Source organism: Hypanus sabinus, chromosome 4 (assembly GCF_030144855.1).
Source record: "Hypanus sabinus isolate sHypSab1 chromosome 4, sHypSab1.hap1, whole genome shotgun sequence".
NCBI lineage: Eukaryota > Metazoa > Chordata > Chondrichthyes > Myliobatiformes > Dasyatidae > Hypanus > Hypanus sabinus.
Genome location: NC_082709.1, coordinates 140,309,472 through 140,597,829, shown reverse-complemented (window position 1 = coordinate 140,597,829; position 288,358 = coordinate 140,309,472). Strand labels below are relative to the sequence as shown.

The window sequence follows — 288,358 nt, the reverse complement described above, 5'->3', positions numbered from 1 at the left end:
TGATAAATGGCAAGCAAAGTTCAAGCTACATAATTGCCCAGTGATCACAATCTCCTCAGGAAAGATCTATCCACCTTACCTTGACATGCAATGGCATTATTATCTCCAAAACACCCATCATTATCATCCTGAGGTCATCATTAACTAGAAATTTAACAGAGCTGCCTGGATAAATACTGTTGCTGCAAACACTGGCTGCAAGCTGGGTGTACTATTGTGAGAGACCCACCTCCTTTACACTGACAAACATGCCAGGACTGTGATGGTGTACATTTGCTTGTCTGCTGTAGCTTCAACAAAACTCAAATACCTTGACACCGGCAAGAGCAGAAGGGCCCTCTTGATCAGCAGCACATCATCACCATGCACTACCAGTGAATGCAGGGTACACCCCTTTCCTGTGCTTTCCTCCTTAACTTGCAGATCCTTTTGTTTACCGCTCTCCATTTCAATCCTGTGAGTTTAAGGAGACCTCTGGACTCAGAGGTCCTGTGCATTTTGGGCTATTGTATGTGTTACATGATGACACTCCTGCCCCTTAAAGGCTGGGAAATAATGCATTGGGTACATCAACCTTTCACCGAATACCAGGACATCACAATCGAACAATACCAGGTAGCACCGGGTGGGCTGATTATAGCCCTGAGGTTTTCTAGGAGAAGTCTAGAGATTCTAGGCTAAGGTGAAGCTACCAGCAATAGGCACAATGCATCAATAAGAGAGCTAGATTTGGTTCATGTAGTCCAGTCTAGCTGTTTTGCTGTTCTTTATGAGCTGATATCCATTCACAATATTTGTTGCCCTGCTGATACCAGCTGACAATCAACAACAATGTTCCCATTGGCTGCACACAACACTGATGTAAATTAGCAGTCAATGTGCTGCCTGTATTGGAAGCAGTAGGGTAGTACTTATTCACAAATCACAATAACTGCTCCAATTTTTGAGCTTAGCTGTGAAAATTCAGACTGTGAATTTAAAGCTAATCATTTGTCAATTTATACCGTATATAAACTGACACTTTACGGCATTTAGCTATGAAAATGTGCATTTTATAGTATAGCTTTTGAGTATAACAAGAAAGAATCAAAGCAAGAGTGACCCTAAAAGGACATTACTTCATTGACAACAATAGAAAATTTTGTGCTGTTTCATGTTTTGCATAAATATATCTACAAACATGAAAAGTGTATTTCCTTTAGCTAGGAAATCAAACACAAGATCTTAATCATGTCTAATGAGAAACCTAAGAAAAGAGAGAAGAATTGAAATGCAAATTTAAAAATATGGAATTTATTTTTCCCCTTGCTTGGAAATTCAGTCAGCCATACATGGTCATATTGAGTGACAACAAATGAAGTGTATTGTGAAGTCTCTGTCTGAAATGCACAGTGAGTGTCCTTCACAAAACTCCAAGGGAGATCACTTTGTGGATGAATTTCAAATATTACCCCAGCTGGACTCTGCAGTAATGAATTCTGGCCTAAAGAGGAAGCCACTACAAGAGCTGCGTCCAACAATCTATCTCTGTAGCTTACATGGAGCATATACAACACTCAACAACCAGATGCAAACACGGATATTTATCACTGCAGTATTTCCAGTGTATCACCAGGTATAATAATAAAAAGCTCCTCTTCCAAAGAACAAATAAATCACATAAGGGAATGGGGAAATTATATCGCATTGTCACTAAGAAATGCCCTCATCATTGAACTTACCACACATTTGTGTTCACCTTGTAGGTGATGTCAAAAATAGACTTATTGCCACTGGTAACAGCCTGGGCTATTTCAACAGAGAGATAATTGGCTCAAATAACTCCAAGGACAACATGGAGTCTTTAAATGAATACCCTTGATAAATGAACACACTTTACTGCAGAACAAACAATCTATTTAACAGCTATTTCTCATAACTCCCATGGAATATTAAGCTTATTAGATCTTATAAGTTAAGGCAAAATCATCTACTGGGCATCTTATAAAATCAACATATAAGATGCCCAGTTCGCATCAGTTAATAAAAATCAGAAAAAAGCAGTATAAATGACGAGCTAAAAATAGTTGGATTTACAAAAGAATTTTAAATTTACTATTTTTCCACATGTCCCGTTATCAAGGAATGATAAATTACTGAAACTTAGACTCATTTTAGCAATTCTTCATCTGATGAAGGGTTTATGTGACCCTGAAGGTTTCTGTTACTTATTATAAATCACTGTCAGCAATACCATTCAGGAATTACTGTTCCATTCATGGCCTTGCATTATATTCATTAGATCATATTCCATTTTTCAATAAACACTGATGTATCAGAAGCTCATGCAAAAAAAATCGAAGTTTTTCAGAAGATTTCATTTGGTTTGCTTTGCTAATATTTCAGATTAACTAATCTGAAATACCCTCAGATTCTCTCTCGATATGCACTGTGTCACCTACCAAGTGCTACCGGCATTTTCAGTTTTTGCTTCAGATTTCCAGCATCTGTAGTATTAAGCCTTTCAATTATTTTCCTATGTAATTTTTATAATAATAGTCAGGATATTTAATACCACTTTTAACTATTGGTAAAATTTACTTTTGTAATTAAAACTTTAACAGTCATATTAAATTTGAAATTTCAGTTAGAATTCTTTATCAGCATATAATCAACATGCAAAGCTAACTGACAGTCAAAGAACATGACAGCGCAAGAGCAGGCCTTTCAGTCCATCTGGTCTGTGCCTGACTTACTAAGCAGCAGCGATGGCACAAGGCAACATAATGGTAAGGCAAGCTCTCTCTCTCTAGCCAGATATCCTTACTAGCCTTACTATTATGCTGCCTAGTGCCATCGAACTGAACTCAGAGTATAGCCATTCTTACCCCTCCCATCCATGTACCAATCCAAATTTCTCAAGTGTTGAAATCAAGCCGTCACCCATCACTTCCGTTGACAGCTTGTTGCACTCTCACCACTCTCTGAGTGAAAAGATTCCCCTCATGTTCCCTTTAGACATTTCACCTTTCACACTTAACCCATGACCTCTAGTTCTAATATATCCATATAACAATTACAGCATGGAAACAGGCCATCTCGGCCCTTCAAGTCCGTGCTGAACGCTTACTCTCACCTAGTCCCACCGACCTGCACTCAGCCCACAACGCTCCATTCCTTTCCTGTCCATATACCTATCCATTTTTTTTTAAATGACAATATCAAACTTGCCTTTACCACTTCTATTGGAAGCTCGTTCCACACAGCTACCACTCTCTGAGTAAAGAAGTTCCCCCTCATGTTACCCCTAAACTTTTGCCCCCAACTCTCAACTCATGTCCTCTTGTTTGAATCTCCCCTACTCTCAATGGAAAAAGCCTGCCCACATCAACTCTATCTATCCCTCTCATAATTTTAAATACCTCTATCAAGTCCCCCTTCTATGCTGCAAAGAATAAAGACCTAACTTTTTCAACCTTTCTATGTAACTTAGGTGCTGAAACCCAGGTAACATTCTAGTAAATCTCCTCTGTACTCTCTCTATCGAACTAATCTCATCCAACTTGAGTGGAAAAAGCCTGTTTGCATTTTTCTTATATATACAACACATGATATGGTACACATCTATCAATTCTCTCTCATTGCTCCATGGAATAACGTCCTAATCTATTCTTCCTTTCCCTATAACTCAGGAACTCCACTCCCATCAACATCCTTGTAAATTTTCTCTGCACTCTTACCAATATTTTTCCTGTAGGTAGGTGAAGAGAACCACACACAACACCTCACATTAGACATCACCAACATCAAAAAACAACATCAACATAACATTCCAACTCCCGTACTCAATACTTTGATTTATGAAGGGCAATGTGCCAAAAGCTCTCTGAATGACCCTAAGCTCTCCATGCCATTTTTATGGAATTATGGATCTGTATTCTCAATTTGAAGTGTTCTACCATACTCCTCAGTGTCCCACTGCCTACTGAGTAAGTCCCACCCTGCTTGACCTCACACTTGTCTGCACTGAATTCCATCTGCCATTTTCCTGTCCATTTTTCCAGCTGGTCTGGATCCCACTTCAAGCTTTGTGAGCGTTGCTTGCTGTTCACTATATTCCCAATCTTCATAAAACTTCTGTATTACTGTGTCATATGACTTTACATGTTATGCATGGCCTTACATATACTGTATAGTATTCCAATTTTTGTAAAACAACAAATTTTTGTATTCTGTATAAAACTAACTTTCAAAGCAATTTACTATGTTGTTCCTAAGATATACATTCTTAAAGTCTTTGAAACATATAGAGTTCTGTAATGAAAGACAGTGCAATTGGTATTACAACTTTTCATGGAAAATGTCACAAATCCATGGATATTGCCTTTTTTAATTTCAAATATTTATATCATTATTGTTGCAAGAAAGATGTCTTTGGTTAAGTTGAAGATTATGTATTTCCTATTTAACATTTTCTGGATCCTTGAATTCCTCACTGACAGTGTGGATTGGCAACATCTCCTCCACAATCACATCAGCACAGGTGCACCACAAGGCTGTCTGCTAAGTTCCATGTTTATTCACTTTATCCCTATCACTGTGTAGCCAAGTACAGCTCCAATGCCAAATTTAAGTGGGTTGATGACACCACTGTTACTGACCAAATCAAAGGTGGTGACAAACCAACATATAAGAGGGAGATTGAAAAACTGGTTGACTGGTGCCACAGCAACAACCTTTCACTCAACATCAGTAAAACCACACAGCTGATGATTCACTACAGGCGGAAGAAACTAGAGGTCTATGAGTCAGTCCTCATTAGGGAAATGAAAGTGAAGAAAGTCCATAACTTCAAATCCCTTGGTGTTATCATATCAGAGGATCTGTCCTGGGGCCAGCATGTAAGTGCCAACACAAAGAAGGCACAGAAACACATCTACTTTCTTGAAGGTTTGTGCAGATTCAGCATGTCATCTAAAACTTTGACAAACTTCTACAGATGCACAGTGGAGAGTATCCTGACTGGCTGCATCATGCCCTGGTAAGGAAACACCAATGCCCAATAGGAAGTCAGCAAAAGCTGGTGATAGAGCCCAGTCCATCACATGCAAAACCCTCCCCACCAATGAGCACATTTACAAGAAAGCAGGCTCCATCTATGCCTTGCTCTCTTTTCACTGCTGCTGTTGGGGAGGACGTGCTGGAGCATTAGGTCCCACACCAACAGGTTCAGGAACAGTCGTTACCCTTCAACCATCAGGCTCCTGAACCAGTGTGGATCACTTCACTCAACTCAACTCTGAACTGATTCTATAACCTTCACTTTCAAAGGTTCTGTAACTCATGCTCTCAGTATTATTTATTTACATATTCATTTAATCTTATATGCACAGTTTTCTTCATTGCAAATTGGCTGTTTGACCGTGGTGTTTCTGTGAAGTTTTGCATTTATTATATTGTACTCCTTTGTTGTCCTGTAAATACCTGTAAGAAAATGAATTTCAAGGTAGCATACAGAGACACATTCCAAATAGATCTACTTTTCTTCCATTTGACCAGGTAGCTCTGGTGGTTGCCACTCATCATATGACAATTCATTCAGTCTGAAACTAGCCATCTAAATCCAGCACAAACACGAGAAGATCTGCAAATGCTGGAAATCCAAGCAACATCCACAAAATGCTGGAGGAACTCAGCAGGCCAAACAGCATCTATGGAAAAGTGTGAACAGTCGATGTTTCAGGCTGAGACCCTTCATCAGGCCCTCCAGCATTTTGTGTGCATGGCTCTGGATTTCCTGCATCTGCAGAAACAGCTTGAGTCCTGATCAAGGGTCTTGGCCAGAAACTTTGACTGTTTACTCTCTTCTATAGATGCTGAGTTCCTCGAGCATGTTGTGTGAGTTATCTAGATGCAAGGCTCTTTGGAGTCATCAAATGCACCCTCCTCCCAAATGGCAGGGGAGCTCTGCTGTCATGTGTCCTGCGGGCCATTGTGGAGAGCTATAGAGCGTTGGGCTTCTAGGTTTCTCGAGCACGTGTATTTACTGATTGTTATCTTAACTAGAGTCATTAAGCCCTTGTGCTTTCTAATTCATCTTTTCAAGTTAATAGTGACTGACATGAGTTTTCCACACTTATGATTATTTAAAGGGGACTCTTGTTTAGTGCCTAGTGGAGTCCTTGTGTGTTGAAAATGATTTGTCTTGTGGTGTTGCCTGGTCATGCCACGGGTGGCTCTGTTGGAATTCCTATGAATAACCTCTTGTTTCTGTCTCTACATAGGAGTCTGCCACCTAGGGTCAGTTGCTTCCTGTGCACACCATGACATCTGCCTAGAAATGGTAAGATGAGCAATAGGACAGGAGATAGTCCTATTGTGATTTGCACTGGTGCACAGAAACAAACAACAGCAGAAGGAGGATAACATGGAAACCTTAGAGAACCTGGCTTCTTTGTAATTACTAAAGGGGGGGAAAGTCTAGATGCAATGATCATCCTATATAATGATTAGATTACAATGACTGAAGATACCACATACCTACCATACATTGCTTTGATGGTGAATAACAACACTAGATTTAGTGGAGTTAACTGGAATGGTGTAAAGTATTGAAGGTTATAGCAACTTTCATCTGCATGGGCAAATACTACAAGTCCAATTCTGCCCTTGTGTGACAGTGGGAAATTGAATGAGATGCACATGCATGTGATTCAGCTTAGTAAAGTTCATGTGCTTCCTCAGTGAGTCATCCACATGACAACAGTAAATTTGATGATAGGGTGAATGTTGACGGCAAAGTTGATGAAATTGATGAGCTCAGCATTGGTGCAGGAAACAGCACCAACACAGTTGTCAATGTAGTAGAGAGGGTTGTGATGCATTGCTAGTGTAGGCTATTCCATGTAGCCAATGACCAGGTGCCTATGTGGGTGCACATGATGGCCGTTTTGGTTTGGAAAAAGTAGGAGAATCTGAAAGACAAATTATTGAGAATAATAACTACTTCTGCCAGATGGAAGAGGGTGATGGTGGAGGGAACTAGTTAGATCTGTTGTACATAAAGAAGCAGAGAGTTTTAAGATCCTCCTGATGGTGAATGGATGTGTACTGGGACTGGATGCCCATTGTGAAAGTAGTGTGATCTGGGCCAGGGAACTGTAAGTGATAGAGAGCATATGAAATGTCACGGATGTAAGTAGGAAAGGATTGAACCAAGGGGAACAAAATGGAATCCATGAATGTAGCCGTGAGTTCCATGGGGCAGAGCAGGCAGAAGCAACAAGTCTACTTGGACAGTTCAGTTTGTAGATCTTGTTTGGGAGGTAGAAGCAAGCCATACAGGATATGGGAACTTTGAAGCTGTTGGCAATGCATGGGAGATCTTCAGAGGGGTTGGTGACGGTGCAGGTGACAATGGCTCCTGAGTGGGGTCCTGCTCAAGGGGTAACTAAGAGGAGGTATCTGCTGCTGTTTGGCCTCAGTGAGGTCAGTCTACAAGACTACAACAGTATCACCCTTGTCAGTAGGTTTGATGGTGAGGTTGGGATTTATGTGAAGAGAGTGGACGGCAGTGTATTCAGAAGGGATGAAGTTGGTGAAATCGAAATGGTTGATGTCTCTTCAGCAATTGAGAAGGAAAGATCCACAGTAGGTCAAAGGCAGCGGAAGTCCAAGTAAAGAAGGAAAGTTGAAAACAGGAAAGGAGGTCATCAGTGACCCAGGAAGAATCGTCACCAAAGAAATAGACTTGAAAATGGAGGTAACGAAAGAAGAGCTCACTGCCATGGTGGGCGTGGAATTCTCTGAGGTGAAGGTGCTGGGGCACAAAGCTAAGGCTCTTGCTGAGGACAGAAGATTCCTCCCCAGAGAGGGACAAGTCAGAGGGGATGGTGAAGACATGACAGGAGTTGGAGCTAGGGAAAGGAGACGGTAGGGGTTGGAGGGATCGGAGAAGAGGGGAGGGGTGAGGTGTTCAAGGAAAATGGGGCGGGAGGAAGATGGGGCTCAGGGGGTAAGGGGGGCAGAGGAGAGCCTGAGAGAACAAGGGTGGGAGGGGAATAGTGTTTTTTTTCAATCATTTTGAAGCTCTGAGTTGTTTCTTTGTATTCTCTTCACATCCATCATGGGATTTGTTAAGGGAACTACATATGATCTTATATACAAGCCATCTATATGCTGTTTTAACAGGATTTTGTCCAATTTCACTTTTTTTCAGAAAGTCCAAATGTGCCTTAACATTAAATATAGCACATACAGTACTGGCAGTAGAAAGGAGTGTAATCCAATTGTTTGGCGAGTATGTAACGTTGTTGAATGTTTAGTCCCTTATTTTCACTCTGAGTGGATGCTATCACTACAAGTATTCAGTTATTATATAGATATCTTGTATGACATGGATAAACAAATCAAATATAGCAACAGTGATTTGTAGGTATGACTGAATAAATATGTCTCCTAGACAAATTCACAATGTGATGTTTGCATTATTTTGCTAATTGTCTGATGCCACACTAAAATTGTCAACCCAGGAAGTGTCAAGAAATATGATATGACAGTAATAGAATTTTGTACATGTAAGGTGGTGTTTTTATTCAAATAAACATGAAAATATTTAGAAAAAAAAACAAAAAATCTGACATTTTTTCCAGAGTATCTTGTAATAGTTTTGATTGTATAGGAATTTGCAAGCATTTCCACTTGCTGAGAGATGATAAAGAATGCAAAAGGAGCATTGTTAATGAAGACAGGAGTTTTTTGTGGCAAGTTATATCTGTCACTGGAATAAATAAAAAACATTTTCATTTGGAGCAGCTGGCACAGCAACAAACAATAAATCCAAATCTGAAACCTTGTATTCTACACTGAACCAGCAACAAAATCAATTGAGTCAGCACTACTAGAATTACAGCTTCGGCTTTCTTTCTGAATTCCTTTCCCTTTCTACCTCATCTATTTTCATGAGTATGATGGGATATTCAAATGTCATCACATGAATACATTGGTCTCAAAATCCATTTGTGTCAGAGTCTATTGAATACCGGAGATTTCTATTGCTAGCTTCTCTCCAAACGCAAAGTATCTATATCTATTGTGCTTCCCTCGACAATCCAAAAACACAGGCTCGGAGGTCATTTAGCCAATGTAAGGTGGTGTGATTGGTATAACCTGGGAGACTTGATGAGAATGTGGGAAAAATACAAATGTAATTAGTAGGTTACTAGAAAAACTTGCTTGATGGTTATCACAGATTTGCTGGTCAAAAAGCCTTTTTCTGTGCTGTACGGTTCTATAGCTTCTATGTCTTCTACCCGCTTTGGTGAGAAGCTGAAGCATCAAATATTTTTCTTAATAAAGATACATTAAATCATAACCAACTGAGTCTGTTAGACAGTTATGAATTCAATTTTGTTAAGGCTTTGACAGATTTCATAGGTTCATAAATCACTACCTTTATTCTTCTTAAAAGGAAGTAATTAGCTTTTGTTTGGAGTTGGTCCCCTTTATTTCTTTATTTCAGAAAATTACTCATTTGTCTTGTTTTCATTATATTTCACCTTATGTCAAAGGTCTGATTACCCTGTGTAAGAAACATATCTTTTATTTTCTGCGGATGTTGATCAGTTTCTGACCTCTCGCTGTGGTTTGTAATCATTCTGATGTCATGCTACCCAGAGAGACAAATCAATGACCTATTTAATATTGAAGCTATATGTTTACAATGTTAAATCAGGATGAAACTTATATGGTTGTCATTTATAACGAACAGACCTTACATTTTTAACAAGCTGCATTGAACGGTCTGTTATTTCTGGATTATACTTCAATTTCTATCTGCATTCTTTTCTCTGATGTACACAAAAGGTATCGCAAATGTTTTTGAAGGAAACACAATGTCACATATCAAAGTCAGACATTATAATTAAACCCATTACTTTTTTTTGATTTTTTTTTTATCCACTGTTCTCTTCAAACAGAAACAGGGAAGATTAATACCGATTTACATTGGTATTTTATGATAAAATGTGTACTACTGCATTAATTAGTAGATGCTTGAAGATTATAAGTAGTAGTTCAGGCATTTAGAAAGCATCTTCCACTGCAATTTTAAATGAGATCACAATATTCTTCTTCAAACACTAGAAGTCATAATTCCTATGCAATCCCATCCTCGGGACCTCCTGTACTACAATAACCACCTTGCCCTGATTCCCATCTTGATCTCCGATTGATTTTCCTGATAGGGGTGCCAGCTATTTTGGTATTAGTCATTTTTCTTGTGATCACAAGACCCAGTTGGACACTGGTAATGAGGAATGCTGCAAGTCCAGTTCACTGGTTTATTGACTGGACAGACACCAACTGAGTTGCGTGGCCTCAGTTGTTGTGTAGACCAAGCCTCCTGCCATGATGTTACCTGTTTGCAGACGTGCAGAAGAGAGGTGTTTGAGCTAGTGCCTGGAGGCGGTGTGGTGCCAAGTCCGTGCTGGCATTGTTCACTCAGTGGAAAACAAGCTGGACTGCATTCATCTGCGGACGGCTGCGGGCCTGCTCTTGCCAACAACATTCATGAACTCAGGGACTTGGGCTATACCTTTTTTTGTGTGTGACTGGATGTTTACTTGGGTGGTGAGATGGAGACACGTCTCTACCATAGGAGGTGCAAGGTGCTCCTAGCACCGGCTTAGCTCCTTAATCAGGGTCAGGTGAAGCCATGGGAGCAGCTGGTGGGCGGTCGTATGAGCAGCTGTTGCATATCACAAGTCCTAGTTATGCAACCAGTGATGACAGGCAGATAATCTCTGAAGAGCATTGCTGATGGCTGGAGTCACCCGTCTTGTGAAGACACTGCCCAGCAGAAGGCAACGGCAAGCCACTTCTGTAGAAAAATTTTCCAAGAACAATCATGGGTGTGGACCATGATTGTCTACATCATATGACATGGTACATAACAGAGTAGACGTGGAAAGGATGTTTCCCATGGTGGGAGAGTCTAGGACAAGAAGGCACAGCTTCAGGATAGAGGGGCGCCCTTTCAAATCAGAGATGTGGAGAAATTTCTGAGCCTGTTATGCCTGTGCCCCCAACTCTGAGGGGCCGAAGGGTCCAAAGTAGCTCCCTCCTTTTTGAGAATCGCAAGATCGCTATTAATTCAGGTCAGGAGACCCAGGAAATGAGAGAGAGAGAGAAATGCTTGGAATGTCCTGGCCCTCAGCAATACAAAGCCATGGAAAACGTCCATTGTCTCTTGGAGACGGAATTGTGTATTGAGTACTGTACTTCATGGAAGCCTTCAGGAAATGATCAGAGGGGGTTGGTTGAGGGATTGCATCATCCTGACCTGATTGACATCTGAGACACTGTGAGTCAGGATAAAAGAGGGTCTGGGGAACAGCCCCTTTAGACGCACCAGAAGAAACGCTAGAAATCCTGTAACAGTGTAATAGCGACAGCTGGTGGAAAGCCCATGTGCGTCCTTTTCCATTTGCCTCGGAATTGGTGGGCATTACCACAGAAGAACGGCTTTAGCTAAAGCAAAGGAGAAACCAGCCTCAACGACTCTCGAAGGATTGACATCATAAAAGGAATGGGCAAGTTTTAAACTCTCTCTCTTGACTCGAACTAAAGGCTGCAGCCTGCATGTACTTGAGTGACTTTTATATTTCCATCCGACCATACATTATCCCTTAAACAACGATAGAGCTATTTCTTAGTGATTATTATTATACCCGCGCTTTTAGATTTAGTATTGGCGATGTATATTATCTGTATGTTTGCATTGATATTATTTCTGTGTATTTTTATCAATAAATACTGTTAAAAAATAGACTTCAACAGACCTCTCTATCTTTGCTGGTAAGTGACCCAGGTACGGGGTACGTAACAAGCCTAAGCGTGGTGAATTTGTGGAATTTGTTGCCACGTGCAGCTGTGGAGGCCAGGTCATTGGATGTATTTAAGACAGAGATTGATAGGTTCCTGACTGGACATGCTATCAAAGATTACGGAAAGAAGGCCGGGAACTGGGGTTGAGGAGGAGATTAAAAAAAAGGATCAGCCATGATTGAATGACAGAGCAGACTCGATGGGCCAGATGGCCTCATTATTCTCCTATGTCTTATAGTCTTATAATGAGGATGACGTATGTTTACTGCTATCTTATATGTGCTATACTTACCTTGAGCTGCGTATGCCTGTTGCCATATACAACTTCTTTGTCTGGCATCCACCTTTGGCATGCATCTCAGTGTAGATGGTTTCAGATTCTTTCATAAATGGCCTTGCTACTTTGCACCGTGCCCCACCTTGGATTAGTTGGGCAGCAGACTCAGTTGTAAGCATCAGGAAGAGACCTTTGTGATGTAACACCAGCAGAGGGCTTTCTGACCAGCACTAACAGCTGTTCCTTGCCTATGTCGGTGATAGTCAAGGGCTGTTCTGTATTATCTTTTTGGTCACTTGTCAGGTTTGAGCTAACTCAAATACAGAATAGTCTGGACACAAAATTGAGCCCTGATATTACTCTGCCCCTGGTTCTTTACTGATAAACAACCACATTCCCTGCTGAAAGTTCCAATGAGCAACATGGTCCCACCCTTGCTGATAACATTAGTACAGTGAGGCTTTTTGTGAAAGATTCTGATGCCACTTGCGCTGAGATGCTTGCCAAAGGCTAACACCAGACAAAGAAATTGTGAGTTATAGGTGCTCTTAAAAAAAAGGAGGGTGAGATTTCAGGTTCAGTCGCTCCATTATGTGTGGGTGGTAGATATAATGCATTGTTACTTTTAATGAGTTTCCACATGAATTGCATCTTCCTATAAAATATCTGGCAAAGAGTGCAAAAAAAAAGATTTGCCAAACATTTTTCAATGAAAATAAGGCTAGATTTCACACACTGGAAAGCAGGGGGCACAATAGGAAATTTTTCCCAACCCTATCAGTCAATCCATTCTGTAGGAAGTAATGAGATTAGAATTCTATTATAACATTCTACACACACATTAGCAGGCACATTGATATAAATGCAATACTGTGACACTTATAAAAGGATTAAGGATTTAGTTTCATTTTATAGACTGTCTGGAATAACTGAACTCATGTTCAGATACAGAAACAAATTCTGTATTTAAACACAAGTCTCTCTTTGAAGATACAGAGTCCTCAGCCTCTTCTTAGACAAACCCATAGGATCAAAGGTGATTGCTTCCACTCCATTTTTGTGATTTCTAAGGTGCTAATGAAATCAGTATGACAACTGCAGAGACTTCCATAATGGAACAGGAGGTGCCAGAGGGAGCAGGTGAATGGGCAGTTTGTGAGATGATATGCCTCCTTCACCACTTCTGGTGTACTTCCAGCTGGTCCCAATGTGTGGACTCAGGATTCTCAGCATCAACCTGAATGCTCCGACGATAAGTATTAGCACTGCAATGATTTTGTTCCTCCCCAATATCATATTGGATTGTTCACTATACTCACTCTCTTGTTTATCTGTGAAATAAAATGTGCAAGAAGCTCTGACATATCCCATTGTAAGAGAGGAGATGGGACCCTGTGGCTAATATTGTACATGGGGTACAGAATTAGAGAGCGTGGGGAGTGTGGGTTTTCTCAAATCATTATGCAAAAATGGAACTTCACAGTTTTTGAGGACGGCTATCATTATAGAACACTGCTGTTCTAAATTTCCCTCCCTGATTTGTCTGCCATTTACAATGATTAAAAAGAAATTGGGTAGGATATAAGGTTAGCTGGTTAGCAGACTGCCTGACTTACCCAATGCATTTTTTGCTACTGCGCCTTATGAGATGACAGTAAGAGATGAAGCAGATTTCACAGCCCCTTGCAGCTGTAACAGCTCTGGGTGTTGTATTCACATCTGATTAACTCTAACACTGCAGGATGGGGAAAATATATAACTGTTCGGCAAATGCAAACATCAGTCCACATATGATCTAGGTTTAAGTGTGCTTGATATTAAATGAACAAGTCTACAGAAATAAGTGACTGCCATTAACACTTCAATTAATATGGGGATAAGTGCTACACCTGACCCTACACCACCATTCAGAGCCCCAAACAGAGGCAACACTTCACCTGCGAGTCTGTAGGGGTAACCTGCTGTATCTGGTGCTCCCAGTGCTGTCACCTTTACATCAGGGAGATCTGACACAAATTGGGGAAGCAGTTTGTTGAGCACATTCGCACTGACTGCCACCATAACAAGTGGCTGCCCATTTCAATTCAACTTCTCGGTCATATTCCCATTCTGACATGTTCCCATGGCATCTTCTCCCACCATTATGACATCACACTCAGGTTGGAGGAGCAACACCTCATATTCCATCTGAGTAGCCTCCTACCTGGTGGAATAAACATAGATTTCTCAAACTTCTAGCAATTTCTCCCACCCTCCTTTCCTTTATTCTATGATCCACTGTCCTTTCCTATCAAATTCCTTCTTCTTCAGCCCTTTACACTTTCTACCAGCTTTACTTCATCTCCCCTCTCCCACCTACACACCTTCCCCCTCACCTGGTTTTACCTATCACCTGCCAGCTTTTACTACTTCCCCTCCCACCACCTTCTTATTCTGTTTTCTTCCCTCTTCCTTTCAAGTCTGAGCTCCTCCAGCATTTTGTGTGTGTTGGACTTCAATTCACTTTCATATCATTGTTCACATGGACCAAATTGAGTTCAAATGGTGTGGATTCATCTATCAGAGGCACAGTGGACGTGACCTGGAGCAATCTCCCTTCCCTTTCAAGTTCTGTAACAGCAAGGGATTACCTGGTGGATAGAGAAAACAATTCAAGGCTTCCTCAAAAATGTACAACATCTCCACTGGCTCGATGAAATCTCTAACTAATGAAAGATCAAAGTGGAGAAGGAGCTTTTGGTTTAGCACTGTGTATGTTGGGTTTTTGAGCTGGAAACACACACAAACACAGCATACGTGGCAGACATTTGCTGAAGCTGTGTGGCAGCGCTGCAGGTTTCACATTGGTTTCTTCAGGCAACTCAAAGTCTACAGAATTGAAATCACAGAGTCGAAGGGCATTACATACAGAAACAGGCCCTTTGGCCCATCTAGTCTACACTGACCTGGTTATCTGCTTAGTCCCATCTACCTGCACCCGGACCATAGCCCTGCAACCCCCTCTCATCCATGTATGAATCCAAACTTCCCTTAAGTACTCACTTGAATCTACACCTACCACACTCCACACTCGCACTACCCTCTGAGTGAAAACACATCATGCCTGGTGTTAAGGGACTGCCCAAAAAGATGATGCAAAGGTAAATAGAATGCACTTCGCTTAAAAAGGATACATAAATCCATAATTCAATTACAATTCAACTCACTCCCATAAAGATGCCTTATTGGCCAAGCTGATTACAATATGCTTCATTTAAAATTATTCTCCACAGCTGTTATTTGAACATAAACATGCCTTTGCATAAAATCATAACACAGGAAGTGGCTATATTACAAAGAAATTTGTTTCTGCTGCTAGACATCATCTTATCATAGGGCTGATCTATTTACACTTTCCTCTAAGCAGCTATTATTGATGTTCACATCAAGCAATATTTCAAGGGCTGCAAATGGCCCTTTGATGTTAAAGCGCCCCCTAGAGCTACTTTCTGAACCTATCTGGCAAAATTAACTTTTAAACATGATGTATAACTATTGCCAAATGCATATCAATCATGCTGACATTATTTTATCTCTTGGGGATAAACCAAAGCTTTTGTACCAGTTTTGTGAAAAGTGATACCAACTTTATTGATAAGAAACTGTGATGAGTTGCTTTCTTGTTGCCATTTAAACAGTTTGCATGAATTTCTTCAAGTCCTGACCACAAGGTTCTTCAGATCGTTTAGCATTGGTCCCAATAATACTGTCCGGTACCCAGTTCACAAGAAGCCACTGATGGTACGTTTTAGTACTAAGCCTGCAGAAGTTTATGTGATCAGTGAGATAGCATCTAACACACCTGTTACTGAAAACAAGCTCTGCCAAACTCCTCAAAATAATGCACGGCCAGAATATGGTTTAATATTATTAGCATATGTTGTGAAATGTGTTGCTTCATGGCAGTATTACATTGCAATACGTTATAATAAGGACTATAAATTACCATAGGTATATATAAAAAGGAAATTAAATTAAATAAGTGGTGCAAAAAGAGAGGGGAAAATACAAAGGTAGTGTTCAAGGGTTTATTATCTGTTCAGAAATTGGATGGCAGAGGGAAGAAGCTGTTCCTGAAACACTGAGTGTGGATCTTCAGGATCCTGTCCCTCTTCCTCGATGGTAGTGATGCAAAGAGGGCATGTCCTGGGTGATGGGGTCCTTAATGATTGATTCCTCCCTTTGGAGGTATTGCTTTTGAAGGTGAGCTGGGTATTGGGGATGCTCATACCCATAGCAGCTATCTGAGTTTACAATTTCCTGCATATTTTTCTGACCCTCTGCAGTGGCCCCTTTGTATCTGTTGGTGGTGCACCCAGTTAGAATGCTCTCCACAGTACAACTGTAGAAATTTGTGAGTATCTTTTGTGACATGACAGTTCTTCTCTAACTCCTAATGAAATAGAGCTGAGGTCGTGTAAATGCATGAATATGTTGGGCCCAAGAAAGATCCTTGAGATGTTGACAAACAGGAACTTGAAAATGCTCACCTTTTCCACTTACGACCCCTCAATGAGGACTGGTGTATGTTCCCTTGGCTTCCTCTTCCTAAAATCTACAATCAGGTCCTTGGTCTTACTGACGGTGAGGACAAGGTTTTTGCTGCAACACCAATCAACAAGCTGATCTATCTCACTCCTGTACACCTCCTCATCACCATCTGAATTTCTGCCAACAATAGTCGGCCGTGGTCTGAGTGGAGGTCGATGGGACTATCCAGTTTAAATGGTTCAGCACAGGCTGGATGGGCTGAAGAACCTACTTCTGTGCTGTAGTTTTCTATGACTCCTACAGTTGTGTTGTTGGCTCGTTTACACAGCTGCACCTCGCTACACATGGTGGGAGTAGAGATAGTAGAGCAGTGGGTTAAGCACCCTTGAATGCGCCAGTGTTGATCGTCAATGAGGAGGCAACGGTACTTCAGATCTGCACAGGCTATGGTCTTCTGGTGAGTAAATCAAAGATCCAGTTGCAGAGGGAGCAAGTGCTGTGGCTGTAGTGTAGCCCCTGTACTAACATTGGGGAGTATGTGGGCTCTGCCTCACTGCTCAACAAATCAGAAACTCAATTCATAAAATGGGCTATTTATTCAGGTGCCGGTGTTAAATCTGGAACTTGTACCAGAACTGTGGAGCTATACATAGGCTATTACTTCTCAAGCTATTTAAATAAAACAGTGTCTAAACCAAACCCAGCACTGGCTGAGATGTCAAATGGGAATAAACCTGATTCAGTCTCTGTTCACATTATGACAATTCCACTTCAAGGCCAGGCAGAAGTTTTACCCATTACAGGATTCAAACATAACACTAAGAAACACCAGGCACAACCTGGTCACTCTGATTTTCTGGGCGTTCTTCCTGTCTTCCAAGTTGCACATTTTCAGAATCTACTTGTTTCAACAAATAAAAATAAATTTGCCACTACTATTCTTACTTTCTCATTCTCCTTTCAATTAGAAGTGTTGATTCCCACAGAAATGCCATTTTCCTGTGCTAGCAATTTCCCAGCCCTTTTCCCGGTCTGTGTCTTGTGTGAGCCCAGACTGTGAGGAATGATATGCTATTTAACAACTCACACTACCATCACACTCACTCATTTTGGATAGCTTTAGGAACAAAATTCAAGTCATATTTTCTTCCTCCCTTGTCTCGAGGCACAAGGTTAACAAAAATGTTTTAACGCCTTACTAGTAAGAAAAGACAACCTTAAACAAATAAACTTTATTAAACCTTAAACAATATCCAAACCTGGGTTCCTTAAAACACAATTTAGTTCAATTCATTATTAGGCAATCCAGAAAATCTGTGAAAAAAATTAATTAACATGAACAACATTTTCCCTCCTTTATACCATGCTACAAATTTGTGATGATATGTCAATTAATGACTCCTTTTAGAATCTCGTTGTGATGTTAATTGTATTACTATTGTGCGGGAATATCACACACTTCAGGCAAAGGATAATTATTCAGTCAACACTTCAAGTCTTGTATAGGAAAAAGTACATATAATAAAAAGAACATATGGGAAAGAATCAGGGCTGCTCTTTTATCTTGTGCAATAGCTTTCCTGTTAGTCCACAAAACATTAATTGGTGTGTTATGTGTAGCAAGAGAACTGAATGAGGAAAAGTTAACCACAGAACAATATGCTGTTCTCTATACGCTGATAAAAATTGGCATGTTAAATGTGACTCACGTGCTACCATAAGATTGATCTTTGGAGCTTAGATAATGTTAGTGGTAATGTCAATGTCAGAACTAACAATCGATCATACTTTACACCTTAGGTGCTTTACGTGAGTGTCAAATATTCCCAGGTTAGATACAGTATGGGTCAGGCATTAAGCAGTGCATTTGCATTCTAAGCAGTCCCAACTGTTCATCAACATTTCCTGAATAAAAAAATCTTTATAAACTTCTTTATATGAAAACTTGGAAGCAATATCAGTTCATTCTGAGTAAGTTAATAATATTAATCAGCACCCACTGCATAAAAACTCATTTCATACAGCACAGAAAGAGAGTGGGGAGAGGCAACAGGATTTGTCAGTAACTGTACTGCAGCATATGAAATATGGGGTAGGTTCCAAAACCTCCTTCTCCTGTGCATAAAGGTACAAGAACCTAATCAAATGCACACTTCAATTTGGAATAATCAGCAAAATAGCTAATAACACATCCGTGTTACAAATGGTTCCTTGATTCTCTGGGATCAGCTTCATTAGATGATTATGTAGATGATGTGAAATGCCTACTATAGCACTGTCAACAAATTGGCCAAATCCTCAAGGTCATGTCATAATTAAGACATGTTATGCTCCTTACTCAAGATCAACAATGACTTCATCCCCTCTGGTTTTGTGAGTTCTGATGAAGCCAAGTGGGAACCCAAAACATTTTCCGCAGAAGGAGCAGGAGATACTGGATGAGTGTTTAGATGGGTAATTTATGCATTAATGTTCTTCTTCTGGTATTTGCCAAGGCTCATGTACATTGCTAGTGAATAGACTCAAGGTCTTTGCTACCATCTGAATGTTTCTTCTCCTTTATAAGTGATCATGGACCAAGGATTCCCAAGAGCCTGAGCAAATTTTGCACTTTTCAGCAAAGTTTTGACTACATTCTTGAATCTTTTTCTTTTCCTGTCAGCTAATTTCTACCCATGATGGAACTCAGAATAGATTGTTTGCTTTGAGAATCCACTGCCAGGCACCCCAAGGATGTCCAAAAAAAAGCAAAGATAATGTAATTAGGACCTCATAGCTGGAAATATTGGCCTAGGGAAAGAAACCAATGGAAATTTGTTCATACTAGCAGTGAGTTTGGAGGTTATGGTACTGACAGCATTGGGGATAACTTACTAAGTGTCTTGAAGGGCCGACTGTAGGTAGTCCAGCTTTCACGTCGTATTTGAGAAAATGAATCAGAAGATCATGATATTTGTGCTAGGTCTGAGCATTCAAACACCCTTCTCTTCAGCTGACCAAATAAAAAAAATGTACTGGTGCATTGAATAATTCAGTGCGAGCTGGAGAAGCTGGAAACCAGTGAAGGGAGGTGAGTGGGCCCAATTCTTCACATTATGACTGAATTATTCTATTCTTGATGCAGTTTTGTGATTTACTGGAGATTTAACATGTGTCATAAACTCTATCCAAGCTGAAAATCGAGAGATTTGTTTTTAGATAGCACCTCTTTTGACTTCATAAAGCTCTGGTTGTAGTGTAGTCGTGAAATAATGTTAGAAATATAAAATAATGGTCTGGTCCTTAAACACTTAACCTGCAGATCAGCTGCATCTCAGTGATGTCAAATGAGGAATAAAAATGCCTTTCTAGTGCTGTGTTGGCATCAAAATATCAGGACCTGAGTAGACAACTCTCTCACAACTAAGTGTACTCATTACTCATTTAAAGATCTATGTCAGAATTACTTCTAAAGATACCTCCCTAGATCTGACTGACAGCCAGGGTTGAATTCCCCATAAGAGTTGCCAAACAGAAAATCGAATGACATAAATTCTACCCAAGCTGAAAATAAGGAAAAACCTTCAGAGATGTGCAGATGGGGCTCAGATACATTGATTAATGAGCTGGCACATAACACTGAGCTAAGGAAAAAGAACCTTTCCCAATTTACACACCATGTCCGATGTTCAATAATACTGCTTTAATATGAAGTAAAGGTAAAGCTCACCTTCAGAAAATCCCATCTCAAACATTGTAAATATGGAATGTGCAAATGAAATCACTCAAACATGGAATTAACAAATATATATCTTGGGCGTAGTATTTAAAAAGCACATTTCCAATAGAGAATTAAATATATAATATTGATTTTAATTTTAGAAAGATATATCCCTGCTTAATGGCCCATTTAACTATTCAGGTCATAATTTAATTTAAAAACTGCATATATTAAAATAGCTATGTTCAGCTTATACAGCGAAAAACAAAATTCATAAAGTACAATTGAATGGTTTCGAAAGCACATACGACTTATTCCTTTAAACATTCTCAAAATAAATAATATTTAAAAGAACTTCTTCTCTTGATACGAGGCTTGCATTGCACCATTGTGAGTAACCCTGAGTACCTGTCTACAACCTAATGCTCATAATAAGGCAATGTTTAAATGCTGACATATGTCAGAGTTTATTTTAAATTAAACAAATCCTTGACTAACTCTGTATATTAACCACTTATATATTTAGTTAATGCAGTAGTAAACCATTCAGGAGGCAAACCCATCATTCCTGTTCTCTCTTTTTTATGTCCCTGCAGCCTTGCAACTATTCCCCCTCTGCCTCGGATGCCCATCAACACCCACTTGATCCCTTTTTAATTCCTATTTACACTAAGAGCTACAGGGAGAATTTGTAGCTCCTGGATCTAACCCACGTTCTGAAGCTCTGAAACAACAGTACAAACTGCTGTGTCAATATGTTCCTCTGAATTTACCAAGCCGTAGAGTCTGGTTTGACGTCTTTGCCACAGGATCTTGACCTTGCTCTATGAAATTTATGTGATAGCTTGTTTGCAAAACCTAACCCACATTAAAAACAGACAACTTTTGCCATGATTTCGGTTCAGGATCCTCATCAACAACCCCAACAGCAACAGAACTGAACATCATTTAATTCCCATAGCTGGGGGAGCAAGATATCTTGAAGCCAATATCTCTATGTTAGACCATAAGATATAGGAAAATAATTAGGCTATTTAGAATTAGGCTATTTATTTGCTCCACCATTCCATCGTGGCTGATTTTTTTATCCCATTCAATTCCATTCTCCTGCCTTTTCCACGTAACCTCTGAGACCCTGATAAGTCAAGAACCTGTCAATCTTTATCTTAAACATAACCAAAGACTTGGGCGCCTCTGACAACTGTATCAATGAATTCCATAGATCCACCACCCTCTGGTTAAAGAAATCCTTCCTCATCTCTGTTCTAAGTGGATGTCCCTCTATTCTAAACCTGTGCTCTTTGGTCCTAGACAGCCCCACTATAGGAAACATATTTTCCTCATCCAATCCACCTAGGCTTTTCTATATTCAGTATTCACTAGATTTCAATGAGACACCGCCCCCCCCCCCCCCATTTTTCTAAAGTTGAGCGAGTACAGGCCCAGTGCCATCAAACACTTCAAATACACTAACCCTTTCATTTCCATAATAATTCTTGTGAACCTCCTCTGGACCCTCTCTAATGCCAGCAATCTCTTCTTAGATAAGGGACCCATAAATATTCACAAAACTCCAAGCACAGTCTGATCAATGCCTTATAGAGCCACAGCATCACATCCCTGTTTGATATTCTAGTCCTCTTGAAATGAATGCTAACCTTGCATTTGGCTTCCTTATCACTGACCTATGCTGCAAGTTAACCTTTAAGACATCATGCATGAGGAGTCCCAAGTACCCTTACACCCTGATTTTTGAATTTTCTCTCCTTTTAGAAATTAGTTTATACCAAATTGCATGACTATACAGTTCCCTACACTACGCTCTATCTGCCATTTCTTTCCAAATTCTCCTAATCTGTCTTCAGTATACTCCCTGTTTCCTCAACACCACCGGCTCTTTCACCTACCTTTGTATTGTCTACAAACATGGCTACAAAGCCATCATTTCCATCATCCTAATTATTGATTAGGATGATGTCCCAACATCGACCACTGAGGAACACCACTAGTCACTGGGAACCAACCAGAAAATGCACCCTTCATTCCTACCCTTTGCCTCCGGCCAGTCAGCCAATCTTCTATCCATTGAGTATCTTTCCTATAACACAATGAGTCTTATCTTGTTAAGCAGCCTCATGTATGGCACCTTGTCATAGGCTTTCTGAAAATTCAATTAAATGATATCCACCTTCTCTCCTTTGCCTACCCTGTCTGTTATTTCCTCAAAGAAATGTTGTCAGGAAAGAGATGGAACATTTAAAGTCAAGATGACGGATACAACTTAGCTTGTAGGGGTACAGCAAAAGAAGTATGTTGCGTTCATGGAGCAGTACCATCAAGAATGGGCTTGTCCAGTGTCTCAACAACTCCCCTGCAAAATTAATGAATAACAGATAATCTTATGGTTCACTCTAATGTAGAACCAATTAGCTACAGTTATCTGTGCACACATCCCAACACTGTCAAGAAGAGATTCCTATTGGATCCAGCTTTCCATTATCCTTCATTGCTATCACAGCTTACATGGGATTTATCTTCTTAACCTCACACTGAAAATGCACCGAAAGATCAGTTTGTCTCCTTCAGAGTTGCCACCTGGGTATTTTCAAGGTTGGAATAAAAGTACTTCTTGGGTATGTGCACTGGGAATTTATTTTGAAGAGGTATCTAAACAGCTTAACGAAGGAAGTGTAGTAGATGTTGTCTACATGGACATTATTAAGATCTTTGACAATGTCCTGTGTGCAGTCTTTTCCAAATGGCCATTGACCCTATGGAATCCAAAGCAAGCTGAAAAACTGAATCAAAAATTGTCTTCATAATAAGAGGATGAATGTCAGAGGGAGAAGTCTTCAGAGGCAGAGGAGCTGTCAATATCTGATGGAAGGATAAGTCATGACTCTGCCTTTGATGTGAGCATACTGGACTTCATCCTGCGGCAGCTATCCTCAGCAGGTTTGCTGCCACTGACGAACGGGCGGGCTTCCTTGTCATTCTCATCAATGCTGGCTGAGATACAGAAAGCTTAGACAAAGTAAGTGTGAGTACAAATTTTACACTCTGTACAAATTTTAAGCTTGGCACATGTTTACAACAAAAGGAAATGCAGGACGAAATTTCTTTATCAATAAGCTGGTAAATACATGGAACAAATTGCTGAAATGAATTGAATTGAATTGACTTTGTTACTTACTTCCTTCATATACATGAGGAGTAAAAATCTTTATGTTACATCCCTGTTCAAATGTGCAATGTGCAATTATAGTAATTTATAATAAATATTATGTACAACAGGATAGTCAATATACACAAAAATACAGCTTCATCAGCATGAATTAAGCGGTCTGATGCCCTGATGGAAGAAGCTATCCTGGAACCTGTTGGTCCTGGCTTTTATGCTGCGGTACCGTTTCCTGGGTGGTAGCCGCTGGAACAATTTGTGTTTGGTTTGACTTGGGTATCCAATGATCAGGCCTTTTTTACACACTTGTCTTTGTAAGTTGCCTGAATATTGGGAAGTTCACATCTACAGATGTACTGGGCTGTCCACACCACTGTCTACAGAGTCCTGTGATTGAAGGAAGTACAGTTCTCATACCAGACAGTGATGCAGCCAGTCAGGTTGCTCTCAATTGTGCCCCTATAGAAAGTTATTTGAGTTTGGGGGGCTGTACCAAATTTCTTCAACCGTCTGAGGTGAAAGAGGCGCTATTGTGCCTTTTTCACCACATAGCCAGAACGTACAGACCAAGTGAGATCCTTGGTGATGTTTATGCCGAGGAACTTAAAGCTGTTCACCCCCTCAACCCCAGATCCAGTGATATCAATAGGGGTTAACCCATCTTCATTCCGCCTGTAGTCCAGAACCAGCTCCTTTGTGTTTGTGACATTCAGGGAGAGTTTGTTTTCTTGACACCACTGTGTCAGGGTGATGACTTCCTCTCTGTAAGCTAACTCATTATTATTTGAGATTAGGCCAATCAGTGTATTTAACTAGCAGATTGGAGCTGTGGGTGGCAACACAGTCATGGGTGTAGAGAGTAAAGGAGGGCTTAGTACAGAGTCATGAGAGGCACCTGTACTGAGGATCAGAGGGGCAGAGGCGAGGGAGCCCACTCTTACCAGCTGCTGGCGAACTGACAGAATGATGGAAAAGGGGCCTTAATGAGTTTGGGAAGAAACGAGATGGATTTCTGTCTCACCGCTGCCATTTTCTCCAAACCGTGTCCTAATGACACCCTGATGCAGCATTTATAGTTCAGGGTTCAATAGGAACCCTAAATGGATGTACAGTACTCAGTCCCTCCAACCTAGTTAAAATGCGCCTGGCCGATCTGAATATAAAGTCAGCTGTGAATTCCCTTCTTCCCATGGAAGCTTTTCATCTCCTTGATAATTGAGTGTCCATCCATCCCTGCCTTAGAAATGTCTAAAGACCTGATTACACTGCCCTTTGAAGAACAGGACCAAAGACTTGTGACTCATGAAAGGAAAAAAAAAAATCACCTCATTTCTGTCTAAAATGGACAAACTCTTATTTTTATACAGTTCTAGATTAATTCCATATTTCAATCTAGCAAGCCTTCCATGGCATTGAATTGATGAGTTTGGGAAGAAACAAGTAACTGTGTTCTAATAACACCCTGATGCAGCATTTATAGTCCATTCTATGCTTCCATGGCATTAAATTCCATTCTTAAATATTGTACACTGTATTCCCGATATGGTCTCAGTAATAGAACATAGAAAACCTACAGCACAATACAGGCCCTTCGGCCCACAAAGGTGTACTGAATATGTCCTTACCTTAGAAATTAACTATGGTTACCCATAGCCCTCTATTTGTCTAAGCTCCATGTTCCTATAGGAGTCTTTTAAAAGCCTCTATCATATCCGCCTCCACCACTGTCGCTGGCAGCCCATTCCATGCATTCACCACTCTGTGTAAAAAACTTACCCCTGATATCTCCCCTGTACCTACTTCCATGCACCTTAAAACTGTGCCCTCTCATACTAGCCATTTCAGCCGTGAGAAAAAGTCTCTGACTATCCACACGATCAATGCCTCTCATTATCTTATACACCTCTATCCAGTCACCTCTCATCCTCCATTACTCCAAGGAGAAAAAGCCGAATTCACTCAATGTCCTATATATAGTCAATGAAACATAACTTCCTTGCTATTGCATTGTGTTCCCATAATGAGAAATGGAAAGATTCTGTTAACTTCATGAATAAATGAGCTCTGCAAACCCTCACCAGTTAAATTAAATATTTTTGGTTTATTTTTCATGTCAAAATGGACAGTTGGATACCTTTCCACATTAAGCTCCGTTTGCCAGATGTTTGACACTCAGTTAACCCATCAACACCAGCTTCTTTCTATTTTTGCTAAAACTAACATGACTTTTGTGTCATCAATTAATACCTTGTTGGTTATCTTTTGGTCTGTCTGTCTTCTGTCCACACCAGTATGTTACCTCCTAAAACATGAAGTTACGAGGACTGCCAAAAACAACAGATGAGACCTTTTCAGGAGCAGTCAAGTATGGAAATGCTCTCCAGAACATATTGATTCTCAAGACCATTTAAACATTTTCTTGTAATTCATGTGTACAGTTAAAGAGGAACAACTGGAACAAGAGATTTTGGATGGTATAGTAATCAGGGATATAGCGACAGGATGGCAAATTGAACTGATAGGACAGTTCAGGCCTGATTTCATTAAATGATGTAGCACATTCGAGAGATTTAAAATATTCCTGCTCCCACTTCTTATGTTCTGATGCATGTATATTGTTTCATTATATACTCCATTAAGCAGGACAATAAACTACCTTACTGATGAATCATGCATGTCGTGGTAATCCATTATTGGCATGCCAGTTGTTTCTCTACTTGTTTAGCAGTATCCCTTGCTATACCATTGCACCATCAGTTTCATCTGCTTTGTGAGATATTAAATTAGATGGAACTGAAAACAAATCCAGCTCATTCTTTTCTTTGAAGATCTATTATAGCTTTATTTTATTTATTCTCAATCAGTACAAAGCCATGAGGAAACACATGTATAATACATGAGAAAAGTTGTGCCTGCCTGTTATGAGTTCAATGGAAAAACAAGATTTAAAAAATTGTTATTTGAAAAAAATGAAACCCCTAGTCATGAGCTGCCAAGAGCTTCAGTTTTATGAGAAAATAAGTAATGCCTGCTCCAAATTGGAGATTCACCAAAGTATCAATAGTTAAATCATCAAGATGGGTTGCATTGTCAAGGTTTGAATACTCATAACTAAGATTAAATGCCAATCTCAAAAGAGATCTAATATGATCAAAGCTTTTGATAGTACAAGCAGAGAAAAATATAAAGGAAAAGAAACTCAGGTAACAGAACAACTGATTACCCCTTGTAAATTAGAGGTAAGGAGTGCTTTTTCTGAGATAGTGACTGTATCGTATTGAGCTGTGCAACAACCAATTTGATGATGGTGGTTCAGTCCTTTTCTGGATATCTTAGGCTTAGCAAAAAGAAAAGCCTTTGGAGCTCTCTTGACTGTGATCTAAATCCTTACTTGTTGACTTGACTAGAAACTTGCTGCTGTTTATCATTTAAGATGTATAGTAATTATACTAGACCAATATTGATATGTAACCACACACCCCACTGTCTTCAGACACATATCTACTCTATTAAGCAGGTTACAGCTGCAAACCCACTGAAGGTTAAGTATCTTGAACATAAATGATTCAAACTACAGGTGTTTATCTTTTGAACTTTGAAATCATTTAAACTTTCAAATATGGATAAAAGATCTGCAATTCTCACTCAAGCATTTTCCTGTGAATGCATAATGTTTTCCTTCATGAATCTTCACTGCACTGACTAACAACCACTGACAAGGTGCAAAGCTTTTGCTAGAATGTCCACAATAAAGGATAGGATGGTAGACAGTGAGATGACATTCATTACAAGTGCAGATCTATTCTTTTTTTTCATTAAGATTTTACTCGTGGTATAATCAAAAAGCTGGGACATCATTAGCTTCCTGCAGTTTGTGTTGGCACATGAAAATAGGTATAAGTAGTGAGAAAACATGAAACTGTATCTAAGCACAGCAGGGGCTGGGAGAGCCTTTATTTTTCCATTCTGCAAGGGTATTTACCATTCTAGTAAAGTCCCCAAGTTATGTTACCAGTGTTCTGTTTTTTATAAACACTCTAGCATGCCCTTTGCAGCTAAATGAAGATTAAACTTCTGCACATTTGGATTTCAAACAGCAGGTGAGGTAGTGAGGAGAGGTTGGAGATGATAGTATAGTTTTTTTTCTGTGGTGCACCAATAAAACACATTTACTGTGTTTGCATTAGCTTCTATGTGAGAGTCTTCTTTACACAGATTCAGATTTCAAGGCCCTGTTTCAGCTAATTCATTGAATTAAGGTCTCTGTGCAACTCCCTAAATGCATATTAACATGAGGAATTTACTAAATGCCATATGTGAGTAGCATTTCAAGAGCTAAAAGGGAATTCTCATAAGGTTGATTGAGCTAATCACGTTAAAGTTCCTATGCTGGGAAGCTAGTCGCATCTTCTTCCATTTAAATTTTCCGGAAATTTTCCTAAACAATCCTGGATTAAGTGCTTTTGTTCAATGTCTGTCAACAGCTAGTCATAGATTGACCTTGAAAATGGAATAAATGAACTAAGACTCCTCAAATTGTCATCAATCTATCATTTGTGAGTACCATGAATGACATATTTAGAACAGAGGACACGTTTTCAACTATTAGATCAGTACTGCTACAAAGTGTGCAGGGATACAGTGGTAAAACGTTTAAGCTGAAAAACTGCTCTTGTTATTTTTAATAATGAGCAGATGCTTATATTTTATACAAGTACAAAATATGTATGCATGAAATAAAATGGAAATCTGTGATGAAAATCCTCCTCGGTAATTTTGCCCTGGTAGATTATGGATTTGATTCATTAAGACATAAATCAGTCATTGACCACTGCCTGCCAGCAGTCAGCTCCCATTGTAACTGGGCTCTGAGCAGAACCGAACACTGTTCTGGAATGATTCACTTGGATTTTGGAATGAAACACCTGCTAGCAGCTATTACAAAGCATTAATGAATAAACAGAGAATAAAATGGCAAATGAGGAACTTTGGAGAAAAGGGGGAATAGTAAATACCTTGGCAAAAGCAAAAGGGACTCTAATGCCTCTAATGATCCAAGCCAGCAACGCAGCCTGAGTAGCTCTTTGTCTCCAGGTCCAGAATGTGGTGCTTTTGAGAAAAGTCCATGCTCTTCTCAGAAAGTAAGTTCACAGAACTGAAATAGTCACAATAGCCTTTCCGAGTGCTGACCTCATAGTTTTCCGTCGTCTCTAAAAGCTCTGTGTTAGCATATTCTTCAAACCACCGGACGATATGAATAAACAAGGTATCTCTGTCTTTCTATGGAGTTGGTGAGTGCTCAAAACATTTCAGGACTGTTGCCAAAAGTAATATTGTTCTCTTGTATTCTAACTGCTGCAGACAACACCCCCACTTTAGTAGCATGTGAATGTTTCACAAAATCAGCTCTATATCCCTGGCTGTACTTCAGTCTCCATGTTTATTTCTCTTTCCTGCCGAAAGAGTGTTGCAGCACCCAAGCCTTCTCTATGTTTGTGTTTTATTCACAGCTTCTTCCACTTCTTTCATACTTTCACCATCTTCATGCTTCAAAACAAGTTGAACTTCTGTTGGTAGTGGTTGGCATCCATCCATCTCAAAGGACAATGGATGATGATCATCATCACAAGCCTGGGAAGAGGGCATGGAGATCCTGAGATGCCCGGTAGTCAAGATCCCCTCTCGGCCTTACCAGTGTAGTCCAAAGGAAAGCTTATGAACCAGCTTGAATGCAGGAGCTGCCAGAAGGATGTTCAATGACTTCCAGCTGCCTTAGGAGCTCTACTCCGGATTTGCTGTCTGGGTTTACTCCTGTCTCTCCTGAGGTTGCCCACAAGGCAGTAGGGCTTATTTACCCTTAGCTGGGGATCTGGTTCATGAGCACCAGGACATGTCCACACACCGGTGGGCCTGTGTACTAAGTGAGCAGGGGCCAGACCTCCTCCCCGTCTGCTGTAGTTCAGCCTGAGTCTGAAAGGCATTCAGTTTCCGTGTGTTGCCAGCAAGGAGGCACTATATGAGGCTGGCTGTGGGAGAGGATAAGTGCTGGCAGGGAGAGATTTGCACATTCAGCTCTCCTTTTCACAAGACTGCTAGCCAGCGGTGGAAGCTGAAAGTGAGGGCAATGAGTACTGGCCACTGCACTACCATATGAGACACATCTCCACAACCATTTGACGATTGGTATTGCACAGTGAAAAGCAGTCATAGGGGGCTCTGCCTGTCCTTTAGGAACACGGCATAAAAATGGCATATCATCCACTTCAGAAAGGAGGGTGTGTGTGGGAGGAAAGCACTTTTTTTAATTGGAGAGGGATTGAAAACTGTGTAATTTAGGAGGAGCTGGATGTACTCAGTTTGAATCATTGGAAGATAACTTATAAGTACATCAGACAATTAACCATACAGTATACTGGCTTCTGAGAGTATTTGAATACAAGAGCAAGGCTTCTCACTGAATCTATGTAGGGCCCTGTTAAATCACACCTGGAACATCGTGCATTCTGAAAAAGGCCTGGTCTCCCAACCAAAGTTGGAATAAACTTGCAATAGGGAGAGTGTAATGAAACTTCCTCAGAATGGTTCCTGGGATGGAAGGATGTGTCCTTTGGGGAGAGATTAAATAGGGTAGGGATAAACTCTCTACAGTTAAAAAGAATAAGAATTGATTCAATTGAAGTAGACAAAACTTGTTATGTGGTAAACCAAGATAGACATGTGAATGATTTGGTGTATTGGGAAGATATTGCACTCAATAGAATCTGTTCAAGAGGGAGCTCCACTACTTGAGAGTGATCTCTGCTGTGTTGCAGAGAACAAGCGGGAGCTGCGAAAGGGGAGACTGAACAACCAAACACCTGACCACTAACCACAGCCACCACTTACTCATCATGGCCATACTGCACCAGAATACATGGATCCCAGATCAGCCTTCTGAGGAGCCACCAATAGACAACTCCTTCGGAGAACATCGTATTTGACCCAAGTGATTGGAATGCATGGTCTTATGAGTAGTTTTGGGCCACATATCTAGCAAAGGATGCACTGGTATTGGAGTGAGTCCAGAGGAGATTCAGAATTTACCCAGGAATAGATGAGGAACATTTGATGGCTCTGGGCCTGTACTGATGTGTGGAGGAAAGTGTGCTGACTGCATTTCCGCCTGGAATGGCAACACCAATGCCTTTGAGTGGAAAATCATGCAAAAGTAGTGGATTTGGCCCAGTACGTCACGGGTAAAGCCCTCCCAACCATTGAGCACATCTACATGAAACGTTGCTGTAGAAAAGCAGCATCCATCATCAAAGGTCCGCACCACAGCGGACATGCTTTTTCTCATTGCTGCCATCAGTTAGAAGGTACAAGAGCCTCAGGACTCACCACTGTATTCAAGAACAGTTACTATGCCTCAACCATTAGGCTCTTGAACCAAAGGGGTTAGCTACACTCTTCCTATTTCTAGTGATCCCACAACTGATAGTCTCACTTTAAGGACTCTTTTTCTTGTCATTTTATGCTCTTTAATTTCATGTTATTTCAAACTCATTATTTATTGCTAATTATTTATATTTGCATTTGCATAGCTTGTTATCATTGATCATGTTTACAGTTACTGTTCTATAGATTTGCTAAGTATGCCCGCAGGAAAAAGAATCTTGGGGCTGTATGTGGTGACATGTATTCATTCTGATAATAAATTTGACTTTGACTTTTTACTCGCTACAGATTAGAAGAATGAGAGGTTGAAAGGGAAAATAAATCCAGCATGATGGAAGGGTAGAGCAGGCTTAGTGGGCTGAATGGCCTAATTCGGTTCCTGTGTTTCGAGGAATTATGAGGTTTCCCCTGGCTGGAGATACCAGGAACCCAGTCGCAGCAGCTTTAGATTAAGGGTTTGGATATTCAGAACTGAGTGAGAAGAAATTTATTCATCGAGAGAAGATGGAATCTTTGAAATCAAATATCCAAGCAAGCTGTGGAGGCTCATTTGCTGAATATACTTACGAGAGAGATCAATGTTTTGGGGTAATAAGGGAACTGAGGGATGTGGATGTGCACACACACACACACACTTTGCTAGGTTACTTTGCTAGGAATGACATAACTCGAGAATTATGTGACCATACACTCTTATAAGCACCGCAGTGCAGGCTTAAGGTAGTAATGTCATTCCTAATAGACCACAGGACCATTAGACATAGAAATAGAATTAAGCTATTTAGCTATCAAGTCATGGCTGATTTATTTTCCCTCTCAATCGCATTCACCTGCCTTCTCCCCGTATCCTTTGATTCAGATTCAGATTCAGTTTATTGTCATTTAGAAACCACAAATGCAATGCAGTTAAAAAATGAGACAACGTTCCTCCAGAATGATATCACAAAAGCATATGACAAAACAGACTACACCAGAAAATCCACGTAACATTTGGCAATCCCCAATCCAGAGTCCGGAGAGGCTGCTGCGTATTAATATCACGCTACCATCTAGCACATTCCCCGGAAAGGAGCTCCAAATCCACCAGACAAAAACAAGACCAAAAACTAAAGCTACAAGACCTGCACAAAACCACATTGTTACAACATATAGTTACAACAGTGCAAACAATAGCATAATTGATAAAAAAAAAACAGACCATGGGCACAGTAAAAATAGTCCAAGATGTTAAAGGACTGTAAGTTCAAAAGAAATCACCACAGTTTCCACAAGTCCTCAGGGTCCCGACAGATTCGCCATCCCACGCTGGCAGCAGAAGGGAATACCCCCGCTATGGACTTCCAAGGCACCGCCCGACTCAGCCTTGCAGATGCAGCACACACCAAAAGCGACCTGAGTCCATCAAAAGGTCTCCGAGTCCGTCGAACCTCCGAGCCGACGACCATCCCCTCTGGCACAGCTTCTCCGAGCACCATCCTCTGCCGAGCCTATTAAGACGGCCCTGCCAATGGCCATCGGCAATGCGACCCCGGGACTGTGGGCCTGTTCTTCCCAGCAGAGTCCCGGACCTCACAGCAGCAGCAGCAAAGAAGGTCTTCCTGGAATTTCCCGATGTTTCTCCATGCTTCCACGTCCGTTTTCAATCGATTATGATTGTGCACGGCACCCCACTTCACAAATAACAGATAATCAGCTCCGGAGTGGCCGCTGCGAGCTGCAACGCGCTGCCATCTTGGATCAATCTTGGATTGATGCCCCTACTAATCAAGAAGTGCTGATGCTAGTAGAGAGGGAAATTTGTTTGGATTTAACCTTCAAAAGACCACTGACAGAACCTTCAAAAGACCAAAGGCAGAAGCTGTGGGATGAACAATAGGAAGGGAGGTGCACAGCTGGGAAGTGAGACAGAAACTGGAAGGAGGTGGCTGTGAGTTCACAATGCATCAATTGATGTGTTCATGTTCGAAGTTTTACCTAGAAGAAGATGTTTGATGGTCTCTAAGATCGTGGTTTTGGCTGGATGAGAGCACAGTCTTTCTTCCACTAGCCCTGAATGCAGCCACGGTGAGTTTACAAGGATTGATGAGCTCACAAGGTTATCAGTGTAAATTTAAGCACTGGTGTCAATGCTTTTACAGCCCTCACTCGATGTCTGCTCCATCATTTACTTTCTCCTTCAGTAATTGGGTGCCAAAATAACTCATTAATGCAAAAGACAATCTCTGAGCAAAATCAAATTAAAAATCACTCTGTCAACTCTCTTAACCCATTACAAGAACATCTGATAGAACTCAAGGACACATCAGTTAAAGGGGCAGTTAACTCATGACTTTCATTGTCATTACAAGCATAGGTCCAATCTTTTCTGTGCTTTTTAGATTCAAACTCCTGCGCAAGAAGCTGAATCCCAACCATTATACAAGAAAATGCAACCTTGAAGAAGCACCATCGCTAAGATTTGCTGGTAAAACTGGTGCACATGAAGTAAACTGCCTGAGCTCACTCCAGACAGTCTGAAGCCTGAGAGCCCTCAGTATTGGTCTCATCTGAGTAGAAGCAAAGAGTATCAAACTGGAAGGCACATCCCATTTCTGTCCTTCCATGACTGAAGCCCTCTGGCAGGTTATTTTGTAGCCCACCACAACCCAAGATTTGACATCTGGCTTGACACCCCATTCAAAACAGCATTTCACTTTCTTGTTTGTATGTTAGGCAGTGTGACACTTATGTAAATATCAATTAGAACAATGTGAATCCTGGAAAGATTTGTAAACCACAGAAGAAAGAGGGTAAAAGAGAAGTTGAAACTGAGAGAAACAGGGAGAGAGAAATGGAGGGAAAGCAAAAACGAGATTAATAAAGAAGTTTTTGAGTTGTTTAAATGGATGGGTTGAAAAAAGCAGGAAGACAAAGTAAGGGATAAAAAACACAAAGGTTATGAGAACAGGAATGAAGACAAGCAATTATAGAAAGAACTAAACTAGGAGCCCTGTGACAGATCAGTTTGGATGTTTGTACACAGTTGTACTGTGTAAAAGCTCTCAGAGAATAATCAGTGCAGGGAAGAAAATTATATATCATTGTGTGTACTCAGAGATGAGGTACCTAAGAAATGAAAGGTATTTCTAAATGCAGTTTCTAGATGTCCACATGGAAACTATGGCACCTAGCTGAAATTATTCCTTCATGATTTAAATTGTCTGGCCACTTTTAGCAGAACTGAAAAATGTTTTTATCTAATTCTAGTTTTTTGTTCAAGATCACAGCTTCCAAAGTGTGGTGTGGCTGTAAATTACTTTGAAAATAATATAGCTTTGCACATACAATACACTTGATACACTTTAACATTTCTGAAAGTTGGACAAGTTGTCTGAAGTTAACTTCCACAGGAAATAACTGCTTTAAAAGAAGCCTTGAAAATACACATTTCAAGTTTAGTGACTGCAATAAAGAACTCTGATTTTGCATAACCTGAAATTTAAAGCTGGTTTCTTTGTTATTTGTGCAGCTGGCTTTACCCTACTCTTAAGTAATTATGTGGGACGTTAATGGACTCCACTAAGAATGACATCTATACTGAGAAGTTTTGGTAAAGCCATTAGACTTACAGAAGAAGAAGAAGCAAAAAGCAACAACTTCAAGAAAATATTGGTGTGAGGAAGACAATGATCTTTATGGCAATCCTTGACAGGGCCGCTATAGATAGAGAACAATGATGGTTTTGTGCATATTGGTGATAACCTGTGGCTGAAAGGAGACTCACCTGAAAGGTATAGGTGCCATTTGGTAAAACAATCATTAATAAAAATAGTAGCCATTCATATAGTGCAATGCAAAAGATTTGAAGGAAGCTTTAGGATTAATGTCTCTATTTCGAGAGAGCTGTTTATGGTTAGGGTTTGGTGTATGGTAGTTGTGAGGAGACTAATCAGGCACATGGATTCTTAATAACAGTAACTTTCAAGGGTATATTCTATCTAACATAACAAATTCTCCCAAGCAATCTGAACATATGGTTATTTCCATAGAACATCATTTGATTCAATATATTAGGTCTTGAAAAACAACAAGGAGATATATACAGAAAGGTGCACGAAAAAAAGGCCAGCAATATCATGAAGGATCCCATCCACCCTTCTCATGGACTGTTTGTCCCACTCTCATCAGAGAAGAGGCTTCACAGAACCCACACCATGACCTTGTTCTCCTTTGCACTGGTATACTGAGGATGAGAATAAACAATCTTCAATCTTGTTTATACATAACAATTTTGCAGAAAGTTAGCCAATTGACAAGAATTATTAGTTTAAAGTTTTATTTTAGAAGTGCCTTTCTGCACTTGGTTCTGATGAATTATTTAAATTAAAAAAAAAATAAATATACTGTTTATTTTTATTATAAATATACCATATTAAACCAGAGACAAAAATGTAAGGTCTGTCCTACCACAGATCCTGTTTAACCATTGAGATCCTCTGACAGTTTATTTCCTGCACTATATTAACCATATCTGCGGTTGCTATTGATCAGACAAATATATAATAATAAATAGGATGAAGGTATATTTGCTTATTAACAAAGTTAGTGAGCGTGAAATACATCATTTGAACGTGTAATTAATGGAATCTACAAATAATTTAGAGGTGATGGCCAAATGAAATTATTATTGTACTGTATACACTGTAATGCAATTCCAGAGATCACTGATACCAAACAGAAAATACAGTACTTCAGCATTCTGTTAATGATCATGTTGAAAGCTAAATCATTATCAGTTATCAACAGTGCAGGAAGAAACTCATCGGCTAGTTACGTGCTGGTGTGAAATTGACATTTCCCACTTATTATTGTTAATCTATTGTCCCCAGGGTACAATAAATTATCTTAAATTTACAATAATGGCCTCAATAGCCTACAGCTTACAGCTGTACTCCCTAATATCAATCAAGATGTAAAGCATTTTACCAGATGTTATTGCTCAGTTATTGTTCCATACTGCTCTCCATCAAACAATGAGAGTTGGAGCATTGCTGGTGTTAACCTCTGAAACCACAGACAGTATCAAAAGAAGACACACTGATCTTCAGTGCTCACACCATCTTTTAGGAGATGCAACATAAAGCACAAATTTTCAGCTGCAGCTGCTGCGTGCTAGAACTGAAGATACAGAGAACAAAACATATGGTTAATATTAGTAAGACTGGGAATTTTCTCTTGGTTCCCTGTGCCAATTAAGCTCCAGTAGATTGTAATTACCTCCAATAGTTTTCAAGAAATGGAAGTGAAAAATAAATCTGCAAGCACTAAAAATCTGAATATGTTGGAAACACTCAGTAGGTTAGGCAGCGTCTGCAGAAAAAGAAGTAATTTTAACACTTCAGTTTGAAGAGTATTTGCAAGAACTGCAGTAACCAAATCATTTCCTGTTGCTATCTCTTCCAGTTACACAGACCGCTCTTAAAGCAAAACCTCCCTTCCAGCTTTGATTTCTTCACTTCTCCTGATAGCATCAGATCATTGCTAATATAAAGTTCCAAAAATGCTGGAGTACTTTAAGGGCCACAATTCATGTGTGTGTATTAACGATGAATATCAAATGATGGATCAAACCTGATACTGAAAAGAAAATCTGCTTCTGACCAAATTGCGCGTTCATATCATTGCTTACACATTTTTGGAGATTATAAAAACTTGATAAATAACAGTAACCCTGACTGACATCTTTCCCCACACACCCATCTTCAGCTTGAGCCCCCTGACACAGGTTTGCTGCATCCTAATTGCAGTTTCTCTATCTGCTCCCTAAGGGATAAATTAATGGATCAAAAAGCAAGGTTCCAGTCTGTCTGTCTGAAAGCTACACTGAATGAAAGACTCCACTTACATGCTACTTCCTCCCAACTCGCTAAGACTTTAAAGAGTTTAACATACGATGTGCTACCACAAAAGGTTGTTCTGTGCAAAGGAGCCAAAAGAAACATAATTGGAAAAGGCAAGATCTTGGTGCGTAGTTCACACCAGTTTCCTAGTCTTGCACCTGGTTGCAATTCGAATAGAAAAGGGGGCTTGGAAGGCCAATTCATCTTTGAATAGTGTTGTAAAATTTTTAAATTTCTATTTAAGTAGGTTAACCATAGTTCAATAGCTCAGCATTTGGAGTTGTAGAACAATTAAATTGTCAAATTTTGATGTCTTTTCAGGATCTGCACATAACTGAAAAGGTCAGCATTTATTGTGTATCCTCATTGTCCTTGAGAAGGTGGTAATGGACCAATTTCTTCATCAGCTGTATTACTGCTATTGTAGATGTTCTTAATATTGAGGTATGAAGAAAGTCCTTGTCCTTCATTAGAACTACACCGCAGAGTTGTGTTAACTGCAATCTTTCTGTGCAGTTTTGGGAAGTATTATTAGAGATAGCTAGGCAATTAATTGCAGAGCAATTTGCAGATCTTACACACTCTACACTGGTGGGTGGACTGAATGTATTAGGTGGGATGTCAGTCAAACAGGTGCTTTGTCATAGCTAGTGTCGAATTTCTTGTATTATACTCATCCAGGAAAATGCTGAATATTGCATCATGCTTCTGATTTATGCCTTGTGGATGGCAGGAAAGATTTTTATATGTCCACAAATGAGTGATTCATCAAAGGATACCCTGCCTTTAAACTCATCATATATCTGTAATATTTATGTAACTGGACCTGTTTCTGATCGGGTGATGATGTCCAGAATATTCTGGAGTGGGCTCAATGATGTGAATGGAAAAGTAAGTGTAGAACAATGCTTAGCTAGGGGCCCTAAACACGTCCCATGAACTAGTGGCACTTCACAGCTCTGGAGGCCCAGAAACCAGAAACCAATTCAATCCGCTTCTGGTCTTATTTATTCAGAGGCCAGCGATGAAGCGCTAAGTTTCCTTCCAGTGGTATCCTGGTTTTAAGTCTATATGACCTTGTGGTGATTGATACTTCATCTTTTGTAGTTGATGGTATTTTAAGTTGACAGTCCTTTATCCCCCATGACAGCTTGTCAATGACTTCTCTCTGGAGCTGGAGATTATCAATATGGACCAAAACTGTTAGAAAGTGGAAGTGAAAGCTACTAGAACAAATCAATTAGATGTTACTTTTTTTAACAGCTGATATTCCAATAAATTAAGTTAGAAAAATGCAGATGAGTTGAAGTCATAGGTGCAGAATATGTTTAATTATTATTTAACTTTGTAAAAGTTAAGTATAGGAAAATGTAAAATAATGCTTATAAAAATAGTTTATTTTCCTCAAAGGAACTTTTTAAGCCTTGTCAGATGATTTCCCTAATGAAGGCTTATTCACATCAAAACCGGTTACAACTATTTATTGTGCTTAAGAAGCTGAGCCTGGTGAAAATCAATTAAATAGTTCTATCTGAATTTTTTTTATTATTGCTTTGGAGTAGACAACTAGTAATGAGGGGTAGATAATAAATGTTACCATCAAGGTCACGCAACTTTCCTACATTGAACTCTTTGTCACGATTGTCAAACCATTTACTTGACTGCTTGATAGTTACATTCCAGTTTCATAAAGCTGGCTCCACCATGTTTGGATCAATGTGTCAAAGGCTCTATTCCCCATTAGTGAGACGTTTACAGATAAAACATGTTAAGTATCATTGGTGGAACAGTAAAGCTACCACAGGAGGATCTGCATCATAGCCCCAGGCTGGCTTCCTGATTGCAAATCCTATTTACGCTACTTACCAAGATAAGTGAATACACTTTCATCTGGAAGAACTCGTTGGGATGTTAGATGGTGGGAAGGGATGTTAAAGCACAGGTGATGCAACTTGCCCAATTGCATATTGTAGCACCAAGAGTGTTTTCTGGAAATAGAAGAGTGATCCAGCGAGACAGGAGAAACTGAAAGAGAAGAGGAAGGGAAGATGCGTCTACTATTGGAATCTCAATGAAGGTGATGGAAACCGTAAACGATAATTTATTGAATATGGAGGCTGGTGGCATGACGGTAAAGTAAAGTGTAAGTACCAATTCATCTGCATTCCTTCAGTCACAAATAGATTGGCTGACTGCTTTGTGGAACGCCTTTGTTCACACAACAAGGCTGACCCTCAGCTTCCAGTTTTGTTCCCCTACTCTGATCTCACTATTTTTGACCCCCTCAAACAATGTCCAATGTAAGCATGGGGAACAGCACATTCTTTTCCACCTTGGTGTATTGGATTCCTCTGCAAGTAAAAATTAATTTAACAATTTCAGATATCCACACGTTCTGTTCTCTCCCTTCCCTATATGGCTGCATCTTTCTGTTTCAATTTGTTGTTATTGCTATCCATTACGAAGTATTCAGAAATAACTTTCAGAACATTAAACATAGAAAACAGAACAGTACACCATACTACAAGGCTTTCGGCACACAATGTTATGCCAATATTTAACCTACACTAAGAAAAGTCTAATCCTTCCCTCCCACATAGCCCTTAATTTTTCTTTTATCCATGTGTCTATCTAGGAGTTTCTTAAGTACCCCTAAAGTATGTGCCTCAACCATAACCCATGGCAGGGCATTCCACACGCCCACCACACTCCCACACTCCACACACTCCCACACACCAATCCACACTCCACACACCCACCACACTCCACACACTCCCACACACCGATCCACACTCCACACACTCCCACACTCCCCACACCGATCCACACTCCACACACTCCCACACTCCCCACACCGATCCACACTCCACACACTCCCACACTCCCCACACCGATCCACACCGATCCACACTCCACACACTCCCACACTCCCCACACCGATCCACACTCCACACACTCCCACACTCCCACACACCGATCCACACTCCACACACTCCCACACTCCACACACTGATCCACACTCCACACACCCACCACACTCCCACACTCCACACACTCCCACACACCGATCCACACTCCACACACCGATCCACACTCCCACACTCCACACACTCCCACACACCGATCCACACTCCACACACCGATCCACACTCCCACGCTCCACACACTCCCACACACCGATCCACACTCCACACACTCCCACACTCCACACACTCCCACACACCGATCCACACTCCACACACCGATCCACACTCCCACACACCGATCCACACTCCACACACTCCCACACTCCACACACTCCCACACACCGATCCACACTCCACACACTCCCACACTCCCACACACCGATCCACACTCCACACACTCCCACACACCGATCCACACTCCCACACTCCACACACTCCCACACACCGATCCACACTCCACACACTCCCACACACCGATCCACACTCCACACACTCCCGCACTCCACACACTCCCACACACCGATCCACACTCCACACACCGATCCACACTCCACACACGCCCACACTCCACACACCCACCACACTCCACACACCCCCACACTCCACACACCCACCACATTCTGGGTAAAGAAAAAAATTACATCTGTAGTCAGCCTATACCTTCCTCCAACCACCTTAAAATTATGTTCTCTCTTATTAGCCATTTCCAAGTTCCATTTAGCAAGTTCACTGGCTCTCTACTCTATCTATGCTTCTGATCACCCTTTACACCTCTATCAAATCATCTCTCATCCTCTCTCGCTCCAAAGAGAAAAGCCTTAGCTCGCTCAAGCTTTCCTCATAAGATATGCTCTCTATTCAAGGTGGCATCCTGCTAAACCTCTACACCCTTCCTATAATGAGGCTACTAGATACCACCAATTCAGAATCAGAATCACCAGCATGTGTCATGAAACTTGTTAAATTAGCAGCAGCAGTTCAAGGTAGGTAGGTAGAAAGGAAGGAAGGAGGAAAATAAATAAATAAATTCCGGTATATTGAATAGATTAAAAATTGAGAAAAAACAGAAGTAATATACATTAAAAATGTAAGGTATTGTACACAGACACCATCTTGATATAGGTGTTTGTGCTGATCTTTGCCCATTCTCCCACTCTGTCCAAGTCCCTCTGCAGACTCCCTGCTTCCTCAACACTACCTGCCCCTCCACCTATCTTCGTATCATCTGCAAACTTTGCCACAAAGCTATCAATTCTGTTCTCCAAAACATTAACATACAATGTGAAAAGAATTGGTCCCAATACCAACCACTGCGAAGAACTACTAGATACCATCAGCCAACCAAAATAGCCCCCTTTATTCTCACTCTTTGCCTCCTCTTAGTTAGCTAATATTCTATCCATGTTAGTATCTTTCCTGTAATATTATGGGTTCTTTCCTTGTTAAGCAGCCTCATGTGTGGAACCTTGTCCAAGGCCTGAAAATCCCAGAAAACAACATGCACTTACTCTCTGTTGTTTCTCCTGTCTGTTATTTCCTCAACGGATTCCAACAGACCTGCCAGGCAAGATTTCCCCTGAATAAAACCATGCTGACTTTGGCCCACAAGTTGTCCTAAAAAGCCATCTCATCAGCATTCTACAAATTCCCTCTCTTGGGATTCATGTACCTTCATGTACTCCAAAACTTCATCCTTAGTAATGGAGCCCAACATCTTCCCATCAACTGAAATCAGGCTAACTGGCCTATACTTCCCTTTTTTCTGTCTCCTTCTCTTAAAGAGTGGAATGACATGTGCAATTTTCCGGCCCTCTGGAACCATTCCAGAATCCAGTGGTTCTTGAACTATTATTAATGCCTCCACAATCTCTTCATCTACCTGTTTCTGAATTCTGGAATGTAGTCCATCTGGTACAGATGACTTTTCTAGAGCTTTCAGCTTCCCAAGCACCTTCTCTTTAGTAAAAGCAACTACACTCACTTCTCCCCCTGACAGAATTGAAGTTCTGATGTACTGCTTAGTGTCTTCCATAATGAAAATGGACGCAAAATGCTTATTATGTTCATCTGCCATTTCTTTGTATCCCAATACTAACTCTTCAGTGTCATTTTCCAAAGGTGTATTATCCTCTCTTGTCTCTCTTTTACTCGTTATGCATCTGAAAAACTTCTTATGTCCTCTTTTATGTTATTGTTTAGCTTATTTAATCTTTTCTCTTCTTATGGCTTTTTAGTTGCCTCTGTTGGTATTTAAAAGCTTCCAATCTTCTAATTTTGAGTTTTGTTTTATTATATGCCCTCTTACTTTCATGTTGTGTTTGACTTCCCCTGTCAGCCACAGTTGCTTCATCCTCCCTTTACTTCATCTTTTCAACTTTGGAATATATCTGTCCTGGACCTTCTGAATTGCACTTATTCTCCAGCCATTGCTGTCTTGCCATCATCCCTGCTAATATCCCCTGCTAATCAACTTTGGCCTGTTCCTCTTTCATGCCTCTGTAATTCCCTTTATTCCACTATAATCTTCTCCCTCTCAAAATGCAGGAAGAATTCTATCATATTATGATCACTGCCTCCTAAGGGTTCATTTACCATAAGCTCACAAATCAAATCGAGTTCATTACACAACACCTTTCCCTCATTGTCTCAACTACAAGTTGTAAAAAGCCATCTCATCAGCATTCTACAGATTCCCTCTCTTGGGATTCAGCACCAACCTGATTTTGCCAATCCACCTGCATATTGAAATCCTCCATGATTATCATAACATTGCCCTTCTTAAAAGCCTTTTCTATTTCCCATTGTAGTTTATACCCACATCCTGGCTACTGTTTGGAGGCCTGTATATAACTTGCATCAGAGTCTTTTTATCCTTGCCGTTTCTTAACTCTACCCACAAGGATGCCACAAATTCCAATCCTCTTTCTAGGAATTTGATGTCTTTTTTCACCATCAGAGACAACCCACCCCTCTTCCATCCTGCTTGTCCTTTTGATACAATGCATATCCTTGGATGTTTAGCTCCCAACTATGAACTTCTCTCAACCACAACTAAGTGATGCCCACAAGGTCATATCTGACTATCTCTAACTCTGCCAAAGGTCATCTACCTTATTCTGTATATTGCATGCATTCAAATATAACACCTTCAGTCTTGTATTCATCACCCTTTTTGAATTTTCCCCTATGTTACACTTCAACTCATCCAACTGACTGGAATTTTGCCCTATCATCTGCCTATCATTCTTCACAGTCTCACTACACAATGCATCAAATTGTATACCAACTGCCCCATCCTCAGCCCTATCCCTCCAGTTCCTATCTCCCTGCCAAATTTATTCAAACTCTCCCCAACAGCTCCTGCAAACCTGCCTGCAAGGATATTGGACCTCCTTGACAGAGGTGTGACCCATTCTTTTTGTATGGTCATAGCTTCCCCGAAGAGATCCCAAAGATCAAGAAGTCTGAAACACTGCTCCCTGCGCAAATCCTCAGCCACACATTCATCTGTACTCTCATCTTATTCCTGCATATGGCACTGGGGGTCATCCAGAGATTACTACCTTGGAGTTCTGGTTCTTCAGCCTTTCCCTTAACTCCCTAACTCCGCCCAGTGCCTTTCCACGTATGTCATTGGTTCCAATGCGCACCACAACTTCTGGTTGCTCACCTCCCTCTTGAGAATCTTTTACAAACATTCCAAGACATCCTAGACCCAAATAAGCATCTTCCTCAAGGGCTGTTGTTATGTCCACATTTTATCATGAAGACAACTCCCCTTCCTCTTAACTTCATCGCTCATAAGGCTGCAGTATCTTTATCCTATCAAGATTATAGAATTATCAGCTGCATCAGTCTAAGAACAATCCAAAAGGACATTTAATCCAAATTTGGATCCGAACAAAAGTTAAATTGTCATTGGCAAGTTTGGCAGCCACATTAGTAACTGGGAATTTCACATTAATAGTAAAGATGGAGAAATGATGGAAACATGGTGGAAGTAAGCCAACTGATGCCGATCTATGATCAAAAATCTTTTAGCAGCAGACAGCAGAAAAAAAAGTTACAACCTTGAACTTATCATTGTCAGTAACAGCAAAAAGCTACAAACTGATCCACTCTAAACTTGTATTCTCACCACTGCAGCTGAACAGCAAGAGAGTGAACTGGTAGAATTTCATGACAAAGTAATAGAGTCATTAATTGACATATTCAAAAAAAGTGGCACCCTTGTAGAAAATACATTTTCTGTTTTCCAATTTAAAATATTTCAGGACTTCTGAGAAAAATACATTTCCTAAGATAACATAATAATCAGTTCAAGTGCCAAAATATCTGCCAAACTGTCAAAAACAAATTGCTTGCACCCAAAGATTTGGGGTATGGGGCGCAGGATTTACTTTTAGATCCTGGAATCAATTCAATCTGTTTGTTATCTCCATTTTCACCACTCTCGGACAATGGTTTTTAGCAAAATGTTGTTGCCTTTCTCTCTCATTATGGAAAAGATTACATACTACAAATATGATATAGCATTCATTCTGACGTCATGTGCCAGGACTAAATTAGAAAATTATTAGTAGTTTTTGAGTTTTTGTGCATCTGTTTATTGTTAATTCTCATATTGCTATGTGACTTCTCTGGATGTGTGCATGTATTGTTTTCTAAGTGTTTGCTAATTCATTCTCTGAATTAACTCTTGGGTTCCTCAGCCGCTGGTAGCTCCTTTTCCAATCATCACTACACAATGAAATTTTCCCTCCCTATTTGTTGGCTTTACATTCACCGAATTTCAGCCATTTAAATCCACAAAATTCTGCCTCCCTCTATTCCTTTCTACATTAAAATGTTCCCTGAAACCTAACTTTATTATGTGTCTTTGGTGATGACATACGCAAGAGCAGGAATGCCTAATAATGGTCCTGTGAAACATTATGGGACCCTTTTGCACCATCAAGTGTATAAATGGAATAGAAACCAAGAGTGTTAAAAGTATTCATCAGGTCAGGCAGTATCTGTGGATACAGAAGCAGAGCAATTATTTCAGGTCATCTGAAGAATTCAAAGTTAAATCTGTTTTGATATAAGGTCACTGATCTGAAACACTATCTCTGTTCATTTCTCTCAGCAGAAGCTATAATACCCAGTGAGAATTTCCAGTATTTGTTAGCAACTGAATATATGTTGTTGTTGAAATGCAGTTTCTTACACATCAGGGGTATAAATCAAAGCTGCAACTGATCCCAGCTGTCTCCCAACTGGTGCGTTAAAATGTCCCATAATAAAAAAAGATTTCAAACAGCAGCATCAGTTCTTGTGTTTAAGCATGGTGTTTCAGTTTCCTACATTGTCTGCATACTTACTACAGAAAGGACCATAATCTAGTGAAAGGTTTATAAATTATTATATCAGATTTGTAGCACGAGGAATAATTGAGTTCTCGGAGTGATAGTCCTGACAAGTTAATTTTGTAACATGACACTTTCAAAATACATGAAAAATGTGAGTAATAATAATGCCTTGTTTAAATTTACTAGTTAGCATACAATGTACTTAGATCTTGCAAAGTGCATACAGTGGAGTCTTAATCGCGGCTACATGAGCTGACACCTACAAAAGTGACACAAACCAGGAAAAGAATATGACTCAAATGATTAATCTGCTGACGTTAAAACCCTCACCAGATTTGATTTCAACTATTTCACAAAAGAATAGCTTTTGCAAAAATCCAATCATTTAATTATAAAGCTTAATATTTTAAAACGCAACTCAAATAGCTGAATAGATTTTATGCCCCAAAAGAGATTTGATCCTATCCCTAATAATGAGGCCTTAGTGCCATTTTATGAGACATACTTTGTGCTTGTGTGATCAAGATAAATGGAATAGTGGGTGGAAATTATCAAACATCCTCAGTCTATCACATAAAGGTCAGATGCAAAATAAGATGCCAATAAATGTTGCTCAACATCTGTGGAAGAGAAAATAATTAATAGCATGGTGCAAAATGCCACCAAATGTTTACAAAATAGCAGAGAGAAGTTACACAGCAAGAAGTGAGAAGTCAGCTCATGAATCAATGGGGAATCTTTGAACAGATGATTATCTGAAGGAATTGGACCTACCATGCTGTTAAAAGTTGCTTTAAAAACATTTCAGATGGTGATTGATCATTTTCTTTCATTAAGACATTTTAAAAAGATCAGGAGTACAATTACAAAGTGGCTTCAACTTTGCACAATGCAAAATTATCCACTACAGAAACAGAAATTGCTGGAAATACTTAGCAGGCCAGGCAGAAAGAAAAATAAAGTTAACATTTTAAGTACAAAGTCCATCATCAGAACTTGGAAGAGAGTTTTTTTTTAAACAGTTCTGATGAAGCATTTTCAACCTGAAAAATTAACTCTTTCCATTGCTGTTGCCTGGCTTGCTAAGTGTTTCCAGAATCTCCTGTCATTGTTTCATATTTCCAGAATCTGCAGTTAATTTTAATTTTTACAGAACTTATACTGACTCTAAACTAACATGCACTGCACTTCCCTCCATAACAGTAATTCAGACAAACAAAATTAAAACTGAACATTCATTAGAAAGTGCTGATGTTACTTATTTTAATCCCCATCTTTGATCCTAAATTATTCAGATGGAGCACGTTACTTTGTCTAATCTGCAAGTATAGGTCATTAACCGAAGTCCAATAAACCTAAGAGTAACCAGTGTGAAGATCATTACTTCTAGAAAGTGATGGGAAGGTATTATAGTATAAATGGCATTGGAGCTATTTGGAAATTCTCTAAAAGTAGTAATCACAAAGCTTCCCCTTAAATACATACTACTGCCCTTGAGAAAAAGAAGTTAAAGCAAAGGCCATGAAGCACATTTCAAAGCCCATCTCCAATTTGACTCTTAGCAGAGCACAAAGTGACAGGAGTAAAATACATTGTTTGTTCAGTCTTATTATCATCCTTGCTTTTTCCTTGTAGGTTCTGTATGCATGAACATTATGGCACCTTGCCCTGAGTTGAGAGCATGGAGCTGGGTGATGTAAAGGATGTGTTGACAATAACATTGCTGTTAGATGATTGTCTAATGCAATTTTTTCATCTCACACTAATCAAATTTATATGGAATTTACAGTGTGGGAACAAGCTATTTAGCCAAACTAATCCATGCTGGTTTTTAAGTTCCACTTGAGACTTCCCTCATTTTAATTTTCAAACCACTCTATTTCCATTAAGGAATCTGTGTTTCTTTTGCTTGTATATTTATTGAACCACCAAGCCCACAGCACCACCATCCACCTCAAAATGCCTCTGTTGTTTGCCTCAGCAGTGCCTGCTGTTAGGTGGTTCCATTTTCTCAGCACAGCATGTAAAATTCTCTCCATCAACTTTCTGATTATTTTTAATAGCCACCTTAAACCCATACCTTCCTGGTTGTACACCAAATTCCTCAGAAAGAAAGAGCAGATTGCATGCATAGTGGTTCAGCCAATAGAATTGCCTTTGCAGTGCCAGAGACCAGTGTTCAATCCTGTTACATGTGTGGAGTTTGCATGTTCTCCTTCAGGGGCTAGATCTGGATTCTTTCTACATCCCAAGGAAAGTTGATCAGTTGATTGGCCACTATAAATTGCCCTTACACTGTTGGTAATTGTCAGAATCTAGTAGAGCGGCCTAAATTTGCTTCTATATTTATGGTGTTATGGCCTAATTGACAAAGAGGAATGCCTGGGCTCACCACCTGAGAGACAGTGACCAGGAATTTCCTGGAAACATAGAGCCCACCTTGCACTTCACAACATCCTAGTTCTACCCTTCCCTGGCCAGAGTTCTTCCAGCAACAAATTTAACCACAGCCAGCTCTTGGTCAGCAAAGATCATGAGGAGCAAGTCCTAGCAGGCATAAATAACACTGAAGAAGCTCCATCCACTGTTCTGTTTGGATGGCCGTATCTCCAATCTCATTGACATTAAAGCTCTCTATCAATTTTATATCTGATATAAACTCTGATCTCTGATATCGATATAAACTAGAAAGCTAAAGATCTGAATACACAACTTAAAAGATGCATATTGCCTCCCAGCCCTGTGATTGTTCCTATCACAGGAGTGAGTAAGATTGCTGGGCCTGTGCGAGGTCTTACCTGCTTATGTTCAGCGGGCAGCTTCCCTGGCACATGTTGGTGTTCCAACGAGGCCAACATCCAAATAGAGCAGGGAAATTTCTAATGGGCTCTCATCAGGAAGTTCAGGACTTCTGCACACTTCCTGACATAGCAGGGGGAATACCAGCAGATCCATTTGGAATTCCAAGCATTTCTCAAGAAAACCTGGGCATCTGTAATGCTTTCTTAATTTTCTTTTATTTAATATTGAGCACACCTCAATGTAATGTGTGATTTTTCATCTCCTATTTAGAAAGCCAATGAAATGTCCTAATTTGCATTCTATCTAATTCCTTCCAAGATTCTCTTAAATGAACAAATAACAACCTAGCAACAGCCAGCCTAGGGAGCATATTGCAAATAATAGCATACTAACTTTAATTTATAAATATCCTCAAAAGAACAAAGTGTATGTGGGATTAGCTGTGCATCAAGTTATTAGAATGGATATTGACAAGTCACTTAATTCTGTCAGATAGATCATTAACACACTCTACTGTGCAACAAGATTTATCACAGGCTGTTAACGCTGTAAACACAGCCTTTATCTCCTCTCATATTAAAACTCCGAATATGTTTTGCTTTTTTCTGGCACTTTTCCCCATCAACAGCTTTGAAGGATTATATATTTTGAATCTGTCTTTTTATAAACTTTAGTTAATCCTATAAATTATCCCAATTTTTTTCTTCAGAAAGGAATGTTTCTCAGCAGTGGAAGTTCTCTGTAACCAGCAGGCTAAGACAAAATTTGTTCTCTGCGTGATAAAAACAAGTGAAAATGGGGCTGACATCATACACCATTATACCTGTGCCTTGACTAATGATTAAAGTTAAAAGGACCAATATTGGGTTATGAATTTTCATTCTTTCCTACAGTTCCTTCCAAATAGATAGTGGGTTTGTGTCCACCACATAACTGTTGACCATTTTTCCAAATTGGCCAATTAAGGAATGCGAATCAGTTTATTCATAATAAAGCAATCCATCACAGAATTTAGATACATTCAGGAGGCACAAGCGATGTAAGAAATATGTGTGTCAATTATTCACTTTTTATAGACGTTCTCTGATATTTTCTACAAATCTGGTAGTCCAGAGAAGCATTAGTCACATGACACAAGCCTTACTGAGGGACAGCAGCCCTAAATCCACAGTTCTTTTTCATTGTATATACCACAACTGGTATGATTCTTTTGGTAATGGCTTTGCTAAAGCACTGGAATATGGGGAATTTTTTTTCCATCTCACCACAGACATGGGAATCATCACTTCTCCCATTTTTACTCTGTGAGCAGTCTGTGTTCGATCTCATTACTCAGCCCTTCATTTCTGTTCAGAAGCAGAGTACAGGGATTCTTGCTGTTTTGGTGCTGCACCCTCTCCCCCTTTGTTCTCAGATGCTCATACTCCTCCAGTGAAGCTAATTGCAAGCTTGAAGAGCACTGCATTTCTCTAGGGGGTAAGTTAAAACCTTCCAGGCCATATACTGCCTTCAGCTGCTGTGGATCTTAGCTGATATTCCTAATCTACATTTCATAACAAAACAGTTATCTCTTCTACATATTTTTATGTGTCTTCTATTCTGTGAGCAGGTCCCTTATGCTAAAGGCCATGGAACTGAGGATGACCAGGTCTTGTACACAGGGTAAAGGAAACATTTCTGTTCTGATGTAGGTCATTGAGCTAAAATATTAACTCATTCCTCTCTCCACCACTGCTGCTAGGTCAACAGATTTTTAGAAACCTTCTTCCTTTTAACATGCGTTGCTGTCAGCTGCTTGACTAAGTAGCTGATCCTCACCACAGCATTTTCCTCCCTTCCTTCCTCTACATTTGAACACCATGGGAGTGATATCCTTGTGACAAGATGGGGACAAGGGTACTGGGAGAGGACCCACACGCAGGACACAAACACGTCTTTCTTAGGTACAATAAAATAGCGTTTATTACTCGCTACACAGAAGATCGGGAAATCAAGGACAAAGAGAAACACGAACCTCTGACTAAGGGACTATGGACCTTGGACTTGGACAGTGGGATCATGGACAGCCACGGACCTTGGTCTCGGACAGGGGGAACATGGACAGCCGCGGACCTTGGTCTCGGACAGGGGGAACATGGACAGCCGTGGACCTTGGACTCGGATGGTGGAACATGGACAGCCGCGGACCTTGGACTTGGACAGGGGGAACATGGACAGCCGCGGACCTTGGTCTCGGACAGTGGGAACATGGACAGCCGTGGACCTTGGACTTGGACAGTGGGAACATGGACAGGCGTGGACCTTGGACTTGGACAGGGGGAACATGGACAGCCGCGGACTTTGGACTCGGATGGTGGAACATGGACAGCCGCGGACCTTGGACTTGGACAGGGGGATCATGGACAGCCGTGGACCTTGGACTTGGACAGGGGGAACATGGACAGCCGCGGACCTTGGACTTGGACGGGGGAACATGGACATCCGTGGACCTTGGTCTTGGACGGGGGAACATGGACAGCCGCGGACCTTGGACTTGGACAGTGGGAACATGGACAGCCGTGGACCTTGGACTTGGACGGGGGAACATGGACAGCCGTGGACCTTGGTCTCGGACAGTGGGAGCATGGACAGCCGCGAACCTTGGACTCGGACAGTGGGAACATGGACAGCCGCAGATATTGGACTTGGACAGGGGGAACATGGACAGCCGTGGACCTTGGACTTGGACAGTGGGAATGTGGACAGCCGCGGACCTTGGTCTCGGACAGGGGGAACATGGACAGCCGCGGATCTTGGACTTGGACAGTGGGAACATGGACAGCCGCGGACCTTGGTCTCGGACAGGGGGAACATGGACAGCCGCGGACCTTGGTCTCGGACAGGGGGAACATGGACAGCCGCGGACTTTGGACTTGGACAGTGGGAACATGGACAGCCGCGGACTTTGGACTCGGATGGTGGAACATGGACAGTCGCGGACCTTGGACCTGGGGACTGGGACCAGAACGGCCCTTGGACTTGGAGACTGGGACCTTGATTCACCGCCACCAGACACTTGGATACCATGGATCGCTGCAGCCAGAAACATGGACGCCAAAACACAGGACAAGGAATCTTGAACCAGGACTCCTCCTTCAGGTCAGGCATTGAGCCTGGACTCTTCGAGGGGTAAACACAGACAACGGGCAGGAACATCGAGTCAGAACTCCGCCTTCCACTCATCCCTGGTAGATTGACCTTGCCCGGAACCACTCTGGTGACAGAAGGCGAATTGCTGGCAATCCGATGCGGGCTGGATCAGTCTGGCTTGTCGTAGCGGCAGCGACTTGCGAAGGCTTCTTAACACTCTTGCCCCGAACGGCTAAAGCCAAGGGCTTTTAAGCTGCTGGTTCGGGTCGAGGGTAGATTACCTTGATTGCCAAGCTCAAGGGACGTGTAAAACGAAATTAAAAGGGAACAAGGCGTCAATGGGCCGGATCGCAACCTAACTAAGTTTAAAGGGGAACCGATCTGGACCATGACAATCCATGACACATTTGCCAAGCGTCTGCCCCCTTCTCCCGTACCTGTTCATTCATTCCTCCTCCAGACTTATATTTTGTTCCTTTATAACTTCCATTTTCTCCTCTTTTTGCCCTTGTACCATATTTCTGTTGCTATCCCCCATCTCTGCTTCCCTTCACCTTATTTTTAATGGTTTGATTCCATCCTGTTCATCCATTCCATGACACGCTCAGCGCTGTCATTTCCTTGGCTCGGTATTTGCTGAAATTCCTTCAATTTCTGAAACATTTTCAATATTTTTTAATTTAGTACAGCATGATGATGGGCCCTTCCAGCCAATGAGCCCAATTACACCACTAATCCATATGCCTTTGGAATGTGGGAGAAAACCAGAGCAGCAAGGGAAACCAACACAGTCATGGGAAGAACACAGAAAATCCTACAGACCGTGCTGGGAATTGAACCTAGTGTTCCACTGATTCCTGTGCTACTGTGAGCTAAAAATATTAACTCTCCACCAATGCTGCTAAACCACCCAATCTTTAAAAACATTTTTTCCTTTCTTTTTGTGTATGATTATGGTGCTGTCAGGTATTGTTCCTGCTTCATGAGTAATTGCTTCAGTTCTTGCATGTGCAAGATTCAAAAGCACTAAGGCTACTCCAGGTTTAAGCCCTTGGTGCACCAGATCTGACGGAAGAATGCTGCACAGTAAGGGCCTGCATTCCTGATCAGACACTAAACTAAATGCCTACTCTAACAAAGCTCGAAAATAATGTCATGACATTAGTTCAAAGAAAATGAAAATAGGCTCTTTTTTATCGCCCAAAGGTTCAGCAGTGCATTGAGACATATGGAGATCTTCGCTTCTCCACTTATTAATGTAAATGACAAGAAATTCTAATATTTAGAGTAACATGTTTATGCATTACTCACTATGCATGTTAGAAGGTCAATCCCCTGTGGTCTCACAAGAAGCTGAGAGCATCAGGTTAACACCTATTATAAAGTGCAAAAGAATTTCTAGGTCATAAACACCTCTTTCAGTAGCTCGGGTACGGAGAATTTTAAATTTCTGTGTGTGCCCATTTTAATTTCAAATACATGATTTATATCTTCCAGAAGCTGTCTGACCTGCAGCACAACACCAGCATTTCCCATAGTACTTAGTCTGCCTTTACCATCCACTGCAACGTTGTTAGCAGCTTTCTTCAGCACTGTCCTTTACACAGTACCTTCATAAATGAAGAGTAGGAGAAGCAGGATATGTGTCTGAGATCATCCCATTAGAGAATGCTTAAGATGCAGCAACAAATCCCCGGGGAAAGTTAGCTCAGGTAGTAGAGCAGGATATTTGCAAACTCTTTATTCTACTACCAACACTGATGTCTGCTTAGAAATTCTCTTCTAATTGAAATAGGAACCTAAATGATATTCAAGAATAAGTTTCAATGATTTATGGATTATCTAAAGAAACTGAGGCAACCTATACTGAGGGTCATTCCATCTTACAAAATTAATTGTTAGGGTACTTACCTGCTTTACTGATTTAATGAGCCCCAGCAGACATGATCCCCTTCTTGTACTCCCACTTTCAGCACACTAGAAACTGGAGTGCAATTTGCTTCTGAGATGCCATGTTCGCCTCTGTGGGCTTGAAAAGGAGTATGAGGACCCAAGGTTAGCTGGTTTTCTAAACCAATAGATTTGAAGAGCTTGGTGGGACAAAACACCATAGAAACCTGACTGTACAGAAACTGCTGTGCTGCTTTAAGCAAAAAGAGTACAATATTCAAGTATTCAACAACTATTCAAGAGTACAGTTGCAAGACAGCCAGTATGCAAGACTGGCAAGTGATTTCCATAACATTTGATTTGTCAAATATGAAAACTCACATCAATTCTCAAAAATGTACATGATATGCAAAACCGAGTTATAAACCCTCATAACCATATTGGTACATAAAACTGATTCATGCTAAGGATAATATAAAAGAAAAGATAAAGCTGTGAATCCATTTAAGCCCTGACTATAGCTTCTGTTAAACACATTGATTTTAATACCAGTTACAACATAAATTGATAATATATTAAGTTGTAGATTTATGTTTCTAAATAACTCAGTTGAAGATAAACTATTTTTGTACATTTTCGATACTAGAATAACGTCTGCATATATAATTGCCTGCAAATCTGTTAAATTTAACTTGTTTGCCTTTTAATGCTATGGTAGCTTTTATTTAATAAAGGTTTCATTATTTACATACTGCTGTCACTGCATATTTCTTGAAATCATTGTTATTTTATCATGCTATATATTACTACCATGTAAAATGCATTCCATTACAATGTTTTTTTTAAACCTCCAAGTACTAACATACATAACACGGTAGTTAGTGGTAAAATTACAACATCTATATGCAAATTAAAGATGATTTACACAATTAATCAATGTTAAATCTAATGGAGCCATAAATATACAATTACACCTGCATGAAGTGTAAACAATGTATTGTGGCAATTTGTATGTATAAAAAAAAATTAACCTAGTTATTTTGCAGTAAATAGATCTTTCAAATATGTTAAAGATAATGATTGCTATGATAAAGATAATGATTGCTATGATGGAAACAATATTTTGTAATTAGTACAATGTGCATACCTTCTGTAAGATGAATTGCTCGCCTTATCTATACATCATCCCTAATAACATAATAAATAAATTCTCCAAATTGCACAAGGTTGAGTAACACTTTAGAGCCTTGTGAAACTTTGATGTAAATTTTGTTTGAAAATATAAATGTTTCCTCATTGTTCTGTTATATTTATTTTGTCATTTCCAGTTCAGCATTTTTGATCTTTGATTAAAAATTAACACATCATGTCATACAAGGCTGAAAGACTATTAGCTTAAATTTGTTCATCCTAATATCAGCTGTATAACTGTAAACTGTAAACCTGAAAGAGCTTTGATTACAACAGATCACATTGTTGTTAAAATGCATCACCGGGGGAATCTCTGAAAGACATTTCCATGTTAACAATTTTGATCGAAAGAAGAATGACAAGTATCTTATTTTCACACATAAACCAGTTTGCAAGCACAATTACAATCTAGTTACTGGAAGGAGTGAGACATGCTCAGGGGAAAAGCCTCACTTGCTGCCACTTAGTCTGGAATCCATTACCTGTGGCAAGAAAGCTTGTAGAGACCTTATAGTAAGTTACATAATAGCCTGGAAATTGTAATAGTGCTAATGTCACCCCATAGTTACTTTGGGGTAGAACTGACAGCAGCTTTTTTAGATCTGCACATGTACAGTTCATATTTCAAAGTACCACCAATTCCCATGTATTCAACTTGAAGTCAGGAAGAAGACGTTTGCCTTTTGTAAACTGCCTTCTCCGAAGCATCTTGATGCTCCAACACTGAGCTCTGTGGTGAGTCCAAGAGGCTGAATGAGCAGATATCTGACCTCCAGCTAATTTTGGATTCACTGAGTATGTACAAAAGTCAGAGGTGAGATGAGCTGCAAACAGATAACAGCCAGCCATTCCTACTGAACTGTCAGCCGTAAGCCAGCTCCATTTGCTTACATTACCTCATCATTCAATTGGTGAGTGTAAAATGAGATATTGAAACTCTGATATGAACATGCGCTATTTCAACCTGTTTTTTTTTATGTTCTTGATCTACAATGGGGTGGAACCTGCCATTTCTTGGTACCATTCATTGATTGTTATTGAGACGTTTAGCTGTATGTTCATAGAGTGAGAAAGAGACAGGTCATTATCCACATTCATAGTTATACTGCAACCACTAGAGTCAAGTATAATGTACTGTCAGACGTTAATCCCTAAACGGAGAATGAATGTCTGTGACTTTTTTAATGTGTGGAAATTAATGCACAGGCAGCCACCACATGATCCTTGACTGATTGCATGCAGGATAACTGGGGACCCTTCTCTGCTGCAGCCTTCACCACCTTCACTGGTGTAATGATCGGTTATCATCTTCCACCGGTTCCAGTATTGAGCTCTTGCTTGGATTGCTCATTGACTATATCCTTCCCCTTGACTTGATCTAGAATACAAGAGAAGGCTTTACAAGGCACTGCCGAGGCCTCACGAGTATTGTGTACAGTTTTGGGCTCCTCATCTTCGAAGAGATGTGTTGGCTTTGGAGAAGGAGGTTCACAAGGATGATTCCAGGAATGATAGGGTTATCACACAAGGAAAGTTTGATGACTCTGAGTCTGTACTCACTGAAATTTAGAAGGATGAGGGGGGGATCCCATTGAAACCTTACGAATGTTGAAAGGCATAGACAGAGTAGATGTGGAAAGGATGTTTCCCATGGTGGGAGAATCTAGGACAAGAGAGCACAGCCTCAGGATAGAGGGGTGTCCATTCAAAACAGAGATACTGAGCAATTTCTTTAGCCAGAGTGTCATGAATTTGTGGAATTTGTTGCCACATGCAGCTGTGGAGGCCAGCCAGGTCATTGTGTATATTTAAGGCAGAGATTGATAGGTTCTTGATTGGACGTGGCATCAAAGGTTACAGGGAGATGTCTGGGAAATGGGGTTGAAGAGGAGAAAAAAGGATCAATAATGATTGAATGGTGAAGCAGACTCGATGGGCCAAATGGCCTAATTCTGCTCCTGTGTCTTCTGACTGTATTGCCATGGGTGACGTTACCAGGAGCTTGGCTCCAAATGGTGTTACCTTCAGTATCTCAGGAGCACACAAGCCTCCCCACCACGACAAGGTGATGATCCCCGAAGGACTGCAAGTGCTACAGAAGCCCAAGATTTTGCAATATGGTGAGCACCTAATGGACCATTGATTTGACCTTAATGGTAGCAGACAGGAAAACAGAGAGGAATGATACAATTTGTAGAATTGCTCATCATTGACAGGAAAAACAGAGAGGAGTGTTGCAAATAGTAGAACTGCTCCTCATAGACTCAGTGACCCACATTCAATCCTAGCTTCTAATCGTCACATGTTTGCTTGTTTGTATGTTTTCCCCATGAACTTGTGGGTGTCCTCTGGGTGCTGAGGCTTTCCCACACATCCCATAGATGTATGGATTGGAAAATTAATTGGCTACTATAAATTGCCCCTAGTGTACAGATTAACCATTAACCCAATTATTGTGTTAATGGGTTAATCTACACTGGGGAGAATCAGGGGAAGCTATTGGGAAACAAGAAGTATAAAATTGGAATTAGTGTAATTGGGTTAATGGTTGGTATAGACCCGATGGGCCTCCTTCTGTATTGTATTGCTCTTTGATCGTGACTATACTCATATGTACTACTGCAGAGTATTTTATTTAAGCACTGCATATTTATATCTAAAGATTTGCACATATTACAACATAGTGGGCATGATTACTGATCATTGCATTTAACCATGGTGTTTTCCTACATAGTAGGAATAGAAGAGCTTATTTTTGTCAGCAGGAGTTTCCACCTATACACCTTGTCTCTTCCATTTTTAGAAGCTGGTTAGTAGGCTCTTATTTCTTATGCTTGAAGAAATTTCTATTTACAAATTGTATGATTCTAAAATAGAGACTCAAGCAATGGCAATTAAAAGCTGGCTTGAGTGGGAATTTTGATCAGCTGGAACAGCTGGGCTAAAGGCCCCATTTCTGTACTATGTGATTCTATGCCTCTATGACCAGAAGTGAGTCAATAAAGGCAAGTCATTGAAAGCAAGTTTTGTGCTTTATTGATTTGGATAACTATTGCAAGTGAACAGGATCCATTGTGTCCATGGGAAATTATCCAAAAAAAGTCCTTTCAAACTAGTGACAATAGACATGACTTTAAGGGAATCAGTGCCTATTAGACTCTAAATATAATGACCATCACCCAAAATTATTCATTGATCAGAATCACTTCATCTCCCCAAAATTAGTCCAAAGATGCATGAGCTGAATTGAGTTTTCCAAGTGTTGGATCTCCATTCAGCATTGGCTTTCAGTAAAGCATTTTTCAAATTAAAAGACAGCTTGATTTAGCTTGGACTTTTGGATCTGTGACGACTTGCAGCTGAAGCCACTTGTAGATACCTGAGTTAATTTGCAGATTTACTTTACTGCAGAGTACAGCTTGGACACAGATGCCCATGATGAGAGATTACAATAATGAATGAATGCACTCAGCAGTCTCAATTAAAGGTAATTAAACTGTTCTCAAATGTTCTTTGTACAGCTACTTCATTAGGAACAGATGTGGATCCGGAGATGCCATGCAAGCCAAAAACCACTATCATATGTAATAGGAAATGATCTGACGGCTTCTACTGATACATCTGGATCCATCATAGTGCAATAGAAAACTACTTCATTACTTCTGATTAAGACTAATGAGTGAGTTTGGAAAAATCTGCATTGATTATCTCTAGTTAATGAGTATTTGTCTTCAAGACTTTTAGCTTTCGGGACCCTTATAAAAAGTTGTTTATTTGGATTCAACATTTTTTTAAGAATGAACAGTTATGATAAAATTGGATTCAAGATTATTTATTCCATTTTCATGTATTCCATTAGTTACACTTGAATGAGTCTACAATATATATTGGATTATGTATCATTATAACAAAAGTCTTCGTATCCTGAAAACTGGAACAATGAACAAGATACTGGAGGAACTGAGAGGGGCAGCAACATTTGTGGTGGAAATAGAATGCATTTACCTCAACAGATACAGTCTGGTCTGCTGAGTTCTTCCAGTATCAAGATATTTGCACTGGAAAGAAATATTCCAAACTACATAACTACAAGTCAATGCTGAACTTCTCTACTCAGGCCACTTATGACAATTATTGGCTTTGAATCCATGTCAAATGGAAACCAACCTAAAGTAAATAGATTTTAACTCACCACATTGAATCATTACCTCACAAAGAACTAAGTCTCCTGGGTGCATCTGAACTTTAGTGTCCAGGGATGACTGGGTATAATTCAAAGAAAAATTGTCTATCCTCAAACATAAAACTAATCCTGTGTTGGTGGCTCAGTAGCAAAACAGTTAGCATAATGCTTTACCCTGCCAGCAATCAGGAGTCAAGGTTCAATTCCCACCACTGTCTATAAGGAGTTTGTGTGTTCTCCCCATAACTCCATGGGGTTCCTCCATGTGCTCCAGTTTCTGCCCACATTCCAACACACAAGGGTTAGGGTCATTAAGCTGTGGGCATGCTATGTTGGCGCAAGAAGAAAGGCAATACTTACAAGCTGCCCCCTGTACATATTCAGATTGTATTAGCCATTGATGAATTTCACTGTTTGTTTTGATGTACCTGTGACAAATAAAGCTAATCTTCAGTCTTTAATCATGCTTGTTTGTTCAGTTGTCTTCTGCAAACAAGGTCTGGGAATTTTTCCCCAGTGTTAATTTAAATATAAACAATTAAAAACAATTTAACCCATTTAATTGTTTTTAAATTAGAAATCTAGAACTTAGGCATTGCATGATTCAACAATTGCAATGGCATAGGTACAATAGATACTATTTCAGAATGAGTGTAAATTTTGCCTAATAGGATTGATTATTCTGCAGAAATGCCCGTGGCTCTTATTATATTGTTCTGTGCATTGATTTTTCATCTGATCCATTAGTACTTCTTAATACTGTGCAACGTTGGGATTACTAGGCATGATTGGTTATCTAAAATCTTGTATTTTGCATGTCCATAAATGGGTTTTGTATTGATTAGTCCCTAATGTATTTACACCAAAGCCTTTAACCAAACTATTTTGTACACATGCACTTAACAATGTGAAAATTTATGAGGGTTTTACAAAATCAACGCCAGCAACATTTTTTTAGTACTGGGGTAAGGAACAAATATTAAAGAAAAAACAAAATAAGGTGTTGAAAATATAGAACAGATGTACATGTATTTGAAAGCTGTAAAGTTTGGAATTTACATTTGACATAATACAAAACACTCCCAACACAAAACATTAATTAAGCTTTCCTTTCCCTTTAAAACATATGGACATGTTGTCTTTCCAATATTGTCTGTTTTAATTTCTGATGTTTTTGTTTTAACATTAAAAGTAAAACTGCTTCAGGATTCAGTTCATTATAATATTATACAATATAACATTTTATATTTAAAAATGTTATTGCTCAATAATAAGTTCAATATATATTATAATCTATCATTTTGGTATGCATGCAATGTCAGTGATTTAATGGAATACTTTTCTACTTTAAATTTACCTACCCATATCTCTAATTTTCATAGTATCGTCACCTCCAACAATACTAATGTAAGTCACCTGTGGCACTATTTATTTTGAACCCATGTCCAGTGGGAAAAGGGGCTTAGATAAATAAAGTTCAACTAATGTTAAATCATTGCTAGTCATCAGTGAGAGGAGGCTCACCTCACCTCACCTCTTGTTGATCTTAACTTCTACCCCTCAAGGATAATGGGAAGAGAACAAGCAGGTGTGTTTGAGTTCACAGCAGTTAAAATCAAATCCACTGCTATATTCATTATTAATAAAAATGCTTTTGTCTATTATAACTTTCAAGATTAATTCTGTTGTCTGCACAGATGGTTACTCAGTTACTTTTTTTTCTTTGACCAGGTTTAAATGTCTATACTTCTTTGTGTAATTGTCTCCTAATTTTTATGCTTAGCAATTATGTGGATTTGATCTTAATCTTTATTATGCCCAGGCACAATATTAGAAAGTACAATCATCGAGATGCAGTAGCAATTGAAATTTTAACTTACAGCATAATGAACCCCTACAAAATTAAACTTAACATGGAGTTAATAATGAAAATGTTACAATGAAAATTTGAGTAGTGCATCAATGAATACTGCCTATCCGCTCTATCATTTTCCCTCTTCACAAGTCACTCTCAGGATATCAGTTTCCAGGATATTGCAAAGATGTTGCCTAGACTAGAGGGCATACCTTATCAGAATAGGTTGAGTGTACTTGGCTTTTTCTCCTTGGAGAGATGGAGGATGAGAGGTGACCTGATAGAGGCGTATAAGATGATGTGGGGCATTGATCATGTGGATAGCTAGAGACTTTTTCCCAAGGCTGAAATGGCTAACACAAGGGGTCATAGTATTAAGGTGCTTGGGAATAGGTACTGAAGAGATGTCAGGGTAAGTTTTTCACACAGAGAGTGGTGGCTGTGTGGAATGCACTGCCGACGGTGTCCGAGGAAGCAGATACAATGGGGTCTTTTAAGAGCCTCTTAGATAGGTACATGGAACTTAGAGAAATAGAGAGCTATGTGCTAGGGAAATTCTAGGCACAACATTGTGGGCCAAAGCACCTGTAATGTGCTGTCAATTTCTATGTTCTATCATATGATATCCTGCAGACTATTCCAAGATCCAAGATTGCTTAATGTCATTTCCAGAACGCGAGTGTAAAGGTGAACAAAATAATTGTTACTCTGGATCCAATGCAGCACAAATAAAACACAATAAAGAGTGCAAAAAATCATAATTTAAAAACATAATTATAACAAATATAAACATGTAAGACCTAAGTGTTTTCTTTCATTGCAGAGCATTCCAAACTTTGCTGTGCAGGCATCCATACCAAACTACCCTCATCAAACTCAAGAATTTCTTTACCTATTTGCTCTCCAACCCCTGTTTTCAGAAATACAAATGAAAATGCAGCTGATGCAGGGGAATCCAGCGATACGTGTCTGAGGGCCGAGTAGATTGCTTCCAGCATTGGAAGCTCTTGTTTTTCCCTCTACCATTAACGCTGTCTGTGTTTATCATCACCTACACTAATGTCCATTCATCCATTAAGCTTGCTCACCAACGAAGTCCCATGTGTTAGTGTTAAAGTCCTTGCCTTTGTTCATGTGCTGCTGCGTCACCTTGGTCCATTTATTTATAGCATCCTCCAGCTCTAAACCTTCTTTTATCTCTCTAGTCCTTGCTTCCACAATTGGAGGCTCTGTTTTCAACTACTGTACATTTTTTTTCTGTCTAAGCTTCTCCATCTTAATCATTTTTGCTTTGAGACACTTCTTAAAATCTTTCTCTTAAACTGTCTTAATTGGTTATAATGTCTTGTAGGAATCAATTTAACAGCATCTGCAGGTATTTAAATGTGTTCTTCCGCAATCAGGTTCTAGCACTTTTTATATAGCAGGCTGTTGAAGGTTTAAGATGATAATGCCACAGCAAGGAAAATTGGTTCTCTTCAACATGAGTGAACTGGCAAGCATGTGAGCATCTTTATTTTTCAGAAAGAATTATGACATTAATGCCTCTAAGGCTGAGGAGCAAGTGTAAATTAGAATGAGTGACTGCATATCATTCAGGGTCAGAGAATGAAATTGAAAGGAGAAAGAAGGCATAAATAAAATAACATTTCCAAACATTACACCTTGAAGAATTGTGACTCCCTGTATGAAACAATTAATGATCAGTGCCAGAGTGATAAGAGTGGAAGAAAAAAATTAAGTTGTTAGAAAAATATGAGGCTGAAATAAATACAACTTGTGGTTTTATTCCTGTCTACTGTTCAAATATAACAGCTTCATGACATCCTGTGTGTTTCCATGGTGAACTAGGTAGTTCGATGCCAATTTTGTGAAGCTCAATGCACAGAAATGCATATCAGACAGCTATGATTAATACAAAATTTTCATTGCCTGAAGTTAGAATACCACTGACCCATAAACAAATACAGCCTTGCAATTATTTGACAGTGACTTATGAGCTATAACCTCAGTCTATGATATTAGTTGATAATTTTCCTCTACATAAAGTTGTTCTTTTTCTCATTATTTATACAACTATGTCTTCCATTTCAATCATAAACTGTAATTCATAGAGGGAGATCATCAGGACTGTATTGAGCCCACCTTTGATACTTGTGCCTTTAGGCATCATTAACCTAATGTACTGAGTTGCATCCAATAGTAAGTGATCACTTCTATACCTATTTATCACCATTTGTCCAAGATGCATTTCCCTGGCAAAAATGTCAATATTCATGTCATGCAACATAATAAAAATTGAGAATGACACACGTAAAACAACTACAGAAGGAACAGAGGAAAGATAATTCTGAGCAGATTAGAATGAAACTATGGAAGACAAATGGGGAAAGTGAATGTTGACAAATAGATGAAAATGTAAAAAGTAATAAATAATAGCAACAGGACTATTAAAAATAAGAAGCATGGATGTGCCATCTGACCCTGCTGCATCACTTCATGCTGATCTTTTAGCTCAATATGTATTACCTTCATATCTCTCATTCCCTCAGTTTGCAGAAACCTATCAACCTCTGTTCTGAAGTGAGTGAGCATTCACACTCATCCAAGGTGGAGAAATCCCCAGCCTCTGCATGAAAAAATCTTCTCCTCATCTCAGTCCTAACTGGCATCTCACTTACTCTGAGATTGTAGTAGCTACCAAAAGAGATAAACTTCTTGATAAACTTGGGAACTTGTCTCCCTTGTTAAAGCAGAAGTAGCTAGTTTCAGTGTTCTCTTTGACTTGGATTTGAATTTTAAATCCCACATAAAGAAAGTGACCAGATTAGCATTTCAATGTAAGAAAGTAGGTCCATAATGATGCTCAAAAACTAATACATGGCTTTATAATAAATAGACTAGATTATTGCAATGCACTTTTTACTGGCCTTCCAAACCAATCTACCAGCAATGTTCTGCATTAAAAGTTCAGAATGCTGCTGCTAGGCTATTAATGAATACCAGGATGAGGGAGCATATCACCCTTGTCCCAGCGACTCTACATTGGAATCCTGTATCTTTCAGGATTGGTCTTAAAGTCCTCTATTTGTTTTTAAAGCTCTAAATGGTCTAGAATCAGAGTACATCACAGAATTGTTTCCATTTTACAATCCTGCTTGAGCTCTCAGGTCTTCTGCTGGTCTCTTAGATTTAAATAATCTCCATCAAAAGATAATTGGCAGGTCATCTTTTTTGAACTGAACTCCCAAACTACAGAGCTCAACACCTAAAACTATAAAGGATGCAGTTTCAGTTGAAACTTATCAATGCCAGCTCAAAACCTATTTATTTATCCTTGCTTTTAACTAACATATTTTTATCTTTTATTTTCATGTTTGCATTTTATCCCATTGTAAAACATTTTGAACGGTGTTGTTTGTATGAAAAATGCTCGGTTGATAAGTTATTATAATTGGTTCTAGGCTCCTCAGCCAAGAGAAACTTTCTCCTTACATTCAGAAATCATCCATTCTTGGAGCCAGTCTAATAGAGGTTTGCTACAGATACTTTTTTGTAAGCAAACTAAGACTGCACCCAGTATTTTAGATGCTATCTCACCAAGGTGCAATATAATAATTACCACAATATCCATATTCCTCTTGAAATAAAGGTCAACTTAGCTTTTGCTTTCCAAATTGTTTTATGATCTCTTTATTATATTTCAGTGACCTTTATACATCCTTGCTCCTTTGAGTACCAATGTTATCCACTCTCTCACCATTAAAAATGCTCTACTCTTATTTTTACACCAAAGTGAAATAACATCATGCTTTCCACATTATCTGCCATGTTCTTATCCATTCACTTGCTTATTCATATGACTCTTTACATCCACCTCCCTGCTCATATTCCCACTGTCTTCTGTCATTAGCAAATTCAGAAATATAATACTTAGTTTCCTCTATCAAATCACTAATATATTATATGAATCCTGGAATGCAAGTACCAATGTTTGGAGTATCCCACCAATCACAGTCCACTTATTCCCATTCTTTGCATTCTGTCCATTAACCAATTCTCAATCCATACCAGTATGTTATTCCCCCATCTGTATTGCTCTGGTGTTCTGACTTTGCTTACCATCCTACTGAAGAGCTCTTACTGAAAACATTTCGAAAATCGAAATAATTAGTATCACTGGTTCTCCCTATCCATTCTACTATTCAGAGCCTCAAAGAACTCCAGTAGATTAGTCAAATATTATTGTTTCTATCATAAATTCATGCAGATTCTGCTCATTTCTATTGTTATTACATTCTTAACATTTTCCTTCCACTGACATTAGACAGACACGTCAGCAGCTTTCAGTTTTACCTACTTTTCCTTTCCCCAATATTTGCTGGCTTCTCATCCACAGGAACAATTCTAAGATCTATAGAAGTTTGGAAGAAAACAATAACTTTTAATTTCATCACCTTGTGTTGTACTTATCTCTTTTAATCCCTCATTCTCACTAGAACTTCGGCTCTCTGACAGGTTGTTCATGCCGTCTTCTGTGAGAGAGATACAAAGTATTTGCTTAATTCCTCTAATATTTCATAATAGCTCACTATAAATATTTGCATCTTTCTATAACATTTGCTCTTACTAGTCTTTCCTTGTTATTTGACGAAGCTTTTGAGGTTTTTACCTTTTGCACCAATCTACTCATATAATCATCCTTACCTTTCTTTATTGATATTTTTGGTCTACATTTTCTGAGAAAAGTCCTACTTTGATGTCTCTATCAACCTTGCTGGATACTAGTTGAAAAAATCATTGCCCAACTACCATCAGCTCATCAGCTGCAGCACCAGAGAAAGATAGAATCATAAAAACATAGAAAATCTACAGCACAATACAGGCCCTTCAGCCCACAAAATTGTGCAGAGCACGTCCCTACCTTAGAAATTACCAGGCTTACCTATAGCCCTCTATTTTTCTAAGCTCCATGTACCTATCTAAAAGCCTCTTAAAAGACCCTATTGTATCCACCTCCACCACCATTGCCAGCAGCCCATTCCACGTACTCACCACTCTCCAAGTAAAAAGCTTACCCCTGACATCTCCACTGTTCCTACTCCCCAGCATCTTAAACCTGTGTCCTCTTGTGGCAACCATTTCAGCCCAGCCCCGGGAAAAAGTCTCTGACTATCCACACAATCAATGCCTCTCATCATCTTGTACACCTCTATCAGGTCACCTCTCATCCTCCGTCACTCCAAGGACAGAAGGCTGAGTTCACTCAGCCTATTCTCAAAAGGCATCCTCCCCAATCCAGGCAACATCCTTGTAAATCTCCTCTGCCTCTTTTCTATAGCTTCCACATCCTTCCTGGAGTGAGGCAACCAGAACTGAGCACAGTACTCCAAGTGGGGTCTCATCAGGGTCCTATATAGCTGCAACATTACCTCTCGGCTCCTAAATTCATTTCCATAATTGATGAAGGTCAATACACCATATGCTTTCTTAACCACTGAGTCACCCTGCACAGCTGCTTTGAGCGTCTTATGGACTCGGACCCCAAGATCCCTCTGATCCTCCACGCTGCCAAGAGTCTTACCATTAATACTATATTCTACCATCATATTTGACCTACCAAAATGAACCACTTCACACTTAACTGGATTGAACTCCATCTGCCACTTCTCAGCCCAGTTTTGCATCCTATCAATGTCCCGCTGTAACCTCTTACAGCCCTCCTCACTATCCACAACACCTCCAACCTTTGTGTCATCAACAAGCATACTAACCTTTCCCTCCACTTCCTCATCCAGGTCATTTATAAAAATCACGAAGAGTAAGGGTCCCAGAACAGACTCTGAGGCACTCCACTGGTCACTGACCTCAATGCAGAATACGACCAGTCTACAAACACTCTTTGCTTTCTGTGGGCAAGCCAGTTCTGGATCCACAATGCAATGTCCCCTTGGATCCCATGCCTCCTTACTTTCTCAATAAGCCTTGCATGGGGTACCTTATCAAATGTCTTGCTGAAATCCATATACACTACATCTACTGCTCTTCCTTCATCAATGTGTTTAGTCACATCTTCAATAAAATTCTTTTCCTTTTCATTTTTTTATTAATATCAAAATAGTGGATATACATAGTATTGTTACACTATTGTTGGGATTACCTTGTTAATAAATAACATATATAGTTATATATTCAGTTTGTACAAAGGTAATAAACCTCCCAAAAATGTTCAAAATACAAATGTAGAGTTCACAAAAAAGGATTAACATATCCAAAAAGACAGAAAAAGAAGAAAAAAACCGAAAAAATATATACCTCTCCCCCCAAAAAAAACTAAATTAAACAAACTAGCCTAACAGAAAAGAAATACTGTTCATGCATCAAAAAAAAACCAGGACCATTAGTGCCACCTGCTCCGAACCTCCCTACATATATTAACACAAAAATAGGTTGGAAAAAGGTCAAACCACATCATATGAAAGTATTGAATAAAAGGCCTCCAAGTCCGATCAAATTTAATAGAGGGTCATATATAACACTTCTGATTTTTTCTAAGTTTAAACATAATATAGTTTGAGAGAACCAATGAAAGGTGGTGGGGGGATTAATCTGCTTCCAATTAAGCAAAATTGATCTTTTAGCCATTAATGTGAGAAATGCAATCATCTGACATGCTGAAGAGGTTAAATGCTGTGGTTCTATCATTGGTAAACCAAAAATTGTCGTAATAGGAAGAGGTTGTAAATCAATATTCAAAACAGTTAAAATAATTTCAAAGATATCTTTCCCAATATTTTTTCAGAGCGGAACAGGACCAAAATATATGAGTTAAAGAAGCGGTTTCAGAAAAATTCAATCAGGTTCGTAAGGCACAACCAGCCCTTGACAAAGCCATGCTGACTATTGCTAAGCACATTATACCTCTCCAAATGTTCATAAATCCTGCCTCTCAGGATCTTCTTCATCAACTTACCAACAACTGAGGTAAGACTCACTGGTCTATAATTTCCTGGGCTATCTCTACCCCCTTTCTTGAATAAAGGAACAACATCCAAAACCCTTCAATCCTCTGGAACCTCTCTCGTCCCCATTGATGATGCAACGATCATCACCAGAGGCTCATCAATCTCTTCCCTCACCTCTACCACAGTAGCCTGGGGTACATCTCATGTGGTCTCAGTGACTTATCCAACTTGATGTTTTCCAAAAGCTCTAGCACATCCTCTTTCTTAATATCTACATGCTCAAGTTTTTCAGTCCACTGCAAGTCATCACTACAATCACTAAGATCCTTTTCCATAGTGAATACTGAAGTAAAGTATTCATTAAGTACCTCTGCTATTTCCTTCGGTTCCATACACACTTTCCCACTGTCACTCTTCATAGGTCCTATTCTTTCATATCTCATCCTCTTGCTCTTCACATACTTGTAAAATGCCTTAGGGTTTTCCTTAATTCAGCCTACCAAGGCCTTCTCATGACCCCTTCTGATTCTCCAAATTTCCTTCTTAAGCTCCTTCCTATTAGCCTCATAATCTTCTAGATCTCTAAAATTACCTAGCTCTCTGAACCTTTTGTAGGCTTTTCTTTTCTTCTTAACTAGATTTATTCCAGCCTTTATACTCCATGGTTCCTGTACTGTACCATAACTCTTTGTCTCATTGGAATGTACCTATACAGAGCTCTACACAAATATCCCCTGAATATTTGCCACATTTCTTCTGTACTTTTCCGAGAACATCCGTTTCCAATTTAAGCCTCCAATTTCCTGCCTGATAGCCTCATAATTCCCCTTCCTCCAATTAAATGCTTGTCCAACTTGTCTGTTCCTATCTCTCACCAATGCTATTGTAAAGGAGATAGAATTATGATCACTATCTCCAAAATGCTCTCCCACTGAGAGATCTGATAGCTGACCAGGTTCATTTCCCAATACCAAATCAAGTACAGCCTCTCCTCTTGTAGGCTTATCTAAATACTGTGTCAAGAAACCTTACTGAACACACATAACAAACTCCATCCCATCTAAATCCCTTGCTCTAGGGAGATGCCAATCAATATTTGGAAAATTAAAATCTCCCATCATGACAACTCTGTTATTATTACACCTTTGCAGGATCTGTTTCCCTATCTGCTCCCTAATATACCTGTTACTATTGGGTGGCCTATAAAAAGCACCCAGTAAAGTTATTGACCCCTTCTTGTTCCTAACCTCCACCCACACTCTGTAGACAATCCCTCCATGATGTCCACCTTTTCTGCAGCCGTGACACTATTTCTGATCAACAGTGCCATGCCCCCACCTCTTTTGCCTCCCTCCCTGTCCTTTCTGAAGCATCTAAAACCCAGCACTTGAAGTAACCATTCCTGTCCCTGAGCCATCCAAGTCTCTGTAATGGCCACCACATCATATCTCCAAGTACTGATCCACGCTCTAAGCTCATCCGCTTTGTCCACAACACTGCTTGCATTAAAATAGACACATCTCAAGCCTTGGGTCTGAGCGTGTCCCTTCTCTATCACCTGCCTATCCTCCCTCTTGCACTGTCTACAAACTTTCTCTATTTGTGAGTTAACCTCCTCTTCCCCAGTCTCTTCAGTTCAGTTCCCACCCCCCAACAATTCTAGTTTAAACTCTCCCCAGAAGCCTTAGCAAACCTCCTCGCCAGGATATTGTTTCCTCCGGGATTCAATGTATTTGTCACTGCTACACTACCATCAAGCAAGCCTTTCATTCCATCCTTCAAGATTCAAGATTGTTTATTGTCATTCTTCAGTAAATGACTGTAAAGTAAAGCAAAATGATTGTTACTCCAGATCCAATGTAGCAAAAAAACCACAATAGGCATAAAGAACCAGATAAATAGCAAAGAAACCTTCATGAAATATAAGTATAAAAGAAGTCCAATAAAACACAATGTACAAGTAACTGTTCTACACAGAGACTGATTGTATATACATAAGGTGATGCTAAGTGATGTGAACATAGTGGTGGTGTGGGTTTATACGTGGAGGTGTTGATCAGTGTGATGGCTCGGGGGAAGTAACTGTTTCTGAGTCTGGTGGTCCTGGTGTGAATGCAATGTAGCCTCTTCCCTGATGGAAGTGGTTCAAACAGTCCATGAGCAGGATGGGTGGCACCCTTCATTATATTGCTGGCCTGTTTTCTATATATCTGTTCTTGATGACAGATGGGCTACTGCCAGCAATGCATTGAACAGTTTTAACTACCTGTGGTAGAGGTTTCCTGTCCAGCACAGTGCAGTTTCCATAGCACACAGTGATGCAGCATGTTAGGGTGCACTCCACTGTGCTTCTGTCAAATATTGGTGAGTGTAGATCAACTCTCTTCATCCTCTTCACAAAGTCGAGGGGTTGGTAAGATTTCTTGAATGTGTGAGATGTGTTTTGGGACAAGAGAGGTTGTGTGAAATGTTCTTTCACACTGTTATGCCACTGATGAGTAGAGCAGGTTTTCCTGATGTCGATAACCATCTCCCTTGTATTGTTGCCGTTGAGAAAGATACTATTAGCCTGGTTCCAGGCCTCAGACTCTTCCACCTCCTCGTTGCAGGCCATCTCATCATTGTTGGAGATAAGCCCTACCACTGTCATGTCATCAGCGGACTTGACAAATGTGATTACTGGGCTGTTTGGCTGTGCAGTCATGCGTAAGTAGTGTGTATAGCACACAGCCCTGGAGGGCACCTGTGTTGAGAATGATAGGAACTGTTGTGAATACAGGCTGTGGTCCGTTGGTCCAGAACCCAGTTGCACAGTGGTATTTTTGGACTGAGGAGTAGGAGTTTGTTCACCAAGGTTGGTGGGACAATAGTGTTGAGTCCCAAGCTGAAATCTAGGAACAGCATTTTGACATTTTTGGAAATCTGACCATCTGGCTATCCTCCTCCTAACTGCATATAGCCAGCAACTTAACAGCAAGGCACCAGAGGTATTGACAAAAAATAGACGATCACAGAAGGCAGAGGAGCAGCTAAAGGACTGCTTCAAGTTACCAGTCATGTTCAAAGAGTCATCAGAGGGCCAGAATAAATATGGCAAAGTTGACGTGGACATTACAAAGACACACATGGATGATTGTGTCCGTAAAAAATCATTCAGAATTTTCCCCAATCGGATGAACCAAGGTATTCACAATCTGTTTAGGCCTCAATCAAGGCCAGTTAGAACTAGTGATACAGGAAAGTAAAAGAGATACATGTACGACCTTCATAAGGTCATCTCACATGCAAAGTGACAATTCCAGACCAAACCTGAATTATGGAGTGATGGTTGTAGGGCTTGAAACCCATCACCTCCTACAGAACAAAACCACATGACATAAATGGCAAAAGTATTTCACTCCCAGATGAGCTCAGTGCCTTTTCTACTCATTTTGACTGACAGAACATGGAGGGACCTGCACAAACCCCCACAGCTCCCAACAACCTTGAGATTTCAGTCTCTGAGGCCAATGGGAGAGCATTCTTAAGGATGGTGAATCCATGGATAGTGCCTGGCCCTGATGTCATTCCTGGCTGAGTACTGAAGACCTGTGCTAGTCAACTGGCAAGAATGTTTATGGACATCCTCAGCCTCTCACTGTAGCAGTCTGAGGTACCCACCTGCTTCATTAGCCAGAGCTGCTAAGAACTCTAATCCACTAGCATTTACATCTACAATGCTGAAGTGGTCTTGAAAGGTTGGTCATGAAGCATATTAATTCCAGCCTGAGGAGAGACTTGGATTCACTCCAATTTCCTAAGTCACAACAGGTCAACAGCAAGTGGTATTTCATTGGCTCTTCACCCAACTCTGGAATACTTGGACAACAAAGATGCATATGTCAGGATGTTCTTCATTGTCTACAGTTCAGATTGCATTATTATCATCCCCTCAAAACTCATCAGTAAGCTCCCAGGCCTAGGCCTCAATACCTCCCTATGCAACTGGATCCTCGATTTCCTCACTGGCAGATCCAGTTACTATAGACTGGCAACAACACCTCTTTTCTATTCACTATCTGCACAGATGAACAACAAGGCTGCTTGCTTAGCCCCCTGCTCTACTCAATTTATACCTATGACTGTGTGGCTAAGTTATTGGCGAATCAAAGATGGTGACAAATTATAAGAGTGGTGCCATAACAACAACCTCACTCAATATCAGCAAAACCAAACGGTTGGTTATCAACTGCAAGAGGAGGAGACCAGAGTTTCCATGAGCCAATCCTCATCAGGGGATCGGAGTTGGAGAAAGCCTCTAGGTTTAAATTCTTTGACATTACCAAATCAGAGAATCAGTCCTGGAACCAGCATGTAAGTATCGTCAGCAACGCAGCACCTCTAGTTCCTTAGAAGTTTGCGTAGCTTCAGCATGACACCAAAAAGTTTGAAAAATATCAATGGATACACAGCAAACAATATCTTGGCTTGATGCATCATACCATAGACAGTAAAGGAGAAACCAGAACTCGGTTTATTATCACTGATATATGTCATGAAATCTGCTCTTTTGTGTCAACTGGGCACTGCAAGACATAAAAATTACTTTAAGTTACAATAAATAAATAAATAGATAGATAGATAAATAAATAAATAGTACAAAAGGTAGTGTTCACAGATTCATAGACTATTCAGAAACTCATTGGCAAATGGTACTAAGCTGTTCCTAAAACATTGAGTGTACGGCTTCAGGCTCCTTTACTTTTTCTGCGAAAATAATATTGAGAAGAAGGCATGTCGGGTGGTGAGGGGACTTAATGATGGAGTTTGCCTTTTTGACGCATTACCATTTGAAGACGTCCTTGATGATAAAGATGTCCGTGATGGAGTTGGCTGAGGCTACAACCCTCTGCAGTCTCTTTTAATCCTTCACATTGGAGTTTCTATATCAGATGGTGATTCAACTAGTCATAATGCTCTTCACTGAAGAAATTGGTAAGAGTCTTTGGTAACATATCAAACCTTCTCAATCCTAATAAAATATGCCATGCCTTGGGAATTGGGAAATGGAAAAAGTTGAGTTTTAACAAAGTAGAGCTGGAAAACTAAGTTTTCTAAGAGTTCTAGAGAGACACAGTCAATCAAATTAGTTTTTAAAAAAGTAAACAAAGCAAAAGAATTAATTTCTATAATATAACAAAGTTTTACTATGATCCAATGGATTGAATTGAATTGAATTTGGTTAAGCCATATTTTATTATGTATTATTTTGTTCTTCATGTTCAATATAAACCAGAATGTGCAAAAAAAAGTTATCAGAACTGAGCAGGAAAGAGATCATGTTTGTGGAAAAGAGGCTGTCAGATGACAAAGGTTCAGTTTAGCATGACAGCTTTAGTAGATGATATGCTTCTAATTGTGGCATAGACATGTAAATCATAAATTTAAGTAAGTCCAGAATATGAAACTGTTACAGATAAATTCACTGGTGAATTTAGAAGAAACCATATAACCATAACAGCACGGAAATAGGCCATCTCGGCCCTCCTAGTCCGTGCCGAACTCTTAATCTCACCTAGTCCCACCTACCCGCACTCAGCCCATAACCCTCCACTCCTTTCCTGTCCATATACCTATCCAATTTTACCTTAAATGACACAACTGAACTGGCCTCTGCTACTTCTACAGGAAGCTCATTCCACACAGCTATCACTCTCTGAGTAAAGAAATAGCCCCTCGTGTTTCCCTTAAACTTCTGCCCCCTAACTCTCAAATCATGTCCTCTCATTTGAATCTCCACTACTCTCAATGGAAACAGCCTATTCACGTCAACTCTATCTATCCCTCTCAAAATTTTAAATACCTCGATCAAATCCCCCTCAACCTCCTACGCTCCAATGAATAGAGACCTAACTTGTTCAACCTTTCTCTGTAACTTAAGTGCTGAAACCCAGGTAACAACCTAGTAAATCATCTCTGCACTCTCTCTAATTTATTGATATCTTTCCTATAATTCGGTGACCAGAACTGCACACAATATTCTAAATTTGGCCTTACCAATGCCTTGTACAATTTTAACATTACATTCCAACTTCTGTACTCAATGCTTTGATCTATAAAGGCCAGCGTTCCAAAAGCCTTCTTCACCACCCTATCTACATGAGACTCCACCTTCAGGGAACTATGCACTGTTATTCCTAGATCACTCTGTTCCTCCGCATTCCTCAATGCCCTACCATTTACCCTGTAAGTTCTATTTGGATTATTTCTGCCAAAATGTAGAACCTCACACTTCTCAGCATTAAACTCCATCTGCCAACATTCAGCCCATTCTTCTAACTGGCATAAATCTCCCTGCAAGCTTTGAAAACCCACCTCATTATCCACAACACCTCCTACCTTAGTATCATTGGCATACTTACTTATCCAATTTACCACCCCATCATCCAGATCATTTATGTATATTACAAACAACATTGGGCCCAAAACAGATCCCTGAGGCACCCCGCTAGTCACCGGCCTCCATCCCGATAAACAATTATCCACTACTACTCTCTGGCATCTCCCATCTAGCCACTGTTGAATCCATTTTATTACTCCAGCATTAATACCTAACGACTGAACCTTCTTAACTAACCTTCCATGTGGAACTTTGTCAAAGGCTTTGCTGAAGTCCATATAGACTACATCCACTGCCTTACCCTTGTCAACATTCCTTGTAACTTCTTCAAAAAATTCAATAAGGTTTGTCAAACATGACCTTCCACACACAAATCCATGCTGGCTACTCCTAATCAGATCCTGTCTATCCAGATAATCATTAATACTATCTCTAAGAATATTTTCCATTAATTTACCCACCACTGATGTCAAACTGACAGGTCTATAATTGCTAGGCTTACTTCTCGAACCCTTTTTAAACAATGGAACCACATGAGCCAATCCTCCGGCACAATCCCCGTTTCTAATGACATCTTAAAGATCTCCGTCAGAGCTCCTGCTATTTCTACACAAACTTCCCTCAAGGTCCTGGGGAATATCCTGTCAGGACCCGGAGACCCATAAGCCCATCAAGTTGTGAGAGCATCATTAGCATCAATACAAGAAATAATGCAGGCAAATATCATGGAAGCATTTCACCAAACCTGGGAAAGAAGATTATAAAAGGGAATTCTGATGATGTTAGATGAAGAACTTAGGGAGCGGTCCATTATATGTAAATAAATCTTTACCTTGTTTTACAAACATGTAAGAAGCAGAAATAGACCATGCAGTCTCTCAAATCTGTTCTGCTGTTAATTAGGGTGATGGCAGATCTGACCATAAACTCAGTTCCTCATTTCTACCTATCTTCAGTAACCTATCAACTTTTCTTATCAAGAATTTATCTACCTCTGCCTTAAAAATATGGACAGTTGGAAAGATGGTATGACTCTGAACGAAATATAAATTTAAAGTGTTTATGATTTTTCCAGCTGACACTTCATGCTGGTCAGATTTTTCTGTAGTAAGAAGTCAAAATCGCATTCAGCTGAGTATTAAAACCTGGCTGTCTTCATTTATTGAAGGTCACAGAAATTGGCCACTCAATACAAAGAGAAATCCATAAGCTTCTGGCAGTTTCAAAATTTAATTTATAGACTACCTTCGATATAAGTTGTCTACTATTCTTCCTGCAATTGTGTGTTTTATGGAGAATGAATTTACCTGGGGCAAGTTCACAAGCTTTTAGGAACTTGGTATTGTTTTGTTCATATGAGAGGGCCTAATAATAAGCATGGAAAACACGTATCACAGAGAATGAATAACTTTAAAACTTCTCATTAATTTTATAAGGAGGAAATGTCACAGTTTCTGGCTGGCGTAGAAACAGTGAAGTGAGTGGTCTCTTTCTGTGCTGTTACTACTTTCACAATGAGAGCAATCAATTTACAACTCTGCTCAGTTATACCAAACGGTACCAAATTACCTTACTAACAGTAAATGCAGACATGCTTCTCTAGTTAAGTGATTTAAAGTTAGCTGGTTGAGGTAGTTTATAATTCACACAGCCTTGCTGTTGCCTAGTGTATCAAAGCCCACTTAAGCACAACAGAGGAAGCAAGTTTCCCATCACCAATGAGGAGTCTGGGAACAAAATTGAATGTTACAGTTATAAACAAAGGTCAATGCTTATCCAATGAGATTCGAGCAGAATGTTTCAATGATCAGCCTTAGATAGGTCCCCAGCTGTGTGAATGGAATAGAATGATGCTCAGCACCATCAAGTGCATAAAGAATGGTTTCATTAGCAATTGTATGAAATGCTTGAGATTGTGCATAATGATCCTGACCTTTCTTATCTAATTGATACTCCAAATCATTGTGTTCCAAGCTGCTTGCTTACTGTTTAGAGGGGAAAAATGCGTGAAAAAACAATTCCACCAACATATGCAAAATCCAATTAGTTACAAATCTATTTCAGTATTAAAGCTAAGCCCTCGTGCTAGGTTAGCTTAAATGCCTCACTAGAAGATTGATTATACATTGCACACATAAGGCATGCTTTAATATAAAGAGGTGTCCTGCCTGACTTTGTGGTCATTTAATGAACACTCTGTTCTTAAAACACCATGCTCACCAATTAATATTATTTTCTAGGTCCAAAATAAGGAAATATATTCATTTACACAAATTCAGATGCTGTCACTGTGAAGTGCAATTAAACATGAGAGCTTGTTAAAAAATTCTTTGTACAAATAATTAAATCATTCTGATACCTCATTTATTTCAAGCTTCACAACGATAATGTGAAGAGTGGTTATAAGTCAACACATTCTTCCAGCAGGTCTTGCTGATAGTGTTGTTATTGACAACACTTACATTTGCCTATTGGAAACTGCTCTCAGATTTGCCATTCCTATAATCCATATTTCCTGGCCTGATGACAGTCAGAAGAGAGTTTTCTGTCAATCACAGGAATGTCCTCCAGCCATATCAAATTTGACTGAGTACTGTTTCATGGAGGAATATTGCTGCTTGCTCTCACACAGGACAGGTATCAATATCTGTTGTCTAAATGCATCTGCTTCACTACATAGAGTCAATGTTATGTTTTGGAGAGAGTGCTGACACCTTGATTGTTTTAAAGGTAGCATTTCCCAGGATATCTAAGATGGCATTTTTCTTCCATTCAGACAAATGGGGGCACTTAACAGGGGAGATTCCTGAACCAAACTATATGTTCTTGCACTAATTTTAGTCCATATTCTAGAAAATAGTCCACAGACAAAAAGTAGTTCACATATAAAATTGGAGATTTTATGTGTCAGATTAGATAATGGCGAGTTTTCTAACATTTGGCAATGAATAGTTTTAGTATATTTAGGGGAACAAATTCCATGATGTCCTTTGTGCAGAACTGGTGATTTTGGTACTGAATTTTACAATTACTTTTCTATTTTAGCTTTTTAGAGAGAAATTAATGCAAAATTCCCTTTCAGTTTCCTTCCATCTGCTCCAAGTCTTTTGTTAGTTTTGTTCAGTGTCACTTTCTGTATTTTCATCTGACAGGTCCCTAAGCATTCATTTCCACACCAGCAGCTCACAGCAGCTGCAGTGAGTACTATCTACAAAGTGCTCTACATTTATTTACTGGAGTATTCTAACACCATCTCCCAAACCCACAACATCTACTACAACAGGCATGATGCCCTGGCTAAGATTTCTATTGCCATGTTGTGTGGTGCTTCATTTTAGTAGTTTTCCGGTAGCATGATTTGTTTTAAGCTGAAGATAAGGAGATATTTTGTTCATTTTAGGAATGTTGTGTCAGCCAATCAGGATGGCGGGATCAGCAGAAGGTTCTAGAGGGAGCTGGGTGGAGTGAGAGATTTATGATGGACTGTGATGTGGTTCGTGTTGTTTTGGATGGAGCTGTGGAGCAGGGCACAAGGGAAGATGCCACCGATTGCCATTGGAAGGAGCATCCCCATTGCAAAGAGTGCTTTACACAGATGAATGGCTCCAAGGTGGAAGGGCCGGTACTATTGATAGAGAGCCAGTTCATTCAAGATGGTCTCTGAAGGGAGTTCGGAATGTGGTGGGCGCTTTCCCGCAGACCATGGGTCCAGTAAAGATACGTCCCCTACTACTCCAGTATCAGCTCTAACAGTCATGTGCACATTGGACTCATTTAACTCTAATGGACCTTTTTATTTTTCTTCTTTCTGCAACTGTTTATTAGAGTTGACAATTTGGTAATTATACTTCCTTTATAATTTTATGCTGGTGTATGATCTGTGATTTTTGGGCTACTGACGACTGTGTATGGGCAGGATTTTCACAGCATTCACTCAAGTCGAGGTTCCTTTAATTGGAACATCACGACTTTGCTGTTTGGTTGAATCCCAAATCATACCGACCCTAGACGTGCATTGCTTATCAGAGGTAGTCTCACCACTGAATCACTTGGCTGTGAGCTGAGTTAGCTAACAAGGCGAGTTTGAATATGAGCACTGGTGAGAGGGTTATAACTTGGAAATACATTGCTGTTCCTTCACAAACCCTGCATCAATCTTGGAGTTTCACTCCCACTACAGTTTCCTAAAAGTGGTGACAGAGGAGACAGGGAAGTGAAAAAGGCATCTGACTTGCTTGTCTTCATTGGTCAGGGCATTGAGTGCAAGAGTTGAGATGTACAAGGAATTGGTGAGACCACATTTGGAGTGCTGTGTGCAGTTCTGGTCAGTTCATCTGAACATTCATATATAAAACCAAATGAAACAATGTTCTTCCGGACCATATATCACACACATCACATAAAACAAAATAAACAGAACATTACACAAATAAGTTTCTAAAATATAATTCAATGTGCATGTGAAGTGCACAGCAGAGAGAAAATGTAAACAGTACGGTAAACAGATCGCTGTCGCAGTGACGAGTCCTCAGTCGAAGCAGGGTATTCATTGGTCTCACAGCCTTGGGGGCGGCAATTTAAAAGCTGTTATCGAGCCTGGCGAACGTTGACCTGGCACTTTGGTACTTCCTCCCTGATGGTAGTGGGATGAGTGGCAGGTATCCTTTGAGCTCTTTGTATACAACACTCCAAAGTTTCATAGGTTTATATATTATCAAAGCATGTAGACTGCACAACTCTGAAATTTGTCTTCTCCAGATTGCCACAAAACAAAGAAAGAACATAAAAGTTGTTCAGTGAGAACTACCAAACCCAAATCCTCCTTCACAAAAAAGAATGGCATCCTGGTCACCCATCCCCAAAACCCCCATACCCTGCAGAAAGTTGAACAGAAAACGTAATGAATAAAGGGAAGGGAGACTAGATATAGGAATGATATTATAAAGTTAGGAAAAGCGCAAAGAAGATTCACAAGGTTACTTCTGGTACTGGAAGACTCGAACTACAAGGAGAGACTGAACAAGCTGGGACGTCATTCCCTGGAGCACAGGAGGCTGAGATGTGACCTTACAGTGGTATATAAAATGATGGGGGCCATAAATAATGTGGATCGTCACAGTCATTTTTTGCAGGGTAGGGGAGTCTAAAACTAAAGGACACAGAGTTAGGGTGAGAGGGGAAAATTTTAAGGAACATGATGGGCAACTTTTTCACAGAGAGACTGGTGAGTATATGGAACTAGCTGCAAGAGGAAATAGTAGAGGCAAGTACAGTTACCAGCCTCTACTAAGCAGTCAACATTTTTGGTTCAAAAAGGATCTCAGCCTGAAGCGTCAACTGTTTCATTCATTTCCATGGATGCTGCCTGACCTGCTGAGTTCCTTCAGCATTTTATGTGTGTTGCTTGGGATTTCCAGCACCTGCAGTGCTTCTTTTTACGATGACCATCTTTCAAAGACATTTAGATGGATAAATGGACAGAAAAGGTTTAGAGGGATGCAGGAAAATAGAACTGGCTTGGATAAACAACTTGGTTGGGCAGAAAAGCCTGTTTCCATGCTCTGTGTACCTATAAAATATACAACCTTAAAAGACAAGTTAGATAGAATTAAAATTTAAGTTTTAGTTTGTGAAGAATTGCAATACAGAAGTCAAAATAAATTGTGAATTAACTTATCTTCATTAGACTAATTAAAAATGAAACCCTTAATCCTGCAAGCCCAGGGAAAGGGAGAACATGCTGATCAAAGAGGACAGTTGATAAATGTTTTCATTTTAAAAGCAACTACAATTTGGGCAGATATATTTGCACTTTCAAATTATCCCATGGCACTACTTAAAGATGATCAGAGAGTCTTACTTGCATCTTTGTCCACACTGTCAACATGACAAAATAGATTATGATGTTATTCGTTCATTAGCTCACTATCTACAAATTGACTGTTGCATTGTAACGATGGTCTTTTATAGCTAGATTATAGCTATGTTTTATCAATTCCACAGAATCCAATGTATTATGCAGTCATACAGCAAGGAAGCCAGCCATTCAGACTGGAGTGAGTGCCTATCTTTTTATATTCTAGTTCATTCCATCCCATTCTAATGCTGAGTCTGTAGCCTTCTGAGCTGAGGTGATGTACAGATACCTCCTCAGGATTATTGGTGTCTCTGCTCCCATTACCTTCTCCAGAAGTGCATTTCAGGTACTCTGAAAGAGAGAGCCCCCCTCCCCCCCACCTTTAGATCCCTCCTAAATCTCCTTGTGCTTAATCTATGTCCTTTTGTGTAATTCACCTATGATAAAGGGAAAAAATTCTGCAGTCTACCCTATCTACACCCTTCAAATATCATATAGCTTTGTCAATTCTCATTCTCCTCTTGCCCTCCTCTGCTCTGGGGAAAACAGACCCAGCACCTCCAGACTCTCCTGATGACTGAAGCTCCCCTTCCCAGGCAACATCCAGTGCTATTTTTACTGAAGAACTGAATGGTCGGACAAATGGTTTATAATCATTCAATGACTTGTTTAATGAAGACGAGAACCCCAAATGCATTCTTAACCACATTGTTTATCCATAATGCCTTTTTAAAGGCCATTCTATTCCTCAATATTCTCTTGGAACTTCCATGGTGTATATCCCAGCCTCATCAGTACTCCTGAAAGGCAACGCCTCACTTTTAGCTCCATCTGCTAATTCTCAGCCCATTTCACTGACAATTCAAGTTCAAGTGTAATTATCATTCAACCATACATGAATACCCATGAACATTGCCTAATGAAACAGGGTTACTCGAAGGTCACATGCAAAATACAGTACCAACAGTCATACATAGCACAAGTCACATATAGCAAGTATAAAATAGCAAGCACGTACCAGATAGCAGTAAAATACAGTCACACAAAAGATACATAGTCCAAGTCCCTGAGTCCGTAAATGTCACAGCAGTCTGCTGTTGAAGACAAAAGTTTGTCTTCTGCCAAGTGAACACTGGGACACAGTACCAACTTCAGCATGGATGTTACACCACAGCACCTCTGGAACTCCGGTGGAGTGCCTGACATTGATGCTTCCCCCTGGGCAGCTGCAAACAGGCAGCACTGCAGCGTGAAACCTAGTACTCACTATAACCAAGGCCAAGAAGCTCTCCTGCCATCCGCCAATAAACCAGTGAACTAAATTTGCAACATTCCACATCACCAATCTCTATCAGGGTTTTGCAATCTCAAGAAAAGTGAACTTGACAATCACTCACTGTTTGATTGCACACCTCCCTCTGGCATCAGTGCCCCTCTGTTGCAGGCAGGATCCACAACAAGTCCAGCTCCTTCGGTTTCTCTGCCAAGGTGCAACTCGCTGATGAGCTAGATCTGCAGTCTTTAAGTTCTTAAAGTCCAGCAATGTCTTGCGATCATAAAAAATGTGTTTAAAAAAAGATAATAACATCTTTGGTTGACCCCGTAGAAGCTGATGTGCCCATGGAGAATGCCATCTTACCAGAAATCTGGGTATGTCACCCTGTAGCCTAAAACCACCCTCCAAACTGTCAACATCTCTAAAAATATTCATGTCATTTGCAAACAATGATCTTGCCCCTATATTCACTTTGAAATAATTCAAATATATTACAAACAGCAGAGGTCCCAGCCCTGGTCCTTGAGAAACTTCACAAGTCATGGGCAGCCGGTCACAATGATTTTCTTCCATCATTCTCTATCACACTTTGCCAAGACAATTTTGGATCCATTTTGTCTTGGATCCCATGGGCAGTTAAAAAGGTGGCAGCACATTATAAACTTTAATCCCAGTCCCTTGATCCTATGTATTCTTCAGAAAAAAACAAGCAGGGTGGTTTTTTAATGTCATTGGGGCAGTTCTTCAAGCATGTTACATCTAATTATGTGATTAGGCCTATGTTTAATTACAACCAAAGACTACTGTACATCTGGCACTTTATTAGTGCTGATGGGATGATAAGCAAAGTTACATTTACTGTCCATTACTGACAACCCTGAGATGTTTGTAGTATGCTTTATAAACTGGGTAGGGAATTATAGAATATTAGCATATGACAAAAGATCAGTGGAGTCGAATATAAAGAAGATATTGTACCCATAATAATTGTTCAACATGGTATCTTGGTAGTAAAGATGGCAGGGAAGGGATCAAATTATCAAGGTATTTTGCTGTTTGATGAATCTGATAAATACTACCCTATTTTCCGGGGAATCTGATGGGGGAACTTCTTCACTCAGGTGGTGTAGCGAGTGTGGAATGAGCTGCCAGCATAAATGGTAGATGCAGATTTAATTGTATCATTTAAAAGAAGTTTGGATAGGTACATGGATGAAAGGTGTATGGAAGGCAAAGTGCAAGTAGATGGGGCTAAGCAGAACACTAGGTCAGCATGGACTAAATGGGCTGAAGGGCCACTTTCTGTGCTGCAGTGCTCTGTGCCTATATGACATCCTGGAACACTAGTGTTTCAATAATAGAGTGAGTAAATATTGAGCTCATCAGTTTCTGAGATACTCAAACCACCCAGTCTAGCACTAACAATTATTCTATGATCAAAGTCATTTAAATCATATTCTCATGTTTGGTCTGAACAATAACTGAACGTCTTAACCATGTCTGTATGCTTCTACACATTTAGTTGCTGATACATGATTGGTAGATTAGATATTTGCGTTAATGAGGTGTAAAGCTGTACCTAATAATTTGGCCATTGAGTGCATATCTCTGTTAAAGTATTAGGGTAATATATGGCTAAGATATAGTTTCCCATGCTTTTCTTTCATCCCTATTTCATGACAACCCTCTCTTTTTTTCACAAAATATTCCTTGCATGCTGCATCACTGGAAACCTACTCACTCCCACACTCTTCACTCTAGTACATTGTGACTATTCTTTTGCAAGACCTTTGACCTTCTATTTAAAAAGAAGAACGGATATCAAACATGAGAAAGTCTGCAGACGCTGGAAATCCAAAGCAACATATACAAAATACTGGAGGAACACAGCATCTGCAGAAATGGATAGGCAGTCAATGTTTCAGGACAAGATCTTTCTTCAGGTCTGGAAAGGAAGGGGGAAAATGCCAGAATAAAAAGGTGGTGAGGTGAGGGGTGGGGGGAGGAGGCTAGCTAGAAGGTGGTAGGTGAAGCCAGGCACGTGGGAAAAGTAAAAGGCTGGCAAAGAAGGGATCTGATAGGAGAGGAGAGTGGGCCATTGGAGATAGGGAAGGAGGAAGGGACCCAGGGGGAAATGAAAGGCAGTTGAGAAGGTGTAAAAGGCCAGACTGGGGAAAAGAGGAATAGGGGAGAAGGAGGGATTTTTTTTAATCGAAAGAAGAAATCGATATTCATGCCATCAGGTTGGAGGCAACCCAGAGGGAATATAAGATGTTGCTCCTCCAGCATGAGGGTGGCCTTATCTTGGCACATAAGAAGGCCACGGACTGACATGTCAGAACAGGTATGGGAATAGATATCTGGATAGCAGTCATCATATGGTTATCTATCACAGATGCGAGTGGGTTAACACACATTTACCCAGTTTTCACCACTGTCTTACATTTCTATTTCGATATTACAAAGTGACTTAAGCAATACATCAATAGATTGTTTCAAGGATTTATTCAGATCAAGTTGTACTTGTATACATTATTAAATTTGTATTTAAATATATGTTGAACATATTTACTTCATTAAATAAAGATAAGTTTGAGAGATGTTATAGGTGATGCATTTAATTTCAATAAATTCAATCAGGCTTCTTAATTGCTTGTTGCATATTTTGGGACATATCAGAAATGCCTTGGAGAATAGTTCTTTCACAGCTGCAATGATTTTTAGTTGGAAGACTGACATGTGAGTCATAAAAGGTGTTGTGAAAGGACAGGGGTGTCATTAATTATTACAGCTGCCAACAGCAAATATAATAGAGGGGCATAATGAAGTCATTTAAAGGATTTAAAATATAGCTTGAATATAAATAGGTGGTTAAAACCAATGAATAGACAGCAATTTTAGCCAGCAACAGACTGTTAATGAAAAGCTCAACAGAAGATAAAGGACAGCTGAAACACCTTCCGACAGTTCACTTATTTAAATTATATATCTGCTGCATTTATTAGAATAACAACTGACTGGAGGAATCACCTGAAAATGGAGATGCTCTTAGTATAAAGGTAATCTTCCCTCTGAAAAATTTGTAATAGTAGACATCAATTTTGCACTTCTGAAAAAATAATCGCTGCAACATTCTAGCGGGTTTTGAGGCCGTTTCCAATAGTTTTCTAGCTGATTTTGAAAGAAGAAGGGTTCACCTTTTAAATCTGTATAACTCCACTCGAAAGATTTTATCAAAGTACTATTTGCTTGTTCATACATGTGTTCATTTCTCAGCATCTGCTGTGTGTACAAGTGCTATGTTGTTGGATATTCCCATACCCTTTCCTATGGCACTCCTAACTAATGTAAGATAAACTCAATTTGTATGTTTAGGTGAGGCTTTATTCAACAATTGGTTACTTTCAATCTGCCCATCAAGGTTCAGAAACACACATCTCTAGATTTTTGACTTTTAGTTTGTGACTAAAACTAAAACTATAATCTATCCGAGTTAACTAGCTATCTCATGGAAGTCTGCCTTATCTGTTAAAGTTCTAACAACAGAAGCATTGCAAAAACTTCCTTTGCCCCATTGAATATATCAAGAAAGTGAAGGGATTACATTGCAGTTTTTTCCGTATACAGTATATTCAATTAGCAATACATTAGATTGAGGCACATTTGTAAATATTTGACATTTTAATTGATGTTAACAGTGATTATAATAGCTTACATAAATAATTCTTGCCATACATTTGGAAATGGTTTATCTACTATCGGACATACTCCATGAGAAACAATGCACAGTGGTAACACACACCTGTTGCGAGCCGCACCTATTAGTCAATTCAATAAAACCGAATATCAAATATAAAATCGGGCAAGAGATTTAGTTTGCATTGCTGCTATCTAAAGAAATACGCCTAATGCTACATGAAATGCACCATGAGTGGAATAAATCTGATGCTTTGGGGGATCATTCAATGAGGCCATATGGGTAGAACTTAGAATGTAAGAAGGGGAACTGTGTTATAGGCCCCTTGATAGTCAGTGGGAATTTGAGGAGCAGGTATGTAGAGGCCTGTGCTCATAGTTGTGAGAATAATAGGGTTGCATTGGTGGGAGATTTTTAATTTCCCTGTTAGTGACTGGACTACCAAAATTATTAAAGGTGGAGTTTGTGAAATATGTCCCGGAAAGTTTACTGAGTTCGTATATAGAGAGGGTCATACTCAGGGGGGTGCAATACTGCAACACGTCCCTCCCCAAAGATCTCCCAGCTGGTACTTATCCCTGCAAGCGTAAGTGCTACACGTGTCCCTACACCTCCTCTCTTACCACCATTCAGGGCCCCAAACAGTCATTCCAAGTGAGGCAACACTTCACTTGTGGGTCTGTTGGGGTCATCTATTGCATCCGGTGTGGCCTCCTCTACATCGGTGAGACCCGACGCAGATTGGGGGACCGCTTCGTCGAGCACCTCCACTCCACTGCCACAGCAGATAGGATCTCCTCATTGCCACCCACTTCAATGCTTCACATTCCCATTCGGATATGTCCATACATGGCCTCTTCTACTACCATGATGAGGCCAAACCCAGGTTGGAGGAGCAACACCTCATATACCATCTGGGTAGTCTCCAGCCCCTTGGTATGAACATCTAATTCTCCAACTTCCGGTAATTCCCTTCCTCTCCCTTCCCCCATCCCACTTTCATTCTGCCTCCTCCTCCAGCTGCCTATCACCTCTCTCATAATTCTGCCTTCTACTACACAGTGCTTTGGCCTTACACTCCTTCTTCACCTTTCCTGCCTATCCCCTCCCTGGTTCCGCTCCCCCACCCCTTGATCTTTCCTCTGATTGGTTTTTCACCTGGCACCTTCCCCCTCCCCCCACCTTCTTTATAGGGCCCCTGCCCCCTTCCTCTTCAGTCCTGACGATGGGTCTCAGCCCGAAACGACTCCTCGTTTCCACGGATGTTGCCCGACCTGCTGAGTTCCTCCAGCTTGTTTGTACGTGTTGATTTGTCCACAGCACCTGCAGTGTACTTTGTGCTTACTACTTAGTATACAACTCTGAAATTGATCTTCCTGCAGACAGCCACAAAACAAGGAAAAGCATGGAACCCATTCAAAGAAAAACATGAAATCCTCTGCACACAAAGAACAAGTTGTACAAATGGCACAAAAAATGAAATACAGAATATAAAACACCAAAAGCACAAGTCATCATACACAGTCTAGGAATATCAGTTCAGCTCAGTTCAGTTTAATCTAGTGCCGTGTTATTAGTAGATTGCAGGCCACAGCACCAGTCTACCCCAATCATAACCACACAAACAGGCAACAGGAGCAACTAGAAAGCAGAAACACATCACAATGTGAGCCACACAGTCCATTCCACAAACCATGTTGATTAAGCCTTGCCGAAGACCAAGACTCTGGCATCATTCAGTGAGAGGGAGAGAGACCAATTGAACATACTTTCCTCTGGGAGCCGTGAGCAAGAGTGAGGGAAAGACCGATGACAGATGGCGCTGAACAGGCACTCGCCTCACCTTCTGTTCTCGATATCAATCAATCTTACAGCTTTAATTGGATAGATTGGTAAGAAATGGAGCCGACCATGAGCTCAGGACCAGTCTCCAGGCTTCTAGGCCTTAAGGTCGCACACTTTTCTTGAAACCTCACCAAACTCCCCTGGAGACATAAAACGGCCAGATCACACAATCAGCCCCAAAACACACCACCAAGATGCAGATCATAGGCTCCAGCAGTAGCAGAGTCACACCTGAAAGAAGAAAAAGTAGCAGAAGCAGTTTCATGAACTGTCTGAAGGACATCACCCTTGGTCGTGTTGTTCACTGGCGTCATCTTCTGAGTCCAGTACTCTGAGGGACAGGATGTACCTGCATTTCGATAGACAGAGTCTGATTAGGAGAAGTCAGCATAACTTTTTCATGAAAAGTCATGTTTGATGAACCACGTAGCATTTTTTGAAAAGGTAAAATATTTCCCAAATATTGATTGGCATCTCCCTAGAGCCAGGGGTTTAGATGGGGTGGAGTTTGTTAGGTGTGTTCAGGAAGGCTTCTTAACACAATATGTAGATAAGTCTACAAGAGGAGAGGCTGTACCTGATCCGGTATTGGAAAATGAATCTGGTCAGGTGTCAGATCTCTCAGTGGGAGAGCATTTTGGAGATAGTAATCACAATTCTATCTCCTTTTATCATAACATTGGAGAGGGATAGGAACAGACAAGTTAGGAAAGTGTTTAATTAAAGGGAAATATGAGGCTATCAGACAGGAACTTGGAAGCATAAATTGAGAACAGATGTTCCAGGGAAATATATGGCAGAAATGTGTCAAATGTTCAGGGGATATTTGCGTGGCGTTCTGGATAGATACGTCCCAATGGAACAGGGAAAGGATGGTAGAGTACAGGAACCATGATATACAAAGGCTGTTGTAAATCATGTCAAGAAGAAAAGCTTATGAAAGGTTAAAAAAAACTAGGTAATGGTAGAGATTTAGAAGATTATAAGGAAAGCAGGAAGGAGATTGAGAATAAAATTAGGAGAGCCAGAAGGGGCCATGAGAAGGCCTTGGTGGGCAGGATTAAGGAAAACTGCAAGGCATTCTACAAGTATGTGAAGAGCAAGAGGATAAGACGTGAGAGAATAGGACCAATCAAGTGTGACAGTGGAAAAGTGTGTATGGAACAGGAGGAGAGAGCAGAGGTACTTAATGAATACTTTGCTTCAATATTCACTATGGAAAAGGATCTTGGCAATTGTTGGGATGACTTCAGATGGACTGAAAAGCTTGAGCATACAGACATTAAGAAAGAGGATGTGCTGAATTCATATTCATAGGTTCATTTAGAACAGAAATGATAAGGAATTTCTTTAGCTAGATGGTAGTGAATCTGTGGAATTCATTGCCACAGATGGCTGTGGAGGCCAAGTCACTGGGTATATTTAAAGTGGAGGTTGATAAGATTCTTGATGAGTCAGGTCATCAAAGTTTATGGGAAAAGACTGGAGAATGGAGTTGAGAGGGATAATAAATCAGCCATGATGGATTGGCAGAGAAGACTCAATAGGCCAAATGGAATGATTCTACTTCTGAGTCTTATTGTCTTAATAATGCAAAGGTAAAACTTTAATACAAAAGAAACAAAAACAATAATCAGAAGTACATTGTGTCTCAGCAACCAGAGGATGGCAAAATCACAAAATAAGTAGACCTCTTAAGTTCACTCAATTCTGTTGCATTCATTAGTTCAGCTTTTATTACACTAACCTTTGACAACTATTTAAAATAAGATCTGTATTTAGAACATTTGCACAACAATTAACTGAACCAAATACAGAAAGACTGTCTCCATGGTGATAAGTTGTTTCATACTGTTCTTTCTGGACATCTTACCATATTCTCTCAGATGCTAGCAGTATTTCATGGGAAATGCCACTTATCAGTCTGCTTCAAAATTCAGTAAGTTTTCTTGATTATCAGACCTTGTCAGGGTATCTTCAAGTACAGCAATCTAAACAAGCTGGTTCCATTTAGCTAAGTAAGTATCCACTATTCCCAGCATAAGAAACCTTATTCATTAAGCAAAATTAACTTTCTGCTTAAATAAAAACACAGCAACAAAATACAACCTGTTTTTGTACTATGCATTATTAGGGTCTACGTATGTCTAGCAAAGCAGTTACATCACTGTTGAACTCCAATTGCAAAAGTATGATATCTTAAAAAAAACATGACTATTCCTGTTCAGTTTCCACTTTTGAAGTGAATGCAATTCCGTAACTAATGTAAGGAAAATTCCTTTATGTTGTTCTTAATCAAATATTTTTTGAAAATCTTGATACACTACATTCACTGATTCCCTCATAAATAACATGCTGGTAACATTTAATTAGATTTGTCAAACATGATTTTTCTTTCGCAAAACCACACAGGCTCTCCCGAATCCATTATGCTTTTCTAAATGCCCGATTACGGCATCTTTAAGAATGGATTCCAGCACTTCCCTGACAACAAGACATGGCAAATAAACTAGATAACGGAGAGAGACTAATATGGAAAAGAACAACAAAGCATGTGGGAAAGGTCAGGCACAAAATGAAGACAGAATTAGAGCATTTTAGAAATAGATTTATGATAAAGATTAGCTTTATTTGTCACATTTATATTGAAATACAGTGCAAGGCATCGTTTTGCACCAACAACCAATACAGTCTGGTGCCAACAATACATGCCCACAACATGCTAACCCTAGCCCAAGTATATGAGGGGACACTGGAACTCTGAGAAAATGTATAAACAGAGAGTGATGGGAATTGGACTCTGATCACCGATTGCTAGCACTGTAAAGCATCGTGCTAACCACAATGCTATTGTATCACCCAGGTACAGATGGGTCAGGATGATAAAAGATTAGAGATAAACAACAAAAATGGAACCCAAAAATCTTCACAAGTATATAAAAAGGAAGTATTTAAGACCGACGAGCCACAAAAAAGAAATCATGTGTTGGCAGAGACTGCGAAACTGAAGATCTTGTTTGCCTCTCTTTTAAAAGAGGATGAAGTTAAGGTTGCAGCATAGGAGAAAGGGATGAAGATAACAAAAGCTCAAAAAGAGATTGAAAGCTGTTGCCTGGAGATTTGAGATTAATAAATCACCTTTCCCTGATAGAATGAATTCTTATTCACCGCCAGAAAGTGTCTCATCTGAAAGTATGGTGGGAAACTTAAGGCAGGTATGTATGTGCAGGGAAATAACTTGCAGTGTTAGTGGATAAAAGAAGAGGTTTAAAATAAACAAGGTAGCTTTTTTAAAATAATCAGTGGAGACATCACAACCTAAATGGTAATTTACTGGAATATAAATTTCTACTGGGATTAGTCCTTGAAGACAAGCTTTGGAATCACAATGTGAGATTAACCTCTGCTGTTAAAATTGAGAGGACAACAATAACAACTTTGTGTTATCTTGACTTACAAACTTGCAACTTGATCACAACGTTTCCAAGAAATTATGCGGGTGCACTTTCTCTCTGTAGAGAGGTTTTAAGAAGAGTAGTGCAACCAAGTAGTGCTTGCCTTTCACAGAATGGGGTCCCCTGATTCAGCAGCAAATGAACAGTGTGGTTAGCACGAACAGATGAAAATAAACCCAAGTTACAATAGACAAATCATGACCAAAGATAAGGAGAACTTGCAGATTATCTGTAGAACAAAATGAGAATATAACAAAGTCAAAGTTGAGTTTATTCTCATTTGCACAAGTACATGCATGCACAGGTACAATGAAAATTTTACTTGCAGCAGCATCACAGGAACAGTTAGCCTCATTTACTGTAAGTAGCATTCACAGGGAAAAAATAAATTATACATATTTTTACAAGGTGATTAGGTTTGTGCAAATTAATTCAGGAACCAAATGGTTGAAGGAAAATAGCTGTTCTTCAATCTGCTGGTGTGGGTCTTCGGGCTTTTGTAGCTCCTGCCCAATGGTAGCTGCAAAAGATGACATGGCCTGAATGGTGAAGATCTTTGATGATGAATATTGATTTCTTCATGCACTGCCTCTTGTATATACTACCGAGATGGGAGGGATGTGACTAGGATGTACAAATGAAAAATGCAGGGCTGTTTTAATGAAGTACACACAGTGATTTAGATCTAGATCCAAAGTAGGCGAAGTTGGAATAGCACTGAAAATAACAGAAGGGTAGCAAGAGAAATGACATTCTATGTTGGAATCAGGTTCTTTTGGAGGACTGTGAGCTTCTCACAGTTCTCTAATACAATCTAATAAAATAAAAACAAAAAAAAAATGCTGGAAATACTCAGCATGCCAGGCTGCATCTATTGAAAGAGAAAAAATGCGTGAAGTTTTCAGGTCAAAAATTTTCTTTTTTTTGATTGAAATTCACAGCTAATTATTTGCCAGAATCTGGCAGTTTTAATAATTGGTGGAGAGGTGAACTTCCTGTTCATTTGATGGCTACAATGCAACAGTCCAGCAGATCTTTAAAGGAATTTGTCCAAAACATTTATTAAACGTGTGCACACATGCTAAATGGGATTGGAGGAATTGGAGGATGATTGCACAATGCAGGTCTATATAGACAGAGTTTAAACTGGGATGACTCAACATTATTATACCAGATATTACAATGAAAAGGTCTTAAAAGAAGCTGTTATTTTTTGAAAGGTCCAGAAATTTTTCTCTGTGACACACATACAAAATGCTGGAGGAACTCAGAAGCTCAGCATCAAAGGAGGGAAGTAAACAATCAACATTTTGGTCAAAATATAGTTTAAAGCAGTCTAGACTATAGCAGTATGTTTTCTGGCTTTTGCCCTGATGAAGGGTCTCAACCTGAAATTCTGCTTTTCTGAAGCTGCCTGGCTTCTGAGTTCCTTCAGCATTTTGTGTGTGTTGCTCGAGATTTCCAGCATCTGCAGAATCTTTTGCCTATGCATCTCTGTGGGGCTGTTTCATGAAGATATCACCTCACACTCACTCGCTTCAGCACTGTGAGATGGGCAGGCACCGCCTCAACCTGGTGAGCTGGATCAGGGGTCTCCTTGGAAGCAGAGTATCAAAGCCGCAGGCCAGCACAGACCTGTACAACTGTTTCCAACAGTAATACTGCTCCAACAATATCTCCGGGGTTTGACATAAATAGAGATACTTACTGTGAGTAAAAGGTCAGGCCAGGTGCTACCAATGCAATTTAAAGCAAGCTTGACCATTTTCGGGGGGGGGGGGGGGGAAGACAACTGCAGCAGAAATCTTAGCCACACTTAAAAATAAACCAATAGAGGCAGCTGTTGAAATGAATTTCAATTTGTTGAGATGATGGGTGAAGAGAGAGCATGTCTGACAAACAAATATATATTGGTCAAGAAATGAACACAGTAAAAGGGAAAGAGATTGTGGTGGAGTAACTGCTGCCCTCACACCGCCAATCATTTGTGCCCTGGACCATACGGTTTATTCCAGTGGGGACCATAGCGCAGTCTTTTCATAGGTTCAAGGCAGCACAGAGCCTGTTCAAAATAAGTGGCTGGCTTTACTGTCAGAACAGCCTTGAGATCCTGCCCCCAGACTCATTCACTTTTCATTTGAATGCTAGTGAATGTCGCTGGCATTTACAGTGCCTTCTAAAAGTATCCCACCCAACTGTTCGTTCACATAAATGAGTATTACAAGGGATTTTTATTCATTTACTGTACCTGAGAAGTTTTATTTGTGAATCACGTTCCTTTTTACCCCACTGTACAGCCCAAAAACAGGGAAAATTGTAAAGCATGAAAATCTAACAGTTCAGAAACTGAAAGGTATTTCAAAAGTATTCATTCCCCTTTGCTCAGTACTAAGTTGAACCACCTCTTGCAGCTATTATATCCAGTAGTCTTTTTGGATAAGCCTCTATTATATTTGCACATGTGAGGGAGCAAAATTTGCCCATTCCTCTTTGCAAAATTCCACAGTGGTTAAAGGCAGGACTCTGATTGGGCCTTTCAAGAAAATCAATTTTCTTCATTTGAAGCCATTCCACGGTCACTCTGGTAGTGTGCTATGGGTCATTGTTCTGCTGAAAGATTAACTTCCTCCCCAGTTTAAGCTTTTCTGGCAGAGACTAACAGGTTTTATATCCAGGTTCTCTCTGTATTTACCAGCATTCACCTTCCCATCAAGCCTGAACAGATTCCCAGTCCCTGCTGCTGACAAGCTCAGAATCAGAATCAGTATCAGGTTTATTATCACTGGCATGTGTCATGCAATGCATAATATAGTCATGACCAACCTCTCAAAGCATTTCATCATTGTAGATGTAAATGCTACTGGGCTATAAGTCATTAAGACAGCCCACATTATACTTCTTAGGGACTGGTATAATTGTTGCCTTTTTGAAGCAAGTGGGAACTTCCACCTGTAGCAGTGAGAGGTTGAGCAAGTGGGAAATTACGCCTGAGTCAGCAAGAGATTGCTTCCCTACAGCATGATGCAACCTCCATCATACTTTACAGTAGGGATGGTGTTACCTGGCTGAAACACAGTATTCGATTAGTGTTAAGGCCAAAATGTTCCACGTAGGTCTCAACTGAACACATGATCTTCTTCCATATCATTACAGTATCTTTGAAGTAATGCACTGAATATGATTTTTTTTTGATCCAGGCTTCTACCTCGCCATTTTTCCATAAATATCCTTTTTGTGCAAGGATTTAGAGATAGTGGTACCATGAACTTCACCTCCATTTTGCAGATCACTCAGAGCGACTGTTGTTGACATAGTAGCCTCTGTTCTCCAGTGACTGTTTAGAAGGGAGGGAGCCTGACCTAGGTAGTGTGGCCGTGGTTTCATGTTTTTTCAACGAGGGACTGCAATGTGCTCTGAGGTATGTTCAGTGCCTTTGAGATGATCTTGTACCCTTTCCTGGACCTGTGTTTTTTTATTATCATTTCCCTGACTTATATGTCCTTTGTTCTTCATTTTGCTTTGGTCTGTTGAAAATCTACCATACTACTGAACCTTACAGAGAGAGGGGGTATTTACTCATATGATCCTCCAATTTTCTACATCAACAAACTGTGTGAGTTGGTAATATACAGTATTGCATTTGAGGAAAGTTAGCATAGTAATTGCAAAGGGGATGAATACTTTTTCGAACTCTCAAGTTTGGTGTTCAAGCTTTAGTAAATCATTAGCAGATTTTCAATTGTTTCTTTTGATTTGACATGATGCACAATGTTTTGTAGTTTGGCTCAAAAATCCCACTTCAATATAGTAGTTGTGGGACCTGAATACTTTTTCAAGACATTGTATATTCGTTCAAAATCACTCAAAAACATTAAAATTATTTTAAAGTGCTTCAGAATTAGATTATACACCTAAAAACGTTAAAACATTTAAGTCAAATAAAAAGCTCTACAAGTATTTTCACTAGGTGCCCAGAACAGTTGTTAATCTAACTTGACTGGTTGAAGGGAATACAGGATCATTTGGGTTAGTTACTAAGGAACATCTTCTCACTCTTAACACTCTAACCTACATGGAAAGTTGAAATTAGCCACAGATTTTCATTGATCTGTGAACCAACAGTGGATTCAAGCAGAATTCAGCAATGTGATACATATACACTGTAGCCATTTACGGCTAGGTCATCACTCTTTCATTCGTGATGGCAAAAGTCAGAAAAGGAAGTAGGCAGAGGAGAAGGGCAGCCTTGCACGACTGCAGATGTACTGGATAGCTTTCCTTCTCCACTCCTTCATTTGGAGTGCAGTACTGATGTCTTTGTAGGGCAACTGTATCTAGTTCTGGATTCCCTCCTTAAAGCCTATTATATACATGTGATATATTCTATCCAAGGCTTCTCCTGTCCAAGCTAATCAGACACGTCCACTAGTTTAGGCGGGTATCCCTGAATGACGCAAGGAAATTAAGAGATTTTCTTTCTGGATAAGGCACACATTCTGTCAGGATGGATCAACTGCCTCAGTACACAATGCCCTGTGCATAATTTATAATTCTCATTCAACAGTGAGGTGGATTACCTGTGCAAGGAGCTGACCAATCGGCCATTTCAGAAGGAAAACATAAGCTAACTATATTGCTGTGAGTTTGAAGATCAACTTGGCCAGGTGGAGCAAGAATTACTTCCTTTCAGGGCATTGCTAAAATAAGTGCTATTTTATGATAAAATGATAGTCACATTACTGATAATTTGGCTTTTATACCAAAATTAACTAAATACAGTTCTTCTAGTTGGTATGATCGAATTCAAATTCATGCCTCCAGATCAGTAGTTTTTCTCTACAATTAAAAGTCCAGCTATATAATCTATAATATTCTGAATCAAGGATACATAAACTAAATCCTGTGTACTGACAGAGACTTAGTAAACTGGTGTTTCTAAAGCAGAGACCAAAATTACTCCAGGGCTCCATAAGAGTCCATTTGTAAATTAATAAAAATTAAGACACTCAATGCTATGAAAAGATAAGGAATCTTCATGAAAATAAGAACATTGTACTTAATGATGGTGGTCCTCATGAGTATATATTGACAACATTTAACCAGGTCAGAAATCAAAGTTGGTGAATATAGTGTACTCATGTTTTATAACCCAATGTATCAGTGAAATGGAAAACAGCTCAGCTTGATTTGATTATATGACCTTGCAGGCATACAAGTGAAAGTTGTAACATCCCCAGACAATTTAATATAGTTTGTCATGTGCTCCTGAATGCAAACTGTTGAGGACAACTATTGTATGAACTTTATTAAACTACATCTAACAACATCCTGGGTCTTAGAAGAACATTTATATCAGTTGTCCTAACTTCTGTAGATGGCTGCAGCATTCTGGCCCAGCTTCATGCTCAAAGTCATGATACCTATGTATCATTACATTCCCATCTCTCAACACATAGTAGATCCCAAAATAGCACAGTCATTCCGCTAGAACAATACTCCTCACCCAACTCTCCATTACAAGCTGGGTATTCACAGGTTGTGGACTTCACCAACATGGCTAGATTGAATGCCCTGTGAACTGAGTGGTTTACTAATTGATTTCAGAGGGGAGCTAAGAGTTAACAGCATTATACCAGGTCTTGAGGTGGGATGACTTTTAGTCTGGACAAAGTGAAGATGGCAGATTTCTTCCCTGACAGATATTAGTGAACTAGCTGGGTTTAAAATAAAATGTAAACAGTGGTTTAAGGTAAATTAACAATGGCCATAGGCTAAACATATGGTATGAATGGTGCTATGCTAGAATGGTGTTAGCATTTGTGCTGAGTTTCTATTGGCAGAATTTGAAGAAAGAATGTTATAAATGTGCATTGAAAGTGTAAAAATATCTATTATTGAAGCCTAGAGGTCTAATGACACAATATATAGACGACACAAGAGGTGTATTCCTTCAACAGCATCACTGTTGAAGCTGAGTGTTTGTGCATTGTCGCAGACTTCCCTTGGAGAATTACATGATGTAGTAGACAGTTCAACGCTGAAAAATAGTCTAACATTGCAACAGCCCACAACGTGATTGGTAACTAACTCCACAGCTATAACCAACTACGTAATAAATAAAAGGTTCTACTCATTATAGATTTAATACAAAAAGTACTAGGCCCAGAAAAATCATTAAGGATATTAATTTTGCAAAAGAGGCTTTAAATCCATTAAAAATATTTTGAATGTCTTTGCCTTTAAGCATGCCGATAAACGTATTGCTTAAATCTTTAATCCAGAATTCCTGCTGGCAAGGTTTTTCTTTATCTAACTTTACTATTAAATCACTTAACTAAGGTTACAGATGAGAGGGTCAGTCTGAGTCATTGAATCATTATCCCACTCCATCAGACATAAATAGATCTAATCACCTAAGATTGAGGTACTCATAACACAAAGGGCAAAGCAAAATATGAGCTTTTATCAGATCTCAACTGAAAGAGATCATTTTGTAATACATCATTTTAAACATGGTGCAGCTGCAATTTTGGAAAAAGTTCTTACTTTTTTTAACATTATTCAATTATTAAATTTTCAAGCAGCAATGTCAAGGGTCTTGACTGAAAGTAGCACCCAAAAAGATAATAGATAATGGACAGAATTTCACTTAAGACTATTTATTTTGTGCCAAAAAATTAGCAGTCAGGAGTTGAATTACATTAAGGTTGAGATTCCTGATGTCGCTTTAATATTGTTGGATATAAGCCATATGGGCAATTGACTCATTACAACTTCAGAAATAGCTCAATGATTTAAAGCCAGAATCACCTCAGCAATCTTATTCCGTCCGCATCAGATTTCATTTATTTGCACAAAAATCCTCAAATCTAACATCCCACTGGTCAACAATTTACTCTATTGTTTCCAAATCTTGTACTTCCTACTGTGGATTAAGTGGAATTTTTGTACAAAATTAATGTATTTGAGATAGGCGGGGTATTGAAATATTGCAAGCAATTACCACAGTTGAATATTGAGGTGGGAGAAATGGCAAGAAGCAGTGATCATTTTGTTGGAATGATGTAGCTCTCAGACTTGTGTAAGTGCTCCATTTGGAAATTTTAAGGCATTGTTAAAGAACTTCATAAAGTGAGAGCTCTAATAGTTGTATGGAAGCAGAAAACAATAAAACTTTCTGCAAGATATGTGGCAAAGAAAATGTGAAGTGCAAGGTTCTCTTTGACTATCAGTGTATGTATTGTCTGGAAATATATTCCGCTGCACTGACATTGATATCAATATAGCTGAGTATACTGGAAATGCATGTGTAGAGGTTAGGACAACCATTAGTGAACAGCTGTATGTGTCCAACAAAAATTAGTCTCAAGTGCTGGAGGAAGGAGGTGTTAGTGGATCTGAAGGCAATGCACCTCTTTCTTTTAAGCGCAGACCAATGCCAAAATAAATTCATCAGCCTAAAGTGGGTAAACAGTGAAACACACTGGTTATGTGATTTTTTTCCTAGAGCACCTTGAACAGCAACACACAATTCACCATACTAAAAGCAACAGACAGTATGAATCGTAAGTGGATAAAGCACATATAGCTGATGAGTATAAGAGATGCTTTAGGAGAATCTGAGGACAGGGTGGGGAAGAGCTAGTCAAAAGTCAGGTTTATTGTTAAATGCACAAGTACATATATGCAGAGGGGCAAAAAAAAAATCTTACTTGCAGAAGCATCAAAGGCACATAGCATCATATAAGCAGTATTCACAGAAAAAACTCAACGTAATTGTACATAACTTTTTCAAGTAAATAAGAACAAAAGCATGTCCATTTTAGTGCAAAATGGTCAAAGTAGTCTGTGTTTGCTAAACTGTAGTGATAATGATACAGCATGTTAATGCTGAGTGTATCTACTAATGCAGATTACTGGCCTGACCAGTTTGCTTCTGATTGCCAGATTTTATCTAAATCTGCATTGTTTAACACCTCTAAATTTTGGAGTGATTTGCACTCCTTATTTGGTCACTACTGAAGACGATAGTTTGGGTCAATCTATATGGAAGAAAAAAGGATACAGTACAGCTTTCGGGAAGGAATATAACAGTTGAAAATGCAGTTTCTTACAAAGTATAAAATACTTCATGAATGAACAGAGTGTAAAAATGAAAATCATGGTTTTCCAAGGTTTTACCTGTTAAATTTGATGATCTTTTTAGGTTTTTTTTCTCATTAGAAAATCCCTGGTAAGTTTTAATGAATGGCTCTCGCTGTTGTTAAGATATATTAGTTAAATAATTCTATCATAACTGCAGCTTTATACCACAAAAGAAGCCAGACATATTCCTGTCTCACATTGAAGGCTATTCTTTCTCATATCCATCAAAAGCATTCTGTGTTGAGGCAGCTTGTCATTGCTTTGTATAGCATGCCCATTACTTGTGCTCCCTAGATGGCCTGCGCTGTCCCAGAAATGAATTGAAGTGCTAATATCAGCGGAAGATGACAAGTTGCTGAGGCCCATCACATACTATGGAAACTAGGCTATCGGAATGTTATTAGAATTCAATAGCAATAAGGCTATTCCTCCCATAATCTGTTCAGAATGAATCATAGTGTAAGCCAGGACTAATGCATGTCAAATGAGATATATTCCAATGATGAACTGAGATACAGCTAGTGCTCACAAATATGGAAAATATTGTCCTATAAAACACCCCTAATGGATCAGTAAATTTATCTAGTAAGCAACTGAACCATGTTTCTTAGATTTGCCCCGGAACTGTGTGCAGTGAGCTGATCTGCATCAGTGTAACAATGACATTACTAAAACGTGACCTGCTGAATTTGGTCTTCATATATCAAAGTATTGATTACAGGAGTTGGAATGTTATGTTGAAATTGTATAAGACATTGGTGAGGCCTAATTTGGAGTATTGTGTCCAGTTCTTGTCAACCAACTACAAAAAATGTATCAATAAGATTGAAAGAGAAAATTTACAGGGATATTACCGAGATTTTGAGAATCTGAATTATTGGGAAAGGTTGAATATGTTAGGACTTTATTCCCTAGAGCATTAAGAGAATGAGGTGCAATTTGATAGAGGTATATAAAATGATGAGTGGTATAGATAGTGAAAATTCTACCTGCATTTACCTTAAGGTTGTGTGAAACTAGAACTAGAAGTCATGGATTCAGTGTGAAAGGTAAAATGTTTAAGGGGAACATTTTACCTTGGGGGGGGGGGGATCTTCTTCACTCAGTGTGTGGAATGAACTGTAAACATAAATCATGGATACAGGTGCTATTTCAATATTTAAGAGAAGCATGAATAAGTACATGGATGGGAGAGAAGCGCAGAGCTATATTGCAGGTGCAGGTTGATGTGACTGTGCAGACTAATAGTTCAATATGAATTAGATGGGCTGAATGCCCTGTTTCTATGCTGTAGTGCTCCATGATTCTATAACTACATGAAAAAAAGTGTATTAGAAAAATATAAAAGCTTGCATTTCTTTCCAGAGCAACATCATTATTAAGAATACTTTAAAAAAAAATAAGCAGCCTACTGGATACAATAAATTTCTTCGTCAAATTTTAACATACAAAATACAACTACTTTTCAAGAATCAAATGATTTACCCTTTGTCAAGTCACGACAAGATTATGTACATTTACTTATTTATTAAGACACACAGTGTGGAATAGGCACTTCTGGCCCTTCAAGCCATGTTGCCAGCAACTTACCAATTTAACCCCAGCCTAATCACTGGACAATTTACAATGTCCAATTAACCTACTAACTGGTACATCTTTGGACTGTGGGAGGGAACTGGAGCACATGCTTTGCATGGGGAGGACGTACAAATTCCTTACAGAGGACGCCAGGATTGAACGCCAAACTCCAACGCCACAAGCATCCCACTAACTGCTATGCTACCATGGCACCCTTTGCACAGGTATGGTGAGGTGCAGATACCATGAAAAGCTTGTAGGACAGGCACATAGGTTCAGATATAGGTTCCTTGCCTCTCCAGTGCCATTCTAGTGTTTGTTATAAGCTGTAAGCTGATTGAAAAAGTTTCTTTTAGTGAATAAACATTTAATCTGATCAATTAAGGGTAAAAAATTAACCTTTAATAACTCCTTATGATTTTTTGTAATTTTAATCCCTAAGTATATAAAAATGTCATTAACTAATTTAAAAGGTAAATTTCTATAAATTGGAATCTGCCTATTTAAGGGGAACAATTCACTCTTATTAAGATTCAATTTATACCCGGAAAAATTACTAAACTGAGCCAACAATGATATTACCGCAGGAATGGATTTCTCAGGATCAGAAATGTATATAACAAGTCATCTGCGTATAGTGATAACCTATGTATAACCATCCCACGAGTAATGCCAAAAATGTTAGGTGATTCTCTAATAGCAATTGCCAAAGGTTCCAAAGCAACATCAAATAATAATGGACTAAGAGGAGAGCCTTGCCTGGTACCCCGAAATAAACGAAAAAATGGTCAGCATTGTCTTTATCTCTGATAGGTCGGATTAATGCTATTAAGATAATTATTTTACCTAAGTTCTTATATATATTTCAAGCGGTACCAATTTTTATTCCAAAATCCTTTTTTGACAATGTTGATTCAAAAATTTCCTCATGTATATGGCAGAATAAAAATCCTAGATTAGTTAAAAGATATTTACAGAAGTCAAAGAAGGAAGGTGGATTGGCATTGCCTAATTTTAGATTTTATTATTGGGCAATTAATATTCGATATTTGAAATGTTGGTTAAGGGATTGGGATTTATCTCCTAGCCCTCATTGGGTAAATCTGGAAATTAAATCTGTACAAGGATTTTCATTGGGTTCTATTTTAGGGACCTCTCTTCCCTTTACTCTTTCTAAATTGCATAAACGAATTGACAATCCGATAGTCAAACACATTTTACGTATATGGTTTCAATTTCGGAAATTTTTTGGGTTGAATCAATTTGTTTTAACTATTCCTATTGTATCCAATTTCTTTTTTCATCCCTCTATTATGGACCAAGCTTATCCAGCTTGGAAGACTAAAGGTAAACTACGATTTTCTGATTTATTTTTGGATAACTGTTTTATGTCTTTTGAACAATTATCTAATAAAAATAATTTGCCTAGATTTCATTTTTTTTTTAAGATATTTACAGATTAGGAATTTCTTAAACACTGTACTTCCTACCTTTCCAAACCTTGATTCTTTGGGTATTTTGGAGAAATTGTTAGAACTAAATCTTTTTCGGAAAGGTGTAATATCAAATGTTTACAGTATAATTATGAAAACACGTTCAGAGGCCTTTTATAAGATTAAAAATGATTGGGAAAGAGAACTTAACTTTACTATCCCTATTGAGAATTGGCATAAAATTCTTCAATTAGTTAATTTATCCTCTATATGTGCTAAACATTCATTGATACAGTTTAAAGTTGTGCACAGGACTCATACGTGCAAGGATAAATTGGCTCGTTTTTATTCCCATATAAATCCTATATGTGACAGATGTCATTCTGTGATAGCTTCTTTAACTCATATGTTTTGGTCATGTCCGCTTTTGAAAAAATATTGGAAAGACATTTTCGATATTATTTCCACATTATTGAACATTGATTTACAACCTCATCCTGTTACTGCAATCTTTGGTTTACCAATGATGGACTCAATCCATTTATCTTCTGCTTGTCGAATGATTGCATTTCTTACATTAATGGCTAGAAGATCTATTTTGTTGAATTGGAAAGAAATTAATCCCCCTACCATATTTCATTGATTTTCTCAAACTATGTTATGTCTAAATTTGGAAAAAATTAGAAGTGTCATATATGACCCTTCTATTAAATTTGAAAAGATTTGGAGGCCATTTATTCAATATTTTCACATGATGTAATTTGACCCTGTTCCAATCCTATTTGTTTTTCCGGTTTTGATTATTTATACGTTGAGAGGATTGGAGTTGGGGACACTGATGATTTTGTATCTTTTTATAGATACTATAAGCAGCCCATTTTTTTCCTTTTTTTTCTTTATTAGTTAGTGGTTAGTTTGTTAGATTAGTTTTTCTTAGGGTAATAATATTTTTCTCTTTTCTGTTTTTTTTTCCAACATGACATACCTAGGTTTTTTTGTTTCGTTTATATGATATTTGTATCATTCATGATTTGGGAAGACTTAACTATATTGTACTTATTGCTTGTGTATCCTTTTATGTTCATTTTAATTTTGTAAGTTTGTAATCCCATTATCTATATATTAATCTTATCATGTTGATATTAATAAAAAGATTGAAAAAGAAAGAAAAAGTTTCTTTTAACAGAGATGACAAGATGAAATCTAAATCCAGAGTTGCATCCATATTGGCTACTTAGTTATCCCTAAATGTAATCCTTGCACTGGCGGTGACTGTGCTTTAAGCTTTTAACAGCCTCAGCTCTGAAATTCATTTGTAAACTTTTCTGTCTTGTATTTCTTAATAGGCTGACAAAATAAACATATACCAATTGGAATTCACCAATGGACAGATAGATAGCATGCAAATCTTCATTTAGGGAAGTTAATTGCAAATTGACCATCAGATATGAAAGGGAATCACTGTTGGACCTCGGATCAGTATCTGAAAGGATAGAATTCCACTACATGCTGAGCTGTATTAAACTGCATGGCTAGCTCCAGGATTCCATGGACCTGTGTGAAATAACACATGAATCTGGATCACACAAGAAGACTGCACCAGACAGTGAATTACTGCTCAACATTATAGTATGTTTCTTCTATAAATGACAATATACAGATCACTAACTCATTTAAAGTTCAAAATCCAAAACAAGGTAAATTGCAATTCTTAAAATTGTCTGTGTAATAAGAGAATGCTACAAACACACTGAAGGCACTTCTGCTAACATTTTCCACTTGTTATTCAAACAAAATTATACTTATAATTACTAAAGAACGAATAAAGACTTTTTTTTACTCCACTGTATGCTGCCAATGATAAGGATTCCTAATCCAAATTATTTCCACTTATCAGTCTCTGGGGAAAAAAGAAATACATGGCTGGCTGGATAAGGAGAGTGTGAATAAGGACAAATAGACATCATATGCTTTGTGTTAGTCTTATTTTGTGCACCATTTTTATATATTGTAAAAGGGGTTTAATTTTCTATTTCTCAGACCTGACCCATTCCAGAGTGATACTGACAAATTAGTGGTAGTTCTGAGCATGTCCAACAAGCATTGGACCAGTTCCTGCAGTCATATAATTAGTATTATTATTTCCAATGCAACATTAAACCTTCATATTTGATGCTAACCCCTACTACCATCAATGGAACTGGGGTTGACAGAGTAAACAGCTTCAAGTTCCTTGGTGTCCACATCACCAAGGACCTCACGTGATCTGTACACACCAGCTGTGTGGTGAAAAAGGCACAACAGTGCTTCTTTCACCTCAGACGATTGAGTAAATTTGATATGGGCCGCAAATCCTCAGAACTTTCTACAGGGGCACAATTGAGAGCATCCTGACTGGCTACATCACTGCCTGGTATGGGAACCGTACCTCCCTTAATCGCAGGACTATGCTGAGTGTGGTGTGGATGGCCCAACGCTTCTGTAGTTGTGAACGTCCCATGATTCAGGACATTTACAAGCACAGGTGTGTAAAAAGAGCCTGTAGGATCGCTGGGGACCCAAGCCATCCCAACAACAATCTATTCCAGCTGCCACCATCCGGGAAGCAGTACCACAGCATAAAAGCCAGGACCAATAGGCTCCGGGACAGCTTCTTCCACCAGGCCATCAGACAGATTAACTCACACTGATTTGGGTGTACTCTATATTACATTGACAGTTCTATTTATTATAAATTACTATGATTGCACATAGCACATTTAGATGGAGATGTAACAAAGATTTTTACTCATGTATATGAAGGATGTAAGAAATAAAGTCAATTCAATTCTAGTTCAACTGCAAGACCCAGATTAAAAGAGGTCAATATAAATCCAGTGGCATTGTTTCCTCAGATACAGGATTTGAAAAGGGTGGGACACAGCCATAATGACCTCCTGGAAAAAATCTGAAGTTATTGATATCTTCTGTCTGCATCAATAAATAGGGGTCTTTACTATTTGTTAATGAAATGTACAAAATTGTGTGGAGAAACTGTATAAAATTTATTATGATTATATTTCCTTTCACTAAATGAAAATAGGACAAGCATATTGAGTAGTAATAGAATCATCTCTCCTTCATGCCTAAAGTAAATCACCAGTTCAAAAAATGAATGCTGTAATATAACAACAGAGAAAAGAAACCTTTTCTCCAGGGATGGCAAAGTGTGTGTTTTTGCTTATTTTCCTCTAAGAAATTGATATTTTGTCACTTCAGGTGGTTAACTAAATGCATTGCTGGTGGTATGAAAACTAAGAGTTAAAAAAAGAAATTAAAGATTAGCCTAATTTACACCTTTTCTTCTTACTAGATAACAATGACATGGCATTTAGCACTAACAAAAAGAACTGCTGAAATTAATAGCAATACTTAAGACATTTATTCAGAGCCTCTTCCTCAATTTGAATAATGATTCATTATTTCCATATTGTATTGTTAGTGATTTTGAGATTTGTAAATTGAAATTCAAAGTGAAAAAAAATTCTCATACACACATAACCTATTTAGTCTTTTCTAAGTATTCTTTGTAGATGCATTCAGCTTTCTTTGAATTACCAAATTATTTGCAACTGTAAAATAATGCACAAAATCCTTCCTCTTTTGCTCGTTGTTTCTTTACTAACATGAATTTATTACCATTAACATTTATGAATATAAATATATTAAATATTCACAGATTTCCTTTAAATTGTTTTCACATTTACACAAAATTATCAAAATTCAAAATAGCAACTTACTTTAAAATGTTGAATATTGGTTTACAAGGTATCGTTGGCAGACTTGTAGGTTTGATATTAGTTGTATTTAATTAAATTTGTGACTTAATAGGCACAATGACATAAAACTGAAGCTACATGCAGTAGTAACCCCTCGACCACTTGAGTTTGCTCTGCCATTCAATACAATCGTGGCTGAGCATCCTATTTCAGTATCCTGTTCCTAGTTTTCGCTCCATATTTCTTAATCGTTTAACTCTAAGAAATACAGTACTGTATATCCAATTCCTCCTTAAATATTTAATTATTTTCTTTAAACAGCTTTTTCTGATGGAGAGCTCCACAGGTTTACCAACCTCATGGTGAAGTAAATTGTCCTCAGCTCAGTCTTGCATAGTTTACCTATTAGCTTTACATTGTGACTCCTGGTCCTGGACTACCCTGCCATCAGCAACATCCTTCCTGCATATAATCTGTATAGTCCTGTTAGTATTTGTAAAAATTTCCCTTTCAAACATCTAAATTCTGAGAATGTAAGCCCATTTGACCACCTCTCTTCATACATCAATCCTGCCATCCCAGGCATTAGTCTGGCGACTTTTGCTAAAACTCCCTCCACAGCAAAAAAAAACCTTCTTCAGATACTGAACTCAATACTCAAGGTACTTACTTACCAAAGCCCTGTATAAATGAAACAAGATATCCATGCTACACTCTTCTTTTTAAATATTGAGGGTGGGGGAGGGGACGGGTGTGTGTTTGTTTGTTTGTTTCCGTCCATCTGTCCATCCTGGTGGAGTCGTCAGTCGCCATCATCGCAAGCTTTTTGCACCAATGTTTTTGGTGATTGCTCATCGTACGGCATGTCTTGGGCATCTGAAACCTGGCGGAGCCCACTCCTCTCCAGGTTTTTTTTACGAGGTCGAGTTGCTAGCTCGACACTCAACCCAGGCACGGATGGAGAGCATGGAAGGGAGCCAGCTGGATTCGAACTCGGGACCTCTTGCCCCTGTTATGATCCCAGCCCCCTCCTTTGTGAGAATCGCAAGAGCACCCGTTGAGGGGGGGTCAGTAGACCCAGGAAGTGGGAGAGAGAGAAACGTGCCGAATAGCACTTTCCACTCGGGATGCAAAATAAGGCGACAGTGACTATTGTCTCATGGAGACCACGTGAAAAGCCCTCGGGCAAGGTGGGCTGGTTGAGAGAGAGACTGCAGCATCCCAACCTGATTGACACCTGCGACCCCGTGAGGAAGTATAAAGGAGGGTCTAAGCAGGACAGCCCCTTCAGACGCACCAAGAAGACATGAGAGTGATCCCGCCGTAGCGGGAAGCCATTTTGAAGGAAGCCACGTGCGTTAGATTCCGGGATTGGAATTTGTGGCTGGAATCACGGAAAACCGCTTTTAACTAACATCGGGGAGGGGGAACCAACGCTCCCCCGATTCAACGGAAGCTTCATAAAGACCCGGCAAGTTTTTCCTCTTCTCCCCAATCTCTCTCTCTTTGTCGCCCCATGTGAAACCCAGCGATTCCCAAAAGGCTGAAGCCTGCAGACTTCTGAGTGACTTTTATATTTCCAACGGACAATATATTATCCCCTAGACAACAGTAGAGCTCATTTCTTGATGATGATTATTACTATACCTGCACTTTAGATTGAGTATTGACGACTTGCATTATCTGAATGTTTGTAGTAACCTTACTTTTGTGCCCCTTTATAAAAAGAAAAGTTTGAAAATAGTGACATCAGACTTCAACGGACCTCTCTATCTTTGCTGGTAAGTTATCCAGTTACGGGATACGTAACACCCCAAAGTCCAGCGCTGATGCCAGTACACCACCAGCTAGCCAAATATTAGGGTAGTGTCAGCTTTTTCTCCAATAACTCCAAAGTTTAAAAAATGTTGGCAAATACCCACAATTTTTAGGGCTACGCCTTTAAGTACCATGGGATGCAGAATATTAGGCTTCAGGAAATTACTGATCTTTGCATTACCTATAATCTCATTAACTGTAAATGACAATTCTGGTATTCCACACATCTCTATCGTCGTTTTCAGCAAAATATCACCAGAACTATTTCAGTCACAAAACACCATATTTTACAAAATAGTAAAATAGTACCATATTCTGTAATTTATTAAAGTTAACTTAATCTTTCCTTTTTAAATAATTACAAAAAAGTAATTATTAATAATTCTGTAAATCTTTCACATCTGAAAATTTGAACTTTATAAATGTATATAATTACTTGATGTGCAAGGCAATTAAAAAAATTTCTGCAAGTTAACTTAAATATTTACAAAAGTCTTAAATTAGCTCAGCCTATTATGTTATTATCATGCATATCCATCTTCTGAGCTCGTACCTTGATTTCAAGTCAATGTGTCTTCCATAATTTGCTGACGTACATTGGGCCCCAAGTTTTATCCTTTTCAGGCACAACTAACAGTCCATGCTGTACACCTTCAGCAAATGTAAAGCTATGAACAAGGGAACATGCCAAGTCTGTTAAATCCACAGTTTGAACGTTGTCACAAGAATTCAGAAGAGAGGCCACAACATCATCATTTTCTGCTCGAGATAGAGTACATGTAGAATAAACCATTGTCCCTCCAGGACACAACGCCTCAAGAGCTGACCTGTAAGACACCAGTAAAAGGTTAAGTCACATAAGTTATGTCAAACACATTACAAAAATAATGTTTTTTTTTTAAATTTCTGTTATTATACAATATCTTTAGATAAAGAATTCTCTCTGTTGGGGCATTCTAAAATGTGTTTCAAGTCATGCCCTTGTACATCTCAATCATTCTGGCTCTATCAATATTAAACCACAGATAGATATACTGAAACAGTTTGGAAGTAAATATATATATTTTAAAATCAAGTGAAATTAGAATTTGTGTCAGTAATAAACCAGAAAATTTAGAAGACATCTCATTTTAAAGTTTCTTCCCAAATGAAGTTAACATTGCACGCCTATGTCATATACAAGTTTCACAACTGTGCATTGCTAGCTGCTGTCTAATGAAAGTAATCTAACAAAAAGAAAATTGTGGTTTCAGTTCTTCTGGATTATTTTTACAACATCTTTTTTATATTTGCATAATTTTTACCATGCATTGCTTTAATAAGAGGCTTAACAATTTAAAATAAACAGATTAATTTAAACTGCTGATCAATGTAAAAAATGTAGACTTATGGAAACGAAATGTGTTAAATAGCACAAGAAACATTAACAGTACTTTCAGAGTTATATACTGCACGTTTACAATTTTAGGTCAACCTTTTAATAAACATGCATGAGCTTTTTAATAGCATTTTTCACTCCAGTTTATGCATTCCAATTGTGGAGCCTGAATAACCATTGTTGCTAGGACGTAACTGAAACAAACCTTTAAATCTTAGTTGATTTTTGAAGCAATGGCTGTGTTACTAACTCTGTTAGATATACATCAGTTTAGAATACAAAATTAATTACCATTAAAGTACTTCAGCATGCTAAAGACACAGGACTTGACACGTAACAACATGTAATATATCAACCAATGGAAAAAGTTTATATGCAATTAATTCCATTATTAATATTAACAATAAAATGGCAATCATCCGAAACAAATCTCAAAGTTAACTATTCTACCAGACAGTGTGGTATTTGGAATTTTGCAGTATGCAGCTCTCCACATAAATCTCCTTCTAAATTAGTTTCTGGAATTGTGAGTTCCTGAAAAACAACCAATTAAGTAAAAAAGAGATGATTCAATAAGAATGGAATTGTTATTTCCACTGATTACAAAACACTTTTAAAGAATTGGTATTTGCACTTTAGCTATTACATTTTATCTTTTCAGGTTCCTGGTTGGCAACAAACATATTGGAGAAAGCAGTTTCTGTAACAATGTGATGTATTATTACAGAATTGTTAGCCAAAGTATACCTAGCAATACTGTCAGAATAGTGCCAATTCAATGTAATTGAATGGTTGATCTATTGTTTGGTTCATAAGAGCATTCAGCCAAAATGGAATTATTTGTATTTGAGGATGCCATCCTTCAATAGTCAAATAATCAGTCATTGCCTGGACCTCCAAGATTCTTTCCCCACTCTCAAATTGTTGACTGCTATATCTGACCAACCATTCTTTTCAGATTCACAAGTGAAAAAATTCTACTTTTGATGGTTAGTGTCAATCATTGTCACAGCAGTGGACCAATCAACTGTCATGATATTTGGCAACAGATCTTCAAATATAACTGTAACTGACAGCAGACAGCATCCAATTTGCCATAAAGTTGGATATACATTCCTTCAAAGAGTATTATTCCAACAGTCATACTTTATATGTAAAAACTATCATTGAGTATCTGCTATTCCTAAGCATTTATTGTTTTAAAATGATTATGAACTAAGTTGGTTTTGGTTTTTTAGCTTTAGAATTACTGATCAGAAAATCGCTCTGATCAACAGCGCCACCTAATGGAAATGTGCAGAATTTGGATACAAACTCAAAGCAATTAAAATTTGATCCCTAAAAGCCCAAATTCAGAGTATTACACCTCTAGCATAACCAAGTATTACATTTTGTCTGTACAGATTTTCAAATCTTCTGCAGAATAGATTTAATTTTACTGGGGAAAAAACTGAAATGGTAATTTCAAGGCCATTGTTTCAACCTTTACATGTGATGTGCAGGAGAGCGAGAATAAGTTCTACTAGCAGTCATTAGATAAAGTTTATTGTAATCTTTCAGCCCCAAGTTCAGGTAGGTCACACCAGAATGTTATCCATTTGTTTTAACTGTAGGCAAGGCTTGCATAACTAGTGGTAGTTCAATTATAGCCCTTAACAACACAGGTGGGAAGGACAAGTCAGCAACTGTATATTGCTTAATATACATTTTAATCAAAAATAAACCATTCTGATTATGCTTAACAATCAACCATTAAAAATATAGGTAAGTGCAGATGACTAGGAACATTATTATATTCAGAACTCCCCAACAAGTGACGAAAGTACTGGGCAGTAAAACTACACTTCAGATGGCATGGGTCTATTTGCAACAGTAAACACCAATTATTAAGGATAGATTTTAGATATTTTGCCAAATATACAAAGCTTGAGGCAGAGAATGAGACAGCCTACCTGGCTGAAAGTTTAAGAGGAGAAACTTCAACATGAAAACTTACTCAGTTGTGCTTCATCTTACATCACTCCAGTCAAGTTCCTCCAGTTTCATATTAGTGACTCCAATCTGATAACTAATCACGTACTTTTGAATGATTATCTTATCACATTACTCAAATAAAAGGAAATAATTTTGTAATCAAACGTAAGGAACTGATTCAAATTCCTTGTTAATAAAACAAAAAGTTGAATTTCTCTTTCAGCAATGAGATAAATATTCTGTAATGATGGCACATTAAATACTTTGTATACAGAAGATCATCTTTTTTTCTTTATCATGGGATGAAAAACTCCAATCACAATTGTGAAATAATTAGCCTCCCTTGCAGGGTATATGGATATTAAAAAGGAAAATGCTGGAAAAATTCAAGATTAGGCAGCATCTGTTCAGTTAGAAACAAAATAAATGATTCAGAATGATGATATTAATTCTACGCTGATTGACATGTTGAGAATTTCCAGTGTAGATTTTTGGACACTAGTGAATTAAAGGATGAAGTGTAAATGTGGAATTAGGACAAAAAAATAAGCTGAATAAGTTGGCCTATTTAAATAATTGTTAAAGAGTAACTTTCAATGTTATATTTCAGATAACTTGCCAATCTAACACCAAAATCCTGAACATGCTGAATTATCAGAAATATAATCTAGGACAAGAGGACATGACTTCAGGATTGAAGGACATCCATTTAGAACAGAGATGCAGAGAAATTACTTAGTCAGAGGGTGGTAAATCTGTGGGATTTGTTGCCACGAGTGGCTGTGGAGACCAAGTCATTGGATGCATTTAAGGCAGAGATAGATAGGTTCTTGATTAGCCAGGGCTTCAAAAGGTATGGGGTGAAAACGGGAGTGGGAATGACTGGAAGAATTGGATCAGCCCAGTGATTTAATAGTGGAGCAGACTTGATGGGCCAAATGACCTACTTCTGCTCCTATATCTTATGGTCTTATACTGCAGGCTCATGATACAATCCATTTATTCTTGTACAAAAATGGAACTAATGTTGCAAAATTAAATAGAATGCAAATGAAAGTTCTAATCCAATTCCACTGAGACTAAATGATTAGAAAAAGATGACAAGAAGTAAATAATTAATACATGATTGGAACTAAAAGTGGACCGAGAAAAAAAGGAAACATAACTGAATAAGATTGTTCAAAAGTTGCTTGGAAGAGACAAAGTAGCATCAAAAGAAATGACTCAGGGTTCTACTCCCTTTGCTAAGATATATGCTAACAGGACTATGGCATTATGGGTTGACAGAATCTCCTATCAAAGACAGAATATACTGCTCAGGTTGTAAAAGTAGCAATTTAATATGGAGCTGATGTGTAAAAGGGAGGGTACTGCCAGTGTGATGCACCACCAGCTCAGTCCTCACGATGCACATGGAGAGAGGCCCTGCATTTACTCATTTCAGTATTTTCTTTGAATGCACTGGAAACTGAGTAGAAACAGGCCAGTGGAGGTGAAACACAATACAGTCAGATGTATAGGACTGTGCAAAAGTCATAGGCACATATATATAGCTAAGGAATTCAAGACTTTTGCACAGTACTGTGGTAATTTTATGTGTTGCTCTGTACTGCTGCCACAAAAAAAACGACATACGTGAATGATTATAATTCTGACATGGTTCTCTATTGTGGACTGGAAGTGGGAAGGGGGCAGGGAGAGGGGAATCACGGTTGGGAAAAGTGGAAGGAGGAGAATGGGAAACAGCAGAGAGATATTCGGTAATCTTCAATAAACCAATTATTTAGAAGAAAGTGACCTTGCCTGCTGTCACAGCGCTGGGTCTGTCACTCGCGCCATCCTCCACCCATGGCACAGTCACCTGTCCCGAACCCCTCCTGCAATGCTCCATCCTCGCCATTCCCACCAGATTTACAAATACAGTACTATGCAAAAGTCTTACATACCCTAGCTATATATCAATATATCTATATCTACAGTATTTATCTATATATAGATACTGTAGATATAGGTATATAGATACATATGCACACACATATATATAGATATACACACAAACATACACACATGTGTGCCTAAGACTTGCTGTAAGTTGTGTGTCATACTTAGTTGGCGTAAGTAATGTAGGCGTCAAGGTGGTATATGTTCTAATCAAAAGCAGGTGAAAGCAGCTAAAGTAGTCAGCTATTATCAATACCAGTTTTCATCCATTTTGCATAAAGTGTGGAAAGAAAGCACTTAATGAAATTAATACCTAAGTATTATTTCAAAAATAATTGTTTCAAAAAAGCAACATTACTACCAAGACTATAAAGAAATCATCATGATTAATCTATCACAAAGATTATTCCCAAAAAATTTATTAGTCACATTATTGTTAGCTAAATAGTGCAATGTTTGATTTTATACATAAGTAACCAAAAATACATACTTTGGTATCTAATTGCCTCTAACATACTTCAATTATTTAAGCCACATCTTTAAAGCCGTTAAACAAAACAATAAAGTTAAGATTTTTTAAACCTTTGAACATTTAACCATATTTAAAATCAGAAAGTTGTAATTTTGATAACTTTACTCATAATATTGCAAATAACCAAAAGCTTACACTTTTCTAATACTGCTTCCCTAATTTTTTTTTATAAATTCAAGTTCAGTAAATAATGACAGGCACATAAAGAAGTAACAATTCAACAACCAGTACTGGTACCCTCTGACATGTCCATATTGAAAATGCACATGTGGATCCCTGTAACAAAATCACCATTCTCTAATCTGAAAGGATTTCAGGATTTCATTCCATAAAAAAAATACTGGCTGGATATTGTTCTCATTAGCAATAATTTGTATTCCACTTAACCACTGTTTTTCAGGGAATTTATATCGACACACTGTAAATTTGAGCCTGTGCACTGCACGTGGAACTTGGATAAACAGTTTAGCAACTGTTTAATGCCTTAATCAATTACTGTGAAAAATTATTGATGATTGCATTGTCCAGTCCAGAAGATGCAGGTTAGAATATGTTGTCAATGTCAAGTCAGGTTAAAACAAAAAAAATCAAAAAAAGAAAATACTGAGTAGGTTAACAGTGAGAAAGGAAACAAGACTGTTTGAAAATAGTTAAGACCTATCACAACTTAAAACAGTGTTCTTCTGGAATAGATGAGGCCCAAACCTAATTTGGTGTGTATAATCGAGATTGAACACGGCACTTTCATGTTGTACTTATGAAAGTAAGATATGTGCTTTTCCCAGCATTTGGAGGATCTGGATGCCTCAAGTAGCAATTTTCTAATGTTGGTATTAACTACAAGTTTGAGAACTCTAGTAGTTGCAATACATCTCCATTGTTTAACCTCTTACAATATTTATTACAAAATTCAGCTCGCTTACATTTCTTGTAACTAAGGACCTTACAAATTACTTTACATGTTAGTGCTAGGTCTTTTCTTATTTAACCTAATTCTAATTACAAAATTTAAACTGCACATTATGGTTGTTTTATAATTAATAACTGATTAAAACAAGCTTAATGCTGTAATTAAAATAAAACTACTTAAAATCTGCATCTCCCTAGAAATTGCATGGCTTTGGATAGATAAGAAAGGTGGCACTGCCTTGCAAAACCCATCACCACAACTTAGGTTATATACACATAAAAGGCAGGAAATTACTATCACAGGTGGTCAGGTAAGCAGTACATGAAATGCTAAGCAAATAACAAAATCAGAGAGAGAGAGATTTGTAATAATATTCACCTTTGCTCATGAAAAAACAGCTGAAATTAAAATTGTGGTATAATTACACAGCATCTATAATGTAATGACAATTAAATAAATTGTCTTATTAATCATCTTATTGCAAATGTTTTGAAACTCCAGTTATTTGAATTAAAAATCTCCGTAAAAATCAAACTTCAAAATTGCACAACTTGACAAAAAGGAAAAAGGAGGCATGAAAAATGAATGTAATACACCTGATAAGAACTGCATAGTTTATAGAAAGTAAAGGAAGATGGCACATTGCCGTCTTCTGAACTCAATTCTGAATTTGCCAATTTTAAGTAATTTGTACTTTCCCCTAAAAATGACTGATTCTAGCATTTTTTTCCTATTCGTGCAGTATAGCCTGATAGGCTTGTTCACAGCCTCACCATTGTGTGCACGTTACACAAAGCACTTTATATTTGTAACTGCATACATTACTGCATATGGATTTAACACATCAAGTATATTCCCTTTGTTCTACCAATCTCTCCTCCTTAGTTATTGAAAACTAACTTGTTTTGCTATCATTCCCAATTTTAACAAATGGTCCTGTATCTGAAATGTTAACTCTCTTCATGGATGCTGTTTGACCTGCTGAGTGTGTCCAAAATTTTTTGTCTTTATTTAAGACAAATATATTGTTAAAAAATAAACACTAGTTCATGCACAAAAAGCAAACCTAAACTTAAGCAAAAAAGAAAGAACACAGCCTCTTGCAGTACACTCTCAGTTAAGGTTAAGATCTATTTCTGATTTATCATAAGAATTACTAGAAGGAAAAAAAAACTGAGATCGATGTAGTTCACCTATCATGTTGGCAGTTACATGATACATGAAAGTGGCTATGTCAACTAATTAATAATCAGTCTATCAATTTGTCTACATCAAACCCAGAAATGATGAAAGGAAAATCTGAGTGGCGACAAGTTTGGGGAGCCACATATCCAAGGTCACCTTTTTCTTTAAGACTCTATGCTTACCAGAAAACACATCTCAAATGTCATTTTCTGAAAGGAATCCATCCAACTTACATTTGAACAAATCAATATTCATCTCTCAGGAGAATATCTTTCATAGACTGACCACTTGCTCATTGAAAGCATTGGACAATTATTCCATTTAAAATGTCAAAACATGAACAGATGAGCTTTAAGATTTTTCTTCCCATACCTCAGTAATTGCTTCTGCAAAACAGGTATATTAGGCGCGTCTGCAATCCTTTGGCAAGCTTTAAGGCTGTCAGACGAGAACAACCAACTTCTGTCATTTGAACATGGTGCATCCACTAGCACCTAAGAGAATGATAAATAATTTTATTGGAAAAAATTGTACGTCCAGGTGACAAAAAGCTGTTTTATTCAAAATGCCCTCCTATTCCCACTCCAGAGATCAACTGGAAGGCGAACTATCCAAGAATCATGCTTTAACCAACAGCTCTGAAATTAAATATTCTATTTGTTTATTGTTTATGAGGTTTTGCAGTGCACAAAGTCTCTGTACTGTACACCTAACAGTAACTGTACTTCAAAGGATAAATACAAGGTTTGGAAAAACAGCTAAAAATAAGTATACTGCAGAATTGGTATCATTCCACTCCACAACCTTCACAAAATATGGTAATGTAAACTGATAGAAAACTGAGAGGTGAAAGAGGCTGTACAGATCAACAGTGAAGTCCTCAATTTTTATATTTTTGCACTCCAATGTGTCCTAGGATTAAATGCACCAGGAGATTTCTCAAAAAGTGAATATAGTGACCTCGTCAGAAAGCAACTTCTCAAGCAAAGTTGACCACCAAAGGAAAGCAAAACAAATCTGTTAATATAACACTGATAAATTCTAAGATCTACTTGTGTGCCAAGGCATTTGGGAAACTCATTATTTAGTTAATTACATCATTGACTTGCTCTTGTTGATAGGCTGCCTGTTGGGAAAATTATGGAAATTTTATTCTCCTGGCAATAATACATGAGAATAGTTATTATAAAATTTAATTCCTTGTAAATTACAAATGAATAACTGGGAAGAAATCATCTGAAAAAAAGAAAAATTATTATTGAAAGTAAATTTACGATACCCCTTTCCACCTCGTCTCTTGTAAAAACGTTGTTCACTTTTCTCAGTTCTTTTGTCTCCACCGCATCAGTTCTCAGGGTGAGGATTATCATTCCACAACAACTGAGACGTCTTCTTTATCCAAAGAAAGGGGCTTCCCTTCTTCCATCAACACTACCCTCACATTCCCTCCATTTGGCTCACGTCTGCCCTCACTTCATCCTTCTGCTGCCACACTAGGGATAGGATTCCTCTCGTCTTCACCTACCACCCCACCAGCCTCCATGTCCAGCACATAATTCTCCGTAACTTCTGACATCTCCAACGGGACCCCACCACCAAGCATGTTTTTTACCTCCCCTCCACTTTCAGCAGGGATTGTTCCCTATGCAACGCCCCTGTTCACTCTTACCTTCTGGTACTTATCCTTAGAAGTGGAACAAGTGCCACACCTGCCCCTACACCACCTCCCTCACCTCTGTTTGGGGCCCTGAACAGTCCTTCCACCAGGTGAGGTGACACTTCACCTACAAATCTGTTGGGGGTCATCGATTGTATTTGGTGCTCCCAGTGTTGCCTCCTACATACCAGTAAGACCCGACGTAGATTGGAAGACTGCTTCGTCAAGTACCTTTGCTCCGCCCACCACAAAAAGCAGGATTTCCTGGTGGTCACCCATTTCAATAGGGTCAAGTCAGGAAATTCCATGCCGTGACCTTGTTAATCTGAAAGGAGACCAATCTTGACATTACGTGCCAGACCAAGTGATCCAGTGGGTGGTAAAGGGATAAACCCTCAGTCCACTGGAAATCATGAAAATCGTTAACCACAACATTGAAGGCTTCAGCCACAGAAAAGCAGAGATCCTGGCAGACTTAAAACCAGACAACTTGTGCGTAGAAGAAACTCATAGGCTAAACAACCAACCCTATATGCCAGGAATGCACTTGGCTATTGACACCCCCAGCCAAACTTATGGATGTGCAATCGTTGTTCAAGATAAATCTATAGTAATGAGCACAGCAAACATCCAGGCTGACTCAATGGAAACTTCCAAAAGTTGAAACAAAACACAAATATCATCTCGGTCTACAAACCCCCTAATGAACCATTCCTGTGGCCATCTAACCTAGATCTCCAGGACAAAATGTACCTCATTATTGGTGACTTTAATAACCATAGCACCAACTAGGGATACGAAGATGACGATGCAAATGGAGAAATTGGATCATGGGCTTTGAACAACAGCCTTGAGCTACTATATGAGTCGAAGGACACTCTTACCTTCACAAGTGCCAGGTGGAGAAAAGGATACAACCCGGACCTCGCCTTTGTTACATCGGCAAGCTCCAAGCTCTTCGCAGTAACAGTCCTCCAACATATACCCAAATCCCAACACTGTCCAGTCCAGGTAGAATCCCTTCCAGTTCTGAGACCTGTACCATTGAAGTACCTACCAAGATTTAATCTGAGAAAAGTGAATTGGACATCTTTTGCAGAATCCCTTGGTCAACTTATCGATACCATACCACCAGAACCTGATCATCATGATGAATTTGTCCGACTAATCTGATTTAGCTCACACTGACCAGCATCAACCAAACAGCACTAGAGTGGCTGGCTGTCTGGTGTGTCAAGCTATGAATGAACCCATTTCAATTCTACTTCCCATTCCGACATGTTGGTCCATGGCATCCCCCACTGAGGCCACACTCAGGGTACAAGACCAACACACTATATACTCCACCTGGGTAGCCTCCAGCCTGATGGCATGAAGGTCGATTTCTTGAACCTACGGGAATTACCCCCTCCCCTCCTTCACCATTCCCCATTCTTCTTTCCCTCACACCTTCTCTTCTTATTTGCCCATCACCTCCCCCCCCCCCCCCCGGTTCTCCTCTCCCTTCTCTTTCCTCCATGTTATTCTGTCCTCACCTATTGGATTCCCTCTTCTCCAGCCCTTAATCTCTTCCACCAACTAATTTCCTAGTTCTTTGCTTCACCCCCTCCCCCATTCTGGCTTCACATATCACCTGCCAGCTTGTACTTCTTCCTTCATTCCCTCCACCTTCGTGTTCTGGCTTCTTCACCCTTCCTTTCCAGTCCTGACGAAAGGTCCTGGCTCGAATATTCCCAACATAGATACTGCCCAACCAGCTGAGCTTCCCCAGCACATTGAGTGTATTGCTTTAGATTTGTAAAAGTAAATTGTTACTTTTAGGGAAATTACAAAGAAAACCTACGACTCACTTTCATTATATTCTGATTGTCCTTACGCAAGGCACAAAGGTCTAAAACGATACACAGTGGATTCCGGTTAATTGGGCCATCAGTTAATTGGGGCAGCCACTTATTTGAGGAAACTCTGAAAGAACAAAAACTAATTGAGAAAACTGTCGGGATTTCCTTTGTTTTTTTGAGATACCGTGCTGCTTAACCTTGAGTATTGTGCACAGTTTTGGGTTCCTCGTCCATGAAAAGATGTGCTGGCATAAAAGAGGGTTCAGAGGAGATTCACAAGGGTGATTCCAGGAATGAAAGCGTTATCATACGAGGAATGTTTGATGGCTCTGGGTCTGTACTAGCTGGAAGTTAGAAGGATTGGGGTGGGGGGGGGGAGGGTGGAAGGAGATCTCACTGAAACCTTTCAAATGTTGAAAGGTCTAGACCAAGTAGATATGGAAAGGGCATTTCCCATGGTGGGGGTGTCTAGGACAAGAAGGCACAGCCTCAGGATAGAGGAGCATCCATTGAAAACAGAGATGCAGAGAAATCTCTTCAGCCAGAGGGTTGTGAATTTGTAAAATCTGTTACCACAGGCAGCTGTGGAGGCCAAGTCATTGGGTGAATTTAAGGCAGTGATTGATAGGGGTTCTTGATTGGACATGGCATCAAATATTATGGGGAGAAGGCCAGGAACTGGGGCTAAGGAGGAGTTAGAAAAAAGGATCAGCCATGATTGAATGGCAGAGCAGACTTGATAGGCCAAATGGCCTAATTCTGCTCCTATGGCTTACAGTCTGGAACAAGAGACTGTTGCTGAACAGTTTCTAACCAGCAACAGTCGTGTTCACCTGTATGGCCATTAGACACTACATGGTGTTTGGAGTGCACAGTTTTTAAAGTGTCAGTCATGTGTGCTTGTGTTATGATATCCATTTAGGGTGATGGACGCCAATTCAAAAAGCAAAAATTTTTGATAATTTGCTTTATTACTTTGACTTCACAAAGTGATGAAGTTCATATCTGAACTTGAGCTAGTGACTATACAGGATGCCAGGAAATTTATTGTTGGAACGAAGGCAGTCCATTATCTGCATTAGGTCTTTGTGCTGATTTTGTTCAGTTACAGTTAATCAAAAGAACATGGTGACGTACACCAGATGAATTCCTCCATCAATAACTATCAGGAACTAATAGACAGTTTTATATTACTGTAGTAGCATTGGTAGTCTAATTTGTTCTGTATTTCATTTAAGTACATAATTTGTTACTTAATTAAGTAGTAGTTTGTCTTTATTATACTGTACCTTTTTAACTATTTTCATGAAACCTCAGCTAATTGGAGCAGCCTTTTAATTGGGCCAATATGTACTGGTCCCAATGTGTTCCATTTAACCAGAATCCACTGTATTTGCAGACTAACATAGGCTGATTTCACCTGAATGGAAATTTTTAGTCAAAAATTGCATCTTGATACCCCCATGTGGCTTGTGTCAGTACTACATGGATGTTTCAAAATTCAAGAGCACAACAGAAGCAAAACCAGAAACACAAGAGATTCTGCAGATGCGGGAAATCTTGAACAACACACTCAAAATGCTGGAGAAACTCAGCAGGCCAGGCAGCATCTAAAGAGGGAAATAAACTGTTGATGTTTCTGGCCAAGACTTCCTGATGAATGGTCTCTTCCTGAAATGTCAACTATTTTTCCTCCGTTGATGCTACCTGGCCTGCTGACATTTTGTGTGAGAAGTAGAAACAGAACCAGGCCACCTGTCTGCACCAAGATTCAATATGATCCCAGCTAATCTATTCCAGGCCACAATTCATTGATTCCCATCCCCATAATCTTCAGTCCTCAAATCTTTCAAAGCAATTTGTCCACGTCCACTTTAAATACCTAAAATGATCTAATCTCCAAAATCTCCAAGAGAATTCCAAAGATTCACTGCCCTCTGCAAAAAGAAATGTCTAGGTATCTTTTAAATGATCAACCCATTTGAAACTCTACACCCACAATAGAGACAAGGCAGAATTATTCACTCTGTTTATAAACAGACAAGGGTGTAGCACTTCACCCCATTTGAATAATGTCACCCAGTTCCGAAAGTAATTATTTCAGTTTTAAATGAGACATTATTGAGCCTCTATTGAAGATACAGTGGGAATTTAAAGGAGTTCTAGATTGCCACACAAAAGTAAGCCAAGTTTTACAGAGCTGCAACATTACCTCGTGGCCCTTTAACATCAATCTGATGACTAATCAAAACCAATCATACAGCTTCTTAACCGCCCTATTAACTTGCACAACTTTGAGAATCACAGGGCGTGAACCCAAGATGTTACCATTCACCCTGTACACTATCTTCAAGTACATCCTTTCAAAGTGTATTTCACATTTTTCTGGATTAAATTTATCTCCAGGTACTGAAGACCAGTGCTGGAGTGTGCACTGACACCTTCGGCAGTCTCAGGTACCCACCCTCTTCAAGCAGGCTTCAGTTATACCAGCGTCCAAGAAGAATGCAGCAGCACTTAAGTCCACAGTGATGAAGTGGTTTGAGAGGCTGGTGATGAAACATATCAACTCCTGCCTGAGGGGCAACTTGGATCTACACTAATTTGCCTACCGTTCCAACAGGTCGCAAGGTGATGACATCTGGACAGCAAAGGTGCATACATCAGAATGTCCTTCATTGACTACAGCTCTGCATTCAGCACAACACTTGGGGCAGCACGGTAGCAGAGTAGTTAGCACAATGCTTTAAAGTAGCAGAAACCCGCAGTTGTCTATAAGGAGTTTGTATGTTCTCCCTGTTGCTGCGTGGGTTTTCTGTGGGTGCTCTGGTTTCCTCCCCCAGTCCAAAGACATACCAGTTGGTAGGTTAATTGGTCATTGTAAATTACCTTATGATTAGGCTTGGGTTAAATTGGGGGTTGCTAGGTGGCATGGCTCAAAGGACCAGCAGGGCTTATTCTGTGCTGTATATAAATAAATACAAATAAACCATCATCCTTTCAAAACTAATCAACAAGCTCCAAGACCTAGGCCTCAATACCTCTTTGTTCAACTAGATCCTCGATTTACTCACTTGCAGACCTCAGTCAGTTCACATCGACAACAATATCTCCTCCACAATCACCATCATCACAGGTGCACCAGAAGGCTGTGTGTTTAGCCCCCCTGCTCTTCTTGCTTTATACTTATGACTGTGAGGCAAAGTACAGTTCCAATGCCATAGTTAAATTTGCTGTTGGGACTTGTTGGCCGAATTAATGATGGTGATGAAACAGCATATAAGACGGAAGACTGAAAATCTGGCTGAGTAGTGCCACAACAACCTCTCACTCAATGTCAGTAACCAAAGAGCTAATTATTTATTACAGGAGGAGGAAACAGGAGGTCCATGGGCCAGTCTTCATCGGGGATCAGAGGTGGAGAGGGTCAGGAATGTTAAATTCCTTGGTGTTATCATTTTAGAGGATTGCCCTGAGTCCAGCACATAATCATCATTACAAAGAAGGCACAGCAGTGACTCTACTTTCTTAGAAGTTTGAAGATTTGGCATATCATCTGAAATTTTTGAGACTTCTATAAATGGATAGTGCCTGGTAAGGAAGCACCAATGCCCTCGAACAGAAAAGCCTTTAAGAAGGAGTGGATATAGGCCAGTTCAGCACGGGTAGAGCCTTCTCATTGAGCACATCTACAAGAGGTAGAATGCAGGAGAATAGCATTCAACACCAGGGACCCCCACCATCCTGGCACGCAATCTTCTTGTACAAGAGCTTCAGGTCCCACACCACCAGGCTTAGGAACACTTATTACACCTCAACCACTGTGGTCTTGAAACAATGGTGATAACTTCACTTAACTGTCCCACACAACATATGGACTCAACTTCAAGAACTCTACAGCTTAGTTTCTTGATATTATTTATTTATTATTTGGTTTATTTTGCACAATTTGTTGTATTTTGTATACTGATTGTTTATCTGTCTTTGTTGAGTTTGGTTTCACATTGATTCTATTGTTATGTTGTATTTGCTGTGAATGCCTGTGTAAAGGGGGTTTCTTTTTTTTCTTTGTTACTGTTGGGAAAGGGTTTTCTTTTGTTAACTAGCAGGAATGCTAATTTACTGATAACGAGAATGGTATTCCTTTGTAAACCAAATGAGGATTAATGTTCTTTCTTCAGTCTGTAAGCTTTTGTTGACGGGCTTTTGGGCAGATCAGCGCGAGGGGGTCGAGAGAGAGGACACAATGCTCTAAGCTGGGCGAGGATCGGACCCCAAAGGGGGGTCCGAGGCCGGGAGATTCTCCGAGGAGGGGGGAATGAAGCTAGATGTGCTTGGTTGACCACTCGGAGGGTCCTGAGCTGTTTGGAGAGTCGAGGAGTTCGGAGGGTCCTGAGCTGCGAGTCGAGGAGTTCGGAGGGGATCGAATGGTGGCCAGAAGACTTCAGAAATTGAGCTCCAACGGCTTTGCACGAAGTGGTTTGGACTTTGATAAGTTTGGCGCCTTTTCTTTAATTTTCTCTTCATATATACTGTATCGTTATTAATCACTTAGTTATAGTAACCTTTATAAATCGTACTCATTTAATCGCATATGGTGTACTGTCTGTTTTTGGGCGAGGCGGGGACATCACACAGCATCCACACCAGCTGATTACCCAGTATGGCGGGGCCGAAGGCTGCTCCCCCTAGACAAGAACGAGCTGAGCGAGCCTGAGGCGACCCAGGGAGTTACACCTGCAAGAAAATGCATCTCAGGGTAGTATATGGTGACACATATATGTACTTCGATAATATGTTTACTTTGAATCATCCTACTTCTTAGGCTAGCTCTGCATCCTATCAACGTGCTGTTGTAACCTACGGCAACCTTCTACAATATCTACATCACCATCAACCTTCATGTCATCTGCAAAATTACTAAATAGCCCTCCACCCCATCTAAGTCACTGGGCCACCATGTTAGATGCTGCCTGACCTGCTGCATTCCACCAGCATTTTGTGTGTGTTACTGGGCACCAACCTTCAGGCAGAATACCCTCCATCTATTACCATCCTCTGCCTTCTGTGGTTCTAGTCAATTCTGATTCCATGCAGCAAGGTTTCTCTGATTCTGCCACCTGACTTTCTGAATCAGCCTACTAAGGGGAATATTGCTGATTAAACATGGCTCTCTCCAAATTACACTCTGTTTTGTCTGTTAAGTTCAACTTTTCAAATACTACTTTGTTAAAAAAGTGTATAGTAAGCATCATGTCCCTCTGATTTCATTTTCAATTATTTCTGTAGCATTACAGAACTCTACAGGAGTTGTTCCATTCCAATGTGGAGTAGATAATACATCTTCCTTTCTACATTCTTCACCACGTCATTGCAGTTTTATCACCTGCAACCTACTCCAAAGCAGGACACTAAAATCTACTCAGCATAGTATGGTCTATGGCGGGGGTCGGCAACCCGCGGCTCCGGAGCCACATGTGGCTCTTTTACGTCTGTGCTGCGGCTCCCTGTTGCTTTGGGAAATAATTGGTCAGTATTTAATTAAAATGTATTTTATGTTAGTTTGTTAGTTTTTGAAATGTAATTCTAAATTTGAAGATTATGGTGATCTTGTACAATCTAAATAAGACGTTGTGGCGACATTGGAACCGGCTCACAATTAGCCAGCGTTCAGGCTAAGGGAGATAGCCTACGGGGGTTTGTGAGTATGTGTCTTTTGCAGCAACCGCGCCCATGGGGGGCGGGTTGAGGGAGGCTTAAAAGCAAGGCTGTTTAGTTCGAATAAAGCTATCTTTGACTGCAGTTTACTGACTGCGTGTAGCACACCGCTACAACGTGTTTTTATCGCTGGCTGTCCAGAGGGGAGGTGCTGAAACGCTTTGTCGCGTGTCTGGAAGAAGTGAAAACTTTCCTGGGCAGCAAAGGGCTCACCTTTCCTGAGCTGGAACAGCCAGAGTGGCTGGAAAAGCTACACTTCATGGTAGACATGACAGCGCACCTGAACATGCTGAACACAGCTCTTCAGGGGAAAGGACGTACAGCTCTGCACATGTTGGAGGATGTTTTGGCATTCGAGCGCAAGTTGACAGTGCTTGCCAGAGATTTACAGAAAGGCACATTGTCTCACTTCCCCAATTTGAGAGAGTTCAAACAAGGTCACGACATGATAAATTCGGAGTATTTACATTCTGCAATCATCGCAATGCAAACATCGTTTGGGAAACGCTTCTGTGAGTTCAGAGAGGAAAAAAAAACACATTATCCTTCCCGGTCACTCCCCTAAGCATCGATCCATCCCTACTAAATACGACTGCGTTGTCAGGTGTGAGTCAACCTGACCAAGTATGATAAATATTTTAATTGCCTATTATTTTACGTATATTCATATTTTTTCATTGTTCAGTGAAATACTCCTTTTATTTTTCAGGTTGACAGCTGGCTGACTTTATTTTTGGTTTGCTGCTGGCGGCAAATTTAAGTTTGGCGTTTTTCATAAATACAAGAAGGACTCAAATAGACGTTGAGTATTTTACTTAAAAGTAACCTTCAACCCAACGTCTTTTTTTCGGAGTTCAAAATGTTTTTGTTGCATGCAGAAATGTAATTTCGTTTTCTCTGCAGGAGTTCATCAATTTCATAAATGCAACACATTATAGTTTGTTTATACATAGCATAAAGGCAAAAAAAAACGTTGTATGCAGTGTTATTTCATTTTAAATGTCAAACGGGTTTTGCGGCTCCCAGTGTTTTCTTTCCTGTGGGAAACGGGTCCAAGTGTCTCTTTCAGTGGTAAAGGTTGCTGACCCCTGGTCTATGGCCATAAGCGCAAGACTCAGTTACACAGGACCACACTTTGAAATTCTGATAAGCAGCACATTCACCATAGTCTGACAAAGCCAGGTCAAAATACAGACTCACCTTGTTAAATATTTGTGGCTGTTGCGGGCCAATGACTCTTCCATCCAGGTTCGTCACAGATATTACCCCCCTTATGGCTTCAGGTATAAAAGACTCAAGTGTTTGCTTCAGCCACTTATGACGCAAATTGTCATGTTCATTGCAAAGAAAGTGACCTTTTAAAGAAAGAGAAACCATTCTGAGGCTGTGTGATCGCCCATACATCCCCCAGTGACATAAGGAAGAAATTCTATTAGATTACACACATATAAAATGCTGGTCAGGCTGCATTTATGGAAGTTAATAATCATATTTAAATGTATTTTTTATGATCGCAAGACCTGCTGGACATTAAGAACTAAAGTTACTCAGTTCTACCCCATCAGCTAGTTGCTCGTTAGTGAAGAACTGAAGGAGCTGGACTTGATGTGTATCATGCTGCTGCCTGCATTAGAGTGCAAAGGAGGTGTGCAGTCTAACAGTGAGTGAATGTCTTAGTCACTTACCTTGTGATTGCAAGACCCCGTTAGGCATTTTTAATGCAGAATACTGCAAATCTGATTCACCAGTTTATTGGCGAAGGGCAAGGGCAGACAGTAGGGCAACTGCATGGCCTAGGTCGTCTCAAGGACTGGGTTTCAAGCCAACGTGTCCCCATGTTTGCAGCTGCCCAGGAGAGAGGAGGAGTTGTTGCACTCCACTGGAGTGCCAGAGGCGATCTAGTGCAGTGTAAATGGAGTCGGCACTGCTTTCCAGTGTTCCCTCAGCCGAAGACAAGATGTATTGTACTCAACTGCAGCTGCTGCAACATTCATGAACTCCGACATGGATATTTCTTTCTGTGACTGTATTTTACTGCTGTCTTATATGAGCTATGTGTGATTTGTGCTGTGTATGACTGTTGGTACTGTGTTTTGCACCTGGGTTCTAGGGTAACGCTGTATCCACGGATATTCACGTATGGTTGAATGACAATTAAACTTGAACTTGAATAAACAGTTGATGTCTCAGGCCAAGACCCTTATTCAGCATTCGGCTCAAAATGTCAACTGTTTATTCATTTCCAGAGATGCTGCGTAACCTGCTGAGTTCCTCCAGCATTTTGTGTGTGATGCTCTGGATTCCCAGCATCTGCAGAATCTCGTGTTTACTATCAGATTACTATGTGTTTTCTACATGTTTCACTGAATCAACTTCAGCAGAAGTGTCACCTGGCCCTGAAGCCTTATTATATCGTAACTCTCATAACACTAATTCCAGACTTCACTGCAGTATGGCACTATCAAAAATTTTAAATCAAGAATTCATTTGTGCTTAGGTAAACACAAAAAAGTCAATGCTCTATTATTGAATGAATGTGAGAGCTCACTTAATGCCCTAGATGATACTCATCTCTTAACCAAAACTGGCAAATAGATTATTTGATTGGGTACCCAAATATAGTTTACTGTACTTAAATGAGTGTAACTAGCTCACCATGCTTCCGGACAACAATGACTAAGCTTCAAGTGGAACTTCACAGATTTCATGTTCTCTGTCAAAAGTATATTAGACCTTCTACTTTATCTTTTAATTGTATTTAATAAACCAGGTCTCTATAAGTCACTTATATTTGTTAAAAAGTGTTTTAACTATTTTATCATGGACCTATTTTGAATTGTTTATATGCCTAATTGTCATGGTCCCTTCTGGCACCTGGCTATCTTCCTCAGGAATTGGGCCTTAACCACCTCGTTTAGTTCCCAATCATTCCCAAGGTCCAATAACTACCAACACCTGTATCCCATCAACCAAGGCAGCATAAGAATCCTGTGACCACAACTAGAAGGTACCAGTTCGTTGGTCGACTCGTATACGAGCAACCTCATTCCATGGGACTGAGGACTATCAGTTCGAAGTCTAACCTTGTTCCTGAATTATCTACTAGAACCAAGACTCTGGGCAAAGACTCCCTTGGAACCCTTCCCACGCTCGCTACGACGGCAACGCATCCCGACTTGGCTTCCGTGCCTGTGTTCCGCACTTGGGTTCGTTCCACCACCACATCCTTTCATTCTCAATTGCAGATCAAATAAATGCAAGGGAATTCAAAGCTTGTTTTCACTTTCTACGAGTCCTCTAATTCTTCAATCTTCCTTCTAATACATACATTCCCGCATTGGGATTTTCTACCATAGAATAATATCATTAAATAGATTCGGTATTTCCTTGAAAAATTTGAGCGTAACCTTTCTCCAGAAATTGGGAAACATTTAAAGCTCAGTGCTAAAAAGACATTCCTAATCTTTTGTTCATAGAATTAATATTGTTTTGCTGTGATGATGAAACCAAATTAATTAACAGATCTGAGGAATATTATTGTAAAGTAAATAAATAAAAGCCAAATGGCAATAATGGTTTGGAATGAACAAATGTACCCCAAATGCAAAAGGCAACAGATGTGATAGAAATGCAATTATCTTGACATCACTCCTTTAGAATCTGTTATACTTTCTATGGGTATTGGGGAGCTTTCCACAAAGAGGGCTATAGTTAATATTAAATCTTCTTTATTCTTTTTGAGAGCAGTTGTCACAATAGCAATAGCATGTGGTGAAAACCTGAAGGATAAATTATGGGATGTACTCACTGCAGGTCTATCCAGCAGAGATTATGAAAAAATAATTGTCAGGTTGTATGATACATGTAGCATCCTAATTGTACATATTGATGGAAATAATAGTAATGCAGAAGAGTGTCTAAGTGTGTAAGTATTCCCATCAGGCTATAAGCTAAGTTCAATCACTAGGTTGAAAAAAATGATATAGAATAAAACTGCTTTGAAGAAAACAACCATAAAGATGAGATCTAAAATGAGAATGTTCCTATTGTAACAAAAATATACATTTCATAACATGCTGCAAGATGGATTATGATCAACTTCACTGAACATAGTTAAATGAAATGTATTTCAATTAAAAGTTGCTATATATCGTAACAATATTCTGTTTCAAAACATTAAACATCACTAAATAAACAAGCTACTACCTCATTCCTACAAATTCTCCTTACACAACCTAATCTGCAACTAATCATGTTTTACTAATATAAAACACTGGTAAGATTGAATAGAAAATTCAAAAGCATTTCAGTAAAGCACTCTACCTGGAAAAGTCTGAATCTACTTACAAAAGTGAGCTTTTGAGTCACTCGCAGTCATGTCTATTAGAAAATTAATGGAGTCATCGAAATGGATTCTAAATTTGCATATGCTATCTGAAGCTAACTGCTCATGTAGAAAATGTCTGTGACAGTATGCGGAAGTATTTATTTTAAAAGAAAAATGTCAAATCCACCATATCAGAGGTTCCAGGAAAGATCAAGAATAACACTGACATTTTCCATTGAAACGTGACGAAAAATATACTGAAAGTTATACTTCATATATAGACATAAATGATAAAATATTTTAATGTTTATCTACAAAATTACAACCTATAAAATTTTTTGGTATGAAATAAGAATAAACTATACCTGCTGTCCAATCATATTTAATGAAATGCAAGTACCACTAACTATACTGTTTTAGTATAAAGTTCTTCTTTTAAGTTGGGCAAAATTAAAGAATAAATTGGTCTCAACATCCAGCAACTGCAAAGGGGCAGTTACAGATTGAATCCAGAAGTTGTTTTCCAATGGAAGCTTTGAAATATTATTAATTTGCCACAAGTTTCAGCGTTCATACAAAAAAGCAAATATTAGATATCAACTAGACACACCAGAATATGCTAAAGCACAGTAAGTATAAATAATTTTTTAAATGGCATGAAAATTCTGAATTATTGACCATCACCTTACCGGCAGTGATATTCAAGGAATTATTACTTGCAATGATAATTTGATGAATAAATTGAAAATAAAAATCATTCTTTTCTTTTACTTGCTGCCTTTTAATTTTCTTGAACTCAAACATCTTCCAACCCCATTAACTCTGTAACATGAGAATACGTTCAATTTATGCTTCAATGTGATACCTCAACAAAGTTTCATCAGGATGATTAGTGGAAGAGGCACGCTACTCCAAGCCAAGTAATAAAGGCCCTAGATTCCCTGTGGAAGCACCATGCTGTTTGAGGTTCCGAACAAAGACAAGTTGTCACGCCACCCCAAAGGACTCATGGCAGGTCTAAACACAAGGAACAATGAGCCACGTTTGCTTCTTACTGACCAAAAATGGGACAACAACCACAGTATAACTTGTATTTATTGCATAAAATTTATACAGTACTTGTGAAAAAATAAACTGCATTATGGAGAATCAGATATGCATTCATAGGTCCAACAGAATAGCCACAGCCCGAAACATAGACTGTTTATTTCCCTCCACAGATGTTGCCTGACCTGCTGAGTTCTTCCAGTATTTTGTGTAAGCAGAACATGATGCCTGAAGGAGGCTATGAAATACTAAGGAGATGTCAAATGTCCTCAGCGATATCACAATCCTGACCATCTTCAAGAAAAAGAACTCAAATGGAAATGACAGATCACCTTGATGTCAACTACGGAGAAGAAGATCCATCGAGATGCCTTTCAGGACACCAGGGACAACAATTCTCAATGTATTGCATTCTTCGATCTTACAAGGGCCTCATCCCTGCTAATAACCACTCTGAGTAGTTCTTCTGAGTTATGATTACTCCCCAAATATGTCACCACTTTACTCAAGCTCAACAACAATATTAAGGCATTAATACGGTGTCAGCCTCAGCACAAACTGGACTGGGGTTAAGAGAGGACATCAAAGGGTGGCCTCAAAATTTCTTACTGCAATAGCTCATCAGGCACTAATAGGCCCCCACCAAGCAAATGGATGGACAGAAAGCCAATTAACCTCATTGACACTAATCCAGAACATCTTGATTTCAGTCACCGGACAATAGGGCTACAATAAATGTTCTAATAAAAAAAATGGGATGTTCAGGCAATCTTCAGCATGTTTACCAAAGATATCGGAAAATAAAAATGTCACTTAATACTAAGGCTAAAATCCTCCATCAAGGAGTTCTCCGTGGACATTCCCCTGTTCTTGCTGTGCCAATTCGGAGGAGATTCTGAGAATGATGAGCACCACACACCTTGGAAGCAAGCTCACACAAACAGCTATATATCGATAGCGAAATCTAATATTAAAAGTGTAGGAAGGCAATTGACCCTCTAATTTGCATAGTTCTGAATGTGGGATGAAACTGGGTATTGAGAAAATGTGCAAATTCCATGCAGATAGCACCAGAGGCCAGAATTAAGCTCATGTCACTGGAGCTGAGGTTGTAGCTCTACAAATGAGTCACTCAGCTGCCTGATCAAGGGCATCCTATTCCTATGCAGTTTAATAAAAGCTTTCCTTTTGTTATCTCTGGTTCTTTAGCCAGGCATATAGCATGGAAACAGGCCATTCCACCCACCATGTGCAAACTGATCACTGACCCATTCATAGTTAATCCCATCTTCCAGCACTTGTCCCACAGTCTTCTATGCCTGAGCGATCCCAGTTCTCGTTTAGGCACTTAAGTTATGTCATCTTAAATTTGTATCTTATCCAGAAAGAAACCAAGAGCCAGGAAACCCAGATGTAACCATAAAAATGATGGCAATTACAGAGTAGAAGAAAGAAAATAAGTTATTTCTGTATCCTGCAAGTAACATGGAATAGTAACAGTACTTACGTGGAGTGGCAGACTGCAATATTGCCACGGATTTCCCTCCAGGAGAAGCACATATATCTAACACACACTCTCCATCTTGGACACCTAATGCAAGGACAGGCAGTAAAGAAGCTGCATTCAGTAAGTAATATTCCTTTAACCTTTCAGCATGATGTAGTAGTCTTGGGAACCGGTTCTGGGTCCTGCTGATGTAACATCGTAATGAATGCTGGGAAAATGGTAACACAAAATTCCAATATCCCTGCGATTGAAGAAGTTGTTCCAATGCTATACAGTGGCTGAACTTGTTCACCAGCACGCCATACTGCCAACTGGAGGGAAGCAGCAGCACTTCTCTGAAAGGCAAGCAAATAAAAAATAGTAAAAATTAAGCTCTGCCAAAACTAGAATCTTTTTGTAGCTGCCTGAAAAGAAACAGCTTAGTGGTATTAGAGCATACAATTCATACTACCTTATCTACTGTGCAATGGCTTGTAAGGTTATATTGAGGCAATGGAAAAAATATAAGGCCTCCAGTGCAGACAAGCTGGCCAGTCACTGAAGTGGAAGAATTGCCTGGCTCAGTTGCTTAACTACTAACATTGCCATGAAAAATTAAACTCCAAATAGATGAATTCACCCTCTTCATCCCCAAGTAGCAGTAATTCTTCCTCAGAAAATAATACACTTGACTTTAAGCCCTAATTATAGACAAATACCTGAAGATGGCGACCTGGTCTAAAAGGAAGCATGCCACTAAATCAAGTCAGCTGAACTACAAGGTGACACAAATAAAGACCAAGCATTTTAACTTTATTTTCAACAGTTCTAACCTTATCAGCTGCTCTGATATTCATGCTGCAACTATAATATTCTGTCCTCATGAACTAATGACTTCTACACACAACTGCTTGGGAATTTATATTAGGCCCTGCTGTACTACCATATAAACTGTAGTGTTCAGGAAAAAAAAAGTCCAAATACTGGCAACCCAGTTGAAAACTACTATAGATATGATCCTGGCATATACAGTAGCTTAAATACTCAATAGCAAAAAGAATGATAAATATTACTATCTACATGGTATTGTTTTTGCGGTAACCATATAATTTACAATTTTAGATTTAAGCCACACGTACTACTTAGTGCTGAGGCCAAAATGTTCCACTTCAGTCTCATCTGACTACAAGACCTTCTTCCACATCTTTATAGTATCTTCTAAATTATGCTTTGCAAAACCTTTATGGGTAAGGATATGCTTTTCTTAAGCAGTACATGTGGCGTAAATCCAACACTGCATATTAGCCTGGTAAAACCATCTCTATTAAAAGTATGGTGGAGTTCACACCAAGGTACAGGGAAACTTTTCAGCAGTGGGGATTAGAAATCTGATCAGAACTGATGGGAAGATGAATGTTGCTAAACACAAAAAGATCCTGGATAAAAATGTGCTAACCACTGCCAGAAAGCTCAAACTGAGGAGGAAGTTAGTCTTTCAACAGGACAATGATCCAAAGCGCACTGCCAGAGTGGCCATGGAGAAAAAACATCGATATCCTTGAGTGGTCCATAATCTGATCAAACATCTCTGAAAGCAAGTTTGCAAGGAGGAACGACAAATCTTGCTGCAGCATGTTGTGCAAAGAGACTGATCCACAAAGTCTACTGGCTGTAATACCTGGTTCAACTAAGTACTGAGCAAAGGGGGATGAATACTTTTGAAATACTGAGATTTCAGATTTTGAATTTTTAGATTTTCCATTCTTTACAACTTTCCCTGTTTTTTGCAGTTTCACGAACAAAAAAATCTCAGTTAAATTGATTCAAATCCCTGGTGGTAATTCTCTTTTATGTGAACAAAGGGGTGGGGCTGAATACTTTTTCAAGGCACTCTAGATACCATACTATCTGCTTATAGGCTCATATCTTTAATCAAGCTTTCTTCATACTGCTGGACCACAGAACTATTCTAAATCTTGGGAAGTCCATTGCTTATTGTCCTTTAGCAGAATGAGTTCTGAAGACACTTAAGAGTTTAGATTTTTTTAAAATGCAGGAAACCATTGGAACTTCAGTTCTACCTTGTGCACTACTGACATGTGGTATTTTATTGTGTTTGTGTATGAGGAGTGATGGATTGCTCTCTTGGCCTGTTCAAGGAACCAGCACAGCAAATGGAATAGAAAAGAGGGACTCTGCCCCACTTTATATCAGGATCAATGGAGTTTTAAATTATATCTGATCATTGCAAAAGCCATCTGTCTACATGCCTCAAGTCTGGAAAGAAAGCTTACACAAATAATAATCCCAAAACTGAATTCCCTAAGAGTCTAGCACTTTAACTTATGCTGCTCCTGAAATTAGTCTTGAGATAAAGTTGATAAACTTGACATTATTGCCTTTTACATAAACACACTGTTGATTCAGTTTGCCCAATGCTATGATAGAAATAAAAAAAGCAAATGCAAGTAATTAGTTCGGAATACACAGGACATGCAATGTATGATGTTAAACTATCTAAGCAAATCTAACCATGTTTCCATTCAACCAAACTAAATTGTTTCACTTGCTGATTGGAAATTTATTGCAAAAAAACATGTCTGCTCCCTTATTAATTAGCTTTTCAAAATTTTATGACAGAGCTATTCTACTGAATGGCCATTGACTAGTATGATGAATAATCTTTCCTTCAGAAATAATCTAAGTCACTATGGTATTCACCCAGTTCAGCTCCTGCAGAATGTCTGCAATACTAATTAGACAGAGGGAAGTCAACTCGGGTGATGCTCATTAAATACAGGCCCAACAATTTTTCTGTGCTAATTAATTGCAGGTGCTCCAAATGTAGCACTAATTAGAAACAGGTAGAAGAAAGACCAGAAGTAGTCTCCAAAATATACAGCCGCTATTATTCCAGAGTTCAAGTATTGGATATTAACCTCCATGAAATTTGAAGTGGCATACTGTAAGCACTCTAAGACATAGGTCAATGATCATCTCCAACTATAGAATCGATATACGCACACTTGCTATCAATAGCACTATCATCAGCAGTCTCATTTTTACTTACAAACAACTGGGCCAACCACATAAATACTACAGTAACAAGAAAATTCACAGGCTGGGAGCACTGCAGTAAATGAATCATCTCCTAATATACAGAGCTCTCCCATCTTTTAAAAGGCACTTGTTACGAGCATGATTAATTATAATTTCAACACCAATAGCTGGATGCCATTCAGATGAAAACACTCCAATTGACAGAACTCCCCCCCCCCCACCTCCCCATCCATCCAAACTTGAATTCCCTTGCCAGAGTTGAAAAATTCCCCATCTTACTTGTTGAGACCTATTTAATCAATTTTTGGTTGAGTGTAGGATGGTCAACATCTGTTTAATTTCCTTAAATGCCCTCACAGAGGTGGTGGCCAGTTACGTTTCTGACTGCAGCAATAATTCTGGTGAAGGTGCTCTCACACAGAGAGTTCCACAATCCACAGTTCCTGCAATGATGAAGGAACCGCAATATACCTCCTATTCAGGAAGGTAAGCAACTTGCTGGCATTGTGCAGGTGCTGACATTCCGATATAGTGCCATGTCTTCTTGCCGGTTGAGGTTGCAAGATGTTATTAGAGTAAGTTGGGTAAGTAACTGCAGAGCATTTTGTAGATGATTTTGCAATTGGATCCTTGACTTCCTAACCGGAAGACCACAATCTGTGCGGACTGGTGATAATAAATATGTCCTGTTTGCTGATGATCAACACTGGTGCACCTCAGGGGTGTGTGCTTAGCCCACTGCTCTACTCTTTACATACCCATGACTGTGTGGCTAGGCATAGCTCAAATACCATCTATAAATTTGCTGATGATGCAACTATTGTCGGTAGACTCTCAGATGGAGACGAAAGGATGTACAGGAGTGAGATATGCCAACTAGTGGAGTGGTGTCGCAGCAACAACCTAGCACTCAACATCAGTAAGACGAAAGAGCTGACTGTGGACTTCAGTAAGGGTAAGACGAAGGAACACATACCAATCCTCATAGAGGGATCAGAAATGGAGTGAGTGAGCAGTTTCAAGTTCCTGGGTGTCAAGATCACTGAGGACCTAACCTGGTCCCAATATATCGATGCAGCTACAAAGAAGGCAAGACGGCAACTACACTTCATTAGGAGTTTGAAGAGATTTGGTATGTCAACAAGAACAATCAAAAACCTCTTTAAATATACCGTGGGGAGCATTCTGACAGGTTGAATCACTGTCTGGTATGGAGGGGCTACTGCTCAGGATCGAAAGAAGCTGGAGAAGGTCGTAAATTTAGTCGTCTCAATCTTGGGTACTAGCCTACAAAGTACCCAGGACATCTTCCAGAAGCAGTGTCTCAGAAAGGCAGTGTCCATTATTAAGGACTCCCAGCACCCAGGGCTTGCCCTTTACTCACTGTTACCATCAGGTAGGAGGTACAGAAGCCTAACGACACACACTCAACAATTCAGGAACAGCTTCTTCCCCTCTGCCATCCAATTCGTAAATGGACATTGATCCTGTGAATATTACCTCACTTTTTAAAATATTTATTATTTCTGTTTTTGCCGGATTTTTAATCTATTCATTATACGTATACTATAATTGAGTTACTTATTTATTTATTTTTGTTATTATTCTTCTTCTTCTTCTATATTATGTATTGCATTGAACTGCTGCTGCTGTTAACAAATTTCATGACAGATGCCAGTGATAATAAACCTGATTCTGAGATGGTACATATTGCAGCCTGTGTCCCAGTGAAGAACAGAATGAATGTATAAGATGGTGAATGGGATATCAATCATAAGTAAAAGCACACAGCAAGTAGAAGTAGGAGTAGGTCATTCACCTCCTTGTGCTTGTGTCACCATTTAGTACAATCATGGCTGATCTTTTAACCCAGCGCCACTTTCCTGCACTGACCCTTACCGCTTGACTCCACTAATACTTAAAAATATATTAATCTCTATCTTCAACAAAAGCAATGACCAAGCTTCCAGTCTTATAAGCTGTAGAATTCCAAAGGTTTACTACTTAGGAGGAGACAATGGCGCCTAAAGGCGACTCCTTTGCTTCCACTTCGGAAACATCTCTATTTCCATTTTTAGTATCTCGGCCTTTCCCTTTCAGGGTTCTTTTGAAGACACTGACCTGGAGTTACGCGCTGACTTTGGTTCTTTGCGGGAATGGGACACGCTCTCGGGGTTTCATGACTGGCCGTTATTCGATATGCCAAGGATGCTGCCTAAGAGATTAGCTTGACTTCAGAGTTCTGGGATCTCACGGACACAGGCAGGCCGAAGGTCGGTGTCCCGGCAGGAAATGGGTGTGTCATGGGAGATGGAAGATCTCTGGCTGTGTGCTCAGAGACCCGAGATATTTGGGCAGAGAGCTCAGAAACAGTGACGCAACAGACTTTTAACATCGTAAATAGGTGAGTTATTTGTTATGCCTCCCCTCTGGCTGTGAAACGGAGACACCTCTTTCTCCTGTATTAGGGCGAAAGAGAGGCTGTGGTGTGTCAAATACCAGGTGAACGAGTAGTCTGGGGTACTGCAGGTGTGTGTCTTTGCTGTCGCTTTGCTGCACACCTGAGTGCTCAGTGATGGGTGCCAATGCTTTTAAGTTGGTGGGGGAGGGGGGAACCGTTGCTTTGCTGCTGCTTACGCGTGGGAGGGGGGAGCTGGGGGGACTTTAGGGTTCTAACATTTAACTGTCATTCATTCTTTGGGGGTTACTCCTCTGTTTTTGTGGATGTTTGTGAAGAAAAAGCACTTCAGGATGTACATTGTATACATTTCTCTGATATTAAATGTACCTTTGAAGGAATTTTATTCCACCTCAGCTGTGAAATGCCAAATCCTTTTTCCAACAGTGAATCCTGGCTCTAGCCATCTTAACCAGGAAGAAACTTTAACAGCTCAACCTTGCCTGTCCGACCTAAAATTGAATTATATACTGTAGTCACATTTCTGTAATGGTAATTATAATGTGTACATTTATACTGATTTACTTTATGATGGATAGGGGAATCAAGGGATATGGGGACAAGGCAGGGACTGGGTATTGATAGTAAATGATCAGCGGTGCAGACTCGAGGAGCCGAATGGTCTACTTCTGCACCTATTGTCTATTGATCTGTCCACTTTTTTTTTACAAATAATTACAAATAAGCACAAATCCTTTCCAAGCACAGCCATGACCTTTGTGTGCTGATGCCAATGCTGCGAAGAGAAGAGTCACATGGCCAGAGTTTCAGCTAGCAAGGCCTTGCCTAGCAAAAATGTCATTGCTGTACTTAAACAAAAAGATAGATATAAAACAGCTGTTGCTCTAGAAGGCTAATACACTTTTTTGTTCAGGCTTTTCTGAGCAGGCAGGGTGGATTTCCCAAGAATGAATGCTAAAAGATGTCACCAGAGTACTTTACATACACAGTAATATATTACTGATAGCACTGATATTACTGATAAGAACCTTGGGCAAACCCCTGCCCATGCTGTCTGCTGATTTGCTGACAATCTGGCACAATGATTGTCCCCACAGCTTGGTATGGAGAGAATCGTGCTGGTAAGTAGTGAGGCCAGTCAGTGCTGGGATACAGACCTCAGTGTGCACCCTGCCCGGCACAGTGTGGGTGAGATTTCGCTGGGGAGTACCAGCAGCTGCTTTGTGTGTTGTCAAACCATTCAAATCCTACAGTCTCCCTATTCACCACCTGTTGAACGTGGTGTAAACTGCTGGCTCTCAAACTCTCCGCTTGGTTGCACATCGCACCCCATACCAGAATTTCAGTCTTTTGCAAACTCACCAGCTGGCTTGTGCATTGTGTAGACCACACACATCCAGGTTTGATCTAAACAGGAACCAAACTGTTCAATTTGAGAAGTGAGATGAAAATGACTGTTCTGGTCACAAGGGAAACATTTGACCAAGTGTGACAGGGCATCCTAGCAAAATTAGTCAATGGGTACCAAAAGGGAAAATACTCCAATGATTGTAATCAATGCCACAAAAGGAGGCTGTTACTGTTTTACATCAATTTTCTGAGCCCCAGGATAATATGTCAGGAGCATCTTAAGACAGTGATCAAACACCTTCATCAATTAGCTTCATCAAAAGCTAGGGCGTCCCATTTGAAAGCAACTCCCTGCAAATGAAGTAGTCCATGCCTACACGCATCAACACCAAGGCAATATTCAAGCAGAAGCTGATGAGTGGGAGGCACTTTCATGCCACAGTGGTGTCAGGCAATTATCACCACCTACCCTTGTCATTACTTTTGGATTCCCTCAACTAGACTTGCAACATAAATCCCCCAACTGTAAGTGTAGATAAGAGGCAGGGCACTCTACAATGTCTCTTACATCAATGTCTTTCCACCATCTGTAAGGCACAAGTTAGGAGAGTCCTGAAACAGTCCCCACTTACTTGGCTTCAATACATCCCAAGAAACGGCCAAGGTAACACGTTTACTTAAATGCCATCCCATCAACCACCCTAAACATTCCTTCCCTCCACTACTCACAGCACAGAAGCTGCAAGTGTGCATCACCAACAAAATGCTGCAAAGTAATGTTCCTCTTACAAACTACTGGACAGCAGCTCCTGAACTTATGACTTTTTATGATGGGAACACCACCACATCACGCACCATCATTACTTGGAAATTTTTTTTGCCATTGCTTCACTGTCACTCGGTCTAAGTTCAGGAGCTCCACATGCAAAATTGCTATGGGAATACATTCACTAAAAGGACTACACCAGTTCAAAGTCACAGCTTAGCATCATCATATCAGAATCAGGTTTAGTATCACCAGCAAATGTTATGAAATGCATTAACATTATAGCAGCAGTATAATGAAATACATGATAAATAAATATAAAGAAAACTGAATTACAGTAACTAATTAGTTACATTAAAATAAGATTGCAAAAAAATAGTGAGGTAGTGTAGTGCACTACCTACAATTAGAAGGAACAATTAGAGATGCGCAATAAATGCTAGCTTTGCCAGTGACACCTAAAATATGAAGTTGAAAGAAATAGCTCCAGGATCAGTTTATGGCCTAAAACTTAACATTAAACTATGCCAGTACACAAGTTTTAAAAATCTGTCCATACATTTAACATTCTTCCTAAAGATCAAGGTGCTTTGTTTGTAGACTACATTTCTTTCAATGGGCCAAGACCCATTCAGCACATAACCTGCATCAATATTTGAATGCAGTATTAAACAGACATTACAATGATACAGATACAAAGCTACAGAAATACGATAAATTGAGATTAGAATCATTTCTATATCATTTAATCAGAACATCTTATTTTCTTTATTCGCTAAGAAGGAAATAATTTCTTTTATTACCTGACTTTGTCCCACAATTTTCCATGTTCATGCCCGTATTTTTTATCAAAATATTCCAAAGCTGGTATACAAATTTGTTTCTGTGACTTCTGTCTGATATGAGACTTTTTATTCTTATTGTTCTAAAAAGACAAAATTCAAAACAACAAATGATTCCTTCATCATTTATTACCTCACTATTTATTTTTTTTCTTTATTACATCTGACTCCACCACCTTTTCTGGTTCTTCAGCTTTATCATATTAGTTTTAACTATAATTCCATTTTAGTTTGCTTTGTTTACTGTCACAAATCTCTATTAGACTCACAGTAATATGGATTTTACTATCTATCCATTTCTCTCATAAGCTTACGCACTTCTGTCAGATTAACCCTTAGACTCCTTCACTCCATAGAAATCAAGCCCAGCTTATCCAAACACTCCCCAAAACTAAGCCTCTCCAAGTTTGCTTCTTCTCATAGACAAACATATTACATTTATAAGTACTTTGGATGAGGAAGTGGAAGGGCAAGTTAGTAAGTTTGCAGATGGCACCAAGTTTGGTAGTGTTGAGGATAGTGTGGGCTGTCATGGGCTATAATGAGACATCGGTACGATGCAGAGCTGGGCTGAGAAGTGGCAGATGGAGTCAATCTAGAAAAATGTGAGATGCACACTTTGGAAGGTCAAATTTGAATACAGGGTTAATGGCAGGATTCTTAGTAGTGTGGAGGAATGGAGGTATCGTGAGGTCCAAGTCCATAGATCCCTCAAAATTGGCGCACAAGTTGTTAGGGTGGTTAAGAAGGCTTGGGGTGCATTGGCCTTCATTATTCGGGAGATTGAGTTCAAGAGATGCAAAGTAATGTTAAAGCTCTATAAGACTATGGTTACACCACACTTGGGAGTATTGTGTTCAGTTTTGGTTGCCTCATTATAGAAAGGATGTGGAAGTGTCAGAGGAGATTTACCACGTTGCTGGCTGGATTAGAGAGAATAGTGTTATGAGGATATGCTAAACAAGATAAGGGCTTTCTCTTTGGAGTAAAGGAGGATGAAAGGTGACTTGATAGAGATGTATAGTATGATAAAAGGCATCAATAGAGTGGACAGCCTGCGCCATTTCCCAAGGTAGAATAAGCTAAAATGAGGTGGTTAGGTTTTTTTTACTCAGAGCATGCATGGAACACGCTTCTATGGGTGGTGGTAGAGGCAGATACATTCCAGATATTTAAGAGACTCTTAGATATCCACATGGTATGCATGAATGAAACAAAAATGGGAAGCTATCATTGTGTATTTAATATTTCAGTAATATTTGAGCATTATCGTAAATTGTTTAAATAAGTCATTACTGGTTATATGTAGAAGTATGTGAAAGAAATATGACATTACGTCACCACATCGTCTCACTTGGAGTGGAAATGAAGCTTACACACATCCCTCAGGTTCCCTTGTTTTCCTTTTTGGAGTTATACATAACAGCAACGTAGGAAGAAAGCATTACAGTCGGACAACCTTATCCGCGGGGGATTGGTTCCGAGACACCCGGTGGATACCAAAAAATGCAGATGCTCAAGTCCCTTATTTAACCTGTCTCAATGCAGTGGACCTTGGGACCCAGCGGAACCCCAGACTTTATTTAACCAGTCTTAGTGCGGTGGACATTAGGACCTGGCAGCACAGCTCTGAATCCGCAGTGTTTCTGTTCACGAAAATAATCACGACCATGATTGAAAATAAAGTGTAAGTAATAAAGCGATCGGAAAGAGGCGAAACACCATCGGTCATTGGAAAGGTATTAGGCTACAGTCGGTCAACGATCAGAACAATTTTAATGGAGCATCTGAAAGGCCCTGCCCCGATGAAAGCTACAATTATCACTAAGCAATGCAGTGGTTTAATTATTGAAATATGCATGTTTCTTAAGCGTTTTATATGCATAGAAAGTTAAAATATGTACTATATACTAAGAAAAACATTTGACTGATGCTAAATAATACCGGATGAACCTGTTGCGACTTCAAATCCGACTTAAAAGACGGACTCAAGAATGGAATTCATTCATAACCCTGGGACTGCCTGTACTTTAAAGTCATTTCTAGATTACTTATAATACCTAATACAATATAAATACTATGTAAATAGTTGTTATACTGTATTGTTTAGGGAATAATGACAAGAAAAAATAGTCTGTACATGCTCAAACAACGAGTGCTGGAGAGAGAACTTCCAGGTTTTGGTTGAATCCACAGATAAGGAGGGCCGACTGTATTTATTTATTGAGATACAGCACTTAACAGGCCCTTCTAGCGACATTGCCCAGCAATCCCCCGATTTAATCCGAGCCTAATCACGGGACAATTAACCTACGAATCCGTATGTCTTTGGATTGTGGGAGGAAACCAGAGCACTGAGAGAAAACCTATGCGGTCATGGGGACAATGTACAAAGTACTTATAGGCAGTAGTGGGAATTTAACCTGGGCCATTGGTACTGTAAAGCGTTGTGCTATCTATCCACTAAACTAGATAGATCTTGGAGTAAGTTAAAAGGTTGGCACAACATCATGGGCCAAAGGCCATGTAATGTGGTGTACTTTTCTATGTCCAAACATGCCCAGCATATAAATGCCATGAAATCAGTTTTTTGCAGCTTCAGTACATTACAGAAATGCAAACATAATATGAAATAAACTGAATATTCAGGCAACATTCCGGAGAATCTTCCTTGCACACTGTGCAGTATAGTGTGAAGGCTAGAACTGCACAAAATACTTCTAAATGGGTTCTAAACCTATAAACTAACACCCCAAATGTTACATTCCATTTCCCTTTCCAATGGAGGCAAGCACACCAGGTATCTTCTCCACCATCCTCATGGGTTGCTCAGTCAATGTAGTTTGTCTCATGAGCAGTTTTAGAGATGTATTTTGAATCTCTATTTCTAGTTTTTAGTCATGAGTCTAAAAGTTACAATAATTTGCTGGAACTCAGAGGGTGAATCAACATCTGTGCAAGGAACTGTCGATGTTTCCGGCCAAAATCCTGCATAAAGCCAACCTGGATAACTTCTCATCGAACAGAGACTGCTCCGCCTATGTATTTACATTTCTTGTGTGTCTAATAGTAATGTTTAGCCTGAATTTTTTTTCACAGACGAATAATGGTATTTGTTTATAAAGTTGTAGTGCAACCGAGGTTTTAAGTTCCTCCAGCATTTTGTGTGTCGTTTTGCATTTCCAGCATCTACAGATTTTAAATTTTGTAATGGTTTTAACGGGGGTTATTACTACTTGCTCAAACATTTATCAACTAGTATTTTGACTTTCAGAAAACTATGGTCTTGAACCACAAATTTTCTCTGTTCATCAACTTAACTTAAACACCCTCCCATTTACGGTATACTTGTAAATTGCAGATTTTCAACTTCGGATTTCTGGTTTCTGAAATTAAAACTAACTTCTACGCTAAGCACACATTCCTCCCATTCAACCAGCGAATTCGAAAGCCCTCCCCTCTCCAACTTTTTCCACCAGAAAGCCCCTTACCCCCAGTCTCATTTCCAGTCCTCCCCCAGTTCCCTCTTGGCGTCTCAGCAGCGGTCCATCCCGTCTCTGTACCTGCGCCTGGGTTCCGAATGCAAGGCCGCGCGTCCGACCCAGCCACCGAGGAAGTGAAGCTAATGGGGCGCCCTTCACAGCGACGGCAGAGCCTCGCATGGCGGCCGGCAGCGGCCTCTGGCGCCCCCGGAGTCTCGTATGGCGGTGGGCCGCGGCCTCTGGCGCCCGCGGAGCCTCGTATGGCGGTGGGCCGCGGCCTCTGGCGCCCCCGGCTGGACGTCCCCGGAGCCTCGTATGGCGGTGGGCCGCGGCCTCTGGCGCCCCCGGCTGGACGCCCCCGGAGTCTCGTATGGCGGTGGGCCGCGGCCTCTGGCGCCCCCGGCTGGACGCCCCCGGAGCCTCGTATGGCGGTGGGCCGCGGCCTCTGGCGCCCCCGGCTGGACGCCCCCGGAGTCTCGTATGGCGGTGGGCCGCGGCCTCTGGCGCCCCCGGAGCCTCGTATGGCGGTGGGCCGCGGCCTCTGGCGCCCCCGGCTGGACGCCCCCGGAGCCTCGTATGGCGGTGGGCCGCGGCCTCTGGCGCCCCCGGCTGCTCGCCCCGGCCCGATCGCCTTCCCATCGTTGCCATGCTCGGGGTCGTCGGAACCCACCCATCCGTTGGAGCTAGGGATTGATTTTACCACTCGCTCCTCTCCAGATCGCCCGAACTGTTCTTGTCCATACGTGCTATAAACGTGCAGTCTCTCATGCATGCAGCTGTAATTTAAATTGCGGTGTCAAAGAGCAGCGGCTTGGAAGTTTCACTGTCAGCAGCAGATTTTAATGTGTGGCGGCAGGGAATTCCAAACTGGAATGGTCCTAGGGTACCGTGAGTAGCGGTAGCAGTCCTTGTTGGTCTGGATGGACTTGTAGTTCAGGGATTGGTTTTGTCGGGTTTGCTGGTCTGTTATTCTGCTTACACAAAAGGAGACTAATGTTCGATGGAGTTAATGAGTTTCCTTGTAAATAGTAGTAAGCTTGGCTGTTGTGGGCGTCTTTGGAGGGTATCCCATTTGGTTACAAACCTGGCAACTCTTCTCTGGACTTTTTTCAAGTTTATTGATGTGAATGGTTTGGTAGGGATCCCAAATGGCACTACAGTATTCAAGTCTGTTTTTAAATTAAGAGGCAGTAGGGGATCCGAGGATAAACTCCTCCTCACCGCGGAGGATGACTAGTTTCTGCATCCGTTCTGTCGTTTACGATATGACCGTTGAGGCCAATGAGACCTGACAAGTTAGCGGTCAGTTTATACAGTGTTTACCTTGGACCACTGTGTCTTGAGGATGCAAGGACTTGGGACTTTGGCTGTCATCCTAAATGGTCCTTTGTGAGGTCATGGGTGAGGATTTCTTGGAAAGTTTTGGGGAAATCATTGCATCCTCAACACCATCTGCCTGTAACGCCATCTTATATGACATGAAATGTGGTGTTTTACAGCAGCAGAACAGTGCAAGACATAAAATTTGCATGGGATAGGCAGCTCCTAAATAGTTGTCTGGGTCTTCAAAGTCCTGTTCCTCCTCCTCTATGGTAGTGACAAAAGAAGATGACCAGATAGCAAGGGTCCTTGTTGATAAGCCACCTTGTTAAGGCATTGCCTCTTGAATATGTCCTTTATGGTTAGGAAGTTGTGCCCATGATAAAGCCAGCTGAGTCTATATCCTCTTGTAATCCTGGGCATTGGAGCCTCCATACCAAGCTTTCCACTACACATCTATTGAAATTGCAAGGCTTTGGTGATATACTAAGTCTCCTCAAACTCCTAACAACATGGAGCCATTGGTATGCCTCCTCATGATTGTGCTGGGAAGTGGTCCAGGATCAAGTGAACAACATATCCCACTTACACTAACAGAGTATAATTGGGTGATGTACATTTTTTATACAATTAATGAATGATGATTAAATTACCAAGCAGCCACACTTTGATGAGAACATGGACAGGGACAAAGTTTCATACCTTGGAAGGATTTCACAGGATAAATATTTTAACCTCAACAATATTATTTGGTGTTCCTCTCATATCACAAGGATGACTCTTAAAATGCGTCAACTAATGCTCCTATGTACGTCTTGTGAAAGTAACAGAATCGGTCAGGGATCAGATTATATAACAGGAACAAGGTTTTGAATACAAGGATAGCTGCAAATGTTTTAAAATTATGTGCAAGGAACAGCATTATCTACAACATTAACTGCTACTACAGCAGTGGTATCTCGGCTTTGCCAATGATAAGTCTCAGTCCAGATGTAAAACCTTAAGACATAGAAGTAGAATTAGGCCATTTTGGCCCATCAAATCTGCCGCCATTTCATGGCTGATGCTTTTTTCTTCTCAGTCCCAATCTCTTGCCTTCTCCACATATCCGTTAATGCCCTGACCAATCAAGAACCCATCAACCTCTACCTTAAATATACATATAGACTTGGCCTCCACAGCTGCCCGTGGCAACGAATTCCAGAGATTCACCACTCCGTGGCTAAAGAAATTTCTCATTTCTGTCCTAAAAAGACACCCTTCTATTCCAAGGCTGTGTCCTCTGGTCGTAGACTGTCCCACCAGAGGAAACATCCTTCCCACATCCACTTTATCAAGGCCCTTCACCATTCGATTGGTTTCAATGAGGTCACCCCTCACTCTTCTCAATACCAGTGAACACATGCACAGACCCATTCAACACTCTTTATATGACATTCCCTTCAAACCTGGAATCATTTTTGTGAACCTTCTCCAGCTTCAGCACATCCTTTCTATAAGGGGCTCAAAACTGCTCACAATACTCTAAGTGAGGCCTCATCAATGTTTTATAAAGGCTCAACATTACATCCTTGTTTTTATATTCTAGCCCTCTTAAAATGAACGCTAACATTGCACTTGCCTTCCTTACCAGACTCTACCTGCAAATTAATCTTTAGGAAATCTTGCACAAGTCCCTTTGCACCTCAGATGTTTGTATTTTCTCTTTAGAAAAACAAGCAAACCTTTCATCTCTTCTACCTAGTGCATGACTATACACTTGCTGACACTATTCCATTTGCCACTTCTTTGGCTATTCTCCAAATCCAAGTCCTTCTGCAGCCTCTCTACTTCCTCAAAACTACCTGCTGTTCAACCTATCATTGCATTGTCTGCAAACTTTGCAAAGCCAGCAAGTGTATCATCCAAATCATTAACATAAAATGTAAAAAGAATCTGCGCCAGTGGCACAGTGACATCAGCGCTGGACTCTGGAGCGACGGTTCCCAAGTTCAAATCCAGTCGGGCCGCTCCTGGACACGCTCTCCATCAGTGTTAAGTGTTCAGTGTTAAGCTCGCAACTCAGCCTCGTTAAAAAAATACACCGTGCTGTGAGAAGGACATGGGGGACCACTCACAGAATCCTTCCTCCAAGACAACCACTTCGGAAAAAAAAAATGTGGTCACCAAGGCTCTGGCAGAGTATGGCACACAAAGAAAAGAATTTGTCCCAACACAGACCCCTGTGAAACACTACTAGTCACTGGCAGCCAGCCAGAAAAGGCACCCTTTATTCCCACTCTTTGCCTCCTGCCAGTCAGCCACTGCTTTATCCATGTTAGAATCTTCCCTGTAATACTATGGGCTTGTAGCTTGTTAAGCAACCTCATTTGTGGCACCTTATCAAAGGGCTTCTGAAAATCCAAGTACACAACATCAACCGATTCTCCTTTGTCTAACAGCAAAATTTATTACCTTGTAAGTGATGAAATGGGAATGTAATTTGGAGTTGATTCAAGTGACTTGATAGCGATCTTCAGAGATGTTTTCCGAATAGTATACATTTTAAGGGCAAAAAGTCTCCAAACTTATAAATATAGAGAAAACACTCTCCAATGCTTTTAAGAGTAATTCTTTTATTTCAAAAACATCATGAAATTTTCAATTAAGAAATTGAGCCCTGAAGGTTACTAATAACCTATTAACATATCAGACATCAGCTTCTGAGTATAAGACATTTTACTACATTTGGAATATTGCTACATAACATTGACTTCAGGCAAACTAATAAACATGTTAACAAATTTGTATATTTTAAAGTATTACTACTACAAAATTGTTCAAAATAAAAGATAGTTATCTTTCAAAATGTTTGAAATTAAAGTAGAACACATTATAAATCAAAAATATTGAATATGTAATACTTATTAATGGTGTTTGAAACATTGGAACATAATGTCTTATTTTAAGAAAATTTAATGCAAACCAATGTATGCTTTTCCTTTTTTAAAAAAAAAGCACATCAGAAATAATTTGGCTGTCCCATAACAAAATAAATAACTGTGAAATTTTATGTTTAAGAAAATTCAGTAAGAAATACGTAATCATAAATATCAATGTTTCATACAAATATATGTTATAAAACAGACAATTAAATGTTCTTACCAAAATGAATATATTAGTTGTGTTCTGTACAAACAAGTCATAGATTTAGCCCTAGATTATGACTAATATGTGGATCAGTGAGAGGGGAAGGTAAAGCAAGTGATATCAGAGCACAGGGAATTATTTGAGAACTATCCATGGGATTTCAAGTGTGAATTTTGGAAAACAGCTTTGGTTTGAGTTGCAATTGTTCATTCATATCAGCTAGGTATTTGTGTGTTCAGGCTTATAACATATAATGTCCCTACTCAGCAAGATACCTGATGGTTGCTGACATTTGTACCCTCAATATTAAACTATGTCTTCAGGTGAGCCAGGTTGTATTATTGTAAGAAGACAGTACTTAAAGGGTTGGACTCATCTACTTTTCAGTTTCAGAAAAACAACAAAATCCATGAAAACTTTGATATTTATAAATTTATGAGATGTACAAAATCTAACTAAGCACTAACTGCATTTGAAAAATGTTATCTTGCACTGAAATCTATTTGGATTTCCTGTGATCATTTTAACTGACAAAACAACGCTTGAATGTTAAATGTTTCATTGAAGAAAAACCATTAGGATTCAGTTGTTGTATGAGAATATACAACTGTTAAATAGCGTAGTGATTGATGTAGTGTAAAAATATATACAGAAAGGGATATTGGAAAAGTGGAATAAATACAATTCATGACATAATATATACTGGCTAGCTGATAGTACTTGTGCTGTTAACAACTTTTTTCTCAGAATACACAAGCAAACTATCTCATTACTCTCAGACTGAAGTGACAATCATGGGTATCTTCAACATCTCTCTGGATTCTAAATACAGTATTTTTGAAAGTTATTCAAATGAAATTTCAATTTTATAATTATACCCATATGGTGCTTTATAATATAAAGCAATTTAACAGTAATCCTTTTAAAAACTAATATTTTCTGAAACTTCGTGATTTTTTTTTGAAAAATCTGCAAAGTGCTTGAAAACTATCAGAGACATCTTCGACAGATGTGTAAAGGTATTCAAATAGTCTCTGAAAACATGTTTGCAGAGTAAAATGGACTGTTCACCTATGAAGATAAAGCTTAAATTGCACACATACTTTTAATGACCACCAATATATCTACATTAAAAAGTGCTCTCTGGAAAATCAGATATACCGCCATCTCAGAATGGGAAGTCCAAGTTCCAACTTTAACAATTCTTCACTTGACCATAATCAACATAGATGTGATTTCTGTTTGCTGAGAATAAACCACTTTAATGACATCTTAAAGTAGTTATTGGAGCTTAACCAGAAGCAGCTCAACAGTTCAAAGGTGTGTATAGGTTTTCCCTTCATTGATGTTGCTCGACTTATTGAGCTCCTCCAACTTGGTGGTGCTCCTGATTTCTAGCATTTGCAGTCTCTTGTATCTCCACTAAGCTCAGAAGACTTCAAAGTGGTTTGTACTATATTAAAACTGAATTTTGTTCAAATATTTTATTCTGCCAGTTTTCAGTAGATCTGTAAAAAAAAAAACTTTCCTCAGAGTCTGTCATTTTTTGTATTGCTATCATGCCAGTGTTTTTCAATACAAGGGATCAATTTCTGGAGCAATATTCAATTCTTTTCCTTCTTAGTGGCAGGTCCCACAGGTCTTTTCTGCCATCATAAAACAACTTTTATATGTACTGACTATACATACAATTTTTTTCTGTTTAAAGAGAAGCACGTCCTTCAGACGACTAAGAGATGACATCATGGGCTTCAGAATTTGGTTTCTGACTTGTTGGTACTGGTGGCAATGGCTTATTGCAAAGATCTGCAAAACAGGTTACATGGAAAATATACCAAGTTAATTGTAGAAACAGTAAAGTTTTCTAAGTAGAATCAAAACTGCAAAGCATTTGTGCCAATTCCATTTCATCTGAAAACATGCCATTAAACTTTTGTGTAGGGAGTAGATCGCTATCAGCAAAATATCTTTTATACATTTAGCCCTACTGACATTACAGAATAGTGTTTATGGAAATGAATAAACAGTCAACGTTTTGAGCCGAAACACTTCATCAGGATTCAATGTCAACTGTTTATTCATTTCCAGACGCTGTCTGATATTTCCAGCATCTGCAGAATCTCTTTACATAATTTTGTTGCATTGCTCTGTGCAACATTTGAATTCTTCTTGCATTTCTCAACACATCATGTTAATTTATCTTTTGACACCTCAGCCAATGAATTATTCTCCAATGAAAATGCATTAATTGCTTTATGAACAATCATTATATGAATTTTCAAACTGAGATCACTAAAGGCTTCATTTAGTTAAATATTATTTAAAATTTTTAAGGATGTTACAGGGGCCTTTACTTTATTGAAGCCACAGAAGAGAGATCATATAATCGCCCAGGGACATATGTATCTGTGCAAGAGAGATGCACATGGTGTAGAGAACTATATCTATTGTTTCAGTATGACTTTATATTAAAAAGATCAGGTAAGGGGTGTAAACTTGTGGATAAGTGTTTCATTTTCATACAAGTAGTGTTCCACTGTAAATAATTACAAGGACAACTAGGTAACCTGAAAGACTACAAAAGAATAAGATTCCTAATTGTTATTTAACATACTATGTTTTCCTTATTTCTGTCCAGTTTTCTGGAGGTCATGATAACTTTTACCAAAAAATTTACACCTAATAAGTGTACCTCTGCTGCAAGCATTGAATTCAGCTTATCTACCAAAACACCCTATCAGGGGATCGTTCAAGTACAACTCTTGACTATATTTATAGCAGAACCTGCTTTCAATAATGTCTACAATGGGATATACCAGCAAGAGGCAATGGATAAAACTTAAAATTCTATCTTTACATAAAGTGCTACCAACAAAGTATGAAAATATACTACTACTATTGCTAGTGAGTCAATGCACATTGAGAAGACCAAATATAGATTTAATTTTGTTAAATATTTCATTTTAGAGCAGAGCACAATCCTGAACGCGGGTATACAAACAGAAAGTATTGGAAAAACTAAGCAGGTCAGGGCACATGCTTCAGGTCATAACCTTTCATTAGAATTATGGAAAAATAAAGAAAGAAATCAAACGTTTGAGAACGGAGAAGGTGGAAAGATCAAAAGGAATGGTTGTGAGAGGGTGACGACCAAGAGACACAGATATTGATGCTGCAGGCTGAGAGAGGGCTTGTTTATGTGCCTGGAAGAGGTGCAGACAAAAGTTAATGAACTCATACATGAAATAAAACAATAATGTTGGAATTATGAGATACAAAATATAGTAAGAGCTGGAACTTCTTAAAAATATGTAAATGCTCAGCAAGCTCCTCCACCAGCATAAAAGCATCAGCGCCCTCCACTGGGCTCTCAAGCATGCAGCAAAGCATCAATAAAAACAGACTTGCAGTATGCCAAAGATTACTCACTCACCCGTTAATTCAACATATCACATGTACTCTCTCTCCCTAACAAGGAAAAAAAGCGGTGCCCATTTCACAGCAAGAGGGAAAACATAACAAACAACTTGTTGATTTATGATGCTAAAAGTCATGACTGGTGGAGATTTTCCAGCATTTACTGTTTCTATTTCAGGTTTACAGCATTATCAGGTTTTTGTCCGATTCTGAGACAAACTGAAAAGGCTAATTATCTTAAGTTGTTGGATTTAGTTGAGTTTAGAGGGCTATGATATGCTTAGTCAGGATATAAGAAGCAATTCCTCAAACTTAAATTGCCCATTATTTGAATGAGGCAAGCGACCAAAAAGGGAAATGATAGCTGAAATTGGGAATTTAACACAACAGGCAAGTGGAAATAGAACATAAATGTTCTGTAAAGCAGCCAGCTTGTCTGTGTTTGCTTTTACAATGTTGAGGAAATCACGTAAGTGAGGTTTGGATGCAGTTCATTAAATTGGAATTGGTCAAAGTGAATCACTGCTTCACCGGGAATAATATTTGTTTCCCTGGATGGTGGCATGGAAAAATGTCAAAGGGAAGGTTAAATGAGAAAGGGAATGGAATAATCCTTCCAAGTATAGTGAAATCCAGTTGATTGTGACACATAGGGACCAGTACATTTTGGCCCAATTAAGCGGCTGCCCCAATTAGCCAGTTTCATGGAAATAATTAAAAGGTATTAAAAAAAACCAAACTGAGTAACAAATTATGTATTTAAATACAAAACAAATTAGAATACTACCAGTACCACTACAGTACTATAAAACTGTGTTTTAGTTCCTAACAGTTATCAGAGGAATTCTTCTGTTGTGTTCTTTTGATTGTTCGCAAAATGAAAAAAAATCAGCGCAGACACCAAGTACAGATAATGAGCAGCCTTTGTACAAGTTTTGCATAGGTGCTTATTTTTCCAATGTATATGGATATTCTTCACAGTTTAAATCCTTTACTATATGTCTATTTCAACAATGTTAAGATTACATGTACGTCATTCATTCATGTATAATTATTTTCTAAATGCCAAAGTTGACATAAATTGTTCACGAATGTAGTTTTACTTCTTCTGCTAAATGGATTTCCATCCCTAGATTTATTCTGGTAAACATAGCAGATTATGAACAATAATGCATGTATTTTGTTTTAACTTTTCTGATTGGAACCAAACAGTTCCATAATTGTTAGTCAAAATTTTTTTCATTCAGTTATACATGTTACATTCTGCATCATTTCTAATATGAAATGTTTTAAAATGTTTAAGATTTAAAAAGAAAAATAAGTATTACTTTAAGGTTTTGACATTGCAATAAAGGCAATCATTGCTCCTGAACAAATTAAACGGGTTTTAAAATAAGCAAAATGAAATGACAGGAAAATTGGGGGGAAAAATTACCATTGTGCTGTGTTTCACCAAGCGATTCAAGTTTTGGAAGTCTGGTAACTTTGGGAGTACCCCAGCTAACTAAAAAAAGACAAAGAAAGTAACCATTAAACATGGAAGCCTGGCTTAAGAGATCCTTGCAATAATGTTGATAAATTTCAACAAAGATTTTAACAAGGGAAACATAAAACTGAGCAAAAATAATCTGAAAATGATAACAAGCAATGCTCCAAACAAGACATGGGGTGGGGGGTGGGGGGGGGGACAGAAAGTGAAGGGCAATAAAGAAGAAAGGAGGAGGAAAGAAGGAAAGGAGGACCTTTGGGAGAGACAGAGAGAGAAAACCTTTTGAGTTATTGTATCTGACACAAAAGAACACTACTTCAAATTCACCTTGATATCAGGCAATTTTCAAAAAAAAAGTACTGTTGCTCTCATATTATTGATGTAGTAGAATGATAGTTCGCCCAATTATAATATAGCTTATATACAGGATGATTCCATATATGTTCATCAAAAAGTTCAAAGGTAAATTTATCATAGTACATATATGTCACCATATACAACCCTGAGAGTCATCTTCTTGCAGATATACTCAATAAATCAACTAGTCATAATAGAATCAATGATGGACCACACCAACTTGGGCGTTCAACCAGTGTACAAAATATAACTGTGCAAATACAAAAAGGAAGAGTTAATAAATAAATAAGCAATAAATATTGAGAACATGAAATGAAGAGACCTTGAAAGTGAGGCATTAAGTTATGGGAACATTTTAGTGAAATTGAGTTCAGTTTTCCCCTTTAGTTCAAGAGCCTGATGGTTGAGGGATAATAACAATTCCTGAACATTAGACTCTACCTTCTTCCTAATGGCAGAAGCAAGAAGAGAGCATGACCTGGGTGGTGGGGGTTCCAGATAATGGATGCTGCTTTCCTGCAACAATGTCCCATGTAGATGATTAACTTCAATATATTATGTGCAGTACTTTATTGAAAATAGCGGTAGCAATGGTATCTAGTCTCTTTCACCGCTTTAGTTAGAGAAAGACCTTGAAGTTGCAAGGTATGTTTAATTAATAAAATGTTCATTTGATGGTCCAAAACATTTTTCCAGCAGGTGTGGAGCTTTTGAGAATCTTGGGCTTACTGATGACTCCCTTCATGCAACTTTTATGCTCGCTTTGAGAACAACACAATGCTTACCACAAAAGCTACCTTCTGCAGAGAGTCAATCTCTGTAAGGTGGCTGGGCCAAATAGCATCCCAGGCCAAGCAGTCAAGGAGTGTGCACACCAAATCACTGACACCTTCATGCATATCCTTAATATTTCGCTCAAACAGGGCCATACCCACATGCTTTAAATCAACCACCATCATCCCTGTTCCAATGAACTCTACACCTTCAGAATTAAATGACTACCAACTGGTGGCACTGAAACCAATCATCATGAAGTTCTTTGAACGGCTGATAATAGAATACATTAAAGATGATCCCTGCCACATTGCACATTCACCAATATGCTTACTGACAGATGCCATAGCAATGGGGCTGGTACAGAAAATGACATTAAACAACCTTAATTCTTTAATAAGAAGCTTTCTTGTGAGCACAAACTTCTTGCACATAAAATATAATATCTCTTAATGGACCAGAAATCTGGATTCATCTGTGGGGATTCATACCCTTTGACCTGGGAACATAGAAGGCAAGTTAGGAGAATGGATACTTGATAGCCGACTTTAGCTAGTTATTCCATTGACATGTAAGTTCATTGCTATGGCCACTTCCCATATTTTCCAGCCAGTGTCAATAACACAAATATTTTGATTAATTGATTAAAGTTCTATCTGCCCCACTGCTGAAGCTTTGGAAAACAAAACCCTACTTAAATATTTCATAATATATTCTTATCATAATCACAAAGTATTATCCACCTCCAAGAAAAATAACATTTATTGACAGAAGCACAAGAGACTACAAATGGTGAAATCTGGAGCAACAAATGATCTGCAGGTTGAGAATTATCTGTTGGGGGAATAGATTTTTTCAGTGTTTCAAATCAACAACTCGCATTGGGGCTATGGAGAGGAAAGACAACCAGTAAAAACACAGGAGACTGAGTTATAAGGCAAAAGTCAGTTGGCAATTGGGAGATCAAGGATGGGTGAAGGATGAGCTCCCAGATGCATGCCATTTTAACACTTCCTCCAATCTAGTCTACTACATTTGGTGCTGCTGATATGCCCCCTCTACACTGGTGTGACCAAGCATAACATGCCACTCATCTCCAGAGTACCTGAGCTCTGTCTGCAATGGCCATCCCAAGCACCCAGATGTATGCCATTTCCTTCCCATTCCACACCTCCTTGCCTTTCCTGTGCCTTCTCCACTGTTAGGGTTAGGACTAGAGGATTAACGCTCACACTGCATCTGTGTCATCTCCAATCCAATGGTATGAATGTTGATTTTCCAGTTTCAAGTAAACTTCACCTACCGTGTTTTCTGCTCACCCCCACTCACTCCTTCCAATTGACCATTCCAATCCTCCCATTTTGTTCTCTTTCATACATCCCCTTCTTCAGCCCCTCATCACTCATTTTCATCCGCCTCTTCCACCTGGTTTCATCCCACCTACTACCCTCAGATTTTGCCTACCAAATCGCTGCTTTCCCCCCTCTTGCTCCAACTGAAGACCCCCTAACAGTTACCATTATCAGCTTCTTTATTGGTCAGATTTCAGCGCCAGCAGCCTTTATATTCCTGTAAATCACATTCCTAGTCAAGTCCACTCTCATGCTCCCTTCCCTCCACTTGGCTCCATTTTCCTTTCTGTTTCCACTAGCATCCATCTATCTGCCTGCCTCTATCTTCCAATTCTATTCCTCAACCACTTCCAAACTCCCTAACCCTCAAACTGGCTCCTTCTGCCCATCAGCCTTCATCAGTCTTCAATCCACCCATCATTTACTGGCCTCCATCTCACCTCTTCACCTCCCACTTTTACACTGGCTCTCTTGCCGCTCCACTCTTAGTCCTGAAGCAGAGTTTTCACCTGTAACATCAACAGTTTCTTTCCCCACTTCGGATGCTGCTCAAATTCTTGAGTTCCTTCAGCAAATTGTTTACATGTCTCAACACTCATTGATAATGGTAAAGTAACAACTTAATAGAGATTGAAAAGTGAATATGAGGGGAAACATAAACAAATGTTCCTGATACTTGATTCCTATTGGGCATTTGCTTTGAAATAGTGGTGTGTGACATTTATTCTATTGCAAATAAATTTCTTCATTTTACAAACACCAAGGAATGAAATTTCAATTTACAATCGAGTGAAGTACATAGAAAAAAAAGGCTTTGAATATCCTGCATCACAGTAGTAAAGCACTCAGACCTTCATTTGGACAGTACAGTATCATACTCCTTCTTTATTACTATCTCACCAGTAACTTGCTTCCTAAAAGTTCTGCTACATTACAATTATATAAATTTTAGCAAACACTGAACTGTGGCTGTTGCTCATCCACATTTCTTCAACAGACACAAAGCAACTGGTTGGTTTTTCCTGATCTGTGTTAATTTGAACTACCCAACATTATGCAACGTATACAATTAGAAGTCAGATTTCTGGCCTGGGGGTAAGGAAGGGTAAAGATGTAATAACTAATCTTATTAAAAAATAAAAACCATATTCATTTCACTAATAAAGTATTATTTATTTTAATCCACACACACTACTTAAATCCATGTGTTCCTTTTGGTAACCAATTCACTTCAAGCAACCTGTTTACTGTTAGTACATTGCTTACCTATGAGTGTATCAGACCAGAAGTACTTTTACTTACCAGGCAGAGGTGGTGGGCTTGAATTTTCAGAGTCATCATCTACATTGATTGGTTCTACCTTATTCTTTTTCCTCATATGTATCTTCTTGATCTTTTTCTTCCCTGTCATTGTTTAAAATACATGATTATAAATATAGAGCAAAATATGAACATTTGAATGTGAAGATTGATACATAACATCCATTCTAAATTTAAGCACAGTACTGCACAGAAATTCTACATAGTATTTACACTTTCCAAGCAACATTATTTGTTTAATTACCAGAGTCTTGCATTTTCCGGTGATACCCAGTTTCTTCTAGCTGATCAGTTAATGCTTCTGCATTGGCACCCAATTTCAGCTGGTCATCATTTTGAATAGTATCTCCAGCACTCTTTTCTGGCTTAGATGATTCCTTTTCTGTTGCACTTAGTAGAGGTTCGCCATTAGGATTTTGATTGTTCTTTTCTTTCTGCCGTTTGATTTTCTCCTCATTCTGACATCAACAAAAACAACAAAAATCCTTTTAATGCACAAAGATCCAACAGGAAAAGTGATTCATCCATGGTTAACAAGAGAGATTAAGATAGAATTAACTCCAAGGAAGCTAACAAAGCTGTTAAAATAGCGGTAGATTTGAGGAGTCAGAGCATTTGGAAATTAAAATGCTGAATCATGAAAATGATTTAAAAAAATGTGAGATAGAATATAAGACCAGAAAGGCCTGAACATTAAATAAATTGCAGGATGAGCGGGGGAAAAAGAAAGGAAAATACTTGTAATGGCAGTTCGAGCCCCTTACGGGCAGAGATAGGAGTATTTAGAAAGGAGCATAAGGAATAGCAGAGGAATTAAAAATTACTTTGTATCTGTCTTAAAAATAGAAATAACACAAAAATACTACCAGATAAACTAGAGAAGTCAAGTGAGAATAAGAAATGGAAGAAACTGAATAATAAAAAATAAAGTGTCAAAGATGATGTCAGTCTTTACTATAAACCTTTAACTACATTATGCCGCAGACACCACTAGATTAAAATTATCAAATTACATTAATGTTAACTAGAGTTATACATCAGAAGATGATGATTATTTTAAAATTGAACACATAATTGGGATACTCTTAAAAGTTTACAAAAGATTTTGAGCAGATGCACCAATACCCACCACAGAAATGACTTTGGATATTGGTTGAAAGGGGTTTGTTTGTGGATCTAGTTCATCACCATCATCTTGATTTAATGGGTGTCCATCTCTTTTAGCATCTTCCCTTTCTTTCTGTTCTCTGCAAAGACATGAATATTTAAATAATATCAAGATCCATCAGATAGGAGATACAGAAGCCTGAAGGCACACATTCAGCGATTCAGGAACAGCTTCTTCCCCTCTGCCATCCGATTCCCAAATGGACTTTGAAGCTTTGCACACTAACTCACTTTTTTTTAATATACAGTATTTCAGTTTTTGCACATTTTTAAATAATCTATTCAATATACATAATTGATTTACTTGTTTATTTGCTGTATTTTATTATTTTTTTTCTCTGTCTCTGCTAGATTATATATTGCATTGACTGCTGCTGCTAAGTTAACAAATTTCACATCACATCTGGTGATAATAAACCTGATTCTGATTTTTCTGTGAATTGCTTTTGCCTTCAGCAATTAGATTTTGAAAATTAATTTCTCGTATGTGTTTGTGTTGGCTTTTTACCCATATTTCATTGTCTTCAGTTGTGGGACATAACTGTTCCTGACACGATAGTGGGATTTATGAGTTAACCACGATAGTGTGGAACTAGTCAGTCACTTATAGGCCAGACTGGTAAATATGGCAAATTCAACCCCTCTCCCACCCTGCTAGAGAGATACTTGCGTGACTGTGATTGCACTTAATAGAATCAATACCTTTTATAATATCAGAATTTTGTGCACTAGGCATTAAAATAAGGATTCTATATGTGACCTAGATTCATGTGAACTGTACATTGGTTATATAAATAAATGTTTCCTTTAAATATTGCTCAATGCATTTACGCAGTACTGTTTGAGCTTTTCCATAATTTTTAGAAATGTAAAGGTTGAACTTTGACATCTTAATGGATTGGGAACAAAGGGGGCCACCAGGGGGCAGCAGACCAAAAGTATCCTGCAGTCCAATTAACAGAACTGCTCTGAAAGCAAACATAGCATAAACATAGCATTTTCAACATCCTGGCAAATGGTATTGAGTGTAGTGACAAAACATATGGCTTAATTTCAGAAGCAATATTTAAAGCCTTAATGCCAGCAAAACATTTAAAGGATCTTAAAATCTGGCTGCACCACACAAGGGAAGCAGAATGTGGGTTACAGATGAATCAAGGCTGACCCAGGATTGATTAACTCTTCACTGGATATGCTCCTAGGCACTGCTTGGGCCTCTTGGGGGATTATGCTCATTAAAGATGGTAGGAATTTTACTAGTGACACAAGGGATCATTCACCTGATGACTCATACATCACATAAGGGCAAGAACCGATGATGAAATTAGGAAAGGTCATGGGAAGTCAATACCACAGGACCTAGAAAGTTTAGCCATCCTCATCCAAGCATGTGAAAAATTCCAACCTCAAAATTGGTAGCCAACTGGAGATCCTGCCTTTTGTAGTGGACAGGGTGAAGGCACTTGACAAAGTGATCCCTCAACCTTTATCCAGTTTCTCCAATGCAGGAGAGGCTGCACTGGGAGCACCGGATACAATAGACAGCCCCCAATAGATTAGCAGGTGAAGTGTTGCCGTACCTGGAAGGACTGTTTGGAGGCTTGAATGGTTGTAAGGGAAGTGTACAGCATGTGTCGTATTCGTCCCACTTGTAGAAAGAAGTACAATGAGGGAGATCAGTGGGGAGAAACGTGTATACAGGGGAGACTTAGGGAGTAATCTCTACAGAAAGTTGAGGGGTTGGACGAGGAAGGGAAAAATGTGGTTAATGGCAGCATCCCATGGGAAACGATGGGAAACAGCAGATGTTACTGAGAATGATGTGTGGTATACAGAGCTCCTGGGATGGCAGTTAAGGTCAAAGGGAACCCTATCCTCGATATGACAATAGGAGGATGGAGTAAGTGTAGATGTACAGGAAATGGGCGAGATACAGGTGAAGGCAACATCGAGTGATGAAGGAAAACCCCATTCTTGGGGAAAAAAGAGAAATCTGCGATGTTCTGGAATGGAAAGTCTCATCTTGAGAACAGATGCGCCAAAGACCTAGCAACTGGAAGAAGGGAATGGCAATTTTGAAAATGATAAGCTGGGAAAATTTCAAAGAGCTTGAAAGAAATGTTTCAAAAGTCAATGTTGAAGATTCGAAATTTTTTAAGTAAGGCAAGCATAACTGTTTTTTTCTTTTACCTCTCCTCTCGGATTTTTCGTACTCTTTCTGCACGCTCTCGTTTCTCTTCTTCTTCCTGTGCCTTCTGCACCATTGCATCTTTTTGAACCCGTTCTTGAAGGTTATCATAATCTTTTGCTATGGTAACCAAAAGCCAATTAAGGCCTTTCTTAATTGCTTTGTCCAATGTTTTTCCATATCCCCAAACAGCAGAACATGGTTGCTATTGGTTTAAATGGGAAAAAAAATATGCTCAGTGAACAATTGCTACTTCACTAAAAAGGGCAACATGCATTGGGATGCATTTCCCATTTGCATTTAAGCAGACAGAATCTGCAATAGAAAGAGATGATTTGAAGAAACTGCTGTTTCAACATTGTCTGGAGATCAAGTTCCATAACTTTGTGATGTATTTGACAACTGTAAGGTTGAGATAATTATTTACATTCTTTCACTGCTTTGAAAGCACAAGATCTATGAACTGAATTATCCTTCATTAATTTCTAGGATTCTGTGATTTACTTTCTAACCAATGTTTTACAAAGCTTAGGATGCACAGTTGTTCAACAATAGTGATTAAGAGGAATTATTAGAACTGTGTAGAAGCCTCTAGGATTTGACCACAACCAGAGGATAATGTACAGTTCCTATAGCTTCAGCATTTATCTTGTGGAGTGTGATTCCGAGGTTTAGTTTCAATACAATTTGGGATCTGGAAAACAGATTATTTAAATATACAACTGGGATGGTGGATGTGGAACAATGTTTTTGCTGCTGCAAGTTTGGAAGTAGCAGTTCTGAGTGCAAGAGCTGCAAAGGTTAACTATGACACAACAGGCATTCTGCAAACTGACAACATGAATAGCAGCAGGTATATTAAGCATCACACACAAAATGCTGGAGGAACTCAGTATGTCAGGTAGCATCTATGGAAATGAATAAACAGTCAACGTAACAGTCAGGACTGTAAAGGAAGGGGAAGACGACAGAATAAAAAGGTGGGGAGGGGAAGGAAGTTAGCTAGGATCTGATAGGTGAAGCCACATGCGTAGGAAGGGTAAAGGGCTGGAGAAGAAGGAATCTGATAAGGAGTGGAGAGCAGACCATTGGAGAAATGGATGGAGGAAGGTAGTCGGGGGGGGGGGTGGCTAGGCAGGTGAGAAAAGGTAAGGGGGAAAGAAAAATGTTTTTATCAGAAGGAAATGGGTACCATAGGACAAGGTTTTGAGGGGAATGCAGGAAATTGGGACTAGGTGGTAGTGTAGTTGACATGGGCTTGTTGGGCTGAAGAGCCAGTTTCTGTGCTGTATTGCCCTATGACTCCTTAAAAAGAAGGAAGTACTTAGGATAAGTGTGGCAAAGATTCACTGCCGTATGCTGAGAGATCAAGTAAGGAAGGCCTTGGTCATCTACAGCTTGACCTTATTGCAACTTAACTGCCTAAGTGCTCTAAAGTGCTTGATTAGGGAAGACATTTCCCAATAGCTAGAGTTCAGAACTAAGTGTCAACATTTCAAAAATGGGATTGGGCATTCAGGATTGAAGTGAGGAGAAATTTCTTCAATCAGAGGATGCTTTGCAAGTCCCTAACACAGAGGGCTGTAGAGGCTCACTATTCAAAAATGAGAATAACGCAATTCTGGATATTTAGATTTCTGCTTGTGGTAGAAGATACATATCCTTGAGGGACCACATAGCCTATTCCCACTTCTTTTTTATATTGAGGAACCTCATGTTCTTAAATTAAATACTCAGTGACCACTTTATTTGGTACCCGTTAATGCAAATATTGAATCAGGTAATCAGATGTCAACAAGACATTGTCAAGAGGTTCAGTTGTTCAGAAAAAAACACATCAGAATGGGGAAAAAATGTGTTCAAAATGACTGACTATGGGATGATTGTTGGTGCCAGATGGGAGTGATTTGAGTATCTCAGAAACTGCTAATATGGATATTTAAACGCACAACATTCCCTAGCGTTTACAGAGAACGATGCAAAAAACAAAACTAGCGAGCAGCAGTTCTACGGGCAAAAATGTCTTATTAATGAATGAAGTCAGAGGAGATTGACCAGACTGGTTCAAGCAGACAGGAAGGCAACAGGTAATTCAAATACCTGTTGCATTACAACAGTGGTGAGAAGAAGAGCATCTCTGAGCACTCAGCACATTGAACCTATGGGCTACAACAGCAGAAAACCGTGACCACTTTATGAGGTACAAGAGGTACCCAATAAGATGACCACTGAGTGTAATATGTGGCTAAGGGAGACAAAATCTTTAGCTTTGAGAATAAATTCTATTAGTAATTAATATGTATATTTCATAGAAAGAACTTTGATAAGCCATTAAAATAATTTTTTTAACCACAAAACAATATAAGAGATACAGCTAAATATAGTTTACCCAAAACTCATTTTTTTTTGTTTTTTTTTGGTATTTACAAATCAGAGACTTTTTAAGATCTCGATTATGTACATCCCCTATAAGCTCAGATAAGAGCTTACTAGACGTAATTTTTAGTTTGACACCTTTTCATAATGGTTCAATATCTGAGATTTATGGTATGTTACTGGAGACGAGGAATGTTCCTTTAGACAGAATTAAGAATCTCTGGGAACAAGATTTACAGACATCAATATCTGAGGAAACTTGGAATTAAATTTTTATACTGGTTAATACTTCATCGCTATATGCTCGTCATTCTCTCATACAACTTAAGGTGGTACATAGAGCTCATATGACTAAGGATAAGCCATCTCATTTTTATTTGGATATATCTCCCTACTGTGACAGATGTAATAATGGAGAAGCTTCATTAATTCATAAGTTTTGGACTTGTCCAAATCTTGAAAAATATTGGAAGGAAGTTTTTCCAAACTTTTTCCTTACTTTTTAAAGTCAATTTTAAGCCTAACCCTCTGACGACCCTATTTGGTATTGTTGCAGAACAAGATCTTAAGCTGAAGGCATCTGATTTACATATTTTGGCCTTTAGCTCTCTTATAGCTAGGAGGATGCTTTTGTTTAAATGGAAAGATGTTTTTCCTCCTACTCATGCTCAATGGTTATGTGACGTTACGTCATGTTTAGATTTAGAGAAGATTCGTTGTTCAATTTCTGAATCTCGTCAAGACTTTCAAACATTGTGGGGACCTTCTCTGAATTATTTTCAAAACCTTCAATTCGTTGAACTCAGATATTGGCTATTATTAATTTTTATTATATGAGAAGGTATTTTACCTTCTTTTCTCCTTAATTAACAGCTTCCGTCTTGGTAGGGGTTAGATTTTTTTGTAATAAATTAGTATATTTCAATAAAACTATTGATTAACACATAAATACAGGGTAATAAGATAGATCAAGCATTCAAAAATCAATCTAACTTTGTCTTAAATATTTTTAATGAGGAAACCTTAACTGCTTCCCTGGGTAGAGATTTCCATAGATTCAATCCTCTGTGGAAAAAGCAATTCCTCCTCATCTCAGTCCTTTATCTAATCCCCAAAATATTGAGGCTATAGTCCCCTAGTTCTAGTCCCGCCTACCAATGGAAACAACTTTTCTGCTTCTATCCCTTTCACGATTTTATATTTCTTATAAGATTCCCTCCACTCATTGTACTGAATTCCAGTGAATATAGCCCCAGGCAACTGCATCTTTGCTTATAGGCTAACCCCATCATCTCTGGCATTAACCTAGTGAACCTCCTCTGCACCATCTTCAAAACTAGTACAGTTGTCCCTCGGTATCCATGGAGGATTGGTTCCAGAACCCCCTGCGGATACCAAAATCCGCGGATGCTCGTCCAATATAAAATGCGTAGAATTTGCATATAACCTATGCACATCTTCCGGTATACTATAAATCATCTCTAGATTACTTATAATACTTAATACAATGTAAATGCTATGTAAATAGTTGTTGTACTGTATTGTTTAGGGAATAATGACAATAAAAAATCTGTACATGGTCAGCACAGACGCAACCATTGTAGCTCTTCTGGGAATGCTGATGCTGCCTCGGCATCAGCTGATGCTGATTCTCCCGTGATCTTTAAGTTCTTGAGGCTGTAGCGCTTTACATAGCTAGCCAGCCATCCCTTACTAGCCTTAAACTCCTTCCTCTTGCTCACAACACAAGTAGTGAACAAACGAGACGCGAGGCAAACAATGAGCATCCGTGAAATGGTGGGAGGTCACAACACAAGTAGTGAACGAACGAGACACGAGGCAAACAATGAGCATCCATGAAATGGTGGGAGGCTATAGCAGGGTATCCCTACACATCACTTCATTCACATGGATTCAGCGCAGTGCTTGGCGTGCGGCAAATTCATGTTTTGCTTTTTGGAACTTCCTGGAATTATTTTCCCCCCGAATATCTTCGATCTGCGGTTGGTTGAATCTGCGGATACGGAGGGCCGACTGTATATACCTTCTCAGATATGGAGACCAGAGCCACTTGCAGTACTTCGGTAGTACCCTGTAGTCTTCACCATGGATTGTCACCTTGTCGTGGGGGTGAAGCTGAAACTTGTGTGGTCCTGAGATCGAGAGCAATGCCATCTCAAGCTATGCTCCTAGTAGGGTCACCCATGGCGGAAAGGTCGAGGTGAGGTCCCTGACAAAGAACAATCCAACCAAGACCTCAACGGTGGATCAGGCGGACAAAGTTACTTCGAACTCAACGGCTGTGAAGGCAGATGAAGGCTGCAACAAATCCACCAGCTCCAATTGTCGTGGTTTCCATGCCATTGGAATCAGTTGGTTGATTTGTGAAGTATCGTGTGCTTCTTGGAGTGCAACATCAAGTACACGGTAAACAAATACATGCACAGGTGTCTTTGCTCTGTGATAGATCAACTGAATGAAGACCATCATCCTCCATCTCGAGGGATTGGCATGACGACGACCCTGTATAGTTGCAGCATGATCTCTCTGCTCTCAAAATCAATTCCTTTTGCAATGACGGACAACATTGCCTTCAAGTTAACCTGTTGCATCTGCAAGTCAATCTTTTATGATTCATATACAAGCACTCCCAAATCCCTCTGCACATCAGCATGCTGTAATCTTTCACCATTAAAAAATCCAATCTTCCAACTTTTCCTTCAAAGTGGGTGGCTTTGCATTTACCAGCATTGTACTCCATCTGATCAACTCTTGTCCATTCACTTATCCTATCTATATATCTCTGCAGACTCTCCACATCCTCTGTGCAATTTAGTTTTCCCACTCTATTTAGTTCATCACCAAACTTAGATACACTGCATTTGGTCCCCTCTTACAAATGGTTAATGTATATTGTGAACAGTTGCAGGCCCAGCACCAACCCCTGCAGCACACTGTTCTCAGAGATGACTAACCAAAGAAACCTATTTATCCCAATCTGTGTCTCTTATTAGTTAACCAATACTCTATTCTTATGCATTATCTCAACTTCCTAAGTCTTTTCTCCCACATCATATTAAACGCCTCTGAAAATCCAAGTACAGAACATCCACATGTTCCCTTCTATCCACTGCACTTATATCCTCAAAGAACTCCTGTAAGTTTGGCAACCAGGACATGTGCTTCCTGAATCCTCCCTGTTTCTGCCTGAGGAAACTGCTGCTATCCAGTCACCTCACCATTTCTTCCTTAGTGACAGCTTAAAGCATTTTGCTGATTACAGATGTTAAGCTAATTGGCCTATAGTTACAAACAACACACACAAAATGCTGGTGGATCACAGCAGGCCAGGCAGCATCTATAAGGAGAAGCGCTGTCGACATTTTGGGTCAAGACCCTTCGTCTGTGTTCCACCAGCATTTTGTGTGTGTTTGAATTTCCAGTATCTGCAGATTTCCTCGTGTTTGGCCTATAGTTACCTGCCTTTTGCCTTTTTTTTAAAAACAGAAGTGGACATTCAGTGTCTTCCAATCAGCCAGGACCTGCCCAGAGTCCAGATAATTACAGCAAATTGTCACAAACATTTCTACTATAATTTATGCCATTTCTTTCAGTACCCTGGAATGCATTCCATCAGGACCATGGGCCTGACCTACTTCTAGGGCCACTAGTTTGTGCAGCACTACCTCTTTAGTAATAGCAATTGTATCAAGGTCTTCACCTGCCATTGCATCCATTATATCTCTCTCTGCCATATTTGATGTGTCCTCCATTGTGAAGAATGACACAATATAGTCATTCAAAGCCTCAGCCATCTCCACATTACCCACTATTAATTTACCTTCTCATCTTTCAAGGAGCCTACATTCATTTTACATAATTACAAAATAAAAATACTGTTTTAAATTTTACTTTACTCTCATAATCTATCTTCTCTTATTGCTTACTTAGTGGATTTTTTTTTTAGATACAGCCTGGTAATAGGCCCTTCCAGCCCAAAGAGCCCAAAACATCCAATTAGACTCATGTGACCAATTAATATATTAACCAGTATGTCTTTGGAATATGGGAGGAAACCCACGAGGTCATGAGGAAGACATACAAACTCCTTCAGACATCGGTGGAACTGAAACCAGATTGCTGGCTCTGTAATAGCATTATGCTAACTGCTACACTATCTACCATTTGGCTCAACCCACGCTAACTGTTCTTGCTTTTAACTAGAATATAATTTTCTTGAGCACTATGAACAATCTGATTTCCCACATATAGTATGTGCGCACAAACCAATCCACCCTGACTTAGGCATAATACATTGGTTTTAGATTGAAAATAGTTGTTGTGATGCTTCTAGTGTGCTAGTGTGGTGGATAGTGCTTGTTGCTCTCACTTTAGCTTCTACTACTGGCTAGCAGACTTGTACATTCATTTCTCCTTTTTGCAAGTCTCTCCCTGCCAGTATATAGCCTCTCCAACAGCAAGTCTCATGTAGTGTCTTCTCTCTGGCGACACACAGAAGCTGAACTCCTTTCAGACTCAGGCTGAACCACAGAAGATAGGGAAAATCTGGCCCCTGCACATGTAGCATGCAGACACCCTGGTGCTTGTGAACCAGGTCCCCAGCTATGGGTAAATAGCTCCACTACCTTATGGGCAGCCTCAGGAGAGACGACGACTATGGAATCCAGAGTGGTCCCTAAGGCAGCCGGATGTCATTGAACATCCTTACGGCAGCCCCTGCAGCCAAGCTGCTGGATTACACTGGTGAAGGAGAGAGAGAGAGAGATGTTGACAACTGGGCATCTCAGCATCTCCATACCTTCCACCCAGGCTTGTGATTTTGATCATCACCCATTATCCTTCGAGACAGTCAGATGCCAACCACAGATTGAACTATTGTACCCTCCAAATGAATGGGAAATTCAATCAAAGTGCGTTCACTCTTTCCAAAGGATCCTGAACTATGAGATAGTTAATGTTAACAGGCTCACTAAATGGGACCAGATCAAAGATATATTTTCCCTTGTATGTTTAGTAATATATTATTCAAGAAATCTTAATCTTTCTTTGAGCATTAAAAAATACATTAAGATTTTATTAAAATATAATAAATACTTCATGCCTGCTTAACCTGGAATTTGAACAAAAATCCATAAGTGAAGGCTGCTGTTGATGTAATTTTTAGAAAGTAACTACTGCCAAATCTTTCTGCACCTTCATGCACCAAAATTAGATGGGAATACAAAATCTGGTCTTATTAGAAATTGAGTTATATTTAAATATTTAAGTAAGCAAATTATTATCAATGTTGGTGGTGCAAATTGAGGTATTGTTTCCATTCAAACAATAAGAATGGGAACAAATACTGAGTGCAAATATAGTAGCAGTAACAATTAGCAGCTCAGAAGCACAAATCACAAAGTGTAATAATGAGATCTACATTTGTGAGCTGAGGAGTACAATATAAACCCATAAAAATCATTAGATTAGGGCAACAATATGTTCTCTTTAGACTTTATTACCTTAGTTCAGGAAAGACATTAAGATGATAGAGAGGAAAGAAAAAAGATCACTGTGATAGCACAATGGCTTTAACAATGAAGAATGGAAAGAATTTTTATTGAAGTAATTGACTGCACAGGTACTTACAATTTTGCAGAAGCTTTTATTTTCATTGACCAACTTCTCCAATGAAAGCCGGTCTATGATTTCAGCCTCTCGTAAAGCTCCATCACAATCTTGTTTGTTTGCCAATCTAAAATAGACAAAGCATTGATTATATTTCAATTTAACTGTTCATTTCACCGATAGTAATAACATACTTGGTGAATTATCAGACACTTATAAATTAAGATAAATTATCATTTGGGCATTTTCAACTGAATTTCCTGGGATGCTCCAGGCTGATACCATATTTTTCACATTTCTTGAAGGAAGGCTGGTCGTTAAAGGGATTAGACAGTCATTAGTTCATATAAAAACTATACAGAGTGTTCCAGTATCTTTAGTTTATCTGTATCATACAATTTAATTCCTTTACTTTGTCTGGTTTGGAGACACTTTTCAATTCCACTAGATATGTATTAGCATTTAAATTAATACTGTATTCATCAGAATTTGATGCATTAAAATGCTGCCTTTATCTTTCTTTTAAAGATTTTAGAGTTACTATTGTCCATATTTAAAATATTCACGAATATTACTCATTGATGAGAAGAGGCTACATGTACTATGTTCCAATGTTTAAGTACAATTTGAAGAGGTGGAAATAATTGATTGGCAAAGATTAAAACAGATAACAAGAGAAATCTAAAAGTTAAAGAAACATGAAATGTAAGCAGCATTTATGTTATGAAATTAAACCAATACCAAAATAGTGTTGTGCAGATTACGTCTGGTAAATAACACTACTATAGTGGGCAAATTCGCCAGCACACAGATACTATCCTGTAGAGATAAAAAAAACTGCACAGCATTCAGCCAGGGAGAGACTGAATGGCATCCTCAAGTTTCAATACATGATTGTTCAGAACATAATGTATACAAATTCAAAGACTCCTGCTAGATACAAGCTAAATTATCACATGCTAAAAAGACTAGATTCAAAACTTTTGACAAATAATGCAGATTATATGAGAATATTGGAATGAAGGAAAAGGGAGCAAGGGATGCAGTTTGATAAGCTATGATGTGATTACAATAGAAATGCATTTATCCTGCAGAAACAGATAAAATGAAAACTTGTGGTTAGGGATTAGACTAACCATAGGAAGGAAGTTATGTCTGAGTGTAGACTACAGAACAGCAGGTTGGAAGTTACTGGAAGGGGCAGGGATGGAATGCAGTTTGGGTCTGTGATCAAATTAGGGGTTTGTTCTCCAAAGGTCTATAATTATTTAGAACCATCTCAGAATTCCATTACTTAAACTTGCAATTTGTCTTTTAAATAATGCCTCTGTGACTAAGTTCCTAGTCACTAGTCTTTATAATCTTATGTTTGACTCATTGCTGAATTTTCTCTGATTATTTTCCAGAAGTTGTGGAGATTGATGTGCAGGATGCAGAAGCTCAGAGGTGGTAAGCGCGGTTTAAGATAGGTGTGGGAAATCAAAAGGTTTATAAAACATTTTGGTAGACAATTAAAGGTGGTGACTGAGAGATCAAGAAAGGGGAGAGCGGTGTCAGAAATGGACCAAGTGAATTTAAGGGCTGGATGGAAGTTGGAGACAAAGTAAATAAAATTGATGAGCTCAGCAGGTGTGCAGTCACCAATGTAGTGCCGAAAGAATTGGGAAGCATTACCAGGGAAGGCTTGGAACATGTATTGTTCCACATAGCCAATGAAAAGGCAGGATAGCTAGGACCCATGTGGGTGTTCATGGCTACATCTTGAGTTTGTGCAAAGTGGAAATAGCCAGAAGAGAAACTGTTGAATATGAGGACCAGCTCTGCCAGATGGTGGTGGAGGGTAACTGGTCAGGTCTGCAGCCAAGAAAGAAGTGGTGAGCATTAAGGCCTTCTTGGGGTATAGAAATGCATAGGGACTGGACATCCATGGAAAATGAAACGGTCGGGGCTAGGGAATTGACCGTTGTTGAGGAGTTCAAGACCATGTGAAGTGTAAATGAATTCTTATCTATTTTAATGAAAAAGTTCATGGCACTCTCTCAGGCAATATAATCGCAATAATGGAGGGAAGAAACTAATAAAACATATAGAAATGTATATTTGTTTTTCAGCATCCTAGCCTAAACTTAGTTTTTTATTTCATGAAAGAGACAAAGAAAAATCCATAATTCTGTAATCTTTCCCAAGTTAATTTCTACTCTAATCAGTTATCTTCTGCAAAAAAAAAAATCATGTTTGCCCTTTTCCCTTACTGGTCTACATCCAAGTTCAACAGAAAAGCTGCATACAGGGAATTTACAAATCAATTATTACAGGAACAATTTCACAATACTGCATTCATTTCCTCAGAATTATGACATAGTATCTTGGACATTCATCCCAATTGTAGGAACGTTCCTAATGACCAAGGATAAATATGGTGATGTAAATTTCTTCAGATATGTTTTGTCGTAATTTAAGGACCAAGCAACAAGTCAAAGGCTCAAAATTGATTACTTTTTTTTCCCTAAATGATTCAGGTATAGAATAGCTGGAGCAATCAAGCTGCTTATGACATTATTAATATAGGCAGAATCTAACAAATCAAAAGGCACACTAGAATACAAACTTTCAATCATCACCAATAAAATAGTTACTATCCACCAAATAGAAAACAATATTTAAAATAATTTCTGCATTAAAATTACTATTTACATTACTATTTAAATTAGTAATACTTATAGAGTCACTACTTCATTGCTCCAGCACCGAGATTCAATCCTAATCCTCGGTGCTATCCCTGTAATTTGTACTTTTTCCCTGCTCCAGATGCAATGGTTTCCTCCACACGCTAACATTGGTCACTGCAAATTACCCTGGTATATAGGTAGAATTTGGCATTGGAGTTGATGGTAATGTGGTGACAATAAAGAAAAGAGTTAGCATGAAAGGGATAACATGCTGTCTTGGATCTGGTCCTGTGCAATGAGACAAGTAACATCAGCAATCTTGTCGTTGGAGATCCTCTTGGAAACAGTGATCACAGTATGACAAGATTTCTCATACAAATGGAGGGTGCAATAATTCAATCTAAAACGAGTGCATTGTGCCTAAACAAGGGAGACTACAATGGGATGAGGGAGGGATTGGATAGGATAGACTGGGAACACATGCTATATGGTGGGACAGTTGAGGAACAGTGGAAGATTTTCAAAGAGTTTTCATGCAGCTCAACAGAAGTATATTCTAGCTAAAAGCAAAGACAGCAAGGGTGGGGAGAGCCAGCCACTGAGAAATAAAGGAAGGCATCAAACTAAAAACTTGTGCGTACAAAGTCACTAAGAGTAGTGGGAAGCTGTGAGATTGGGAAAACTTTAAAAAGCAACAAAGAACCACTAAGTGAGTAATAAAGGGAAGATAGATTATGAAAATAAACTAGTACAAAATATAAAATTGGATAATAAAAGTTTTTATAATTATATAAAGCAGAAAAGGGTGGGCAAAGTGAACGTAGGTCCCTTGAAGGACGAAAAGGGGCAATTGATATTGAGTAATGAGGAAATGTCAAGGCTTTGAATAACTATTATGTGTCGGTTTTCACAGTGGAAGACCTATCTAACATGCTGAAGAGATGCTATAGATGCAATGGGAGGTAGGACCTTGATACAATAGCTATCACTAAAGAGGTATTGCTGAGCAAACTTGACAGCCTGATGGTGTATCCCAGGGTATTGAAAGAAATGGCAGAAACTATAGTTGAGACTTTAGTGATAATTTACCAAAATTCTCTGGACTCAGGGCAGGTCCCAACAGATTGGAAGAAGGTGAACATCACGCCACTGTTCAGAAAAGAATGTAGGCAAAAGGCAGGTAACTATAGGCCAGTTGGTTTAACATCTGTAGTTGGGGAAATGCTTGAAGCTATCATTAAACAAGAAATAGCGAGATATCTGGAAAGAAATGGATTCATCAGGCAGACACTGTCGATTGGCAAAGGTAGGTCTTTTTTGACAATCTTAGTGGAGTTCTTTGAGGATATAATGAGCGCAGTGGATTGAGAAGAACAGATGGATGTTACTTACTTGAATTTCCAGAAGGTATTCGATAAGGTGCCATATAAAAGACTTATCCACAAGGTAAGGGTGCATAGAGTTGAGGGCAATGTATTAGCATGGATAGAAAATTGGTTAACTAATAATAGAAAGCAGAGAGTTGGTATACATGGATATTCCTCTGGTTGGCAATAAGTGCTGAACTATATGCCGCAGGGGTCAGTGCTGGGCCTGCAACTATTTGTGATATACATTAACGATCTGGAAGAGGGGACTGAGTGCAGCGTATTGAAGTTTGCTGATGACACTGAATTGAGTGGAAAAGCAAATTGTGTAGGGGATACAAAGAGTCTGCAGGGAAATATACAGATAGGTTAAGTGAGTGAGCAAGGATTTGGCAGATGGGGTACAATGTTGTGAGGTCATCCACTTTGGAAGGAAAAATGGAAGATCAGATTATTATTTAAATGGTGAAGGATTGCAGCATGCTGCTCTGCAGAAGGACTTGGGAGTGCTTGTGCATGAATCACAAAAGGTTAGTTTGCAGCTCCAGCAGTCTACCAAGAAGCAAATGGAATGTTGGCCTTCATTGCTAGAGGGATTGAATTTAAGAGCAGGGAGGTTACGCTGCAACTGTACAGGGTACTGGTGAGGCACAATCTGGAGTGCTGTATGCAATTCTAGCCTCCTTACTTAAGGAAGGATATACTGGCTTTGGAGGCAGTGCAGAGAAGGTTCACCAGGTTGATTCCAGAGATGAGGGAGTTAGACAGGAGAGATTGAGTTGCCTGGGACTGAACTCGATGGAATTCCGTAGAATGAGAGATCTTCATATATAATTATGAAAGTGAGGCAGGAAAGTTGTTTCCACTGGTAGGTGAGACTAGACCTAGGGGACATAGCCTCAGGATTCAGGGGAGAAAATTTAGATCAGAAATGCAGATGAACTGCTTTTCTTAAACAATTGAGAATGTGTGGAATTTTCTGCCCAATAAAAAGGCAGGTAGGATGAGTCCGTGGAGTCAGCATGGCTTTGTCAAGGGCAGGTCGGGCCTTACAAGCCTGAATTAATTTTTTGATGATGTGACTAAACATATTGATGAAGGAAGAGCAGTAGATGTAGTGTTTATGGATTTCAGCAAGGCATTTTATAAGGTACCTCATGCAAGGCTTATTGAGAAAGTAAGGAGGCATAGGATCCAAGGGGACTTTGCTTTGTGGATCCAGAACTGACTAGCACACAGAAGGTAAAGAGTAGTTGTAGACGGGTCATATTCTGCATGGAGTTCGGTGACCAGTGGTGTGCCTCAGAGTTCTGTTCTGGGACCCCTTCTCTTTGTGATTTTTATAACTGACCTGGATGAATAAGTGGAGGGATGGGGTGGTAAATTTGCTGATGACACAAAGGTTGGGGGTATTGTGGATAGTGTGGAGGGCTGTCAGAGGTTACAGTGGGACATCGATAGGATGCAAAACTGAAGTGGCAGATGGTGTTAAACTCAGATAAGTCTGAGGTGGTTCATTTTGGTAGGTCAAATATGATGGCAGAATATAGCATTAATGGTAAGACTCTTGGATTGGAGGGATCTTGGGGTCCGAGTCCATAGGACACTCAAAGCCGCTACACAGGTTGACTCTGTGGTTAAGAAAGCATACCATGCATTGGCCTTCATCAACTGTGGGATTGAGTTTAGGAGCGGAGAGGTAATGTTGCAGCTATATAGGACCCTGGTCAGACACCACTTGGAGTACTGTGCTCAATTCTGGTCGCCTCACTACAGGAAGGGCATGGAAACCATTGCAAGGGTGCAGAGGAGATTTACAAGGATGTGGCCTGGATTGGGGAGCATGTCTTATGAGAATAGGTTGAGTGAACTTGGCCTTTTCTCCTTGGAGCGATGGAGGATGAGAGGCGACTTGATAAAGGTGTACAAGATAATAAGAGGCATTAGTTGTGTGGATACTCAGAGGCTTTTTCCCAGGGCTGGAATGGCTAGCATGAGAGGGCACAGTTTTAAGGTGCATGGAAGTAGGTACAGAGGAGATGTCAGGGGTAAGTTGTTTTTACGCAGAGTGGTGAGTGTGTGGAATGGGCTGCTGGCGGTGGAGGCAGATACAATGGGATCTTTTAAGAGACTCCTGGATACGTACATGGAGCTTACAAAAATACAGGGCTATGGGTAAGCTTAGGTTGTTCTAAGGCAAGGACACGTTTGGCACAGCGTTGTGGGCCGAAGGGCCTGTATTGTGCTGTAGGTTTTCTATGTTTCTGTTTCTAGATCAGCCATGATTTTGTAAAATAGCAAAGCAGGGTCAACAGGCCAGATGGCCTACTCCTGCTCCTATTTCTTATGTTCTACTGCAAAAATGGATCTTTGATAGGCAGTGTGGACTCTGAGTCAAAAGTTCTGTTTTAGTGCTTTATCTCGCTATGACTCCATCCACACAATACTATTTAGCAATACAAATACCTGAAAAAATTAATTCTTGTGCAGTAACATTACTTGCCAGTACTAAATGTATAAAATTTGATTATTCCCTCAAAGGAATATAATTGTAACTTGTTCAAGATGAATTCCAACCATTCTGGAAATATGACCACAGCAGCGGAATTAAGCTATTTGGCCCATGAATATGCTCTGCCATTCAATCATGGCCAATCTATTTTCCCTCTCAACCACATTCTCTTGCCTTCTCCCCATGATCTTTGATGCCTTTTCTAATTAAGAATCTATCAACCCCAGCCTTAAATATTCCCAATGCCTCAGCCTCACGGCCATCTACGGCAATGAGTTCCACAGATTCATCATCCTCTGGCTAAAGAACTTACTCATCTCCTATTTTGAAGCCGTGCCCCATCATAGACTCTCCCAATATTAGAAAAATTCGCTCCACATCCATTTTTTCCAGGCCTTTCAATATTTGATAAATTTCAATGATATTCTCACTCATTGTTCTAAACTCAGTGATGGCCCAGAACCATCAAATGCTCCTTATATGTTAACTCTTTCAATTCTGGGGTCAATCTCATTAATATCCTCTGGACCCTCTCCAATGACAGCACGCTTTTTAGATAAAGCACCCAAAACTGCTCACAATACTCGAAATATGTTTGATCAATGTGTTATAAAACTTAGCGTGTATGATCAGATACTTCCACCATTAATCAAACGTCGATAATAGTTTCTGCACAAGATGCATAAGGAATGAGATCACTGCTCATGTTTAAAAGACAATGCTATTCAGGCCAGTCTCAGGCTAAGGGCTACACGCAAGTCACATTACTTACTTACTCTCCTTTGGGCCTTTATACCAAGCTACTGAATGCCCATCTCCTAACCTGCTGATCCAGCTTCTCCAATTCTAGCTCAAATCCTCCCTCTCTACCCTACCACAGTGGCCTTTGGCTTCAAAGATCCCCAATAACCCCCTCAGCCCATAAATCTAACCTCAACTCATCCTTCACCTGCATTATCCCAACCTCTTGAAACTGCCCCCAATCACCAAACATCCCTCCCCTGCAATTTTCCAGACTCAGATTTTACCCAGTTCTTCCCTATATGTACTCAGTAATGGTACAACTCAGAGAAGGAAAGAACCATCCATGTGCGCTCAGCACTTTTGAGTCTCTGGCACTATTCATTTGTGCTGCACCTGGTCTACAAACAAGTGGACACGCAAAGCAATTAGGCTTCAATGGAAATTTTATACACAAATTTAGACATGTTTCTATGAAACAACATATTCATTTTAGCTTTGAGCATAATTTTTAAAAAACCTCTGTTGGCATCTAAGCAGCTGCCCATGCCACGATGAAGCCACCCTCAGGGTGCAGGAGCAACATCTTATATTCCACCTGCATAGCCTCCAACCTGATTGCACGAATATTAACATCTCCTTCTGGCAAAAACACATGTTCCCTCCCCCTTCCCTCTTCTTCTGTCCCCTACTCTGGCCCCTTCCCTGCCCATCACCTCCCCCCCACCTCCACGGGTCCCCTCCTCCTACCCTTTCTCCTATGTCCACCTCTCTCCCATCAGATTCCTTCCTCTCCCACTCTTTACTTTCCCTACCCACCTAGCTTCACCTATCACCTTCTAGCTATCCTTCCCCTCTCCCTACCTTTTTATTTTGTCACCTCCCACCCCCTACTGCATTTCCCATCCTCAAGAAGGGTCTCAGCCTGAAATGTCAACTGTTCATGCATTTCCATAGATGCTGCCTGACCAGCATTTTGTGTGTGTTGCTTTGGATTTACAGCATCTGCAGAACTTATTGTGTTTAAGATTCATGGCAAGTTGGTGCAAAACATTTTTTGTGCATAAAGCTGGTGGACATTTAAATAGAAAGAAAAAAGAAATTAGCTTTATTTGTTACATGTACAAGAAAATATTGAAACAGACAGTGAAGTGTATTGGCTGCATCAAATAAAATCAGCAAGCATTGTGCTACGCGGCCCAAAAGCATCATCATGCTTCTCTAAAACACTGATTTTATTCGAATTTCATATTCAAGTAATTTTGAAATATGCAATAGAATATAATTTTCTCTTACATCAAGCACTGTACATTATATAGACAATTCATCTTTAGAACAAGATAGGGAATTAAGATGTCTCAGGGCTGTTCTTACATTTTGATTCTTATTAAAATATTGTTGCATCCAACAGTTTAATTTTAGATTAGCCTATAATTGTAATTTCCTTTGCATTTTAACAATTAAAGTACAAATATAATTCTAGAAAGCTCTGTATGTTTCTTTGCTCTGAAATTACATAAGTGCAGACTCATTGGTTAACATGGTACTACCAGTATTGAATAGCTGCTTTCTAATTGGTTAAATCTTATCTATAGATTTAAATGGATTTTTCCTTATCGGAGGTATAAAACAGCTGAACACAAAGCAGCACCATCTTAAACTTCTTAGCATCTTAGTCTTCTTGACTTCAAGCCTTCTGCTACTCACTCCCGCTCCTGTTTCTATCAACGCTTAATAAAATGATCGTGAAGGAACAAGTTTTGCCCCGATTTTCTAACTTCTGAAAGAACCTTGTGAAAGAACCTTCTGAAAATCCAACAAGTGGCGAAGTCAGCAGTATGGTTGTGGAGATTCAGAACTTGCGACAATCAAAATCAAATGTGAAATTGTCAGCGCCTAAATAAAAAGGGTAAGGATTTCTTCTTTATGTTCCAAATTATCTGAGAGAAAATTAGTTCTGATTTCAACATCGTCAGATGGGAATTAGGAGTGAGGACTGCTATGCCTCTCTTTTAAAGAAATGCAACTCGGTAGAGCCACATGCAAAACTGGTAGAGTGTGGATTAAATATGCAAGCCAGTACCCTGTCAAAAATGAAATTTATACAAGCAGTGGAGCACGGATAAACAGATAATAAATTTGCGCAGGCCAACTGAGTGCATAAGAGAATTTATATACTTGCAAGCTGGCAGAGCATTAAGGGGAAAAAAAGATACATTTGGGTTGCAGGACAACTTATTAAAATGTTGGCTGTAATACTATAAATACTTCAAGATCACTAAATAATAAAAAGTGCTTACAAATTAAGATCGAATTAAAGCAACGTCCAAAGTGGAAAAACCAACTACAGAATTCCAGTTACATGGAAACAGATATTTGAGTGTACTTGAAAAAACCATACCATTTGATAAGTTTAATGAGAGAAATTGGACGGAATATATAATCAATGGTGAATCTATTGAAACATAGCTCTTAGATGATACCATGAAAGCACGGGATAAAATCTAGAAAATACCTGCTACTGATTTAGAGATAAAATGTGACTCGAAGAGCAAACAGGACAAGTCTTTTAATAATCAAAAGAAACGCGAACCTTGCTATAAACTACAGAAACAGCATGATAGAGACAGTTATAAAGCACAAAAAGCAAATCAGTACATTAACTGAACAACAAAGTAACAATACACTTGTAGGACTTTGTGAATAAAACATCTGAGTCATTTTATGTGCTTGAAAGCTGCAGCCGTTTACTTCCATTACAAACAAAACCAAAAGCAGTTGCCTTATACTGACATAATGTCAAACACCATTTCTTAAAGTGAACACAACAACGTAATGAAGGGGTTTGTGAATTATGTAGAATAGTTTCTATTTATGAACAATATGTGTCACCATTACATTACGCTGTCGTAGTAATTCAGTTGAATTGTATTCTGCCGAGCTCATAAGCAAAATAAAACAAAATGTAAAAAGTACAGCCACGACCTCAAGTGGGTGGTCCTGCCAGTGATGCTAATACTAGTGCTCCGCCCTAGAAACACCTACTTCTGAAGCTCCAAGGAATTGAAACCCACATTGACAGTTGAGTCTCCCTATACAGCACCACCATCCACACGCTTGAGAATTACACCTACTATCAGACAGACTCCAGAGACAGTGACACCACCTGAACTCTGAGGAATTACAGTTCAGACGTGACAAAATCTCCAGAGCAGCCCTGACTGACTCAACTGAGAATGACAGTGACGGAACAAGAACATTGACGGACCAATAACATTGACAGCTATGTCACAACTTGCTCCAATGAAGACCGAAAGAGGGAAGGCACATAAGACTGAAGATAAAACCAATGTAAATCAATACATTGACAAGTCAGTGGCAGATCCATCAACGATTACTCAACCACTCAAGTCTGCTGCAGGACAGCAAGTCCTCTGAGTTAAGAGCAATTCAGTGTTTCAAACGTTAAAGGTGACATTCTGTACTGCATCTGCATTGTATCCCTGATATAGGTAAACACTTGCCCTGTATATCAACAAGAAACACATGATGGCAGTCTCAACTCAGTACATGGAGACTGACAGTGTCCTGTTGGTTGTTATTCCGTCAAAGATCTGATTCTGTACACCGATGATTAAGTGCGTGCCTCCACATACCCCAAAACAGATTCAACTCCAACATCTCCCAACCACTGAGGTCAGGTTAACTGGCCTATAATTCCCTTTCTTCTGCCTCCCTCCCTTCTTAGAAGAGTGGGGTGACATTTGCAATTTTTCAATCCTCCAGAACAATGTCAGAATATAGTGATTCTTGAAATATCATCAATAATGCCTCCACAATCTCTTCAACTACATTTTTCAGAACGCTCAGGTGTAATCCATCTGGTCCAAGTGACTCAACTAGCTTTAGATCTTTCAGCTTCCCAAGCACCTTCTCCCTAGTAATAGCAACCGCACTCACTTTTGCTCTGACACTCTCGAAGTTCTGGCATATTGCTAGTGTCTTCTCATAGTGAACATTGATGCAAAGTACTTATTCAGTTTGTCCTCTTCTCCCTTTACTACATCTCCAGCGTCTTTTTCTAGCAGTCTAAAATCTACTCTCTCCTCTCTTTTATTACATGTTAAAACATTTGGTATCCTCTTTGACATTATTGGATAGCGTACCTTCATATTTCATCTTTTTGCTCCTTATGGCATTTTTAGTTGCCTTCTGCGGATTTTTAAAAGCTTCCCAATCCACTATCTTCACACTATGTTTTTGCTCTACAGTATTATATGGCTCCTCTTTTGCTTTTATGTCGACTTTGGCTTCCCTTGTTAACTAAACATGGTTGTGTCATCCTGCCCTGTTGTTTCTGGAACTGGAATGCTGGCATCAGGAAGCATGGCTCCTGGTACCTCTGTGCAACAGGCAGAGCAGAAAACTTTGATCGGAGCCTGTAAGTTGGCAGAAGGAAGATCAGCTAATATCTCCACTGATCCCAGTCTGAGCGTGCAAGGGAAATAAGTGCTACACCTGCCACTACACCTCCTCCCTCACTACCATTCAGGGCACCAAACAGTCCTTCCAGGTGAGGCAACACTTCACCTCTGAGTCTTTTGGGGTCATATACTGTGTGCAGTGCTCCTGGTGTGGCTGTATATATAATCGGAGAAACTCAATGTAGACTGGGAGACTGCTTCACCGAGCACCTCTGCTCAGTCCACCAAAAGAAGCAGGATCTCCCAGTGGCCACCCATTTTAATTCCACTTCCCATTCATTCCAATATGTCAATCCATGACCTCCTCTACTATGGCGATGAGGTCACTCAGGGTGGAGGAAAAACACCTTATATTCTGTCTGAGCAACCTCCAATCTAATGGCATGAACATCAATTTCTTAAACTTCCAGTAATGCCCCCCCACATTCACCTTTCCCCTCTCTCACCTTATCTCCTTGCCTGCCCATCGCCTCCCTCTGATGCTACTCCCCCCTTTTCTTTCTTCCATGACCTTCTGTCCTCTCCTATCACTCTCCCCCTTCTCCAGCCCTGTATCTCTTTCAACTTCCCAGCTCTTTACTTCATTCTTCCCCTTCCTGGTTTCACCTATCACCTTGTGTTTCTCTTTTCCCTCCCCCATCTTTTTTTCTCCAGTCCTGTCAAAAAGTGTCTCGGCCTGAAATGTCAGCTGTACTTTTTTTCAATAGATGGCGAGTTCCTCCAAGAATGACCAGTTAATACAAGAACTCATGAATGTCATAATTCAAGTAACACAGAGCAAAGAAACTTCCAGAGCTTTCCAGAATTATACTTTGCATTACCACTAGAAACATATTAAACTGAGCACTGGTATTTCCATACCACGCTATGATGCATCCAGTTAGGATACTCATTGATCATCTACAGAGGTTAATCAAAATTTTTCGTATCATGCCAAATCTACACAAATTTCTAAGTAGAGGTACTGTTATACCTTCTATATGAGGACCCAGGATAGATGTTCTGATATGTTAATACAAAAGAATTCAAAACAACTGACCCTGTCCAGCTTCGTTCTCTAATCAGGGCTGCCTCATGTGCCTCTGGCTTCTTCCGGCTTGAAAATCAGCTTTTTCGTTTTCCTAATGTTGAACAAAAGATGGTTGCTATGGCATCATTCAGCCAGATTCTCTATCTCCCTCCTATATGCAGATTCATCAGCACCTTTGATTCCACCAACAGTGGTGTTGTGAGCAACCTTAAATACACCATTGGAGCTGCACTTAGAGACACAATCATAAGTATAAAACGAGTAGAGCAAAGGGCAAAGCACACAGCCCTAAGATGCATCTGTGCTGATGGTGAGCATGCAGGAGATGATGTTGCCAATCTGTACAACTGGGGGTCAGCTATGAGGAAATTAAGGATCCGGTTGCACAGGGGGTTACTAAGATCATGGAGCTTAGTGATGAGTTTCATTGGGGTTGACAAAGTTGAATGTTGAGCTGTCGTCAATGAAGAGCACCCTGACATGTGCATATTCATTGTCCACGTGTTCCAGAATTGAGTGATGTACCAATGAAATGGCATCTCCTGTTGATCGGTTGTGACTGGAAGCAAACCGTAATGGATCTAGGTCACTCCTCAGGCAAGATTTGATATGCTTCATGACTGACCTCTCAAAGCACATCATCACAGTGGATGTAGGTGATACAGGATAGTAGTCATTGAAGCAAGTTGCCATGTTCTTCATGAGCAATATTATGACTCATACCTGCTTGAAGCAGGTGGGTACCTCAGATTGCTGAAGTGAGAAGTTGAAGATGTCCAATCTCTTACTTTGTCAATCTGAGGTAGTTTTGTGATGAGTTTTGCACAAGTCTTCAGTACTTGGCCAGTTATGCTCTCTGGAAGAGATGTTTTCTGTGGATTGACCCCCCGAAGGATGTTCTCACATCGGCCTCAAGAGACTAAGATCACAGGGTCATCAGGAATTGTGGCGGTTCATGAAGATATCTCCATGTTCTGTCAGTCAAAGAATAGCTTTCAGCCTATCAGGGAACAACATTTATGTTGCTTGGCATTGCCTTGTAGGAAGTAATGACATTAACACACTGCCTCATTTTGATCAATCCTCTGTGACTCAAGTTTAGTCCAAAATTGCCTCTTTGCATATGAGGTGGCCTTCCAGACGTCAGATATGTACTTTCCTGGATCGCCATTTCTAAACAGTATCAATCTAGCCCTCAGTGGATTTTGGATCTCTTGGTTCATCCAAAGCTACTGGTTGGGGAAGGCTCTGAATGATTCTGTGGGACATACTCATCCACATAAGTCATTATAAAGTCCGTGACAACTGTGGCATATCTATGGTTACCACAGAATACAGAATGATACGGAGCAAGCTAAATAGTTAATAATTTTTTTTTAATTCTCACACAGCTACCTAGAAAGTATAAAACACAATTCTTCACAAACCTTTTACAGAGTGGAACATTAAAACTAAAGAATACACAGGATTATGGAAGAAGTTGTATTTTAAAGTTACCACGCCTGCTTTAAGGTCTTCCAATCAGGATATGATGTTATTTATTTGAAATGCTCTGGTTTCCTTGGCTGCTCAAGTCTAGGGAAGACACTCTCAAGTCCTGCCATGTTTGTGAGATTGAGACGGCTTGATCTGGTTTGTGTGGATGCTGTGTAATTTGCTACCCTGTAACAAATTAGTGCCATGAAATAACAGACAGTGCACTGCATACGATTAAAGGAATTATATTTACGAATACTAACTAAAGGGTTGTAAAGAATAACAAAAAGAAAAGGGACGATTCTAATTAAACAGTCGAATGTGCACAGGTTGGAGCTCGTCTTGAACTTCTCTGTCACTCATGCACAGGGCCCTCGGTCAATGTGAAAGCCCACACCACCTTCCGAATGTCACTCACAATCCATCTCAAACAAACAAGGTCTCCCACCGGATCATATACTATGACTGGTTCTCCACAGCATCTTCTCTCACCATCTCCCGTCAAACTAAAAAAAAAACCCCAGTGTCCCCCATCAGAGAAACCTTTCATTAATTCAACCATCCTAATTGGATGGCATACATTTCCCTTCATCCCTTTATCTTCAAGAACTCAAACAAGTTGAAAACAAAGCAAGCTGAAAACAAGCTCCTCTTATAGAACTGTCCAAAATGAAATACATACAACATAAAGTAAAAGTATGAACCATGGCATCACACTCTTCTCCAACCAAAATAGTCATGTCCTCAACACTTGGAGATAAATTGTCATCACATATCAATAACTGCAATGTCAATCCATTTGTAAAGGGCAGTGACATATCTCACGAGGGAGATAGTCACAGCACTTTGTTCCCCCGGAGCTACATAGGCTACTTTATCTGAGGGTCTCCTGACTCTTTGAGAACTCCAGCTACGTCTTCAGTTTCAGACACTCCTTGGAATACTCCTGGTCCATATGGCGAGGCCTCCCCCGGTCTATCACTCGTGCCTTCCTGCAACTCGGACCCCTCTGCCACTTGGCTGAGCTCAGCTTCAACCCCTTCATGGGTCCAGCTGCAAGCCTGCCTGAGCACTGTCAATCCCACCACCCCATTTCACCCTGCCTCAGCATGAGAAAGGTTGGGAATCTCTTCCTCAATTATTGGGGAGTTGGCGAAAGGCAGCATATGCCACACCTCTAATTCCTCATCCTCCAAGTCCGTATCCCATTCAGGAGCGGGGGCCGGTCAAATCATTCCTGCTGCTGATCCTTCAGCCTCTCAATGTTACTGCAGAGTCCTCTTACTAGGTGTAGGGTCCAGGTCAGGCTCTGGGTCAACACACATCTCTTGTCCCAGAGGTTCAAAATGGACAATTTTGACAGACCCATTCCCATCCTCTGGTTTCACTCTGAAAACTGGTACGTTTGGCACCTGACTGTCCACTACATAGGGCATAGCCACCCAGCAGTCAGCCAACTTATGCTTCCCAGGTAGCCCCAAATTCTTTATAAGGACTCTGTCATCAGGCATGAATTGGGATTTTGAATTTTGATCATAGCTCCTCTTATTTCCTTGATTCTGCTTGATAGCTGAAACCTCAGCAAATTCATAAGCCTTTTTCAGCTCCCTTCTCACCTTAAGTATGTGTCTGATATGAGTCTTCTGTGGTAGATCTTCCTCGCCAGTCCCAAATCAGAAGTCAACGGGCAACCTCACCTTGTTCCCAAACATCAGATAATATGGTGAGTTTGGCTCTTTTGACAGGAAATTCATACGCACCAGGTCAAGAGGCTCCACACTCTGCGAGGACAACAGAGCAGCCCTCTTCCGTATACATTGAATGCACGACTTGCAGTACTCTTCGGCCTACGGCTTCTTTGGGGGCCAGTAGAACAGATTTTTAAACAATTCATAGGTCTTGCTGACCCCCAAATGGCCAGAATCATCATGAAGTGACCTCAACACAATCCTCTGATACTTCTCAGGCAGAACCAACTGGGAAGGCTGAGGTAAGTCCAGAGGCGACGTGACCCGGTATAGGATCTGGTTCCTCAATTCCAATCTGGGCCATTCTCTCAGTAGTAGAGACACCGCAGAGCGTTTCACATAGTTCGCTTGGGCTATGTCCCCTTTCACAACTGCTGACCAATACACGGATCATCTGGGGCTTGGCCATATGGTCACCGCCTCTATCTTAAACAGATCCGTAGCTTTCCCTGGCATTTGTGCAGGGTAAGTTTTAATTCTTCAGCTTTCTGGCAGCCCAGCACCTTCAGTAGCCTCGCCTCATGTCCCTCCAAAGTGGACCCAAACACTAGATCATACAGATACACCAATACCTCAAGCAGGTTCATATTGCCCACTGTTTTCTTCATGCCACACTGGAAAGTCACAGGGGCTCCTGATATGCCCTCTTGGCATCCTTTCGAACAGGAAGAATCCCAGTGGACATATGAATGCCGTCTTCTCTTTATCAGCCTCACTCATGGGTATCTGGTAATAACCACTCCTCAAGTTCAGCACACTGAACCACTTTGCACCATTCAGGCAAGATGCACAAGGGCTTCTGGACTGAAGTGATGATCCCAGCTTCCCACAACTCCACAGATGATGCCAAATGTCCTCCACATCTGCAGGTGCCAGTTGCCACGACCTTTCTCTGAACAACTGGACTGTGTGACGAGTGCTCTTGGAACAACCCACATCAAACTTGTCAGTAGAAAAGACATCTTCCAGCTTCAAAGTTTTCTCTATCAACCTCTTCTTCCAACCTCCAGGTAACAGAGTCCCTGAAGTTAAATGTCTCGGCAGTGAACTTTCCTCGGGGAAACTTGGGGCTTCCCATCGCTTTCACTACTTCCCCAGGCTGTAATATGACTGGTTTTGACTGGGTGAACCACATAGTCCCTTGTTTATGCTCATCATGCAGCCCAGCGTGGCCAAACACTTCCTCAAAAGCAGCTCAGAACAGAGGGACAATGATTTCAGAAAGTTCTCTTCAACTTTCTCCTTGCAGGCTCCCACTATCCTCCTCACAATAAAAGTATTGACCGGGTCTGGACAAACCAGCACTAATGTATCAAGCACCTCAGCTACTCGCACATCTGCTTCCAAAAACTCCAGCTTCAATGACAAGTAACCATCATACGGATAGTCATCCATACCAAGACCCCAGATCTCTAGCGCACTGAGTGACGTCAATGGTAAATGTATCAAATACTGGTTGTAAAATGAACCATACAGCAGAGTAACCCGAGAGCCAGTGTCAAGTATGGCTCTAGCATAAATGCCCTCAATCCAGAGCGATAAACTGTGGCTTGGCTCCACTAAGCCTTCGGGAATAGGATATTTTGCTTTAGGGTGTTCTTTGATATATTGGTGGGAACGTGCTTCCCCACCCCCCCTCCACCCCACCGCCTCCGAGACGCCAGGCCATTACAGCGCTGGGTCTCTCTGCTTGGCTCACTTTCCAAGGGTTTTCCCCTCCTTCACACTTCTTCATCAGTTATAACAGACAATACCAGTTGCTCACCTTCTCGCAGGACCCCACTCACTTGCATCCCTCTGCTTCGTCAGTCTGCTCAGGGGATTCGACTTTATAATGCGAGGTGGCCGCACCCACCGATAACAACCAGGACATCTCAGTCCACGAGCTCCTTTACTACTCCCCAGGGTGGGTTATCAGTGGTCATCTCAGCCAAGGGGACCACTACTGAGGACTGTACCCTGCTATCGGAGGACTCCCACGTCTCCATCGCATTCTCCTCCTCTTTTACTTCTTTGATCAGCTTGACAAACAAGGTGGGGGGGCGGGTGGAGAGTCTTACGAGACTCAGATACACCAAGCAATCAGGTCTGATGCCTGGGCGCCTTTTGCATTTGGTCCATTCTTAACTGATTCACTTCAGCTGTTTGAATGGCCCCGCTATGCCACAAAGCAACTCAGCTGCCTCTCTAGCCGAGAAATGTAGGTGGAAAGTTTCTCCCCCTTCTCCCGAAATATGTTCTAAAGCGCCGTCATCAGCTCCATTGGGCTTCCCGTCATGCCAAACGTATTTTCGAGTGCTTGCACGTAGCCTGCAGAGGTAGCAAAGGGGTTCTGTGTCTTTATGGATCTCACTACGTCAGCAGCCGGCCCCATCAATCCTCAACCAATCACTGTCTGTTTACGTCATCAGAGCATTTCCACTCATCCAGCAACTGCGAAGCCTGCTCTGTCCAAGTCTCATACGCCTCCTCCCCCTAGGGGATGGGCTTCACCCAAGAACATTCTCAGCTCTTAACAGCTAGGGCCTGTGCACTGGGCCATTTATTCCCCAGAGTGGTAAGGGTTAACACTAACTCAGAATTCTCATTCCTCTCTGGGGACCCATTAGACATTTCAAATCTGATCACTCCTTCCCCACTCTCCACAGAAACAAGAGCAACATTTCTTTGAAGTCTCCACCCCCAGCTACGGGATGCTCGGCTTGTGTTTCAGCCTGCTCGCCTACACTCCCCTCTTCCCAGAAAATACGGACAGCCCACAGCACCCCCCTCTCCCGGGACCCCAATAGTACCAGGCAATTCTACTACCATTACGTCAGCGCTAGTGTGAAGTAGAACAAAGTCTTTGCCCGCCATTTTATCAAACTTCCATTCATCCCCTGCAGCATCCATGATCACGTATCATAACACTTTACCAAAAAATCATTTAATATTCTTAAAAAGACAAAACCCACTGGATCAATGCTCAGAGCAATCACACAGCATCCAACAAAATCGATCCTGGTAGATAACCCCACAGTGAAACACCCTGGTTTCCTTAGCTGTGTTAGTCTAGGGAAGACATTTTCAAGTCCCACCAAACTCATGAGATTGAGACAGCTTGATCCCACTCCAAACCCCAGTTTGTGTGGATGCTGTGTAATTTGCTACCTCGCTACAAATTAGTGCCACAAAATAATAGACAGTACACTGCATGCAATTAAAGGAATTATACTTACAAATTTTAATTTAACTAAAGGGTTAGTAAAGAATAACAAAAAGAAAAGGGCCCATTCTAATTAAACAGTCAAATGTGCACGTTGGAGCTCATCTTGAACTTCTGTCACTCATGCACTGGGCCCTCAGTCAGCATGAACACCCCCACCACGTTCCGAATGCCATTTGCAATCCATCTGAAACAGACGGGGCTCCCACCGGATCATATGCTACAACCGATTCTCCCCAGCGTCTTCTCTCCTCATCTCACACCAAACACAAAAAACCCCAAGCCCAACCTTAATGTCTCTCACCAGAGAAACCTCCCCTTAATTTGACCATCCTAATTGGGTGGCACACATTTCTCTTCATCCCTTATCTTCAACAATATAAGGTCCCGCATGGGAGGTTAGTTAGGAAGATTCAGTGGCTAGGTATACATGGAGAGGCAGTAAATTGGATTGGACATTGGCTCAATGGGAAAAGTCAGAGAGTGGTAGTGGAAGATTGCTTCTCTGAGTTGAGGCCTGTGACTAGTGGTGTGCCACAGGGATCAGTGCTGGGTCCATTGTTATTTGTCATCTATATCAATGATCTGGATGATAATGTGGTAAATTGGATCAGCAAATTTGCTGATGATACAAAGATTGAAGGTGTAGTGTACAGTAAGGAAGGTTTTCAAAGCTTGCGGAGGGATCTGGACCAGCTGGAAAAATGGGCTGAAAAAAAATGGCAGATGGAGTTTAATATAGACAAGTGTGAGGTATTGCACTTTGGAAGGAAAAACCAAGGTAGAACATACAAGGTAAATGGTAGGGCACTGAGGAGTGCAGTAGAACAGAGGGATCTAGAAATACAGATACAAAATTCCCTAAAAGTGGCATCACAGGTAGATAGGGTAGTAAAGAGAGCTTTTGGTATATTAGCCTTTATAAATCAAGTATTGAGTGTAAGAGTCGGAACACTATGGTGAGGTTGTATAAGGCATTGGTGAGGCTGAATTTGAAGTATTGTGTACAGTTTTGGTCTCCGAATTACAGCAAGGATATTAATAAGGTTGAAAGTGTGCAGAGAAGGTTTACAAGGATATTGCCAGGACTTGAGAAACTGAGTTACCGAGAAAGGTTCAATAGGCTAGGACTTTATTCCCTGAAGCATAGAAGAATGAGCGGAGACTTGATAGAGGTATATAAATTTATGATGGGTATAGAGTGAATGCAAGCAGGCTTTTTCTAGAGGCTAGGGGAGAAAAAGAAAAACAGGATGTGGGTTAAGGATGAAGGGAGAAAAGTTTAAAGGGAACATGGGGGGGGGGCTTCTTCACACAGAGAGTGGTAGGAGTGTGGAATGAGCTGCCAGATGAAGTTGTAAATGCAGGCTCACTTTAAACATTTAAGAAAAACTTGGACAGATACATGGATGAGAGGGTTATGGAGGGATATGGTCCAGGTGCAGGTCAGTGGGACTAAGCAGAAAAATGGTTCAGCACAGCCAAGAAGGGCCAAAAGGCCTGTTTCTGTGCTGTAATGTTCTATGGTTCTAATAACCGAAACAAGCTGCTCTTACAGAACTGCCCAAAATTACAGTGATGACAGCATAACGGAACAAATATGAACCAGGGGATTCCATATCTTATTAGTTTAAGGTCATATTGTTTTCTGGAAAATCTGTTGTGAAATGATGTTTGCCATTTCCAGTAGGGGATGAAAGTTTTCCATGACACTATCTCATGAGTAAGAAAGGTTTCCTTATGATACTACGATAATACACACCCAAAACACAATTACTGTTTTTGGAACTTTGCCTTGGAAAGCCTGGTGTTGTGAAAAAGACAACTGAAATTCATGATCTATCTTTACATTCATTTGCTAGCTACAGTACTATTCCCCCTTTTATTTAATTCAGTTTAATTTAGTAAAATGTTCAAATCATATGCAAATATTATTTCTCATTTAAAATTACTAAATAACATTTCCCCAGTCTTCAGATCCTGCTTCATAAATCACTGCCAAATTTCAAAGAAAATGGACAGCACAATAAACCATGTAGAAATCTTTCAACTCCAAATTCAAATTTAAGTCTAGCTTGGAATAATTGCTAAATATCTTTAAAGTCCTAAGTGAGTGAATGTTTTCAGATGAAATCTATTTCCTTATTGGACCTGAGCTTTTGGCACAGAAGGCACCTTATTTGGCTTTAACTGACTCAGTCACATTCAGAAATAAAAAAGATAACTATCATGGTAAAAGAACAAAATAATGTGACACCGCTGCATGTGTGTTTCTTATTCTACAATTCAGGCAAAGCAGAAATCACTGTTCTCAACTACAGCAGACTTGGAAGCATGAAATACTAGAACAGAGTGACAATTGTAGTTTTAAACATTTGCCTAATGGTGAACCAATGTGATCAGAATCATTACCTCTCAGCTACATTTCGCACTCATCAAATAAACATTGAAGCTCGGAGGAAATGGAACAGGGAAACTTGGGATTACAGCTGGAAAGCAGTAGGTCAAGAAACTGAGGTTGAGAAGTTACAGGAGTACAGACATTAATTTTTCATTCATTTTCATTGTTTACTTTTTACACCCATTACTCTTCCATTGACGACCTATAAAAGGTGATAGTGTGCCTTCTTGAATGGTGGCCTTACAACTTTGTGGATCCAATTTTGACCATGACCTCAGGTGCTGTCTGTACGAATATAACACATTCTTGGCTTCATTGCTTGGTACTTCTGTTGGTCTTCCAATTCCATACTGCATCCCAAAAATATGCTCATAGCTTAAAAGGTAAATGTAACATTGTCTCCTGGTTTAGATTAGGTGCAGGGCTACGAGGGAATTAAACAACAATGATATGGAACTAAAGGTACTGCTCTGCCTGGAGCTGCTGTTCACTATTGGGCCAAAAGACTTCCCATGTTGCAATAAACAAAGCAGGAAGAAGTACAACTGAGGCAAATGCTGTTAACCAAGATCACAATCAAACAAACTGAGCTGTGCGCTGAATACACAAAAGCAAACAGCCAAAATGCAGTAATTGTATTAATTTAGATACAATTTTAAACTCATGTTCTTAGATTCTACTGTAAGAAGGATCATAAATTTTGCTCAAATAAATACACCACTGAAAAAACCATGGACAATAAATTTATGCACAAGTGCTTCTGAAAGTGCAAGTCCCTGGTTAGAGTTCTTGGACATTTATTCTTTATAGAAGGTGCTAACAAGAGCAAACTGATTATCTAGGCATCTGATGAAACTAGATGCCAACACCCAGGCATGTAGGTGACAAGGCAAGGAACCAGTTATCTCATTAAATAATCAGAATGAAAGGCAGTGGAGTTTGTCACACAAGGACAAAAGAAACTGTGCAAACTGTGCAAATTAAATGCACAGTAAGTGAAATAGAAGAAGGGAAAATAGCTAAGAACAAACATTTAATTTAAAATCATGAATTTCAAAAACCTCCAATAATGACATAGTGAAAGAACAAAATTCAACACACACAAATTTCAATTTTCAGTTCCACAGCAGTTGGATGACTACAATTAGTATTTTATGTTACAAAAATATAAAATTTGAAATTGAAGGGTAACTTCACAATATCTGTGCATTTATTCCTCACTATATTAGGATAGATAAGTCGCAGGAGCCAGACAGAATGTACCCTAGTTTACTACGGAAAGCAAAGGAAGAGATTATGTGCTTTTAGTGATTATCTTTGCTTGCACACAGGCCACGCAAGTAGTAGTACCTGAAGAAGATAATTGCCATTTCTTTGTAAAAGAAAAGCATTCGGGATTATCCTGGGAATTATAAACCAGTGAGCCTTACTTTGGTGGTACAGGAAGTTTACTGGGAACAGGTTTACAGGAAACAGGATTTAAAACTACTGGAAGAAACATAGCCTTATTAAGGATAGTCAGCTTGGCTTTGGGAGGAGGGGGGAGCAAGTCGTGCCTCACAAACCAGACTAAATTCTTTAAGGAAGTGACAATGAAGGTAGAGCAGTGGATACAGTATCAACACATAAATAAATTTTAGGAAGGAATTTGACAAGGTTCCCTTAGGCAGGCTCATTCAAAAAGTCAGGAGGCATAGGATCCAGGGAATCTTGGCTGTGTGGATTCAGAATTGGCTTGCTCACAGAAGGCAGAGGGTGATAGTTGAGAGGGTGTGTTCTGCCTGGAGGTCCATGGCTAATATTCCACAGTGATTAGTTCTGGGACTCACATGCTTTGTGATATTTATCAATGTCTTAGATGAGGAATTGGAAGGGTGGGTTAGTAAAGTGCAGATGACACAAATATTGGTAGCACTAGTAGGATTATGTGAAAGGAAAGGGCTAGGCTGATCTTAGACTAGGTTAAAAGGTTAGCAAACCATCACGGTCCAAGGACCTGTTCTGTCTGTATTGTTCAACATTCTATGTTCAAAACTGCAGTCCCATGTTATGTGCAAGTAACAATTGGTTCAACGTTACTTTGAAGGTGCAGTCTATCTAATCAATTTCAAAGCTTTTGCATTTAAAGAGAAATAGAACTAGAAGGAAAATTAGGTTCGATGTCACTGGCATAAGTTGTAAAATTTGTTGCTTTGCGGCAGCAGTACAGGGTAATGCATAATAAAAACTATAAATTACAATAAGTATATATTAAAAATTAAATAAGCAGTGCAAAAAAGTGATTAAAAAAACATACTGATTCAGTGTGCATGGGTTAATTGTCCATTCAAAAATCTGTAGCAGAGAAGAAGCTGCTGCTCCTCAAAACATTGAGTGCCTATCTTCTGGTCCTGTACTTCCTCCTCAATTTTAGCAATGAGAAGAGGGAATGTTTAAGGTGAAGACGGATGCTGCCTCTCTGAGACTTTGCCTTTTGAAGGTGTCCTGGATGCTGGAGAGGCTAGTACCCATAATAGAGCTAGCTGAGTTTACAACTTCCTGCAGCTTTTTCTAATTTTGTGCAGTAGCCCATTCCATATCAGATGATGATACCACTAGTTAGAATGTTCTTTATGGTACATCTGTAAAAGTTTGCAGTTGTCTTTGGTGACAAACTAATTCTCTACAAATTGCTAACAAAGCATAGCTGCTGTTGTGCCTTCTTTGTAACGGCATCAATGTTGGGTCCAGGATGGATCCTCAACAATATTGACATGCAGGGTCTTGAAACTGCTCACACTTTCACCTCCGATCCCTCACTGAGGACTGGTGCGTGTTCCCCACCCCACTTCCCCTTCTTGAAGTCCACAATCAATTCCTTGGTCTTACTGGTATTGAATGCAAGGTTATTGCTGTGTTACCACTCAATTGGCTGATCTACTTCACTCCTGTATGCCTCCTTGTCACCATCTGAAATTCTGTAAACAATAGTTGGTGTCATCAGCAAATTTATAGATAGCATTTAAGTTGTGCCTAGCCACACAATTGCGGACATAGAAAGAATATAGCAGTGGGGCTAACCATGCATCCTTGAAGTGTGTTAGTGTTGACTGTCAGCAAGGAGAAGATGTTATTTTCGATTCACACAGCCTATGGACTCCCAGTGAGGAAGCCAAGGATGCAGTTGCAGAGGGAAGTAGAAGCCCATGTTTTGGTGCTTGTTGATTAGAAATCAGGGTATGATGTGTCAAACATTGAACTGTAGTCAATAAATAACAGCCTGATGTAGGTAATACCATTGCCCAGGTGATCCAAGGTTGATTGGAAAGGCAGTGAGATTGCATCCACTGTAGACCTTTTGTGGTAATAGGCACATAGCAATGGTTGGTACCCACTGCAAAGGCAAGAGCTGATTCTAGTCATGACTAACCTCTCCAAGCACTACACAGTAATTGAGGCAACTCATCCCGCTCTTCTTGGGCACTGTTATGGTTGGCGCTCTTTTGAAGCAAGTGGGAACCTCCCACTGCAGCAGTGCGAGATTGATGATGTCCTTGAAAACTCTCAGCAGTTCGTTTTAATAGGCTTTCAGAGCCTTATCAGGTACAACATCAAGGCCTAACACCTTGTAAAGGTTCACCCTCTTGAAAGATGTTCTGACATCAGCCTCCAAGACAGAGATCACAGAGTTACCAGATGCAATAGGGATGTACACAGGCCAAGTTTTATTCTCCCTTGCAAAACATAAATAAAAGGCATTGAGCTCATCTGGGACTGAAGCGTCACAGCCATTCATGATGTTAGGCTTGGGTGAAATAATAGCCTGCAAACCCTGCCAGAGCTGATGTGCATCTAATTCCATCTGTAACCTCAATCTGAATTGTTTTCTGCCCTTAAAATAGCCTTCCATAGGTTTTACCTGGACTTCTGATATGGCTCTGGATCACAGGTCTAGAAAGTCATGTTTCTATCCCTTAAGTGGACAATAAATCTCCTGGCTCATCAACAGCTTTTGGTTTGGTATGTCCGGTATATTCTCGAAGCACACACTCATCCACACAGGTCTTAATGAAGTTATTCATTCAGATTCGAATACGAATCCCTGAACTTGTCCAGACCAAAGACTCAAAGCAATCCTCCACCTCCCTCGACCATACCCCCTCTTTGTTGTCACCACCAATGCTGCAATGTTTAGTCTCTGCCTATACGCTGGGAGTAGAAGTAAAGCCAAATGATCAGATTTTCCAAAATGTGGGTGTGGGATGGTATGATAAGTGTTGTTTGTGATATAAGAGTGGTTCCTCTGGTTCCACAGGTCCTATGTTGATGGTAGTAATCGGAGACCTCAAGCTGGTCTGATTTAAATCTCCCACAATGATAGGGAAGGCATCAAGGTGGGCAGTTTCATCTCTGCTGATTAAATTACTCAGCCCCTTCACATGTGATGTATAACCAAGGTGGAATGGACACTGTTAACAGGATGATGTCGGGAAAATGCCTTCGGAAGATAAAGTGGATGACATTTGATTGTTAACTATCCCAGGTCAGGTGAGAAGGACTGTAAAAAAGCTGTCATGCTGGTGCACAATGATGAGTTAATCATAAAGCATACTCCATTTCCTCTGCCTTTAAAGGACTGAGCTATCCTGTCTTTACAGAGAATGGTGAAGCTATTGAACTGCAGTGTTCTGTCCGAAATTGCAGATGTGTGCCATATTTCTGTAGAGCAGAGTACACAGCAGTCTCTGACATCCCTCCGGTACAACAATCTTGCTCTGAGCTCTTCAAATTTATTTTCTAGAATGTATATTCGGCAGCAGGATAGTCGGAAGTGGAAGTCTAAAGTGTTTCAATCATACCTGTACACCAGCACGGCGTCCCCTCTTCCGTTTTCTCAAAAGGGGATCTGCAACCGTGAATGAAGTACCCATTGCTGTGACTGTGGATTTCAGCTGCAGTGGTCCTAAATGGAAATATCTGATCATTCCCTTAAGATATTGTTGCTGCTTAACGGCACCATTTTACCTTTAGTTAAGACACAGAGCCAAACAACTTGGACCAATCATTCCAACTAACGAATATCCATCCATTCAAATCCGATCCACTAGCACTTAATGCATTGCTTTCAATGCCTTGGTGATTCAAGTGCCTGTCTATAAACACCTCTAAAAAGTTGTGGGAGGACTACCCACACTGGCTGTGTTGCATGTTCCAACCACCCACAGGGAGAATGGTGTTTCTGATATCTCGTTCTTTCACCAAGCCCTTTACCCTAAACCTATACCTAAACCTATATAGAATCAGTATCAGTAGAAGTTTCCCAATATCAACCTGTACTTCAGGGAACACTGAACTTGTACTCTGTTTGTTCCCTTTGTGCCTCACTACTCCATAGGGTCCTACCATTCATTGTGTATGTCTTACCCTTTTCAATCCCCTCAAAGTGCATCCCTTGCACTTACAATACCATTATAAATACCATTTGCAATTGCTCTGCCCATTGTTTTGCACATGGTGGAAAATGATCTCCTGGTTTTACTTTTGAGTTCCATTCACTGAGTAATATCTTCTCCAGTACCTATGAGAGTGGCTGTTCTGCTAACCTTTATAAGTGATACAATGAAATATTAAATACCTACATTTTATTGAGTACAGATTTATTTTTCCAACTTGCACCTTTAAAATCTTGCTGTAGTGATGAAAATTGATTGTGAATGATTGAATTTAACTCTGATATTAAAGACAATTTTTCCACTTTGAATTTCTTGAGTCATAGAAAAAATACAGCACAGAAACAGCCCATATAGTCCATGCTGAACCATTTAAGCTACCAATTTCTTTCGATCTGCACCGGGACCATAGCCTTCTGTACTCCTACCATCAATGTACCTATCTGAACTTCTCTTAGAACACTGAAATCCAGCTTACATGCACCACCTGTGCTGGCAGCTCATTCCACACTCTCACAACCCTCTGAATGATGAAGTTTTCCTCAAGTTCCCCTTAAGCTTTTCACCTTTCACCCTTAAGCCATGACCTTTAGTTGTAATCCCTCCCAACCTTGATGGAAAAAGCCTGCTTGCATTTACCCTATTTATACCCGTCAATGTTGTATACCTCCATCAAATCTCCTCTTAATCTTACACATAAAGTCCTAACCTATTCAATCTTTCCTAATAACTCAGGTCTATACAGGATAAATATCAGCACAACTATAGTATTGATTTTTCCTTACTTTCTACACATGGCCAGAGTTAACTTAGCAATTTTATATAATTTCAAATATTTGACACTTGATGCTGTTTACATGTAAATGAAAAATGAATAATGTCACAATTGCATTACAAGTTCTTTTCACAGACCTTGTTGACCAAATGAAGACTTTGCCTTCATCAAACCACATTTCATTCTTTTAGCATGCTGTTAACTCATTATTTTACCAGTTAAATGCTAGATTAAATTAAGAGGTAGAAAAGTAGTCTACAAGGAACTACTGGATTTCTGCAGTAAACTAAAGCCCAAAAAATACCCAGGGTCACACACTGCTGGAAACTGTAGCAGTCATATACAAGATAGGATAAATGAATGAACAATATGGCACTGGTAATAGACGCCCTGAGCATCTGCACTTCCAGCTCCACTGCTCTTAATTGCACTGGAAATGAGGCACAAACCTAATTCCTAATCGATAGGCCCTCACGACTTTCCTGGCCATAAATAGCAAACTCTGCCTAGTACCTAAAGGCATCAAATTACTGTGAACATCTTCGATATTCATTAACATTCAGTACCAGACAAAATCTATTAAAAATTAGCAAAGAAATATTTTTAAAAAAATTCAAATTTTAATGCATTTGAAAACCAAAACATACTTAAACAGAATTCATCAGATTAATTACACATAATCTACATAACTGTTTCTCTCAGAAACATTCTTCTTCACTGGAATCAACAGAATCACTACGCTATCCGCGAGCCTAAAATGGCGAAATATACTGCTGACAAAATTTACCATTGTTACTGCCAGGAAACTATACGAAATTGGCATTCTGCGTCAGAGTGTAGTCAGAACATCAAAGCAGGCTTTTCAGGAAGTTCATGACTTCCACATTCATGTGAAGTTCACTCAGAAGTGCTGTGGATTCTCAGTTTTATCCTTTCCACCAGAATAACTGATACAACTTATTCCATTATCTCTGTAAAGATGTTTTGACAATGAGTCAGCTATTTTACTGCAACACACGTTATATGGAAACGAATACTGAAATGTTAATATGAAAAATTACACTGTAAAACTTGGCTATCAATATAATTGAAATGTTTGCTTTCTGCCGCAGCTTATCTCCTTTGTTTGAATTTGTTAAACTGACATGTTAAATCCAATGCCTTGATCATAATAGCTCAAGATCAAGTAGTTCCTTTTTACATGCCCTACAACTAAACGGGAAATTTTACAGAGCAAACATGAGGAAATCTGCAGATGCTGGAAATTCAAACAACACACACAAAATGCTGGTGGAACACAGCAAACCAGGCAGCATCTATAAGGAGAAGCACTGTTGATGTTTCGGGCCGAGATCCTGACCAAGATCCTAACCATCTCCTTATAGATGCTGCCTGGCCTGCTGTGTTCCACCAGCATTTTGTGTGTGTTGTAGGAAATTTTACAACTGAGTACGTAGAAGCAGAGGAGCCCAGATGTCTAGTTACTAGTGATTCAGCTTCTTGCTAACGATCGCACTGTGTATTATTACCTTTCCAAGAATTGGAGGAAATAATCATTGCAGGCTTTGTTTTATATTCAGATGCGACACTTACACAAGCACAGGTTTTCCAGAAATCCGAGGATGCCTTATGACTTCGGCCACAGTTTTTTTAACTTCTTCCATCCGATTAACATCACTGGAGTCCACAACAAAAATAACACCAAAGGATTCAGCATAATAGTTCTTCCAAATAGATCTGATTCTATTCCCTCCGCCTAAGTCAAAAATGGTGACTTCGAATTTGTCCTGTTTTATATCAACTCTTGAAAACCCCACTGTAGGGCCTGTATCGTATGGAGATTCTGCAAAAAAAAAACAAAAAAATCTAAGAACTACATGTGTCAGAAATATGAAATAAAAAAAAAGAAAGCATTTAAATGTTTAAGCAGAGGAAGCATCTGTGGGGAACAGCATCTCAAGTCATGTGGGTTGGTAAATTAACTGGCACCATAAACTGCCCCAAATGTGTAGATGGTAGAATCTGGGTGGGCTGGGGTAAAGAGGTAGAAGTTGATGAGAATGTAGGAATTTTTTTTTTTAATTTGGTGTAGCCCCTGGCACACCTCAGGCTCGCTCAGCTCACTTCCATCTAGGGGGAGCAGCCTTCTGCCCCGCTAAACTGGGTAATCAGCTTGTGTGGATGCTGTGTGATGTCCCCACCCCGCTAAATAACAGACAGTACACCATATGCGATTAAATGATTACACTTTATAGAGCTTACTAGAACTAAGTGACTAATAACGATACAGTATATATGAAGGAAAAGAAAATAAAGAAAAGGTGCCAAAACTTATCAAAGTCCTAACCACTTCATACACAACCATTGGAGCTCAATTAACAAAGTCTTCCAGCCACCATTCAATCCCCTCAGACCTCCTCGACTCGTAGCTCAGGACCACCCAAAGTGATCAACCAAGCACCCCCGGCACGCCTCTCCTCGCCAAAAATCCTGGCCTCGGACCCCCGCTCAGGATCCATTCCTTCGCCCAGCTTACAGCATTGTGCCCTCTCTCTCTCTCACCCCCTCGCGCCGACTCCCCAAATGCCTGTCAACACTACTTGCTTAACAGACCCACCAGAAGAATAACCCCTATCCCAATTGGTTAATAAATGAATACAATTCTCATTATTTTGATTAACATACACAGTAACAAAAATAGAAGAAATCCCCTTACATTGGATTAATGTATGATTCCTGGAAATGGGTGGCTGATGGTTGGCATGGACTTGGAGGACTGCATCTCTCTATGTATATTAGATATCCTGAGGACATCTTAACTCAAAAACAAGTCCATTCACCCAGCATTCTCTGATCTATACCATTCCTAAGCAACAGATACATTTTTAAACCCTCATCACCATTTCAAATCTTTCTATAGTTGCATCCATCTTCTTTTTGGTAACTTCTTCAGCATTCTCCCTGCGTATGTCTATATGTGGCTTCTTACACAATCAAATTTCATTCCACTTCACCAATAGCAGCTATACCTTCAACTGCTAAAGCTCTAGAATTTCCTCTTTGTATCAAGTTCAACTGCATTTATCATCAAAAAATTTATAAATTATACAACCCTGAGTTACTTGCTCACAAAGCAATAAACCAGAAAGAACTCAATTAAAGAAAAAAAAGACCAACACTCAATGCGCGAGAAAGAAAAAAAAACACACAAATCATGCAAACAATTGAAGCAAACAACAATATTCTGAACCAAAATTGAGTCCTCAGATCCGAAACACGGAGTAGCCCGCAGTCGACCCAAAGCTTCGCTTATCAGTTAAACATATTAGCAGGCACAGAGCACAAGAGCCGGGGCAGTCTTCATAGCCTCAGTACTATGGGGAGGAGTGACCATCACAGAGAGTGAGCAAAATTGGCTATCACCCTAGATGCCAACACACTATCTTTCCAGTCTATCTGGGCTGGTGTTTCAATTGACCAATCAATTGAATAGGGAAAGGTTCTGAACCTTGGAAAAAGGAGTGACCATCACAGAGAACGAGCAAAATAAAAACATACATACATACATACATACATAAATAAATAAATAAAAAGAATAAAAATCGGCTCTTGCCTCCAATCTGGGCTAGCGTTTACATTGTCTAAACAGCAAATGGTATCTCACACTAGGACACAGTGGCAGCGAAAGGCTACAGGCCTAGACCATACCAGCTAGTGACTCAATCCAGGCCTACATTTCGCCACCCAGCCCAAAGCCGCTCTCAAGCTCTTCAAATCAGCTCCACGCCCAGAGAGATCCAATCTCGCACCTGGACCAGTTGTACAGGCACCAAATCTCCTCTGTTCATCTAACTTTTCTGTTAGAGAACTGTTCTATCACAACACTTCTGTAGCTCTTCCCATATTTGCTGGGCTGTTTAAAATCTCCCTTTGACCAAGTTTAGGGTCATCTGCTCTAATTCACCTGGGGCTCACTGTCAATTTTCTGTTTCTTTTGATAAGCACCCCTATTAAATACTTCAATATCTTTATGGTATCTTAAAGACATTATAAAAAAAAGATGCAAATTGCTGGACATATAAATGTTTTCAAAAAATGGATAGGGGAGCAATGAATAAAACAGAAGGTCTACAATAAAGTGAAAGGCTAGAGGAATTAAATGAAATAATGGAATGATGACAGGACAAGTAAGAGTCCAGGTGAGTTGTAAATGACAAAGGAAATGTCTCAAAATAATAGAAAAGGCAAAATTGATTATGACTAGAATAATGGAATACAATTGATCGGTCAAAGAAAACAAAGTAATCATTCATTAGGTACTGCTCCACAACCTTCCATCAAGCTATATCACAGTAGTACAAAAGGACAGGTTCAGAGTCTAACTACAGACCAAAAAGATGTGTTTCATAATCCAATCTGAATTTAGTCTTCCCAGTGAAGAAGAACTGCAGCTTATTGTCCATTATACTATGTTAAGCAGAAAATAAGGAACAAATGATTACTTGATTTTAAAATACACCCTTACATCATGTTCTCCAAGAGCCAGCAGAAAAAAGGATACAGGATTTAGAAACACCACAATAATGTCATCATTACAGATTATTCTAAATGAATGAATGTGGCTATTAGAATGCATACTAAAATGCTGATAAAGGCACTCTAACCAGTTGCACTTCCAGCCAATACATAATCAAAAATCAGTGGTTAATATAATGTGAATCCACTTTTCAAACAGCATCTACCATGGCTTCAATCTGCAATCATATAATCAGGTTACTTGAATTTGTGATAAGAGCTACAAGTCTCTTACACAGCTGGACGGCAACTTGCCAGATTTCCTGAAATGTTAGGCTGTAAGTGAAGGTTTCATGAACTAGCACTGGATACACCAGTGAAAGCTCCATCCCGTATGAACCACCTACCTTAAAGGAGATACAGAAACAACTTTTGTTTACTAGGTTTGCCACAGCTACATCATTAAACCCAAAGGATATCGCTAGCACAAGACAGAAATATATTAAAATTATATGCTGAGCTGAAAGACATCTCACTTTAAAAAGTGCACACTTATTTAAGGGAAGGAATAGGTCATCTGATAATTCTAGCCCTAAAAAGTGCAAACTGCCAATTAACACTGCAAACACGAAGAAAGATAATCTGTGGTCTATATTTAAATCAACCCCAACCATCAAAACATGCAGCCAATTTAAAAACTCTACCCCACAAAATCAGAAGAGACTTAATGCCCTGTGTATTGTCATGTTAGAAAAATCAATAGTGATCACAATTGCAAAATGACATTGTGGGTGGGCTTCCTGAAGACTGAAAAATTGCCAATGTCATTCCACTCTTCAAGAAGGGAGGGAGGTAGAAGAAAGGGAATTGTAAGCCATATAGACTGCCTTCAGTGGTTGGAAAGATGCTGGAGTTTATTATTAAGATGAGATTTTATGGTACTTGGAGGCATAAGATAAAGTAGGCCAAAGTCAGCATGACTTTCTAAAGAGAGGAAATCTTGCCTGACAAATTTGTTGGAATTCTTTGAGGAAATAACAGGCAAGATAGACAAAGGTGAATTGATGTATGTTGTGTATTTCGATTCTTAAAAGGCCTTTGACAAGGTGTCGCACATGAGGTTTTTTAACAAAGCAAGAACCCAAGGTATTACAGAAAATGCACAGAAGAGTGACTGACAGGCAAAAGGCAGAGTGGGAATAAAGGGGGCCTTTTCTGGTTAGCTGCCAGTGACGAGTGATGTGCCGCAGGGGTCAGTGTTGGGACCTCTTCTTTTCACATTGTATGTCAATGACCTGGATGAAGGAATTGATGGTAATGTTGAGGAAGCAGAGTGTTTGCAGAAGGGCTTGTATTGGGGCAATGGGCAAAGAAGTGGCAGATGGAATATAATGTAGAATGAATAAAGTGCAGAGGGACTTGGGAATCCGAGTGAAAGATTCCCTGAAGATTAACTTGCAGGCTGAGTCAGTGGTAAGGAAGGCAAATGCAATGTAAGTATTCATTTTGAGAGGACTAGAATACAGAATACAGATGCAATGCTGAGGCTTTATAAGGCATTGGTCAGACCACACTTGGAATACTGTGAGCAGTTACCCAAGAAAGGATGTGCTGACATTGGAGAGTCCAGAGGAGGTTCAGAAGGATACCGGGAATGAAAGGGTTAACATATGAGGAGTATTTGACGGCTCTGGGCCTGTGTTCAGAAAAATGGGGAGGAGGGGGAGAAATCTCATTGAAACCTAACAAATATTGAAAGCTCTGGATAGAGTGGATGTGGAGAAGACAAGAAAATGTTTGGAAGAAATAAGGAGTAGGCAATAATTTCCAAATATAATTCTTCCCCCCAAGCCCACACTGAAGAACATCTTCTCTCTTCAGAAATATTCTATTTATGGAAAAATCTGGTGGTGAACTTCCCCGTCTCATTAATAACAGATCTAGACAAGATATTCAATCAGCTAATGTTCTGACTAGAAGCATTATATAAGCACCTAATATTTAACTTAAGGACCACTTTGAAGTATAGGAAATTATAGCATTTAAATTAATTTCAGACGTACTGCTGAATCCAAATACCTTTGAAATAGGCTCAGGAGACAGCACATTTAAAGGCTTTTTGGCATCAATCTATAACTTGCTCTCTGGAATAATCACAAAATAAAATTTCACAATGACTGCACAAGTTTATCCTTCATAGTTCCCTCTTCAATACTCCTGATTATTTGCAGTGTATATTAAAAGATACAGTTCTATGGCAACAGCTACATTCAAAGAAAATCAGACTGCAGGATTCCATTATAATGTACTGGCCACCAAATTAAAAGGTCACATAGGGTCACTGAATAATATCTTGCTGATGATTTCCCATAATCTATTAGATTTATCAAACATGCATTCTTCTATGCAAGTACAAAGCATTCTCAGCTGAAACTAATGCTTCTACAGCGTAGTTAAATCATCAAGTGATTAAAACTACAAACCCCATTTCCAGAAAAGTTGGGATATTTTCCAAATGCAATAAAAACAAAAATCTGTTATATGTTAATTCACGTGAACCTTTATTTAACTGACAAAAATACAAAGAAAAGATTTTCAATAGTTTTACTGACCAACTTAATTGTATTTTGTAAATATACACAAATTTAGAATTTGATGGCTGCCACACACTGAACGAAAGTTGGGACAGAGGCATGTTTACCATTGTGTTACATAACCTTTCCTTTTAATAACACTTTTCAATCGTTTTGAGACTGAGGATACTAATTGTAGTAGATTTGCAATTGGAAATTTTGTCCATTCTTGCTTGATATAAGACTTCAGCTGCTCAACAGTCCGTGGTCTCTGTTGTCTGATTCTCCTCTTCATGACGTGCCATATATTTTCAATAGGAGATAGATCTGGACTGGCAGCAGGCGAGTCAAGTACACGCATTCTGTGTCTACAAAGCCACACTGTTGTAGCCCATGCAGAATGTGGTCTGGCATTGTCCTGCTGAAATAAGCATGGACGTCCCAGGAAGAGACGCCGCCTTGATGGCAACATAAGTCTCTCTAAAATCCTAATATATGCCTCAGAGTCAATAGTACCTTCACATACATGCAACTCACCCATGCCGTGGGCACTGATGCACTCCCATACCATCACAGATCCTGGCTTTTGCACCTTTCGCTGATAACAATCAGGACGGTCGTCTTCATCTCTGGCACAGAGAACTCGATGCCCGTTTTTTCTGAAAAGTAGCTGAAATTGGACTCATCTGACCACAGCACACGGTTCCACAGTCTTTCGGTCCATCTGAGATGAGCTTGGGCCCAGAGAACTCGCCGGCGTTTCTGCATAGAGTTGATGTTTGGCTTCCTCCTTGCGTAATACAGTTTCAAGTTACATTTCTGGATGCAGCGATGGACCGTGTTAAGTGACAATGGTTTTCCGAAGTACTCCCGAGCCCAGGTGGCTATAATTGTCACAGTAGCATAACGGTTTCTTAGTGTTATGATCCCAGCCCCCTCCTTTGTGAGAATCGCAAGAGCACCCGTTTGGGGGGGGGGGGGGGGGGGGTCAGTAGACCCAGGAAGTGAGAGAGAGAGAGGAATGTGCCAAATTGCACGTCCCACCTGGGATACAGAATAAGACGACAACGACTATTGTCTCATGGAGACCTCGTGAAAAGCCCTCGGGCAAGGTGGGCTGGTTGAGAGAGAGATTGCATCATCCCAACCTGATTGACACCTGCGACCCCGTGAGGAAGTATAAAGGAGAGTCTCAGGGGGACAGCCCCCTCAGACGCACCAAGAAGACACGAGAGAGTGTTCCCGCAGCAGCGGGAAGCCATTCTGAAAGAAGCCACGTGCGTTAGATTCCGGGATTGGAATTTGTGGCTGGAATCACAGAAAACCGCTTTTAACTAACATCGGGGAGAGGAAACCAACGCTCCCCTGATTTCACGGAAGATTCATCAAGACTCGGCAAGTTCTTTCTCTTCTCCCCCAATCTCTCTCTCTCGGTCGCCCCACGTGAAACCCAGCGATTTTCAAAGGGCTGAGGCCTGCAGACTTTCTGAGTGACTTTTATATTTCCAACGGACGATCTATTAACCCCTAGACATCAGCAGAGCTCACTTCTTAATGATGATTATTGCTATACCCGCGTTTTAGATTGAGTGTTGACGATGTGCATTATCTGAATGTATGTATTAACCCTACTTTTGTGTCCCTTTATAAATAAAACGTTTGAAAATAGTGACATCAGACTTCAACGGACCTCTCTATCTTTGCTGGTAAGTTCTCCAGTTACAGGATTCATAACATTAGGCAGTGCCGCCTGAGGGCTCGAAGATCACACGCATTCAACAGTGGTTTCCGACCTTGCCCTTTATGCACTGAGATGTCTCTGAATCTTTTCACAATATTATGTACTGTAGATGTCAAAAGACCTAAATTCTCTGCAATCTTGCGTTGGGAAATGTTCCTTTTGAACTGACCAACAATTCTGTCACAAATTTTGGCACAAAGGGGTGAGCCACGACCCACCCTTGCTTGAAAAGACTGAGCCTTTGATGGACGCTATTTTTATACCCAGTCATGATACCTCACCTGCTACCAATTAGCCTGCTTAATGTGTAATCTTCCAAACCAGTGTTACTTGAACATTCTGTGCACTTTTCAATCTTATTTTAACTCTGTCCCAACTTTTGTTGAGTGTGTTGCAGCCATCAAATTCTAAATTTGTGTATATTTACAAAATACAATTAAGTTGGTCAGTAAAATTATCAAAAATCTTTTCTTTGTACTTTTGTCAGTTAAATAAAGGTTCACGTGAATTAACATATCACAGACTTTTGTTTTTATTGCATTTTGGAAAATATCCCAACTTTTCTGGAAATGAGGTATGTAAATTCAGAGTATAGCAAGAGAAATTGGGGTGGGGCTTAACGGCGATTCCTTTGTTCGCATCTTTGGAAACAGCTCTAGTTCTACCTTTAATATCTTTATTTTATTCTTTCAGGGTTCTTTTGAAGACTTTGACCTGGAGTTACACACAGGCTTCAGTTCTTTGTGGGAATGGGACACGTTCTTGGGGTTCCATGACTGGCCGCTATTTGACATGCCAAGGATTTGGCCTGAGAATCTTGATTGTGTTCAGAAGCCTAAGATCTTGGGGCTCTGGAGACAGACGGATCAAGGGTTGGTTGTTGGGGAGGCTGTGGGCCCAAAGACTCAATGTCTTTGCGATCTTCAGACACAGAGCTTGAAAAAAGCGGCAAAATGAACTTCTAAGATCGTAAACCAGTGGGTTGCTGTTATGTCTCCCACTTGCCATGAAAATGAGGGACAACTCGCATCCCTTGCCAGGGAGAAAGAGAACCTGTAGGTTGTCAAATTCGGATGAAATGCAAAGCTTTTGGGGTAAATTTGCTCTACGTCTTTGCTATTGCTTAGCAGACGCTTGGGCTCGGTGACTGCACCGATGCGCACTTATTTTTGCTGGTGGGAGGGAGGGAGGATCGTTGCTCACTGCCACTTATGCGCGGGAGGGAGAGCTGGGTGGGGGTACTTTGGGGTTGTCATGTTTAACTGTCGTTCATTCTTTGGGGCACTTCTCTGTTTTCGTGGATGTTTTGTGAAGAAAAAGCATTTCAGGATATATATTAAATACATTTCTCTGACATTAAACGACCTTTGAACCTATTAGATAAAATTGAGCTAAGCTTAGTGTTTTGAATCCTACAACTAGGAAAGGATTAGAGTAAAAATGTAATGTTTTTCCAGAGATTGCTTACCTCCTTGAATCCCTTTTACAGTTGCAGTTTTTCCAGCATTATCCAGTCCCACCATTACTAGAGTTACCTTCCTGTAAAACAAATGTGCTGCATTACTTTTGAACAACATTTGATCATTGGCTTATCATCTATACTGGTGGCAGATTCAGTTCTCCTGTGTTTCATTTGTTATACTGTAATATCATGTGTGTATGTGCCAGTGCATCTTCCTATTTTAAATTACTTTTCACCCCAAGAGGGATTCATAAGTTAATCCTTCCAAGACGTAACTAAACTATGTCTCTGCAGTATTCAACAAACACAGAACTGCTAATGAGTATTGCTGAGTAACAAATTCCAAACATCCATATTACCTTACACAAGCAGAGAGTTAACTGAATACTCCATTCAAATATTACTAATAGAGTATTCACATTGTGACTCAGTTTTCCTGTCATGATAAATTACCAGTATCGTGGAAGTCCTAACACATGACAGATGTTGAACAAGTGAACTTCAGTGAACTGCAATCCACAAAAAGTCAAAAGGTAAATGGCACTGACAGATTAATCTGCAGAGGCCAATTTCCAGTGGCTCACCAAGCTGACTTATATTTAACATGGAAATTTTCCTTTAGAAACAAGGTCATCAGAAAGTAGCCTACTTAGTTATAAATTATTTTAATTTATAAAACTATCTTTACCACGAAGGTAACTATTGTGTAAGAGGCTGGATATTATTTGTACAACTGGTAAACTGTTGATATATCAAAAGTGGACAGATCTTGAATCACAAGGCAGCCAACAAAAAGAAATTAAGCAAAATACCTCCTACTTAATTATAAATAAATTAGAGTTATAGGCAAATTTCCCCCAGCATTACAGTGGACAAAATTAATAATACCTGTTATAAGATGGAAATACCCATGAATCTGAATGGAGGTTCCTATTCTGCAAATAAAATGTATTTTTTTTAATTTAGTTTCTTTGAATCATTAAAATAATTATGTTTAAATACCTTTGATGACCAAACAAATATAAAAACTCTTACAGACTTTGACCAGAGACAAAACGATGGAAGTTTTACCTTCTGTCAAAGGCTATTTGGACATACCAGAGGCAGAATGTTAGCAGTTCACTGAATGAGGTCAAATCACCTCTAAAGTAACACATAAAAAATGCTGGAGGAATTCAGCAGGTCAAGCAGCATCTATAGAAGTGAATCAATAGTCGATACTTTGGGTTAAGACCCTTCATCAGGACTGGAAAGGAAGTGGGAAAATACTAGAATAAGATGGCAGAGGGAGAGGAAGGAAGAAGGTGATAGGTGAAGCCAGGTGGGTGGAGGAGAAGGGTTGAATTAAGAAGCTGGACCAAGAGAATTTAATGGTAGGGTAGAAGTTGGAGACAAGTTGATGAAATTGATGAGTTCAGCATGGGTGCATGAAGCACCACCAATGCAGTCATCAATGTAGTGCAGAAAGAGTTTGGGAGCATAACCAGGGAAGGGTTGGAAAATGGACATGGCCAATGAAAAGTCAGGCATAGCTGGGGCCCACGTGGGTGCCCATGGCTACACCCTGAGTTTGGAGAAAGTGGGAGGAGCTAAAAGAGAAAATGTGGAGACTTAACACCTTTTTGATGGGGGATGGAAATACTAAAGTATTAGGATAAGGTGAACCAGGACAATTAAGGACTTGCATCTGCACCAGGTTAGTACAGATGTGGGAGAATGTCCAATTTGGCTGGGGACAAGAATGAGAAATAAATTGTAGCATTCAATCCACAGAAGGATTTACTCACTGTGCTGGCAAATTTACTGTAAAATCATAGTTCTTCCATACATAAAAAAATAATTTAAGTGTTAAATGAAAATGATGATTGAAAACAAATTACTCTATTGTCAGCAGTCATGGTACTCTCTTTTTGTATCTTATGTGCCTAATGCTAATATTAATTTTGAGGTGAACAATTACCTTTCCCCATTCATACCCACTTGTTTTTAACCACATGGACATCGAAACAACATTAAAAGACACAAGCAAACTGATATTGACAACAAATAACTGAGAGCGCTAAAGACAATGAAGCACAAATGGAATATAAGGTAAATATTTAATGTTAGAAATGGTGAAATTCTCTTCCTTTGATAGTATAATTTATGTTGCTGTCTGACACACAGCTAGGCATTATCGCTGTGCAACTTTTTGAAAAACACTGCATTTTTGAGGTAAGGTTATTTTGGAACTATCCTTGGCTTTATTAGAATGAAACTTGCCACTCAGAAGTTGCTTTTCAAATCCAATTGTACACAGATCAATCACGTAGCATTATTGACAAGAAGCTCAGTCAAAGCAAATTTAAAATCATACCTGACAGGTTCTCGCCAACGTTTTAACCATAAGCAACAGTTAGCCATGAGATTAAACATATCTTCTCTGAAATACTGGAGGATCAAACTTCAGCTGCAGATAAACCAACTAGAAATCAACATCTGCAACAGAATAAAGAGAGCTTACAACACAAAAAAAGCACTTTCAAAACTATAAATAACAAACTCAATGCTACTTCATTGAAAAAAAAGACTGAAGTTTAAAGTATGAAGAAAATATAAATTAAATTTTAGTTTGGGCATTAATGACCAAGCCCTTTCAACCGAGGTTGGCAAATGCAAAATGTGCATTTTCAGCAAATCAGGTTGCCTAAGTGGAAAAAGAAATAAAACACTGTCACTGTCTGACCTAATGAGCATAACCAGCATTTATGTTTTTGTTTCAGATTTTCAGCAAGAATGATTTTTTGATTAATTTACTGGTAAATCTCAATATTAATTATCCAAGTTATACAATGCCATATTTTTCCATTTCCTGCTCATTCATTCAACTAAGAGCCTCCTGAATGACCCGATTGTACTTGGCTCTACCATCACCCCAAGCAGTGCATTCCAAGCACCCGCCGATCTCTGTGTAAAAACAGTTGCACCGCATGTATCTCCTCTGAACTTAACCCTTCTCACCTTAAATACATGCCCTCTAGTATTAGACATTTCAACCCTGTGAACAATACACTGGCCTCTCATAGTTATGCCTCTCATAATCTTATAAACCTCTATCAGGTCTCTCCTCAGCCTCCACCATTCCAGAGAAAACAACGCAACTTTGCCCCAACATCTCCTATAACAATGTTCTCCAATTCAAGTAGCATCTTGCTAAAGCTCATCTGCACCTTCTCCAAAGCCTCAACATCCTTCCTATAAAGGGGAAACTGGAACTGAATGGAATACTCTAGATGGGGTCTATATATTCAACACAACTTCCCAACTCCTGAACTTACCCTATAAACTTGTGTAGCCACTTTCAGAAAGCTATAAACCTAGACCTCAAGATCCATCCACACATCAAAACTTTAAATGTCTCCCAAATGCAATCCCTAAGAATCCTCTCCAGTAACATTCCTACCACTGAAGTGAGACTACAACCCAGATCTATGATGTCCATATTGGCTCAACAGGACACAAAGATATCAGTCAAGGCCCCAGCATTCTTATCTCTTGCCCCTCGCAATAACCTGGGCCCTGAGAACTTGTCCACCTTAATATTCTATTTAAAGGGACCTCACAATACCACTTCCTTTATCTCAAAATGCCCTAGCAAATTACTGTGTTCCACACTTTATCTTCCTATCCACATTCTTCTCCTTGATAAATATTGATACAAAGTACTCATTTAGGACCTCCAAAAAAATTAAATCAGGACTACACACATATAATTTTATGATTAGTGTGTATTGTATTGTTTGCACAACATGCATGCTAAATACAAGATTCTTAAAATAACATCTGATTCACCAGATGAAAAGAAAAACTGAACAGGAAATAATGAAGGCAAGAAGAATGTAGTGAAACCGTATGGTTGAAAGATCATGTCAAATGTAACCATAAATTCCAGTGAAGGTGGAATGGTTGACAGATGAGTATTATCAGCCATCCATCATCATCCTCTGGGTTCAGTGTGCAAGAGGATGCCTAAGCTTTCTGTTCCCTGTCATTTAAATTCTCCGTCCCACTTTGCCTGATTTTCTATAGAAACCTTCACTTTTAGATCGGGGCCCAACACAAAATTGAGGAACAACTCTAAGTATTTCAACTTTAATGGTGACATTACGACTGCACCAACATCAAGAATGCCCGACATAGGTAAACCATTTTACCCTACATATCAATGAAAAACACATCATCACAGTTTTAGTTCAGGAACACGGAGACCTACAGCGTCCTGTTGATTATTATGGTGCCAAAGATCTGATTCCATACACTGATGGCTCTTCAATGATCAAAAGAGGAATTTGAATGGCTGAATGGGTAGTTGTTTCTGAAATGAAATGCTAGTATCGAGAAGCATGCCTCCTGGTATTGCTGCACGACAAAGCTTTGATTAGGCCTGGAAGTTGGCAGAAGGGTCAGCTAATATCTACACTGATTTTCAATGTGCTTTTGAAGTTGCTCATGATTTTGGAAACTTATGGAGGCAAAGAATTTCTTACAGCTGTAGGAATCCCAATCAAGAATGGCCAACTAATACAAGATGCCATACAATTGCTATCAGAAGTTGGTGTATTAAAATGTAAAAGCCACTCTAAAATGACAACAATTGAAAACCATGGAAATACATTCATGGATGATATTGCCAAAAAGGCAGCACGGGAAGAGACAAAAGTATCAAGAACCCACAACTGGAATTACGGAAACAGTGGAACTCAGTATCACAAACAAACAAACAAGATATTCAAGATGCAAGCACAATGCTTTAACCAGGTAAAGTGGTTCTAGATGCAGAGTGGTGGGAAGTTAAACAGTGATGGAGTATTGAGAGTTAGCACTAGTAATAGACAAATAACTCCAGCTAAGTTGCTTCTTTACCCAGCACAGCAAATATACTCCCTGGGCCACAATGGAGTGCAAAAGATTCTCCCAATGGTGGTGGAATCCAAAATTCAGGGCACAAGCTCAAAAATATATTTGAGAAATGCATGACATGCCAAAAAAACAAATCATGGATTGGGGAAAAGCTACCACAACTAAGTGCTCCTGCCCCAACAGGTCCATTTTTACACTTACAAGTGGACTATATTTCTTTGTCAAAGTGTCAATGATATTCAGATGTCCTGGTAACAGTGAACAAGTTTTCAAGTGAAGCGAACAACTTAACAAAAGGTGATGCCCTTCAGTCAGTTCACAAAGTTACCTCATACTTCCTCTTTCATTTATGATTCTGCTACTAAGCCTGGAACCTGTGGTCTACATTTTGATGGCATTTTCCAGCCAATTGTGAAATCTGGCACATTGCTGTGTCGAAGGGAAGAGGTGAGGTCTCAAGCAGAGTGTGTGACCTGGAGACCTCACCTATCAAAGCACTGAGCAAAATTGCCACTTGGTAGTGAAGGTAAAAGTAGAATGGTATGCCATTCGATCTTCTCTTAGCAACTAAGAGGGCGGGATCATGTACAGTTATAGGTTTGAAGACACGAAAGACAACTAATTTGGCTGATCATATTCGCAAAGGAGCAGTTAAAAATACATCAATCTAATGGATGGGGTTTCTTTGATTGGATTCATTTAAGTCTTGGAAGCTGGGGTTACTTAATACAGTGTTACAAGTCATATTATTCACACTAATCTGCTTTATCACAATTTACATTCTTTTAATTCACTTATAGGCAATCATCACCAGAATAGTTCAAACTCCTACTAATCTGCCTAACCATGACATAATCTTATGAATACTTTGAAGAATATATATGCTTTTTGATAATTCATAATCCAAGTAGTTTTTTGATTACTTATACATAATGTAAATACCACACAATTTTTCTTCTACTGAATTTTCAAATGTAATGATTCTAAACGGGGTGCGGGGAAATTATTGGATCTGACCAATCTTTATTGTCATTTTTTTGAAGTTTAAAAATAAACTATCTATTTACACTTTAAGTGGCCTTTATATACATAACAATTTGGTATGCCTCTATTGGCTATACAAAGTATAATTCTAGAGTTTCTTTGTTCTTTGACTAAGTGGCAAGTAATTTATCATTGAATCTAAATCTGTCTGGTTTAGTATCACTGGGATATGTCATGCAAGTTGCCATCTTTGCGGCAGCAACACACTGCAATACTTAACAATAGAAAAAATGTTAATTACAATAGATATTAAATAGTTAAATTTAATAAGCAATGCAAAAATAGAAATAAAGAAGTCAGGAGGTAGTGCTTAAGGGTTCAATGTCCATTTAGAAATGGAAGAGCCAAAGAAGCTTTTCTGAAACTTTGAGTGTGTGCCTTCAGGCATCTGTACCTCCTGGGTGATGGAGGTCTTGATAATGGATGCCGCCTTCTTGAGGCATTGCTCCTTGATGATGTCCTGGATACTACAGAGACTAGTGCCCATGACGGAACTGACTAAATTTACAACTCTCTGCAGCTTATTTTCCTGTGCAGTAACCACCCGCCCCTCCATACAAGACGGTGATGCAGCCAATTAGAATGCTCTGCACAGTACATTTGTAGAAGTTTGAAAGTGTCTTTGGTAACATACCAAATCTCCTGAAATGTCAAATGAAATATAGCTGCTGTCGTGCCTTCGTTGTAGCTGCATCGTTGCAATGGGCCCAGGATCCTCAAAGATACTGGACACCCAGGAAAACGAACTTGCTCACTCTTTCCACTTCTGATCCCCTTATGAGGGATCATGTGTTGCCCCTCAACTAGCTGATCTATCTCACTCCTGTATTCTCTCTTGTCCCCATCTGAAATTCTGCCAACAAAGTTGTATTGTTAGCAAATTTATAGATGGCATTTGAGCTGTGACTAGCTACATAGTCATGGGTGTAGAGAGAATAGAGCAGCGGGCTAAGCACACTTCCCTAAGGTATACCAGTGTTGACTGTCAGCGAGGTGGAAATGTCAGTTCCAATCCACACAGATTGTGGTCTTCCGGTGAGGAAGTTGAGGATCCGGTTGCAGAGGGAGGCACATAGGCCCAAGTTCTGGAGCTTTTCAATCAGAACTATATGAATAATTATGCTAAACACTGCAGTATAACCAATAAACAGCATTCTTAAACAAGTATTTATATTGTCCAGATGATCCAAGGTCGCAAGAAGAGCCAATGAGATTACATCCGCCACAGACCTAGTGTGGCAATAGGCAAAGTGCAGTGGGTTCAGCTCCTTGCTGAGAGAGGAATTAATTCTAGCCATAACCAACCTCTCCTAGCACTTCATCACTATAGATGTGAATGCTACTGGATGACAGTTGTTAAGACAGCTCACCCTACTTTACTTGGGCACCAGAATAATTGTTGCCCTTTTGCAGCAGGTGGGAACTTCCAAATGCAGCAATGAGAGATTGAACACCCTTGCCAGTTGGTTAGCACAGATTTCCACCGGGCCTATCGCCTTACAAGGGTTAATTGGTTGATTCTATGGCAGTATTAAATAAGTACTTCCTAAGTGGTTGTCTTTCTTTTGTGGAATTTTTATTATCGTTTGTGTATAAAGTTTTATGCTAAGCAGTTCTGTTCCTGTTCTCTTAGTTTTATCAACTCTTTAACAAAACAAATTGCGAAGCAGCAAGATTTAATGCCTCATTCATGACTTCTAAAGAAAGCTTGGATTTAAACACCAGAATTCAACAGGCCCAGCACAAGCCTGGGCAACAGCACCTGACTTGCCTGAGTATGTTTCAGCATTCTGGACTCACTACTGAATTCCACAGCTTCTGGTCACTTGATTTCTCCTATCACTTTCAATCAGTTGTCCATGTGTGACACAATGACACAATCCTGTTCTGGATTTCACAACTCCTACGTTCTTTCTGCTAATTTCCCCACTCTCAAACTGCTCCCATTCACTTATTAACCAGATAACCCTGGTTACAGCTTATCCATTACAGTCAACCTGATGTGACCCTATGAAAGTTGCTCCCAGGTACTTCCTGCAGATTTTCCCTTTCATAGTTGGGATAAAAGGCCTTCTACTTGAAACTTTAACTGCGTTTCTGATTAAAGGAAGACCATACACGCTCCACATAAACAGCACCAAAGCTCTGGATTGGAATTATTAGAAAGCTGCTCTAGTAACTGTGCCTCCCCATGTCTATTTTTTTTATAGTTCTTCATCTCTGATTCTAAATTCTGGAACTCCCCAAAAGTACTGTAACAGCACAATCATCAGACTGACCACAATGGTTCAAGCAGTAACCCACCAGCTTCTTCTTTAAGGCATTAAGGGATGGACAATAAATTCCAACCTTACCAGCAATGCTTAGAAATTGAATAATGAATAAAAACATAAAAACACTTTTCTCAAGCAGTAAAGATACAGTGGAAAATGTTATGACATTATTACCTCACTAAAGCTTCAAGAAGTTCCAACAATGTTGTTCAGAAGTCGAATCTCTTCTTCCTTCCACTCCAACACCTCCCACCTACCAAATTTAAAGAATTGTGTTAATTAGAATATTGATTTAAAAACAGATTAAGATTCATTTTGAGAAGAAAGTATTTAGGAATTCTACTCCTGAAAATGCCAGTTAAGATCCATATTATCAGTGTTTTGAAACAAAGTCACAGATTACATAAAATCACACTTCATATTTAGAAAATTTTACTATAAAAATGTATTTCTGTCCTTAGTTATAACCTAAAGTGTGTTCACATTCAATTTATTTTGAGTCACTAATTCAAGAACCCCCCCCCCCAAACCTTACCATTAGAAACAAATGTTGTAAACAACCAAGGAATCATCCTGCTGAGATTTTTCAGCATTTTCTATTTTTATTTCAGAGTTCCAGTATTAGGAGTGCACCGCAACAATTTTTGCTCTGACTAATCACTCACAAAAATGAATTCCAGACCATAACCTTTGGCTGAGTGAAAAAAATCCTAATGTCACCTCCAGGCAAATCTTTGTTATAGAACATAAATACTACAATGGTCGTTCACATCATAGGGTTACCTGGACGAAGCAAGAAAGGTGAAAATAGTAAGCATAGAAAGAAGTACTACATTAGAGATGAATGAATCTGAAATGTATTAACGGAACGGTATTATCCATGAGCAGTGCTAACCCAATAATAACCGTGCAATTTATGAATAACTTACTCAGTAATTTATTTGAAACAAATCAAAAACATCACAGAAATACGTAAGATTTGGAGCAAAACTGGTTTATTTTATACGTCAGGTAAAGCTCCAACTCAGTGAAATAATGTCCAAAGCGCCCCCCCCCCCCCCCACACACCACACTAAAGATCTTTAGCAGCCGAGATGTCTTCAGGGATTCCCTGATCCTCCCCAAAAGCACCGATGAAAGCCTCCGGTGGTTAACGCCAATCTCGGACAAAGAAAAGATGAAGTTCACGCCACCCAATTAAACCACACAACAAATCTCTGCTTTCTGCAGAGGCGCCGGCCTCGCCAATTACCTGCTTGAAAGGGAGTTACGGGAGGCACACTGGGGCCCCGGGCCTTCTCCCCTAGCAAAGCGGAGGCTGGCGCTGCGAGCTCGGTTGCTGGACTCTCTCTCACTGCCGTTCGCCGGCCACTTGCTGTGCACAAACACGAACGAACGCCAGGTTTTCGCGGCGCCTGTAACCACGGGGCAGGGAAGGGGGTTACCTGGTTCTATCGTCGTCCTGGCAACATTTGAAACGAGACACGCGTCGCCTGGCAGCTCAGTGACGTCACAACATTAAAGGCCGCTCGCTCCATCCCCGTCTTCGATTTTTGGCTGGAGCGGGAGCGAGTGCAACCGCCTTTGCTCGGCCACTGCGGCCGCGCCGAGTAAATCCGGCCTTTCACTTTGGTCTGTCTGCAGATCATGAAGTGATGTGAAAGAACTGCAACCTCTTATTTCAGCAGACCAGATTTAAAATCGTGCATCACCGCAGACCCTACGTATCAGAAAATACAGGTTTCATTCATTTCCTTCTTTTACAATTTTTTTAACCTTTTCATCTAAGTGAACTGAATTCATCAACTGTACATATTTTTTAGAGAGTGGGAAACAACGAAACGTCAAATCATAAAATTAAAAAAATGTTAACAGGGAATAATTTCCACTATCCACTACGCACCCCAATGACTGAGGATGGCCCTAAGTATATCAGTGCCACCGAATCAGAGACCACGGCTTGTACCTATGGTACCCTGTCACATACAGAGGAGTGGAGATGCTTTTTGCCTTAAAGTATCTTAACCACATCTGGGTAGGTGATATGTTAGATCTATGAGATACTGAGAAATTCCTTTGTAATGCATGATGTCTGCATTGGCAACGTTCTTTCACTTATTTTATGTGTCATCATACTCACCCTTAGTAATGCTATTTAATGGAGACACTACAAAAATTCAGCATCTTTGTGACTTTTACTTCTTAGGCACTGTAAGATATCTTAGTTTCTTTCCTTAACCCAGTGCTAGCAGAGCAGCTCCTGTAAATACTAGTCCTGGCACATAAGTACAGTGACCCTCTTGTCCAGCTTGTCCTCCATATGTACCAGAGGATGGTATTCCGAAGGAACTTTAGAATTATAAACTAAAAACCCAAGGGCAAATATTGGAAATAAGAAAAGAGAAGGCAATGTTGGAAATGCTCAGTGACTCCTGTGATAGCAGGAAGATTACAGTTAATGCGACACCTTCCAGATATTTAGTGTTTCCTTTTCTCTTTAGAAATAGGGTGAGAGGAATGGCAAATATGCAACAGAAAATTAAAAAGATGTGGACTTAGAACCATCCTCTAAGAGTGAAAATTCTCAATATACTAGAAAAAAGATGTTATCAGAGAGAATGTGTTCAGTCCCTTTAAAGGGGCCAGCAAAGAGTATTTGATGCTTTTTATGCAATCATGATGTACACAGCGATTCGTTAATTGTTACCCTATTCTCCACAAACATTTATTGTTTCCATTGACATTACAGTGGTGTGGCATTTAATACCTATAAATCAGTAATGGTAGAAAATGGCACAAATGGTGCCAAATAGGCCTAGTATTTTCAAGGCAGTAGAAATTAATGGACAGGTCAAAAGAACATGTAATTTTCCTAAATTAGATTCAGTATTTGAATCACTTCTTAAATATAAAACAAAACCAACCTATTGCTCATGTCTGTAATTAAAACAACCCACTGTCTACTCCGCAGAGACAACATGTTATTGAAAATCCAAAAACAGACATTTTATTCTGTTTATGAATCCTTGTTGCAAGAAGCTTACAATTATTTACTGTTGCTCCCCTGAAAAATGCCACATACCTGTATCAAAGAGAGTTAGTCAAATCTGCCAAATAAAGACCATGTGCCAAAGATGATAGATCTTCAGTAACTGCCTAAGCAAAGTGTTACATTTATTTATTTATTAGGATTATAGCATTGCTGCCAAGGCAGGTTGTACTTGAGAGACCACAAGACCATCAGACTATTAGACATAGGAGCAGAATTAGACCATTCAACCCATCAAGTTTGCTTCGCCATTCCATCATGATCATTCCAGATCCCACCCAACCCCATACACCTGCCTTCTTGTCACATCCTTTGATGCCCTGGCCAATCAGGAAACGATCAACTTCTGCCTTAAATACCTGCACGGACTTGGCCTCCACCAGAGTCTGTGGCAGAACATTCCACAGATTTACTACACTCTGGCTAAAATAATTCCTCCTTAGTTCTGTCCTAAAAGGTTGCCATTCAATTTTGAGGCTGTGCTCTTTAGTTCCGGATACCCCCACCATAGGAAACATCCTCTCCACATCCACCCTATCTGGTCCTTTCAACATTCAGTAGATTTCAATGAGGTACCCCCACCTTCTTCTAAATTCCAGTGAGTACAGGCCCAAAGCTGCCAAATATTGCTCATATGTTCACCCCTTCATTCCCATAATCACCCTCGTGAGCCTCCTCTGGACTCTCTCCAATGACAACACATCCTTTCTGAGATATGGGGCCCAAAACTGTTGACAATACTCCAAATGCGGCCTGACTAGTGTAAGAGAGGGTGGTGTTGAGCTGCATTCTTGAACTGCTGAAGATATTTTTGTGAAGGTACCCCAAAGAACCCTGTTACATAGGGATTCCAGGTTTGTAGTGAGGAATGATGAAAGAATGGATGGATAGAGTACTTCTAAATCAGGATGTTGTGTGACCTGAGGGGAACATGCAAGAAGTGGTGTTTCCATGCACTTAACGCCCTGTTCTTCTTGGGCGTATAGATAAATAAAGATAATAGACTTGGGTCATTAAACTAATTGTCCACGCTCTGTTGCACCTGGTTTCTTTGGCAGTGTAATAAATACTGTCTTTAAAAGATCTTCTGATTCTTTGCCACTGTTGCATATTCTATTCAATAAGATTGTTAATTGCTCTACACCAAAATCTTCTAGCGCTTCAAACAGTTCAACTGGAATGTTATCTGGTCCTGATAATTTCCCCTTTTGCATTTTCTTCATAGCACTTCTTTCAGTATTACTGGGCCCTCATTATCATTGCCAATATCAAAGTTGTCCTCTCGGTCTTTGTCGTCGTATAGGTCTTTGATGTATTCTGACCAACTTTGCAGTATTTTTCCTTTTTCTATAATTGTAGAGCCGTCTTTTGCTTTTATACATCCTGTTGTTGCCCCGCTTTTCTTCTTTGATCTCATCGTGCATACATTTGCTGTTGTTGGTCTTCTGCAATTGTTCTATTAACTCACATTTGTCCTTAAGCCACTTTTCTTTTGCTTCCTTGCACTTGGTTGTTATCTGTGCATGCAAGGATATGTAGGCTTCTTCGTTTTCCTTACATTTTCTTCTTTGTGATGACAGAGTGTGGACAACACAGAGTTTAATGAGCCACCTCACAAAAATTCTACTTAGAATCATCATGCTCAGAATAAGAAACAAAATTAAACCAGAGATCAGTGAAGAACAGTGCAGTTTTGTCAAAGGCAAGGGAACATCAAATGCCTCTCATATTTCCAGGAATATTATTGAAAGGTCAATAGAAGTACAAGACCTAAACTTCTGTTTCATTGACTACACAAAAGCCTTTGACACAGTGAAACACCAAGTCATCATGAAAATGCTTAAAAAATTAATATCAACGGAAAGGATCCAAGAGTAATCAGGAATCGCTACTGGCAACAAAGTGCAGCCATATGGATAGACAATGAGACTGGTGAATATCAGCCAATAAAGCAAGGAGTCAGACAGGGTTGTGTTCTATCACCAGACCCGTTCTCCCTGTACAGTGAAAACATCACGAGAACCATACAAGAACTACCTGGAATAAGTGTAGGAGGATACTATATCGACAACCTCCACTACGCGCATGATACAGTACTGATAGCAAACAGTGAAGTAAATTTACAGAAACCAGTATCTACCATCAACACAGGGAGAGAAAGACTTGGCCTAACCTTAAACAAAAAGAAAAATGAAGTAATGGTAATATCAAAGAAACCTGATATCCAAAACTGTAGGATCGTGTTGGGAAATGAAATCCTGAAACAAGTTCACAACTTCAAGTACCTTGGATCATGGGTAACATCTGATGGCAAATGTGAAATAGACATAAAAGCAAGAATAGCAATGGCAAGAACAGCATTTACAGAAATGAGAAACATCCTAACGAACAGGAAAACATCTGCCTTAGAACTCTCAGCTGCTACCTTCTTCCCATATTGATGTATGGCTGCGCGTCATGGACCATCACAAATGCAATGGAAAAAAGAATCGACGCAGCAGAAATGTGGTTCCTCAGAAGAATGCTATGCATATCACATACGGACAGGACAACCAACAAAGAAGTTCTACAGAGAACAAAACAAAATGTACATTACTTAAAAAAACCAGAAAACAGCAATCAAAATTCATTGGACACATCATGCGAAGAGAGACATTAGAACATTTTGTTACAACTGGAAGGAAAAAGAAGCAAAGGCAGAGAGAGAATGAGAATGATAGATGGATTAACATCATGGTTAGAAATGGGGAGGCAACAACTACAATTCGGAGGGTCAGGGACCATGATGGATGGAGAGACATGATCACCCACGCCAAACAGCAAGGAACCCGAAGAAGAATAGACTTGGGAGCAGCTTAGGAAAGTAAATGCATGTTTTTGATAGCGCACATTATGTTACAGTAAACAGTGATGGGGAGAATACATTTTTAAGGTGGTTGGATAGGATAACGATTAAGCAAGTTGATTTATCTTGAATGCTGTTGATCTTCACTCAACTAGGCAAGCAGAGAGTATTCCATCATGTTATTGACTTGTTGCTTTAGATGGTGGAACACCTTAAGGTGTTAGAGGTAAATTGTTCACAACAAGATATCAAGTCTTTGACCAGCCTCTGTGTTTATGAGGTTGGTCCAGTTGCCATTCTGGTCATTGATGACCCCCAGGTTGTTGATGGTGGTGAACTGATAATGCTATTGAATGTTGTGTAACTGAGTTTTCCTGATGGAAGTAACATTTCCCTAGCACATTATGGTGCAAATATTGTCTGCCACTTATGATGGCTCAGGTCATTCTGGATTTAGGTGTGGACCGCTTCATTTTAACAGTAACTTATCATCAAACAATATCCTTACTTCTGACCTTAATGTGGAAGGAAGGTCACTGATAAAACAGCTGATGATGTTTGACCCTGAGGAAATCCTGTAATGATGTCGTTGGGCTGGCTTGATTGACTTCCAAAACTATGATTATCTCCTTTGTGTAATGTACAACTCTGTCCATTGGAGTGCTTTCCTGTTTGGCCCCTTTGTCAAAGGTTGCCATGATGTCAAGGTCAGACACATTCACCTTCTGTTTGCAACTCGCTTGGACCACGCTTGGACCAAGGCTGTGATTGGACCAAGATCACGCTTGGACCAAGGCTGTGATGTGCTCTGCAGCCCAGTGGCCCTTTGGGTACCCAACATTAGCACTGATGCTCAATCACCACTTTATAATTCTGTTTTTGACACCATCTATTACTTTGTTGATGTCTGAGTGTAAACTAATCAGATTGGGTGGATTAAATTTGTCCTATGTTTTGTGAACATAATATATCTGGATAATTTTCACATTGTTCAGTAATCCTGTACTGTATCTATACTAGAATATCCTGATTTCAGCCATCATTGTATTCAAATTCAAGCCATCTTCTTTTGTTAGCAGTTTACATGCTCACAAAAAGTCATTATCAGATGCTGCAGCATTACACAGCTTTAATATTGTTGCTTAGCTATGTCTGATTGCTCTGTTAATCCATTCAGTCTCTGCCCAGATGTCATATTAGCACTGACATTAAAAATTTAATTCAAGATGCCTGCCTGATACAAGCATCTCCCTGTATATTTAAACTAGATTCACTGGCTTAAATAATCAAATGAACCACTGAAATGGAGCTTCACAATTGATCACTGTAGAAATGCAGTGAGAGACAATATCTATCCAAAGCGTTATTGGTTGATTTGCTAGGCAGATATTTAGATTAAGGCACTAATTGGGCAGAAGGTGACAATGTTGTTATTGCAAAACAGACACACAGCATGCCTCAACTGTCCATTCAGCACCATATTATAAACACACAAGCAGATGGGGAATAAATAGTATATTCTACTCCAAAACAATAACAATGCCATCATATTATCTTTAAAAACACATGTTTATTAATGCCATTGAATGGAGGACACCTAATGCTTTTATACATTCTGGTTTACAAGTACGCTCAAACATTGGTCAATAGAGCTCACAGTTGTATGATGTTATCTTTTGTTTATAATGTTCCTCATGGGAAGTTTTGATGAAGTTAGTTACATCCATTTTCCCACATACAAAATTGAACAGCCAGCTGGGAATAAAACAATGTGCTTTATGTTAAAAGTTCAAAGCTAAGTAATAATTGTTCTAGTTTCTTCACAGTAAAACATACACGTAAAGAAACTGAATACAACATTTGCAGTGTTAGAAATGTTTTTAACTACAATGCGTTTTTATATATCGTGCAGATTACTGACAACTCAAAAAGACAATTACAACTTACTAAATAAAACTGATAAGAAAGTTACTTACAGAATGCAACATTTGATACTTCAGTAATAAGATATAGTTACTAGAAATTAAACCAGCAAGATATTTGTGAAAATAATCAAATATAGCTTCTGAATAAAGAAATGACCCTGACAGTATGTTAATGCAATACATCAATTTTACATTTCAGATGTAAACAAATTTTCAACGGTATGTTCAACTGTGTTGTAATAAACAAATAAAAAATCTTTTTTCCCAAGTCTTGTTAAGACAGATTTTAGTTATTTAAAAATAGTTGGTCACAATGTTTAGATTATTTTAAAAATTACATTTGAATTATATACAGTAAATGTTTCATTGCAATTACCCACTGTGCAATATTTTATTCAAACTATCTAGCAATCTTGTAAGGGAATAACAAATACATACAGAAGCAGCATATTTTATTATTAATCTTTATTTCTGTAAATCTTGTTTTGGTATCAAAGTGCTTGTAATCAGATGACTGATTTTTCCTGTTCTGTCATTTGAGCTGCCATTGTTGAACAAGATGTCTTAATCTTCAAATAATTTGCAACCCTAAAAAAAAAATCCACATTGTAAATGAATAAAATTAAGAAACCAAAATGCAATAAAATTATATTATAATTTTACTAAGTACCATAGCATTTGGAAGAGCATGTCTATGTTTGTGTGAGAATTAGTCATAACTTATAACCTGCAAGGTATTGAAAACATCATTTATTGATTTCACTAGCCCATTTAGGAGTGGTTCTTTGAGACCACAAGAAAAGCAATGGAAATGCACTTTTTGATCTACTGAGCCTGCTCTGCCCTTTAATAGGATTAAGGCTGATTTGACATTCTACAAGTCCATTTTCCCACACTATACCCAGATTCCTTGATTCTTTTACTGAGCTAACCCAGCTTTGAATACATTCCAGGATTCAACCACCACTGTTTTCTGGAGCAAAGAATTTCAAAGACTCACAACATTTTCTCACAACACAAGTTCTTCCTCTTCTTGGTCTTAAATGAGACTATGTTCTCCATCCTAGACTCTCTTACAAAGGAAAAATATTTTATAACTTTTTATCATTCTTCAGTTAGATCATCCCTCATTATTTTAAATTCCATTGAGTATTTGACCTAGCCTGACAACCTTTCCTCAAAGGATTATCACCCCCATACACATAGGATCATCCCAGTCACTGTTCCCTCTAAGCTGCATGGGTGCATGGCCACACAGTAACTGAAATGCTCCCACACACATAGCTCTTGTTGCTGTACAGCTATAATTTTCTTAACATTTAGCAATTTATGTGCCGAGCAGCTTCCAGGCCATGTAAAAATTTCCTGCTCAGAGTAATGGTTGGCCCACACAGATGTTAAAAAAAATTAGAGGTAATGTTGACCTCAGTAAACCTTTTCTAAACTGCCTCCAATTATAATATATCTTGGCATGAATAAGAGAAGCAAAATACTCAATAATATAACTAGTTCTTCATTAAAATTATATAACACTTCATTTCTGTTATACTCCAACCATCCTAAAATAATAGTCAGCGTCATTAACCACCTGCCTTTTGTGTTTCTGTAATGAGAATCCCTCAGTATTGCAACTTCCTGCAGTCTCTCTCTATTTAAATCAAAATCAGTTTTATCACTCGTCCTTCAAAAGTGAACAAGTTATCTTCCATCATATATTTTCTTTGCTATATTTTGTATTCTCAATCAGTCTGGCGTAAGATCTCACCTAGTCCCTCAACACCAGCTCCATAGCAAAGAAAGCCCAGCAGAGTCTCTACTTTCAGCAAAGGCTGAGGGAAGTCCACCCCCCACCCCCCACCCCCCATCCTCATCACATTCTACAGGGGTTGTCTTGAGAGCATCCTGAGCAGCTGTATCACTGCCTGGTTCAGAAATTGCACCATCTCGGATTGCAAGACCCTGCAGCGGATAGTGAGGTCAGCTGGGAAGATAATCGGGGTCTCTCTTCCCACCATTACGGACATTTATACTACACACTGCATCCACAAAGCAAACCGCATTTTTAAGGACCCACGCACCCCTCATACAATCTCTTCTCCCTCCTGCTGTCTGGGAAAAGGCACCAAAGCATTTGGGCTCTCACGACCAGACTACGTAACAGTTTATTCCCCCAAGCTATCAGACTCCTCAATACTGGAAATCTGGACTGACACCTTGCCCTATTGTTCTGCTTATTATTTATTGTAATGCCTGTACTGTTCTGTGCACTTTATGCAGTCCTGGGTAGGTCTGTAGTCTAGTGTAGTTTTTTTTCTCTTTTTTTACGTAGTTCAATCTAATTTTTGTACTGTGTCATGTAACACCCTGGTCCTGAAAAAACATTGTCTCATTTTTACTATGTACTGTACCAGCAGTTAAGGTTGAAATGACAATAAAAGTGACTTGAATTGACTTGATCAATATTTCCATGCAAATTGTTTACATCTAGAAAGTAAAGGCACCTATATTAGACTATTGCTTATTCACTACAGCTCCGCCTTTAATCCTATAATTACAACCAAATTCTAAGACCTAGGAGTCAGTATCTCCCCTTGCTACTAGATGCTCAATTTCCTGACCAGCAGAGCACAATCAATAGGATAGCCAATAATACCTTTACCACAATCATTGTCAGCACAAGGTTGCATCATCAGCACTCTACTCTACTTCCTGTTCGCTCATGCCTCTGTGACCAGAATCTGCTCCAACTCCACCTACAAGCTTGCTCTGTAGTGCTTGTTTCTCAAATGATGGTGAGTTTGAGTACAGGAAGGAGATAGCTCAGTAAAATGGTGTAATGACAATAACACTTTCCTCAAAGTCAGCAAAACAAACGAGCTGCTCATTGACTTCAGCTGGGGTTGGGGTGGGTGCACATGCTTTTGAAACAACAGATATAGGCTCTTACTGTTCAAGACAGTTTATTTCCATGACTAGTCTTAATGTGCTTAACATGAGATAAAAGCCAGATGTGTTTTAGAGATGACATGGGAGGGAAAAAAATATTTTTCTCAGAATTAAAGCAACATCCTCATTTGGAAATGAGTGTCACAACCCTAATGCAAAAAAAAATCATAAGTCTTTGATGTCTTCCATAGAGCACATCATCAGTTTATGTGAGAATTGTTTTGCTGATTTAACATGCCCAGAATACCTTGGCGGCTGTAGCTGAGCACAATATTTTGTGGCTAATAATTTGCAATCAGCCGCAAGCCAATGCTATTTCCTCCTACCTGCAAAAAAGCTCAACCTCACTGATCTACGATTTCTGTGCAAAGACTTCCCTTTTCTCTGCACCTGCTGATGTGAAAATGTCTGTTCATTTGTATCTCTGGTACCCAGTAGTTGTGGCATCATCAAGCTGGCTGACATATTAAAAATTCTTACATGCATCAAACCAAAGTAAAAATGTTTCATATATATATTATATATATATACACACACACAGACAAAATGCCCAATATAGATACAAACATATGTAAGTGATTAAAGTGGAAGCCAAAGTATCATTTAAAAAACAATTAAAGTATGTGCTAAAGTATGTGAACACAGTGTGTTCAGTTGCTGGATGGAGTTGCTAATGGGGATGAGTCAAAAAGAATGGAAACAGTCCCCTCAGACCAACTGGTCCTTACCAGCCAGGATGCTCATCCAAGCCCATCCCATATGCCTGCAGTTGGCCCATATACTTTGAAGCTCTTCCCATCAGTGTACCTCTCCAAATGTCTTTTTGAAATTGTATTGTATATGCCTCAACCACTTCCTCAGGCAGCTAATTCCATATTCTGTACATACCTACCAGGCTATAAAAATGTTGCCTAGCAAATTCCTATTAAATCCTTCCCTTCTCACCTTTGACTCTATCGTTTATCTAAGCCCCTCATGACTTTACACACTTGTGTTTGTGCAGCTATTTTTCAAATATTTAAAAGGATGCACACGGAATGCCGTTAACTGGCGTGTTCACATATTGATGAGAGAGAGAGAGAGAGAAAGAGAGGGGGGAAAGGAGAGAGAAATGGGGATAGAGGAGAGAGAGAGAGAGAGAGAGAGAGGGGGGGGAGGGAAGAGGGGAGGGGGAGAGAAAGGAGAGAAAAAGAGCAAGGGAGGTAGAGAGAGACAGAGAGGGGGAGAGGGAGGGGCAGAGACAGAGACAGAAGGGAGAGGGGTAGGAGAATGGGGGATGAGAAGAGGGAGAGATGAAATGTCAGAAAGAAATGTGGTTTTGTTAATGGTAGAAATTGGACTGTAATGAAAATCCATAGACGATCCATCTATTTTGGAGTTCAATGTAAAGGATAAAATAAAGTTAGTCCCTTCTGACCAACACGGACAGAGGCCTTAACTTTCCAATAAAAATATGTTTTAGTGTGAGTGATCCACACTGATCATAGACGTCACTTGCAAAAACTAATTTTCCAGTAAAAAAAACAGTGAGTTGCATGGAATCTGCTTATTCCTGTGTTTTAGATGGTATTTACCTGTGCAAGGAACAAAAACGTTGCTCCATGTAAGTGAATTTCTGTTCTATAATGCTTGATTTAAAATCCCTTAAATTTTTAATATTCAGAAAGGAAATTACACTGTGCAAACATAAAATTAATGTTTTATTGCCTTAGAGGTTGCTAAAAAGACATTACAGCTTAGTTCACTATTAAAAACTCACTTAGACCTTGTTTAACCAAGCATAAGTTATTCAGTAAATGTTACAGTGAGATTTGTTTGCTAAAAGTTTATGTTTGCATTTGTCCGATTAATTTCATCCTTACTGCATACAGCACAATGTGCAAAGGCAAAGCAAATCTCTAATAGAAATTTTTCAATTCAACATTATTATGTATGCATGAAAACCATACTTGGTTTAAATTCATAGAGCAGTAGCAATGAACATCAATGACATTGCTAACATTTCTGTCCCAAATCAAGGCCATTATGAAACTTGATACCTTCCTTCCAAATACTTAAACCATTAAGAGATAGTGATGGAAGATTAATGCAGGTTCTTTCTACAATGTGCTTTAGATTCCTTAAGTTGTTCAGTTGTTGCAGACATTACTGGCAGACCAAGATTTATTTTCAAAGATGATTAATAATCTCTCCAAGCTGAATGACTTGCTATTTCTAATTGCTTTAAAACTCAACCACTTTGGTCAGTCTATGGTCACATGCATATCATACTGAATAATAATCTCAGGTATCCTTCCCAATGGTATTATTTAGCTTACATGCCCTCCATTATGGATATTATAATTTTAATACTAGCTTATTTAACTTCTTGAATTATATTCCCCATGAATTGAACTGAGTAAAAAGGAAGAACATTGGTGCATCTGCCTAAGTATTTTCATATAGCAATCCAGGCGCTCCATTTTTTATTAAAATTGATTTTCTTTTGCACTGGAATTTAAGTTTCCCATCTCTTTGGATCAATAGACTGGTCCTCTGAATACTTGTCCAAGAAACATTCACTAGAATCAAGCCAGGATCTTTTGCACCAACAAAGGAATGGAAGGCCAAAGAGGATCGATGAAAACTCTTATGGCTTTCATTGGAGAAAGGAGCCTTCTGTGCGACTCATTCCCTATTACTAGTAATGGTGAGGGCTTTCTTTGAATGGAATGTAGTGGTTATCTTCCTGACTTCTTAGACATAGTCACTGAATACAGGGGAATAATGATGGATGATCCATCCATGACCCCTTCAGGTATAAATTGACCAGGTAGAAGAAATAAGCCCATAGAATAAAGCTCCAAAATCCAGCCTTCAATCAGCTTCAGAGGTTAGGAAACCAAGAGCTTATCTTCAGCATGCAAGTCTTTGATAATCAAAACCACACCTGATGTAAGGATATTTTTCTCATCAGCAACTATATTTTCAAAAAGGAAATAGATTTTGTACTGGCTTAACAATTCTTTGCCAGAAGTTAGGCTCACCCCAACATTTTAGTACAGGTTTAGAATATATAAATAACAGCAAACGAAGCAACTTCCTCATTGAGTATAGTGAAGGTCAGTGGGAATTCCAAAGAAATTTTTTTAATATCTAACTAACTTGCATCAATAAAAAGTTGAGCATTTTGGGAAGTTAACCGGGTCAAGACATAAAACAGAGAAACACAGGGCCCTGGCAAGCGCGATTAAATAGCAAGCCCCTGTTGTACACATATATAGTACAGTGAAGTCACAAAGCAAGTAGAGAGAGTGATGAAGAAGCCACATGGTAAGCTTACTTTCATCAGCTGAGGCTTTAAGTTTAGCATTTATGGTGTCACAGTGGTACAAGTCTTTGGTTTCACTGCACTTGGAATATTGTGTGCTGTTCTGGTTGCAATGCTATCAGAAGGAGGTTGCAGGAAAATGATTCACAGGAATGTTGGTGGTACTGTAGGGCTTGAGTGATCAGTAAATATTGGATAGGTTGGGGTGTTTTCCCTGGAGTGTAGGAGGTTGATAAATGACCTTAAAGAGGTTTATAAAATTATGAGGGGCATAATAAAATGGAATGTCAGTCATTTTCCCTTTGTAGGAGAGGGAAAGCTAGAGGGCATAGGTTTAAGATGAGAGAGGTTGGATGTAAAGGTGATCCCAGATGGTGGTGGATAGGAAATAAGCTGCCAGAGGATTTGGTAGAAACAGCTGCAATGACAACATTTAAAAGACAGGTACATGGATAAAAAAAGTCTAGAGGGATACAGGCCCAATGCAGGCAATTGGGATTAACCTACATTGGCGTCTTAGTTGGCATGAATGAGTTGAGCCAATTAGCCTTTTTCCACACTGTTCAACTCTACATAAAGATACTAATACAAATCACACATAAAATTATGGAATGGGCACTGGCAGAAAGGCAACAGTAACTCAAAACACTATCTTATGCATTACATTTTTATTTGCCTACTTAGCTTTGAGACATTACTGAGGCAAAGGTGCTGATGATGTAAGTGGAGTGTGGGGGCAGCACAGAAGCAATAGGTAAATGGCCAGACATGGGAATCCTGCGCAGTGACATGCTCTTTCTTTGGATTAGTTGTGATCTATTACTTGGCCTATGCGATAAAAGAGAAGTAATAACTACATTAGTTTTCTTTGGGGGGGGGGGAGTGGCTGGGTCTAAGGTCCAAAGCACCTTTCTATAGAGAACATCCAGCACCTTTTTCTTCACTGTTCAGTGTGCCTTTAGCTTCATTGAGACATGGAAATAAGATGGCGCGACGCAGCTTGCAGCGGCCACTCCTGAACTGATTATCTGTTATTTGTGAAGTAGGGTGCAGTGCACAATCATAATCGATTGAAAATGGATGTGGGAGCACAGAGGAACATCTGGAAATCTCCAGAAAGACCTTCTTCATTGCTGCTGCTTCTGTGAGGTCTGGGATTCTGCTGGGAAGAACAGGCTCCCAGTTCTCGGGGTCGCGTTGCCGATGGCTGTTGGCAGGGCCGTCTTAATACGCTTGGCAGAGGATGGTGCTCGGAGAAGCTGTGCCAGAGGGGATGGTCAGAGGTTCGACGGACTTGGAATCCGCTGTGGTTAGATTGCTTTTGGTGTGTGCTGTGTCTGCGAGGCTGGGTTCGACGGAGCTTTTGGTGTGTGCTGCGTCTGCGAGGCTGAGTGGGGCAGCGCTGTGGAAGTCCATAGCGGAGGTATTCTCTTCTGCCGCCGGCGTGGGCTGGCAAGTCTGTCGGGACCCTGGGGACTTGTGGAAACTGTGTGGTGGTTTCTTTTTGCACTTATAGTCCTTTAACATCTTTGGTCTTTTTTTTACTGTGTCCATAGTCTTTTTTTTAATCAATTATGCTATTGTTTGCACTGTTGTAACTATATGTTGTAACAATGTGGTTTTGTGCAGGTCTTGTAGCTTTAGTTTTTGGTCTTGTTTGTCTGGTGGATTTGGAGCTCCTTTCCGGGGAACGCGCTAGTCGGTAGCGTGATATTAATACGCAGCAGCCCCTCCGGACTCTGGATTGAGGATTGCCAAATGTTATGTGGATTTTCTAGTGTAGTCATGTGCTTTTGTGATATCATTCTGGAGGAACGTCGTCTCATTTTTTAAACTGCATTGCATTTGTGGTTTCTAAATGACAATAAACTGAATCTGAATCTGAATCTGAATTGGGGGTTAGATAGCCGATTTCTACCATATTGTCATGTGACTACATACTTCAATAGTATGTCTGTCATGTGAGTTGTGAACTGCAGAAGTTAAAAGGAAATAAGTTTTTAAAGAGACATGGCTGTATTACTGAGATAGTTCACTGAGTGTGTGGTCTGGTTATGTGTGCAGTGTATAGAAGTAGTTCAGATACTCTATGAGTTCTACACATGCAATTGCTGATAGAAGGCTACATTTATTACATAAAATTAAAAGAATGAGTGAGACGGTGGAATCTATTTTACACTGTTGCCAAGTCTGGGATGTTCACTTGTGGGTGTGATTTCATTCATTTCCTGTTACTTGATTTCAGCTCTGGGGACCATCTTGCCACACATTGCAGAGCACATGTCTGTTCCTCAACACCTCCCCTGCAAGCATACAAGGGTCTCCACCTACAAAGAGTGGGTCACATTCTCTCTTTTGCACAACTTCCTTTCCAGCTATCAGAAATCAACAAGCAAATAAGACTTCCTACAGGTGTCTTTCGATCTGACATCTAATAATGAAGAAATGAGAGCTGAAGTGTAGTATAGCATGAAAATAACTGTGCAGCCTAATGCATGGCAACAAGCTAAGTGTTGTGCGCATGTGCTTTAGAACTAAGATCACAGTTAAACACGGTGTCCAGCTGCAAAAGCATGAATTCTAGACCACCACATATAATGTAGAACAAGTTGTACAATCACTGAGATTTTTATCTGAGCCTGCTTTTGTTTGTTTGTTTGTTCACAGCATTTGGGCATTGTTAGTGAGGCTAGCATGTATTATCCACCACAAATGCATTCTAATACAAATAGTTTCCCAGGCCATTTCAGTGGGCAACTGAGTATCAATCACATTGGAGGGTCTAACAACTAAAGTAGAATGGGTGAGGGCAATGTATTTCCTTTCCTGAAATGCATCAGTGAACAAAGTGACTTTTATTACAAACTATTCGTTACCATCATCATTACTGATAGTACCTTATGATACCAGATTTATTCTAAGCACTTTTAAAGAAACACTGAAACAATATAATCATATAGTACTAAGTTCATCACCTCTACCAGTGTTTCTCTCCCACGTGAAACATTTTCTTACTTTAACCCTTCCTCCCCACCCACTGTGTGTAACATTCATGTATTGCCTAATTCATTCTTCAATTGATGTGGACCCTGCTTGTATGGGGCCCATAGACAGCCAATTAGCCATGGAGCCCAGAATCATCAAGCAGAAGAAAAGTAATACCATACCAATAAACTGTGATTAGAAGTAAGTGCTGTACCTAAATTACTGCACGCACTGCTCACTTTATGAGACCCAGTCCAAAATAATTGTTGTTTTTCACTTTTACTGTATTTTCACACTGAAATAAATTGTTTTGCCTTCCAAAAATACCATTGAATTTACATTCAGTTATTTTCAGTGTTTAGACCTTCTGCAAATATTAAAATACACTTTTCTGAAGCCTCAGAAGCTGCAATGAGACTGCAGGTGGTGGGAGTGCAGCTGTTCAGTAACTGGACCTGCCATTCATCGGGCCTGTACTAATACTTGAGATGCTGCAGTTCAAGTCCCACCTTGGCAAAAGTGAAACTTAAAACTCAGTTAATATCCTAGACTTTTTAAGCAAGGTAGTTATTAGAAAGGCGGGTCACAATATGGCCAGAATATCATGAAGTCCTATTTGTTTCACTCATGCCTTTTACTGTAGGAAACCTATGATACAATATATGACTCCAAACCCAATGCAGAAGTAGGCAAGCAAGGCACTTATGGCCATTATGCCAAAAAAAAAACAAGAACAAAATCAGACCCAGATATCAAATTTAGACAAGACAAAGATTCTCCCAATACAGACTAACTTGTGAACTGCTCCTCATAAACATCTGGGGGTCTTGTGTCTACGCTGGAAAAGCTGTCACACAGACTAGCTTTTTGAAAGTCCAACTGAAGTTAGTAAACAATACTTTACTGCTGAGGTAGATTTATGTTCTTCTTGTCCTCGTCAAAAAAATTTATATCAATTTCTCATTGTTACTCTCTCTTAATCTTAAGAGAAATTAATCTCTAAAATCTTAATGCTTTTAAGATTGGAGAGGAGTTTAAAGGAAAAGTCGGTTAATTTTTTTTTTGAAATGGAGGAATTAGTATATACCTGGAATGCGTTAACAGAATTGTGGAAGCAAGCAGTTTGGTAAAGTTTAAGAGGGTTTTAGATAGACATATGACCATGATGATAAAAAGGAGGAGGTGGAGGACATTGAGTATAATATAAATTGCCATCAAGATCAGCACGAAGTTCTGGAGCCAATGGCCTGTCCCATGCCATACTGTTCTGTGTTCTGTCATCTAACTCTTCTGTTCCCTTGATGGATCCTTTTGTTTCCACCTCATGGGATAAGTTAACTATAAACAATTACAAACCCATAGGCTTCCACAACTACCTTCACTAAACTTCCTCCCACCTTATTCAAACAAGGACTCCATTCAATTCCCTCAGTTCCCCTGTCCCTGATAGTCATATTCCAAGGATAAGACTTTCCATAGAGGCTCCCTGCTATTTGTTTCAGTTTGTTCTGCGCTAACTGGCTGTTGCATATACTGCATTAACATAATGACTACCCTTCAAAAGTACATCGACTGCAGTACGTAATGTGGCAATCTGAACTCAAGAGTTTTGCTATAGGAATGCAAAACGTTATTATCTGTTGTTTCTTTGGTGGAAAAAGCGGAGAAAGACTGAGGAGCAGGGTTGATACGAAGAACAGAAACACATTGGTGGAGTGGAAGGGAGGGGCCAGCAACTGGTGGTTGAGCAGTGACTGGGGAGGCACCAAGATAAATGAGGAGGAGGAAAAAGATTTATTTATTCTGGTGTCTGCACCTCACCACGTGGGAAGTACAGAGGCCAAAATTATTCACTGCATTATCATTATGGCTTCATTTAGTGCATGGAAACCTTGAGCAAATGTTCATGGTTCAGCAGTCTTAACCATTCAATCTGTGCAAAGCCATTTTATTTTTGTTGTCTTCCAGCTACTGAAAAAGGATTCAGACTATTTCCTAAAGCCTTTGAAAGTCATCTTCAGAATAGTACTTCTATTATCTGTGTAGATATATCAGCCACCTATTTTGCAGGTTACTTTTCAACAGCTTCTGTATATAAATGTCCAGTAGTCTCCCTGGGACGCTTTCTGCCCCCACCTCTAATGGGCTAGGGAGTGTTTCTGGTGCCAAACTTCAGTCTGTTTGCAGATTTTACTGAGTGCGTGGCTTTGACAGCAGGCTGCTGTTTATGTACTGAGTGTTTCTGCCAGCTTCCTGTTGTTGTATGTTGTGCCTGGATAAGTTCAGTTGCGTTTTTGCTAGCTGCTTGGACACTGAATGGTAGACCAACTGCAGTATGGTTGGTTGGTTACTCTTGCTGATCTACATTAGCTCAGCTAATCTGTAGGATTAGTGATTAGTAATTAGTAATTAATGAATCACCATGGGAGCCAGCTGTTGCACGTTTCAATTGTACACAATGTTTTTAAAATATTATGACATGTTTAATTAGATCTATTTAGAAATATACCTACAACAAACACCACAAGAAATACCTACCTAAGTATTTTGGTATATGTATTCTTCCCAAGAGCCAAACACTTTCCACAGAAAGAAAAATATTGCCAAAAGATTACAGATGTATCACATTTGAGGAAATGCCCAATTTCTGAGAACTGCACATTGCATGTGGTTAGTATTAATAACCATCACTCAAAATATAAGCAGAAAGCATTGGAAATACTCAGCAGGTCCAACCAAGTCAAAGAGAAACAGAGTTAACATTTCTGGTCGATGACACTACATCAGAATTGGGAAAAAAAATGAATGAAGCTTGTACAGTTGTAGGGAGTGTGGGGAGTGGGATGTCTAAAATAGGGTAAAACTGGGTTGCCCATAGGGATAAGCTGCAAAAAGAGGATAAGTGGTTGATGAGCGAATAGGTGCAATTAGAGAGTGACAGCATAGAACAAAGAATGTAGGAGTTGTAAAATGAAGAGAACAAAGACATTCTAATACATTGAGAATGAATTTGAGGTCCACCGTTGGTTGGGGTCAACCATGGATGTTGCACCCCAGCTGTCCGCATGATATGCAAGCCAGGGCAGCACAATATGAAGAGCAAGATGTTGCTCATGTACCAAGCTCCCCCCCCCCCCCCCCCCACCAATGCAGCTGATGCATCCAAAGGGACAGAAGAGACCAATACAGGAGTTAACAGTCAGCGTTGAACTCAATGTAGGACTGCCTCAGGGACTCCAGCTCTGTATTTTTCTACAGGGTTTACTTCCAAAGCCTTCTCCATGAGTAGGTATAGCTGCAAGGCAATGAAAGTGGAGAACTGATACAGTCAGTGAAATCTACTGTTGCAATGAAGCCCAATACCATGCTTGAGAGATATCTCTTCATCTTCCACCTAGGTATACTGCAGCCTTCTGGACTCTATATTAATTCTACCTCTTCAGATAACTTTATATTTATATCCATGTCACTTATCCATCTCTGATAGTGGCTCAGTTTGTTTATTTTTTTAATCTTTTCTTTATTTCTTATCTTGTATTTATTGAGGACATGCCCAGCCTGATCTGCTCTGCATTTTGAAACTTTCACAATCATTCATCTCGGTTCTCACTTTCAACTGCATACATTTACTCATTTTCTAGATAACCTAACTTTATAGTTTATTGCCCTGGACTCTATGGTTTTATTCCTTATCAACTCTTTTCATCTTTTTCTCCCTGCAGCTTAATAAGTTTATGTTAACTTTTTCTCAGCTCTGATGAAGGTTCCTAACCTGAAACTCTTACAATGGGCGTAACCTGTTCTAATGAGTACTTCCAGCATTCACGGTTTTATTTTATACTTCCAAAATTTACAGTTTTTCAAATTTTCATCCAAATCCCATTACATTCTGATAACAGCAGATGCAATTCCGAAGAGAATGTGGCACCAGAAACAAAGACAAAATCTGGTGCTGAAAAATACTTAAAACTATCTCCATAAGAATCAATAGGAACACAACATATGCAGAATCTCTCTCTGGGTTAGATAATAATCTGCTATTCAATTCTTCCTATGGAAGTGCATGAGCTCATGTTAAACTCCAAATAACTTTAACAATCAAAATAGGCCCAAGCCCCTAGTTATTCCCCTTTCTGAGTTTCTTAAGTGATTTTACAGAATTTCCATCAATATATCTATCAACCTAAATTAGCTTCAGACAGGCAGGCAATTGTGCATTCAACTTGTTGGGACTTCTGTACTGGGGCTTTCTAAAGAGGTGTGCACTGAATTTCTCAGACTATATACCAGTTAGATTTTCTCTCCAAATGTTCCTTTCTGTTGTTTGTGTGAGTTTTAGACCTCTTAACAAAAAATAATCAGTATCTGCGAAATAGAGTATTCATTTCCAACTATCCATATAATTTCTTTTCTCATTTCATGGCTCTAGTATAATAGAGGTATCATGCTTGGCCATTAGGATTGTTCTTTTAAGTTAGGATAACCAACAGAATTGTACAAGAAATGCAATTGCAGTTAACTTGTTAGATTCAAATTTATTTCTGCTCCTTCTGCAATTTATCACAGCACCAAAAAAAGGTGCTTTTTCAATTACTTCCAAGTGTGTTTATTCAGAAGTCTATTGGTTTTGCATGTTAGGTTATCATTATTAATTCCTTTGGAATATGCAAATTAATTCAGAAGTAATTTAATTTTCACTTGTACTCACTTCCCCTAATCAAAGTTGTTAAAGCATCAAGAAAGCCACCCAGAAGAAAAGAACGTATTGGTTAAAAATGATGAAAATTTTGGGTGAGCTCTGAAACATTCTCCCCCATCAATCATGGCAGTCTCTACTAGGAAAAGTGACAGAAAAAGACCACAACAATAGTCAAAGTTGGAAGAGTCAGATTTCCATGTGAAGACTGATGACATGCCTTATCTTATATAGATCTCAGTGAAAGTAGACATTAATTCAGAGTAATGATGCAACTTCCTGGTGTCTGATCTGCAGCCAGATATTAGCGACCATGCAATAAAACTTCAATAATTAACTCTCTGACTGGTCAGAAATCCAAATAGTTCAGCATCTAGCTCACTGAGTAATGCATGTCACACAAAAGAGATGCTTCTGGATTTTGGAAGGTGCAGGCTTTTCTGTGGAGAGAGTTAACAGCAGCAAGTTTCTAACAGATGATCTTACCTGCACCCTAAACCACCCCTCCAATCAATTTTTACAGTAGCACCATTGAGAGTGGGCTGACCAGCTGCATCATCATCTGTGATGGAAACTGCAAGGCATCTCACTGCAAGACTCTACAAAGGACTGCAATGACTGTTGAGAGGATCATTAGGATCTCTTTTCCACCCATCTGAGGTATTTACCAGGAGTGCTTGTGTACGCAGGGCACTTAGCATTGTTAATGATCCCTCCCATTCATCAATCTCATTGACCCCCTACCATCAGGCGGGAGGTATAGCATTAGGACAAGCATTGTTAGGATGACAAACGAAAATTTCCCCCAAGACGTAGGACTACTGAACACCCTGCCGCCACTCAGGTCTCAGCACAAACTGTACAAAGCACCAGTCGTGTTATACTGTTTATCTTTTAATTTGTGTCATAAATGTACCTTGTTATTTGTTAATTCATCTGTGGTAATATTACTTCATGTGTTGTGTGTGAGTTATATGTACTGTGTTGTGCACCTTGATCTGGAGGAACATTGTTTCGTTTGGTGGTAGACACGTATACAGTTGATATGACCACTTGAACAGGAACCTGAACTTTCAACACACTGGAGTCCCAGTTTCCACCTCCGTTTAACACTGACAATTAATCAGTCTGCGCTTCAGTTGAAACACTGTGTCAGATACTGATACAAGATTTGACCCAAAATGTCAACAATAGCATTCAAAGAAGCAGTACACATCAACAATTGTTGGTTAAGAAAAATTCAAATCATTAGAAAGAAGTGGCAGAAGACCAGAAGATGTAGAATCCATGTGGGAAGAGTTAAGAAACTGCAAGGGTAAAATTACCCTGACGGGAGTTATAAACAGGCTTCCGAACAGTAGCCAGGGTGTACAAGTTACACAGGGAGATAGAAACGTGATGTAAAAGCGCAATGTTACAAGGCTGCTAAACAAGATAAGAACTCATGGTATTACAGGAAAGACACTAGCATGGACAGAATATTAGTTCTCTTGCAGAAGGCAAAGACTGAGAATAAGGGGGCTGTTTTCTAATTGGCTGCCAGTTACTAATGGTGTTCTGTAGGGGCTCAGTATTCGGTTTTCTACTTCTCACATTATATGTTAATGATCTAGGTGATGGAACTGTTGGCATTGTGGCCAAGTTTGCAGATGTACACAGATAGGAGGGGTGGGCTGTGTTGTGGAAGCAGGAGTCTGCAAAAGGATTTGAACAGATTAGGAGATTGGGCAAAGAAGTGCCAGATAGAATACATTGTTGGAATATTTATGTCATGTGCTTTGGTAGAAATAATAAAAGCAGAGACTATTTTGAAATGAGGAGTGAAATCAGAAATCAGAGGTGTGAAGCGACTTGGGAGTCCTCATGCAAGATTAACTAAATTTTATCTTGCAGATTGAATTGGTAGTAAGAAAGGCAAATGCAATATAATTGTGAGAAAACTAGTATATAAAATCAAGGATGTAATGCTGAGACTCTATAAGGCATTGGTCAGACCACATCTGAAGTATAGTGAGCAGTTTTGGGCCCCCTATCTAAGAAAGTGTGTGCTGGTGTTGGAGAGAGTCCAGAGAAAGTTTAGAAGAATAATCTCTGGTGTGAAAGGGTTAACATAGAAGAAACATTTGTAGGCCTGTACTCAAAATAACACAAAAGAACTGAGAAACATGGAAGGGATCTCATTGAAATCCACCAAATATTTAAAGTAGTATACAGAGTGGATGTCAAGATGATGTTCCAATAGTGGGAGACCTTAGATTCAGAGGACACAGCCTTACAATAGAAAATTGTCCCTTTTGTATAGAGATAAGAAGGAATTCCTTTAGCAAAAAGGGTTCTGAATCTATGGTATTTATTGCCTCAGATGGCTATGGAAGCAAAGTTACTGGGTGTACTTAAAACAGAGGTTGATAGGTTCTCAATTAGTAAAGGAAGAAGGCAGGAGAATGGGACTGAGAGTGAAAATTAATCAGCCATGATGGAATGGCAAAGCAGACTCTCGTTGAGCCTGTCTTATTTTGCCTCACCTAATTTGCCTTGTGGTTCCTTAAGGTTGGTACAGCTAGGGGAAGATGTAGTGGTGAAGAGCTCCCACTAACTATTAAAATAACCCAATGGCATGCTTCTCAAGTAGTCCCTGACAACCAAATCTATCTTCTGGCCTTCACATGTGGTTTAGCTTCAAAGCCCAGCAGAACTATTTCTACTGACAGGAGATGAGGCAAAGGTGGGTTACTGGTGCCTTAAAACCAGTTGCTCCGGGCAGATGGCTCTCATCAGCTAGGAATGGCAGATCATCTAAGAAAAGGAAAACTCTGATCTCAAACTTCCACCGCCTTGCACCTATAGCCACTCATGGGGAAAGTGTCAGGCATAAACCCCGAGGAAAATTCCACAGCTGTAGTACTTAAGACAGCCCTGCATTGAGTTCAATGTTGACTGGCAACTCCTGTCAACACTACTGGTGCCAAATTGTATTGATCTCTGCTGCTCCTTTGGTTTCACGGGCAACAGTTTGCTCTCCATATCGTACTGCCCTGGCTTGCATATACAGCAAGGACACAACGTCCATGGTCGACCCCAACCAACAGAATACCTCCTCCAGTTTGACTTGAGTTCACTTTTTTTTACTTCCTTGTATTATTTCACTATCTGAATTTTTACTAGCCACACTATCATCAATAATTGGACCTTGCCACACTGTCATCAATAATTCAACTTCCAGTGAGCTGTTACACAAACTTTTTTCAACTGAAATATGATGGGAAAAGAACCTGTCAAAAACATACTAAAAATGTCTCCCTTTAGCAGTCGGCATTAAATTTGTAATTCTGTGCAAAAAAAAAATAATTTCCTTACCTTTTTTTAGCATCTTGTGTTCTTATTCCAGTGGAAACAGAAAATTAAAAAACAATTAAAATTGCCAGTGGTCCTAAAATAATCCAAAAATAATGTTCTGATCTAAATTGTGATGCACGTGCTGAAAAGCAAAAAAAGAAGTATTAATTAATTGAAAATACCAGATTAACCTTTTTATTTTCATTTGCAGAATTAGTAAGTTTGGATTCAGATTACTGTTAAGTCTGGAAGACTGTGAAATGCTATTCTTTTTCTGAAACACACAGAGCATGTTCGTTTCCTCTGACATTTTCCTGGCAATTTGAAACTTCTCTACCCTTACATACTGGTCATATTCTATACCTTCACAGTAAGGTCTGGGTCCGTTTAGACCTGGCCCAAGAATTCCCTCATAACAAATGTCTATACCAAATTTTGAACCACAAATCTATTTAGAATGTGTAAATAGCCTATCTGACATTAATAAATGGGTGATTAATCCTTAATTAATGTTTCAGAGATTTAAAATCCATTTTAATAGATATGGGTCAAATTTGACCCAGTACAGCCTCAAAGTACAAAAATTTGTAGCACCTGTGCAAAATTTTAAAATATTTTCATTTTTGCACATTTTGTGTCACTTTAGGAAAAGTCATCATATTTCAGCTTTAAAAAATGGCATTTAGGGTGTTTTCACCACTGTCAAATGTCAAAATGGGTCAAATTTGACCCAAACAGTATGTAAGGATCAAAGGAATTTCAAGAAATTGCAGCTGGTTTTATGTTGAAATTTGGTGCTCTCTGTTGAAATTGCAATTAATTAGTCTAATGGAAAGAAGGATGTTTAACTAGCATTTTTGCTCATGATTGACCATTAGGGAAAAAAAGAGGACAAGTTCAGAAGGGATGATGTAAACAGCATAAAATTGAACTGGCAGGAGATATGGAATCAGAGGCAAGTGAAGAGTGGAGAAATATGTAGAGTGATTTTGAAATTCAAGAGTTGAGTTTCAAAACCAGAGGGAGTTGAAATTAATGGGTCATCTATCCATCTGTGATATGGAATCAGTTTTTCTCTCTCAGTACAATCTGATCTGGCAAGTATATTCTGCAGCCCTTCAGTTTTTGACATTTATCTTCCTTTGTCTGTGTCTCACTCTCTTTACTGTCAACATTTCATAATTTTATTGAGAAAAGGACCATGTTATTTCTCTCCCTAAAGTTTCCATTAACTCATCAACTCGATTATGTAGTTTCCAGTTGATCAATAGCGCATCACCCTTTCAGAGATATAATCTTTGTCAGAATCAGATTTATTGTCAGTGACACAAGTTGTAAAATTTGTTGTCCTATCCAATAAGCCCTCCCCTACTCCATCCCATAATTTAATATATACTTTCTCTCCCTTGCTGTTCTGACTTCAAGGTCTGTGACCTGAAACATTAAATGTGTTTCTTTCTCTCCCCCTCAAATGCTGTGTGACCTTCTGATCCCAATGACTGCTTGACCATCCCATAAGCTACCTCCTGCTCCAACTGTAGGAGTTGCTGGTTCCCACACATTTGTCATGCTGGAATCTATAAAGATGAAGCAGAAGCAAGTTGTCCTTGATTCTGAGGTATGACCAAAGAAGGAAATGAATATTGGTAAAAAAACAAAGAGGTGAAGCATGAACGTGCAGACAGCTTAGCCTAACATTAGTTATGAGGGAAATGATAGATACAATTAAAAAGAAACGGATATCAGAATACTTGGAAAATATGAATGGGATTACAGTCAACACATATTTTTGGAAGGTCAATTATGTTTGACAAACCCACTGGAGGTTTTGAGAATGTAGCTGTTAGGATTGATAAGGGGAAAATCAGTGGATGTGATGCATCTGGTCCTTAAAAAGCGTTTAATATGTACTGGGAACATTGTATTGGTACAAATAAGTATACAGGAAACAGAACAGGAATAAATGGATGGAAAGCAAATAAACTGGTGAATGCTGTAATCTGAAACAAAAATAGAAATGCTGGAAGATCATAGCCAGTCAAGCAAAATCTGTAGAAAGAGACGCCAGTTAATGTTACAAATAAAGTACCCTTCCTCGTAATAAGTGGGACTTCAGAATGCCAGGCGCCATGTATATTAACATATTGGGTGAGAAACCAAACATAACATTTCAGAGTAAGCTGGTGAAACTGAACCACGTTGCTGGGAGGATGCAAAGAGGCTTCAGGGCAGCTGAAGTTGATGGAGCGAGTGGACAGTATCTTACTAGGTGTGGTATAATATGGACATGTTTTCCATTCAGCAAGAAAACAGAAAGACATGTTAAATGGTTTTAGATTGGGAGGTGTCGAGGTAGAAAGAAACTTAGGTATCCTTGTACACCAATTACAGAAAGTATCAACTAAATGCAGCAAGTATTTAAGACTGCAAAGTATTTTAGCCTTGAAAGCAAGAGGATAGAATACAGGAACAAGGATGCCCTGATACAATTATACAAGACCTTGGTGAAACTGCGCTTAGAACCTTGTGTACAGTTTTGGGTTTCCTCAACTAAGAAACGATACACTTGCCACAGAGGGAGTGCAGTGAAGGTTAATGTAATGAGGAGATATTAGGTGAACTATGTTTGTATCCATGGTAGTTCAGCAGAATAATAAGAAATCTGACAAGGCAAAATAGACTGCAAGCAAGAATGTGTTCTTGGCTGTGGGCTGTACGGAGTTCCAGTCTCAGCATAAGGGGTGAGGCACTTGAAACTGAGATGAGGAAACATTTCTTCACTCAGAAGATGATGAACCTGTGGAATCCACCAGCATGAAGGGCTATACAGGAAAAGTCATAAATATATTTTAGTAGAGAAAGAAAATTCTTAATGCAAAAGGCATTAAAGGTATTGGGAGAGAGCGGGAATCTGATATTAAGATAATGATCAGCTGAGTTTGTATGGAATGGTGGAGAAGGCACAGAAAGGCTGAATGACCTACTGCTCTTACTTTACTTGACCCTGTGCATTTGTCATAAAGGATATGCCTGAAATATTGCTTTTCTGCAAGATCTTTCAAAGATTATAGAGGCTGATACCCAAAGTTTGCAAATGCCCAGGGCAGTTGGGTTATTCTTCAAGATGAATTTCTATTTCCTTCACTGATGTGAGGGCCTCCACTGGTTGAGAATGACCATGGATGTCGCATCCTAGCTATCAACATAGTTGATAAGCAAGCCAGGACAGTACAATATGGAGAACAAGCTGTTGTTCATGCAGCAGGCCCCCTCTCTCCAAGTGGCTGTTGAACTTACAGGAACGGCAGAGACTAATACGGTTTGATAACAGGAATAGCACTGCCAGAGTTGCCAGTCAATATTGAACACAGCATAGGGTTGCATTAGAGATCCCAGCTCCGAAATTTTCTTGGAGTTTATTCCCAAAACCTTCCCCATCAGGGGTTATACCTGGAAGGCAGCAGAGGTTTGAGATCAGAGTTTCCCTTCTCGTAGATAAGCTGTCAGGCACGGCTGCTAAGTTCCATCTGCCCTGGTATTGATGAAAGTGAGTCAAAGTGTTGTATTTATTGGACAGCTTCCAAAGCCTCAGACAGCAACTGTGTGATTTTGATAGTTAAGGAAACTTCTTGGAGACAAAGCATGATAATAACCATGTACGCAGTTGGTTGAGATGAAATTTTGTGTCTACCAATAAATGACAAAATGATACATCCACCTAGAACCTCTAAGAAGATTGCTGCTTGACACATCTGCTCTTCATAGAATACTTTTAAAACCAACGCTTCAGCTGAAGAACATGTCATACTTTTCAGACAGCGCGGGGAAGCAAGCTCCATGCTTGCCATATGATTCTGGGGTTTCAAGCAGCTGAAACAAGATACTGCAGATGCTCTGAATCTAAAATGAGGTTAAATGATGATGCAGATTCTCAGCAGGTCAGGTAGCAAAGACAAAAATCAGAGTTTCAGTTTTAGTCTAAGGAGCTTACACGAGAGTAAAACCAAATAAAAGTCAAGAAAATGACTCTTGAATGAAGTTCAAGCTCCTGGTCCTTCCATTTCTTCAGTAGATGCTGCCTTACATCTTTTCTTCAGATCTTCAGCTTCTCCTTTGAGACCTTGAATAGTCCATCCTCAGCAAAGGCCTCAGCTTCAACCACCCATTTCTATATTGCAATCATTTCAAGCTCAACATGATACTGAGAACTTCTTCCACTGCCTACACTTCCAGGTGAAGTTCCCTTTATTCAGGAGACTTCAACCAGAGCACTGAACTAAGCGACATGGGAACATCAGTAGCCTCCCGAGCTTTTCTGGCATTTAAACGGATGACCATGTTTATCTATTGGCTTATAACTTAAAATAAACCAAAGAACGCATGATTTTTATAAAATGATATCACAATATCTTTGCGTATGGATGCATTTCCTAACTTCACTTCTGAAAGGACCCCTAATTGTTTAGAACATGCCACGTGTAGCTGCACTCTATTTTCCCCATGAATTCCCATTATTAGCATGGAAGTTTTGATCAAATCATAGCTTAACTTTCTAAGTTTTAGATAACACAACATCGTTTGTGTAAATTCTAGTGAATTTCTTGTTCATGTATGATTTCGGTAAACTTATGGTGCATTCTACTAAAGGTCAATACATTATTTTCAAGGTGTGGCACCCAGAATTGCTCACACTACCTCTGTACTAATCCAATTAAGGATTTCCATAGCTTAGTCATAGAGTCACAGAGCACTAAAGTACAGAAACAGGCCATTTGGCCCATCAACCCTGTGCCAAACTGTCATTCTGCCTAGTTCCCACAACCTGCACCTGGACCATAGCCCTCTGTACCCCTCCTATCCATATGCTTATCCAAACTACTATTAAATGTTGAAATCCACTACTTCTGCTAGAAGCTCATTACACACACACACACACACACACACACACACACACACACACACATTCTCTCTCTCTCCCCCCCCCCCCACTCTGAGTGAAGAACATCTCCCTCAAGTTCCCTTAAATATTTCGCCTTTCAGCCTTAACATATAACCTCTACTTCTAGTCTTGCCTAACTTCCGTGGAAAAAAGCCTGCTTTCACTTACCATATCTATGAATCTCATAATTTTGTATAGCTCTTTCATACCTTCCCTTATTTTCCTACAGGCCCGGAGAAAGTACTAACCTACTCAACCTGTACCCGTAACTCAGATCATCAAGTCACCGTAGCATCCTCGTAATATGTTTTTTTGTTCTCTTTCAATCTTATTGATATCTTTCCTGTTGGTAAGTGACCTGAACTTCATACAGTACTCCAAATTTGGCCTCAACAACATCTCATGCAACTTAAACATAACATACCAACTCCTGTATTCAGTACTTTCATTTATTAAAGCCAGCATGCCAAAAGCTCTCTTTACGACCCTATTTACATGTGACACTACTTTCAACATTTGAATTCTCAGATCCTTTTTTCCTACCACACTCCTCAGTGCCCTACTGTGTATATCCAACCCTACTTGACCACCCCAACATGCAACACCTCACACTTGTCTGCATTAATTTCATCTGCCATTTTCAGCCCATTTTTTTCCAGCTTTTATACATCCCACTGTAGGCTTTGATAACCTTCTTTACTGTCCACTATGCTCACATTCTTAATGTTATCCACAGATTTGCTGATCCAGTTTGCCACTTTATCATCCAGATCATTTAGATGACAAAGAACAACGGACCCAGCATTAATCTCTACAGCACACCGCCAGTAACAGACCTCCAGTCAGAGAGGTAACCATCTACCCTGGCTTCTTCTGCAAAGTCAACCTTGAATCCAATTTACTATTTCATCCTGAAAGGAGGGATTTTTTCAGCCAGAGAGTGGCGAGTCTGTGGAATGCTCTGCCACAGACTGCAGTTGAGGCCAATTCTTGGGTATATTTAAAGCAGAAGCTGATAGATTCCTGATTGGTCAGGGCATCAAGGGATATAGTGAGAGGGCAGGTGTATGGGGTTGAATGGGATCTGGGATCAGCCATGTTGAAATGCTAGAGCAGACTCGATGGACTGAATGGCCTAATTGTATTCTCACATCTAATACCCTTATGGTCTAATGCCAAGCAACTGATACTTCTGGACCAGCCTTCTATGCCAGACCTTGTCAAAGGCCCTGGCTATCCAAATACTCACACGTATATCCATTCTCTTACAATACCTTCCTATAATTCACCCACTATTCAGGTCAGGTTCATTAGCCTATAATTTCCTGGCTTATTCCAAGAGCCTTTCTTGAACAATGGAACAACATTAGCTATCCTCCAGCCCCTCACCTGTGGCTAAGGATGCTTTAACTACCTCTGGCAGGGTCTCTGCAATTTCTGCACTGGCCTCGCATATGGACCAAGAGGACACCTTATCAGGCCCTGGGAATTATCTAGCACAATTTTCCTCAAGGCAGCAAGCACGTCCTTCTCTGTAATTCAGATACAGTCTATGAATTCACTAATGTTTTGTCTCAGTTCTATAATCTCTGCATCCATCTCCAGAGAGAATAAATAATCAAAAACTCTACTTAAGATCTAACACACCCTTAATCTCTTTTGTATAAATTACCTCACCGATCTTAAGTGGATTAATTTGGTCTGTTGCTATCCTTTTGATCTTAATATATCTGTAAAAGCCCTTGGGATTCTCCTTCACATGGTCTGTCAGAGCAAGCTAATGCCTTCTTTCAGCCCCCTTATTCTTTTCAAGCATCTCATTTGTCCCTTGCTGCTTATACTTGGTATGCAACAACTTCTCCTTCTTCTTAAGCAGGGCCTCAATATCCTTTGAAACCAAGGTTCCCTAAACCTGTTAGACTTGTCTTTCATTCTTACAAAGAACATACAAACTCTGTACTCTCAATATTTCACTTTTGAAGGTCCCCCTTTTACCAAAGATCCCTTTGACAGAAGACAATCTAACCCAATCCACACTTGCCAAATCCTTTCCGATGGCATCAAAATTGGCTTTTCTCCAGTTTAAAATCTCAAACCAAGGGCTAGTCCTATCCTTCTGTACCATTATCCTGAAATTAATGTCATTATGATCACAAGATCCAAAGCATTCGCCTATACTTACTTCAGTCACCCGCCCTGACTCATTCAGTCAGTACCACACTCTCTCCAACTGGAATCTCTATAGATTGATTAAGGCCATTAGTCCATATGGGATAGGAACAGAATTAGGCTATTTGGTCCATTGAGTCTGCTCCACCATTCTATCACTGCTGATTTATTATCCCTCCCAATCCCTCCCAATTCACTTGCCTTCTACCTGTAACCTTTGATGACCTTACTACTCAAGAACCTATCATTCTCCACTTTAAATATACCAAACGACTTGGCCTCCACAGCTGTCCGTAGCAATGAATTCTACAGATTCACCACCTTATAACTGTTCTAAAGGGACATCCCTCTATTTTGAGGCTGTGCCCTCTGGGCCTAGACTCCCGCACAAGGAAACGTCTGCTCAATCTAAAACTTAAAATATTCAATAAGTTTCAATGAAAGAGGAATTGATTCTTCTAAACTCCAGTGAGTACTGGCCCAGAGCCTTCAAACTCTGCTCATATTAATTCTTTCATTCCTGGGATCATTTTTGTGAATCTTCTCTGGACCGTCTCCAATAGCATCACATCTTCTCATAGATAAGTGGCCCAAAACTGTACACAATACTTCAAGTGCAGTCTGACCAATGTCTTATAAAGCCTCAACTTTGCATTCTTACTTTTATATTGCAGTCCTCCTGAAATGAATGCTAACGCTGCATTTGCCTTCCTTACCACTGACTCAACTTGCAATTTAATCTTTTGGGAACACTGCATGAGTTCTCCCAAGTCCCTTTTTACCTCTAAATTCTGAATTTGTTCCCCATTTGGAAAATAGTCTACACTTTTATTCCTTCTACCAAAGTGCATGACCATACTCTTTCCAACACTGTATCAATCTGCCACTTCTTTGCCAATTCTCCTAATTTGTCCAAATCCTTCTGCTCTCTCCGTTTCCTCAACAGTACCTATCCCTCCACCTATCTTTGTATCATCAGCAAACTTAGCCAGAAAACTATCACTTTCAATCTCCAAATCATTGATATATCAAGTGAAAAGTTATCCCAACACCGACCCCTATGGAACAGTGCTAGTCCCAGGCAGTCAGTCAGTATAGACACCCTTTAATCCTACTCAATTTATTGCCTTCAATCAATCTTCTGTCTTTCCTATAAACAAGATCCTTCTATCTTGTTTAGCAGCCTTGTCAAAGGCCTTATGAAAATCCAAGTAAACAACATCTATTGACTCTCCTTCCCCTATCTTGGCTGTTATTTCCTCAAAGAATCCCAGCAGATTTGTCAGGCAAGATTTCCCCTGAAGGAAACCATGCTGACTTTTGCTTATTTTACCATATTCTTCCAAGTACTCCAGATAATAGACTCCTTAATAATGAATTCCAACATATTTCCAACCACTAATGTAGGGCTAACTGGTCTATAATTTCCCTTCTTCAAGAGTAGAGAGAGAGTTATAATTATCTAGTCCTCTGAAAACATCCTAGAACCTAACCATTCATGAAAGGTCATTAAAACTGCCTCCACAATCTCTTCAGGTACCATTTTCAGAACCCTGGGGTTTAGTCCATCTGGTCCAGCTGTTTTATCAACTTTCAAACCTTTCAGTTTCTCCTCAGTAAGAGCAACTGTACTGACACTTGCCTTTTGACGCTATCAAATTTTTGGCATACTGCTTGTGTTTTCCACAGTGAACAAAATACTTCTTAAGTTCGTCTGCAGTTGTTTCTGCCCCATGACATCTCAGGACTCATTATCCAGCAGTCTGATATCCATTCTTGCCTCTCTTTTACTCTTTACATATTAAAAAAAATCTTTCTGTATCCATTTTTATATTTTTGGCCAGCTTACCTTAATATCTTAACTTTTCTCTCCTTATAGTTGCCTTCAGTTGGTGTTTAAAACCTTCCCAATTCTCTAACTTCCCAGTAAGCTTTCCTGTATTATACACTTTCTGTTTTTCTCTTATGATGTCATCCACTTTCCTTCCCTTGAGAGCCACAGTTGCCTCATCCTCCCGTTAGAATACTTCTTCTTTGAGATGTATTGATTCAGTGACTTCTGAATTGATTCCAGAAATTCCACCAATTGCTGTTCTGCTGTCACCTCTGCTAGTATCACTTTCCAATCTGCTTTGGCAGCTCCTCTCTCATGCCTCTGTAATTCTCTTTACTCCACTGCAATATTAATACATCTGATTTTAACTTCTCACTCTCAAACTGCTAGTAAAGGATTTTTATCTGAGGTATGGAGGATTCAAATGTGAGATCTATTTGCTGCGGTTTTGGTAATTTTTCAAATTGTAAATATCATTTTTGTAATTTTATGGTTCCATCTATACATTTCTGCAATTTTAAATAGTTTATGTGACTTTTTAATCCCATAATCTTCATTATTAATAAACTACAGTTAATACTTTATGGGTAATTATTAACCACCTTCTGCCTTTAGAGAACCTGTCTACTAAAGTCATTGTCAGAGTTGTACAGAATAGAAACAGGCCCTTCAGCCTGTCACACGTATTCTCACCATCATGCCTATTTATAGTAATTCCATTTGCTTGCATGAATTCCATATCCCTCTTTCCCTGGCTCATTTAAGTACCTGTCAAGATGCCTGTTATATATATTTCATCACCTCCTCTGACAGTTCATTCCATTTACCATCTATTCTAGGCATGAAAAATGGGCTCCTCAGATCCCCTTTAAACCTCTTCTTGGTCACTATAAATCTATGCTTCTGAATTTAGTCACTTCCACCACGAAACAGACATTGCTATCTATGCTATATATGCTGTTCATAATTCTATATACCTCCAATCATGTGTCCTCCCAGCTCCCTACAGTCTAGGGGAAACAGACCTAGTGCATCCAATTCCTTTTCCTAACTCAAGTTCTCCACCCCAGGCAACATCATTGTGAATCTTTTCTGCAGCCTCTGTTTTAATTACATCTTTCCTGTAGCATGCTGACCAGAACCGCACATCATTTTCCAAGTGCGGTCTAAACAAACTTTTGAACAACTGCCACCTTCAGTGCCAACATCCCTATTCAGTCCCTCAGCCAATGAATCTAAGCATGCCATATGCCTTCTTCACGACCCTCACTACTTGTATTCCCATTTTCAGGAACTATGTACTTGTATCACTAATTCTCTGTTCAACAACACTCCTGAGGGCCCTACCATTCACCATGCATGTCCTATCCCAGCTGAGATTCTCAAAATTGTTACTTCACACATGACCTGTCCATCACTTCTCTCTGGTTCCCCACTTTCCTCCCTTAATTCCAGATTCACCGATCATTTCCTCCTTCAGTCCTCTGCCTCTTCCACTTATCATCTCCAAACTTTTCACATCATCCCCCTTCCTCGCCCAGTTATCTTCCCACTCAACTGGCCTCACCTAACATCTCACAGCTTACTGTCCCCCCTCCCCCACCTTCTCATTCTGCTGTCTTCTCCTCCCCCCTCACCACTTCCTTTCCAGTCCTGATGAAGGGTCTTGGCCTGAAATGTCAACTGTTTGTTTCCCTCCAGAGATGCTGCTTGACCTGTTAAGTTCCTCCAGCATACTGGATGTTTTGCTCCAGATTTCCAGCATCTACAGAATCTCTGTGTCCAAGTTAAATTCCATCTGCCATTCCCTTTCCCAGTTGATCTCTATCCTGTTGTAGCTTCACCTTCTTCAGTATCAATGACGCCACCATTTTTTACGCCTTCTACAAACTTACGCAATCATACTACCTACATTTTCACCCAAATCATTATTTGACAAACAACAGAGAATCCACCAATGACCCCTGCAGCATGTCACAGATCACAGGCCTCCGATCTGGAAAAGCAACTCTATACTATCACTCTCTGCCTCCTATCTATTGACCTTCTCACTCTGGATCCATGTGTTCTAACCTTCTGTAGCAGTCTACCATGTGGAAGATTTTGCTATAATGTCCATGCAGAAAACATCTACTGCTGCACTCACATGTGTCTCTTGGTCGCATCTTCAATGAAAACCTATTCCATTTGTGAGACGTGATTCTGCTAATCAGTCATCATCTTTCCAAATGCAAATAAACTCTTCCTCTTAGAATCGCTTCCAATAACTTTCCCACCACTTATGCAAGACTCACTTGCCTGTAGTTTGCTAAAATATTCCTGCTGCTCTTCTTAAATAAAGGCACAATATTAACTATCGTCCTGTGCCTCACCTATGGTTGATAAAGATACCAAGATCAGAGTCCTGGTGAGTGGGAAGAAAGCCGGGAAACTCGGGTCTTTGCAGATGGGGTTGAAAGGTGAAATTGTAGGGAGCTTGGCACGTATTAACTGATGAGCTAGAGATTAAACTTGTGTGATTTCAGAATTGTCAAATTGTTGACTTTTGGAGCATTTCTCTAGGCACATAATTTTCCCTAGGGTAAATTTACTTCCATTAACTTCAGTGGAATGAATTTTAGAAACTTTAAAGTATAACTCCAATAATCCTTACTTTTGTTTGTTTAAATGATACATACTGGGCTGAATTACTACCTCTGACCTTCTTGCAAATTTACTATAGGCAATTAATTTGCCCAGGTCTTTGACTGAAATGAAAACTCATTTTCTCCCTCTATAGTTATTACCCCATCTGCTAAGTGTTTTCAGCATTGTTCAAAATCTAATAATTCATTGATGGAAATGTTGCCCATGTCTTTGTTTCATTTTTATGCTCATTAATGTATTATACTTACCAATTACAGTGAGGCACGTCTTGCCAGAGCTTGAATCAATCTCAGATGTACTAAAGAAACATTGATAACATCCTTCATCTTCAAGCTTTATTCCAGATAGATCTATTGTGTACATTTGCCCATTTGTTGGTATAAAAGTAGCTCTTTCATGACGTTTCTCAAATGAATTGGATATTACATTAAATTTGATGACATTTTCCTCAGATTGACCACTTAGCTTTTTCCAGATAACCTGTTGAATATTTTCTAATTGCGTTGTGCAGCTGAAGTTAACGTTTGCACTTATAACTGCTGTCTTATTCTCCTGAGTCTCTTCATGTGGACTTTTTGCTGTGAAACAGAAAAAGAATACAGTTAAAATTTCCTGCCAAGACTTTGAGGTTTTCAAATTGGTATGGATGATTTGACCACAGTTTGGTAAAATGATTCTCATCAGCTTTGTTCCATTCCAAAGCCGAAAGCACAAAACCTGGACTTGTATTTCTGTGCTGATTTGAAGGAGCAGCACTGTATTGGAAGTGTACTTTTCAACTGAAGTGGTAAATTGAAACTCTGAAAGCTCTTTACAGTGGACAGGGTAAGTTTTCTCATGACCCTGGCCAATAGTGACTGCCAAATCATTTATTATTAATAACATTATTAAACTAATCCTTAAATAACTGACACCTCATCTTGTAATAAGTTTTCATAGGCAACAGCACTTGAACTGGAAAACTAGAAGAATTTGTTGCAGGATAGTACCAAAAATATTTTTTATTTACCTGAATATCATGTCAGAAGATGCAAGATAGCTGATCTTTATCTCAGTGGATCTATCATATTGGTTTCTGTAGCACTGCAGATACCACACCCATTATTTCCTGATTACATGCAAGGGTCAATTATGTACAGTAAAATCCTTTTGGTACTGCACTTTACTTTTCCTGCAAGGTTCACATCTGACATTTCTTCTGGATGAAAAAGCCCATGACTATGTATTTGGTTCCCAGTCAGTGCACCATTATCTATCTCTGGTACTTTAAACAGCAATGCCTTATTTCTGGATCATCATGAATACAACCTTTGCACGTTTCATAACAAGAATGCCAGAAATGACTCATCTGAATTCTTGAACTCCCGTTGTTACTCATTATTTTAAGTCCGAAAGATAAAGGGCAATATCTGTGATATTCTCTGGGGTAAAAACAGCTATAGTTTGGTAAAACATTGTCAGGGAACTACCAGAAAACTACATGCATGGAAGTTTATCCCCAGACGCTACAGGTCATCGTGTTTTTATAGAAGTCCGTAAGTTGATTTTGTCCATGTTGGAAAATAAACAACAAAGTAAAAATCTCTTGGTAACCATACCTCCACAGTACTACAAGGAGTGGCATCAAAAGCACATAAAACTGATAAAGAAAGAAAAATTTTTAAAAATGGTGTGAGAAGAAACTAATTCTGCTGTTTGTAGGAGTGAATTTAAGTACGTACATTGAATTTTTGAATTTAAATTTTGTGAGTATGCCTGTATGTAGGGATGTTCATAAATTGACAGTTCTTAACCCAGGAAATATATGAAATATATTACATTAATTATGTGATAGTCTGCCTTGAAATCCATTCGAATGCTATCGATGGATTACAGCACAGAAACAAGCTTTCCACCCCACCAAGTTTCACTAAGCAGCAAGCATTCATTCACAGTAGTCCCATTTTATTCTCCCCTCAACACTCCTGTCATTCATGCAATTTACCGCGGCCAATCTATCAATCTGCCCATCTTTGGTTTTCTGAGTGGAAACCATGGCAACCAAAGGAAATCCATGTGGTCATGGAGAGAATGTCAAAATAACTGAGGTCAAGATTGAATCCGGGCACTGCAGCACTGGGGCAACAGCTTTATTAGCACATGTTGTGGATAGCATTATTTTGATTCTAGATTATTTAACTCACTATTTACCTCAAGTCCTCAAATCAAATTTGAATTAACTTCTATTTCACCTTCCTAGTCCTGCAATTTAACAACTGACCACATGATTTCCTTAGCAAAACACAAAGTACTGACATAACTACTGATCCAGGCAAAATACCTGCCAGTGCAACAAGGAAAGTAAAATGGTTTAAGTCATACAATGCTAAGCACGTAACTGAGCAACATCCCATCCATGATCAAGTTACCCATGAACTGTAGACTGCTAAATAGCCTGATTGCTTCTCGGCTGCAAGGCCAGCTTCATGGGAAAGAAAACATCTTAATTAATCAACACATCATGAGATATGTGTTTCAAAATGATCCAAACTGAATGTTCAGTAGTAATAAACAATACATATTATCAACTAGACCTAACTTATTGCTTATTCTTACTAATTAACATCAACTTCAGGTAAGTAAATGTCAGTAATATTTTTAAGTAATAATAAATATTTTAGTCTCTTTTATATGAGATAATAAAGTTACAGAATAGACTATCACAGATGGTTTTAATTCATCAATTCTATTTCAAGGTAACAATTAATGAAAAAAGATTGAGTTTAGTTTGAATAAGTTTGCTTGAATTATGCAAGAATTAAAAGAAGAATTCTGGAATCTTGCACGAGTTTGCATTCATGATTAAATAGTCACATAGGGAATGTGGAAGGAGATAATTTAATGAGGCAAGTGGACTTCTGTGGTTTAAGACATGCTTTATTTTTATTTGTACAAGTCTTACCAAGTACATTCAGGCAGGTCTTCCCAATATTAGATCCATCTGGGAATGTCGTGAAGAGACACTGATAACATCCTTTATCTTCAAGTCTCACTTCAGAAAATACAAGGGTGGATTCTTGCAAGTTTGATGGCAAAATAGACACCCTATCAACAAATTTTCCAAACACTTTGCGTCCAAATTTTAAATGATAGGTGGCGATGTTTTCCTCTGATTGACCATTCAACTTTTGCCAGGTCACCTGTAGAATATCATTTAAATTTGTTGTACAGGTGATGGAAAGATTTTGTCCTAAAACCGCAGTTACTTTTACCTTTGTCTTCACAATTGGATTTTCAGCTGTGAAACAGAAATAAAATAGAATAGTGTAAAGAAAACTAATCAACCATTTCACAATTATTTATTCACAAAACACTCAAAAGTATGCTAATTATAACTGAAATATATAACTTGGATGAGAATGCAGGTGTCTGATAGCATATTTACAGAAGAGGTATAAATTTTTGTCTGCTGAAGGGTCTCGGCCCGAAATGTAAACTGCACTTTCTTCTACAGATGCTGCCTGGCCTCTAGAGTTCCTCCAGCAGCTTGTGTGTGTTGCAAAAAATTGTGGAGGTTGTAGATAGCAAAGAAGGTTGCCTAAGTGTGTAGCGGGACACAGGTCAGCCAGAAAGTTAAGCAGAGAAATGGTAAATGAAATCAGCTAATGCACCTAGGAAAGCAAATCCTTGTAGGATATGTACAGTAAATAGTAAGAACTTTAGGAGCACTGATGTATAGAGGGACCTTTGGGTGCATGTCTATAGCTCACTGAAAATGGTAACCTAGCTGTATAGGAAAACATTTTATCTGCTTGGTTTCATAGGCTGAGGTATTGAGTATAAGAATTATAGTGTCATGTTATAGCTGTATGAAACATTGGTTAGACCCCATTGGAGTGTTGGGTACAGCTCCATTTGCCACACTGGAGGGAGGGTGTTATCACAATAGAAAAAATGCAGAAAAGATTCACCAGATAGTTGCCTGGAATGGCAGGCTACAATGAAATTGAATAGCTGGGTTTATTCTTACTGGAACATACAGTGGTGCTAGAAAGTTTGTGAACCCCGTAGAATTTTCTCTATTTTGGCATAAATATGACCTAAAATGTGATCAGATCTTCAGATTAAGTCCTAAAATGAGATAAAGAGAACTCAATGAAATAAATGACACAAAATATTGTACTTGTTCATTTACTTATTGAGAAAAATGATCTCTACAATTCTTCTTCTAAGGTCCTCTGAAAGTTGTATTGATCATGGAATGGTGCACATAAACAGATCTTTCTTGACAAGAGCAGGCTCTGTCAGCAACCCGACCTGGTGTGTCTTTTTTATAGAGCAGGGCACATCTACAGCCCCCACCTCTAATCGTCTCTTGTTGATTGGAACACCTGACTCAAATAGCTTTTGTAGGAGGCATTACCCCAGAGATTCACATACTTTCACCAACAAATACATGTAATATTGTAATGTAATAATGTAATATATGTAAATTTGCTTCCAACTTCCACCCTGCTCTCAAATTTACCTGGTCCATTTCTGACACCTCCCACCCCTTTCTCAATCTCCCTGTCTCTATCTCTGGAGAAAGCGTATCTACTGATGTCCATTATAAACCCATGGAATCTTATGGCTACCTGGACTATACCTCTTACCACCCTGTTACATATAAAAACGTAATCTTCTTCTCATAATGTCTCTTCCCCTCTCTTTTACCTTGTCCCTGTATGTTTTGAAACATCTAAATCTCGGAGCAGCCAACAGCCATTCTGTTAGCCAAGTCTCTATAATATCACAACATCGTATCTTCATGTGCTGATCTATATTACAGGTGCATCACCCACGTTCCTGATACTCTTTGCATTAAAAATAGACACACTTCAACACATCCCACTGACTGCAATTATACCCCATCCAGTGCCTATCCTTCCTCACAGTCTCTCTATATGCTATAACTACCGTTACACCTTCTGCCTATTCTCTGACCTATCACTCTGCTTCCCACTCCCCTGCCCAACTAGTTGAAATCCTTCCCAATAGCTCCAGCAAATCTGCCTGCAAGGATATTGGTCTCCCTTGAATTAAGGTATAACATGTCACTTTTGTACAGGATATACCTCCTCTGGGAGAGTTTTCAATGAATTGCAAAACTGAAACCAGCTCTTCAGCTACACATATGCTTGTTGAATTATCCTATTATTATCCATACCAGTGCATGGCACAGGCTACAATCCAGAGATTATCAGCCATGAGGTTCTGCTTTCATATTCCTACCTAGCTCCTTCTATTTGCTCTTCAGGACTTCACATTCCTTTTCCTACCTATGTCATTTGTATCGATATATACGACTTGCGACTGCTTGCCCTCCTCCTTAAGAATGCTATGGACTCGATCGGAGATGTCTCTGATCCTAGAACCTTGAAGGTAACAAAACATATGGGAGTCTCTTTCACATCCAGAAAATCTCCTCTCTGTTGCCTTAAATATTGAATCTCCTATCATCACCACTCCTTCCTTCTTCCTCTTCCATTCTGATCCACAGTAACTCAAAAGAGTACAAAAATTATGGGATTAAGGCAAGTGAATGGGGCTGAGGGGGAATAATAAATCAGCCATGACCAAATGATGGAGCAGACTCGATAGGCCAAATGGCCTAATTCTGCTCCTATATCTTATGGTCTTCCATACAGAGAGTGGTGGTTACCTGGAGGAGGTAGTATGGCAGATAGAATTACAACATTTGAAAGGCTAAATGACAGATACTTAGATCGGAAAGGCATAGAAGGATAAGGGCCAAATATAAACAAATGGGATTAATGTAATTAGACATCATGGGCCAAAAAGGACCTGTTCCTATGCTGACAATTCAACGATTGTATGAGATGGGAAATGAACTTCAGTATTACATCCAATGAAATAGTAAATAGCTTTTTTTTTAATATAGCTAATCCAATTGTGTTTGGAATGCTGTTTGTTATTAATAAGGAACCTATTCTTTCTTGTAATAAACTTTGCACAGACTCTTGCCAATAATATTTTTTTGCTACTGTGAGTACAGGAGCATAAAAGTCAACTGAACAGCTAAACTTCATTAGGAGTTTGAAGAGATTTGGCATGTCAACAAATACACTCAAAAACTTCTATGGTTATGGCGTAGAGAGCATTCTGGCAGGCTGCATCATTGTCTGGTATGGAGGGACTACTGCAAAGGACCGAAGAAGCTGCAGAATCTAATCCGCTCCATCTTGGGTACTAGCCTACAAAGTACCCAGGACATCTTCAGGGAGTGGTGTCTCAGAAAGGCAGTGTCCATTATTAAGGACCTCCAGCACCCAGGGCTTGCCCTTTTCTCATTGTTACCATCAGGTAGGAGGTATAGAAGCCTGAAGGTACACACTCAGCAATTCAGAAACAGCTTCTTCCCCTCTGCCATCCAATTCCTAAATGGACATTGAATCTTTGGACACTACTCACTTTTTTTTTAAGATATACAGCATTTCTGTTTTTGCATGTTTTTTTAAAATCTATTCTCTATACGTAATTGAATTAGTGGTATATTTATTACTTTTTTTTCCTCTGCTAGATTACGTGCAGCATTGAACTGCTACTGCTAAGTTAACAAATTTCACATCACATGCCAGTGATAATAAACCTGATTCTGAACTAGCTTCCACAGGCCTAGACAGTGACTCAAGAACACAAGTTTGAGCTCCAACACATCAGCTGCGAAGTAAAATGTAATTTACTAAAGCTATAATTATTAATGGTTAGCATGAAGTTACTCGTGCACTTAAGGTAAAGAACCCCTGCCTACTTGTTACTGATCAGCATGTGTGATTTCAGTCTGACTAACTTTCTCCTGTGTTGACTTCAACTAGGGATGGAGACTAAATGTTAGCTTTACCAGTTTCTTTACATCTCACGAACAAATAACTAGAACAAAAGACCTGTTCCTGTTGTAGAGGTACTGGGTCATGAGGTCAGTCGGCATAGCAAGTAACTTCTTTTCTATATGGGTTTCCACACAATTTTGATGATCACTTCAAAGTGCATAGGGGATGTTACAAATACCTCTGCTGCGGCACAAACTGGAGATCTATAGAACTGGCAGCCGACCCAAATTTATCACTTGCCCATTTAGTTAATGGTGCCTTGGTATTTTGAATTTTGTGGGAAGTTTTGAATTTGTATTTAGGTTCTTACAATAAAATTCATTTAGAAGGACCATAATATACTCCACTTCCAACAACATAGAGTAGATTTAGATGAAGCATCCTAAGAAAGATTTCGTTTCACACAAATATTTATAAAATGGAAGCTTTATTGACATTTCAATGTAAGTCTAAACTAGGAAGTTGGAACACATACAAAAATGCTGGAGGAACCACAGAGCCACGGTGGCACAGCAGTTAGTGCGATGCTCTACAGCTCTGGGTGTCAGAGATTACAGTTCAATCCTGGCATCCTCCGTAAGGAATCTTTATGTCCACATTCTTGTGGAATGCATGGGTTTTCTCCAGCTGCTCCCATTTCTTCCCACAGCCCAAACACGTACTGATTAGTAGGTTCAGTGGTCATTGTAAATTGTCCTGTGATTAGGTTAGGATTAAATCTGGTTGTCAGGGCAGACATCCCACCTCTCCCAGAAGTTCCGGGAGTCTCCCGCATATTGATAGTGGCTCCCTGACGCCTACAAATTATGTACAATATCCCAGAAATCTGTTTGTTTGAGAGTGAGTGAGGGGGGAGAGGGGGAGAGAGAAAAAAACCCACCATGGCAGAGTGTTCCAAAAAAGGAAAATAAAAAACGTTGCTCATCCCAGACTACACTAAAGTGTACCCCTGCCTAATAGGGGTCAAAAATAATGGCAGTGTTGCTCACTGCACTGTTTGCAACAGTGACTTTTCTATTGCCCATGGTGGGTTAAAATGTAAAAGACATGTTGAGGTGAGATTAACAGGTATCATTCGTTCTATAGCATAGTTAACGTTATTTCAACTAGCTGGCTAGCTGCTAAGGAGCTACTGTATTGCAGACATCCCACCTCTCCCAGAAATTCTGGGAATCTCCCGCAAATTGATGGTGCTACCTCCCTGAAATGAGTTTTTGCAGGGTGGGATTTCTGTCAGAGTTTGCAAGGCAGTGCAACTAGAAGGGCCAGTAAGACCTATCCCACCCTGTATCCACAGGTCAGGCCCCATCTATGGAGATGGGTAAACAATCAGCACTTTGGGCTGATAACTTGATTGTGATTGGAAAGAAAGGGGTCAGAAGCCAGATTAGAAAGTGGAGGGGGGGGGGCAGTGAAGGAGAATACATGCTGGCAGGTGGAAGGTAAGACCAGGCGAGGGGGAAGGCGGGTGGGTTGGGGAGGGTGGATGAAGTAAGAAGCAGGGAGGGGATAGGTGGGAGGAGGCAAGGGGCCAAAGAAGAAGGAATGTGATAGGACAGTACAGTAGATCTTGGAGGAAAAGGAAGGAGGGGAACCAGAGGGAGGTGATGGGCAGGTGAGAGGGTAGCCAAAGTGGGGAATCGAGAAAGAGAGAAGGGGAGGGGGGAGAGACTGCCAGAAGTTGAAGAAATCAATGTTTATGCTATCAGGTTGGAGGCTACTTGCTCCTCCAACTTGAGTGTGGCCCTTTTGTTGCAGTACAGGAGGCCATGAACAGAGAAGTTCGAATGGGAATGGGAAGTTGAATTGAAATGGAGGGCCACCTGCAAATCCTGCCTTTTGCGGCTAACAGAGTAAAGATGCTTGACAAAGCAGTCCCCCAGTCTGTGTCACTGATGTAAAGGAGGCCATGCTGGGAGCAATGGATACAATAGATGACCCTGACAGACTTACAGATGATGTACTGCCACACCTGGACGGATCATTTGGATCCTGAATGGTGGTGAGGGAGGAGGTGTAGGACCAGGTGTAGCCCTGAGTGATTAGGCCAAACTCAGTTTTTAGTAATCTCTGCCCCATCCCACCTTCTATTCCCCACTCTGGCTACACTTTCACCCCTTCTCCTCAGTTGCCCATCACTTCCCTTTGGTTCCCTTCCTCCTTCCCTTTCTTCCATGATCCACTGTCCTTTCATATTAGATTCCTTCTACAGCCCTTTATCTCTTCCACCTAACCTTCATCAATGTGTTTAGTTACATCCTCAAAAAATTCAATCAGGCTCATAAGGCAGGACCTGCCCTTGACAAAGCCATGCTGACTATTCCTAATCATATTATACCTCTCCAAATGTTCATAAATCCTACCTCTCAGGATCTTCTCCATCAACTTACCAAACACTGAGGTAAGACTCACTGGACTATAATTTCCTGGGCTATCTCTACTCCCTTTCTTGAATAAAGGAACAACCATCCGCAACCCTCCAATCCTCTGGAACCTCTCCCGTCCCCATTGATGATGCAAAGATCATCACCAGAGGCTCAGCAATCTCCTCCCTTGCCCCCCACAGTTGCCTGGGGTACATCTCATCTGGTACCAGTCATTTATCCAACTTGATGCTTTCCAAAAACTCCAGCACATCTTCTTTCTTAATATCTACATGCCCTGGCTTTTCAGTCTGCTGCAAATCATCACTATAATCACCAAGATCTTTTTCCATAGTGAATACTGAAGTAAAGTATTCATTAAATACCTCTGCTATTTGCTCTGGTTCCATACACACATTTCCACTGTCATATTTGATAGGTCCTATTCTTTCATGTCTTATCCTCTTGCTCTTCACATACTTGAAGAATGCCTTGGGCTTTTCCTTAATCCTGCCCACCAAGGCCTTCTCATGGCCCCTTCTGGTTCTCCTAATTCCCTTCTTCAGCTCCTTCCTGTTAGCCTTATAATCTTCTAGATCTCTAACATTACCTGGCTCTCTGAACCTTTTGTAAGCTTTTCTTTTCTTCTTGACTAGATTTATTGCAGCCTTTGTACACCACGGTTCCTGCACCCTACCATAACTTCCCTGTCTCATTGGAACATACCTATGCAGAACTCCACATAAATATCCCCTGAACATTTGCCACATTTCTTCTGTTCTTTTCCCCGAGAACATCTGTTCCCAATTTAAGCTTCTAATTTCTTGCCTGATAGCTCATAATTCCCCTTACTCCAATTAAACGCTTTTCTAACTTGTCTGACCACATCATAAGTACTGATCCATGCTCTAAGCTCATCAGTTTTGTTCACAACACACCTTGCGTTAAAATAGACGCATCTCAAGCCTTCAGTCTGAGCGCATCCCTTCTCTATCACCTGCCTATCCTCCCTCTTGCACTGTCTGCAAGCTTTCGCTATTTGTGAGCTAACCTCCTCTTCCCCAGTCTCTTCAGATTGGTTCCCAACCCCCAACAGTTCTAGGTTAAGCTTTCCCCAGTAGCCTTAGCAAACCTCCCTGCCAGGATATTGGTCCCCCTAGGATTCAAGTGCAACCTGTCCTTTTTGTACAGGTCACACCTGCCCCAAAAGAGGTCCCAATGGTTCAGAAATCTGAATCCCTACCCCATGCTCCTATCCCTCAGCCACACATTTATCCTCCACCTCATTCTATACCTACACTTACTGTTGCGTGGCACAGGCAGTAATCCTGAGATTACTACCTTTGCAGTCCTGCTTCTCAACTTCCTTCCTAACTCCCTGTAGTCTTTTTTCAGGACTCCTTCCCTTTTCCTACCTATGTCGTTGGTACCAATATGTACCACGACCTCTGGCTGTTCTCCCTCCCACTGCAGGATATCTTAGACACCATCTGAAACATCCCGGACCCGGGCACCTGGGAGGCAAACTACCATCTGAGTTTCTTTCCTGTGTCCACAGGTAACTATAGAGTTCCCTATCACTACAGCCTTCCCCTTCCTTTCCCTACACTTCTGAGCCACAGGGCTGGACTCTGTGCCAGAGGCACTGCCACTGTCGCTTCCCCCAGGTAGGCCGTCCCTCCCCAACAGTACTCAAACAGGAGTACTTATTGTCAAGGGGTACATTCACAGGAGTACTCTCTAGTACCTGACTCTTCCCCTTCCCCCTCCTGGCTATGACCCACTTGTCTGTCTCCCATGGCCCCGGTGTGACCACCTCCTCTCTATCACCTCCTCGCTCTCCCTTACCAAGCGAGGGTCATTGAACTGCATCTCCAGTTCCCTTAACATTTGTAGAAACTTATGCTCAGGAAACTGGAAATTGTTTTGCTTGTGTAATCATGAAAAGACCATTGCTGAGTACAATAATAGGTTTCAGATTTATCGGAAGTCTTGATTGTATAACCAATGCACATAAAATGACATAAGGCCCCCATCATCATTCTTGAATATGGAACAACATTAGCTACCATTCTCAACTTTTCATTCTCTCCACGATGCTTAACACTAGTACAAAGTATCCATTCAGGACACCATACATATCTGCTGGTCCTTCACAAGGACTTCCAGTTAGCCCCCAAGGTGACTTTCTCTTTTCCTAGCTCCCCCCTTGCTTCTAAAATATTATGGAAGTTTATGAAATTCTCTTTGATTCTGTTTATCTCAGAAGTGAATTCACTGGCTTCCCATCTGAGAGGCAAGAATTATCCCCCCAAAAGCGGCTTTCCGCTTTTCTGATTGTACATTGTTGTTCTGTTCTCAATCCTTTCTGTCTGAAAGTACCACAATTTCTTGGTACTTTCAAATCTTCTCATTTAGAGAATACCGGAGGATAGCCAGCAATTTAAACTAACAAACACTTGTACTTTATTTATAGAAAGGAAATGACAATGTTCTTGACATAAACACTCAGTTTCTCTGATAGCTTCTGGAATGAAGCACGTAGGTAACCTGCAGTTAGTCACGCTTAAATTTCTTAATGTCTCATAATATTCCACATGTTACACCCCTGCTTGAACAGAGAAAAACAAAAAGTAAAGATGCAAGTCTAAAACATTTGTCTGCCTCATAGCACAAGGTCGTCTGGATATTTGGGTTGTTGGCTCTGTATTTGTTCCACTGATAAAGGAACGCCATCTTCATTGCGAATGCATTTGATGCATGATGAGGAGGGTGGAATCACTGCTGATCTCTGTCATATTCAGCATCTTTCTGATGGTTGGCCTGACTTCACTGGGTCTCCACATTTAGTGGCATCATACTTTTTGCAGCTCTCTGCCTGTCCTGTCCCCAGCTGCCTACTTACACTTTCTTGGGGCTCTGACTTTACTGCTCTAATCACATGGTAACTGCATCAACACTATCTTCCCAATGTTGCCTTGATGTATCTTCGTCAGTCACATCTCTGTATTGTAAAACTTCCAAACAAGCTTTCTGATATGCCTCAATAAAATTCGCAGCATTGCTCAGAAACACCACACATTCTGCAGATGCCAGAAATCTTGAGAAACACGCAGAAAATGCTGGAGGAACTCAGCAAGTTAGGCCATATCTATGGAGGAGAGTAAGCAGTCAATGTTTCAGGCCATAGTACCTTGGTTTTACCTTCTCCTAACCAGCTTTCACATAACTTTGATGTACATTGAAGTCATAGTGTAATACAGAATAAAAACGGAACGTTCAGCCTAAATGGTCATGCTGAGCCCAGCATCCTCCCTTCTCGTCCCGTTGCCTGCATTTGGCAAGAATCAATGACAAAGGTTGGTTTCAACTGCATTGTCTCAAGGTTGATAGCTTGCTTCAGGGCAACATTAATGGAGCAGAATTTTCAAGTTGATGTATCAATGGTTGCCCTTGGATCAATATTTTGACATGGTATATTTGATGTGTAATCATTCAACATATACATTAATTTTCTTCAGTGAGCAAATGCTGCCCTACCCATCCTATTTCCTTATGGTCTTTCCTATTATGGTTCATTTGTGAACCTAATCTTGTGCTGAACTGGGAGCCTGAATGTGACCTACAGCAAACTACAGAGTTTATTGCTCATTTAATTCATTGCAGCTGCTTTATATCTTCCTACACTGTAAGTTTTAAAACTGATTTCAAATGGATTGACCCTATTGCCATTGCTGTAATTTTTATGGACTTTGTATAACATCAGAGCATAACAACAGAATAAGTTTCAACAATTCTTTGTTTGCCATATGTACTGGTTTAATCTAATATGGCTGGGGGATGGGAATCAGGATGATAGAGCTGAGGAGGAGCCTGCAGGTTTACAAGTAGATGATGGATGTAACATGAATGTAAGGAAGGACATGTCAATGATTGGGGACAATTGCAGACAGAGCAAAGAGTTAAATTGGACAACAGAGGCAAAATTCAAAAGGCCAACAAATGCAGTACTGAAGGTACTATATTAAAATGTGCTTAGCATTTGGTGTACGGTGGAAGAACTTGTGGAGCAATTAGAGATTGGTTGGTATGATGTTGTGGGCATCAATTGTGGCTGACAGAAGGCCATTGTTGGGAGCTTAACATCAATGGATATACTTTGTAACAAAAGGACTGGCAGGAGGTCAAAGGTGGTGGTGTGGTTCTGTTGGTAAGAGATGGAATTATATCTTTAGAAAGAGGTGATATAGGGTCAGAGAATGTCAAAGGTTTGTGGATGGACTTAAGAAACTGCAAAGGTGAAAAATCCATTATGGGAATCATATATAGGCCTCCAAATAGTAACCAAGATGTGGGGTTGCGACTGCAATGGGAGCCGGAAAAGGCATATAATAAGGGTAATGACACAATTGTAAAAGGGGACTTCAATATGCAAGGGGATTGGGAAAATCAGATTGGTATCGGATCACAAGAGAGGAATTTGTTGAACGCTACAAGATGGCATTTTAGAGCAACTTGTGCTTGTGCCTATTCGAGGAAGGCTTAGATTAGGTGCTGTATAATAACCCAGATCTTATTAGGAAGCTCAATGTAAAAGAACACTTAAGAGTAGTGTTAATAATATGATTGAATTCATACTGCAATTTGAGAGGGAGTAGCATAAGTTACATGTATCAGTATCGCAATGGAATAAAGGGAATTACAGAGGCATGAGTGAGAACCTTGCCCAGCTGGATTGGAGAAGGATAGGGGTGGGGAATGATGCTAGAGCAGATATGGCTGAAGTTTCTGGGAAAAGTTCATAAGGCACAGGAGAGAGATATCCCACAGAAGAAGCAATTCTCGAATGGCAGGGATAGGCAACCATGGCTGACAAGAGGAATTAAGAACTGCATAATAGCAAAGGAAAGGGCATATAAGGTAGCAAAAGTAGGTGGAAAGTTGGATGATTGGGAAGCGTTTACAATCCACCAAAAGGCATCTTTTGATGTTTTACATCTAAATACATTGATTTTTCCTATATTCTTTACTGCAAGGTGAAGTTATCAGTATCTCTCCTTTTCACCTACTGTAATATAAAAGAGAAAGAAAAATAGACTTTCACTATTAAATTTATTCTTGCACTCCACATGTCATCTACCCCATGAATTTACAATGTCTGCTTAGTTGTGTACTTTTTGTGGAAGTGAATTTCCAGTTCACATCAACCCACTTTTTCCTTTACAGAAGACATTTCTTTTTTAACCTTTAATATTCTTGTCCATTATGCTTATTCTTGGGCAAATTTCCCCTTTTATCATGCGCTAGTTCTCTCTAGTGAATAGAAAATAAAACCAGTGCTACATAAATTGCTAATTCATTCATAGTTAGTTTTACAGTTGGCTGAAGATGACTTTCCACCCCCTCTTTTCACCTAAAAGCCATTTATCACTGCTAATTTCATCCCAGATAATTATGTTTCCTGACAGAACTGATACCCAAATGCAATCTGAAATTGATCAAATAATTAAAATTTATGTATTTCTCGGATTTTAGAAATGATTGATTTTTAAAATCATACACTGAATTGTGTAATTTTCAGCTTTCTAGATCAATATGAAATTAACTTAAACTATTTGCAACAACTACTTCTCATTTACATTTCATTTTTTAGTTTCTTCAAAATCTGTTAATTTACTAATATTTTGATCCCATATAAGAAAGAACATGCTTTTGGAGCAAAGCACCTGGCCGAATTCAGTTTAGAAATACAAAAATTACAAGAAGCTAATGTTAAATTTTAAGAAAAAGAATCGCTTTGTTGTGCAGTTGGTCTCAAATGTTTCTCTTCCTGTAGAATCTCTGCTTTTATTGGCATAATGTCTTAAAATCAGTTGTTAAAATAAAGCAATGATTTTTCAGGTGTCTACCATCATTTTTATGGACTATACTGTACGTGAGATATCATTGACTTTGCTTATTGTTCCAACCTCATTTTCAAGAAAGTAAAAGCCCGTTGTGGTTCCTTAATATTCTATTCCAGAAATTAGTGTCTCATTATTTCAGTAAATTCTCCCTCAGATGCAATAATTTCTCACTCATATTTTGCATTTTGATCCCCATGAGGAAGACTGAAACCCCCTCGTACAATAGTTTCCAATTTGGGAGTCTGCTAAATATTGCTATGGTTCCAAAAATGTTAATATTATTGAAGTAATTTAGTTAGTTAGAAAGTTCACCAAGCATGAAATAATTAAAAATGAACCTGTTACGACATCTGCCCTACCCACTGCCAACAGTTGCTGTAGTTCTCTGGGACAGTCCAAATTCTTGTCAGGACTGACCCATGACTACATCAGGTGTCTATGTGGGTGGGGGGTGGACTCAAATTTTACAGAGAGTGCGAAAGTAGTAATTTCCTTCAAGAAAAGTGAAAACTACTGACTGAGAATGGGTCATGATGACTTGCTACACTTTTACCTTAATGTTTCCAATCAGATGCTTTTGAAGTAAGTTCAGTCCTTCACTTTAAATGTTATCAACTGAAGTAGTACTATTTTCACCATTCAATTCCATTCTAATTCAATTGTTTCAGATGAATATTGATTCTCTTCTCCTGCTTTATTTCCCTTATGCTTCTTAACAAGCACTGAATATTGAAAATTTATTTCTTAACCATCAACCATTATCTTCTTCCAAACAGGTTGTTACTTCTACAACATTTTTTACTTTTCTAAGCATCAGTAGTTCCAGCTTTAATTCATTATACTCTCTACATTAATGAAAGTTAATTTCAGGTCCCAGCACTGACCCTGTGGTATACCATTGCTTCGTGACTTTCAGTCAGTAAATCTACACACCCTGTGGTACACCACTGATTACACACTTGCAGTCAGTAAGATATCATAAACATTACCAGACTAATTCTGGATCCACGTTGCCCAACTTTCTGGACCAGCCATTCATGCCGGGCCTTGTCAAAATTCTGTGTATGCAACATTTACTGCCTTAAATTCATCAGTCTCAAAAAATATGATTTGTGAGGCAGGATTTCTCATACACAAAACCATACTGATCCCACCTAAATATTCTGTCTTTCCAAGTGATTGAAAGTCCTATTTGCAAAATGTGAATACTCAATTGTTTTAGCTACAAATAAATTATGAATGTATTTGAGTATATAATCTTTAAATCTATTAAGAAGCTAATTACAGATTCCTAATACACTGTTCTGTTTTATTGTTATCTCATTTTCACATAGTTAAAATCAGAGGTAGTTTGACACGGCTCTGTCCATGACCGCAAGAAACTGCAGAGGGCTATGCATATATCTCAGCACATCACAGAAACCAGCTTCCCCTCAATGGACTCTGTCTACACTTCTCACTGCCTCAATATAGAAGCCAGCATAAAGATCAACACATCAACCTCAGACATTCTCTCTTTTCATTACTCCAATCAGGTAGAAGATACAAAAGCCTTAAAGCATACACCATTAGGCTCAAGGAAAGCTTCTATCCCACTGTTAGAAAACTAGTGAACAGTTCCTTACCATGATAAGAATGGTGTTTGACCTCACAATCTACTTTACAACCTTGCACTTTATTGTCCAATTGCACATGACTTTCTCTGTAATTGCTACACTTTATTCTGCAATCTGCTGTGGCTTTATCTCAATGCACTGTTGTCATAAATTGATCTGTACGAATGGTGTACAACACAAGCTTTTTTTTGTTACCTTGATACATCCATCTATTTAATTTTTGTGATAAGCCTGGTTTCATCGATAAAGCTTCAGTATAAAACTTAGAGATATCAAACGAATATGCCGGTGCACGTAGGGCATGTGAGCTCGATTTTATTGTTTAAGAGAAGTTTGGATAGGTACATGGATGGTAGGGGTAGCGAGGGCTATGGTCCCAGTGCAGGTTGATGGGAATAGGAAGTTTAAATGGTTTTAGCATGGACAAGATGGGCCAAAGACTCTGTGACTCTATCAAGGATAGCTTTGAAAAATAATATAAAACCTAGTCTGGTAATGTAGGCTTGTGGTTATACTGTTGTTGAATGAGTCACTTGAATGTGAGATCACAAAGATATCAAAATTTTAGGCAATGTTTGGAGTCAGACCATTGTTACTCCCAATTGCAAACCCCAAAAAGTATTTTCAAACATTTCCCATCTATGAAAATCCTGGTGCTTCCCCCTTAAGCCCGTAAACTGCTAATTCCTGGACAGGCATTGCAGTTTTGGGGATGGACTACACTTAGTTTTCATTCAGGGTATGAACATAAAATCTTGCTAAGCATGGCATCTCTCTTCTAGGCAGTCCTTCAGGGTGCGGGTGGCTTGTTTCTGATCAAATTCTGAGGGTCCTGTGGTCTGATATGTAATATGGCCTATGAAGCCATTGTGGGACCTCCTGATTCTGCAGGAAGGGCTTACTGGGATGGGTGGATAGTTTGATGTCCATGCTCTCCTTCTGCTATTTTTTCACCAGGTTGTCAGCTGCTCCTGTCAAATAATTCTGAATGGTCCTTCTCAACTAGAAGTGGTCATTGGTCAAGTGAAGTGTTGCATTTCTTCAAGGAGATGTCCTTGAGAACACCATTGAATTCCTTCCACTGTGCACCCAACACTTTCTTCCCATGGTAGATTGGGGTGTTTGTTTCAGAAAGAGTGTAGTCGGCATGCCAATCGTGTAGCCTGTCCAACAGAACTGCTGGAATGCAGTCAGAGCTGTAGAGATTAGAGTAGGAGAGGACCTTGCTGGTGGATTTATAAGTATTTTGCAAAACTATATTGGTGTTATTCCCCGCCCCCCGGCTTTGAGGTGGTTGTTGTAAGCCGTCAGTAGTTCAGAGTTATACTGGACGGCAGAGCTCGCTGCGTCTCAGTGGAACCCAGCACCAGATTCGATTTACTGATCCTCGGGGACTCTTTCCCTCAGCAAGGCGCTACTGGTTCACTGAAAGCAATACCTGCCTTCAGTACGTGATAACTCTTGATTTACTGTAACTATTACATTTTTCCCAAGTCTTTACTGTTGGAGCACAGTGCTGGTAGTGGAGCTTTGCAGTTGTTAGTATACGGCTCGTTCGCTCACTTCCTTCAGTGAACGACTTAGCAATAATCTGGAAATCACAAATACTACCTGCACATTACAACTTGACTGAAATTGTGGCAACCTTGATTCTGGGACAGAACTTTCCCTATTTGCTCTGTCCATCAGCTCGATTGAGCAACAGACAAGAAGAAGCTACACGTCCAACCTCCCATCTGAACCCCGACAATCGGCAAACTAAGAGAAATGCTTATCGTAATACGTTCCAGAAATGCATATCATTCAGGGTCTCGCCCCGAGCCCCAGCAAATGCTTCTCCCTTTCGAATACGTACCTTCCCACAACGAAATTGAGCACCAGGTACAGAGGGCAGAACAAATATATTGGCGTACTCCACTTTAAAGAAACAAATCGCCAAGCCGATGTCGAATGCATCAGTTTGAGTCATTATTTTCAATACACTTACTGTTATTTCAGCTCTTTACACCGTCGCATTCTTTTTAATTAAACTGCTTGCAACAAACAATTCAAACGCGTTGTTTTTTGCATGCCTTTGTGAGGCTGTATATTACTTACCAGTCCACTTTCTTTAACATTCCTCCCTTCCAACTCAACCTCAGCAGACCCCGATTACCCATTTCCCTACCCTGTTAAGCCATTCGGCAGAACATACTGGGCTAATGAAAACTTTTATGATTCTCACCGTCGGCCAGAAAGACCAGCAGAGCGAGCGCAAGCAGTTTCATCTGTAGATTGTCAAGCGGTTCGAAGATCCGGTTCCAATTTGCCGTAGAAGGTAAAACTAGTTTTCCGCGTAAAATTATTTCTACTGAGCGCAGCCAGCTGGATGTCTGCACTTTATTGGGAAGTTATTTTGAAAGTGAATTTGGCCCAGAATCAGTTTACGCACACTCTGTTAGAATTACCGACACCCACATGCCTTTTACTTCAGTTCCCGAAATGAATACTAAATTGCTCGAAGGAAGTAACGTGCACGCCCCTTTCTCAACTTACATCAATAGAGGAATGTGAGTACGTGTGCGTGTGTTCGTAAACCCGATCACATTAAAAACTTCCTTACTTCTGAGGGAGCATTGAACAATACTTTCGTTATCATTATTAGTTCACAACTTCAAACTGTAGAACAGTTAATTTACGTCTGTACCGCGGGAAGCAAAAGGCTTGGAGTTACAGGGGTCGCTAAACGATTCCGCTGGTCAACAAAGATTTCATTCCTGTATACTTTTGGGTGGCTCATGGATTTTGGGCAGCAGTGGATTTCACGATGAAATACCCCCATCACGCACCATTTTTAAACAATTCGCCAATATGTTATTTCAATTAATAATTCAAATCGGAATAACTGATGCCAAGATTAAGGAAACACCTTTGTTGGTACACAAATCAAAAGGTCATCAAGGACAGGTAATTAGAAGAATTTCTAGAGGGACCTGAGAAATTTGCACGGAAGCCATCCAAAGATGCTGCTGAATAACTTACTTTGCAAGTTCAGAGCACCAAACATGTTTCAAGCCATACAGAACCATTAAGTGTAACATGTCAGTAAAGATTAATTTTCTGCATTCCCATTTAGCCTTCATCCCTGCAAATCTGGGCGCTGTCAGTGCTGGGCAGAAGAAAGGTTTCACTGGGATATTGTGGTCATGGAGAAATGCTATCAGGGTAACTGGAATCCATCAACAACAGCTGTTTACGGATGAACACAAAAGCAAGAAGCCTCAGACACTTGAGTAAAAACAGAAATCACCAAAAAAACATTTTAGCTTAGTTGCAATATAGCAAAGTGTCAGGACCATTGTGCAATTAAATGCATTATATTCAATAAAAGCTAATTACTCATTTCTCCAAATTCCTGCTTGATACACTCCAAATTTCCACCTGATAGTTTGAAATGATATTTGTGTTCAGCCTCATGAGGTCTATCATAAAAAGAAGTTCTGAGGAAGCAATAGGTACAAAAATAATGATGTCCAGTGTTTTTGCTAAGCCAAAACAAGAGATAGGAGAAAGTTCTCCACACACAACTATAACATATCCTATTATTTGAAGGTTATAGCAAATGCCTTGGCATCAAGGATTCTAGGACCACCTGAGACACTTGGGATTATTGTTCAGTTTGTTCTAGAGCCCTGGTTTATTAGGTTCATTCTGTGCTTCTGAGTAACCTGTATGTTCCCGCTACCAGTGGGTTTCCACTCAAACAGCCTGCAGAGTGGCCATTCATTCTGAATGGGGTAACACAATCCAAAAAAACTTAATCCCCAGCTCTGACATAAATCGCTCCAGATCAGTACAGAGCCGTAGAGTTATACAACACAAAAAACGCTCTTTCACCCAACTTATCCCTGACCAAGGGCTGAACTAGAACCATTTGGCTGCATTTGGCCCCTACCCCTCGAAAGTTTTCCATAAAGCTGTCTACCAATTCTTTGGGCAGCTCCTTTCATATAGCCTCCACCAAATGTAATGACAAATGTGCTTCTTACATCCCCTTTAAACCTTCCCTTCTTCATGTCAAATTACATCCTCTAATTTTAGAAACTTCGAACCGGGGAAAGGACTGTGACCATTCGCTTTACCAATGCTCCTCAATATAAAATGTTGTGCTTATGACAATGGATCTTGTTGGTTTGCCTATGGAGTTGATAACTGATAACAGAAAGGGGTTGAGAGAGAGAGATAGTGGAATAGCAGAGCAGACTTGATGGGCTGAATAATCTAATTCTGCTTCTATGCCTTGTAGTCTATTTACCAAGTTGTCAAAAATTGTAAGTTCAGAATATGTATAAATTAGCATATACTCTTCAGGTTTATTTTCTTGCAAGCATTCACAGGGAAAAATGAGATACAATAGAATTTTACAAATAAAATACATAAACAAAGACCAATTAACACCAATATGCAAATAAAAACATACTGAGAACACGAGTTGTGAAGAGTCCTTGAGAGTGAATCTGTAGGTCGTTGAATCTGCTCAGAATAGTAGTGAATGAAATTATCCACACCAGTTCAGGAGCCTGATGATTGTAAACTAATAACTGTTCCTGGATCTGCTGATGTGGGACCTAAGACTTCTGTACTTCCTACCTGAGGATAGTAACGAGAAGAGAACATCTCCTGGATGGTGGGGGACTTTGACGATGGTTTATAGGTAGAGTTGAAAATAACATCAACACATAAACTTGACAAATATGGATCCTTTTGGATATTCACTAGGTGGAGCAGCAAAGTTATCCAGGATAGGAACACTGTCAATCACCCACTCTAATGTTTTCCCTGTGCATTCTCTTTATCACCAACTGGAAGTATCAGCTGAGACTTGGGGAAATAATATAATTCTGCAAAAATTCAGTTGAAGTTATTGTGAAAAGGGTGATGAGTTCCTGTGGAATATCAAACCTCCAAAATTGAACTGCTAGAAGCAGCAAAATCTGCTGATTCAGACAATCATTTGCGTTGTGTACAAGGATACATTCACACAGGAGGTTCTGCAACTTCAAACAATATAAGACAATAAGATTATAAGACCATAAGACACAAGAGCAGAGTTAGGCCATTTGGCCCTTTGAGTCCACTCCACCATTCCATCATGGCTGACGCATTCCTCCTCTTAGCCCCATTCTTCTGTCTTCTGGATGTCTCCATCATGCTCTGAGCTATCAAGAATCTATCAGCCTCTGTCTTAAATATGCATAAAGACTTGGCCTCTACAACTGCCCTCGGCAATAAATTCCATAGATTCACTACTGTTTGGCTAAAGAATTTCCACCTCCTCTCTGTTCTAAAAGGAGACTCCTCTATTCTGAGGCTGTGTCCTTTGGTCCTAGACTCTCCTTTCATAGTAAACATCCTCTCCACATCCACTCTATCAAGGCCTTTCACCATTCAAAAGGTTTCAATTAGGTCACCTCTTATTCTTCTGAATTCTAGTGAATACAGGCCCAAAACTACCAAACACCCTTCATAAGACACAGCATATCATTTCTAAGATAAGGGGACCAAAATTGCTCGGCAATACTCCAAGTGATGCCTCACCAGTACTTTATAAACCCTCAACATTACACTCCTGCTTTTATATTCTGGTCTTCTTCAAATTAAATCTAACTCCTCCCTCACTGCAGACTCAACCAGCAAATTAGCCTTTTGGGAATCCTGCACAAGGACTCCAAAGTCCCCTTGCACCTCAGATTTTTGAATTTTCTCTCCATTTAGAAAATAGTCTCCCCTTTTATTTCTTCTACCAAAGTGCATGACTGTGCACTTCCTGACACTGTATTCCATCTGCTACTTCATTGTCCCTTCTCCTAATCCATCTAAATCCTTCTGTGGGCCTCTTTACTTCTTCAAAACTACCTACTCCACCACCTATCTTCATATTGTCTGCAAACTTTGCAACAAAGTCATCAATTCCATCATCCAAGTCATTGATATATAACATAAAAAGAAACAGTCCCAACACAGACCCCTGTGGAACAACACTAGTCACCAGCAGCCAACCAGAAAAGGCTCCCTTTATTCCCACTCTTTGTTTCCCACAAATCAATCACTGCTTTAGCCATGCTAGTATCTTTCCTGTAATACCACTGGCTCTTAATTTGTTAAGCAGCCTCATGTGTGACACCTTATCAAAAGCCTTCAGAGAATCAAAGTACACCACATCAAATGACTCTCCTTTGCCTATTCTGCTAGTTATTTCTTCAAATAATTCTAACATATTTGTCAGGCAAGGTTTTACCTTTTGGAAATCATGCTGACTATGGCCTATTTTATCATGTGCTACCAAGTACCCCAAAACCACATTCTTAATAATTGACTCCAACATCTTCCCAATCACTGAGTTCAGACCAATTGGCCTATAATGTCCTTTCTTCTGCCTCTCCCTCTTCTTGAAGTGTGGAATGATGTTACAATTTTTCAGTCTTCTGGAACCATTCCAGAATCTAGTGATTCCTGGAAGATTATTAATAATGCCTGCACAATTTCTTCAGTTTTCTCCCCCTGAATACTGGGGTGTACATTATCTGGTCCAAGTGACTTATATCCTTTAGATTTTCCAGTTTTCCAAGAACTTTCTCCCTAGTAGTGGCAACTACGCACATCTGACTCCTGACACTCTTGAACTTCCATCATACTGCTAGTGCCTTCCAAAATGAAGACTGATACAAAATGCTTATTTAACTCATCAGCCATTTCATTGTTCCCATTATTACCTCTGCAGCATTGTTTTTCAGTGGCCTGATGTGCACTCCTGCCCCTCTTTTACACTTCATGTATCTGAAGATTCTTTTGGTATTCTCTTTAATATTACTAGCTAGCTTACTTTCATATTCCATCTTTTCCTTCTTAACAACCTTCATAGTTACTTTCTGTTGGTGTGTAATCCTCTTCCCACTAATTTTTGCTCTATTACATGCCTTCTCTTTGGCTTTTATGTTGGCTTTGACATCTTTTATTTGCCATTGTCATGTCATCTTGCCTTTAGAATACTTCTTCCTCTTTGGGATGTGTATATCCTGTACCTTACAAATTGCTTTCAGAAATTCCAGCCATTGTTGCTCTCCTGTCATCCCTGCCAGTGTTTTTTTTTCCAATCAATTTTGGATAACTCCTCTCTGATGCCTCTGTAGTTCTCTTTACTCCCTTTACAATGTTCAGCTTTAGTGGAGGGCACGTAACGCTATCCCATTAATGGGGATGGCTTGGAACTATTGTCAAATGATATCCATGCCAATGCTGTTTTGCAAATAGTACATCAACACACATTATAATCCAACTATGAAACAAAAATTGAAAAAACTGACCTTTTAAAACAAAGCTAATGTAATGACTACTCATAAAATAATGTCTAGAATACACAGTTGTTTTGAAAGTGTGGACACAATGATGAAAAGGCATATGTCAAGTTAGGTCAAAGCCAGCATGATTCCCTGAAAGGAAAATCCTGCCTGACTAACCTCCTGCAATTTTTTTTGAGGAAATTACAAGCAGGGTAAACAGAGATGCAGTAGGTGTGGTGTATGTGGATTTTCAGAAGGCCTTTGACAAGGTGCCACACAGGAAACTGCTCAGCAAGATAAGATTCCATGGAATTACAGGGGAGTTACTAGCATGGGTGGAACATTGGCTGATTGGCAGAAAACTGAGAGTGGGAGTAAAGGGATCCTATTCTGTCTGGCTGCTGGTTACCAGTGGAGTTCCACAGGGGTCAGTGTTGGGACCACTGCTTTTTATGATGTATGTCAATGATTTGGACTATGGGGTTAATGGATTTCTGGCTAAGTTTGCCAATGATACAGAGATAGGTGGAAGAGCGGGTAGTGTTGAAGAAACGGAGAGCCTGCAGAGAGACTTAGATAGTTTAGGGGACTGGGCAAAGAAGTGGCAAATGAAATACAATGTTGGAAAGTGTATGGTCATGCACTTAGTAAAAGAAATAAATGAGCAGACTATTATTTAGAGAATTCAAAATGCAGAGATACAAAGGGAATTGGGAGTCCTTGTGCAGGATACCCTAAAGATTAACCTCCAGGTTGAGTCAGTGGTGAAGAAGGCAAATGCAATGTTGGCATTCATTTCTAGAGGTATAGAATATACGAGCAGGGATTTGATGTTGAGGCTCTATAAGGCACTCGAGATACCACAGTTGGAATATTGTGTGCAATGTTAGGCTCCTTATTTTAGAAAGGATATACTGACACTGGAGAGGGTGCAGAGAAGATTCACGAGAATGATTCCAGGAATGAAAGTGTTACAGTATGAGGAACATCTGGCAGCTCTTGAGCTGTATTCGCTGGAGTTCAGGCGAATGAGGGGGGATCTCATAGAGACATCCAGAATGTTAAAAGGCTTGAATAGATAAGATATTTCCCATGGTAGGGGAGTCCAGGACAAGAGGGCATGACTTTAGGATTGAAGGATGTCCATTTAGAAGAGAGATGCAAAGAAATTACTTTAGTCAGAAGGTGGTAACAGTACCATTAAAGAGGACTACAAAGAAATGGCTGGGAGGGGTGGGGGAGCAAACTTGGGATTGCATTGAATCAGTGGACTAGACCATGTTCAAGGATTTATCAGTGGACCTAAATTAATATGTCACAATCATCATTGATTTCATAAGAATGTGTATGGGTGAGTGTATAACCACAAAAATATTCTTTCTCAATTAGTAGTTCTCAATTAGTAATCCCAAAACCAGGCGATTTGGGATCTTCTGAGGACTAGAACTGAAGTGTTTAGGGCTGGTGATCCAGAGTCATATAAGAAGTTCATATATGATTGGAAGGCCAATGCAAGCTCAAAGAGCCAATTTCAGACTAAATTGGAATCACAGATAGATTCTTGATGGTTTTAATAGGGCTTGGGCAATATTACTTCCTACAAGGTGAGATTAGTTAGCAAAAGTGGCAACAACCTGTCGCTCCCATATTTTCAATGCCTTTTATGCACATTTTGATAGGGAGAACTATGGCACACATACACAAACCACACATCTCCAGATTACTCCATAATCTTAGTCTCTGAGGCTGATATATGTACTTCCTTCAAGACAGTAAACCCACAAAATCGTGTACATATTGAGTACTCAAGATCCCTGCACAACGAGTGGCAGGAATGTGCATTGGTATATTTAACCCTTGCTTCAGCGGTCTAAGGTTCCCATCTGTTTCAGAAAGGCATCTGTTGTACCGGTTCCCAAGAAGATCTCTGTGATGTGCCTCATACACTATTGTCCTGTTGCACATACATCCACCATAAAGTGACAGAAATTCAGTAAAGGCTATAGTGTAGAGGGAGGGATACAGAAGTGGAATGAACAGTTGACTGAGTTTTTAATAAGAAATGTACAAAACAAAGAAAAATAATAAATACTAGGACAAAAGGGCTGCTAGCTAAAACCCCTCAAACTAAAAACTAATGTGGTCCCTGTGGCTCAGAGCAGTAACTTAACATTACATTAATAACCATGAGAAACTCTTCAGAAGCTGGAAATGGAAAGCAACACACACAAAATGCAGGAGGAACTGAACAGATCAGGCAGCATCTACGGAAATGGATAACCAGTCAACATTTTGGACTGAGACCCTCCCTGAGGTCCTGCATGACCTGCTGAGTTCCTTCAGCATTTTGTGTATGGTGTACTAAATTAATACTGCTTCTTTACAGAGTCTATCTAAATCATTAATCTTCTTTCCCTCAGTGTGGACACAGTAAGCAGGTTGCATTGCTATTGTTGTGCTTCAGTCAAGACCTGACAAGACTGAAATGCAAAGAAGGGAGTTAATACAATTATGAAGAAAATCATAATTAACTGGAATATCCATTCTCACGTAAGTGATTACTGATCTCTTCCAGTTACCCACCTACAAGAGCACCTGGACTCTGAGGCAGTGTCCATTACTGTGACAGACCCTCGCCCTCCCTAGCCACAGATCCCGAGATGACAAAAACTTGTGCCAGTTGGTAGTTTCAGTTGAGAAGCTTGTCCAGGATTTGTTGAACCAGAAACCAAGTATGTTCCTCTAGGCCATACCCTCCCCAATCCACAAGGTACTGGATACTGCCCTACATCCAGCGAGATGCCAGGATGCACCATACACTATAGACCAAGGAACCATCCACTAAGTGGTGAGGAAGGGCTGGGGGGGGGGGGTATGGCTGAAGCAAGTGGGGAGGAAATCACCAGTTTGGCTTGGAAACCTGGAAAACAGGCTGAATCTTCATGGATGACAGCAGGCGCAGTCTATAGGAGAACCTGTTGATAGCCTTCTCCACTATGAGTGGCCCTACGTAGCATAGGGGCAATTTGCAGCTGTCGACTCTCAAAGGAAGATCCCAAGGTACCAACCAGACTTCTTTCCCTGGCTTGAGACGCCCCACCCTTCAGCAGATCTGATCAGCTACTGGGCATATTGTTTCTGAATGCGCAGCAGAGCAACCCTGGCCATTCCCCATCTGCGCTTGTAGCACTGGACCAACTGAACGGCAGTAGGGACTTCTAAATCAATCCAAGTTAATCTCTTGGTCAGGAAAGCGCAGTGGCTGAAAACTTTTCTGTCAAAGGAGGACATGCCAATGGAGAACGACTGGAGATTACAGTGAGCAGTCTCTGCCTAAAGCAGTTGGGAGCACTAGATTCTGTAGTTGGAAGAGTCAAGACAGTGCAGGGCTGTCACAAGTTCCGGATTCACTCTCTCAGCCTGTCCATTAGATTGGGGTTGGAAGCCTAATGAGAGGCTGGCTATGGCTCCCACTAAAACAGGATGTAAACTGTGGTCCTTGATCATACAAAGTGTCCTGAGGAAAGCTGGGCAGCCTGAACACATGCTGAACAATGACGATAGTAGTTTCGTGAGTTGACAGGAGCTGGAGGAGTGCAATGAAGTGGGCTGCTTTAGAGAACTAGTCCACATCCGCCAGGACAGTGGTGTTCCCATCTGACAGGGGCAGACCAGCGACGAGATCCACCAAGAGGTTTGACCAAGGGTGGTGAGTGAGCAGAGCAGACAAGCAGGGTGCTGACGTGACATTCTCGACACAAGTGGGACAGAGACAATCTCATAGATATCATGGGGTATAGACGGCCACCAGAAATATCTCTTTATAAATTCCAGGGTCCATTGAATCCCCAGGTGACCAATCAGATGAGATAAGTGACTCCATTGCAACAGTCTGGGAACACAGCTGGTTGTGATGTCCCCCACAGGGGCCTGGATCCAACTGTGGGGCAGTCCTTGTCTCTGTTCCTATTCTCTAAATCACCAGAGCAGCTATGCATATGTGAGCAAGAATAGGCTCTGGATTGCTGTTCTCCTCAGAGATATCAAACCAGTGTAAGAGAGCATTAGTCTTGGTTTTCTTGATGCCTAGATGGTAGGTGAGGATGGAATTAAACCAGATGAAGAAGGGAGCCCAGCAGGCCTGTCAGGAGTTTAGTCTCATGGCATCAGGGATGTAGGAGAGGTTCTTGTCATCTGTCCATAGCAGAAAAGGGAGCTCTGTCCCCTCCAACCAGTGTCGTCGTGCATCCAGGGCCTCCTTAACAGCTAGAGGCTCTTGGTTCCTGACATTATAGTTACACTCTGCAGGACTTAAGTGATGGGAAAGAAAATCACTTAGCTGATTATCTACAGAAGAGTGCTGGGAGAGTACAGCTTCAATGCTGATACCTGATGCATCAACTTTGTTGATGAGTGGACGGGAGGAATCTGGACGATGCAGCAATGGGGCAGTGGTGAAGCATCGCTTTAGCTCAGAGAATGTTTGGTCTGCTTCACTTGTCCATAGGATCCCTGCAGAGGTCTTCTTGGTGAGTACATTTACTGGAGTCACCATGGAAGTGAAGTTTCCATGAAGGGATGAAGAAGGGATGAAGGGATGATAGAAGTTTGCAAACCCCATGAAGTGCCTGCCTGTTTGACAGTGGATGGTTTGGGCCACTCTGTGACTGCTGAACTGGGTCTGTGTGAACACTGGAAGGGTGAGGATGTAGCCCAAGAATGACACCTGCTGTTTGTGGAACGTACACTTCTCTGGCTTGGCATGAAGTTTGTTCTCAAGGAGCCACCCAAGAACCCTCCAGACATGCTGGGCACATTCCTGGTGAGAGCAGGAATAGATAAGAATGTTGACCAAATGCACAAAAACAAACTGTTTTAACATGTCCCAGAGCACATCGTTGACTTGAAAAGCAGCAGTAGCACTGGCCAGACCAAATGGCATCGTGAGGAACTCATAGTGGCCAGTGAGGTGTGAAGGCTGTCTTATACTCGCTCCTTCTCGAATGCAGACCAGGCTGTAAGCATTGCTCTAATCTAACTTAAAGAATACAGTTGTTCCTTGGAGATGTGAAACTGTGGAAGCAAGCAGGGGAAGTGGGTAGTGGTTCTTCATTGTGATGTTTTTAGCAGCTGATAATCAATGCTGGGACAGAGCTTGTCATCCTTCGTGCTCACAAAAAAACGAGTTCTGCTGGTGAGGTAGATGGATGGATAAATGCTCAGACCAACGTTTCCTTGATGTATTCTTTCATGGTCATCGATTCAGCACAGGAAGGGGTAAAGAGCCCGCCCAAGAAGGACTAAAACCTGGTAGGAGGACAATGGTGCAGTCGTATGGCCGACATAGAGGCATGGAGATCGCTTTCTTGTTACTGAAGACCTTGTGTAGGTCAATATATTCAGCTGGAACACCAGACAGGTCCACAGTCGCAGTTGTCTCCAGAAAAAAGTGCACTGATAGCGGCTGGTGCTGTACCCAGACAGGTAGATGGGCATGCGGTTCCCATTCTTGGAGGGACTTTAGGAACCAATTGATCCATGATTTGTGTTGAGAGAGCCAGGGAAGGCCAAGCACCAGCAACAGTTTGGGTGAATCAACAAGACAGAAGGAGGCTTGTACCCTATGGCTGACCTCTAGCACAAGTTGGAGGGGAACGATGGAAAGGTGGATCCTGCCAGTGCCCGGGGCTTTGATATTAATATTCCCTCTCACTTGTTGCGCAGGAACTCCCCATCTTTGAGCCTGAGAGATATCTATGAGGCTCCTGCCTACCCTGGAGTCAATAAATGCCAGAAGCTCAGGTCTGGGACCCACAGGACAGAGATGAAGAGATCAATTCTTCATTAGGGGAAGATGCTTGCAGAGAGAATTAACACATCTTGCCTTCTTGCTGGCAAGTCTTCTCTTTTACTAGGCATGATGCATGGATTTGTCCTGGAGAGCTGCAGCAGAGGCAGCAATCCATTCTTCTGCACTGATCAAGCTCCTCCTGAGATAGCTGCGGGTCCCCCCACCGGCATGGGCTCCCCTGTGGACTGTGTACTAGGTGTTGAGAGAGGTGGGGAAGTCAGGCGGTGATCTGATGAGTAGGGGATGCAGGGTATTTTCCTTCAGTTGTCAATTCAAATGGCCAGATTAATCAGGTTGTCTGGGCCATACTATTCATCATGCACTTCAATCCCATGCCCGACCTCTGTGCTCAACCTATGCTGGAAAGCAGTGATGAACAATCTCTCATTCCATCTATCTCAACTACAAGAGTGTGGAACTTTACTCCATAGTCTCTTACTGACCGTTGTCCTTGGCACACGTTCAGGAGCTGGAGTGCAGCCTTCTGACCTTGTGCTTGAATACAACTACAAATTGCTGGAGAGACTGGGCTGCAGGACGAACTTGCTCTCATAGAGCATTGAACAGGCTGAGTTGGGATCCATCTCAAAGGTTCACCATGATCATCACTGAACCGACCTGGATGGGCTTGGAAAGTCAGCTCACACTCGGTAATAAAGTTTCTGCAGCCTTCGGAGTCACTGGAGTTTCTGCCTGGTGGAGGAATGCTTGCTTCAGTCAGGATGCAGCAAGGGTATCAGGGCGTCAGTGGCTGAGGCTGACGTGAGTGTGATGGAGGAAGGTGGGGGAGGAGCTGGTACCAGACGTGGGACTGTCCCGGCAGAGAGCTGAATAGAGACAGTGAGAGCAGTAATAGCTGCCAACTGACTGTGTTTATCTGCTGAACCATCATTGCAAGTGCTGACGTATATTCTTCCAGCTTGGGCAGGACTTGCTGCTCTGAGAATAGTTGTCGTACTGTGTGAGCCATTTCTGGCTACCCAGCCTCCGCTGATTTTAACTTCTGCCTTACCTGATGAATGAAGCTCAGGGCTGATTTCAGCTGCTGTCTCTCCACTGAGTCCATTTTGAATGGACAAGTCTTGCTGACAGGAATACAATGACTTCCCAAATGCAGAGGGAGAGACTCAGAAGTGGAATGAACAGTTCACTGAGTTTTAATAAAAACTGTACAGAACAAAGAAAACTAGTAAATGCTAGAATCAACAGTGCTGCTAACTAAAAACTAATGCCATCAGCTCAGAATCAATAACTCAACACTAAAATAGTACTGCTCTTTTACAGTGTCTTTCTAAGTCATTAATCTTCTTTCCCTAAATGTGGACATGGTAGTCAGAGAGCATTGCCATCACCATGCTTCAGTCAAGGCTTGACAAGACTGAAACAAAAGGAAGGGAGTTAAATACAATTATAAAAGAAAAACTCTCATTGACTGGAATGTGCTTTCGCATGTGCTTAATTGCCGGCCTCTTCCAGCTACCCGCTTGCGAGAGTGCCCAGACTTTGCGGCACTGTGTGCAGTTGTAAAATAATTAATGCTTCAAGGGGCTGGTTGCAGCACGATTCAACTCCTGCCTCAGTGTTGCCTGGATCCACTTCAGTTTGCCTCCTGTTACAACAGGTCAAGAGCAGATGTGAGTTCTCTGGATCAGCTGGACAACCGGAACACACACAACAGGCTGAAGCTTGGAGTTCAGCACAACCACCTCTCCAAGGTCATGATCAAGTTCCAAAACCAAGGGTTACATATCCCCTTGCAAAAAGGATTCTCAACTTGGGAAGGACTTCCCTTGAGTATCGTATGTGGTCCATTTGGTAAAGAAAAGAGTACAGAAAATATTAATTATATTTTATTTGATTTCACTTTCTTTGAGTTTTAGCCTCAAGTTCTGTTTTCGATTGCTCACGGCAAGCTCTAATTTATATTTGAAGTGGCTTTGCTTAGCAGCTTTAAAGGCAGGTCTATCTGAATATCGCAGAGTGTACTGCATGTGCTATGATTGTTCTACTTGACTTCAGCAAAGGGATGCCCAAGGTGAATTATTCATCAAATGTGTGAAGAGTCATGCACCTGATTTGTTGCTTTAAGTACATATAATTTTTGCAACTGATTTACAAGCAAATCACTATTAATATATTAATTAACATGAACACTCTAAGAGTCCTCATCCAATTACTTTAAGAGATTTTCCCTCCACAAATATCCATCCATACTTTCACTCCATTGAAACTCTCACTTGGTGTGCATAGTTCATACAACAATGATCATCCACAATCTGCCACCAGCATTTCAATGATCTTCTGGAAATTAGACTGAGTTTTCACAATTCTAAAGACACAAATCACTGTAAATGCTGGAATATGAAGCAAAGAACAAGGGGTTGAGGAACTGATTGGGTCAGGCAGCACCTGTGGAGTAAAATGAACAGTGACATTTCAGGTCTTTATCTGGACCAGATGAAGGGAATCAACCCTGAAGCATCCACTATTTATTTCTATCCACAGAGGCTGCCTGACCCATACAATTCTGGCAGCAGTGTGGAGACAAAAGAGACTTCAGATACTGGAATATAGAGTAGCAATCTGCTGGAAGAACTCAGGTCATGTTTCTGGTTTTGACCAGAAATTTTCCTTTCCCCATGCAGATGTTGTTTGACCCAGAGTTCCTCTAACAGTTTGTTCATTGTTTCACAATTCTGTATTATTTTTGTGTGGTCAGCCTATAGCAGCGGGCAGACCAATAACAGATGAGCTGCAGTTATAATTCTTGACTTGTTCTTTGGTAGTATTTCTGAGCATGGAAGTCATGAGGGAGACCTTCGCGGACTACCTTCTCATGCTCTCTTAATCTTGTACCTGTCTGGTTTCTGTCTTTGAGTGGGAAATATAAAGTTCAGTCATCGGATAGGAAATTTTTATACATTATTCATTTACAGAATGTAGATGTGACTGACAAGATCAGTATTTATTGCTTACTCTTGATTGCCTGTCAGAAGTTAATGGTGAACTGCCTTCTGAATCATGTGAACCTTATGGTGGAAATACCTTTTTGCTTTGAGGGTGGGGAGTTCCATGATTTAGGTTCCCCCAAATGGCCATAAATATCACCATCAACTCATTGCAGACTGGAAAGTATACTTGTGCTAATTATGATTTCAGTGCCAGCCTAGGATGAACAGCACCCCAGCGCCAAATTCTGATTTCACAAGTGGTTAACAGTAGGAGGCTGAAGTGATTATGACTGACATTTTACAAATGACTCAAGGCATATCGCAGTTTTCAGATGTTCTTCTAAAGTGTTGATGTAAAAAGAGAGGAGGAGGAGATATATCTTTTTACTAGAGTAGGAGGAGATGGAATTTGGCCTCCAAGTGTGCATATACAGTAACATTTTCTGCATACAGGGTCTTGTTAACAGTATCTATAGTACACTTGGTTTTGGAGTGGAGATGGTGTAGTTTGGACTTTATACCCGTTTGCACTGCTCATTAGCCCTACTCCAGCAGGAAACCTGTCGACTTTGAGAATAATTGTGTAAAGCATTGGGATAATGGTGTGGCTTTGCTTGTCACCAGTCTGTGCTGGGGATGAGCTGGAAGCTCTCTTCATGTCTTTTAATGAGAAAAGCTTGTGAAACTGCATAAAGTGAAGTAAAATACACACTAGATTCAAGACCATCAATTATTCTCATGATCAATGTTAAGCAAGGTAAAGCACTCATGCAACATTTCGTAACTAGGCCATGTAGATCAGAGTGAGCCCGTGGTGCAACAATAGTTTAATAGCAATAAATGATAAATGTAATACTTCCTTCAAAATATATCTCTGAACTGTTTACTAATGTCAAGAAAGCTTAAGACTCACAGATATTGCTGATCAAGGGCAAATAAAGAGCGGTTGGAGATGGATATCTTTCTACATCACGTGCTTCAAGTCAACATCAGAATTAACCCACGAAAATATGTTAAAAAACAGATTACCTACAGTAAGTGATGTTCATACAAAACAAACATTGCTTCTAGAAGCCAAAAAAACGCTTCTCCCTGGCATCTATGGGATGTCCCGCTAATTGCTGAAACTAAAAAGCAGATGGTTATTTCATTACCTCTTTGGCAAAAGGACAGTCTCCAAGACTGGACTTGAAAATAGCCTTACTACACAGTCTTTAACCATTCTTGCTTCAAAAATGTCACCTTTGTTGATGTATTTGCTCGTGGTAATGTCTGATGGGCAGACTGGTGACGCAGTGCTCACCCAGAATGATGCTTGGGTGAGGTAACCCTGAAGTGAATTGTGCTCTTTTAATACAACATCCAACCCATAGCAATTCTTCAGAGTCGACAGGGTTCATTAAGGTAACTTTGGATTGGGAGACGTTTCCGTTTTGTGATGCACTGTACTTACTCTGCATTAACTGTCTTTGAACATCAAGCAGGATTCTAACCTTTTCCTAATTCCATTGTTCTACACTGAAATGTTGATTACAAATTTGCCGGCCTCTCCAAAGGCTGTCTTTGGCTAATCCTACAATATTCACTGTCATATAGAAACTACTCCCATAGTAGTTTCTATGGGACAGCAGCCCAAACTATTGGCCATAAGGCCAGGAACCACCAAGTCTGGTTTGACGATAACTCAGATACCATCCACAACTTGCTTAAGGACATGCAGAAAGTACACCGTGCAACTTTAGATAACCTTTCATCCACCAGCATCAGGCAGCATTGGCAGGCAGCTTGGGGGAAAGTGCAAAAGGCAAAACGGGCCATACAAAATGAGTGGTGGACTGAAAAGGCACATGAAATCCAGTCCTTTGCCGATAATAATGACATGCATAATTTTTACATTGCTGTCAAAACCATCTATGGCCCAATAAATCGATGCGTTAATCTCCTGAAAACAGCAGATGTCTAACACTTCTGAAGAATCAGAATACCATTCTGCTGAGGTGGGCTGAGCATTTTAACACTCCGCTTAATCAGGATTCTGACGCAGACCCCACCATCCTGGACGGACTGCCTGAACTTCCTTCTATCCTCGACCTCAGTCTACCACCAATCTTCCAGGAGGTTCTATCAGTGGTCCATTCCCTTAAGAACAGTAAGTCACCTGGCACTGACAATATCCCTGCCGAGTTACTGAAGAACGGAGGCTACATGTGTATGTGCACCCTCTACCAGTACATCACTAAGGCCTGGACTGATGAGAACATCCCACAGCAATGGAGAAATGCAAACATTGTTGTCATTTATAAGAACAAGGGTGACAATGCCATCTGCGGCAATAGTCGGGGCATATCTCTCTTTCCTTTTGCTGGAAAGGTCCTGGCTAAGGTGATGCTCCAGAGGCTCATCAGCAACATCGTCGAGTCAATGCTGCCTGAATCACAGTGTGGATTTAGGAAGAACAGGAGCACGATTAACATGATCTGCACAGCATGGCAGCTTCAGGAATTGCCAGGGGCAATATCAGGACCTGTTTATGGACTTTGTCGACCTCTCCAAAGCATTGAACACTGTGCAATGAGAGCTCTTATGGGATGTTCTCCTCAGGTTTGGCTGTCCCAATAAATTTGCTAACATCCTCTGCCAGTTACATGATGGGATGACTGCTCAGGTGATCATAGGAGGACAAGAGTCCGAGCCCTTCCTTGAACGCACAGGGGAGAGGCAGGGGCATGTGCTAGCGCCAGTGCTCTTTAACATCTTCCTCCTGTGTGTGTTACCAAGCTTCTCCACAACGAGATTGAAGACAGCAGCGGTGTGGCAGTGGACGTCAGATTAGATGGCAACCTCTTTGACATCAGGAGGCTCCACACAACCACCAGACTCTGTAGGGAGTGGGTCTTGGAGCTGCAGTATGACGATGACTGTATTGTTATGGCCCATACTCCGGAGGATCTTTGGACTGTCCTTGCTGTGGCAGCGAGAGCGTACAGCAGGATGGGGCTGACCGTCAATACCACCAAGACAGAAGTGGTTTGCCAATGGAGTGCTAGTGTCCCACCCACCCTACCTGCCTTCACTGTAGTGATGAAAAGCTGTCACTAGTGCCATCTTTCAAATATCTGGGGAGCATTCTCTCTGAGGATAGCGGCATTGACATTGACATCCAGAGCTACATTAAACAGGCATCAGCTGCCTTTGGGAGACTTCGGCATAGAGTCTTTCAGAACAGGAGCCTTCGTCCCTCCACAAAGGTCCAAGCAGTCTGTGTCACCGACCTCCTTTATAGCTGTGAAGCCAGGGTAACCTACGCTCCTTGGAGTGCTTCCACATAAGCTGCCTTCAGCACATCCTGGGAATTACCTGGCGTGAGTGGGTGCCTCACACTGAAAATACTTGTAAAGGCCAACTGCAGAAGTATTGAGGCCGTGATCACCCAGCGTCAGTTGCAGTGGCTGAGGCACGTGATAAGGATGCCCCCATGTCGGCTGCCCCGCTGAGTGTTATACGGACAGCTACATCACGGTCGACGCTCAGCAGGAGGGCTGAAGAAGCTCTATAAGGATCAGATGAAGAATGCTTTAAGTAAGTGCAAGATCTGACCCGAAGACCTGGAGGATGTTGCTGCTGACTGCATCAATTGGCGACAGTTATGTAGGGACAGGGTTCCTATTCTGGAGGTGGAAAGAACAACCAGAAGACAGCAGAAGAGAGCCAGGAGAAATGCAGCCACGGTTGCCATCACTACCACCACTACCACATATACATGTCCCACCTGCAATAGAGCTTGTGGGTCCAGGATAGGACTGTACAGTCATCAAAGATCTCACCATTAAAGGAGTGGACGTCATCATGGGGTTTCGATGGACAACAAAGCAGAAGAAGGAGAACTCCCATAGAGTATGAAGGGACTTTGGCACCCATTGTACGGGACATTAGGCTTAAGTACACTGACATCATGAGCATGATGATGAGCATCATCAAGGCAGAATTCATTCACTATGACCCAACATGGACCAATATTTGTGCATAAGGTGCATACTGAACTAATGCACTGTTCAAATACCTTAAGTGTATGGATGTTGTCTCGGTCAAGCAACAGAGTCCATTTGTCACTGGAATGTCTGTGCTATGCCTTTCAGCTCAAACAACATGCACAGAAACTCAAATAGGCCAAAAAGGGTTCTAGCAGCAGTTTTGAGAATATCCCCAGTGCACACAGGCACTTGAAGTTAGCTCCTGGCTAAGACCACTTTAGAAAACATTATCTTTCTGGCTAAACGTGCTGAAAAGTGTTGGTAGGACTGGGTAATGATGGGGGGGGGGGGGGGGCGGAGGTCTGATTAAGGTGGTGGTGATTGCTACATGGACTGCAACCAAGAATGGGCTTAGAGACCATGTGGTTAGGTGAAGCCCAAGGGCTTTCTGACCTGTGTACAATGCCAAGCATTTCCATGTTAGCAAACTCAGCCTTCGTGCTGGCCAGCTTTTCTGAGTCCAGCCTATGCACAAAGGCATGGACCGGTGAGCCAGTTGTGGAAATGTGATGCTCACCCCCAGGCTTTGTTACTGTGGTGGAAAATGGGGGCCTGGTGAGGTTTGGGAATTTTCCCAGCAGGTGTGACAACTTGAGAAGTGCATGTGTGTGAATGTGATTTGTGTGTGTGCATGTGTGTGAATGTGATTTGTGTGTGTGCATGTGTGTGAATGTTAGCGTCAGTCTCCTGTCCCAGACTCTGAAGGACTCCAGTAATGGGCATGATTGTAAATTATGGACGAGAGATCAATAAGCATATTAATAATTATATTGTATGGAGGAATGGACTGTGTATGGAGGAATGTCTGCAGACATGTGTTAGAGAATGGACACTGTGAGAAGACTGGAGAGTGATCTGTGTTTATGTGAAATGCAAAAACAGTCAGATAAATCCTGTAAAAAGCAGAGAAAATGAGCAGAAGTAAAAGAAGAGACAAACACAGGAAGAACAGGTGAAGTATAAAACACCTCAGTGATTGAAAAGAAACAATTAGCAGCAGAGTCTGAGGATGAACTCGATGCTGTACCCCTGCCTTTCCCAGGCCCTGTTTGAACAAGGCCCATTGCAAGAGATGCTTTCAGTGTATTTGGTGAGGTTGGTTACATCCGGAGCCCTGCCACAGGCGGTGGTTCCCAACAGCACTACTGAAGGTGGATGAGTGCAGAGGGGATGAATGAAATATTGATCTAAACGTACCTTGAACTGATCCACTGGGAGCACAAAGAAATTGTTTCCCTTGGACTGTAGATGGGCATAAAAAAATATGTGTTGGATAGGAGACAATGATGTTAATGAATATGAAGAACGCATGCATGAATGTTTACAAAAGCATCTATATTAACTCTACAAGTGGGGATGCCCAAATTAATAAATATTAGGATAAATAAGTTGTAGCTTAGATTAAAGGAAAACATGTACTGTCTCCTGTGTGAGACGAGAGAATTAAGTACAATTCCCAACGTTACAATATTGCTTAAATCAAGGACAACATCAAGGGATTAAAGTTGTTCAGGGGAATGGGGCCAATAATAGAGAGAAACATCCCGAGCT

General features: G+C 39.8%; 3 protein-coding genes across 9 annotated transcripts; all 3 read right to left on the bottom strand.

Annotated features, from left to right (window-relative positions):
- Positions 1 to 83,251: 83,251 nt before the first annotated feature.
- nsun3 (NOP2/Sun RNA methyltransferase 3) lies at positions 83,252 to 142,921 on the bottom strand. Of its 5 annotated transcripts, none has more exons than XM_059968211.1 (7): positions 142,367 to 142,794; positions 138,837 to 138,958; positions 130,460 to 130,794; positions 124,779 to 124,933; positions 114,735 to 114,856; positions 106,996 to 107,269; positions 83,252 to 86,604 (listed from the first exon to the last, which is right to left on the bottom strand). In XM_059968211.1, the coding sequence occupies exons 1-6, from the start codon at positions 142,535 to 142,537 to the stop codon at positions 107,008 to 107,010; spliced, it is 1,167 nt and encodes a 388-aa protein (XP_059824194.1). In that variant the 5' UTR covers positions 142,538 to 142,794; the 3' UTR covers positions 83,252 to 86,604; positions 106,996 to 107,007. The 5 variants fall into 5 exon arrangements, with proteins under 5 accessions (XP_059824194.1, XP_059824196.1, XP_059824197.1 ...); XM_059968213.1 differs by lacking the exon at positions 83,252 to 86,604 and adding an exon at positions 86,619 to 90,230; XM_059968214.1 differs by lacking the exon at positions 83,252 to 86,604 and adding an exon at positions 102,398 to 102,420.
- Positions 142,922 to 146,257: 3,336 nt separating this feature from the next.
- Positions 146,258 to 215,377, bottom strand: arl13b (ADP-ribosylation factor-like 13b). 3 transcript variants are annotated; one of them, XM_059968207.1, is made up of 13 exons: positions 214,471 to 215,377; positions 213,393 to 213,471; positions 207,359 to 207,480; positions 205,891 to 205,937; positions 205,009 to 205,079; positions 196,305 to 196,554; positions 166,896 to 167,001; positions 158,873 to 159,075; positions 156,645 to 156,762; positions 155,760 to 155,973; positions 155,498 to 155,599; positions 151,659 to 151,727; positions 146,258 to 148,612 (listed from the first exon to the last, which is right to left on the bottom strand). In XM_059968207.1, the coding sequence occupies exons 3-13, from the start codon at positions 207,386 to 207,388 to the stop codon at positions 148,536 to 148,538; spliced, it is 1,287 nt and encodes a 428-aa protein (XP_059824190.1). In that variant the 5' UTR covers positions 207,389 to 207,480; positions 213,393 to 213,471; positions 214,471 to 215,377; the 3' UTR covers positions 146,258 to 148,535. The 3 variants fall into 3 exon arrangements, with proteins under 3 accessions (XP_059824190.1, XP_059824191.1, XP_059824192.1); XM_059968208.1 differs by having other exon boundaries at positions 214,664 to 215,377; XM_059968209.1 differs by lacking the exon at positions 205,891 to 205,937 and having other exon boundaries at positions 214,471 to 215,367.
- Positions 215,378 to 215,738: 361 nt separating this feature from the next.
- LOC132393225 (OX-2 membrane glycoprotein-like) lies at positions 215,739 to 269,125 on the bottom strand. The gene is made up of 5 exons (XM_059968210.1): positions 268,880 to 269,125; positions 252,840 to 253,175; positions 250,147 to 250,476; positions 238,332 to 238,452; positions 215,739 to 221,625 (listed from the first exon to the last, which is right to left on the bottom strand). Exons 1-4 carry the CDS (start codon positions 268,920 to 268,922, stop codon positions 238,376 to 238,378), a joined length of 786 nt encoding a protein of 261 aa, XP_059824193.1. The 5' UTR covers positions 268,923 to 269,125; the 3' UTR covers positions 215,739 to 221,625; positions 238,332 to 238,375.
- Between the last annotated feature and the right edge of the window lie 19,233 nt (positions 269,126 to 288,358).

Bases quoted from the DNA above. Each gene is read 5' to 3' on its own strand.
- LOC132393225 (XM_059968210.1), bottom strand. From the start codon at position 268,922: ATGAAACTGCTTGCGCTCGCTCTGCTGGTCTTTCTGGCCGACG. The intron at 250,477-252,839 runs GTAAGACTTGTA...TCTGTTTCACAG, and splicing joins GACCTGCCTGAATGTACTTG to CAAAAAGTCCACATGAAGAG. The intron at 238,453-250,146 runs GTAAGTATAATA...TTTGCTTTTCAG, and splicing joins GACGTGCCTCACTGTAATTG to CACGTGCATCACAATTTAGA.
- nsun3 (XM_059968216.1), bottom strand. From the start codon at position 142,537: ATGCGAGGCTCTGCCGTCGCTGTGAAGGGCGCCCCATTAGCTTCACTT. The intron at 124,934-130,459 runs GTAAGTACTGTT...TTTCTTTAAAAG, and splicing joins ATTGCAGTCTGCCACTCCAC to GTCACTTTCTTTGCAATGAA. The intron at 107,270-114,734 runs GTATGGGAAGAA...GGTGTCTTACAG, and splicing joins TTGCAGAAGCAATTACTGAG to GTCAGCTCTTGAGGCGTTGT.
- arl13b (XM_059968207.1), bottom strand. From the start codon at position 207,388: ATGGTTAAAACGTTGGCGAGAACCTGTCAG. The intron at 167,002-196,304 runs GTAAGTGTCGCA...TGTCTATTTTAG, and splicing joins TCTGGAAAACCTGTGCTTGT to ATTGGCAAACAAACAAGATT. The intron at 159,076-166,895 runs GTAAGTACCTGT...TTAAACCAATAG, and splicing joins ATAAAAGCTTCTGCAAAATT to CAACCATGTTCTGCTGTTTG.